Source organism: Pristiophorus japonicus, chromosome 2, assembly GCF_044704955.1.
Source record: "Pristiophorus japonicus isolate sPriJap1 chromosome 2, sPriJap1.hap1, whole genome shotgun sequence".
Classification (NCBI taxonomy): Eukaryota; Metazoa; Chordata; class Chondrichthyes; family Pristiophoridae; genus Pristiophorus; species Pristiophorus japonicus.
The window spans coordinates 43,265,413-43,553,770 of NC_091978.1; the positions used below are offsets into that span (position 1 = coordinate 43,265,413).

At 45.0% G+C, this 288,358-nt stretch overlaps 3 protein-coding genes across 9 annotated transcripts; 2 read left to right on the plus strand and 1 right to left on the minus strand.

Annotated features, from left to right (window-relative positions):
* Nucleotides 1-4,801: 4,801 nt before the first annotated feature.
* Nucleotides 4,802-26,956, minus strand: tmem129 (transmembrane protein 129, E3 ubiquitin protein ligase). 3 transcript variants are annotated; one of them, XM_070866906.1, is made up of 4 exons: nucleotides 26,712-26,956; nucleotides 24,720-25,191; nucleotides 22,963-23,122; nucleotides 4,802-6,920 (listed from the first exon to the last, which is right to left on the minus strand). In XM_070866906.1, exons 1-4 carry the CDS (start codon nucleotides 26,914-26,916, stop codon nucleotides 6,672-6,674), a joined length of 1,086 nt encoding a protein of 361 aa, XP_070723007.1. In that variant the 5' UTR covers nucleotides 26,917-26,956; the 3' UTR covers nucleotides 4,802-6,671. The 3 variants fall into 3 exon arrangements, with proteins under 3 accessions (XP_070723007.1, XP_070723009.1, XP_070723008.1); XM_070866908.1 differs by lacking the exon at nucleotides 4,802-6,920 and adding an exon at nucleotides 15,684-15,884; XM_070866907.1 differs by lacking the exon at nucleotides 4,802-6,920 and adding an exon at nucleotides 15,949-16,145 and having other exon boundaries at nucleotides 22,957-23,122.
* Nucleotides 26,957-41,071: 14,115 nt separating this feature from the next.
* Nucleotides 41,072-108,086, plus strand: LOC139230023 (transforming acidic coiled-coil-containing protein 3-like). Of its 4 annotated transcripts, none has more exons than XM_070861766.1 (17): nucleotides 41,072-41,123; nucleotides 45,937-46,105; nucleotides 47,308-47,474; nucleotides 51,728-51,792; nucleotides 53,625-54,693; nucleotides 56,226-56,280; nucleotides 65,746-65,938; nucleotides 68,253-68,320; nucleotides 76,040-76,140; nucleotides 77,643-77,718; nucleotides 80,270-80,422; nucleotides 87,092-87,168; nucleotides 87,262-87,305; nucleotides 88,450-88,610; nucleotides 90,800-90,906; nucleotides 101,270-101,439; nucleotides 107,963-108,086. In XM_070861766.1, exons 2-16 carry the CDS (start codon nucleotides 45,938-45,940, stop codon nucleotides 101,403-101,405), a joined length of 2,640 nt encoding a protein of 879 aa, XP_070717867.1. In that variant the 5' UTR covers nucleotides 41,072-41,123; nucleotide 45,937; the 3' UTR covers nucleotides 101,406-101,439; nucleotides 107,963-108,086. The 4 variants fall into 4 exon arrangements, with proteins under 4 accessions (XP_070717867.1, XP_070717857.1, XP_070717884.1 ...); XM_070861756.1 differs by having other exon boundaries at nucleotides 101,270-101,390; XM_070861774.1 differs by lacking the exon at nucleotides 41,072-41,123 and adding an exon at nucleotides 41,193-41,210 and having other exon boundaries at nucleotides 101,270-101,390.
* Nucleotides 108,087-125,340: 17,254 nt separating this feature from the next.
* On the plus strand, nucleotides 125,341-186,470 carry tacc3 (transforming, acidic coiled-coil containing protein 3). 2 transcript variants are annotated; one of them, XM_070866910.1, is made up of 17 exons: nucleotides 125,341-125,471; nucleotides 137,596-137,764; nucleotides 138,514-138,680; nucleotides 147,470-147,540; nucleotides 150,345-151,404; nucleotides 152,516-152,570; nucleotides 157,511-157,706; nucleotides 159,021-159,079; nucleotides 161,800-161,930; nucleotides 164,055-164,130; nucleotides 165,408-165,563; nucleotides 171,113-171,189; nucleotides 171,291-171,334; nucleotides 171,556-171,716; nucleotides 173,957-174,063; nucleotides 180,355-180,475; nucleotides 186,312-186,470. In XM_070866910.1, exons 2-17 carry the CDS (start codon nucleotides 137,597-137,599, stop codon nucleotides 186,372-186,374), a joined length of 2,712 nt encoding a protein of 903 aa, XP_070723011.1. In that variant the 5' UTR covers nucleotides 125,341-125,471; nucleotide 137,596; the 3' UTR covers nucleotides 186,375-186,470. The 2 variants fall into 2 exon arrangements, with proteins under 2 accessions (XP_070723011.1, XP_070723012.1); XM_070866911.1 differs by lacking the exon at nucleotides 165,408-165,563.
* The last annotated feature ends 101,888 nt before the right edge of the window (nucleotides 186,471-288,358 follow it).

A 288,358-nucleotide genomic window follows, 5' to 3' on the forward strand; every position in this document is an offset into this window, starting at 1 on the left:
GGGGCTTCCCCCCCTTGAGGCTATGGTGGGACGTGGGCAAGGCTCACGTCCGCATCTTCTGTCAAGAGTACGCGAGGGGGTCGACCAAGAGGCGGGCGGCCAGGGTCGGGCGCCTAGAAAAAGAGGTGCTCGACCTGGAGTCCCGTCTCGGTCAAGTCGTCGAGGACCCGGCCCTGCGGATGGTGTACGAAGCGAAGGCGGCCACGCTGAAGGACCTGCAGCTCGTCGGGTCCCGAGGCACGTTCGTGAGGTCACGGATCCGATTCCTGCGGGATCTGGACCTCGCCTCCCCTTTCTTCTACTCGCTGGAAAAAAGAGAAAGTCCGTAAGCAGCTCTCGACACTGCTGGCCGATGACGGCTCTCTCGTCTCGGATCCGGAGGGAGTCAACAACAGGGCCTGTGAATATTACGGGGCTCTGTTCTCTCCGGAGCCGTCCAGCGAGGAAGCGCGTTGAGCTTTGTGGGAGGACCTGCCGAAAATCTGGAAGCTCCGCTAAGCGTGGCGGAGCTGACCGGCGCCATCAACCGGCTCTCGAGGGGAAAAGCCCCGGGGCTGGATGGGCTGACCGTGGAATTCCACAGGGCGTCCTGGGGTGCGACTACACGCGGGTCCTGGGGGAAAAGTCTGGCGACCAGGGAGATGCCCCTCTCTTGGCGCAGGGCAGTCATCATCCTGCTGCCTAAGAAGGGCGATCTCCGCCTCCTTAAGTACTGGCGCCCGGTCTCCCTCCTCAGCACGGACTACAAAATCTTCGCCAGGGCGATGTCTGCTCGTCTTGGCGCCGTGCTGGACCACATGATCCACCCCGACCAGTCCTGCACGGTCCCGGGCCGGACAATCCACGATAACATCCATCTGGTCCGGGACCTCATCCATCATTCCCAGGAGGCTGGTCTGTCGGTCGCCTTCCTATCTCTTGACCAAGAGAAGGCGTTTGACAGGGTGGATCACAACTATCTGTTCGAAACTCTGCGCGCTCTCTGGTTCAGGACGCATTTCGTCGCCCGGATCCGACTTTTGTACGCCGCCGCGGAGTGTCTGATTAAGGTCAACGGGTCCTTGATGCCGCCCCTTTGCTTTGGGAGAGGAGTGCGCCAGGGATACCCCATGTCCGGCCAGTTATATGCCATCTGCGTGGAGCCTTTCCTGCGCCTCCTGCGGACGAGGTTGACGGGACTGGCTCTGCAAGGGCCAGGCGTGGAGGTCATCCTCTCGGCTTACGCCGATGACGTGCTCCTCGCAGTAGAGGATCCCGCTGACCTGCGGAGGATGTGAGTGCCAGGAGATTTACTCGGCCGCATCCTCCGCCAGGATCAACTGGGATAAATGTTCCGGACTCCTGGTGGGTCAGTGGCGGGTGGACTCCCTGCTGGAGGAGCTCAGGCCTTTTGCCTGGAGCATGACCCATCTCCTCTATCTGGGAGTCTACCTTAGCCCCGACGAGGAAGCCTGGCTGGCAAACTGGCAGGAGCTAGAGGCCAAGGTCGCTGCTCGCCTAGGGCGCTGAACAGGACTGCTCCGAGTGCTGTCCTACAGGGGTCGAGCGCTAGTCATAAACCAACTGGTGGCCGCCATGTTGTGGTACCGGCTGGTCACTTTGACCCCTCCCCCTGCATTTGTCACCAAGATACAGAAGAAGCTGGTGGACTTCTTCTGTAACAACAGGAAGCACTGGGTCTCTGCCGCGGTCTTGAGTCTCCCGCTTGGGGAGGGCGGTCAGTCGTTGGTGTGCGTCAGCACCCAGCTCGCGACTTTCCGTCTTCAGACCCTGCAGAGATACCTTTACGTTGAGCCCCCTCCGAGGTGGCGTGCTCTGGCGATGTATTTCTTCCGCCAGCAGTACGGCCTCAACTACGACACGCAGCTCCTGTTTGTGAGCATGGGGGGCGTCAGGACCGCCTTCCAGGAGCTGCCTGTCTTTTACAACCAACTCACCAGGGTCTGGAGCAAAGTCTCCACCAAGCGCAGCTCTCCACCGGCTGGAGTGACGGCTGTCCTGCAGGAGCCGCTGCTCGGGAATCCATACCTCCACGACCGAGGTTTTAGGTGGCGGTCGGACGAGAGGGCTGTGGCTGGTGAGGTGACCAGGGTCAGGGACCTGCTCGATGGCGGAGGAGCGGGCTGGATGGCGCCAGACACGCTGGCGCGGCGCCTAAATTCGGCTGACGTCCGCCGCGCGGCCGATGCCATCGAGTCGCTAAAAACAGCTCTGGGCCCTGACTCCATTAGGTGCATCAAGGAGGCTCAAGCACGTGGGGAGATCCCGTCCGAACTGACCCCCGTCCGGACAGAATTCCTCATCGGCGCCAAACCCCGCAACCTCCCTCGGGAGCCGGCGCCTCACAACTTGAGCCGCCTCGGGGAAATCCCCTCCGTGCCTTTCAGTTCCGCGCGGAGGGGTTTCCTGTACGGACTGCTCCTGCACACTCAACTTTGCCATCCTCGCCTACCGTCCGGACACGCCATGGCGTACCATCTTGCCGTCCGGAGGAGGCGGGGGTCCCCGATAGAAGGCACTCTACGCGGGAGTCCTCCCACTATTTATCGGGGACTTGGCCTGGAGGGTGGTGCACGGAGCAGTGCCGTGCAATAAATTTTTAAGCCGGTTCACGGACTCCCAGGCCGCCTGCAATTTCTGCGGTCTGGAAGAGACCATGTTCCATGTTTTTATTGAATGCACGAGGTTGCAGCCCGTTTTATTATTTAAAGGGGCTGCTCCTGAAATTCTGGCTGCACTTCAGTCCCACACTCCTGATCTTTGGGCACCCTGTGCGGAGGGGAGCGGGTAGGTCCGAGGGCCTCCTCGTAGGACTGCTCCTGGGCACGGCCAAGGGTGCCATCAGCCGGTCCAGGCAGCGGGCGGTCGTTCTGCCTGACTGCCTGCCTCTCTTCCGTGCGTACATCCGCGCCAGGGTGTCCTTGGAGATGGAGCACGCGGTATACACCGGTGTACAGTTTTGGTCTCCTAACTTGAGGAAGGACATTCTTGCTGTTGAGGGAGTGCAGTGAAGATTCACCAGACTGATTCCCGAGATGGTGGGACTGACCTATCAAGAAAGACTGGATCAACTGGGCTTGTATTCACTGGAGTTCAGAAGAATGAGAGGGGACCTCATAGAAACATTTAAAATTCTGACGGGTTTAGACAGGTTAGATGCAGGAAGAATGTTCCCAATGTTGGGGAAGTCCAGAACCAGGGGTCACAATCTGAGGATAAGGGGTAAGCCATTTGGGACCGAGATGAGGAGAAACTTCTTCACCCAGAGAGTGGTGAACCTGTGGAATTCTCTTCAACAGAAAGTAGTTGAGGCCAATTCACTAAATATATTCAAAAGGGAGTTAGATGAAGTCCTTACTACTCGGGGGATCAAGGGGTATGGTGAGAAAGCAGGAAGTGGGTACTGAAGTTTCATGTTCAGCCATGAACTCATTGAATGGCGGTGCAGGCTAGAAGGGCTGAATGGCCTACTCCTGCACCTATTTTCTATGTTTCTATGAGAGGTGGGCACTGGAGGGAGTGGAGTGCATCATCACACCCGGCAACCAAATTTTAATTTGATTTTATGTTTTAAAGTTTAATTTGTTTTAATTGCCGGTGTTTTTAGTGTCCCCCTCCCCTTTTATAGGGGGCACTTGGAGAAATAAAAATATGATTTTAGTGCCCAACAAAGGGCCTTGAAACTGTTTGGTGTGTCCCCCAGATCGGGGGGACACGATTTAATGTTTTAGTTTCCTCCCAAAAAGAGTTCTGTGGACAAGCCCTCCAAGGTCCCTTTGTTCATCTGCACCCTTTCCTTATTTGCCCTCCCAAAGTGCTCTTCTCTGAATTGAATTCCATTTGCCACTGCTCTGCCCACCTGACCAGTAGATTGATGGGCTGCAGGAGGCCATGACTTTCCTCTTCATTATCAACCACACAACCAATTTTAGTGTCATCTGCAAACTTCTTAATCATACTCCCTATATTCAAATCTAAATCATTGATATATACCACAAAAAGCAAAGGACCCAGTACTGAACCCTGTGGAACCCCACGGGAAACATCCTTCCAGTCACAAAAACATCCATCAACCATTTACCTTTTGTTTCCTACCTCCAAGCCAATTTTGGATCCAACTTGCCACTTTGCCCTCGATCCCATGGGCTTTAACCTTAGGTGACCAGTCTACCATGTGGGGCCTTATCAAAAATAGGAGAAAAGATATGCGCTTACCTCTTGGTCGAACGCTCACCAGAGATCCCAGTCCTGACGCCTCCTCCTCTTGCACAACAGAGCGCATTCACGTTGGGATGCCCGCAGGAGTCACGTGGGCGAGCCCCAGGAGGGCAGAGAAAACGCTTCAAGGAAACCCTCAAAGCCTCCTTGAAAAAATGCAACATCCCCACCGACTCTTGAGAATCTCTGGCCCAATACCGCTCAAAGTAGAGGAGGAGCATCTGAGAAAGAACTTAACACTGAGTCCCTTCGCGGGGAGCATGCTGAAGCCAAGTACAAACAGCGGAAGGAGCGTACGACAAATCAAGCACCCCATCCACCCGTCCCTCCAACCACCATCTCCCCCACCTGTGACAGAGTCTGGAGATCCCACATCGAGTTCTCAGGTGACCATTTTAGTCTGCAAGCAAGTCATCCTCGACTCCGGGAACTGTCCAAAAAGACGACGATGACATCACGACAGAGGACATAGTACAAATGAATGGGAAATGGAAAAAATTGGACCAAAAATCATAAAACAAAATTAGGTTGAGGGATAGGAAGAGCATAATATTACAAAAGATTACATAAAGTTCATTGGGGAAGTTTTATTCAGAGTTGAATCCTCTATTTGCTGATAATAGCGATCAGAAATCAATTTATATATGGTACATAACGGATAGAATATTGACAAGTGATTTATAATGATCAAATAAAGTGCTGAGAAAAAAAAACAAGGCCCTGTAGCTTCAAAATACAATTCCAACTTAAAACCAAAGTGTTGTTAAAAGTTACTTTCAAGAAAGCAATAACCGTTTTTATTTCTCCCAACTTTGTTTCCTCCTGAAACTAATGCAGTTCCAAAGGTGCTTGCAGCCCTCTGTATATTCCTCAGACGCAAGCATAGCGAGTGTTGGCAGACTGGTTACCCAGAGGAAGGGGAGGAGCGGGTGCCAGACAGTGTGGACCTATCCAGACCCATAGGCTTCACAGGTACACTTTAGTGCAGGAGTCACTGCAGCACAACCATTGTTTCCACCCTCCTCCAATCCGAGGGATTCTGAGCCAAGTTTAGCACCGCCAGTGTGAATGAGTTGAACTAATTTAGCATAGATCAGGAATGAAGTCAATATCAGCTCCTGGAGAAACCCCTTCAGGATCACCAAGTGTCCAAATTATGTTTGGTTTAATCCTAAAAACGAACACATTCTGGTTAAAGTATTGCCAAATGGAAGATGTGATGCTGCACTATACTTCTGCAAAACTACCTGGCATGGCAGGGATAAGGGAAATGTGATGTCTTTCTTCAGAATTATTCCAAAAGAACTTGCATTGCACCACTTACAGTCTCTGTATTTATTTTAATTTGTTATGTATAACCGTTATTGTTAAACACAAAATGGATTGGAAGAGTTGCACCAATTCCCGCTCACTGCTGTAGGAAAGGCAGTTGGAGCATTGTTGTGGAGGCACCATGGGCGGTGGACTGCAGCGTTTCAAGAAGGCCCACCACCACCTTCTCAGAGCAATAAATTCAGCCTGGTCAGGATCACTCACACCCCCAGAACTAATGAGACAAAAAGTGCAGCTGAAGAACACCACGTCAGAAAATCCCAAGTAAGTCACATGCAACTTATAATACCAGCAGCATTATTTAGTGGGAAACGAGAAAACAATTTTTTTTTTTTTTTTTTAAATTACACACTTAGGAAATCAGCAGGCTGCAGAATTGTTCCGAAAGAGGTGCAATTAGTACTGTACATTTGAAGGGATCAACTGAAACAGAAAAAAAAATCAAACCTCGTCGAGCATGGATAACAACGACGTCATCCACAAGTGTCTTTGTAGTGATCGTGTAGAAAAGGTTAATCACAATTGGAGATATAAAAAATATTTTGAGAATCCACATCTGCAGTATAAAGCCGAAAGACAAGTCGAGAAATATAAAAAAATATACAAGTCTGAAGTTCAAAAGTGCTTCAAACTATTCAATGCAAATAGCGATTCCAAGAGTCAGACCCTGGCAATCTAGAAGTACAAGAATTGTAGTGATCTGAAGATTTGAGTTCCAAGCAACCCTGAATCGGTCGACAACGTTGCAAAAAGCCATCAGTTCTTAACCTGCTCACTAGATGGAGCATGGTCAACGAGACAATTTCCATTTTGGGGTAGAGGGGAATAAGAATGGGGAAAATAACTTTTCTCACTGGAATTTTGCTTGTGGAGACTTATCCACAGTCCTTATTAGAAGTGGGGCAACAATCCACAAACCATGGGGTAGGAACTTAAAACAAGAAAAATAATGAAAAGTTCAGGGATATGAGAGATGGCTTGAAGCCATTTGAATTAGCTTTCAGAAAGAATAATCAGCTGGGGTTGCAGCAAGAGCATGCAAGAGGCCAGAAATGAAATCTTGCTCAAGACAGCTCGGGCCTTATGTGAGGAACAAGTCCCATTATCACTGCAGATTCCAGTTAACACACGATGGAGATGTCAAGAATGCAGAACATTGACCGACAGGTCGGGCAGGGCACGCGATTGGAAAGCCACGTTTCAGGATGTTGCTGGTCTTGGCGGCTGGCGAACCACTTGCCCATACAGGTCAGGCACCACATGGGGCGACAGTAACACTGCTGGCATTCACCCTCATTGGGCTCCACACAGACTTTGACGAGTTTGATGTTAGCGGCTGTCTGCATGCAGCCAATGCACGGCTCCAGTTCCTGTTTCAAAGAAACATTTAACAATTAGAAAATATCAGTCAATACCTTAATAGGGCACGAGCTAAGGATTTAATGAGATCATTCACTTATTTATAACATTAAAGTTAGAGTTCGTACACACAGTTCTTTACCCTCGATAGCGCTTTTCTAGTTAAAAAATTAACTTCTCCACAACTCGTATAATCTTAGAACTGGGTCTAATTTTGGTAACTCCATGCTGCATCCTCTCAAGGCCAATGATAATCTTCTCAGGATGTGATGGCCAGTACTGTCATAGCACCCCAACTGGAGTCTAATTATTGCCATGTACAATATTACTTTAAGTTGTATTCTATCCTTTTCCTAATAGCCTCATCCATGCTATTACCACCAGCATTGAAGCACTGACCACACTCGATCAGCTCTGCTGGGCAGGCCATAGTTCGCATGCCTGACACGAGACTCCCAAAGCAAGTGCTCTACTCGGGACTCCTTCACGGCAAACGAGCCAAAGGTGGGCAGAGGAAACATTACAAGGACACCCTCAAAGCCTCCCTGATAAAGTGCGACATCCCTACTGATACCTGGGAGTCCCTGGCCAAAGACTGCCCCAAGTGGAGGAAGTGCTTCCAGGAGGGCGCTGAGCACCTCGAGTCTCAACACCGAGAGCATGCAGAAATCTAGTGCAGGCAGCAGAAAGAGCGTGCAGCAAACCAGTCCCACCCACCCTTTCCCTCAACGACTGTCTGTCCCACCTGTGACAAAGTCTGTGGCTCTCGTATTGGACTGTTCACCAAAGAACTCACTTCAGGAGTGGAAGCAAGTCTTCCTCGATTCCGAGGGACTGCCTATGATGGTGAATGCAATTTGACACCTCATTTCTCTTTTTAACGATAAAAAGGAAAAAGATTTGCATTTATATAGCACCTTTCATGACCTCAGGATGTTCCAAAGCTCTTTACAGCCAATGAATTCCTTTTTTGAAGTGGAGTCACAGCAGTAATGTGGGAAACACAGCAACGTCCCACAAACAGCAATGTCACAATAACCAGATAAACTATTTTTAGGTGTTATTTGAAGGACAAATATTGGGCAGGACACTGAGGAAAACGCCTCTGCTCAATTTCAAATAGTTCCATGGGATGCTTTACTTCCACCCAAGAGATTTAACATCTCATCCGATAGACAGATGGTGGTTTCAACAATCTCTCTTTATAACCCCCAGATTTCTTTCCTGATTGGTACACTGCTTGTTACAATAAAACACACAATCCATTATCCGGATCCGGGCACTGACTGGATCATCTTCAGTTTGGCGACTGCACTGTTAAACTGAAGAAACTCTGCTTGGTGTTCAGATCCACGGGCTCTTGGGTTTGTATTTCTCTTTATTTTCTCTATTCTCTGACCTCAATTGGATCTCGGAGAAAGCTTACTTTCCGTCACTGATTGCAACTCTTAACGAACACCGGCTTTACAAAGGAACTATCACAGACCTTCCCTTTCGTTATTTCCTCACATCCCCTTTTTCCCTGCCTCTGTAGTTTCTTAAACCTGCGGCATCTCTTAACATTTCCAGCCTGGTGATAGGGAATCGACCTGAAAGGTTAACTCTGTTTTTCTCTCTCCAAAGATACTGCCTGACTTGTTGCAAGTTTCCTAGCATTTTCTGTTTTTATTCTATTATTAGGCTCCTTGTTCCTGGATGAATCATTTTATACTTGTTGGCCGAGTTTCGTAAAAAAATCCAAATCCTTCTAAACGATGTTGAACTGCTAGAAGATGTGTGTGTGATCGTAGACTAACCACTGACCAGTCAGTGCTTAGCAGCAATTAGCGAGCCAAAAAGAATGCAGAGCTACATCACCAAGTCAATAGGTCAACCCTGAGGCAATGATGCTGATGTGGTGGACTGTGTGATATATTTATATATATTATAGGCCCCAATGAGCATTGCAAGTTAGTTTGATGAGGCAGATCCCCGATGTCATAAAAACTTACATTTATATAGCATCTTTCACAAGTGCTATACAGCCTATGAAGTACTTTTTGAAGTGTGGTCACTGTTGTAATGTCGGAAACACAGCAGACAGTTTTGCACACAGCAAGCTCCCACAAACATCATCATAGGCAGTCCCTTGAACCGAGGATGACTTGCTTCCACGTCAAAAAGTTCACAGGTATTTCAATGATGGACCTAAAATTCCAGGTCCAAACTAAATCTTGAAGGATGGAAGTTGCATGTGCTTGGATTTTATTAACGTGTGGTGGCCATTGCACACCAGCAACCACATGGGCTTGACAGAGCTAGGTCTTGGTCCAGTAGCAAGGATTAACCAGGACGACTGGAGACCTGCTCTGCTGCACGGACCTAGTGCGCACACATATCGCAGTGTGGGCTGGCCCATGCTGCCCCTGGGCCTTCACCTGTTCTGGGCCCCAAACACGCGCCTCTCCTGGGCCCCGATCACGTCCCTCTACACACTCTCGCCGCTCCTGCGCACCGATCTCGCCGCTCATGATCTACCTGCCCACGCTCCAATCACCGACCTGGACCTTGCCGATGTCCCTTTTCACTGCTGTTGCTCTCCTGCTCCAGCACGTGCTGATCGGAGCAGGCCAGGGAGCGGAAGGAGCAGCGTGGCAGCCTAGCCCAGCATTCTGTGCGACCGGGGCCTGTGAGCACCATCAGAGCAGACCGGGGAGCGAAAGGAGCAGCGTGGCAGCATACCACTCCCACAAACAACAACGTGATAATGACCAGATAATCTATTTGTGTGATGCTGATTGAGGGATAAATATTGGCCAGAACATCAGGGATAACTGCCATGCTCTTCGTTGAGATAGTGCCATGGGATCTTTTACCGAGGGGGCAGATCGGGCCTCGGTTTTAACGTCTCATCTGAAAGACAGCACCCCTGACAGTGCAGCACTCCCTCAGTACTGCATTGAAGATTTTTGTCTCTGGAGTGGGACTTGAACTCAACCTTCTGACCCAGAGGCAAGGGTGTTACCCACTGAGCCACAACTGACACTGCTGTGCGTTATGAAGTGTAAGTTATGAGGAAGGATTAAAAATTCTTGAACTCTTCAGCCTTGATAGGAGCCATACAAGAGGGGGCTTTATGAATACTCGAGACACAAAATGAAACAGGATATTGGGCCACAATTTGCTGGAGCATGCCCTGTTAAGACACTTTCTCTTCCCCTTCAGCTTGAAATTTTTTTGCACCATAAGTTGCTGGAAGTGCGGGATGGGACATCCGGGTCTTTGGTGAACAACGGGACCAATAGTGTATCTCCTTAACAGAGAGATTTAAGGATTGAGAAAGAAACAGAGGAACATCGAGAAGAAAACAGTTTGAAATAGAATTAAATCAGGTAAAGATCAGGGGAAAAAAGATTGGATTGAGGGGGAAAAAATTTTTAAAAAAATATTCTTTTAACAAATCTCTATGAATAATTTACTACTAGTAGGAATGAGACTCCATAGTTTCAACTGTTCCTTTTCTGGGATGGGGAGGTTAAGTGGCATTGCAGGAACAGAAATCTCATCAGTAAAAAGGTCCTTACACTGTTAAGTAGCATCCCTAAGATTCTGTTGTAATTAGTATGCAAATGCAGCAATCTCTTGAAAGTCAGGGGGAGGTTGACGTTGTGCTGCCCTTTTCGCAAGGCCAATGACAGAATGGTGCAAATCACCCAGCAATTTGTGATGATTTGCAACTAACGTGATACCTCTTCCTTGCCACAAATTGCTGCACGAATTACACACTAACAATGGGTTGTGCATTTTACCAGTACATTCTGGCCCATTAATCTGGAGCATAACAACTGCAGGACAGGGAACACAAATACAAACTAGATAAAGGCTAATGGCAAGAAATGCTGCTCGAAGAGAGATTAATATCTACAATGGTCTTCCAGGTGGAGACACAAACTTTGGAATCATAGAACATAGAAATATCAGGAGCAGGCCAATCGGCCCCTCGAGCCTGCTCTGCCATTCGATGAGATCATGGCTAATCTTCTACCTCAACTCCACCTTCCTGCACTATCTCCATAATCCCTCGATTCCCTTAATATCCAAAAATCTATCGATCCATGTCTTTTAAAGATATGCAATGATTGAGCATCCACAACCCTCTGGGTGGAGAATTCCAAATATTCACCACCCTGAGTGAAGAAGTTTCTCCTTATCCTAGTCCTAAATGGCCGATCCCTTATTCTGAGACTGTGACCCCTGGTTCAAGACTCCTTCTCCAGGGGATACACCCTCCCCTGCATCGACCCTGCCAAGCCTTGGAAGAATTTTGTATGTTTTAATGAGATAGAACATAAGAACATAAGAATTAGGAACAGGAGTAGGCCATCTAGTCCCTCGAGCCTGCTCCGCCATTCAATAAGATCACGGCTGATCTGGTCGTGGACTCAGCTCCACTTACCCGCCCTCTCCCCGTAACCCTTAATTCCCTTATTGGTTTAAAATCTATCTATCTTTGACTTGAACACATTCAATGAGATAGCCTCAACTGCTTCCTTGGGCAGAGAATTCCACAGATTCACAACCCTCTGGGAGAATAATTTTTTTCTCAACCCGGTTTTAAATTGGCTCCTCCGTATTTTGAGGCTGTGCCCCCTAGTTCTAGTCTCCACGACCAGTGGAAACAACCTCTCTGCCTCTATCTTGTCTATCCCTTTCATGATTTTAAATGTTTCTATAAGATCACCCCTCATCCTTCTGAACTCCAAGGAGTAAAGACCCAGTCTACTCAATCTATCATCATAAGGTAACCCCCTCATCTCCGGAATCAGCCTCGTGAATCATCGCTGTACCCCTTCCAAAGCTAGTATATCCTTCCTTAAGTAAGATGACCAAAACTGTACGCAGTACTCCAGGTGCGGCCTTACCAATACCTTATACAGTTGCAGCAAGACCTCCCTGCTTTTGTACTCCATCCCTTTCGCAATGAAGGCCAATATTCCATTTGCCTTCCTGATTACCTGCTGCACCTGCAAACTAACCTTTTGGGATTCATGCACAAGGACCCCCAGGTCCCTTTGCACCACAGCATGTTGTAATTTCTCCCCATTCAAATAATATTCCCTTTTACTGTTTTCCCCCCCCCCCCCCCCCAAGGTGGATGACCTCACACTTTCCGACATTGTATTCCATCTGCCAAACCTTAGCCCATTCGCTTAACCTATCCAAATCTCCTTGCAGTCTCTGAGTCCTCTGCACAACCCGCTTTCTCACTAATCTTAGTGTCATCTGCAAATTTTGTTGCACTACACTCTGTCCCCTCTTCCAAGTCATCTATGTATATTGTAAACAGTTGTGGTCCCAGCACTGATCCCTGTGGCACACCACTAACCACTGATTTCCAACCGGAAAAGGACCCATTTATCCCGACTCTCTGCTTTCTGTTCGCCAGCCAATTCTCGATCCATGCTAATACATTTCCTCTGACTCCGCGTACCTTTATCTTCTGCAGTAACCTTTTGTGTGGCACCTTATCGAATGCCTTTTGGAAATTTAAATACACCACATCCATCGGTACACCTCTATCCACCATGCTCGTTATATCCTCAAAGAATTCCAGTAAGTTAGTTAAACATGATTTCCCTTTCATGAATCCATGCTGCGTCTGCTTGATTGCACTATTCCTATCCAGATGTCCCGCTATTTCTTCCTTAATGATAGTTTCAAGCATTTTCCCCACTACAGATGTTAAACTAGCCGGCCAAGAGTTACCTGCCTTTTGCCTGCCCCTTTTTTTTAAAAAAACAGAGGCGTTACATTAGCTGCTCTCCAATCCGCTGGTACCTCCCCAGAGTCCAGAGAATTTTGGTAGATTATAACGAATGCATCTGCTATAACTTCCGCCATCTCTTAATACCCTGGGATGTATTTCATCAGGACTAGGGGACTTGTCTACCTTCAGTCCCATTAGCCTGTCCAGCACTACTCCCCTAGTGATAGTGATTGTCTCAAGGTCCTCCCTTCCCACATTTCTGTGGCCTGCAAATTTTGGCATTGTTTTTGTGTCTTCCACTGTGAAGACGGAAGCAAAATAATTGTTTAAGGTCTCAGCCATTTCCACATTTCCCATTATTAAATCTCCCTTCTCATCTTCTAAGGGACCAACATTTACTTTAGTCACTCTCTTCCGTTTTATATATCGGTAAAAGCTTTTACGATCTGTTTTTATGTTTTGCGCCAGTTTACCTTCGTAATCTATCTTTCCTTTCTTTATTGCTTTCTTAGTCATTCTTTGCTGTCGTTTAAAATTTTTCCAATCTTCTATTTTCCCACTAACCTTGGCCACCTTATACGCATTGGTTTTTAATTTGATACTCTCCTTTATTTCCTTGGTTATCCACGGCTGGTTATCACTTCTCTTGCCGCCCTCCTTTTTCACTGGAATATATTTTTTTTGCGCACTATGAAAGAGCTCCTTAAAAGTCCTCCACTGTTCCTTAATTGTGCCACCGTTTAGTCCTTGTTTCCAGTCTACTTTAGCCAACTCTGCCCTCATCCTACTGTAGTCCCCTTTGTTTAAGCATAGTACCCTCGTTTCTGACACAACTTCCTCATCCTCAATCTGTATTACAAATTCAACCATATTGTGATCACTCATTCCGAGAGGATCTTTTACGAGATCATCGTTTATTATTCCTGTCTCATTACACAGGACCAGATCCAAGATGGCTTGCTCCCTTGTAGGCTCTGTTACATACTGTTCTAAGAAACAGTCCCATATGCATTCTATGAATTCCTCCTCCAGGCTACCCCCTGCGATTTGATTTGACCAATCGATATGTAGGTTAAAATCCCCCATGACTACTGTCGTTCCTTTTTCACATGCCTCCATTATTCCCTTGATTATTGCCTGCCCCACCGAAGTTATTATTTGGGGGCCTATAAACTACGCCGACCAGTGACTTTTTCCCCTTACTATCTCTAATCTCCACCCACATTCAACATTTTGTTCATTGGAGCCAATATCATCCCTCACAACTTCCCTGATATCATCCTTGATTAACAGAGCTACCCCATCTCCTTTCCCTTCTTGCCTATCTTTCTGAATCGTCAGATACCCCTGTATGTTTAATTCCCAGTCTTGGCCACTTTGCAACCATGTTTCTGTAATGGACATACCCATTTGTAATGATTTGTGCCGTCAACTCATTTACTTTATTTCGAATGCTGCGTGCATTTAGGTAGAGTGTTTTCATCCTCGTTTTTAAACCATGATTTTTAGTTTTGACCCCTCCTGCAGCCCTTTTATATTCAGTGGCCCTTTTTGTTTCTTGCCTTTGGTTCCTCTGCCCTCCATTTTTACTCATCTCTTTTCTGTTTTTTGTTTCCCTCTGTCTCCCTGTATCGGTTCCCATCCCCCTGCCATATTAGTTTAACTCCTCACCAACAGCACTAGCAAACACTCCCCCTTGGGCATTGGTTCCATTCCTGCCCAAGTGCAGACCGTCCAGTTTGTACTGGTCCCACCTCTCCCAGAACCAGTTCCAATGCCCCACGAATTTGAATCCCTCCCTGCTGCACCACTGCTAAAGCCACGTATTCATCTGTGCTATCCTGCGATTCCTACTCTGACTAGCACGTGGCACTGGTAGCAATCCCGAGATTATTACTTTTGAGGTCCTACTTTTTAATTTAACTCCTAGCTCCTTAAATTCGTCTCGTAGGATCTCATCCCTTTTTTTAACCTATGTCGTTGGTACCAATGTGCACCACGGCAACTGGCTGTTCTCCCTCCCTTTTTAGAATGTCCTGCACTCGCTCGGAGACATCCTTGACCCTTGCACCAGGGAGGCAACATACCATCCTGGAGTCTCGATTGCAGCCGCAGAAACGCCTATCTATTCCCCTTATGATTGAATCCCCTATCACTATCGCTCTCCCACTCTTTTTCATGCCCTCCTGTACAACATAGCCAGCCACGGTGCCATGAACTTGGCTGCTGCTGCTCTCCCCTGATGAGTCATCTCCCTCAACAGCGGTCAAAGCAGTGTATCTGTTTTGTAGGGGGATGACCAGGTGGGACCCTTGCACTACTTTCTTTGTACTACTCTTCCTGCTGGTCTTCCATTCCCTAGCTGGCTGTGGATCCTTCTCATGCGGTAAGACCAACTCACTAAACGTGCCACTTATGTCATTCTCAGCATCGTGGATGCTCCAGAGTGAATCCACCCTCAGTTCCAATTCCGCAACGCAGTACGTCAGAAGATGGAGGCGGATACACTTCTCACACACGTATTCTTCAGGGACACCGGAAGCGTCCGAGTTCCCACATGGCACAGGAGGAGCATATCACGTGATCGAGCTCTCCAGCCATGCCTTAACCCTTCGATACCCTTAAATTGGTAATAACAATGTTACAGTTCACTTACTGATATAAAAAAGAAAAAGAAAAGCTACTTACCAATCACCAGCCAATCACTTACCCCATTGGCTGTGACATCACCTTTTGATTCCTTTCTACTTCTATTTTGCTTTCTCTCCCGCTGTAGCTGCACCGGTACGCCTTTTATAGGCCGCTCCAACGCTGCTCCCGCCTCTCCCCAACTGCCGCTGGCTCTCGAGCTCCCGCTGGGCCTTTTATAGGCCGCTCCAACACTGCTCCCGCCTCTCCCCAACTGCCGCTGGCTCTCGACCTCCCGCTGGGCCTTTTATCGGCCGCTCTCGCCTCTCACCAACTGCCGCTGGCTCTCGATTGCCCGCTGGGCCTTTTATAGGCCGCTCCCCTCTCACCAACTGCCGCTGGCTCTCGATCTCCCGTTGGGCCTTTTATCGGCCGGTCCCGCCTCTCACCAACTGCCGCTGGCTCTCTATCTCCCGCTGGGCCTTTTATAGGCCGCTCCCGCCTCTCACCAACTGCCGTTGGCTCTCGATCTCCCGCTGGGCCTTTTATAAGCCGCTCCCGCCTCTCACCAACTGTCGCTCAACTCTCATTCTTCTGAACCCTAGAGATTAAAGGTCTAGTCTACTCAATCGCTCCTCATAGGACAATCCCCCCCATCCCAGGAATAAGTCTGGTGAATCTTCGTTGCATTTCCTCAATGGCAAGTACATCCTTCTTTCGGTAAGGAGACCAAAACGGTACATAATGCTCCTGGGTGTGGTCTCACCAGGGCCCTATATAATTGCAGTAAGGCATCTCTGCTCTCAAACTCAAATCGTCTTGTAATAAATGTCAACATACCATTTGCTTTCTTAATTGCTTGCTGTACCTGCAGTTAAGAGACAGTTGCAAGTTGTGATTTGTGGGGGGGGGGGGGAAAAAAAGAGGCAAATTGCAGATTCCTACAGATGAGCCAGATTGGACGAATAACTTCCCTCATTTGTCCTTATCTTTAATCGTCATTACTTTGTATTGTTTAAAAGTATGAGAGATCTTGCTTTGAACATTCTCATGCAAGCTAGTTAAATAAATGCCTCACAGCTCACAACCACATTTGGAGCTAGCCGCTGCTTCTGCCCCAAACTCCATACCCTTGCTACCCATTGATTACATTCTCCTCCCCGATCACTGTCTCAGGTTGAACCAGACTGTTTGCAACCTCGGCGTCATATTTGACTCTAAGCGGAGCTTCAGACCCCATATCCTGTCCATCACAAAGACTGGGGGAAGTTTATAGATTTCCAAGTGATTATGAATTCATGGCTTCAAGTCAGAAAAAAAGCAGTTTTTTCACCTTAAAATAATTTAGACAGTGGAATGTGAAAAGCTCGCAAAGCTTTCATATTAATAAAAGCACACGCCAGACTGTATTTCTCTTGTCAGCCATGGTAGCTATACCTTACTGAAACTTTTTAAAAGGCAAGTGTGACCTCCCACCTGAAGTCCATGCGAGTTCCTGATCTGGTGTAATATCTCCAAGTTTGCAGATGACATTAAACTGGGTGGCGTTGTGAGCTGTGAGGGGGACACTAAGAGGCTTAAGAGTGACTTGAACAGGTGAGTGGGCAAATGCATGGCAGATGCAGTATAATGTGGATAAATGTGAAGTTATCCACTTTGGGGGCAAAAACGCGAAGACAGATTATCTGAATGGTGGCAGTTTAGGAAAAGAGGAGGTGCAACGAGACCGAGGTGTCATGGTTCATCAGTCATTGAAAGTTGACATGCAGGTACAGCAGGCGGTGAAGGCAGCAAATGGTATGTTGGCCTTCATAGCAGGGGATTTGAGTATAGGAGCAGGGAGGTCTTACTGCAGTTGTACAGGGCCTTGGTGAGGCCTCACCTGGAATAGTGTGTTCAGTTTTGGTCTCCTAATCTGAGGAAGGACGTTCTTGCTATTGAGGGAGTGCAGCGAAGGTTCACCAGACTGATTCCCAGGATGGCAGGACTGACGTATGAGGAGAGACTAGATCAACTGGGCCTTTATACATTGGAGTTTAGAAGGACGAGGGGGGGATCTCATAGAAATATGAAAGATTCTGACGGGACAGGTTAGATGCAGGTAGAATCTTCCCGATGTTGGGGAAGTCCAGAACCAGGAGACACAGTCTTAGTATAAGGGGTAGGCCATTTAGGACTGAGATGAGGAGAAACTTCTTCACTCAGAGTTGTTAACCTGTGGAATTCCCTGCCGCAGAGAGTTGTTGATGCCAGTTCATTGGATATATTCAAGAGGGAGTTATCCCACTGCAAAACAGATACACTGCTTTGAGTACTGTTGAGGGGGATGACTCATCAGGAGAGGGCAGCAGCAGCCAAGTTCATGGCACCGTGGCTGGCTCTGTTGCACAGGAGGGCAGGAAAAAGAGTGGGGGAGCGATAGTGATAGGGATTCAATTGTAAGGGGAATAGATAGGCGTTTCTGCGGCCGCAACTGAGACTCCAGGATGGTATGTTGCCTCCCTGGTGCAAGGGTCAAGGATGTCTCGGAGCTGGTGCAGGACATTCTAAAAAGGGAGGGAGAACAGCCAGTTGTCGTGGTGCACGTTGGTACCAACGACATAGGTAAAAAAAAGGGATGAGGTCCTACGAAATGAATTTAAGGAGCTCGGAGCTAAATTAAAAAGTAGGACCTCAAAAGTAGTAATCTCGGGATTGCTACCAGTGCCACGCGCTAGTCAGAGTAGGAATCGCAGGATAGCTCAGATGAATATGTGGCTTGAGCAATGGTGCAGCAGGGAGGGATTCAAATTCCTGGGGCATTGGAACTGGTTCTGGGGGAGGTGGGACCAGTACAATCCGGACGGTCTGCACCTGGGCAGAATCGGAACCAATGTCCTCAGGAGAGTGTTTGCTCGTGCTGTTGGGGAGGAGTTAAACGAATATGGCAGGGGGATGGGAACCAATGCAAGGAGATAGAGGGAAACAAAAAGGAGGCAAAAGCAAAAGACAGAAAGGAGATGAGGAAAAGTGGAGAGCAGAGAAACCCAAGGCAAAGAACAAAAAGGACCATTGTACAGCAAAATTCTAAAAGGACAGAGGGTGTTAAAAAAACAAGCCTAAAGGCTTTGTGTCTTAATGCAAGGAGTATCCGCAATAAGGTGGATGAATTAACTGTGCAAATAGATGTTAACAAATATGATGTGATTGGGATTACGGAGACGTGGCTCCAGGATGATCAGGGCTGGGAACTCAACATCCAGCGGTATTCAACATTCAGGAAGGATAGAATAAAAGGAAAAGGAGGTGGGGTAGCATTGCTGGTTAAGGAGGAGATTAAGGCAATAGTTAGGAAGGACATTAGCTTGGATGATGTGGAATCTATATGGGTAGAGCTGCAGAACACCAAAGGGCAAAAAACGTTAGTGGGAGTTGTGTACAGACCTCCAAACAGTAGTAGTGATGTTGGGGAGGGCATCAAACAGGAAATTAGGGGTGCATGCAATAAAGGTGCAGCAGTTATAATGGGTGACTTTAATATGCACATAGATTGGGCTAACCAAACTGGAAGCAATACGGTGGAGGAGGATTTCCTGGAGTGCATAAGGGATGGTTTTTTAGACCAATATGTCGAGGAACCAACTAGGGGGGAAGGCCATCTTAGACTGGGTGTTATGTAATGAGAGAGGATTAATTAGCAATCTCGTTGTGCGAGGCCCCTTGGGGAAGAGTGACCATAATATGGTGGAATTCTGCATTAGGATGGAGAATGAAACAGTTAATTCAGAGACCATGGTCCAGAACTTCAAGAAGGCTAACTTTGAAGGTATGAGGCGTGAATTGGCTGGGATGGATTGGCGAATGATACTTAAGGGGTTGACTGTGGATGGGCAATGGCAGACATTTAGAGACCGCATGGATGAACTACAACAATTGTACATTCCTGTCTGGCATAAAAATAAAAAAGGGAAGGTGGCTCAACCGTGGCTATCAAGGGAAATCAGGGATAGTATTAAAGCCAAGGAAGTGGCATACAAATTGGCCAGAAATAGCAGCGAACCTGGGGACTGGGAGAAATTTAGAACTCAGCAGAGGAGGACAAAGGGTTTGATTAGGGCAGGGAAAATGGAGTATGAGAAGAAGCTTGCAGGGAACATTAAGACGGATTGCAAAACTTTCTATAGATATGTAGAGAAAAAGGTTAGCAAAGACAAACGTAGGTCCCCTGCAGTCAGAATCAGGGGAAGTCATAACGGGGAACAAAGAAATGGCGGACCAATTGAACAAGTACTTTGGTTCGGTATTCACGAAGGAGGACACAAACAACCTTCCGGTTATAAAAGGGGTCGGGGGGTCTAGTAAGGAGGAGGAACTGAGGGAAATCCTTATTAGGCGGGAAATTGTGTTGGGGAAATTGATGGGATTGAAGGCCGATAAATCCCCAGGGCCTGATGGACTGCATCCCAGAGTACTTAAGGAGGTAGCCTTGGAAATAGTGGATGCATTGACAGTCATTTTCCAACATTCCATTGACTCTGGATCAGTTCCTATAGAGTGGAGGGTAGCCAATGTAACCCTACTTTTTAAAAAAGGAGGGAGAGAGAAAACAGGGAATTATAGACCGGTCAGCCTGACATCGGTAGTGGGTAAAATGATGGAATCAATTATTAAGGTTGTCATCGCAGTGCATTTGGAAAGAGGTGACATGATAGGTTCAAGTCAGCATGGATTTGTGAAAGGGAAATCATGCTTGACAAATCTTCTGGAATTTTTTGAGGATGTTTCCAGTAGAGTGGACAAGGGAGAACCAGTTGATGTGGTATATTTGGACTTTCAGAAGGCGTTCGACAAGGTCCCACACAAGAGATTGATGTGCAAAGTTAGAGCACATGGGATTGGGGGTAGTGTGCTGACATGGATTGAGAACTGGTTGTCAGACAGGAAGCGAAGAGTAGGAGTAAATGGGTACTTTCCAGAATGGCAGGCAGTGACTAGTGGGGTGCCGCAAGGTTCTGTGCTGGGGCCCCAGCTGTTTACACTGTACATTAATGATTTAGATGAGGGGATTAAATGTAGTATCTCCAAATTTGCAGATGACACTAAGTTGGGTGGCAGTGTGAGCTGCGAGGAGGATGCTGTGAGGCTGCAGAGCGAGTTGGATAGGTTAGGTGAGTGGGCAAATGCATGGCAGATGAAGTATAATGTGGATAAATGTGAGGTTATCCACTTTGGTGATAAAAACAGAGAGACAGACTATTATCTGAATGGTGACAGATTAGGAAAAGGGGAGGTGCAAAGAGACCTGGGTGTCGTGGTACATCAGTCATTGAAGGTTGGCATGCAGGTGCAGCAGGCGGTTAAGAAAGCAAATGGCATGTTGGCCTTCATAGCAAGGGGATTTGAGTACAGGGGCAGGGAGGTGTTGCTACAGTTGTACAGGGCCTTGGTGAGGCCACACCTGGAGTATTGTGTACAGTTTTGGTCTCCTAACCTGAGGAAGGACATTCTTACTATTGAGGGAGTGCAGCGAAGGTTCACCAGACTGATTCCCGGGATGGCAGGACTGACCTATCAAGAAAGACTGGATCAACTGGGCTTGTATTCACTGGAGTTCAGAAGAATGAGAGGGGACCTCATAGAAACATTTAAAATTCTGACGGGGTTAGACAGGTTAGATGCAGGAAGAATGTTCCCAATGTTGGGGAAGTCCAGAACCAGAGGTCACAGTCTAAGGATAAGGGGTAAGCCATTTAGGACCGAGATGCGGAGGAACTTCTTCACCCAGAGAGTGGTGAACCTGTGGAATTCTCTACCACAGAAAGTTGTTGAGGCCAATTCACTAAATATATTCAAAAAGGAGTTAGATGAGGTCCTTACTACTAGGGGGATCAAGGGGTATGGCGAGAAAGCAGGAATGGGGTACTGAAGTTGAATGTTCAGCCATGAACTCATTGAATGGCGGTGCAGGCTAGAAGGGCCGAATGGCCTACTCCTGCACCTATTTTCTATGTTTCTATGTCTATATGGCCCTTACGGCTAAGGGGATCAAGGGGTATGGAGAGAAAGCAGGAAAGGGGTACTGAGGAAATGATCAGCCATGATCTTATTGAATGGTGGTGCAGGCTCGAAGGACCGAATGGCCTACTCCTGCACCTATTTTCTATGTTTCTATCTCAGCCTTACCGTTAGTAGAAGACACTGAGCAAAGGCCACACTTGATGGCAAGGAAGAAAAATAGGGTACAATATTCTCTTCTCGGAATGTAACTTTAGCTCAGCAAAAACATGCACAGGTCAAAAGATGGAATAAGCTTTCCCATGTCCAGCCAGCCCTCTGCTTCTATTGTATTTTTAAAATTATTATATTCATACTGTATTGATCATACTAATTTTTGCATCACCACCTGGTGCAAGCAACACATTTTGTTTAGGCTTTCTTGTACTGTTGCACCATGAAAAACAGCTCCCTTTCTCCCATTGCCAAGCCAAAAAGTCATCAATTGTATTGAGGAGCTTAATCATTACTCAGGCAGCCATTAGAAGGGGAGGCTGGAAAGCCACATATTATATATGGATGAGCAGCATGAAAAAATGACTGATGCTGAAGGGAGGAGTTTGGGCCCACATGCCATCTCTTCCAACTGGAAATGAGGAACGGGATGTACAAAATAAACATGGTTGGGGGGCCGAGGAGACTTTTGGAAAATCCCTTTACCTTCACTAATTCAGAACATTAAAATATTAACAACTTGCATTTATATAGCACTGTTGACATAGTAAAGCATCCCAAGCACTTCATAGATGTGTTATCAAACAAAATTTGACACCGAGCCATGTAAGGAGATTAGAACAGGTGATCAAAAGCTTGGTCAAAGAGGTAGGTTTTGTTATGTATGTAAACATTGCAACTGTGTAAGACTTGCCATCAGAGGGCGCAACTGTTGGAGGACCAAAGCTCACCTGAACACCTCGTGCAAGGGAGTATAAAAGGCTGTCTGCTATGCTGCCTAGGGACTCTGGAGCTGTATTCGAGACTAAGGTCACATCAGTTTGAGCTCACAGTAAGTACTCAGTCTTGTGAAGTTCTTCCATACTTAACAGGTTTTAAGGAGCAACATAAAGGAAAAGTGAGAGGTAGCGAGGCTGTCAGATTTAGGGAGGGAATTCCAGAGCTTAGGACCTCGGCAGCTGAAGGCACTGCCGGCAATAGTGGTACCAAGGAAATCAGAGATGCACACGAGGCCGGAATTGAATGAACGCAGAGATCTCAGAGGGTTGTAGGACTGGAAAAGGTTACAGAGATAGGGAGATCTCGGAGGGTTGTAGGACTGGAAAAGGTTACAGAGATAGGGTGCTGTGATGCCATGGAGGGATTTGAAAACAAGGGCGAGAATGTTTTCTTTTTTAAATTGAGGCGTTGCCAGCCAATATAGGTTAGCGAGCACAGGGGTGATGGGACTTGGACGGAGTTAGGATATGGGCAGCAGAGTTTTGGATGAGCTCAAGTTTATGGAGGGTGCAAGGTCAGAGTCCTCCCTCCATTGTTAAACGGTGCAGTGGACAGAATCAGAGCCAGAGGATATGCTTTGTATCTCATTTTAGGCAAAGGATTGGGCCCAGCAGTAACTTTATATGACTAATGTCACACAACACAACAGTGATACATGTAAAAAAAGAAAGTTTAATTTTGATAACCTGTACCTGATTACCAGATAGATGATACCGCTGGTTCAATTCCACCTGGATCTTGAACGTGTCAAGAAACATGTCGCTCAGAGACTGATGGATGACTACATTATGGGCATTACGAACTGTTGTGTGGAGTTTCTCACGCAGTTCGCCGTACTCTGTCGAATTCAACCTGTGAATAAACAGATAAACATAGAATCATAGATTGGTTGCAGCACAGTCGAAGGCCATTCACCCATGCTGTCGCTCCCTCTCTCTCTCTCACTCCACCTCCCTCTTCTCCACAGCCCTGCAAGTTTCTTTTCCTTCAGGTGCTTATCCAACTCCCTTTTGAAAACCATGGTCGAGTCTGCCCAAACCATCCTTTCAGGCAGTACACTCCAGATCCTAAGCACTCGCTCCGTGAAAAGTTTTTTTCTTATGTCGCCTTTGGTTCTTTTGCCAATCATCTTACATCCGAGTCCTCGTTCTTTCTACCAAAATGCATCACTTTGCACTTTTCTGCGTTAAATTTCATCTGCCATGTGTCCGCCCATTTCACCAGCCTGTTTATGTCTTCCTGAAATCCATCACTATCCTCCACATTGCTCACTATACTTCCAAGTTTTGAAATTGTGCCCTGTACACCCAAGTCATTAATATACATCAAGAAAAGCAGTGGTCCCATTACCAACCCCTGGGGAATTCTATACCTTCCTCCAGTCTGAAATACCGTTCATCACTACGCTGTGTTTCCTGTCACTTAGCCAGTTTCGTATCCATGTTGCCACTGACCCTTTTATTCTATGGGCTTCAACTTTGCCGGCAAGCCTATTATGTGTCACTTTACCGAACACCTTTTAGAAGTCCATGTACTGCACATCAACCGCATTTCCCTCATCAACCCTCTGTTACCTCATGAAAAAACTCAATCAAGTTAGTTGAACACAATTTGCCTTCAACAAATCCGTGCTGGCTTTCCTTAATTAATCTATACCTGTGCAAGTGACTTAATTATGTCCTGGATTATCATTTCTAAAAGCTTCCCCACTAACGAGGTTAAACTGATTGGCCTTTTTTTTATTCGTTCATAGGATGTGGGCTTCAGTGGTAAGGCCAGCATTTATTGCCCATCCCTAATTGCCCTTGAGAAAGTGGTGGTGAGCCACCTTCTTGAACTGCTGCAGTCTACGTGGTGAAGGTCTTAGTATACTTTTTTTGTAGCGGTTGGGTACAACTGAGTGCCTTGCTCAGCCATTTCAGAGGGCAGTTAAGAGTCAACCACATTGCTGTGGGACTGGAGTCACATGTAGGCCCACACCAGGTAAAGATGGCAAATTTCCTTTCCTAAAAGGACATTAGTGAACCAGATGAGTTTTTCATGACTATCCTAGAGTTACACTAGTTTTTATAATCCAAATTTATTTAATTGAAATTAAATTCCCCAGCTGGCATGGTGGGATTTGAACTCATGTCCCTGGATTACTAGTCCAGTAACATAACCACAATTCTACCGTTCCCATAGTTGCTGCATTTATGTTTACAAAGTGGACTTTAATTTCTGAGGGGAAACAATTTTAGTTCCTTTCTTTCTGCACCCCCACCCACTCACCAAAACAATCAACTTCCCACTTGGCACGGTTTTGTTGAAGGAGTGGGTAAGAGGACATAATGCTGGTGTTGAGGGAAGGGAATTAGACAATCAGAACCATAAGGGAAAGGGATATGGATTTAAGTTATAATCAATGATAAATTGGATAGTCAGCTGCAGACTTGTCTCCATTACCTACCTAATGTCGAATGGCTTGACGTTCGGATTGATGCTGCCCACTCGGATTGTGAGGAATTGCACTGGCGTGTTCAGGTCAGGACACAGCTCATGCTGCCTTGATTCAGTCAAAGTGAGGTGAATGTCCTGCTGTTGCGCTATATGAACACTATACGTAGTCACCTTCATCACCCAGGTATCAGTGACAATAACTCGGGCTCCTGGTGCCCCAGACGCAAATTTATCAATCCGTCGGAACTCGGTATTAACAGAAGATGCCACAGCTCTCCAACCAGACTGCGGAAGGGCATGGTGCGCAAGGCTTCTGGCTATCGGATGGTTGTCCCACTTATTTAAGGACCAGTACAACACCACAAGGCTAACAATGGCAGGGAGGAGCACGGCAATCACGAAGTAAATCATCCAGCCCTCGCTTACTAGAAAGTAGTAGTGCTTTTCACCTGAAGATGCAAGACACATTCCTGCATAATAACCTGCAACAAACAAACAGCGATAAGAATGATGAGTAACATGCATTAAAAAGCACTCCAGGAAAGGATCACGGAATACCTATTCACAAACATTCAAAACTTATTCATCACTCAAATCAAAAAATGCACCCCCAATGTTTCTACTCTAACTATAGCCTTATTGCCAAACTTCCCTTTCTCTCCAATATAACCCTTGCATTCATATATCATCTTACACATTTTGACATCCAGTGCCCATTTTGTTGACAAATGCAACAGCCATTCTGTGCACAGCAACGTCCCGTAATTAGCCATATGAACAACCAATCAACGTACTTGCAGGCAAGATTGGCTGGGGGGGCGAATGTTGCTCAGGCAGGACAGCTTGCTGCTCTTCTTGTGCCATGTGATCTTCAACATCCACTTGCACCACTAGAATACGTAAGACTTTGGTTTATTGCCTCATTCCAAGGATAGCAGCTCCAGCAATACAGCACTTGCTTCATACTGCACGGAGGGTGGATAAGGAATTGGGTGAAAGAGAGGAAGCAGTGGATACTACTAACCAAAGGGGTGACTCAGGTTGGGGAAATATGCTGAGGGCTCATCCTTGGGTCCTTGTCCTTTCTGATCTACATAAACAACCTGGATTGTGCCCAGACATTAAAGCAACATACAGATGCAGAGTTATATTGCTAAATTGATAAAGTACAAGTTTTCTGCATGGACTGCTCCTTGGGTAATGTGTTCAGTTCTGCCCAATGAGGCATAAAGGAAAAAGGTTCATGCTCAGGAAGCAACATAGCACAAGGTCTACAAGGCTGATCTGTCAGAAGTCAGTTGTGAGCAAAGATCTGAAACATTGAGACTGCTCAGCCTTGTAAGAGCAAACCTTACAAAAGTAATGTTAAAATAATCAGGGGACTAGAAAGTTAGTCTGGAATACTAGTTCAAATTAAACCATGTGTAGTACTATATACAAGCCAGTCAGATGCAATTCAGGTTGAATATCAGGAACCATTTCATCACCCAGAGTTACCAATAGCAAGAATTGTTTTCTGGGTGGAGACCAAAAAAAGGCTGGAGTTGGATGCTGTGCTAGCTTCCCTCATCTGTCCGGGTGTGTCTGCATAAATGTGCTCACACTCACCGCTTTCTAACTCAGAGACAATGAGCTAAGTTGGCAGACACACATCACTTGCTTCGTAGTCTTAGTAACTACCAGAACTATTGGCCGGCAGCTTTCATTTTCGGCTCTAGTCCCTTCATTTGAATTTGAGATTACAAAACCCCCTCACTGTGAGCGATTGATTAACATCTGCAGTTTTCTTTTTTAAATTAAGCACAACCCCAAAGTCCCCTGCTGGCCGAATACTGACAAGGGGGTGCATGGGGGGCTGAGGCACCGTCCGAAGTTTGCAAAACTCCCAATGAAAGCACTGGCGATTCGCCCTGCAACTGCACCCGAGCTGCCAACATTGCAGAGACCGAGCCCGCTGACACCAACACACACACACACACACACACCCCCCGGCGGCCCTGACCTAGCGGCAGCAGCGAATGCACGGTGACGGTGGCCGCCGTCCTGCGGATGTGATAGTGGGTGAAGCCCAGGTCCTCACTGCCCAGCTGCTCAGACAGCAGGTCCTGCACCGTCACCCCCGCCGAGCGGAACTCGGTCGGAGTGAAAACAAAACAGAACGACAACACGACGTAGAAAAGGCTGAAGGCCGCCTCAGGGCTGTCCATCTCCAACACCACCAGCCCCTTGCCGGTCGCCTGGGGAAACACGGATATCCGGCGTGGGCCCCGCCCCCATCCGTCACATGGTCCCGCCCTAATCCAGGCCCCGCCCGTCCCGTCACTGCACGCATGCGCAATGCCTTGTGTGTTGCTAGAAGTGCAACTTAAAAGGCTGTGCAGTCATAGAATAGAACCATAGAATATAAATTTACAGCACAGAAGGAGGTCATTTCGGCCCATACTGTCCACGCCGGCCGACAAAGAGCTATCCAGCCTAATCCCACTTCCCAGCTCTAGGTCCGTAGCCCTACAGGTTACTTAAGTGCATAGCCAAGTACTTTTAAAATGTGGTGAGGGTTTCTGCCTCTACCATCCTTTCAGGTAGTGAGTTCCAGACCACCACCACCCTCTGGGTGAAGAAATTTCCCCTCACATCTCCTCTTAAACCTCCTACAAATTACTTTAAATATATGACTCCTGGTTGTTGACTCTGCTGCTAAGGGAAATAGGTCTGTCATATCCACTCTATCTAGGCCCCTCATAATTTTATACACCTCAACAAGGTCTCCCCTCAGCCTCCTCTGTTCCAAAGAAAATAACCCCAATCTTTCCTCATAGCTAAAATTCTCCAGTCCAGGCAACATCCTCGTAAATCTCCTCTGTACCCTCTCCAGTGCAATCACATTTTTCCTGTAATGTGGTGACCAAAACTGCACTAGCTGTGGCCTAGCTATTGTTTTATACAGTTCATAGAAAAATAGAAACTCGGTGCAGGAGTAGGCACTTCGAGCCTGCACCGCCATTCAATGAGTTCATGGCTGAACATGCAACTTCAGTACCCCATTCCTGCTTTCTCACCATACCCCTTGGTCCCCCTAGTAGTAAGGACTTCATCTAACTCCTTTTTGAATATATTTAGTGAATTGGCCTCAACAACTTTCTGTGGTAAAGAATTCCACAGGTTCACCACTCTCTGGGTGAAGAAGTTCCTCTGCATCTCGGTCCGAAATGGCTTACCCCTTATCCTTAGACTGTGACCCCTGGTTCTGGACTTCCCCAACATTGGGAACATTCTTCCTGCATCTAACCTGTCTAAACCCATCAGAATTTTAAACGTTTCTATGAGATCCCCTCTCATTCTTTTGAACTCCAGTGAATACAAGCCCAGTTGATCCAGTCTTTCTTGATATGTCAGTCCCGCCATCCCGGGAATCAGTCTGGTGAACCTTCGCTGCACTCCCTCAATAGCAAGAATGTCCTTCCTCAAGTTAGGAGACCAAAACTGTACACAATACTCCAGGTGTGGCCTCACCAAGGCCCTGTACAACTGTAGTAACACCTCCCTGCCCCTGTACTCAAATCCCCTCGCTATGAAGGCCAACATGCCATTTGCTTCAAGCATAACCTCCTTGCTGTTGTATTCTATGCCTCTGCTAATAAGACCAAGTATTCCGTATGCCTTCTTAACCACCTGATCTACCTGGCCTGCTACCTTCAGGGATCTTCAGTCCATTGCACAAATTGGGATGAGGGGAACAACAACTTGCACTTATATAGCGCATTTAACCTAGTAAAACATCCCAAGGCATTTGCATTGCCCATCTCTAAAAGGCTTTCGACAAGGTCCCACACAAGAGATTAATGTGCAAAGTTAAAGCACGTGGGATTGGGGGTAGTGTGCTGACGTGGATTGAGAACTGGTTGGCAGACAGGAAGCAAACAGTAGGAGTAAATGGGTACTTTTCAGAATGGCAGGCAGTGACTAGTGGGGTACCGCAAGGTTCTGTGCTGGGGCCCCAACTGTTTACATTGTACATTAATGATTTAGACGAGGGGATTAAATGTAGTATCTCCAAATTTGCTGATGACACTAAGTTGGATGGCATTGTGAGCTGCGAGGAGGATGTTATGAGGCTGCAGAGTGACTTGGATATGTTAGGTAAGTGGGCAAATGCATGGCAGATGAAGTATAATGTGGATAAATTTGGTGGTAAAAACAGAGAGACAGACTATTATCTGAATGGTGACAGATTAGGAAAAGGGGAGGTGCAGCGAGACCTGGGTGTCATGATACATCAGTCATTGAAGGTTGGCATGCAGGTACAGCAGGCGGTTAAGAAAGCAAATGGCATGTTGGCCTTCATAGCGAGGTGATTTGAGTACAGGGGCAGGAAGGCATTGCTACAGTTGTACAGGGCCTTGGTGAGGCCACACCTGGAGTATCGTGTACAGTTTTGGTCTCCTAACTTGAGGAAGGACATTCTTGCTATTGCGGGAGTGCAGCGAATGTTCACCAGACTGATTCCCGGGATGGCGGGACTGACCTATCAAGAAAGACTGGATCAACTGGGCTTGTATTCACTGGAGTTCAGAAGAATGAGAGGGGATCTCATAGAAACTTTTAAAATTCTGACAGGTTTAGACAGGTTAGATGCAGGAAGAATGTTCCCAATGTTGGGGAAGTCCAGAACCAGGGGTCACAGTCTAAGGATAAGGGGTAAGCCATTTAGGACCGAGATGAGGAGAAACTTCTTCACCCAGAGAGTGATGAACCTGTGGAATTCTCTATCACAGAAAGTTGTTGAGGCCAATTCACTAAATATATTCAAAAAGGAGTTGGATGTAGTCCTTACTACTAGAGGGATCAAGCGGTATGGCGAGAAAGCAGAAATGGGGTACTGAAGTTGCGTGTTCAGCCATGAACTCATTGAATGGCGGTGCAGGCTCGAAGGGCCGAATGGCCTACTCCTGCACCTATTTTCTATGTTTCTATGTTTCTAATTGCCCTTCTCAATGCAAGTTGGTCACATTTGCAGATGATACTAAATTAGGCGGATCAGTTCAGTCTGATGAAGCAGCCAAAGATCTACATAAGGACTTAGATCAAATTTGCAAGCTGGCAGAACTACACTAAATTACATTCTAAATCAGTAAATGAAAGGTGTTGTACACCAGGAGAAAAATGGGGAACACCCTTACTCAATGAATGCTGCTGGGCTGCCTAGAAGAGAAAGTGATAGTAGACTGAATAATTATGATCAATCATCGCAGAGCAGCATCCAGAAAACCATTCTTGCTCATGATAACTCTTTGGGTGATGAAATGGTTCCTGATATTCGACCACATCCCATAAAATGAATTTTAAAAATTGACAGCTACTGTCTATTATTGCAATTATCATCCTCAGGAAATTTTTTAGCAGTGAGACTTATGATTGCACAGAGTGACTGATGGTTAATTTCTTCAAACACATGGAGTTATGTTTACTTTTTCTATGAGTGAAAAACAACAACTACAAATACCGTATATGGAACAGAGTTAATTTAATGATAACCAGTAACAAGTCAACAACTGCAATGACACTTCATCTTCCTTCCATATACTGCACATGTGCATGTTTGTGCGTCTGTCTCTGTTTTCAAAGAAGTTTTTGAATTTTGCGATAGATGCACAGGGGTGGGAGCAGCCAACTCCATCTTCCCAGTCCAGTCTCTCAAGATCATTCACTGCACAGACATAGAAGTTCCCAGAAAAACACAATTAAAGCAAGAAGCAAAAATGGGTATGAGGAAACTTGAAATATTTCTTGAGGAAGAGCAAGAGAGCAGTGTGCAGTTGTTGGCCAACTGACCTATTTTTTTTCTTAAATGTTCCCAAGTTCCGAAATCAATGATGTCATCGTGCATGCCCCTATTTTTAAATAATGCCACTTGGAAGGAATTGTTGCTGATTGCTTGTGATTTTCTTTGGATTTTGCTACGGGTGCTTTAGAGCACAAAATCTAGCCTGAAATTAGGCCAGTTTTAGTTTGGAAGTAAACCAATTTCTGTTGAAACTAACAAAGAAAATAACATTTTCTGTTACTACAAGATCACAAGTTCACTGAATTTCCATGCAACAAAATCTCTTTTGAAACAAGCAGGTCACTCTTCTCAATAAACTGTCCAAAGCTTCTTTAATCATTCAGATGTAGGGGTGAGGCAGGCAATGTTGTGGAGGTGGATGTAAGCAGTCTTGATGATGGGGTTTAAAGTTCAGCTCAGGGTAAAACAGGACATCAAGAGTTTGGTTCAGCCTAATAGAGTGGTGCCATCAGAAATAAAGGCCCCAAGTTTCCACATGATTTGCTCCTGATTTTTAGGATTAACTGGTGTAGAACGGAGTATCTTAGAAATCGGAATTCTCGTCATTTAGGTTGCTCCAGTTCTAGTCAGTTTGAACAGTTTCACTTTGGAACAGAATTTTTTTTTCAAAAGGGGGCGTGTCCAGCCACTTACGCCTGTTTTCAAAGTTTCGTCAGTGAAAACTTACTCCAAACTAACTTAGAATGGAGTAAGTGAAGATTTTTGTACGCTTGAAAAAACCTTGTCTACACTTTAGAAAATCAGGCGTAGGTTACAAATCAGGCATAGGGAATGGTGCGGGGGGGGGGTTTAAAGGGAAGTTTACAAACATTAAACACATCAGTTTTACAAATAAAGAGCCATCATCAATAATAAATGATAAATACATCAATAAATCAACCAATAAATCAATCAAAAAAAATTAATAAGAAATAATGTTTTTTTTAAAATCAATAAATAAAACATTTTCTACTTACCGGCTGCAGCACCGAGAGCCCTCCAACAGCGTGCTGAGATGCCCCCCTCAGTGTGTCTCTGTCAGTGTCTCTATCTCTCTGTCTGTCTGTGTGTCTCTCATTCTCTGTCTGTCAGTGTCTGTGTTTCTGACAGCGAGGGGAGGGGGAGGAGGCGGGTACAGGGAGAGAGGGGGGGAAGCAGAGGGAGGGAAGGGGGAGGGAAGGGGGAAAAGGGGAAGGGAAGGGGGCAAAGGGGAAGGGAAGGGGGCAAAGGGGGAGAAGGGGGAGGGAAGCGGGAGAAGGGGGAGGGAAGGGGGAGAAGGGGGAGGGAAGGGGGAGAAGGGGAGGGAAGGGGGAGAAGGGGGAGGGATGGGGGAGGGATGGGGAGAAGGGGGAGGGAAGGGGGAGAAGGGGGAGGGATGGGGGAGAAGGGGGAGGGATGGGGGAGAAGGGGGAGGGATGGGGAGAAGGGGGGAGGGATGGGGGAGAAGGGGGGAGGGATGGGGGAGAAGGGGGAGGGATGGGGGAGAAGGGGGAGGGATGGGGGAGAAGGGGGAGGGATGGGGAGAAGGGGGGAGGGATGGGGGAGAAGGGGGGAGGGATGGGGGAGAAGGGGGAGGGATGGGGGAGAAGGGGGAGGGATGGGGGAGAAGGGGGAGGGATGGGGGAGAAGGGGGAGGGATGGGGGAGAAGGGGGAGGGATGGGGGAGAAGGGGGAGGGATGGGGGAGAAGGGGGAGGGATGGGGGAGAAGGGGGAGGGATGGGGAGAAGGGGAGGGATGGGGGAGAAGGGGGAGGGATGGGGGAGAAGGGGGAGGGATGGGGAGAAGGGGGAGGGATGGGGGAGAAGGGGGAGGGATGGGGGAGAAGGGGGAGGGATGGTGGAGAAGGGGGAGGGATGGGGAGGGATGAGGGAGAAGGGGGAGGGATGAGGGAGAAGGGGGAGGGATGAGGGAGAAGGGGGAGGGATGAGGGAGAAGGGGGAGGGATGAGGGAGAAGGGGGAGGGATGAGGGAGAAGGGGGAGGGATGAGGGAGAAGGGGGAGGGATGGGGGAGAAGGGGGAGGGATGGGGGAGATGGGGGGGAAGAGATTGGGGGGGAAGAGATTGGGGGGGGGGAAGAGATTGGGGGGGGAAGAGATTGGGGGGGGAAGAGATGGGGGGAAGAGATTGGGGGGGGGAAGAGATTGGGGGGGGAAGAGATTGGGGGGGGAAGAGATTGGGGGGGGGAAGAGATTGGGGGGGGAAGAAATTGGGGGGGGAAGAGATTGGGGGGGGGGAAGAGATTGGGGGGGGAAGAGATTGGGGGGGGGAAGAGATTGGGGGGGAAGAGATTGGGGGGGAAGAGATTGGGGGAAGAGATTGGGGGGGGAAAGAGATTGGGGGGGAAGAGATTGGGGGGGGGAAGAGATTGGGGGGGGGGAAAGAGATTGGGGGGGGAAGAGATTGGGGGGGAAGAGATTGGGGGGGAAGAGATTGGGGGGGAAGAGATTGGGGGGGGAAGAGATTGGGGGGGGAAGAGATTGGGGGGGGAAGAGATTGGGGGGGGAAGAGATTGGGGGGGGAAGGAGATTGGGGGGGAAGGAGATTGGGGGGGGAAAGGAGATTGGGGGGGAAAGGAAATTGGGGGGGGAAAGGAGATTGGGGGGGAAGGAGATTGGGGGGGAAAGGAGATTGGGGGGGGGAGATTGGGGGGGGGAAGGAGATGGGGGGGGCGAAAGGAGATTGGGGGGGGGGGAAAGGAGATTGGGGGGGAAAGGAGATTGGGGGGGGGAAAGGAGATTGGGGGGGGAAATGAGATTGGGGGGGGAAGAAAGGGTTGTTTTGCGGAACGGGCCGGGCCCGCGACTTCGGGCCGGGCCCGTTCCCTGCCACCAGATTTTCAGGTAGGTGGCGTTGGGTCGGGTCGGGGAGGTGGTGGGAGGGAGGTCGGTTCGGTTCGGGTCGGGGGGAAGAGAGGGAGAGGGAGGTCAGGTCGGATCCAGTCCAGGGCGGGGGGGCAATTGGTGACGGGTCCGGTCCTGAGGCGGGAAGCGGGAGTCGAGTCGGGTCGGGAGGAAGCAGGAGCTGGCCGTGGGAGGAGCCTTATTCACGCAGCCCCAGTGAGGCCATTCGGCCAGGGCTCGGGGCTGCGTGCTTCGGGTCCCTCCCACACAGTTTCGGGCGCCTGGAGCTACTGAACATGCGCGCCCACTGTAGCGCGCATGTGCAGTGGTCCCGGCACTGTTTTCAGCGCAGGGACCTGGCTCCTCCCCCTACAGCTCCTGCTGCGCTGCGCCGAGGGCCAGAGGACCTGCAGGGAGATGGAGAATCCGGAGGGTTTATTTGGGCGCACTTTGTGGCGCGAGAAACGGGCGTCCAGGTCGGGACTGCGCCATTCTAGGCGTGGCTCGAAACTTGGGCCCAAAATTCTTAAATCATCTTTCATTGGGATTCATGATCCTTTCTGTGGAGAAGTTTTCAAATTATGAGTACTTTAAACTGATTTGAAATATGTGAAAACCAAAGTATCCTTTCAATGGGTGAAAATACAATATCATATAGTGCTACTTAAAGAACTTTCATTGATATAGTATCTTATCACATTTCGAAGTATTTCATGTCATAAATTATTGTGAATTGACTGCTCAGCAAATGATGCAGCAATCTTCAACAAGAGAGAGCCTAAGTATCTCCCTTTGAAATTCAATGGCATTACCATCGCTAAATCCCCCACAATCAACATCCTCCTCCATCCCCACAGCCCTCTTAGATTTCTGCGCTCTGCAATTCCGGCCTTTGCGCATCCCTGATTTCCTTCACTCCACTTTTGGTGGCTGCCTTCAGCTCCCTCGGCCCTAAGCTTTGGAATTCCTTCCCTAAATCTCTCCGGCTCTCTACCTTTCTCTGCTCCTTTATGTCGCTCTGTGAAACCAATCTTTGGTCAAGCTTTTGGCCACCTAGCCTAATGTCTTTTTATGTAGCTCGGTGTCAAATTTTGTCTGGTATCCCTCCTCTGAAGCACTGTGGAACATTTTACTATATTAAAGGTGCGATGTAAATGCAAGTTGTTATTGTGGGTGGATCCTGTAAAGTCCTTACTCGACAGCATGAAACCACACAAGGTACATTCCAGGGACAAGGCCACTCTGTGACCTTAACTCTTTATTACAGGACTCCAGAAGTGATGACCCTGCGTGGGACCTCCCTTGGTATACCTGTGTGATCAGGTAGGAGTGTCTCCCACAAGTTCACCCCCTGTGGTCAAGGTGTGCATTTAAGTTGAGTGTATACAGTAATACAGTGGTCTAACATTGTAGTTACAAACATGACATCACCTTCCCCCCCCCCCCCAAAGTCTTACTGGATCATAGGTTTAGTCTTTCAGGTGGTCTGCGCTCCCTCGTGGAGCGCCGCAGTTGGGGCTCTGGTTGTTGGACGCTGACGTGAGTGTCTGTCACCTGTGGTGATTCCGGCCTGTCCGGGCTGACCTCAGGGACTGTGCATTCTTCTGATTGCTCTTGTTGCATGTTCGCTGGCGGTGGTGTGAGCTCCATCTCATGGTCTTCTTCAGGTTCCTCCGTGTCCATGCAGAACCTTTTTTTTAAAACTTGGTCGAGATGCTTGCTGCATATCTGGCCATTGTTGAGTTTTATCACGATGACCCTATTCCCCTCTTTGTCAATTACAGTACACTGAAGCCATCTGGGCCCCATGGCGTGATTGAGGACGAATACAGGATCATTTATTTCTATACATCTCCCTCTTGAATTATGGTCATGGTACTTGTCACGATGACCCTATTCCCCTCTTTGTCAATTACAGTACACTGAAGCCATCTGGGCCCCATGGCGTGATTGAGGACGAATACAGGATCATTTATTTCTATACATCTCCCTCTTGAATTATGGTCATGGTACTTGTTTTGTGGCTTGCGCTTGCCCTCAACTATGTTGGTCAGGACTGGGTGGATGAGGGATAACCGAGTTTTAATTGTCCATTTCATGAGTAGCTCTGCGGGCGGGACCCCCGTGAGCGAGTGCGGGTGGGATCTGTAGGCCAGCAGGAGGCGCGATAGGCGGCATTATAGGGAGGGTCCTTGAATCCTGAGCACACCTTGCTTAATGATTTGGACTGCACGTTCCGCCTGGCCATTGGAGGCTGGCTTGAACGGCGCTGTCCTGACGTGGTTGATGCCATTGCTGGACATAAACTCCCGAAATTCATAGCTCGTGAAACACAGGCCATTATCACTAACCAGGATGTCTGGCAAGCCACGGGTTGCAAAGATCGCACGTAGGCTTTTCACGGTGGTGGATGACGTACATGAATTCAGGATGATGCACTCGATTCATTTCGAGTACGCATCTACTACAATGAGGAACATCTTCCCCATGAACAGGCCCGCGTAGTCAACGTGAATGCATGACCATGGCTTGGTGGGCCAGGGCCACAGGCTGAGCGGGGCCTCCCTGGGGGCATTACTCAGCTGGGCACAGGTTGTGCACCTGCGAACAGAGTGTTTCAGGTCTGAATCAATTCCAGGCCACCAAACGTGTGACCGGGCAATGGCCTTCATCATCACAATACCTGGGTGCTCGCTGTGGAGTTCCCTGATGAATGCCTCCCTGCCCTTCTGGGGCATGACTACCTGGCTGGCTGCCCCTTAGTAGGCAGTCGGCTTGGATGGAGAGCTCATCCAACCGCCTGTGGAACGGTCTGACCTCCTCAGGGCATGCTCAGTGTGCGGGCGCCCAATCCCCAGTCAGGACACATTTCTTAATCAAGGATAGGAGGGGATCTCGGTTTGTCCAGATTTTGGTCTGGCGGGCTGTGATGGGGGAGCCTGCACTGTCAAAGGCATCGACAGCCATGACCATCTCAGCGCTTTGCTCAGCTTCCCCCCTCGGTGGTGGCCAGTGTGGGGGCCTGCTGAGCGCGTCAGCGCAGTTTTCAGTGCCGGGCCGGTGCCGGATGGAGTAGTCATAAGCAGCTAGTGTGAGCGCCCACCGCTGTATGCGAGCTGATGCGTTGGCATTGACAGCCTTGCTGTCTGACAACAGGGGTGTTAATGGCTCGTGGTCCGTCTCTAATTCAAACTTCCTACCGAAGAGTTACTGATGCAATATTTTTTACACCATAGACACATGCAAGCGCTTCCTTCTCGACCATCCCATATCCCTGTTCTGCTTGAGAGCGAGACCTGGAGGCATAAGCCACAGGTTTTAGCTGACCCTCAGCATTATCCTGCTACAACTCGCACCCTACCCCATAGGACGATGCATCACATGTCAGAACTAAACGTTTACAGGGGTCGTACAGGGTCAACAACTTGTTTGAACAAAGTAGGTTTCGCGCCCAATCAAAAGCCCGTTCCTGACAGTCCCCCCAAAACCAATCGCAACCCTTACACAGCAGCACGTGTAGCGGCTCCAACAACGTGCTCAAGTTCGGCAGAAAGTTCCCGAAATAGTTCAACAGTCCCAGGAATGAACGCAGCTCCGAGGTGTTGCATTGCCTTTGTTTTGGATTCGGTGGGCCGAATCCCATCTGCAGCAACCCTCCTGCCCAGAAACTCAACCTCAGGAGCGAAGAACAGGCATTTAGACTTCTTGAGTCACAGGCCTACCCGGTCCAGTCGGTGTAGCTCTCCTCCAGGTTGTGGAGGTGTTCCTCGGTGTCTCGACCCCGTGATGAGGATGTCGTCCTGGAATATGATCGTTCCCAGAATAGATTTAAGCAGGCTTTCCATGTTACGTTGAAAATTCGTGGCCGCTGATCGAATGCCAAACGGGCACCTGTTATACGCAAACAGTCCCTTGTGCATGGTGATGGTGGTCAGTAGTTTGGATTCGTCGGCCAGTTCCTGAGTCATATAGGCTGAAGTGAGGTCCAACTTGGTGAACAGCTTGCCGCCTGCCAGTGTGGCGAAGTGGTCCTCCGCTCTTGGGAGCAGGTATTGGTCTTGTATGGACACCCGATTGACGGTGGCCTTGTAGTCGTCACAGATCCTGACAGAGCCATCCGCTTTTAGAACAGGAATGATGGGGCTCACCCAGTCGCTGAATTCAACAGGCGAGATGATGCCCTCTCGCAACAGCCGGTCTAATTCGTTCTCGATATTTTCCCGCATCACATACAGCACCGCTCTGGCTTTGTGGTGCATTGGCCTGGCGTCCGGGGTGATGTGCATCACTACTTTAGTGCCTTTGAAAGTCCCGACGCCCGGTTGGAATAGTGACTCAAATTGTTGTAGGACTTGTGAGCACGAACTTCGCTCCACCGAGGACATTGCGTGAACATCCCCCCCATTTCCAGTTCATCTCAGCTAACCAGCTCCTCCCCAACAGTGCGGGATCATTGCCCGGGACAATCCAGAGTGGCAGCCGGTTCACTAACCCATTGTGTGTGACAGCCATCATTGCACTGCCTAGCACCGAAATGATTTCTTTGGTGTAAGTCCGTAATTGTGTCTCAATACGTTCTAATTTGTGTCTACTGGCTTTAAGTGACCATAGCTTCTCAAATTGCTGAACGCCCATGAGTGACTGACTGGCCCCAGTGTTCAGCTCCAGGCGTACTGGGATACCGTTCAACAAAACCCTCATCAACATTGGTGGCGTTTTGGTGTATGAACTGTGAATATGCGCCGCATGGACCCGCTGAACCTCGGCGTCCATCGATTTGCCCCAAAAGTCACCCTGCCTCAAAGAACCCTCTTCTGGTCCATCTGCCTCATATATCAGTCTGGTTGCAGGTTTTCTGCACATTCGAGCTAAATGGCCACTGAGCTTTCAGTTTCTGCAAACTGTTGGAATCTGCAAGATCTGGCTGAGTGTTTTCCCCCACATCTCCAGCATGAGTTAAAGTTTCCATTGTTGGGGACAAAGGGACAACGGCCAGGAATTCCATTTTGACTGTCCTTTGACTGCACTTAAGTACCCTATTAGTTGGTGTCAATGGCCCCATCCCGGGCCGCATTGTCCACTGTGATGGCGTGAACGTCCGTTCAGCCTGCCATTGTCTCTGTTGAGGTCCTGCTCTGGAATCTATTGCTGCCTGGTAAATGTCGGACTGCCCCTGCCTGCCTGCGGGGCTCTGAGTGTTAGAGGCAGAATTGCACGCGTAAATCATTTTCGTCTCTTCCTCCCCGGCAATGAAAGTTTGAGCTAACGACGCTGCCGCTTCCAAGGTCAAGTCCTTGGTCACAATTAACTTGCAAAAAATTCCTGCATGACCGATACCCTTGATAAAGAAGTCCCTTAGCATCTCCCCCCTGCAGGCATCTGTGAACTTAGAGGCTGGCCAAACGGCGGAGGTCCGCTACAAAGTCCGGTATGCTCTGTCCTTCACGACGTCAGTGGATGTAGAATCTGTGTCGAGCCATGTGTATGCTGCTCGCCGGTTTGAGGTGCTCCCCGATTAATTTGCGAAGCCCTTCAAAGGTTTTGTCCGACGGCTTTTCAGGTGCCAGTAAGTCCTTCATGAGCGCATAAGTATTTGGCCCGCAGCTGGTCAGGAGATGAGCGCGTTTGCTTGTCGGCCGCTGCATCCCCCAGCCAGTCTTTCATAACGAAGCTTTGCTGAAGCCTCTCGACAAAATCGTCCCAGTCTTCCCCAACACAGTACCGTTCCTCTGTGCTACCGGTGGCCATTCTGGTGGGTTGTGAATTCCTGTTCCTCATTGCCAATGTAAAGTCCTTACTCTACAGCATGAAGCCACACGAGGCACATTCCAGGGACAAGGCCACTCTGTGACCTTAATTCTTTATTACAGGACTCAAGAAGCGATGACCCTGCGTGGGACCTCCCTTGATATACTTGTGTGATTAGGTCAGGAGTGTCTCCCACAAGTTCACCCCCTGTGGTCAAGGTGTGCATCTAAGTTGAGTGTATACAGTAATACAGTGGTGTTACATTGTAGTTACAAACATGACAGATCCATTAAAAAAGATGCATATACATAAGATATCCACGAAGAGATTAAATAACGAATTTAGGAGGAATCTCTAAGTGAGTGGTGAGAATATGGAACTCGCCACCAAATTGCTTAGTTGAAGCAGATAGCATTGATGCATTGAAGAGGAGGCTTTCCTCATACATGAGGACAAAGGATATAGAGAGATACAGGGGCACAATGGGAAGAGGTAATTGCAGTGGAAGGAGACTCACATGAAGTATAAACACCTGCATAGACCAGTTGGGCTGAATATCTTGTTTCTAAAGTTGACAACACTTCAGGATTATCCTGGAGTCTCCAGAAATTAAAAGATTAATATCCTGGACACTGATGCAAGCAGCTGAAGAGAAAAATCATTGCAGGATTTAAAAAATCGTTTTTCTTCTCATTTTCATTTGAGTTCTAAAAATATTGGCAATGGAATAAAATGCTGTCATATGATGACATCTCCAGGAAAACATGCAACTAAAGTTGGCAACTGTTCCTGTTTCTGTACTGCAGATTCCCTGCAATTCTATGTAAAAGTTACTGAGGGATGTCTTTACTTCATTAAATACATTTATGCAATTTGACATAAAACACATCATGTGCCAACCACAGTAGACTGACACAATGGCCCTGAAATCCCGGTTCTGAAAATAAGAAAAAAGATCCACGCCCTCCAGCGATTCCGTTCTGAGGCCTTCTTTTCCCATGCTTCACAGCACGTCCATGTCTTGGAGATACAGGAGAAGCTGGAGTCACATGGCACTGGACAACCAATGAAGGTACGGTATTCTCATTGATAATAATGGAAACTCCGAAAGTACGAGCTCCTGTAATTATCAATGAGAACCCCCCAAACACAACATAAGAATTTTTTAAAACGCCTCACATATTTAACAGTAATTGAAAGTAAAGTTAATGAAATGTTCTGGAAAAAAAAAGTTTTTTTTTTTAAGAGTTTTAATTACGGCTTAAAATAAACTTACTTTAGTGGACAAGGTTTTTAAACATAAAAGTGTGTTTTTAACTTTTATTTTTATGTTTTAAAACTCTTACGCTGGTAAAAGTAGGCTATGCACCTGCTTTTACCAGGCGCAAGAGTTTTAAGGACATTCGCTGGGCAAGAGTTGGGCATATAGCCCAATCTCACTTGCACGAATGTCCTTGCTGCGGAAGATCTGTCAAGCTAAAACTTGACAGTACGGAAAAGCCGGTTTTCGGTGCATGCACATTGCGGGGCCTCGCCGGGTCTGTATCGTTACGTATTCCGTACGGACCCTGCGAAGCTGGAATTTTAGCCCCAATGTGTGAAAAAATGCATCTTTTACTTCCTTATCTCATAATACTCCCGTGAAAGGCCTTGGGAAGTTTCACTACGTTAAAGTTGCTGTATAAAATACAAGTTGTTGATGTTGTATTGCTGATGCTCTGGATGGAAGCAACCCCCCGAATGGTAAGGCGAGGACACCGAGAAAATGCTTTCCACCATCAATGTCGAGGAGCAGCTCGCAACGCCTGCGCAGTAGCGGTGGCGTTACTGTCTCGCGAGAAGGACAAGCTGATTGGCCAGTTGATAAGCAGCTGAATTTAATCTCACGAGCGGCCGCTTGTCATTGGACGCGCGAGTAAACGGGCGGCTATTTAAAATTTGCGCGAGGGCGCTAGCCTGAAGCTGTGGGAGCGAGAATCAGCCCAGGGAGCTGGTGGCAGGTAGTGGGTCCGCGACCGCCAGGCACGCCTTTTCACTGATTATGGACACAGAATTGCTGTGGCAGTGGAGATTCTATTGTTTGTAATGTGAGGGGTCTTGACTCCTGTCTACTAAATAACATTGCCGTTGTCTCCAACTGTCGCTGACTTGCACTTTTTTATAAATTGTTTTGGCGAGTCTACTTAGTGAGTGGTTAATGTTGTATGGAAGAGCTCGTGGGTAAAGATGTGACCTTTGTGTTGCAGTGACTGCAGCTAAATAGGAACTGTTAAACTTTCCTGGTGCTTCCAATATTAAATGAAATTTATTTGATGAAGGGCGGGGTCCAAAGTAGTTCAGCTTTCTATTTTCGCTTTTGCATTCTCATGTGCTGTAAGACCGCACCCTAATATGTGAATTGTTGTGTATACACAAGAAATGGTACCTTGCAGATATATAGCTGGTGCTGCATAGTTTCCTAAGCTCTGGAATTCCCTGTCTAAGCATCTACACCACCTCCCTTTTTTAATATGCTTTTAAAACTACCTCTGACCAAGCTTTTGATCACCTGCACTAATTTCTCCTCGTGTGGCTTGGTGTCAAATTTTGTCTCCATACACCTGTGAAACATTTTGGATGCTTCACTATTAAAGGTGCTACATAAATAGTTGTAGGTGGTACACCTGAGTCTAATCCTACTGAAGTGGGATAAAACCTTTTTAGGATTTCTGTTTGTCAACAAACATTCTAATTAACCATTTCCCATACCTCAGGAGCCTCTTATCAACAAGAGCAGACATTGATGAGATTCAACACCGCCTCCAGTACAGCCTTTGGCTGCCTGAGGAAAAGTGTTTGAAAAACCGGCCCCTGCAGCTGCCACCAAGCTCATGATCTACAGGGCTGTAGTAATACCTGCCCTCCTGTGTGGCTCAGGGACATGGACCATATATAGTAGACACCTCAAGTTGCTGGAGAAATACCACCAATGATGCCTCTGCAAGATGCAACAAATCTTCTGGGAGGACAGATGCACCAACATCCCCAGCATTAAAGCACTGACCATACTTGACCAGCTCCGCTGGGCAGGCCACAACGTTTGCATGCCAGACACGAGACCAAGCAAGTGCTCTACTTGGAACTCCTTCATGGCAAACGAACCAAAGGTGGGCAGAGGAAATGTTACAGGGACACCCTCAAAGCCTTCCTGAAAAAGTGCAACATCCACACTGATACCTGGGAGTCCCTGGCCAAAGACTGCCCTAAGTGGAGGAAGTGCATCGAGGAGGGTGCCGAGCACCTCTAGTCCCATCGCTGATAGCATACAGAAAACAAGTGCAGGCAGTGGAAAGAGCATGTGGTAAATCTCTCCCACCTGGGACTGTGGTTCTTGTATTGGACTGTTCAGCCACTTAAAGGACTAATTTTAAGAGTGGAAGCAAGTCTTCCTTGATTCTGAGTAACTGCTGATAACTCCTCCAGCAGACAGCCCGTTAACAATTTGAACTATGTTGAGTAATTAAACCTTGCTCCACACATGGGTTTGATGCATGTTGGCAGAGATGACATTAATTATATAGGTGTCTTCCAAGTAGAGTTTAGATTTTTTGCTATGTTTTACATTACATAGTACAGTCCCCTCTGCAATTCTTCAAATGGCAATTGGTGTTAGATCAATTAATTTTAAACCTGACATAGCTTTTTGTTAACCAAAGTTATTAAAGGATATGGGCCAAAGGCAAGTATGTTGAGTTGCAGATTAGCCATAATCTCATTGGCTGGTGGACCAGGTTTAAGGGGCTGAATGGATATTTACCTATATCTGTCTTAGCTATATAAATCAGCAGGAAACTTGCATTTAACACCCATGTGCTCATGATAGCAGTGGGACTTCACAAGAGATTGGTGTGCAAAATTAAAGCACATGGTATTGGGGGTAATGTACTGTCGTGGATAGAGAACTGGTTGGCAGACAGGAAGCAGAGTTGGGATAAACATCCTTTTTCAGAATGGCAGGCAGTGACTAGTGGGGTGCTGCAGGGCTCAGTGCTGGGATCTCAGCTATTTACAATATACATCAATGATTTCAGATGAAGGAATTGAGTGTAATATCTCCAAGTTTGCCGATGACACTAAGCTGGGTGGTGTGAGCTGTGAGGAGGATATTAAGAGGCTGCATGGTGACTTGGACAAGTTAGGTGAGTGGGAAAATGCAGTATAATGTGGATAAATGTGAGGTTATCCACTTTGGTGGCAAATGTGAAGGCAGAATATTATCTGAATGGCAGCAGATTAGGAAAAGGAGATGCAACTAGACCTGGGTGTCATGGTACATCAGTCATTGAAAGTTGGCATGCAGGTACAGTAAGCAGTGAAGGCAAATGGTATGTTGGCTGTCATAGCTAGGGGATTTGAGTATAGGAGCAGGGAGGTCTTACTGCAGTTGTACAGGGCCTTGATGAGGCCTCACCTGGAATATTGTGTTCAGTTTTGGTCGTCTAATCTGAGGAAGGACATTCTTGCTATTGAGGGAGTGCAGCGAAGGTTCACCAGACTGATTCCTGGGATGGCAGGACTGACATATGAGAGAGACTGGATTGACTGGGCCTGTATTCACTGGAGTTTAGAAGGATGAGAGGGGATCTTATAGAAACGCGCAATTCTGATGGGACTGGACAGGTTAGATGCAGGAAGAATGTTCCTGATGTTGGCAGTCCAGAACCCCAAGGGACAGAGTCTAAGGATAAGGGGCAAACCATTTAGGACTGAGGTGAGGAGACACTACTTCACTCAGTTGTTAACCTGTGGAATTCCCTACTGCAGAAAGTTGTCAGTTCATTGGATATATTCAAGAGGAAGTTAGATATGGCCCTTACGGCTAAAGGGATCAAGGGGTATGGAGAGAAAGCAGGAAAGGGGTACTGAGGTGAACGATCAGTCATGATATTGAATGGTGGTGCAGGTTTGAAGGACCGAATGGCCTACTCCTGCACCTATTTATGTTTCTGTTAACTATTTCAGACATGAAGATAGTTGGTCTATCTTATCCACTGTAATCTCTTGGTGCATTTCTAGTAACCTTGAATCCCATTTGTTGATTAGAACCAGTTACTACTTGTTATCCATTAATGTTCCTTGTGTCACTATCCATACTGGTGATGTGTTACAACTCTTGAGACTTTTAATAAAAATTCCACCTGCATTTAATTGTCCTTTTTTACACAGCAGAAAAGCATTATTTGATCCATTTTGTCCAACCTTTCCAAATATTCAACACTTCGATGTCTCATAGTATTCCCAAACCTAGGGTACTCTTATCTTTCCTCATTCCCTTAAGTTCTGGGATCAATCATGTAGCCCTTCTCTGTATCCTCCTCCAACAACTGAATGTTCTCTTAAAATGGGTGGGGGCAATATTTTAACTGGTATGTATCTTCAAATGGAAAAACAGACTTAAAATGGATGGAGTAGAGGTTTTCACTACTTGAGCCCATTCCCTTTTTTTTGTGTAGATATATTTTTAAATAGGTTTACTAAGCACGTTGGTGGGAAGGGAGATAGCCCAGCAAAGTGGTACAGAGAAAGAGTGCTGGGCCCTTAATCAGAAATCAATGGACCTCTTCAGATTTGTTGTTGGATTACTGGCGACCTGCAGTAGCTCCCCAGATGTGCATAAGAGAAGCAGATGTGTGTACAGGTGCCAGTCTCCTGCAATCCAACTGCAGATAGTCACTGTTAAAAGCCTGAGATCTGGAGTTGGGGAACAAAATAATATGGTGGGAAACTCTGCTCTGTTTGGTGGAATAGCTAAGGATCACAGGTGTTCAAAATGCTGGGAACTTGCAAAAATTGACAAACACCATCACAATCAGTTGAAGTATCCTTGCTGTTTAACATTCTATAATAGTCCTCACATACATATCTTGGAGTGCTTTATAATCAATACAGCAGCTGAGGGGGAAGGAGTGAAAGTGTGGTCTGAGGATGATCATCCAATGAGGATAGAGGGGAAGGAGTTCAAAGGGGTGGGAGTTTGGTGCATACAGGCTGAAGTAGCAGTGACTGGTATAGTGCAGGATGCATGTAAGGGTATACAGCTGCAGGAGATTCTCGGGTCGGGAGTAACTGAGCCTTGTTGGTCAGAACAAAAGCCATGTGCTCAACTCTGGCATAGCTTGAACCCACAACAGTTGGTAGACAAAAGTGCCACTAACCTAGCCAAACTGCTTTGAGCATAATTCCATGGAGTTGCATTTGAATATGGGATAATTGAGTAGCAACAGGATTTGCAGGATGTGGTTGACTTTAATTAGTATTTTCTTGGTATGGTGGTGTGGAAGCTGGAATGGAGGGTTTTGACAATGAATGGTGAGGTTCTGTTGGTTTGCACAGCCTAGTTGTATGCCCTACAGAATAAAACTTGTTGTGAAGGCTTGCAGATAGCCTTGATGGGATCGCATATCAGGAACATTTATTTCCACAGCGCCACTATAATAGTAATCCAGTCGGTTTGTTGCTGATCACTTGCTGCCTTTCTACATTAAAGATGCTATGTAAATACAAGTTTGATTAGTGGTAAATTATGTTGTCACTCTTTGTGGTGTGTTTTCAAATATTCACATTGGCTGAAAGGCTGTGTTTTCAATGATCTGTGTAATTACCAGTTCTATGTACAACTTAATGTCCACTACTAAACTGAATTGTTGACTATTTGGAAAATAAATTGGTCCGTCTTGCACATTTCATGTGCCTAGTATTAGTTCTATAAAAGCAGGCATCCTTGTCTGTAGACACAGCTTTTCTCTTACCTTGTATTTTTCTTCCCCATACTAGCATGAGTTTGGATTTGGATGAAAATACTTTCTTGGATCTTCAAGGTTCTACTATAATGGATGAACAATGTGACCCATTCACACTGGCAGAGACCACGGGGAGACCATCAATTCTAAGAATATCTCCGAAGGAAAAATTCCCTCCAAAAAGTTCCTTGAAATCACCCAAGGTAGATTTTCTGCATTTTTCCAGCAGTTGACATTGGGACACTTGTATACTGCATACAGTTTTGGTCTCTGTATCTAAGGAGGGATATACTTGAATTGGAACCTGTTCAGAGAAGGTTCATTCCTGAGATCAAGGGCTTCTCTTATGAAAAAGGCTGACCAGATTGGGCCTATACTCATTGGAGTTTAGAAGAATGAGGGGTGATCTTCTTGAAATGTATAAGATTCTGCGGGGGCTTAACAGGGTAGATGCAGAGAGCATGTTTCTCTAGAACAAGGGGGCTTAGTTTCGGAATAAGGGGTTGCCCATTTAGAACTGATGAGGAATTTTTTTCTCCCAGAGGGTCGTGAATCTTTGGAATTCTCTACCCTAGAGCTGTGGAGGCTGAGTCATTGAATATATTTCAGGTGGAGATACAGATATTTGAACTCGTGGGGAGCGGGCAGGAAAGGAGTTGAGGCCAAATTCAGATCGGCCATGCTCTTATTGAATGGCAGAGCAGGCTTGAGGTGCCAAATGGCCTACTCCAATTTCTTATGTTTCTGAACTGCTTGTTGGAGAGAATAGCTAATCTTTGTTTTGGTATGGTGCATGTTTTCTGAAGTTGGGAGCTACATTTTGTTTAGGTTGAAACTACTTGGCATTTGTGGTATCTTGCCATGCCAAAGTTAACTAAATGTTTAGCCCAGGCAGTCACTGTCAGAAATGTAACAATAGGGGCATCACACTTTATAATCTGGTCTCATACATTGAAAATGTCACTGCTAATGTACCAGAAGTTTGTCAATATAAAGCTTCTGAAATAAGGACCCCCCTCCTCCAATTTAGGGTTACAATAACTTGGTGGTTATGGTATTGGATTGGCAACCCAAAGTGAGTTCAAATCCCACCATTGAAAGATTTATGGAGGCTTGACAGAATTCAGCAAAGGGAGTTTAGCTACAGACTTTCCATGTCAATTCCCTGCTTTTGTTGGCATGCTGTGTATTTAAACAATAAATGAAGTTGTAGAAGGGAGAAAATACTGAGTGCAATCCTTGTTTTTTTTTGTAAGTGCTGGTGACTTTTTCTCTTTGACTTAACTGCACCATAGCAGCTCAGCATCTTATTTGAAGTGTTGGGCACTAATGCATGCTCTAATGCTTTTGATATATAATTCCCAACAATGGAACAAAATTTTCAAGCTGGCTTTTATTAATGTAGGTGTCCTTCCAAACTCCTGTAAGGGATCCTGTTGCACGCAAAGTACTCAGTCCACACCTGACCAATATATGTGATGGTAATATTGCATTTGAGGAGGCTGGAAAAGTTGAAGAAAAAGTGAGAAACACTGAAGGTCCAGGAAATCTTGATATGATTGAAAAAAAAGGGTAAGAACAAGTGAATTTAGAAATATTACAATGAGCTACGATTTGGATACTCTGTTTTAAGCTCTGCTGATTTTATTGCATCGAATACTTTTTTTTAGTTGGCACTGATAACCTGCTGTTTGGCTAATTGGGCAAAATCCCTTTGTCGTTTCTAATATTGCTGTCTTCCTGCTCTGGGATGCGGCTTGTGTATTATGTAACCCTTAACTGTTGGAGCTATTTTATTTTAGTGTGCTTTCCATTTGGTCTGGATGTCCTATGGGACATGCCTTTTATTGATTTTAAAATCCTGAGATGAAATGATGTTTTGCTGCAGTTTGAGTGCTCTACAAGGTTTTGGGTTGAATTTTTCTGGCATTTGAACTTCGGCACCTGTCTGATTCAACTGGTTTCTTGAACGTTCTATTTGGTAATTCTGCTTAAATGCAAGTGGAAACGTTGTGTATGTATTTTAGATGTTGGGCTGATTGCTTCATAGTGTAAATTGATCATCTGCTGAAGTTGTGTTGCCTACTTGAATTTATGAACAGTAGTGAGACTTTTTTCTTTGTTTAGTGCCCACTCCATGCACAAGTTTTTTTTATTTTTTTAAGATGGCCGAATCAATCTGTGGATCTTCAATGCAAGGTTTTTGTGGAGGGGAATTGAGGACTGAGGCTGCATCATGCTTCTGCTATTTGATGTACATCTCCCCTCTGAACGCAAGAGCTATATTTAGTGTGGTCAAAGTTTTGTTCAATCCTTCATTTTTCACATAGGCCATTAACTTTGTATGCTCTGTACTTGCATTTTAGCTGATAAAATTGTTTGATTATTTCCAAAACTAATCACATGCTGAGACTGAGCTAGTGGTGGCTTCACTGTAGGGGAGGGAGTGTGGAAAGGCAAAGTATCCAAAATGGCAAGGGGTGTGCATATTATCTTGCATCTGCCACATGCAAAAGATTTTCCATAAAGATTGGATTTTATTCCTACCACAGGCTTTTTCCTAATGTTGCAAAGCTCAAACCCTGTCAGACTTGTGCAACTGAGTTAGATAAGCAGTGTGTGCCTGAACTTATTTACACTAAATTCCTTATTCTTTCTCCCTTACAGGGTTCTGTGGTATTGCTACAACAAAAAGTCACAAACTGCTTACAGTTTGAAGTTGCACATGTGCTGTCAAATAATTGCTATCTGTTTTGTAGCATGCTCTTCCATTTTGGCATGTTGCATTAGTATTCGGTATTTGGTGGTCTCAGACTGGTGTTCTGGGAGAAATGTGTGGAGCTCACTGCTCCAGCAATGTATGTTAATCCCAATGTTCAAATATCTTGACTGCCATTTTGACCTCCCTTGATGTTCTGTGAACTACTTATTTTGATATCTGCCAATTTGTGGTATACTTTGGAGCAGCACCTACTAGGAAGTGACTGAAACAGACCCAAATTTAGTGTCGGAGCCTTATTTTTAAGGTTCTATTATTTTGGACTGGATTTCAGCCCATGTCTTGGAGCTTTTTTCATCTCATGCTGAAGGTGTCGACATTACGAATAGGCCATATGGCCCCTGGAGCCTGCTCCGCCATTTAATCCGATCATGGACTGGGGTCCACTTCCCTACCTGCACCCATAATCCCTTATCTGTTAAGAAGCTGTTTCTGTCTTAAATATATTCAATGTCCTGGATTCTACAGTTGACAGTGAAATTCCACAGCTTTACTACCTTCTGAGGAAAATCCTCCTATTTTAAATGGGCAGCTCATTATGTCCCCTAGTTCTAGTCTCTCCATCAGTGGAAGTATCCGCCCTGTCAAGCCCCCTCAATATTGTACATTTTGATAAGATCACCTCTCATTCTTCTGAATTCCAATGAGTAGAGGCCCAACCTAATCAACCTTTCCTCATAAGTCAACCCCCTCATCCCTGGAATCAACCCTGTGAACCTTCTCTGAACTGCCTCCAAAGCAAGTATATCCTTTTGTAAATATGGAAACCAAAACTGCATGCAATATTCCAGGTGTGGCCTCACCAATACTCTGTATAACTGTAGCAAGACTTCCCTGCTCTTATACTCCATCCCCTTTACAATAAAGGCCAAGATTCCATTGGTCTTCCTGATCACTTGCTATACCTGCATATTAACCTTGTTTCATGCACAAGTACCCCCAGGTCCCACTATACTGCAGCACTTTGCAATTTTTCTCCATTTAAATAATAACTTGCTCTTTGATTTTTTTTTTCTGACAATGCATGATGTCGCTTTCCAACATTATACTCCATCTGCCAAATTTTTGCCCACTCTCTTGACCTGTGTACTTTTACAGATGTTTTGTCCTCCTCATTGCTTTTCCTCCCATCTTTATATCATCAGCAAACTTGGCTATGCTACATTCTGTACCTTCATCCAAGTCAATATAGATTGTAAATAGTTGGGGTCCCAGCACTGATCCCTGCAGCACTCCACTAGTTACTGATTGCCAACCTGAGAATGAACCATTTATCCCAACTGTTTTCTGTTAGCCAATCCTCGATCCAACCCCAACCCCGTGAATTTTTATCTTGTGCAGTAACCTTTTATGTGGCACTTTGTCAAATGCCTTCTGGAAGTCCAAATGCACCACATCCACTGGTTCCCCTTTATCCACCCTGTTTGTTACATCCTCAAAGAACTCCAGCAAATTTGTCAAACATGACTTCCCCTTCATAAATCCATGCTGACTCTGCCTGACTGAATTTTGCTGTTCCAAATGTCCTGCTAATGCTTCTTTAATAATGGACGCCAACAGTTTCCCAACCACAGATGTTGGGCTAACTGGTCTATAGGTTTCTGCTTTTTGTCTGCCTCCTTTTTTAAATAGGGGTGTTACGTTTGCAGTTTTCCAATCTGCTGGGATCTCCATAGAATCCAGGGAATTTTGGTAAATTACAACCAAATATTCAAAATAACAGATTTTAAGGTGATCGTGGCAATGAAAACAGATCTTTAACATATTTAGGACAACATTCCTTGCTACTTCTCAAAACCCTGGGATGCAAGCCATCAGGTCCAGGGGATTTATTTGCCATTAGTCCCATTATCTTACTGAGTACCAGCTCCTTGGTGATTGTGTTCCTCCACCTCCTCCCCACCCCCATAGCCTCTTGACTATCCAATGTTGGAATATTTAGTGTCCTCTACTGTAAAGACTGATACAAAATATTTGTTCAGAGTTTCTGCCATCTCCATGTTCCCCATTACTAATTCCCTGGTCTTGTCCTCTAAAGGACCAACATTTACTTTAGCCATCCTTTTTCTTTTTTGTATACCTATAGAAACTCCTGCTATCTCCTATTTCATGCCAGCTAATTTTCATAGTCTATCTTCCCTTAATCATTTTTCTAGTTCTTTGGGAAGCTTTTGAAAGCCAGCAATCATCTTAAATGCATAAAGCATAAGACAGGAAGTTATGCTAAACCATGTAAAACACTAGTTCAGCCCCAGATAGAATATTGTCCAAATTTAGGCACCACACTTTATGAAGACTTTGGAGCAATTACAGAAGTGACTTATCAGAACGGTTCCAGGGATGAGGGATTAGTTATATTGATACACTGGACAGGCTGGGGCTCTTGTAGACAGGAAGGCCAAGCAAAGATTTGAAAACCATGCAAGGTTTAGATATGGCCGAAGGGTTGATCAGGGCGAGCACAGATTTAAGGTGACTGGCAAAAGAGCATACGTTTAGAACAAGTAATTAGGATTTGGAATGCACTGCCTGATGGATACAGATTCAATAGTAGCCTTCACAAGGGAATTGGATAAATACTTGGAGAAAAAATTGCATAGGTATGGGGAAAAGAGTGGAGGCATGGGACTAACTAGATTGCTCTATGAAAAAGCTGATGCACATTTGATGGGCTGAATGGCCTCCTGTGCTGTGTTCCATGCTAGTTGACTCAATTGCTCCCTGTAGTGCTTTTCATATTCTAATATCCTTGTTTCTTTTTCAATGTAATACTGCGTTAACTAATTTCTGCAGGTAAATAACCGTGAACCTAGAATACCATTTTATTAACTGATTGTGGACCTGTTCCAGCATCTAATTAGGTGAGAATTGTGGCTTTTCAACAGTAAGTTGCTCAAATGTTTTTTCGAAGTCTGCATTTACAAAACATTTATTTCAAATAACCTTTCAGATAATTGAACAGGCAATGGTTAAACATTCACTTTCATGTTTTATACTGAAATGTTCTATTAAACTGAGCATGTTCAACTTTCTGCCCCATTTGTAGGAATAGAGATTCCGGAGGTACCTCTGACGTTCCAGGTTCTAATCTGGAAATGCGACTAAAACCAGGCAAGCATGTGTTTGATCTAAATTTGTAAATGACACATGAATATTGACAGCTTTTCAGTTAACTTGAATGGTTTCATTGGCACTATTTGCTTTATAATTGCATAGAATTTAAAGAGAATCTCGGCAAAATATAGTAATGGATAGAAACCAATGCAATACTGTTATCAAAACATTAACTATGCCATCTTTTGCTGTGCATAACTATTACTTGACAGACTTGGCTTTCGGGTAAAAGGGTTAAAAGAAAAATGTTCAAGATCTGTTCATTGTGGCAATCACCTTAAAATCTGCTATATTGAATATTTACTATGACAAAAGGTGCACTTAACTGATTTGCCTTGATTTTATAAAACTAAAGATTTCATATTGTACTATTTTACAGGGTTGGGGGTAATATATTAGCATGGAAAAGTATTGGCTAACAAGAGTCTGAATAAATGTTTCATTCTCTGGTTGGTAACCAGTGGTGTGCTGCAGGGATCAGTGCTGGGACCCCAACTATTTACAATCTATAAACTACTTGGAAGGAGGGACTGAGTGTAATGTAGCCAAGTTTGCTGATACAAAGATGGGAGGAAAAGCAAAGTGTGAGGAGGATACAAAATCTGCAGAAGGACATACATGCTAAGTGAGTGGGCAAGAATTTAGCAGATGGAAAACAATGTTGGAAAGTGTGATTGTCGCATGCTTCTGCTGCCTGTGCCTGACGTCTTCACGCTCGTAGCGTTGAGATTCGAAGTGCATCTTTCTCCACATAGGGTGGTCTTCAGCCAGGAACTCCCAGATGTCAGTGGTGGTGTCACACTTTACCAGAAAGGCTTTGAGGGTGTCCTTGTAATGTTTCTGCTGCCCACCTTTGGCTTGTTTGCCGTGAAGGAGCTTCACATGAAGCAATTGCTTAGGGAGTCTCGTGTCTGGCATGTGAACTATGTTGCCTGCCCAGCGAAGTTGATCAAGTGTGGTCAGTGCTGGGGATGTTAGCCTGGGCAAGGATACTGATGTTGATGCGCCTGTCCTCCCAGGGGATTTGCAGGATCTTGCGGCGACATCGTTGGTGGTATATCTCCAGTGACTTGAGGTGTCTTATGTACATCGTCCATGTCTGAGCCATACAGGAGGGTGGGTATTCCTACAGCCCTGTAGACCATGAGCTCGGTGGTAGATTTGAGGGCCTGGTCTTCGAGCACTCTTACTTCGGCGGCCAAAATATATACTTGCTTTGGAGGCAGTTCAGGGAAGGTTCACTAGGTTGACCTCTAGAGATGAGGGGGTTGACTCATGAGGAAAGGTGGAGTAGGTTGGACCTCAACTCATTGGAAATCAGATTGAGTGATCTTATTGAAATGTATAAGATTGAGGGGGTTTGACAAGGCGGATGCAGAGAATGTTTCCACTGATGGGGACTAGAACTAGGGGACATAATCTTAGAATAAGGGACCACCCATTTAAAACTGATGTGGAGACTTTTCTTCTCTCAGAAGCTGGGACATTAAATAAATTTAAGATGGATACAGTTTCTTAACTGATTTGAGGGAATAAGGGGTTATGGGCAGCGGGCAGGGAAGTGGACCTGAGTCCATGATCGGATCAGCCAAAATCGTATTAAATGGCGGAACAGGCTAGAGGGGCCGTATGGCCTATTCCTGCTCCCATTTCTTTTGTTAAAGATTGACTTCAAATTCTTCTTGGCTGGGTGTTTGGCAAAAAATCTTGTGGATTGGATTTTGGAACAAAAATAAATTGATATTTTAGGTTAACTTGCAGGCTTTTTTCTGAACAATTGAATGTGGCACTTTGGTTGCTCACAACTTTTTGAATCATTTATCTGTTAGTGTCAGGTGTGAATGAAACTACTGCCAATGATGTTGGCCTGGGAGATGAGGAGCAGATTTTATCTAAAGGAACATATGCATTTGATTTAGACATGCTTGATGCAATAAACCCTTTTCAGGGTGTGTCAAAAGTCTTAAACTCTCCAGCAACTAAATTGAGTGACACACAGCTTGACTGTCAGGAACAATGTACCAAGATTTCCTCAGTGACTGACCAAACACTGCCGCAGAACACTGAGCAAATGCCAAAAGCCACACCCTGCAACAGCAATGCAGAACATGGTATAAATGCATCAGCAGACATTTCTTCACAAGTTGAAAGTCAAAGCAACAATGTTCAAGACTCTGAGCTAATCAAATCACAGACCATGTGCAACTTTGAGGAAGACCGTCTTGAGAAGATTGATCCTTGTGCAAGTGAGATAGAAGTGCAAATATCACAACTTCCCCCAAAAGACTCCTACAATCTTGATTTTGACAACATTGACTCCATCAACCCATTTCAAACAGGAGGGCCAAAGCTTCAGAATTCACCATCTGGGCAGGATCTGTTGTGTCAAAACATAACGAAAGATGTTGTGGATGCTGACCCAGTACAACCAGTGAGGTTGGAGACTGAATTCAATGATCTTGTTGAAGGTGAGAAGAAGCCTCCACTGAAAAAGTTGGGTCAAAGACCTGGAGGCCGGGTACTGCTTAAGAAGCCAGGTGTGACTACAAAGAAGACTGCACGCAGCAAATCTGAAAAGCCAAATAAGGAAGTAGGGAAGCTGAACGAGACTGGTCCTGCTGATCCTTTAGTTCTGAAGATTGGGTACAATGTTGAGGGGGCCAAACTGGATGACCCAAATTTCAACCCTTTTGGTGGAGGCTCTAAAATTTGTAATTCTCCCAGTTCTGCTAAACTGCCAGCAGCCAATTCTGATGAATTACATTCACTGCAAGATACAGTAGAAAATGTTGAGCCTATTGCAAAGGAAGTGGATGAGGGGCAGAAGCCAACAAGTGTTTCTCGGATAACCAGCACGAGTGGAGTTCCGACTGAGGCACGAAAGCAAACTGCCAAAAAGTGAGTGGCTAAATCTAATATGCATAGATTTAAGTAAAAATATTTTCCTGACTTCCCTCCCTCCCTTGCATGCACATTTAAATTGGATCCTGGAAAAATCAATTGATTTGAATAAGTATAAGAGTGTAACTGATGTAAATTTCAACTTGTAAATATAGCAGGGCAAGAACTGTGTTCATATCCCATTTAATTAAACACATTCTGCAGTATCTTGGTTAGCTGTTCTTCATGGTCTTGCACCAATTAGTGTTAACTTGGGGGTAATGGTTACTGTGTCTCATTAGCCATTTGATCAACGTACTTGTAATGCATGTGCAGAAATATGCTCTTCAAGTTTTGTCTCTGGCAATGGAGCTTCTTTTATAAACCAAGTCTGTCCCTCTAAATGCTTCATAAACATGTGTCTAATCCTAAACTGCACTCCTGCATTGTCCTACCTCTCCACATTGGAATTCTTAACTTGGTCTCCATGTTTGGGATATTGGGAATGGAGAAAACCAATGCAACCTTTATAGCTTTTGGATTTTTTAAAATCTTGTGATCCTGGACTTTGGCCTTACCTGCAGATTTGCAGCAACTATAGAAATTTAACCTCTTGGGGCAGGAGATTCTGAACCCCTTGTCCATTAACTCTATCGTAGGGAAAAGCAATGGAACTGATACCTTTTTAGCAACCAGAGACCTGTCTTGTAGAATTTTGTTTGAGGATTTGGGCAGCAAGTGCATGAGAACACTGTCACCAAGTCTCTCACCATCTTGACTTCAATATGTCACTGTTCCTTCATCACTTGGTCACAATCCTGGAGCTCCCTCCCTAACAGCACTGTGGGAGTACCTTCACCACAGTCTGCAGTGGTTCAAGAAGGCTTGTCACCTACTCCATGAAAACTAGGGATACAAATGTTGGCATTGCGAGTGATGCCCATATCCCCAAAATGAATTGTTCTCATTTGCATTAAGTAACTATAGAAAAGGGAGCTTTTGTTTTAATTAGTTGGCCTGCAGGATGACTTTTGTAAATATTAATGTTAATTCTACACGTGTTTAAAAATTTCCTTACGAACAAGATTGTCAATGTTTCACACACACACACACCCGCCCCCCCCACCGCCCCACACCCCAACCGAGTCTTTCACTGGTTAGGTCTTTATGCTACCAGTTAACAACTGTTGGCCAAACATTCTGCATGTCTTGTGCAATATAAATGCATTTCCTGCTTTGGGGAACCCTGTCCCAGGATTAAGCCACCATTATACAAACTGTCCCAGGAGTCCAACACACAGGTTACATTTTTTTAGTTGGCAAGGTGGCGATAGCTAAGGGAGGTATGATTGCTTTCACACTGCTGCCTTTCACTCCATATTTAATTAGTGCTTATGGTTAAACCCTTCTAGTGTTGTGGATAGAACTGTTAACCACCCCCCCCTCTTCACCCCAAAAAGAAGTCTCCAACTTTTGAGCATTCCTATCAAACTGGTTTTGCTTTGACTCTTGTATTTAAAAAGTAATTGTACTGATCTCCATATTCACAGGAACACTTGTAAAGTTAAACCCATGATGGAGGTTTCACCCGTTCAATTATTGCAGGTGGGTAGAAATAATGTCTGAATTTTGATTGGACACCTAATCTGGACTGCATCTTTTCAGTTTCAAGGATTAAAATGTACTAAAAGGTTTGGGCAAGATTTGTGCTGTGCTACAAATCTTGATTCTTGATGTGGTATTTGACATCTTGCTTGCATTCAAAAAGTTTCAATCAATAGGACAAACCAGGAGCAAGAAATACAAGTGCAAACTGAACTTTGTGGGCTGGATTACCCTCTGGACATTTAGTCCTTCAGAATTGCAGATCCAAAAATGTTGATTTTTAAACTTCAGAAATGCATATGACACAGGCAATAAAGTTGAAGACTTGTATTTACAACATACAATTTTGATGGAGCAGGATGCAATGGCAATTGACAGTTAACTACTCCAGATGACGACCTTCCTTTGTTGCCTCACTTTAGCTATTCTAAAACATCACCTGCAAGGACTTTCTTCACCACGATATCTCTGAAATATCTTGGGATGGGGGTGGTGTTTAATCCTGGTCCTTTCCTTTTTTGCCCTTTGGAGACTAAGATATATCTTTCCATATGTATGTTTCCACTCAATGGGCCCAAGTTTCCACAAGAAAAAAAACGGGTGTGCCTCCGAGCTGGGCGCCTGTTTTTCGTGCCTAAAACGGCGCCTAAAAAAATCCTCCATTCTCCACCCACTTACAGGTCCTCTGGCCCTCGGTGCAGTCAGCACGAGCTGTGGGGGGGGCGGAGCCAGGTCCCGGCGCTGAAAACAGTGCCTGGACCTCTGCACATGCGCGCTACAGTCGGCACGCAAGTGCAGTAGCTCCAGGCGCCCAACTGTGTGGGAGGGGCCCGAAGCACGCAGCCCCTAGCCCTGGCCCAATGGCCTCACTGGGGCTGCGTGAATGAGGCTTCTCCCACGGCCAGCTCCTGCTCCCTGCCCGACCAGACCCGACACTCGCTCCTCCCCCCCCCCCCCCCCACACCCCGCCGACCAGACCCGCCCCGACACCCGCTCTCCCTCTCCCCCGCCCCCCGGCCCCGACCCGGACCCGCTTTCCCCCCGCCCCGACCCGAGATCCGACCCCCGCTCCCCCCCTGCACCGACCCGAGACTCGCTCTTTCCTCCCCCCCCCCCCCCCGACGGACCCGACCCGCGCTGCGGTTCCCTGACCCGCCCTCTTCCCCCCCCTCCTCTTCCCCCCCTCCCTCTTCCCCCCTCCCCTCCTCCCCCCCCCCCTCGCTCCCGCGGCACCCCCTCCCTCTTCCCCCCCCTCCCTCTTCCCCCCCCTCCCTCTTCCCCCCCCTCCCTCTTCCCCCCCCTCCCTCTTCCCCCCCCTCCCTCTTCCCCCCCCTCCCTCTTCCCCCCCCCTCCCTCTTCCCCCCCCCTCCCTCTTCCCCCCCCTCCCTCTTCCCCCCCTCCCTCTTCCCCCCCTCCCTCTTCCCCCCCCTCCCTCTTCCCCCCCCTCCCTCTTCCCCCCCCTCCCTCTTCCCCCCCCTCCCTCTTCCCCCCCCTCCCTCTTCCCCCCCCTCCCTCTTCCCCCCCCTCCCTCTTCCCCCCCTCCCTCTTCCCCCCCTCCCTCTTCCCCCCCTCCCTCTTCCCCCCCCTCCCTCTTCCCCCCCCTCCCTCTTCCCCCCCCTCCCTCTTCCCCCCCCTCCCTCTTCCCCCCCCTCCCTCTTCCCCCCCCTCCCTCTTCCCCCCCTCCCTCTTCCCCCCCTCCCTCTTCCCCCCCCCCCTCTTCCCCCCCCCCCTCTTCCCCCCTCCCCCTCTTCCCCCCCTCCCTCTTCCCCCCTCCCTCTTCCCCCCCTCCCTCTTCCCCCCCTCCCTCTTCCCCCCTCCCTCTTCCCCCCCTCCCTCTTCCCCCCCTCCCTCTTCCCCCCTCCCTCTTCCCCCCCTCCCTCTTCCCCCCCTCCCTCTTCCCCCCCTCCCTCTTCCCCCCCTCCCTCTTCCCCCCTCCCTCTTCCCCCCCTCCCTCTTCCCCCCCTCCCTCTTCCCCCCCTCCCTCTTCCCCCCCTCCCTCTTCCCCCCCTCCCTCTTCCCCCCCTCCCTCTTCCCCCCCTCCCTCTTCCCCCCCTCCCTCTTCCCCCCTCCCTCTTCCCCCCCTCCCTCTTCCCCCCCTCCCTCTTCCCCCCCTCCCTCTTCCCCCCTCCCTCTTCCCCCCCTCCCTCTTCCCCCCCTCCCTCTTCCCCCCCTCCCTCTTCCCCCCCTCCCTCTTCCCCCCCTCCCTCTTCCCCCCCTCCCTCTTCCCCCCCCTCCCTCTTCCCCCCCTCCCTCTTCCCCCCCCTCCCTCTTCCCCCCCCTCCCTCTTCCCCCCCCTCCCTCTTCCCCCCCCTCCCTCTTCCCCCCCCTCCCTCTTCCCCCCCCTCCCTCTTCCCCCCCCTCCCTCTTCCCCCCCCCTCCCTCTTCCCCCCCCTCCCTCTTTTCCCCCCCCCCTCCCCCCCTCCCCGGCTGAAAGATGGTTTATTTACTCTTTTCGTGGCTTATAAATGTTTATTCAGGTTGGATTTATTTGTAGAAGTATAAATAAGGATTTATTGTCGAATTTAATGAGTTCCCTTCCCTCCCCCCCCCCCCCCACCTCGTTCTGGACGCCTAATTTGTAACCTGCGCCTGATTTTTTTAATGTGTAGAACAGGTTTTTTCAGTTCTACAAAAATCTTCACTGGCTCCATTCTACTTTAGTTTGGAGTACATTTTCACTGTGGAAACTTTCAAATCAGGCGTCGGTGGCCAGACATGCCCCCTTTTTGAAGAAAAAATTCTGTTCTAAACTAGAACTGTTCTACCTGACTAGAACTGCACAAAAAAAAAGTGGAGAATTGCGATTTCTAAAATAGTCCGTTCTCCACCAGTTGCTCCTAAAAAATCAGACGCGAATCATGTGGAAACTTGGGCCCAATGTCTTTTTACAAGTCTTCAAGTCTTGCTCTGCTTAATCCACGTGGATTCCAACTGAAATTCCACCCTTCATGTTTTGGATCCACCCAGGATTACAGATATCTGAAATTCAGTGTTCCTCCAACCACTGCTCTTGCTGCATCCTGGGATCCACACAATGCTATGTGTCGCCACATGCACACACTGGACACCTCTCTTCAGCAGCACTATCTTGAGCTGTCCTAGTCCACAGTTCCATTTCAACCTTTGCTGTCTCTGGCACATTAACCAAAATCTTTTTTCCTTCCTTTCAGGTGTCAAGGATCATAAACTTCAAAAATTCTTGGATACCAACGTCCCTCTGGAACCACCTTCCCCCCCCCCCCCCCCCCCTCCCAATCTCATCCCCTGCTGTGTTTTCACTATCTGCTCTGAACTCCACCCCCCCACCCTACCCTCACTCCCCCTTACAAACAATCAGTCTTCAGCAAAGGCCTGAGCTTAAGCCCCCACCTCAATGAATTTTGAGCTCGGTACAATGCTGACCACTTTTAAAAATCTGTGCCCACTTCAAACAGGAGTCTGCCCCCCTCTCCCTTGCACAGCTGACCCTTTCTTGCATTTTCAGAATTCTCACTCTACCTGGACCCCCCACCCTCTGGCCTCTTGCCCTTTTATAGACCTCTTCATTGCAAACTGCCAACAGGACATTGACCATCTCAATTTCTCTGCTCCCTCCCTCACTCACTCCAATCGACCACCCTCTGAACTTGCAGCACTCTGCTTGCTCAGATCCAACCCTCACCTTGTCATCAAACCTGCTGACAAGGATGGTGCTGTTTGGCAAACCAACCTCTACCCTGCAGAGACTGATTGCCAACTCTGACACCTTGCCTTGGACCAGGACCCCACTATTGAACATCAAACTATTATTTCACAGACTGTCATTAACCTCATTGTCATGTATCTTACATTATTATATATAACTGTATCCTAACATGCTCTACAAGACTAATAAGATATGACCTGTAACCACCAGCATACCTTGCCACCAGGGGTGCACTTGCAAGAGACAGGTATATAAGGACAGGTCTCAGGCAAGTGCAGCATTCCAGAGCTGTGAAATAAAGGTGCAGGTCCAGAGTGACCTTGACTTCACTACATGCCTCGTGTGAATCTGTACTGAGGGGACAGGACTTTACAGTGGCGATGAGTTACTGGATTACAGAATGGCGAACAACGGATCAGATGAAAAGTACAATGCGGGAGACAGTTGGGAGGACTTTATATAAAGGCTCCAGCAAAGCTTTGTAACCAAAGACTGGTTAGGTGACGATAAGGCAGACAAGAGAAGAGCCCATCTCTTGACCAGCTGTGGTTCAAAAACATACGCTTTAATGAATGATCTGTTGGCACCCGAGAAACCAGCAAGCAAGTCGTTTGAAGAATTGAGCACACTGATAAGAGACCACCTGAAACCAGTGAGCAGCCGACACATGGCCAGACACAGGTTCTACAACTACAGACGCTGTGTGGGCCAGAGCATACCCGACTTTGTGGCGGAACTTCGGAGGTTGGCTAGTTATGTGAGTTCTCCGATGAACTGAGGAGAGAAATGCTGAGAGACTTTTTCATTGAAGGAATAGGCCACGCAGACATATTCCGAAAGCTCATAGAGACCAAGAACCTGACCTTGGAGGCAGCAGCACTGGTTGCACAGACATTCTTGGTAGGGAAGAAGAAATGAGGTTGATTTACAATGCAGGTATGACAACGAATGAAATATTGGAACAAGAAGTTCACAGCACTAAACAAGCTGCTACCCCCACACACAGACAAAACCAGGAGAACAGGTTCTCGACAGCAGGCAGAAGCCATTAAGGGCCACAGGAACAGCCGTTCACACCTCATCAACCCACAATGCGAGCAATCAACTACAAACGGAGAAGCTCAAGAGAGATCAGCCAGACATAGCTCATACTTTGGGAACTCTTTGAACAATGGAACAGGTCTGTGCTGGAAGTGTGGGGGTGGGCACTCGTCAAGGGGATGTCAATTTCAGCAGGCTGTTTGCAGAAATTGTGAATATACAGGGCATTTGGCCCGCATGTACAAAAAAACGGCAGCTCGGCTGGTATACGAATCGGATGGGTCGGAAAGCAGACCAGAAGATGATGGTGACAGTACCCAGGACAGCGGGTCAACACTATCAATGGCCGCTGCTCCGACAACAGGATGCCTCCTATAATGAAGGTCCTAATCAACGGGATATCTGAACATGGAGCTGGATACGGGAGCAAGTCAATCTCTCGGGCGCTCAACAATTTGAACAACTGTGGCCGCATAAGAGACAGACCAAAACTCAAGGGTCGACACCACACTAAGGACCTATACCAAAGAAATCATACCAGTCCTTGGCAGCGCCATGCTCTCTGTCACACACAAAGGGACAGTGAACCGACTTCCCCTGTGGATTATCCCCGGAGACCCCCCAGCACTGCTGGGGAGAAGCTGGCTGGCAAAACTAAACTGGAAATGGGACGTCCATGCCATGTCATTAGAGGAACGGACCTCCTGCTCAACAGTTGTAAAGCGATTTGAACATCTCTTTCAGCCAGGTGTGGGCACTTTCAAAGGGGCCAAAGTCAAAATCTACATAACACAGGATGCTGGACCGGTCCATCACAAGGCCAGAGCTGTACCCTATGTGATGAGGGAGAAGATTGAACACGAACTAGACAGGCTTCTGCGGGAAGGCATTATATCACCTGTGGAATTTAGCGACTGGGCAAGTCCCATCGTCCCAGTCATGAAGCCTGATGGATCCGTACGAATCTGTGGGGACTGCAAATCTACCATAAACTGAGTCTCCCTACAGGACCAGTACCCGCTGCCCAGAGCGGAGGACTTATTTGCCACATTGGCTGGAGGTAAACTTTTCTCAAAATTAGACCTCTCATCTGCGTATATGAAGCCAGAATTGACCGAGGAATCCAAGCTACTCACCATCAACACACATCGATGCCCATTCGGCATCAGGTCGGCAGCTGCCATATTCCAGCGCAACATGGAGAGTCTGCTCAAGTCCATCCCGGTGACGGTTGTATTTCAAGACAACATACTTTATCACTGGCAGGGACACCGACTCCCATCTCCGTAATTTGGAGGAAGTACTAAAGCGGTTGGATCGGGTAGGCCTACGAGTCAAGAAATCCAAGTGCCTGTTTCTCGCACCCGAGGTTGAATTTTTGGGCAGAAGGATTACCGCTGATGGAATCCGCCCAACAGAGTCCAAAACAGAAGCAATTCGCCTGGCGCCCAGGCCCCGGAATGTCTCAGAACTGCGCGTCTTTCTTGGGCTCAATTACTTTGGGAACTTTATGCAGAACTTGAGCACGCTGCTGGAGCCTCTCCACGTGCTACTCAGTGGTGTGATTGGTTTTGGGGGGACGCCCAGGAACGCGCCTTCAATAAGGCACGCAACCTTCTGTGTTCCAACAGTGTTTTAACTTTCTTTGACCCAGGTAAAAAGCTAGTTCTCACATGCGATGCGTCAGCGAATGGGGTCGGATGCGTTTTGCAACATGTCAATAGTGCGGGCAAATTACAACCCGTAGCTTATGCCTCCAGGTCACTTTCGCGGGCGGAGCGCGGGTACAGAATGGTAGAGAAGGAGGCGCTTGCGTGCTTATACGGTGTCAAAGATGCACCAATAAGTTTATCGGGGCCAAGTTCGCGTTAGAAACCGACCAAGCCCCTCACTGCCCTCCTATCCGAGAGCAAGGCAATAAACGCCAACGCCTCGGCACTAATTCAACAGTGGGCACTCATGCTGGCGTCCTACGACTATACCATAAGGCACAGACAACTGTGCGGATGCGCTCAGCAGGCTACCCCTGGCGACCACGGAAGGGTCTGACGAACAGGAATGTGAGAGTCATGGCAATCAATGCCTTTGAGTCCACAGGTTCGCCCATGACGGCTCGCCAAATCAGAGTCTGGACGGCCAGCGACCCCATGTTATCCTTAGTAAAAAGATGTGTCTTAACCGGTGACTGGGCAGAGGCTCGCGATGCCTGCCCCGAGGAATTAAAACCCTTTCACGGGCGCATGCATGAGCTATCACTACAAGCAGACTGCCTGATGTGGGGCAGCCGAGTAGTCATGCCTCTGCGAGGCAGAGAGGCATTTGTCTGGGAGCTCCACCGTGAGCACCTGGGGATCGTTCTCATGAAGGCCATAGCCAGATCCAACGTCTGGTGGCCTAGTATTGACGCGGACCTGGAGCTCTGTGTCCGAAGGTGCACCATTTGTGCCCAACTCAGCAATGCCCCCAGGGAGGCTCCACTGAGCCCCTGGCCTACCAAACCGTGGTCGTGGATGCACGTAGACTATGTGGGCCCATTCATGGGCAAAATGTTCCTCGTAGTTGTTGATGCATTTTCAAAGTGGATCGAATGCACCATTTTAAACTCGAGCACAACCTCCACCACTGGAGAGCCTCGCAACCATGTTTGCAACGCACTGAATCCCTGACAGTGGCCAGTGACTGGTCCGTGCTTCACCAGTGCAGAATTCCAAGACTTTATAATTGATCACATCAAGATGGCACCGTTCAAGCCGGCCTCCAATGGCCAGGCAGAGAGCAGTGCAAATCATTAAACAAGGCATGCTTAAAATCCAAGGTCCCACGCTGCAGGGTCGCCTGTCGCGACTGCTGTTGGCATACAGATCTCGTCCGCACTCAGACAGGGATCCCCCCGCGTAACTGTTGATGAAAAGGACTTTAAAAACAAGGCTCTCATTAATCCTCCCAGACATGCATAAAATCGTTGAGGCAAAGCGCCATAAGCTGACTGAATACCATGACAGAAATTCGAGGGGGAGATGGAATGAGATAGGGGACAAAGTGTTTGTACTAAACTATGGCAGGGGTCCCAAATGGCTTGCAGGGACAGTAACGGGCAAGGAAGGAAACAGGCTACTGGTAGTACAAATGGACAATGGCAAAACCTCCCGGAGGCATGTAGACCAAGTCAAAAGCAGATTTACCAACAACACTGCGGAACCAAAGGCTGACTACAATGTGGAACTCGCACCACACCTGGTGGACAGACAGAGGGAACAACCTGAGGAAAGGGCAATCCCAACAGACAGCCCAAGCGAGTCAACAACCATTACACCAATTGAAACACAGCCCAGGCGAGATACCAGCAACCACACCCAAAGAAAAACAGACACCAAGGCAAACAACTGAAGCACAACTTGGACGCTCCATGCGAGAGCGTGAATCTATAAAGACAATAAGACCTTGGGGGAGGGTGATGTCATGTATCTTACATTATTATATATAACTGTATCCTAACATGCTATACATGACTGTAATAAGATATGACCTGTAACCACCAGCATACCTTACCACCAGGGGTGCACTTGCAAGAGACAGGTGTATATAAGCTCAGGTCTCTGGCAAGTGCAGCATTCCAGAGCTGTGAAATAAAGGTGCAGGTCCAGAGTGATCTTGACTTCACTACATGCCTCGTGTGAATCTGTACTGAGGGGACAGGACTTTACACTCATTTCTGGAGATCTTCCCTCCACAGCCACCAACCTCCTAGTTCCCCAACCCTGCACAGCCTGCTTCTACCTCCTTCCACAGACAGGACTGCCCCGGTAGACCCATCGTTTTAGCCTGGCTAGTTCTGATGGTCATCGACTGAAAACGTTAACTCTGCTTCCTCTCCACAGATGCTGCCTGACTTGCGATTTGCAGCATTTTCTGTTGCTTATCATGTTTTGGATGATTCTGAATTTTTTCAATCTAATGGGGAGAAAACCAAAGCTATCTTGCCTTGCCAAAAACTTGATATTCTTGTCATATCCTCCACTACACTGCTTGTTCAGACTGAGTGCCATCTGTGCTTTTTCAGATATGTTCTTGAAACCCTCATTTCTTAACCATCCCCATGATCACTTACACTCTGCTGTGTTGCATGTCTCTGATTCACCACAGCTGAACCCTTGTCCATTTTTTCCATCTCAATGCTTGGCTGTTCCAATGCTTTCTTTGCTAGTGTCCTGACCTCCATCCTGCAAAAAGTAGAATTTTGTTCAACTTTGTTTGCACCCTCTCCGATATCTACCCATTCATCAGTACCTGTCCTTGCTTCCCTCCCTGACCCATGTTGCACTAAACCCGTCTGGCCTTGCACAGCCTGTGACTTTGTCCTATTCTGGCCTTGTGCATTTTTTTTCCCATTCTGCTGCACCTCATTTAGGTTGTCAAATCTTTAGCTGTTTTAGCTCTACTTTCTGGAACTGTTTTGTTCCATCTTTATTTAAAGCAAGCTTCCTCACTGGATATAGTGAAATGAGCAAGTAATGTTTTTTTTCCCCACCCACCATAGAAGTTCAATATGGACAGACTATATTTAAATTGATCAAGTTCAAGACTGCTTAACTATATTGAATTGAAAGTGTGGCAATTGGGCTGTAGATTTGCTTTAACAGGAAAATGTATACAAGAATGCATGGTGCCATATAACCTGTTAACACATGGCTATTGAAGATCTGTCAACCATGACTTTGCAAAAGTTTATTTACTTGTAGGATCCTGTACCTTCGTCTGCTGCTGGAAATATTACAGACACTCGGCTAGTTGCTGACCACACCAGAGTACAACCAAGAGGGAGTGATAGAGAAATACTGGGCATCAATGACATTTACTTCATGCGACGATCCTCTGCATTCCTTAATGCTATTATTGCAGGTGAAGCTGAAGAATTCAGGCCAATTGACCGAAGTAAGATTGGTTTTACTTTCCTCATCAAACTGCTGTTTCTCATCAAATCCTATTTGCCATAGTTGGAGTCTGATTCTTGACTCGTGCTTAATTCTATTTAATTGCAATAAATGGGCATCTTGGAACTATAATCTAGCTGTTGTCCCATTTTCACTCATGCCCTCCAGCTATAGTCACACCTGTGATGTGCAAATAATCAATCCCAATGTCACTGGAGGGAGGGGTGACTAGGAGTAGGAGCTATATGAGCACATGAAATGTTAATGCAAGCAAAGCACAAAGGAGGAACCCATGTTCCTCCAAGCTGAGGAGGATTTTATTGATGTGCAACATAACTTTAAAGCATTGTTTTCTCATGTCACAGTGCAACTGCTTAACAGATTCTCTTCGAGGCTATTCTAACTCTGCCATTGAAGTAGGCTCTTGCTGCTGCAAATGCTTGCAAAATTAAACATCTCATTAAAACAACACAGTTCAGCTCTAAAGTCTCCATTCTGCATTAATATGGCTGCTACATCCATATGCTGTCCTTTCTACCCTGTTGTCAGTGGCCCATGATTGCTTTGAGTGCTTGTGCAGTACAGGGATGTCTCTCATTCTTCTCCCTCCACCCCCACCTAGTTGATTCTCTAACTGGTTTCCTGATTGGGAATTTGGCCCTCTAATATTGTAACTTTAATGTTTGATACTAATGTCTTATCAAGCCAATTCAACTCTAGTTGTTTAATTCTAGTTTATATCTGCGAACCTTAACAAATAGCAGCTAACACTTGCTGTCGTGATATTATGACTGTTTCCCAGATATCCATCCCCCCCAGCAAGGAAGTTGATGCCTTCAGGAGTGAGGTTAGCTAAAGGGAAGGCATACTGGTTAGGATAATTTGCTTGTCAAAATTAAGTTTCTTGTACTCTTTCCACAATCTTTGGGTGAATCTCCAATTTCTTAGCAGTAATGCCTCCCAGTTGCTAACTGACAATACATATTTTTACTGTACTGAAGGGTCAAACATCAAATATATTTTTGCAAAAAATGTTTAGGAACCATTTTTTAAAGTTTGTATTTATGTAACTATAATATTTGCCACCAGACTGTTGGAGTCCAAATGGTCACCTGCACATGTGCAGGGCTGGTATAAAAGGTTGGCTGCCATGTTTAGGCACTCAAGTTTTAATAAAGATTAAGGTCACACGAAGTTTAGCTCACAGTACTCTGCCTCAGAGTTCTATACATAAGTTTGCATCGCTGGCAAGGCCAACATTTATTGCCCTGAAGGTAGTGGTGGACAGCCTTTCACGACGACTGCGGTTTATTCTTTGTCGCAGTTTGATACAACTGTGTGACTCACTGGGGCCACTTCAGAGTAGTTGAGCCAGTGGTGTTGGTGCAGGATGGAAGCTGGACTAGGTAAGCACAGCAGTGAACCAGTTGAGCTTATGTCAATTTGGACAGCTTCACGGTCACTTTTTTTTTTACAATACCAGCTTTTTATTTCCAGATTTTATTGAAACTGAATTCAAATTCTCAAACTCCCATAATGGGATTTAAATTTGTATTCTCTGGATTACTAGTCCAGTAGCCAAACCACTTTTCCACTTCACTATACAGGAGGTGATTCCACATATTTCCTTGTATATGTTAGATTCTTAAACACCATTTGTAATTTTATGTTTTGAACATAAATAGAGTTGGGCCATTCAGCCCCTTGAGCCTGCTCTGCCATTCAATAAGATCATGGCTGGTCTGATCATGGACTCCCCGCTTGCTCCCCAAAACCCTTTACTCCCTTATTGCTCAAATCTGTATTTCCACCTTAAATATATTCAATGACTCAGCCTCCAAAGCTCTCTGGGGCAGAGAATTCCATAGATTTACAACCCTCAGAAGAAATTCCTCCTCATCTGTTTTAAATGGGTGACCCCTTATTCTGAGACTGTCTCCTAATTTTAGATTCCCCTGAGTGCATCCTTTCTGCATCCACCTTGTCAAGCCCCCTCTATTCAAATAAGATCATCTCATTCTTAACTCCAATGAGAATCGGCCCAACCTGTCTTCATAAGTCAATCCCCTCATCACTGGAATCAACCTAGTGAACCTTGTCTGAACAGTCTCCAATGCAAGTATATCCTTAAATAAGGAGTCTAAAACTGTATGCAGTACTCCAGGTGTGGCCTCGCCAATAACCTGTACAGTTGTAGCAGAACTTTTCTGCTTTTATATTCTATTCCCCTTGCAATAAAGGCCAACATTCAATTTGCCTTCCTGATTACTTGCTGTACCTGCACACTAACGAACTTTTTCTGTTTCATGCACAAGGATCCCCAGTCTCAGCATTTAATCAACCAAAAGAAATGACTCGCCTGGAACTGCTTCAACATTCTGTAGTAAGTATGAATCTAATCTTGCCTTCAAAATTTTCTGACTTGATTCAATATTCTGATTTTGATAAAATCCACACTTGCTTTGTAGTCACAAATAGGATAAGTATATTTGTGAGCAATAAACCAGCATAATCCAACACTTCATTGAATGCTGGATTACTGTACAGATCTGTCATTGGGGTCTAAAGCTGCATTAAAAAAAAAATTGTTTGTCTTTATACAGCTGTCAATGACTCCTTAAATTGCGCTCATTCTGAACTAAAGCAGTTGAACGTTTACTCACTTTTGGAAGCCTCCTGCCTGTTTGGAACTATGCTGCTTTAACCCCAAATTTTGATGAAGCTGTTTCCAGTTTAAGATTTCTGGCATTAAATTGACAGCAAGACCAATTATATTAACTATTTGGAATAAGTTTATTAAATGCACACATGAATGTAGCCGATTGGTGTCAAAAGGACTCTACTAAATTACTACAGGTAAGGTCATGCGTTAGATTGACAGACATACTCCCCTCAGTCAAATAAAGCACGTGGCCACTTTCCTTGCTTCTTGGTCTGGTCTTGTGGAGAGGGAAACTTCCTGCTTTGCCATGTGGTCATTCGACAGGCTCTGAGCTTGCCTTTTTTATATTTCCAGTCCATTGTTTCTCAAAGCCCCAGGATTGGGTCTTAGTTTCAGGGCAGTTTTTTTATTGGCTTTCCTTACACGTGTGACTGTTGTAATTGGTGCCATTCCTTGATTAGCTTAATTGTTTTCCATTTGGCCTTTTAATTTCAATGGGTTTCAAAGTGATTACTGTTCAGCTCTGCCCAGAAGATGAGACTTTAATTTGGAAGTATCCATTTTGTCTGAGTTCAAAGCACATCCTGTCTGTAATCTGCACTTTTGGCATTATAAATGCATTCACAATTCACCATTACATAGAATTGATATGGAATGTATCATTCATTTACACTTAAACAAAAAAAAATTCTTACAAGTTGTAGGTGTTTGGCTTCAGACAAATGGGAGAAATACTAGAAAGAGATTAGTTGAGTGTGAAATCACTGTTCATTCATGGCATTCATGAAGTAATGAAATTTGAGCCCCACACTACCATCAACCCTGGTGTTCCTTCCTGATCGAGACAAGTACACAACTTTCCTGGATGTTTGCAGAATGCTTGTGGTGCCAGAAAAAGCACTAAACCTGAGGACTGGGAGAAATTTAGTAGTCAGCAGAGGAGGACAAAGGGTTTAATTAAGAGGAGGAAAATAGTGAGAGGCAGCTTGCTGGGAACATAAAAACTGACTGCAAAAGCTTCTATAGATATGTGAAGAGGAAAAGATTAGTGAAGACAAACGTAGGTCCCTTGCAGTCAGATTCAAGTGACTTTATAATGGGGAACAAAGAAATGGCAAACCAGTTGAACAAATACTTTGGTTCTGTCTTCACGAAGGAAGACACAAATAGCCTTCCGAATGTACGAGGGGACCGAGGGTCTAGTGAGGAGGAGGAACTGAAGGATATCCTTATTAGGCAGGAAATTGTGTTTGGGAAATTGATGGCTGATAAATCCCCAAGGCTTGATAGTCTGCATCCCAGAGTACTTGAGGAAGTGGCCCTAGAAATAGTGGATGCATTGGTGATCATTTTCCAACAGTATCAACTTGGGATCAGTTCCTATAAACTGGAGGGTAGCTAATGTAACACCACTTTTTAAAAAGGGAGGTAGAGAGAAAGTGGGTAATTATAGACCGGTTTGCCTGACATAGTGGTGGGGAAAATGTTGGCATCAATTATTAAAGATGACATAGCAGCACATTTAGAAAGTAGTGACAGGATTGGTCCAAGTCAGCATGGATTTATGAAAGGGAAATCATGCTTGACAAATCTTCTGGAATTTTTTGAGGATGTAACTAGTAGAGTGGACAAGGGAGAACCAGTGGATGTGGTGTATTTGGACTTTCAAAAGGTTTTTGACCAGGTCCCACAAGAGATTAGTGCAAAGTTAAAGCACATGGTATTGGGCTAATGTACTGAAGTGGATAGAGAACTAGTTGGCAGATAGGAAGCAGAGAGTCGGGATAAACGGGTCCTTTTCAGAATGGCAGGCAGTGACTAGTGGCGTGCTGCAGGGCTCAGTGCTGGGACCTGAGCTCTTTACAATATACATTAATGATTTTAGATGAAGGAATTGAGTAACATCTCCAAGTTTGCAGATGACACTAAACTGGGTGGCAGTGTGAGCTGTGAGGGGGATGCTAAGAGGCTGCAGGGTGACTTAGACAGGTTAGGTAAGTGGGCAGATGCAGTATAATGTGGATAAATGTGAGGTTATCCACTTTGGTGGCAAAAATATGAAGACAGAATATTATCAATGGTGGCAGATTAGGAAAAGGGGAGGTGCAACAAGACCTGGGTGTCATTGTTCATCAGTCATTTGAAAGTTGGCATACAGGTGCAGCAGGCAGTAAAGAAGTACAGGCAGTAAATTTATATGTTGGCCTTCAGAGCTAGGGGATTTGAATATAGGAGCAGGGAGGTCTTACTGCAGTTGTACAAGGCCTTGGTGAGGCCTCACCTGGAACATTGTGTTCAATTTTGGTCTCCTAATCTGAGGAAGGACATTCTTGCTATTGAGGGAGTGCAGCAAAGGTTCACCAGACTGATTCCTGGGATGGCTGGACTGACATGAGGAGAGACTGGATCAACTGGGCCTTTATACATTGGCGTTTAGAAGAATGAGTGGGGATCTCAGACATACAAGATTCTGACAGGACAGGTTAGATGCAGGTAGAATGTTCCTGATGTTGGAAGTCTAGAAACAGAGGACACAGTCTGAGGATAAAGGGTAGGCCATTTTGGACTGATTAAGAGAAACTTCTTCACTCAGTTGTTAACCTGTGGAATTCCCTACTGCAGAGTTGTTGATGCCAGTTCATTGGATATATTCAAAAGGGAGTGTGAATGTGAGCTTGTAATGCTTGTAGTGCCACACTGTGCATGTGGACATATTGTGTACTGCAACTGTGTAGTTAATCATTAAACAGAACAGGCTTTCCGGAGAGTTCCGAGAGAGCAGCCTGCATGTTAAGAAGCTATGTGTGCTTGTGCTCTGTGAAGGTATCGCATTTGGTGATGAGGATGGGAGATTTTTCGGATGTTTAAAGCTTAAATTTTGGTGAAGGATTCAGCCAGCCGACAAGACTTTGGAAGTTTCTGTCTTTGGGGGGGAAAAAAAAGGCTACAAAATCTGAGGGGGCAAAAAAAACAGCACACTGAACAGCTGGAGATTAAAAATGGCAGGTGTAATTGGATATTTAGGTGAATATAGACACGACCGGGAAAGTTTTTAAAGCATGTGGATCGGATAGAAATGTATTTCACTGCAAATAACATAATCGAAATTCCAGACAATGCAGTCCAGAACCAGGCTGTGTTGGAACGTAAGAAAGCGATTTTCTTAACAGTGGCAGGTCTGGCATTATACGAAACCCTTGTAAATCTGCTTGTGCCTGACGAGCCAAAGGACACAATGCTTAGAGATTTTAACAAAGCTGGAGCAGCACCATAATCCCAAACCACTGGAAATTGCTGAAGGCTATCGTTTCGGGATTCGGCAGACAGTGAAGTCGATGGGCATGGCCGAACAATATTCCCGAGAATTAAAAAATGATTACGGTCATCAGTCAACTGAGGTAAATCACCTGCAGGTTCAAAGTAAAAGAAGGCCATGGCCGAAAGTCTCAAACTGAAAATTCTACCAGAGCGTCAAAGTCGTGCTTATAGGTGCCTGGGACAACACATTGCTCAAAGTTGTCCATATGTGAAGGCAGAGTGTTTCTTCTGCAGAAAGACTGGGCATCTTGTGAAGGCATGCCAACTGAAGGGAAAACCAGCTTTAAAGCTGAGTCTAGTGATCCAAAGAAACTTCATAGCATGGAAGAACAACAACAGGACGAGGAGATGTTAGAGTTACACGTCATCAGGAGCACGAGGTTAACGGACAGCGATTTGGAAAGCATCAACATCCACAGATGTTGCAGGATTCAAGATACCGATGGAAATTGACAGGTGCATCCGTGAGTGTAGTACCGGAGTCACTGTACCTTGACATTGTGATTTTCAACTGGAGAAATTTCAAGATTGAGCTGCGAGGCTACTCGGGAGAGAAAATTCGTCGTAGGCCGTATCACCGTACTGGTGAAATATAAAGATCGATTTCAGAACTTGCCTCTAATAGTGAAAGGAGACAAGACTGCTTTACTAGGAAGAAATTGGTTGAGCTCACTAAAGCTGGATTGGAGTAAGATTTTCTCGCAGCGAGATTTTCATCAACTGATATCAAGCAGTATCCGAAGGTGTTCTGCGAAACAGGCAGTCCAATTCAAGGCAAGTGTCGGGGCACAGAAGGACGCTAGATCGGTTTACTACAAGCCATGTTCCGTACCATATGCACTCTGAGAAAGTTGAGCAAGAACTCAAAAGACTAGAGACTGAACATTATTTGTAAGATAGATCGATGTAATTGGGCTACACCCATTGTTGTTGTACCCAAGTCTGATAAGTTAAGATTGTGTGGTGATTAGAAAGTAACCATAAACCAGGTTCTATAGGGTAATGTCCCCAATACATTGCTGAATATAGAAGATTTGTTCACAACACTGACCGGTGGTCAGATCTTCTCAAAACTGGATTTTAAGAGTGCCTACTTCCAGCTTGAACTAGATGAGTCCAAGTCATGTTTGACTATAAATACCCATCTTAGCCTATATCAATTTAATAAGCTACTGTTTGGAGTGTCTTCCACCCCTGTCATATTCCAAGGGTGATGAACCAGATTTTGCAAGGCATTGAAGGGGTAGTATGTTATTTGGATGACATACTAATTTCAGCACCAAATAGGCAAATTCATAACATATTGAATGAAGTCCTCAAATGGCTAGAGAAGCACAGAGTACGAGTGTCTGCTCATAAGTGTGAGTTATTTAAAAACTCAGTGGAGTACTTGGGGTACAGAGTAGACAAAGATGGTTTACACCCAACCATGGAAAAATTGGATGCGATTAGAAATGCACCTACTCCCAGGAATGTCACTGAACTTCATTCATTCTTGGGTCTTTTGAACTATTATGGGAAGTTCCTTCCAAATTTGGCTACAGCATTACATCCACTGAATGAACTTTTGAAAAAACTGGTCCATTGGAAGTGGGCAAAAGAATGCAAAACAGCATTCAAGGAGTGTAAAAACAAATTGGTCGAGCACCATGTTAGTTCACTATGACATATCTAAGCAGATTAAAAAAGCATGTGATGCCTCTCTCTATGGAGTTGGGGCAGTGATCTCTCATGTATTTAGTGGGGAGAAGAGACCAATTGCTTTTGCTTCATGCACTCAGTGCCAGTGAGAAATTATGCACAAATTGAAAGGGAAGCTTTGGCATTAATTTTTGGGGTCAAGAATTTTCACATACTTGTATGGTTGTAAATTTACCATCGTTGCAGACCATAAGCCCTCAACAGCAATCCTCCATCCAAAGTCCCCAGTTCCAACATTAGCTGCAGCCTAAATGCAGAGATGGACTTTGATTTTGTCAGCATATACATATGATATTGAATTCAGTAATGCTGAAGTGTTTTATTTTTCATACATTGATGAACTGCCAGTCACAGCTGAAGAGATTGGTAGAGCAACCAAACATGACCCAGTGATGTCAAAGGTGTATGATTATATTGCAAATGGATGGCCAAACCAGGTAACAAACAAAGATACACATCCATTCTTCATTCGTAGGAATGATCAGTCGATAAGGATTGTATCATGTTGGGTGCAAGAGTGGTTATACCAAATAAATTTGTGTCCAAATTATTAGGAAACCTCCATGACCAGAACCTGGGAATGTGCTTGACCAAGAGTTTTGCACGCAGTTATTTATGGTGGCCAGGTCTTGATAAAGATATAGACTATATCGTGAGGCAGTGTACGAGGTCAATTGGTAAGCAAGCAACCACCACCAGTACCATTACAGCCATGGAAATGGCCTCTCTGGGTGTGGCAAAGGCTACATAATGATTTTGCTGAGTTAGATGGACAACAATTGTTCATTGTAATAGCCATTCAAAGTGGGTTGAGGTGTTTTCAATGTAGAAAATAAGTAAAACATTGGACATTTTACAAAAAATTATTTTCTGCATTTGGCCTCCCTGAAGAAATTGTTTCAGATAATGGACCACAATTTCGTTAAGACTTTGCACAATTCACAAGCAAAAATGGTGTGAAACATACCAAGGTTCCACCATACCACCCTGCTTCGAATGGTGCAGCAGAGCGCACTGTACAAATTGTCACACGTGCCCTCGTAAAACAAATTAGATCCAAATCCAAGACAATGACAGTTGTCATTGGATCACAAATTGGCTAATTTTTTGATTTGCATATCGAAATACTCATACAACTACTGGTAGAACACCAGCAGAGTTGTTTCTCAAACGACAGCCACGAACCAGATTCTCATTGTTAAAGCCAAATTTGGCAGTCTGTCGAAGAGACACAATTAAGACAGAGAATCATGCTAAAGCGGGAGTAAAAAAAAAGTGAAATTAAACCAGAAGGTGAATGAAGAACCATCACCATAAATGGTTTAAGTGGTTACTCGGAAGAGTGGTGAAGATATGTGGTCCTTGCACATATTTGGTAAAGATATTTGATAATGGACAGGTTAGGTTTGTCCAAATTGATATTTTACCTACAGACATGAAAGGAGTTGAAGGTGGGAATGATTCAATTATTTCTGACTCATCAGATAGTTTTGATATACCAGTAGCAAATCCTAAATCCAATGTACTGAAAACAAATCCAGGAGAGAATCAGAATGAAAGTCCGAGTCAGGGAAACAAAGCCTGAAGTTAGAGTTCAAATGAAAATCAAGGAAATTCTGTGGAGGAAAATGTTCCTCAGGATGAGCCTTCAATGAGTGAAATCAACACCATGTTTGGAAGGTTCTGTTCAAGAGCAAAGGTATCCTCTTCGAAACAAAACGAGTGGTAAAGTTAAATTTGTAAAAATGTATAAAAATGAAATTATTTATGATGGCTTTTTCATTAAGGAAAGAGAAGTGTAATGTCTAAGCTTGTAGCTCCACAATGGATGTGGACGTATTGTGTACTACAACTGTATAGTTAATCATTAAATAGAACAGGCTTTCCGAAGAGTTCTGAGAGCAGTCTGCATGTTAGGAAGCTGTGTGCTTGTGCTCTGAAGATATCACGTAGTTAGATATGGCCCTTACGGCTAAAGGATCAAGGGGTATGGAGAGAAAGCAGGAAAAGGAATGATCAGCCATGATATCGAATGGTGATGCAGGCTCGAATGGCCAACTCTTGCACCTATTTTCTGTTACAAACTGGGAATTAGATCACTGTTTTTTCCCCCTATCTAGCATTTTCTTTTCCCTCCCAACATTGACAAATAAAATCATGGCAGCTGGTTAACTGTTTCCAACTGCTGTCTGGCTAATCAGTAATTCAGTGTAGTGGTTATGGAGTGGCACACCACATTGGAGATACAGCATGTGGCAGAATTGTCTAGAGTGCATATCTGGTTTAGTAACCTTCAATTGAGTTCTTGTTTTTGCTATGCATTGTAGGGTGAAGTTTCCTTGTTTCCTTATTTCCATACTTGCTCCTCCAGGGTAAAGTGACAAAAGTCATCAACTTACTGAATTGAAGTTGTTTTTTCAGCTCCACACACCTGATTTAAGATTTGATCCTCTGTTGAGGGAAAGTCCTGTCAGACTGACAGTTGAGGCAATCGAGACTCAATCTGACCCAACAACCAGTAGGTAAATCAATTGTTTAATTTTCTAATTCCTTTACTTCTCTCGTCAGTGTAGCATTTTTGTAGTTAAGCAACTACCATTTGAGAACTAAGTGAACTTTCAACTTCACTACCGGTACAACATCTCCAATCCAGTTTGTAAACTAGCCATTTTTGAGAATCCAATTTGATATTCAGTAAAATAAATTCTGGAATTATTGTACAAAAACCAGTGGGCCGGACTAGTTATCGGCTTTGCCGCTTTGTTTTTAAATGGTGTGCAATCAGTCCAAGCATTGCCGAATGACCCTCGATCTGGCCTGACCCATGCTGTCGTTAGGCTACTGAGACAGAAAGTACTGTGTGTTCTTGATTTTCTTGTCCAAAATCTGAAAATGAGCATTCTTGGTCCTGAGGTTGCTAAATTTGAGATGTTGTACCTGTAAAATATTTGAATCCATGGTAGACTTTGGTTAAATGGCTAAGTTTTGCTGATAAAGTTCAGTGATTCCTCATCTGAAATTTAAGTACAGGTTGGACCTCCAGTCTGGCACCCTTGGGACCTGACTGGTGCCAGAACAGAGAATTTGTCCAACCACAGTCACACCTCGGCTTACCGATAACTGATGACAGTGCCAGGGCTCCTGAACACCTCCAGCTGTGAAATTTGGGCCTCGTGCTCTCCATGCTGATTTGCTGCTCTTTTGTTTAAGCTCATGACTCCCTCTGCCCCAGCCATACCCAGACACCCCCCCACAGACGCTCATCATGCTCCAGGTATGGGACTGATTCCAAACCATGGTTCTGGATCAGAGTCCTGGACAGAGAGGTACTACCTAATATAATTTCAAATTCCTCTTGCATCTAATTGTCTTTTTCAGCTGCACATGACTATTTCAGCTCCTGTAGCAGTGTTTTTCATCAGTGCACAATCCATAAAGAAATATTAACCGTTGGGGAAATGGGTAGCATTTGTTTAGACAAATGCCAAGTAAAATGAATGATGACTTTCACTGGGTGACCAATACATGTGCACTTTTTACTAAGTTTAAAATACTTGGCTAACTTAAAACCTGTGTTGCTTCATTGAAAAAGCATAATTGACTAATTTTTATATTTTTCAGTTTCCCAACAACTCTTTTTATACTTTTTTTTTTAATGTCGCCATTTTATCTATGGACAGTATTTTGCTCTTCACTTTCCCCTTTTTTTTTGAACTTGTAGGAAGGGCAAAACTCAGCCATGGCTGCCACAAATGTTTTGAAAACTTGTGCAAGTGAGTGCTTCCCACCTGTGTAGGCCTGATGTATAGAGTATTTGTGATCATGTTCTGCTAATACTGAGCTTTAGCAAGGCATAGTGTATGGGATCTCTGCTCCCTTGGCACACTTGATATCTGATCTATGTCCTTTTCAATGTTGATGCCTGATGTGTAGGTACTGGGAATAGGAATGCTGTTGAAATGTGGGTGACCATTTAAACTTGGAAATGTAAATTGTTAACACTATCAAGTTCTTTTGCCGACAGTTCTACCATTGTGGATCTTGAAACTAGACTGATTACAAACCAAGAATCAAATGAAATGAACATAATGGAAATGGTTGTAAGTAACTAATGTGTTTCATTGTAAGAATGTAATTTCAATATCAACATTTGAAGTATTATTGCCTTTTTTAAATAAAAACATGTAGGATTTTGTCAAGCCTCAAATATTTTCATTGTCTATTAACTTATACCTGATCTTGATCAGCCATGATCTTGAATAACGGAGCAGGCTTGAGGGGCTGAATGTCCTGCTCCTATTGAACATAACATAAATAGGAGTAGGCCATTTGACCCCTCAAGCCTGCTCTGCCATTAAATAAGATCATGGCTGATCTGATCCTGGCTTCCACTTCAATTCACTGCCTGCTCCCCTTTAATCCTTGACCTTCATTCAAAAATTTGTATCTTCACCTTCAATATATTCACAGACCCAGCCTCCACAGCTTCCTGGGGTAGAGGATTCCAAAGATTTGTGACCCTCTGAAGAAATTCCTCCTCATTTCTGTTTTAAATGGGCGACCCCTTCTGAAACTCTGCCCCCAAGTTCTAGATTTCCCCCATGAGGAGAAACATCCTCCATCTACCCTGTCAAGTCCCCTCAGAATCTTATGTTTCAAATAAGATTGCCTCTCATTCATCTGAACTCCAATGAGTATAGGCTCAAGCTTTCTTATGACATCCCCTTCATCTCAAATGAACCTTCTCTGAACTGCCTCCAATGTAAGTATATCCTTGAAATATGGAGGCCAAAACTGTATGCAGTACTCCAGGTGTGGTCATACCAACGCCCTGTACAGTTCGAGCAGGACTTTCCTGCTTTTATACTCCACCCCTCTTGCAATAAAGGTCATCATTCCATTTGCCTTCCTAATTACTTGCTGTACATGCATAATTTTTTGTTTGCTGTACAGGAACCCCCAGATCCCTCTATTGCAGCATTTTGTAATCTCTCCCCATTTTAAATAGTTTGTTCTATTTTTCCTAAGTGGATAACCTCACATTTTCCCACATTATACCCCATCTGATAATTTTTTGCCGACTCAGAGCCTATCTATATCCCTTTTGTAGGTTCGGTCCACCTCACAACCTGCTTTCCCACCTATCTTTCTATCAGCAGCAAATTTGGCTCTGTTACACTGTCCCTTCATTAATACAAAGGACATGTTTGTACTGTAAAAATGGCCACCTTGTCTCTGGTCCCCTTGGAGGATAAGCCACACCCTGAACTTTGTCTGGAATGTGTAACTGGAACAACCCAACCAAGTTCTGACTTTGCAGATTATAACATTATCCACTTTGACTGACTTCCAGAAGCCTCTTCCTTCCCCTGGAGGATTGCAGAATGTCCTACTTCAAACATGATTTCCCTTTCACAAAACCATGCTGACTCTGGTTGACTGCATTACCATTTTCTAAATGTCCTGCTACTAAATAATGGACTCCAGCATTTTCCCAATGACTGGCTAACTGGTCTATAGTTTCCTGCTTTCTGTCTCCCTCCTTTTTTAAATTGGGGTGTTGTTTGCAGTTTCCAATCCACTGGGCCCTCCAGAATCCAAGGAGTTTTGGTAGATTACAACCAATTTATCCACTATCTCTCCAGCCACTGTTTTGAAGACCCTAGGACGCAGGCCATCAGGTCCAAGGGACTTGTCCACCTTTAGTCCCACAGCCTAGTACTTTAGTGATTTAAGTTTCTCTTTCCCTCCCTCTGCGCCCCCCCCCCTCCCCATATCTCCTTGATCAATTATTGGGATGTTTTTGGTAGAAAATATTTGTTCAAAGTCTCTGCCATTTCCCTGTTGCCCATTATTAATTCCCCAGCCTCGTACTCTAAAGGGAACAAGGTTTACTTTAGCTACTCACTTCCTTTTTTAAATACCTGTAGAAGCTTTTGCTGTCTTATATTTTTTGCTAGTTTACTCATGCTGCTATCTTCTGCATTTATCATTTTTGAAGTTGTCCTCTACTGGCTTCTAAATATTTCTCAATCTTCTGACATTTCACTTTTCTTCAACATTGTATGCCTTTGTTTTCAATTTGATACATTATTTCTTATCGCTTGACCGAACTTCAAATGTCACACACAGAATCCTAAAATTTTATAGTACAGGTCATTTTGGAGGAAGATTTGCAATTATAGTCCCTTTCATAACCTTGATGTCTGAGCTTTACAACCGATGACATACTTTTGAAGTGTCGTCACTGTTGTAAGATAGGAAATGCAGTATCCTATTTGCAAGCCACAAAAATGACCAGATGATCTGTTTTGATGGTTGAGAAATAAGTATTGGTCAAGATATTGAAGAACTCTTCAAAATCGTGGCATTGGATCTTGGGTGTCCACGTGAGCATATCTATATTGATTGTACTGTATGACTTGCACTGTTGGATGTAGTTACTATTTCTCATGTTTCCACAATATTTTTGCAACTTAACTGGGCTCTATGAAAAGGTATAGTGATTTATTTGTCTTGTCAGGGTATTGAACTCCAATGTAATTGAAGTTTTAAATTGTGTATAAATATTTTTTTTTAAGTGGCTGGTTATTCAAAGATGGTTCCTGAAAGTTGTGACTATGTACAATTTCTCACTGGCTTTCTGTTTAGGATATTGCTACCTTGATCCCTGATGGGCAATCAAATCTAATCAATCCAAGAGCTGACTTCACATCTGCTACAATTCCTGCTGAGGATGCTATTGAGGTGCTAAAATATAGCCAGAAGGACATGGATGCTGCAATACTAGTTGTAAAACAAGAGGCAAGTACTAATGGATTTTGTCTGGGTCCTCTCTATACACCCCAGTACTCTTATTTGCCTTCAAGATGGCCTCTCTGCACTGCACTGGTTGTGCACCTTCAGAGATGTGTGCACATTGACTCCGAGGTCTCTATCACGCAATAGATTTTAATTTTGCAAACTAGCATAGTAATTTGGTTGACCCAAATGTAAGATACATTTGGCTGCATAACTGACATTTTTTATAGCTCCCAGATGTGGGTCCAGTCCACTGTCTCATCTAGATTAGTCTTCCTCATTGAGGTTCTTAACACTAGCACAAATGTTTATGTAGCCTGGGGTCAATATCCACAATGCCTTCAAGATAATTAACATCATGCACCTCAAGCTCATTCCAAGGGCTTCCACTCGTAACTGATCACCCAAAGCCACTTCTGTCGCAAAACCCAACTAATTCCTTATCCAGTCCAGGGTCTGCTCTCTTATCCCATTGGTTACGTCACAAGATAGTCCTATTATGTGACACATTCTTGAAATTACAAATATACAATGTTAACAAGGCTACCGTCATCTCTCAACATAATTATGCAATAAAATTCAACCACGTTTGACACGTGACTTTCTTTTCCAGAAGCCATGCTGTGAATCTCTAATGCCTATGCTTTCCAGGTGGTTGTGGCATCTCATTCCTTCTGACAACTTTCCAATAACTAAAGTTAAGCTAATGGGCTATACAATTGTACATCCTAGTCTGGAGTAAAAATAAAACTGGGAAGGTGGCTCAACTGTGGCTAACGAGGGAAATTAAGGATAGTGTTAAATCCAAGGAAGAGGCATATAAATTGGCCAGAAAAAGCAGCAAACCGGAGGACTGGGAAAATTTTGTAATACAGCAGAGGTTTAATTAGGAGGGGGAAAATAGAGGTATGAGAGGAAGCTTGCTGGAACATAAAAACTGACTGCAAAAGCTTCTATAGATATGTAAAGAGAAAAAGATTGGTGAAAACAAACGTAGGTCCCTTGCAGTCAGATTCAGGTGAATTTATAATGGGGAACAAAGAAATGGCAGACCAGTTAAACAAATACTTTGGTTCTGTTTTCATGAATGAAGACACAAATAACCTTCCAAAATAATAGGGGACTGAGGGTCTAGTGAGAAGGAGGAGCTGAAGGAAATCCTTTTTATTAGGTGGGAAATTGTGAGAAATTGAAGGCTGATAAATACCTGGGGCCGGAGTCTGCATCCCAGAGTACTTAATGAAGTGGCCATAGAAATAGTGGCTGCATTGGTGGTCATTTTCCAACAGTCTATTGACTCTGGATCAGTTCCTGTGGACTGGAGGGTAGCTAATGTAACACCACTTTTTACAAAGGGAGGGAGCGAGAAAACAGGTCATTTATAGACCGGTTAGCCTGACGTCACTAGTGGGGGAAAATGTTGGAATCAATTTATTAAAGATGAAACCGCAGCGCATTTGGAAAGCAGTGACAGGATTGGTCCAAGTCAGCATGGATTTATGAAGGGGAAATCCTGCTTGACAAATGTTCTGGAATTTTTTGAGGATATAACTAGTAGAATGGACAAGGAGAACCAGTGGATGTGGTGTATTTGGACTTTCAAAAGGCTTTTGACAAGATCCCACAGAAGAGATTGGAGTGCAAAATCAAAGAACATGGTATTGGGAATAATGTACTGATGTGGATAGAGAACTGGTTGGCAGACAGGAAGCAGAGTTGGGATAAATTGGTCCTTTTCAGAATGCCAGGCAGTGACTAGTGGGGTGCCACAGGGCTCAGTGCTGGAACACCAGCACTTTACAATGTACATTAATGATTTAGGTGAAGGAATTGAGTGTAATATCTAAGTTTGCAGATGACACTAAACTGGGTGGCAGTGTGAGCTGTGAAGAGGATGCTTAAAGGCTGCAGGGTGACTTGGACAGGTTTGGTGAGTGGGCAAATGCATGGCAGATGCAGTATAATGTGGATAAGTGTGAGGTTATCCACTTTGGGACAAAAACACACAGGCAGAATATTATCTGAATGGCAGCAGATTAGGAAAGGGGGAGGTGCAATGAGACCTGGGTGTCATGGTTCATCAGTCATTGAAAGTTGGCATGCAGGTACATCAAGTGGTGAAGGCAAATGGTATGTTGGCCTTCATAGCTAGGGAATTTGAGTAGGAGCAGGGAGATCTTACTGCAGTTGTACAGGGCTTTGGTGAGGCCTCGCCTGGAATATTGTTCAGTTTTGATCTCTGAATCTGAGAAGGACATTCTTGCTATTGAGGGAGTGCAGCAAAGGTTCACCAGACTGATTCCTGGGATGGCAGGACTGACAAGAGACTGGATCAATTGGGCCTTTATACATTGGAGGGGATCTCATAGAAACATATAAAATTCTGATGGGACTGGACAGGTTAGATGCAGGAAGAATGTTCCTGATGTTGGGGACGCAGTCTTAGGATAAGGGGTAGGCCATTTAGGACTAAAAATTCTTCATTCAGTTGTTAACCTGTGGAATTCCCTACCGCAGAGAGTTGTTGATGTCAGTTCATTGGATATATTCAAGAGGGAGTTGGATATGGCCCTTGTGGCTAAAGGGATTAAGGGGTATGGAGCAAAAGCAGGAAAGGGGTACTGAGGGAATGATCAGCCATGATATTGAATGGTGGTGCAGGCTCGAGGGGCTGAATGGCCTACTCCTGCACCTATTTTCTATTTCTAGACTTTCCTGGTTCTGACTCATTGCCTTTTTTAAACATTGGTGCTACAGTAGCCTCCTTTCAAACCCCAGAGGTGAGGTTAGAATCATACAATGGCTACAGCACAGAAAGGAGGCCATTCTGCCTGTATGAAAGACTAATATTAGAGATTCATAGTAGATGGGAATCATAAGAACACAACTAGCAGGCCATATGGCCCCTTGAGTCTGCTGCACCATTCAATAAGATTGTGGCTGATCTGATCATGGACTCTGCTCCACTTCCCCGCCCGCTCCCCATAATCGCTTTTTAAAAAAAATAAACTGCCTATTTCTGACTTAAATTTATTCAGTGCTACAGCTTCCACAGCTGAGGCAGCAAATTCCAGAGATTTACAACCCTCTGAAGAAATTCCTCTTTCGGTTTTAAATGGGCGATCCCTTATTCTAAGACTATATCCCCAAGTTTTAGTCTTCCCCTATCAATGGAAATATCCTCTCTGCATCCACCTTGTTGAGTCCCCTCTATCTTGTTTCAATAAGATCACCTCTCATAACTCCCATGTGTATAGGACCAACTGGCTCAATCCCCTCATCTCTGGAATCAACCGAGTGAATCTTCTCTGAACAGCCTCCAATGCAAGTATATCCTTCCTTAAATACAGAGACCAACACAGTACTCTAGATGTGGCCTCACCAATACTTTGTACAGTTGTAGCAGGACTTCTCTGCTTTTATTCACTCTCCCCTTGCAATAAAGACCAACATTCCATTTGTCTTACTGATTACTTGATGTACCTGCATACTAACTTTGTTTCATGCCCCAGATCCCTCTGTACTGTAGCACTTTGCAATTTTTCTCCGCTTAAATTCTAATTTGCTTTTCTATTATCTCTGCCAAAGTGGATAACCTCACATTTTCCCACATTATACACTATCTGCCAAACTTTTGCCCACTTATTTAGCCTGTCTATATCCCTTTGCAGATTTTTGACACCTCAATTTGCTTTCCCACCCATCTTTGTATCATCAGCAAACTTGGCGACATTACACTCATCCAGGTCATTAATATAGATTGTAAATAGTTGAGGACACAGCACCAATCCCTGCAGAACCCCACTAGTTACTGTTTGCAACTGGAAAATGACCCATTTATCCCTACTATTTTCTGTTAGCCAATCCCCTCTCCATGCTAATATTACCCAAAACCCTATGAACTTTTATCTTGTGCAGTAACCTTATGTGGCACCTTATTGAATGCCTTCTGGAAATCCAAATACACCACATCCACAGGTTTCCCCCTTATCCACCCTGCTCATTACATCAAAGAACTCCAGCAAATTTGTCAAACATGATTTCCCTTTCATAAAGCCATGCTGACTGCTTGATTGAATTATGCTTTTCCAAATGTCCTACTACTGCTTCTTTAATAATTGACTCCAGCATTTTCTCAATGACAGATGTTGGGCTAACTAGTTGTAATCTACCAAAATTCCCTGGATTCTAGGGAGGTCCCAGCAGATTCGAACTGTAAATGTAATGACCCTGGTAGATTACAACCAATGCATCCAATATCTCTGCAGCCACTTAAGACCCTAGGATGTAAGCCATCAGGTCCAGGGGACTTGTCTGCCTTTAGTCCCATTATTTTAGAGTACTAATTTAATGATGGCGATTATTAGTATATTGTGTTGTAATCTTGATCTATTGCTCAAACATACTGACTGCTACCTAGTGTCATGTCCAAGAAAATGTAAAGGTTACAGGCCCATTGAGCCTGTGCTGGCTCTCCAACAGCTCTTCAGCTAGTCCCACTCCCTTTCTCTGTAGCTGTGCAATTTTATTTCCTTCAGGTACTTATCAAATTCCCTTTTTTTTGAAAGTCACAATTGAATCTGCCTCCATCATTTGGGCAGTGAATTCCAGATCCTAACCACTCACTGCACAGAAGTTTTTTTTCTTGTCTTTGGTTCTTCTGACAATCATCTTTAAATTTAGGTCCTCTGGTTCTTGATGGGAACAGTTTCTCTACTGTCTAGACCCCCCTCGATTTTGAACACTTATCAAATCTTGTCTCGCCCTTCTCTGCTCTGAGAACAACCCCAGCTTCTCCAGTCTATCCATATAGCTGAAGTTTCATCCCTAGAACCATTCTCAAATCTTTTCTGCACCCTTTCTAAGGTCTTCACATCCTTCAAGTGTGGGACCAGAATTGGACATAATACTTGAGGCCAAACCAGTGTTTTATAAAGATGGTTCATTTCTTTGCTTTTTGTACTCTGCCTCTCTTTATGCTTTTTTTAAACCACTTCCTCAACCTGCCCTGCCATCTTCAACAATTTGTACACATATATCATCTAGGTGGCTCTGTTCATGCAGCCTCTTTAAATTACACCCTTGAGTTTATATTGCCTCATTATTGCTACCAAAATATCACTTTACACTTTTCTGCATTAAATTTCATCTGCCATGTGTCCATCTGCCCATTCCACCAGCCTGTTTGTCTTCAAGATGACAATCCTCTGTTCATTTTGCTTTCAAGTTTTGTCATTTGCAAATTTTGAAATTGTGTCCTGTACACAAGTCTGTCATTTAATATATCAAGTGGTTATGGTACCGACCCCTGGGGAACACCATTGTATATAGTCCAAAAAGCTGTTTGCTATTACTTAGCTAATTTCATATCCATGCTGTCACTGTCCCTTTTATTCAATGGGCTTCAAGCCTATTATGTGGCACTTTGTCAACCACCTTTTTGGAAGGCCATGTAAATCACATCAACCACGTTGCCCTCATTAACCCTCGTTATCTCATAACTCAAATCATGTTGGTTAGACATGATTTGCTGTTAACAAATCCATGCTGGATTTCATTCATTAATCCATACTTGTCCAAGTTACTGTTAACATTGTCTCAAAGCTTCCCTGCCACAGTGGTTAAACTGACTGACCTATAGTTTATTTATCCTTGAACTCTTTTATTTGAACAAGGTGTAACATTTGCAATTCTCCAGTCCAGCCCCATATTGAAGGAGGATTGGCAGATTATGGTCATACCTCTTCAATTTCCACATTAACTTCCCTTGGCATCCATCGGTCCTGGTGACTTATCGACTTTATGTACAACCAGCCTTTCTGGTAACATTATTTTTTTTAAATCTCATCCAGTATCTCCACTAGCTCTTCCATTGACTTTGGCAGCATTTTCTTCCTTGGTAAAGACAAATGCAAAGTATTCATTTAGTACCTCAGCCATACCCTCTGCCTTTGTGCCGAGGTCTCCAATTTGGTTCCTAATCAGCCCCACCCCTCCTCTTACTACCCATTTACTATTTATATGCCTATAGAAGACTTCTTTGGATTCCCTTTGTTAGCTGCCAATCTGTTCTTGTACTCCTTGCCTCTCATTTCCTTTTTCACTTCCCCTCAACTTTCTCTTCAGCCTGGTTCTTGCTTGTATTTTCAACCTGTCATAAGCTCCCTTTATCTGCTTCATCTTTCTCTCATCCTGGGAGCTCTGACTTTGGTTGCCCGATGTTTCCCCCTAATGGGAATGTACCTCGACTACCTGAATCATCTCTTTAAAGGCAGCCCATTGTTGAATTAGTTTTCCCTGCCAATCTTTCTTCCAATTTACCTGGGTCAGATCTGTTCTCAACCTACTGACGTTGGCTTTCCTCTGATTTAAGTATTTCTACTCTCGATTGCTCACTGTCCTTTTCCATAGCTAGTCTAAACCTTATGATGCTGTGATCACTGTTCCCCTACTGACACTTGCTTTACTTGATCCACCTCATCCCCCAGAACCAGATCCAGCAATGCCTCCATCGTTGGGTTGGAAATGTACTGATCAAAAAACATTCTCCTGAATGCACTACTTTCTGCTGTCTACACTTGCTATCCCAATCTATATTAGGATGGTGAAAGTCTCCCATTATCACTACTCCTCATTCTTGCATCTCTCATTTGCTGATTTTTTTTTTTGCAGGTTACTAATGAGAAAACCATAACTTTTAAATGGATACAGAAATATGAGGAAATCCTTGCACAGTGTGCAGAAATGAAGTAAGGATACCATTCCTGAATGGCTTTTTTGTGGCTATTGAAAACAATCTTTTGGCAATAGACTAACTTGTCTTGTATATTACTTTTTTGCAGAGTGATTGTTGATGAATATTCTGAGACAATCTTTGAAATGATGGGTGAGTTTTATTGCTGTTATGAATAAGAATATGTGGCTTGGAATATTTGAATTCCTCAGCAATTGAAACTTGAGCTAGGTTATAAAACTTGCACATTCTGGTACTGTATCCTTTTTTGGAAGATGGCTAACCGAAAACTGAGTCGGGATAAATGGTTCATTCTCTCTTTGTCAGCCAGTAACTAGTGGATGCTGCTGGGACCCCCAACTATTTACAATCTATAAACGACTCTGAAGAAGGGACTGAGTGTAACGTAGCCAAGTTTGCTGGTACAAAGATGGGAGGACACACAATCTGCAAAAGGACAGACGGGCTAAGTGAGTGGGCAAAAATTTGGCAGATGGAGAGTATAATGTTGGAAAGTGAGGTTTGGCAGAAAAAAAGAGCAAGTTATTTAAATGGAGAAAGATTGCAAAGTGCAGTGGGAACTGAGGGTACTTTGCATGAAACACACGGATAGTATGCAGGCACAGCAAGTGATCAGGAAGGCCAATGGTATCTTGGCCTTTCTTGCAAAGGTGATGGAGTAAAAAAAAAAAGCAGGGCAGTCTTGCTACAGCTATATAAGGTATTGGTGAGTCCACACCTGGAATACTGTGCAGTTTTGGTTTCCATATTAAAAGGATATACTTGCTTTGGTGGCCATTCAGAGAAGGTTCACTAGGTTAATTCTGGAGATGAGGGGGTTGACTTGAGGAAAGGTTGAGTAGGTTGGGCCTCTACTCATTGGAATTCAAAAGAATGAGGTGATCTTATTGAAGTGTATAAGATTGAGGAGGCTTGACAAGGTGGATGCAGAGGATGTTTCCACTGATGGGGGAGACACTAGGGGGCATGATCTTTTAATAAGGGCCACCTATTTAGAGATGGAGAAATTTATTCTCAGGGTTGTAAATCTGGAATTCGCTGCCTCCAAGAGCTGTGGATGCTGGAACATTGAATACATTTAAGACCGAAATAGACAGTTAAACAATAAGTGTTTATGGGGAGTGGGCAGGGAAGTGGAACTGAGTCCATGATCTTATTGAATGGCAGAACAGGCTTGAGGGGCCATATGGCCTACTGCTCCTATTTATGTGGTGAGCATATTGCCTTGTCAAATAGCTGGTTGAAATTGCACTTGTAGATTTTTATTTTCTTTCAGAGGAAATTGGCACAAACAGTGAATTGGCCAAGGCTGAGCTGGAGAAAGTAACCGAAGAAAAACAGCAAGCCTTAAAAGAACTAAGTTCGGTTCAAAAATCATTTTCTGAATTTTTCAAGCGATTTGAGAGCCTGAAGGAAACACTTGAGGGTTACCAAAAGGCAAGTCTGCTTCAACACTTTTTTAAGCCACAGCATTATCTACAATTTATTGAAATTGTCTTGGACAGGCTTATAGATTGGTTGTGAAATGTGTAGTCTCCTCCAGTGAGGGTTTCATCCTTTTGCTGCCATACAATACAAGATTGCCCACCTTTTTAGTTCCAGCATTTCTTGACTGAACAAATTGGTTTTTGTCATTTTGGGCTGGGTTATCTCACTTCCATCTCTCGGCTAGTCTGATGTTGCAAGGTGCCTCACTGAAATATATGTATGGTGAGAAAATGGGGCAGAGAAGCAAAACAAAAATGGCTTTTACTTGCACATTGAGGAGCTACACCAATGTGAAAATTTTATCTTGTACAGTCTGTTGGAGTGCAAGTGCAGTACAGTGGAATGGGCTTGCAGTTCCCCTTGTGCATGAGCAATGATCAGTTCTATGCTATTGGAGGTAGTGAAGGAATGCCAGTAACTTAAACACAAGGAAGGAAAACATCTGCAGGGATTTTACCAACTACTGCATATCCTTGCATCTTTGATCAGCTTTGCCTGCTTGTTCCTGGGTATGCATTATTTTCCTTCAAGCTAGTTGATATCTGGCATTGCACATGGGAGTCCAGACTAAATGTAGTCATCAGGTGAAGTAAGGTTAGAGCGTTGGGAATACTGGACCAGGCTCTCTACTGTAGACCAAACTCTGTCCCCTTTTAGTCATGCATTCTCTCCTCGTGTTATATTTTTGACAGTCAATTTTGTGGCAGCTTGAAGTAGAAAAAGTTGATTGCTGCATAGGAAGCTCCACAATACAGTGAGGTGCTGGGCACAACCGCACCATCCTGGGTGGAGGATGTAAGAGTAACCAATTTAAATGGGTAATTTCCATTATAAATGTGGACATAGGAATTTCTTGAGATGAACAAAGTAAGGTTTTGTAAATGGGAGGTGCCTGCAGAAATGATTTAATGTTTTATCAAATCATTCCCCAACTGTCAACATAATCCCATGGAATAAAAGGGACACTGGCAGCATGAATACAAAATTGGCTAAGTGACTGAAAACCATAGTGGTGAATGGTTGTTTGGACTGGAGGAAGGTGGAGTTTGCTTTGCAAGTACAGTGATGGGTTTCAAGAGGACAGTCAGGCTGGTGGAATGGGCACACATGGCAGATGAAATTTAACACTAATGCAAAGTGATATATTTTTGGTAGGAAGAACAAGGAGAGCCAATGTAAACTAAAGGGGCTGTTTGAAGAGACTTGGGATATATGCACATCATCAGAGGGCAGGTTTAGAGAGCTTTCTTAATTAAAGAACTTCCGGAACCTGGGCTTCATACATCGAGGCATAGCGTACAAGCAAGCTAGTTATGATGAACCTGTATAAAACACTGGTTTGGCATCAACTGGAGTATTGTTCAATTCTGGGCATTGCATTTTAGGAAGGATGTGAAGGCCTTGGAGGGTACAGTAACAATTAACTGATGATGGGGATGAGGGACTTCAGATATGTGAATAGACTGGAGAAGCTGGTGATGGTCTCCTTTGAGCAGAGAAGGTTGAGGAGATTTGATAGAGGTGCTCAATCATGAGGGGTCTAGACCGTGTAGATTGGTGGAAGGGTTGAGAACCAGGCAACAGATTTAGTGATTGGCAGAAGAACCAAAGGCAACATGAGGAAACTCTTTTTACGTGAGTGGCTGGGATCTGGAATGCACTGCCTGAAAAGATGGTGGCAGCAGATTTAATTGTAGCTTTCAAAAGGGAATTGCACAAGTATATGAAGGTAAAAACAAAAAAAATGACAGGGCTACAGGGAAAGGGCATTGGAGTGGGACAATCAAGTGCTTTTGCAGAGAGCTGGTTGGGCAAATGGCCTCCATTCTGATTCTTCTTCCACCTGCAATCCTGCTTTTCTAAAGATCTGTACATGTAGATCTTCACCTGTTTCCAAAAATGTACCCCTTTGTATTGGTCTCCATTAGCTGCATTTGCCACATACCTGCCTACTTCCCTAACTAGCCTGTGATTTCCTGGGTTCTTTACTCAACGTTTATATAAAAAAAATATATATATTAACCCTTTAGTGTCTAGGAGCTACAACATGGAATTACCAATATTCAAGTCTGTTGACTAATTGCAATCGCTGTCAAGTGTAAATTTCCATGTTTTTTTTTTTCCCCAAATGGATTTAGAATGAAGAAACTCTAAAGAAATGTGCTCAACAATATATTGAAAGGATTAAGAAGGAAGAGCAGAGGTACCAGACTTTGAAAGTTCATGCTGCAGAAAAATTGAATCAGTGAGTATCCTTAAGTGGTTTTATAAGCTTCATTATTCAAATTTGTTTGTCAACTGCACATTGAAAATAACATTTTGGCTTGGTCAGCTTCAAATAATCCATTAATTACACAAGGAAACTAGGTACCACAGCAGGCTAAATGATCTGCCATTTCATGAGACTTTTATCCTAGAGGTCAGCTGTGGTTTTGAGCCCAGGTCTTGTTCACTGTAAGGGGCCAGTCTTAGTCCCTTTTTTTAATGGACATTATTTAAGAAATGTGACCCCAATTTGGCAACAAATCTAAGGCCACAGGTTGGCTTGTGGCAAATCTCCAATGTCTTTGTCCCCCAACTTAAAAACATTCCCTCCTTTTAATGCAGAGGAGCTTTATTTTGCATCTAAATCCATGTATCTTAAACGGAGTGCTTGATTCTGCCTGAAATGGAAAATGTTTTCTCAGCACGTCACGTACCTTAAACTCATAGTAAAGCTGCACAACAAGTGATCGTGTCTAGACTGAGACTTAAATATAGTTGCTAGAGAGTGTTGTATTGTTTTAAGCACCATCTATGTTAAACTGTCCACCATTTTATGTTTGTTTCTATGTTTCTATTCAGGTGGGTGGCACTATTGGGCATTGTCCTGGTCAATATTATCTCCAAATGCACCACCAATAATAGATTTTATCTGGTCATTTGTTCATTAGCTCTTTGTAGGACCTTGTGGTGCAAATTAACAATGTCTATGCAGCAAGCCCATGGGATCCAGGGCAAAGTGGCAAGTTGGATCCAAAATTGGCTGAGGCAGGAAGTAAAGGGTAATGGTTGATGGGTGTTTCTGACACGAAGGCTATTTCTGGTGAGGTTCTGCAAGGTTCAGTAATGGGTCTCTTGCTTTTGTGGTATATATCAATGACTTGGAATGTAGGGGATATGATGGAGGTTTGCAGATAATTCTAAAATCAACTGGTTGATGATCAAGAAGGTTGCAGACTGCAGGAAGATAGCAATGGACTAGTCAAGTGGGCAGAACAGTGGCAAATAGAATTCAATCTGGAGAAGTGAGATAATGCATTTGGGGAGGGCTGGCAAGGGAATACATTAAATGGTATGACAAGTGTAGATGAACAAAGGGACCTTGGAGTGCATGTTCACAGATCCCTGAAGTAGCAAAATTGGTAGATAAGGTTAAGAGGACATACGGAATCCTTGCTTTTATTAGCTGAGGCATAGAATAAAAGAGCAGGGAGGTTATGGTTGATCTGTATAAAACACTAGGCCACAGTGAGAAGTGCATGCAGTTCTGGTCACCACATTACAGGAAAGATGGGATTGCACTCGAGGTAGAGGAGATTTGAGGATGTTGCCTGGACTGGAAAATTTGTGGCAAGATTGGATAGGCTGGGGTTGTTTTTCTTTGGAACAGGAGGCTGAGGGAAATCTTGGTGCATACTCAAATTCTAGAATTTTTTGAGGATGTAACTAGTAGTGGACAAGGGAGAACCAGTAGATGTCGTGTATTTTGACTTTCAAAAAGCTTTTGATAAGGTCCCACACGAGATTAGTGTGCAAAATTAAAGCACATGGTATTGGGGGTAATGTATTGGCGTAGAGAGAACTAGTTGGCAGACAGGAAGCGGAGTCGGGATAAACTAGTCCTTTTCAGAATGGCAGGCAGTGACTCGTGGGGTGCTGCAGGGCTCAATGCTGGGACCCCAGCTATTTACAATATACATTAATGATTTTAGATGAAGGAATTGAGTGTAATATCTCCAAGTTTGCAGATAACACTAAACTGGGTGGTGATGTGAGCTGTGAGGAGGATGCAATAGGCTGCAGGGTGACTGGACAGGTTAGGTGAGTGGGCAGATGCAGTATAATGTGGATAAATGTGAGGTTATCCACTTTGGTGGCAAAAATAGGAAGGCAGAATATTAACTGGCAGCAGATAAGGAAAAGGAGGTGCAATGAGACCTGGGTGTCATGGTACATCAGCCATTGAAAGTTTGCATGCAGGTACGGCAGGTGGTGAAGGCAAATGGCATGTTGGCCTTCATAACTAGGGGATTTGAGTATAGGAGCAGGGAGGTTCTACTGCAGTGAGGCCTCACCTGGAACATTGTGTTCAGTTTTCGTGTCTCAATCTGAGGAAGGATATTATTGCCATTGAGGGAGTGCAGTGAAGGTTCAAACCAGACTGATTCCCAGGATGGCGGAACTGATGAGACTGGATCAACTGGGCCTGTTCACTGGAGTTTAGAAGAATGAGGGGATCTCATAGAAATATAAAATTCTGACAGGACTGGACAAGTTAGATGCGGGAAGAATGTTCCTGATGTTGGGGAAGTGCAGAACCAGGGGTCACAGTCTAAGGATAAGGGGTAAGCCATTTAGGACTGTGATGAGGAGAAACTTCTTCACCCAGAGAGTTGTTAACTTGTGGAATTCTCGACTGTAGAAACATAGAAACATAGAAACATAGGTGCAGGAGTTGGCCATTCGGCCCTTCTAGCCTGCACCGCCATTCAATGAGTTCATGGCTGAACATGCAACTTCAGTACCCCATTCCTGCTTTCTCACCATACCCCTTGATTCCCCTGGTAGTAAGGACTTCATCTAACTCCTTTTTGAATATATTTAGTGAATTGGCCTCAACAACTTTCTGTGGTAGAGAATTCCACAGGTTCACCACTCTCTGGGTGAAGAAATTCCTCCTCATCTCAGTCCTAAATGGCTTCCCCCTTATCCTTAGACTGTGTCCCCTGGTTCTGGACTTCCCCAACATTGGGAACATTCTTCCTGCATCTAACCTGTCTAACCCCGTCAGAATTTTAAACGTTTCTATGAGGTCCCCTCATTCTTCTGAACTCCAGTGAATACAAGCCCAGTTGATCCAGTCTTTCTTGATGGGTCAGTCCCGCCATCCCAGGAATCAGTCTGGTGAACCTTCGCTGCACTCCCTCAATAGCAAGAATGTCCTTCCTCAGGTTAGGAGACCAAAACTGTACACAATACTCCAGGTGTGGCCTCACCAAGGCCCTGTACAATTGTAGCAACACCTCCCTGCCCTTGTACTCAAATCCCCTCGCTATGAAGGCCAACATGCCATTTGCTTTCTTAACCGCCTGCTGTACCTGCATGCCAACCTTCAATGACTGATGTACCATGACACCCAGGTCTCTTTGCACCTGCCCTTTTCCTAATCTGTCACCATTCAGATAATAGTCTGTCTCTGTTTTTACCACCAAAGTGGATAACCTCACATTTATCCACATTATACTTCATCTGCCATGCATTTGCCTACTCACCTAACCTATCCAAGTCGCTCTGCAGCCTCATAGAATCCTCCTTGCAGCTCACACTGCTACCCAACTTAGTGTCATCTGCAAATTTGGAGATACTACATTTAATCCCCTCGTCTAAATCATTAATGTACAGTGTAAACAGATGGGGCCCCAGCACAGAACCTTGTGGTACCCCACTAGTCACTGCCTGCCATTCTGAAAAGTCCCCATTTACTCCTACTCTTTGCTTCCTGTCTGACAACCAGTTCTCAATCCATGTCAGCACACTACCCCCCCAATCCCATGTGTTTTAACTTTGCACATTAATCTCTTGTGTGGGACCTTGTCGAAAGCCTTCTGAAAGTCCAAATATACCACATCAACTGGTTCTCCCTTGTCCACTCTACTGGAAACATCCTCACAAAATTCCAGAAGATTTGTCAAGCATGATTTTCCTTTCACAAATCAATGCTGACTTGGACCTATCATGTCACCTCTTTCCAAATGCACTGCGATGACATCCTTAATAATTGATTCCATCATTTTACCCACTACCGATGTCAGGCTGACCGGTCTGTAATTCCCTGTTTTTTCTCTCCCTCCTTTTTTAAAAAGTGGGGTTACATTGGCTACCCTCCACTCCATAGGAACTGATCCAGAGTCAATGGAATGTTGGAAAATGACTCTCAATGCATCCATTATTTCCAAGGCCACCTCCTTAAGTACTCTGGGATGCAGTCCATCAGGCCCTTGGAATTTATCGGCCTTCAATCCCATCAATTTCCCCAACACAATTTCCCGACTAATAAGGATTTCCCTCAGTTCCTCCTCCTTACGAGACCCTCCGACCCCTTTTATATCCAGAAGGTTGATTGTGTCCTCCTTAGTGAATACCGAACCAAAGTACTTGTTCAATTGGTCTGCCATTTCTTTGTTCCCTGTTATGACTTCCCCTGATTCTGACTGCAGGGGACCTACGTTTGTCTTTACTAACCTTTTTCTCTTTACATACCTATAGAAACTTTTGCAATCCGTCTTAATGTTCCCTGCAAGCTTCTTCTCGTACTCCATTTTCCCTGCCCTAATCAAACCCTTTGTCCTTCTCTGCTGAGTTCTAAATTTCTCCCAGTCCCCGGGTTCTCTGCTATTTCTGGCCAATTTGTATGCCACTTCCTTGGCTTTAATGCTATCCCTGATTTCCCTTGATAGCCACGGTTGAGCCACCTTCCCTTTTTTATTTTTACGACAGACAGGAATGTACAATTGTTGTAGTTCATCCATGCGGTCTCTAAATGTCTGCCATTGCCCATCCACAGTCAACCCCTTCAGTATCATTTGCCAATCTATCCTAGCCAATTCATGCCTCATACCTTCAAAGTTACCCTTCTTTAAGTTCTGGACCATGGTCTCTGAATTAACTGTTTCATTCTCCAGAGTTGTTGATGCCAGTTCATTGGATGTATTCAAGAGGGAGTTAGATATGGCCCTTACGGCTAAAGGGGTACTGAGGTGAATGATCAGCCATGATCTTATTGAATGGTGCAGGCTCGTAGGGCCGAATGGCCTACTCCTGCACCTATATTCTATGTTTCTATGTATACAATTGAGGCACAGTGGATAGGACTGACCTATTTCCCTTAGCAGAAGGCTCCACAACCAGGGGGCATTGGCTTAATGGTAGAGGAGATATGAGGGAAAGTTTCTTCAGAGGGTCTGAAACTCACTGCCTGAAAGGGTGGTAGAGGCAGAAACCCACATTTAAAAGGTAATTAGATGTGCACTTTGTGCATCTGTAAAGCATGCACTCCCACGTTCCGCCACCAGGGAGCACATCCCCTGAAGTCCCAAGGATCCCAGCATCCCTTGGAGCACTGTATATAAGCCAGCCCCGAAGACCTGTTCCTCACTCTGGAGTGTCTTAATAAAGACTGAGGTCACTGTTACTTTAACCTCCCTGTGTGCTGTCTCGCATCTGTGTTATGAACACAACACTCTTGGTCTGTGGCCCTGTAGGTTACAGCACTTCAAGAGCTGGATAGTGGGATTGGGCTGGATAACTTTTTTTTTGTTGGCTGGCGTGGACACGATGGACCAAAATGGCCTCCTACCGTGCTGTAAATTTCTATGAAAACACTTGGTTGCATGTACTTGGCACTTATCCCTCAGTTGAGGGTTATCAAAAATGATAAAGGGAGAAACTATTTCCTGATGGATGATCAAGAGGGCTTGAAATTAGTGCTAGGCTATTTAGGAACTCGAAGCACTTGGAGTGTATTGGCAATCTGCAATACTTTCCCTTTCCCCAGCCCCCAATAGAAACCTAGAAATCTACAGTGCAGAAGGAGGCCATTTCGGCCCATGTCTGTTGGCTAACCAAGCCCTTGGTCAGCAGCCCTGAAGGTCACACATTGAACAATGGCAGGCAGGTAGAGAGCATCTGGCCCAACCAGGCGCACCCCCCCCCCCTTCCCTGCCCCCAATGCTCTATGTATCGCAACATTTTACACTCCTCCCCACCTGGAGCCATATGAGAGGCAAAAAAAAAATTAAAACTCTGGCCAATTGGGGGAGATAAATCTGGGAAAATTCCCCTTCAACCCATCCAGGCAATTGAAACCAGATTAGGAGATCACTCTGGCTGTATTAGATTCCCTGAAGTACTTACCATGGTATCTGCACCAGCCAACAAGAGGTTATTCAGTCTAATCCCCACTTACCAGCTCTGTCAGTAACCCTGCAGGTTATGGCACTTCAAGTGCCCATCCTGATACACTCATAATAAAGGATGAAACTGAGTACTGTGAACAATGAGCAAGTGTGACCTTGGCTCCTTTTTTTTTTTTACTAAGACTCCAGAGTGCATGTACCTTGTGGGTGGCCTGCTTATATACAGTGCTCCCAAGGGATGCTGGGATCCTTTGGGACTCTAACAGGTAGGTCCTGTGGTGGTGTAGTACAGGTTGAAAAGGGTTAAATACATAATACATCTAGCACTTTTTAAAAAATGTGGTGAAGGTTTCTGCCTCTACCACCTTTTCCAGGCAGTGAGTTCCAGACCCACACAACCCTCCTGGGTGAAGAAGCTTCCCCTCAAATCCCCTCTAAATGTTCCCCCAACCACCTTAAACATATGCTCCCTTGTAGGGGACCACCAAGGGAAATAGACACTTGCTATCCACTATATCCAGGCTCCTCAATTTTATACACATCAATTAAGTTTCTCCTCAGCCTCTTCTTTTCCAAGGAGAACAAATCCAGCTGATCCAATCTGTCCTCTAAGCTAAGATTCTCCATTCCAGGCAGCATCCTTTGAAATCTCCTCTGCACCCTCCAGTGCAAGCACTCAATATTCCAGCTGTGGCCTAATCAGTGTATTATGCAATTTAAGCATAATCTCCCTGCTCTTGCCTTTATTGGCCAAGGTGCAGAATACAAGCATTCCATGTGCCTTAAGTACCTTGTCCACCTGGCCGCCTACCTTTTTGGGAATCTGTGGACAAGCACTCCAGTGTCCCTTTGTTCATCTATTCTAAAGTGGCCTGCCCATTAATGTGTGTATCCTTTCCTTTATTAGTCATCCCAAAGTGCATTACCTCACACTTCTCCGAATTAATTAAATTCCATTTGCCACTGTTCTGCTCACCTGACCAGTAGATTGATATCCTCCTACAGTTCATGACTTTCCTCTTCAGTATCAACCACACAGCCAATTTTAGTGTCATCTGTATACTTCTTAATCATACCCCCTATATTCAAATCTAGTTCATTGATGTATACCACAAAAAGCAAGGGACCCAGTACTGAGCCCTTTGGAACCCCACTGGAAACATCCTTCCAGTCAAACATCCATCAACCATTACCCTTTACTTCCTATCTCTAAGCCAATTTTGGATCCAACTTGCCACTTTGCCCTGGCTCCCATATGCTTTTACCTTTGTGACCAGTCTGCCATGTTGGACCTTATCAAACTTTGCTAAAGTCCATATGCACTACCCTCATCAACCCTCCTGGTTACCCCTTTGAAAAATTCAATTCGGTTAGTCAAACACTATCTTCCCTTAAATCTGTGCTGACTGTCCCTGATTAATCCTTGCCTCTCTAAATTTAGATTTATCCTGTCCTTCAGGACGACTTCCAATTTTCCCACCACTGAGGTTAGGCTGACAGGCCTGTAATTCCTTGGCCTCTCCCTTTCTCCCTTAAACAAAGGTACAACATTAGCAATCCTCTGGCACCATGCCTGAATCCCAAGAGGACTAGAAAATGGTCAAGGCCTCTGCTATTTCCTCTTTTGCTTCAATCCAGCATGGGATGCATTTCATCCAAGCTTGTGGACTTGTCCACTTTCAAAGCTGCTAAACCCCTTAATACCTCCCCTCTCTGTTTTATTTCATCTAATATTTCACACTCCTCTGGCAGTATCAGCATTGCCCCTTTCTTTTGTGAAAACAGACATAAAGTATTCACGAACCATACCAACATCTTCCGCCTCCACACATTACCCTCGGAGGTAGAATTTGGCCAGTAGATTTGTGGCACACTCACCAGATGTGTGCCACTTTTGTCTGCCTCGAAGTGCTCAAAATCTTCAGGGCGAGTTTGGCCTCCTCCATGGTGGCGTAGCGTGGCCACTGGATTTGGGGGCAGAGTCAGGTCCCAGCACTGAAAACAGTGCCCTCTGCACGTGCGTACACATGCGCAGTAGCTCCTCGCCCCCAGAATCTGTGCTGCAGGCTGTGGGAGGGGCCGAAGCGCACCACCCTTGTCCCTGGCCAAACAGTCTCCCTCATAGGCAGCCCGCTGCCTTCCCGGGCCATATTTTGGTAGGACTTCTATTTTTTTTTAATTTGTTTATCACTTTGGTCTTGGTGCTTTAGGTGCAGGGTTCCTTCTATTTTTTTTTAAAATTTAATTGCTTATTAGCTTTTTTGTGCTTTAAGTCTTGGTGCTAGGTGCAGGTCCTCTCGGCTTCCTTGTATTTTTTTTTATTGAATGCTTATTTTTGTTTAGTGCTTTTAGAATGTACTTGCCTGTGCTGATTTCTTAACTCTCCACGGGCCACAAGTGGCCATATATGCTGGCCTAAGTTAGCTTGGAGTAACTATTAGCTGGCCAAACTGGCTTAAATGGCCAAAACAGGTGAAGGTGGCTGGTCATGCCCCCTTTTGAAAAAAAATTAAACAAAAAAAAATCCTAACTAACTTACACTGGTGCAGAATGGGGATTTTTAAGATACTCCAGAAAAATCAAACTCAGCAACTGGCCAAATTTGGGCCCTTGCTCACTAATAGACCCTATCCTTTTGTTATCCTCTTGCTCTTAATATATTTATAGAATATCTTTGGGTTTTCCTTGATTTTTCATGCTCTCTTAGCATCCTTTTTAATTTCACTTCTGAACTTTCTCTTCCTCCAGAGATTCTACAGTATTTAGCTGTCGGTATATGACGAGCTTCTCTTTTTTTTTTTTTCTTTATCCTCCCTGTAAGTCCCTCGACATCCAGGGGCTCTAGAATTGTTCCCATCCTTTTTTTTTTCTTTAAGGACACACATTTGGCCTGAGCCCTCCAGATATCCTCATTGAATGCCTCCCACTATTCTGACACTGATTTACCTTCAAGTAGCTGTTTCCAACCCACTGTGGCCAAATTACTTCTCTACTTAGCAAAGTTAGCTTTTCCCCAATTTGGGACTTTTATTCCTGGTCTATCCAAGTCCTTATCCATAACTACCTTAAATCTGACTGAATTATGGTCACTGGCACCCAAGTGCTCTTCCATCTGCCCAACTTCATTCCCCAAAACTAAATCCAGAACTGCCCCCTCCTGTGTTGGGCTTGTGACATACTGACTAAAGTTCTCGAATGCATTTTAGGAATTCCGCACCCTCTATACCCTTTACACTATTTGTTCCAATCAATATTAGGATAGGATAGTTGAAATCTCTTATTACTGCCCTATGGTTTTTGGACTTCACACTGCCAAACCTGCCCCTTTTTCAACCATGTTTCTGTAATGGCGCTAATTTCACACTCCGTGTCTACCTGTGCTCTCGGCTCATCTGCATTATTCGCTATACTCCTTGCATTGAAGTGTATATACCATTTAATACAGGAAGACCTCCTTGATTACTACTTACTAAACCTTGTTTCCTCTGTCTTACAGATTCACTTTCTGCATTCTTGCTTTAAAATTTCAGCTTTACTTCCTTCCCTATTGAATTTGTTCTCTGGTTCCCATCCCCCTGCCAAACTAGTTTAAACTCTCCCCAATAGCATGAGCAAAACTCCCCACAAGGATATTGGTCCCAGCACTGTTGAGGTGCAACCTGTCTGGTTTGTACAGGTCCCATCTCCCACAGAAGCAGTCCCATGCCTCAGGAATTTAAAAGCCTCCCTCCTCCACCAACTTTCCAGCCACATGTTCATCCTCACTATCCTTCTATTGTATTCATTAGCATGTGGCACCAGTAGTAACCCGGGAGATTACTACCTTTTTTGAGGTCCTACCCTTTAATTTAACTCCTAGCTTCCTAAATTCTGCCTGCAGGATCTCATCCCTTTCTACTTTGGTCATTAGTCCCAATATGGACCACGACCTCTAGCTGTGTTTACCATTTCTCCCCCATCTCCCCTGCCCCCTCCCTTCCCAGAATGCCCTGTGTTTGCTGGCACCAGGGAGGCACCATACCATCCTGGAGTCACATGTCACATCTACCACCGCAGAAACTCCTCTCTTCCACGACAGCTGTTTTGTCCTTTGCTCCTTCCCACCCCACCCCAGTGCAGCTGAGCCACCTGTGGTGACTTGGACTTTGTTCTGGCTGTACTCTTGTGGCACCATTGCTCCCAATGGTTGTGGCTGCCAGGTCAATTGAAATTTGAGCACTAGATTTTTATTGGGTAAAGAGTATCTAGGAATATGGATCAAAGATGTTTAACTGGAGTTTGAGGTACAGATTGAATGGCCTACTTGTGCTTTGAGTAACACATACATGCTGCTGTAATGTGCATAAAGCATGGGACATGTAACAAATTGGACTTCAGTAATGACATTTGTTTACTATAACATCTAACCCTTTTTTTCCTGTTCCTGAAAAGAGCAAATGAAACCATTGCACAAGTACGTAAAAAATTCAAGGCCGAGATTGCTGCTCTCCAGGCTCAGCTGCACAAGGAGCAAATGAGAGCCAATTCCATGGAAAGGAGTCTGGAAGAGATGGTGCGTTTATTATAAATTTGCTACAGATCCATTTACATGGACAGCCTTGGTAGGTGTACATCTTCAGGTATTGAAGGTTCACTTTTCACATCACCTTGATACCCCTCTCCCCCCCCCCCCCCCCCCCCCCAAATAAATCAATGAATATAGGAGGAAAACCACAATATTTCTCTCTCTCTCTCTCTCTCTCTCTCTCTCTCTCTCTCTCTCTCTCTCTCTCTCTCTCTCTCTCTCTCTCTCTCTCTCTCTCTCGTACCTCTGGAGATTAACAGCCTCCAGAGCGTAACTGTTTTTTGAGCTGACTAAATTGGGCCCAGTACTGTGTAATCTGATTAACATAAGTTTCATCATAACCTCCCAACAATCATCATGCAAGCTTACAGTTCCATAGGTCTTTACATAACTGGCACAATTGCTTTTTATACAGTATGGTCTATTAGCAAGATGAATAACTTACTTTTTGAGCCAGGTTCTATAACATGGATACTTGAACATAGATTTAAAGCCAAATCAATGTAATGTTTTTCTTTTCTCCTTATTGAATCGTACTTGAAGATTATCTTTAAATCTCCTTCTGACACTAGGTGGTGCTGTGGAATGACAACCACTAAGTTTCTGCAGTGTGATCCAGAGCTGGGCAGTATACCACTAATTCTGGGTATATAAATGCTGCCACCCATGTACAAGAACCTGTTACTGCATCAACATTGAAACATATTGTTAAAATATATAGGACCATGACTTTCAAGTCCTAACTATTTCATTGCAACAAAATAATAATTACATCACCATGATTTTTGAAACACATAGAAAATAGGTGCAAGAGTAGGCCCTTTGACCCTGCACCACCATTCAATAAGATCATGGCTGATCATTCCCTCAGTATCCCTTGATCCCCTTAGCCGTATGGGCCATATCTAACTCCCTCTTGAATATATCCAATGAACTGGCATCAACCACTCTCTGCGGCAGGGAATTCCACAATTTAACAACTGAGTGAAGAAGTTTCTCCTCATCGCAGTCTTAAATGGCCTACCCCTTATCCTAAGACTATGTCCCCTGGTTCTGGACTTCCCCCAACATCGGGAACATTCTTCCCGCATCTAACCTATCCAGTCCTGTCAGAATCTTGTACGTTTCTATGAGATCCCCCTCTCATCCTTCTAAACTCCAGTGAATAAAGGCCCAGTTGATCCAGCCATCCCTGAAATCAGTCTGGTGAACATTTGCTACACTCCCTCAATATCAAGAACATCCTTCCTTAGATTAGGAGACCAAAACTGAACACAGTATTCCAGTTAAGGCCTCACTAAGGCCCTGTACAACTGCAGTAAGACCTCCCTGCTCCTATACTCAAATCCCCTAGCTATGAAGGCAAACTTTGTACCTTTTTAGAATTTTGCTGTTATGTGGCCCTTTGTTTTTTGCCTTGGGTTTCTCTGCCCTCCACTATTCTTCATCTTTTGCTTCTGCCTCCATTTTATTTCCCTCTGTCTCCCTGCAGAGGTTCCCATCCCCGTCCTGTTCGTTGAACTCCTCCTCAACAGCACAAGCAAACACTCCCGCCAGGACATTGGTTCCGGTCCTGCCCAGGTGCAGACCGTCCAGTTTGTACTGGTCCCACCTCCCCCAGAACTGGTTCCAATGTCCCAGTAATTTGAATCCCTCCTTTTTGCACCACTCCTCAAGCCATGTATTCATCTGAGCTATCCTGTGATTCCTACTCTGACTAGCACGTGGCACTGGTAGCAATCCTGAGATTACTACTTTTGAGGTCCTACTTTTTAAATTTAGCTCTTAGCTCCTGAAATTCATCTCTTAGGACCTCATCCTGTTTTTTTTACCTATATCTTTGGCTGTTCACCCTCCCTTTTCAGAATGTCCTGCACCTGCTCCAAGACATCCTTGACTCTTGCACCAGGGAGGCAACATACCATCCTGGAGTCTTGGTTGTGACTGCAGAAATGCCTATCTATTCCCCTTGCAATCCAATCCCCTATCACTTTAGCTCTCCCACTCTTTTTCCTGCCCTCCTGTGCAGCAGAGCCACCCACGGTGCCATGAACTAGGCGGCGGCTGCTGCTGCTCTCCCCTGATGAGTAATTCCCCTCAACAGTACCCAAAGCGATGTATCTGTTTTGCAGGGGGATGACTGCAGGGGACCCCTGCACTACCCCATACACTGAAGTAGGTGTATGCCAGGTTATTGTGGCCAGTCATAATTTTGAACATTTGTACATTTGACTGTCACTAGGATTTTGTGTATGAGTACTTGAATGGGTGGGGAGGAGCAAGAGACTTGGCAATACCGAGATGTGGTTGTGCCTGGAGAGAACAAACAGCAGCATATTGGGTTCCTAGAATTTGTGCATTAAGGCCATTTTCTCCCATGACTCCCACCTAAATGAACTCTGGCCAGAAAACTCTGGCAGGTCAATCTTGTTTCTGTAGAAATGTTTTAAAGGTTACATAATTACAATGTTTTTAAGTGTGGCACACTAACTATTTACTGGACTTTAAAATAGTAATTTTAAACTGTTACATTTGTAAGTTTTAAGATGCTATGCATTCAATTGGAAAGTTATTTTGTTGCGATGCCATGGTTAGGGCTTGAAAGGGTAACATTAGTCTTGTCTGTAGCCCCATAATATAAATCGGATACAATATGAAATCATTTTGGCCACTTAGCAACCTTTATCAGAGCAAAGACAACCCGTAGCAAAGTGGTCAAGTTATCCACAGCTCATTGTGAAAACTTGTGGAGCTGTATTCAGACAAGGGCTGCCAAATTTGCACCAATTGGATATTGTGTAACATTGCCAACCAAGTGGTGATGGCAGCTACCATTTTGTTTCTTACGGTTGGCATTTGTAATCTGCAAAAAGTTATTGTTCGGAGGTCCAGCTGTGGATAAATACAGAAATCCCAGGCCCTTGGGGCAAAATGCTGATGTCTATTGATGGGAGTGAATTGAGGTGATTAAAAATTGGTCGACCATTAAAGCATTTAGAATGGTTACAGCACAAGGCTATTTAGCCCACTGAGCCTATGCCAGCTCTCTTGCAAGAGCATCTCTGCTAGACACATTCCCATGCCCTTTCCCCATGCAAATCTTTGTTTCAGGTACTTATCCAATTCCCTATTGAAAGCCATGACAGTCTGCCTCCACCACCCTTTCAGGCAGTGCATTCCAGATCCTAATCATTTGCTATATAACGTTTTCGCTCATGTTGCTTTTGGTTCTTCTGCCAATCTCCTTAAATCTATGACCTAGTTCTAAACCCTTTTGCCAATGGGAACAGTTTCTCTACTATCCAGACCCCTTATGATTTTGAACACCTACCAAATCTCCTCTCAATCTTCTGTTCGAAGGAAAACAACCCCAGCTTCTCCAGTCTATTCACTGAAGTCCTTCATCCCTGGAATCATTCTCGTAAATGTTTTCTGCACCCTCTTGAAGGCCTTCACATCCTCTAGTTGAGGCCGAACTAGTTTGTACGGGTTCATCATAACGTCCTTGCTTTTGTACTCAGCTTTATGAAGCCAAGGACCCCATAAGCTTTTTTAACTGCTTTCTCTCCCTGCCACCTTCAACAATTTGTGCACATCTAACCCGAGGTTCTCTGTTTATGCACGTCCTTTAGAATTATACTCAGTAGAAAGAATGACAATACAAACTAATCATTTCACATTTTAGTTAAATTTCATTTGCCATGTGTCCACACATTCCACCTTGAAGTCTATCACTATCCTTCTCGCTGTTCACTATACTACCAAGTTTTGTGTGATCTACACATTTTGAAATTGTGCCCAGTACACCCACATCCAAGTCATGAGATAGCAAGAAAAGCAGTGGTCCTTGTACAGACTCCTGGGGAACACCACTGTATACCTTCCTCCTGTCTGAAATAACCGTTCACCACTACTCCCCTTTCTGTTGCTCAGCCTATTTTTTTTATCCATGCTGCCACTGTCTTTTATTCCATGGGCTTTAACTTTGCCAGCAAGCCTATTATGTAGCACTTGGACTTCCAAATGGCATTTGACAATGTACACCATGTGCACAGCATTGCCCTCATTAACCCTCTGTTACCTCATCAAAAAACCTCATCAATTGGTTAAACAATATTTGCCTTTAACAAATCTGTGCTGGCTTTCCTTAATTAATCCACACTTGTCCAATTGATGATTTTGTGTCTCATTATTGTTAATTATCCCTCATTGTTTCTAAAAGTTTCCCCACAACTGAAGTTAAACTTCACTTCCCTCAGTGTCTTAGGATGTATCCCATCTGGTCCTGGTGACTTAAGTACAGCCAGCCTTTCTAGTATCTTGTCTTTATCCATTCTTATCCCATCCAGTATCTCCTGTACCTCTTACTATGTTATAGCTGCAGCATCTTCCTTGAAGGCAGATGCAAAGTACACAGTAACTCAACCATACCCTCTATCTTTCAGGACCAAAAGGAGAGCTACAAATAGTCAGCCCCACCCCTCTTACTACCCATTGACTATATGCCTACAAAGACTTTTGGATTTCCATTTATGTTTACTGCCAATCTGTTCTTGTAGCTCTTTTACCCTCATTTTCTATTTCACTTCTGAACTTTATATATTTAGCCTGATGCTGTGAATTTTTTTTCTTAACCTGTTTACAAATGGTGATGCCTGCATTGGTAAATTAGTGTCTAGTTCTGGAACTTTGTTTTTGTGAAGGAACTGGAGATTCAATATCACCTCCAGTGTGCCAATGCAGCCATTGGCCATCAAGGAAGGGTGTTTGAAGACCAGGCCCTCAAATCGACCACCAAGCTCATGGTCTACAGGGCTGTTGTAATACCCGTCCTCCTGTATGGATCCGAGGTATGGACGATGTATAGAAGACACCTCGAGTCACTGGAGATATATCACCATCTATGTCTCCAAGATCCTGTAAATCCCCTGGGAGGACAGGCGCACCAACATCAGTGTTCTCGACCAGGCCAACATCCCCAGTATTGAAGCACTGACCACACTGGATCAATTTCGCTGGACAGGCCACATAGTTTGCAGGCCAGATACGAGACTCCCGAAGCAAATGCTTTATGCGGAGCTCCTTTGTGGTAAACGAGCCAAAGGAGGACAGCGGAAATGTTATAAGGACACCCTCAAAGCCTCCCTGGTAAAGTGCGACATCACCATTGACACCTGGGAGACCCTGGTCGAAGACTGCCCGAGGTGGAGAAAGTGCATCCGGCAGGGCGTTGGGTTCTTCGAGTCTCAATGCAAAGAACGTGAAGAGGCCAAGCGCAGGCAGTGGAAGGAGTGCACGGCAAACCAGCCCCACCGACCCCTTCTCTTGATTAATGTCTGTCCCACCTGTGACAGGGTCTGTGGCTCCCAAATTGAATTGTTCAGCCATCAAAGAACTCACTTTTTGGGAGTGGAAGCAAGTCTTCCTCAATTCCGAGGAACTGCCGATGATGATGATGATGGATTAAGTAGTTACTAATTATCCAATTTCATGCTCAGTTCAGTGGCTGGTGATCAAATGTGGAGGTTGAAGTGAATTTGGAAAGGGTGTAAGTAATGCAGCTCATTCATTGATAGGGTTACTATAGTCGAGTGGCAAGATTACTGAACTCGTAATCCAGAGATCAAGTTCAAATGCTACCATAGCAGTTTGCGAACTTGAATCTGTTGATAAAGAAATCTGTTATCTGTATGATAAAGTACAGTTTCTTCACTTCGAAGGAAACCTGCTGTTCTTGCCCAGTCTGGTCTATGACTTCAGTCTCTGATGAATGTGGCTGAGTCTTAACTGTCTGTGACCGAGCAAGCTGTTCAGCAGTTCAAGATAGCCCACTATCTTTCTTGGATGGGGGTGGGTGCCTTACCAGTGATACATCTTGAATGCATAATCAATGTATAGAATTAAACACTAACAAGAGTACAAGCAATAGGAGTGGGAGTAAGCCATTTGACCCTCAAGCCTGCTCCACCATTCAGTAAGATCATGGTTGATCTAATCACAGACTCCGTTTCCCTGCCTGCTCCCCATAACCCTTCAATCCCTTATCACTCAAATCTGTGTATCCACCTTAAATATATTCAATGACCCAGCCTCCACAGCTCTCTTGGGGCAGAGAATTCCAGATTTACAACCTCTGAGGAAATTCCTCTTTAGTTTTAAATGGGCAGCTCCTTATTCTGCAACAATGCCTTTTTTAGTTTGTTTCCCCTGTGGAAATATCCACCTTGTTGAGCCCCATTTTATGTTTCAATAAGATCACCCCTCATTGTTCTGAATTCCAATGAGTAAAGGCCCAACCTTTCCTCAAGTCAACCCCCTCATCTCTGGAATCAACCTAGTGAACCTTCTCTGAACAGCCTCCAATGCAAGTATATCCCTCCTTAAATACAGAGACCAAAACTGCATGCAGTACTCCAGGTGTGGCTTCACAAATACCCTGTACAGTTGTAGCAGGACTTCTCTGCTTATACTTTATCCCTGGGCTGTAAAAGTGCTAAGTCAGTGATATCTGGCATTTTACAATATGAAATGTGCCTGACTTTTTTTTTATACCTCTACAGACTAAGAAAATGTGACGATCTAAGGTCCAAGATGGAGAAGACCTGATTTTCCTCGTCAAACTTTTTAAAAAACTAACACATCCTGTCCTGCTTCAAACTCTTGACTATATCTGCCTTTTTGTATGACTGAATACATTTTATATATATATATATTGCTAGAGACCAAATAAAGTTAAATATTCAAAGTCTGACTTTTTTTAGTGGTTGTGTGTGAGAATGTCTGATCACCTTTGTGATTTCTTGTGGCAAACTTTCAGTAAATGTTAGAAATTTAATTAGCATTTAAAGTGTCCATTTTCGATGACCAGTTGGAGAATACCTGGGTTGCTGAGTGACAAGCTCCATGTTGTCATTTGAAGTGGAACGAACATCCAGCATGTGACCAAATCATTGTAACTCCAATTACATGCTCATTCAAATACCACCTGCAATAAGGTCAAGAATGGGAAGGCCATACTTTTCACTTGTGCTACAACTTCCTGAGCTTCAGCAATCTTTTCCACTGATTTACCTAATGGATGTTTGCAAATGTTCTTGCATTGAGTGGAGACATCCTTGTGTACTTATTTTAAACCTATCCTCCTAATCTGTCGCCTTTTGAGTTCTTCATTTAATACTTAAGATTTCTAATTGTTCATTCCCCTTTACATACTGGATAGTATTTTCTGCATCCTCTCCAAGCCATGTTGGTAATATTTTTAATGGAGTGAGAACTTGTTTTATTGCCGTTCACATTCTTGACATCTCAAAGCACTCAATACTGCAAAGTTCAGCCTATTCCTGTGCTGCCTCTTTGGAAAAAGCTACACCCCTTCTTTCTCACTAGCCTTGCAAATTTTCCCTCCAGTATTTATCCAATTACCCTTGCAAATGGTTATTGAAACTGCTTCAACCACCCTTCAGGCAGTCTTTTCCAGATCGTGGTTCGCTGCATAATTTTTCTTTGCGCCTCCTGTTCTTTTGCCAATTAATTTGGCCTCTGGTTACTAATCCTTCTGCTACTGGAAATAGTTTCTCATTTTGTCTTATCAAAACCCTTGATTTTTACCAGCTATCAAATCACTTTCCTTGCGGTTTCTTTAGCCTCGCCACATAACTGAAATCTTTCATCCCTGGTGCCATTGTAATACATGTCTGCACCCTCAAAGCCTTGACTTCCTTCCCAAATTGGACAATACTCCAGCTGTGGCCAAAACTTTTATAAATGTTTAGCACAACTTCCTTGCTTTTGTATTCTGCCTCTATTTATTAAAAACATAAATAGGAGCAGGAGTAGACCATTTGGCCCCTTGAGTCTGCTCTGCCATTTAATAAGATCATGACTGGTCTGATCTGATACTTGCCTGCCTGTTTCCCCATAACCCTTTATTCCCTTATTGTTCAAATAATGCAAAGGATTCCATATGCCTTTTTAACAGCTGCCTTAACTTATCCTGCTACCTTCAAAGACTTTGTGTATGTAAACCGCTAGGTCTCTATTCCTGCACCCCCCTTTAAAATTGCACCATTTAGTTCATGCTGCCTTTCATTCTTCCAGCCATAATGCATCACTTCACACACTCTGCTTTAAATTTCTTCTGTGTCTGCTTATTTTAATAGTCTATGACCACCTGAAGTCTGTTACTATCTTCCTCATTAACTACAATTCAGTTTTATGTTGGCTGCAAACTTTGAAATAATGCCCTGTGTACCCATGTCCAGGGCATTAATAAATATCAAAGGACAGTGGTCTGACCAATGACCACTGGGGGACACAACTGAACACTTTCTCCACATTTGTCACTACCGTTTTCTCTTAGCCAATTGTGTAGTGACACAACTGCTGCCCTGTTAATTCCATGGGCTTCAATTTTACTAAAGTCTATGTGGCTTTTGAAATTCCATATATCGGTCTGCCCCTTCAACCCTCTCCAAGAATTCAATCATGTAATTGAAACACTCTGCTTTTAAATCTGTGCTGGTTTTATTAACCTATGTTTGAAAGTGCCAATTCATTTTATCCTGGATTATTGTCAAAGTTGCCCCACCACTGATGATCACACTGGCATGTAGTCGAATATGGGTGTAACATTTGCATACCCCCAGTCCTCTGGCAGCATTCCAATCGCTGGAAGATTGTGGCCACAGCCTCAAGTCCACTATTGCTTTCCTTGGCAAGCCAGGATGCATCCCATCTAGATTAGGTGACCTTTCTACTTTGCTGTCAACCTCTTATTTAAAAACCACCATTTTTATCCTACAATTTCTCTACCTCTTGTGACATTGGCCACATCCTCTTCAGTGGAGACAGATGCAAAGTCCTTATTTAATGCTGTTGTGTATCTGTAAAGCATGCACTCCCATGTTCTGTGACCAGGGAGGGTATCCCCTGAAGTCCTAAGTGATCCCAGTATCCCTTGGGAGCACTGTTCCTCACTCTGGAGTGTCTTAAAGACTGAGGTCACTTACTTTAACCTCCCTGTGTGCAGTCTCATATGTTAGGAACACAACTGGTGACGAGTACACACATCCAACGCAAAGATGCAGCAAACTGTGGGCATCCTGGAGAAGTTCTTGGAGGGTGTGGACTGGGAAGCCTATGTCGAACAGCTAGACCAGTACTTTGTAGCCAACGAGCTGGACGGAGAAGGAAGCGCTGTAAAAAGGAGAGCGGCCTGCGGGGCACCGACCTACAGCCTCATGAAGAATCTTCTGGCTCCGGTGAAACCCACAGATAAGTCATGTGAGGAGCTGTGTACACTGGTTCGGGAGCATCTTAACCCGAGGGAGAGCGTGCTGATGGCGCGGTATCAATTCTATACGTACCAGCGATCTGAAGGTCAGGAAGTGGCGAACTACGTCGCCGAGCTAAGGTGACTTGCAGGACAATGTGTTTGATGGCTTTCTGGAGTTATCAGAGACTTTTTTGTACTGGGCATTGGCCATGAGACCATCCTACGAAAACTTTGTTTTTTATCGACTAATACAATGCATAAAATGTAGTTTAAATTTTCAGTTTTACTTTTTACTCAATATTTGAAGTGAGCAAACTATCCCCATTGTGAATTTATTGCTGTTTGTAGATTTGTTTTTTTACAGAATCAGTTAATTAACTGAAATTACTTTGCTGTCCCTAGTTTAAAAAAAAAAACTACTGCATGGGAGCTGGGCCAGCATCCCCGTTGAAATGCAAGAGCTAATCAAGCTGTTCCAGCGGCGAAAGAACGAGCTGTCCATTCAGGCAGACTGCCTGTTCTGGGGTAACCGCGTAGTGCTACCCAAAAAGGATCATCTCGGATTTCCACAGCACACCCGAGTATAGTAATGATGAAAGCGATAGCTAGATCCCATGTGTGGTGGCCCGGTATCGCCTAACTTCGAGTCCTGTGTACAGCAATACAGCGTATGTGCTCAGTTGAGCAGCGCGCCCAGAGAGGCACTACTAAGTTTGTGGACCTGGCCCTCCAGACTGTGGTCGAGGATCCATGTCGACTATGAGGGCCTGTTTCTCGGTAAAAATGTTCCTCCTGGTGGTGGTGGATGCTTTTTCAAAATGGATTGAATGTGAAATGTCAGGAAGCACCGCCACCACCACCATTGAAAGCCTGAGGGCCATGTTTGCCACCCATGGCCTGCCTGACATACTGGTCAGTGACAACAGGCCATGTTTCACCAGTGCCGAATTTAAAGAATTCATGACCAGCAATGGGATCAAACATGTCACCTTCGCCCCATTTAAACCAGCCTCCAATGAGCGGGCAGTACAAACAATCAGAGCCTTAAACGAGTCACAGAAGGCTCACACCAAACCCGCCTGTCCCGAGTACTGCTCAGCTACTGCATGAGACCCCACTTGCTCACAGGGGTTCCCCCAGCTGAGCTACTCATGAAAAGGACATTTAAAACCAGATTCTTGCTGGTTCACCCCGACCTGCATAATCAGGTAGAGAGCAGGCGGCAGCAACAAAATGTAAACAATGGTCGCGCCACTGTGTCACGGGAAATTGATCTGAATGATCCTGTGTATGTGCTAAACTATGGACATGGTCCCAAGTGGATTGCGGGCACGGTGATAGCTAAAGAAGGGAGTAGGGTGTTTGTAGTCAAACTAGACAATGGACAAATTTGCAGAAAGCACCTGAACCAAACGAGGCTGCGGTTCATCGACTGCCCTGAAAAACCCACAGCAGACACCACCTTTATCGAGCCCACAACACACGCCCAAAGGATCAACGACACCACCCCGGACCAGGAAATCGAACCCATCATGGCCAGGCTCACCCAGCAGCCCTGCAGGGCCAACAACATGCCAGTCCAGCGAGGGCACTGCCAACACACCAGAACAGCCATATTTGTACCGAGGCGTTCCACCCAGGGAAAGAAAGGCTCCCGACCACCTCGCCTTGTAAATAGTTTTCACTTTGACTTTGGGGGGGAGTGATGTGTATCTGTAAAGCATGCACTCCCATGTTCCGCCACCAGGGAGCGCATCCCCTGAAGTCCCAAGGGATCCCAGCATCCCCTGGGAGCACTGTATATAAGCTGGCCCCTAAGGCCTGTTACTCTGGAGTGTCTTAATAAAGACTGAGGTCACTGTTACTTTAACCTCCCCTGTGTGCAGTCTCACCTGTGTTAGGAACACAAGTATCTCAGCTGTGCCCGCTACCTGCAAGATCTGCTTTTGGCCCTTAATAGACTTCATCTTTTGATGTTTATAAAACACTTTTAGGGATTAACTGTCATAAGCCTCCTTTTTCTGATTGATTTTTAATTTGTTTAGTCCTCCAGGGACCTCCTTTGGATGCCGTTCCTTTTCCCCCTTTTTGGGAATGTCTCTAGTCTGTACCCGAATTATCTCTCCTTTTGCCACCCATTGGCAAGTAAAACAGTAACTGAGCAATCTTAAATTCCAATCCACTTGGGTCAGATTTGTTTTCAACTCTTAAATTAATTCTCCACCAGTTGAATATTTTGACATTTGATTATTTTTCCTTGTCCTTTTTTTTCTGTAACTATTTTAAACCTAATGTTTTCCGTTTCCCTCATCATAGGCAGTCCCTCGGAATCGAGGAAGACTTGCTTCCACTCTTAAAATGAGTCCTTAAGTGGCTGAACAGTCCCTGTCACAGGGGGACAGAGTTGTTGAGGGTGGGATAGATTTTCCACTGCCTGCGCTTGATTTCTGCATGCTCTTGGCGATGAGAGTCAAGGTGCTCAGCGCCCTCTCGGATGCACTTTCTCCACTTAGGGCGTTCTTTTCCCCGGGACTCCCAGGTGTCGGTGGGGATGTTGCACTTTATCAGGGAGGCTTTGAGGGTGCCCTTGTAACGTTGCCTCTGCCCACCTTTTGGCAGGTTTGCCATGAAGGAGTTGCGAGTAGAGCGCTTGCTTTGGGAGTCTCGTGTCTGGCATGTGGACAATGTGGCCTGCCCAGCGGAGCTGATCAAGTGTGGTCAGTGCTTCAATGCTGGGGATGTTAGCCTGTTCGAGGATGCTAATGTTGGTGCATCTGTCCTCCCAGGGGATTTGCAGGATCTTGTGGAGACATCGTTGGTGGTATTTCTCCAGCGACTGAGGTGTCTGCTGTACATGGTCTGTGTCTCTGAGCCATACAGGAGAGTGGGTATTACTACAGCCCTGTAGACCATGAGCTTGCTGGCAGATTTGAGGGTCTGGTCTGAACACTTTTCCTCAGACAGACGAAGGCTGCACTGGAGGTGGTGTTGAATCACCTACTCCCCTATGAGTACCCCTACTGAAACAGGGAAGACTTGCATTTATATAATGCCTTTCACGACCACTGGATGATTCCAAGTACTTTTGGAATGTGGTCACTGTTGTAATGTAAGAAATGCAACAGACAATTTGCACACAAGCAAGCTCCCACAAACCGCAATGTGATGACCAGATGTTATATAAGAACATAAGAATTAGGAACAGGAGTAGGCCATCTAGCCCCTCGAGCCTGCTCTGCAATTCAACAAGATCATGGCTGATCTGGCCGTGGACTCAGCTCCACTTACCTGCCTGCTCCCCAATTAACCTTAATTCCATTATTGGTTAAAAATCTATCTATCTGTGATTTGAATACATTCAATGAGCTAGCCTCAACTGCTTCCTTGGGCAGAGAATTCCACAGATTCACAACCCTCTGGGAGAAGAAATTGGTTTTAAATTGGCTCCCCTGTATTTTGAGGCTGTGCCCCCTAGTTCTAGTCTCCCCGACCAGTGGAAACAACCTCTCTGCCTCTATCTTGTCTATCCCTTTCATTATTTTAAATGTTTCTATACGATCACCCCCCCATCCTTCTGAACTCCAACGAGTAAAGACCCAGTCTACTCAATCTATCATCATAAGGTAACCCCCTCATCTCCGGAATCAGCCTAGTGAATCGTCTCTGTACCCCCTCCAAAGCTAGTATATCCTTTCTTAAGAAAGGTGACCAAAACTGCACGCAGTACTCCAGGTGTGGCCTCACCAATACCCTGTACAGTTGCAGCAGGACCTCCCTGCTTTTGTACTCCATCCCTCTCGCAATGAAGGCCAACATTCCAATCACCTTCCTGATTACCTGCTGCACCTGCAAACTAACATTTTGGGATTCATGCACAAGGACGAGGGCCTCCTCGTAGGACTGCTCCTGGGCACGGCCAAGGGTGCCATCAGCCGGTCCAGGCAGCGGGCGGTCGAGGGGGTCGTTCAACCTGACTGCCTGCCTCTCTTCCGCTCTTACATCCGGTCCAGGGTGTCCTTGGAGATGGAGCACGCGGTGTCCACCGTTACGCTCGTGGCCTTCCGCGAGAGGTGGGCACCGGAGGGACTGGAGTGCATCATCACGCCCGGCAACCAAATTTTAATTTGATTTTACGCTTTAAAGTTTAATTTGTTTTAATTGCCGGTGCTTTTAGTGTCCCCCTCCCCTTTTATAGGGGGCACTGGAAAAAAAAAAAAATGTGATATTAGTGCCCAAAAAAAAACAAAAAAAAAAGAAAAACACAAAAAAAAAGCCCCAAAAAAAGGAAAAAAAGGGCCTTGTAAATGTCTGGTGTGTCATCCAGGTCGGGGGGCACGGATTAATGTTTATGTATTTCAGGTAAACTCCAAAAGGACAAGGACCCCCAGGTCCCTCTGCACCGCAGCATGTTGTAATTTCTCGCATTCAAATAATATTCCCTTTTACTGTTTTTTTTTCCAAGGTGGATGACCTCACATTTTCCGACATTGTATTCCATCTGCCAAACCTTAGCCCATTCGCTTAACCTATCTAAATCTCTTTGCAGCCTCTCTGTGTCCTCTACACAACCTGCTTTCCCACTAATCTTTGTGTCATCTGCAAATGTTGTTACATTACACTCTGTCCCCTCTTCCAGGTCATCTATGTATATTGTAAACAGTTGTGGTCCCAGCACCGATCCCTGTGGCACACCACTAACCACTGATTTCCAACCCGAAAAAGACCCATTTATCCCGACTCTCTGCTTTCTGTTAGCCAGCTAATTCTCGATCCATGCTAATACATTTCCTCTGACTCTGCGTACCGTTATCTTCTGCAGCAACCTTTTGTGTGGCACCTTATCGAATGCCTTTTGGAAATCCAAATACACCATATCCATCGGTACCTTTATCCACCATGCTCGTTATATCCTCAAAGAATTCCAGTAAATTAGTTAAACATGATTTCCCCTTCATGAATCCATGTTGCATCTGCTTGATTGTACTATTCCTATCTAGATGTCCCGCTATTTCTTCCTTAATGATAGCTTCAAGCATTTTCCCCACTACAGATGTTAAACTAACCGGCCTATAGTTACCTGCCTTTTGTTTGCTCCCTTTTTTAAACAGAGGCGTTACATTAGCTGCTTTCCAATCCGATGGTACCTCCCCAGAGTCCAGAGAATTTTGGTAGATTATAACGAATGCATCTGCTATAACTTCCGCCATCTCTTTTAATACCCTGGGATACATTTCATCAGGACCAGGGGACTTGTCTACCTTGAGATCCATTAGCCTGTCCAGCACTACCCCCCTAGTGATAGTGATTGTCTCAAGGTCCTCCCTTCCCACATTCCCGTGACCAGCAATTTTTGGCATAGTTTTTGTGTCTTCCACTATGAAGACCGAAGCAAAATAATTGTTTAAGGTCTCAGCCATTTCAACATTTCCCATTATCAAATCCCCCTTCTCAGCTTCTAAGGGACCAACATTTACTTTAGTCACTCTTTTGATGGATAAATTTAGCCAAGACCCCGGGGATAACTCCCCTGCTCTTAGAAATAGTGCCATGGGATCTTTTACATCCATTTGAGAGGGCATGCTCCATTTGCCCCACTTCATCCCCAGAACTAGCTTCAGCACTGCTCGTTTTTCTCGTTGGGCTGGAAACACACAGATCAAGAAAGTTCTAACTGCAAAAATATCAAGGTGGAATTCCTGATGTGTACGAGGGTAATGCTAGCCATGACATTTTAGTTTTCATTTAACAACTGTAATGCATGAAACATGCAATATTTCAACTGTGCCTAAAGAATGATCTTGTACAAGTTCAGCATTACTCGCAGCTTGTGTGTTGTCCCGTAGACTGGCATTAATTCTTTCTTTACAGTTGTGAATGGGTCTAAACACTCGAGGGCAATGGCAGGTCAAAGAAGCAGCTGAGAATGCTGCCGTAATGAATCCCTCCAGTGATGTTCTGTGGCTACAATGATTGGCCTCTTGACAACCTTCGGATAGGGCTCTTAATGCAGTATTTTGTTGAATGCTATCTTGATATCCAGGGCAAATTACACTTGCCTCTCCTGGCATGCAGTTCTTGTGTCAATCTCTTAATAGTGAATGATGAGGTAAATAATGATGACTTGTTTCTACTGAAGGGTGAGATGAGGGAAACAAATGAAGAATTATGGAAAGGTTCGCTGACATACCCTTTACACATGATTAAAATATGTTAAATCTCAACATCCAGGACCCAGAGTTCACTTGTTACTTCAGCCACTGGAGTAATTATCCACCAGCAGTGCAGTGTGGCTACAGTATGTGATTTACAGGCAGGGGCATTCCAATATACATAAACACCAGACTTTATTTCAGTAGTGACGATGCCCCCTGCCCTGACCTTGCTGCTTCCATACCTCCATTCTAACTTTACTGGTTTCTGCTTCTAATCCTACTATTGTTAATTCCTATTTCCTAATCGTGTGCCTGATGTTGAATCCGTCTGGTGTATTTCTCTCAGTTTTCTAGCCCTGGACCTGCCAGGCCTGCTGAATATGCACTAGTTGTGGTTGCTTAGATGAAAATGGAGCCATACAAGGGAGGTCCTATGGAGCTGGATAACAGAGAAGACGCATTTGAGAATAATGATTTGATCAACCTTATTGAATGCTGTGGAAATTTCGAAGAGGGACAGTGCACCATGGTGGGAGTCACAGAGGATACTACTTGGAACTTTGGCCAGGGCTGTGAATAGTGAAAAGCCAGACTGAAAAATTCTGATAGGGATCTGGGGAAAGTTGAGAAGTGTCAACCATTCAAAGACTTTCGAGAGGAAAACATTGAAGAGTCGGTGGGAGTTGGAGAAAGCTCGGTCTTTTTAGGCTAAACATATTTTTAAATTACAGACATTGGGGATAAAATTAACCTTTGGCAGGATGTACAATGGGCGGCAGTAGGCATGCAATACTCAAACTGTGGGCCTAAATAATGTCTGATACAAATTCAACATCACTTAATTGCTTTTATTTTAACGTTGCATCTATTTGTACTAATACAATGGCCGCCGTGTCTCTGGCTCCTATTATCACAAAAACCTATTGCTTTTTGGTCACCTTGGAGGATAGGCCATACACTGGAGTTTCTCTGGAATGTGTAAATGGAACCACCCAGCCCAAGTCCTGACTGACTTTGCAAATTGTAATTTGATCCATTCTGACTTCGAACAACCCAGCAAAAGCCACCAAGTTCCAGCCGAAGTCTCATTCTCCAGCTCAAGTGCTCCCTCTCCCAGCGAAAGTCCCTTACCTCAGTGCAAGTGCATCTCCCCTCACCATAGATGGGGCATTGTGTGGGTTACGGATTGTTAACGGGTTTATTGGGAATGAAGTAAATAGTGACTTCTGGATTTCATCCACTCTAACGATGTCCCTGATGCACCGAGCTTCCTGAGAAATTGGGTGTGGGTGTAAAGGGGGTTGGAAGAACGTGATCAGTCTGCCCTGAGTTCTCTCTCTCTCTCTCCCTTTTTCTCTTCCCACCTCGCACTTCTCCCCCTCCCTATCTCTTCCCCCCCCCCAACCCCCTCTCTCTCTCTCTCTCTCTCTCCACCCACCCCACACCCTCCTCTCTGTCTCTCTCTCCACCCTCTATTCTCTTCCGCTTCCCCTCTCTCCCTGCCGCCTCTCTCTCCCCGCCGGGTTGGGAAGTCTTGGACGAAGGCTCAACAGCTTGCGGCTCGGTCGGATCAGTGGGGCCCCACATCCGGTTCTGGTTTTAGGCAGGAGACGTCGGTGTGGGGGCAGGGTCTGGAGGATGCAGACGCAGAAGGAAGAGAAAAACATCGATACAAATAATCACAGTTATTTTAAATGCACTTGTGTATATTACCCAGAATCCCATTTGTTGTTGTGAAGCACTAGTTTACAGGGTCTTCACCTTTTTCCAATGCTGTAAACATTGTTATATATATGGAACAGAGTTAATTTAATGATAACCAATAACAAGTTAACAACTGCAATGGCACTTCATCTTCCTTCCATTTACTGCACATGTGCATATTTGTGCGTCTGTCTCTGTTTTCAAAGAATTTTTGAATTTTGCGATATATGCACAGCGGTCGGAACAGCCAACTCCATCTTCCCAGTCCAGCCTCTCAAGATCATTCACTGCACAGACATAGAAGTTCCCAGAAAAACACAATTAAAGCAAGAAGCAGAAATGGGTATGAGGAAACTTGAAATATTTCTTGAGGAAAAGCAAGAGAGCAGTGTGCAGTTGTTGGCCAACTGATCTAGTTCTGTTCTTAAATGTTCCCAAGTTCCGATATAAATGATGTCATCGTGCATGCCCCTATTTTTAAATAATGCCTCTTTGAAGGATTTGTTGCCGATTGCTTGTGATTTTCTTTGGATTTTGCTGCGGGTGCTTTAGAGCACAAAACCTAACCTCAAATTAGGCCAGTTTTAGTTTGGAAGTAAACCAATTTCTGTTGAACCTAACAAAGAAAATAACATTTTCTGTTACAAAGACAAGATCACAAGTTCACTGAATTTCCATGCATCAAAATCTTTTGAAACAAGCAGGTCACTCTTCTCAATAAACTGTCCTAAGCTTCTTTAATCATTCAGATGTAGGGGTGAGGCAGGCAATGTTGTGGAGGTGGATGTAAGCAGTCTTGATGATGGGGTTTAAAGTTCAGCTCAGGGTAAAACAGGACAGCAAGAGTTTGGTTCAGCCTAATAGAGTGGTGCCATCAGAAATAAAATTCTTAAATCATCTTTCATCGGAATTCATGATCCTTTCTGTGGAGGAGTTTTCAAACTATGAGTACTTTAAACTGATGTGAAATAGGTGAAAACCAAAGTATCCTTCCGATGGATGAAAATACAGTACTACAGTGCCTTATCACATTTCAGAGTATTTTATATCATAAATTATTGTGAATTGACTGCGAAGCAAATGTAGTAGCCATCTTCAACAAGAGAGAGCCTGAGTATCTCCCTTTGAAATTCAATGGCATTACCATTGCCAAATCCCCCACCATCAACATCCTCCTCCAACCCTACAGCCTTTTTAGATCTCTGCGCTCTGCAGTTCTGGCCTCTTGAGCTTCTTGCTTTTCTTCGCTCCACTTTTGGTTGCCATGCCTTCAGCTACCTAAGCCCCAAGCTCTGGAATTCCCTTCCTAAACTTCTCCACCTCTCTACCTTTCTCGCCTCCTTCTTCGCTTTTTAAAACCAATATTTTTGATCACCTATTGAGATATATTATACAGGTTCCTGAGTGAACAACCATCTTTGGAAGTGTGTGTGTTTGTGAGGTCGTACAGAATATAGCACATTGGCGATGATAGGATTTCTGGATAACCTAGCTGAAATTTTTGTTGGTGAATGATTCAGCCAACTGACAGAGGAACTTTGAGGGTTTCTTTGTTTTGATTAACAGCCAAAAATTCCAAGGTAAATTACAAGCACACTTGGCTGAACTGCTGGATGGCTATGCCTATGGGAATATTCCATCACGACCGTGAAACTTTCGGAGCGTATGTGGAGCGGCTAGAAATGTTTTTCACCGCAAATAGTATCATCGAAGTCCCCGATGATGAAAACTGTAACCGGGTGGTGTTGGAAAGAAAACGGGCTATTTTCTTGACTGAAGCAGGCCCCAAGGTCTATGAAACCTTGAAAAATGTGCTTGTTCCTGTCAAGCCAAAGGATACATTACTTAGGAAGATTCTAAGCGAGTTAGAACAGCACTACAGCCCTGAACCCATGGAAATTGCTGAAAGTTATCATTTTGGAACACGAGATCAATTTATTGACGAAAGTATCAGTGAGTACATTGTAGTATTAAAAAAGCTATCTATTCACTGTCATTTCGGAAACTTTCAAGACCGAGCATGGCGTGCCCGCTTTATTTGTGGGATGAAAAATGAAGCAATCAGAAGAAAGTTGTTGACAACTCCTAACTTGACTTTTGATGTAGCTTGTCAGATAGCTATGTCAATGGATATGGCCGACCAATATTCCTGAGAATTTCGTACTATTTCCAGTCGTCAGACAACTGAGGTGAATTGCCTGCAGGTTAAAGGTAAAAGGCAGTTGGGTCCCAAGGCCTCAGCAACTGGCCAAGGTAACGATACATTGACATCAGGCTATTGGTGCCCAGGATAATACATTGCTCAAAGTTGTCCATATATGAAGGCAGAGTGTTTCTTCTGCATGAAAATTGGGCATCTTGCGAAGGCATACTGACTCAAGGGTAAACCAACTTTCAAGGCTATAAGTAGAAATCCCCAGAGACTACAAAGCATGGAAGAAAAGCAACAGGACGAGGAAGTTTTGGTGATGCACATCATCAGAAGCACGGGGGTATCTAACAGCGATTCAAAAAGTATCATCATCCAAGTAGATGTTGCAGGAACCAAGATACCCATGGTGCATCCGTGAGCCTAGTACCAGAATCGCTATATCTCACAAATTGCGTGATTTCCCATTGGAGAAATCCAAGATAGAGCTGTGAGGCTACTCAGGAGAGAACATTCCTGTGGTAGGTCCGGTGAAATACAAGGATCAATTTCAGAACTTGCCTCTCTTAGTCGTGGCAGGAGACAAGTCTACCTTACTAGGAAGAAATTGATTGGGATCACTGAAGCTGGATTGGAGTGAGATTTTTCATGATGAAATGATATTTGCATCAAGAAGTATCTGAAGGTGTTCTGTGCAACAGGCAGTCCGATCCAAGGCTTCAAGGCAAGTGTCAGGGTACAGAGGGACTCTCAACCAGTTTACTGCAAGCCATCTCTCGTACCATATGCACTTCAAGGAGAAAGTTGAGCAAGAACTCAAAAGATTAGAGACTGAGAACATTATCTCTAAAATAGATCAATGTAATTGGGCTACACCCATAGTTGTTGTACCTAAGTCAGATGGTAAGGTAAGGTTGTGTGGTGATTATAAAGTAACCGTAAGTCAAGTTTTAGAGGGTAATCTCCCCAATACATTGCCAAATGTAGAAGATTTGTTCACAACGCTGACATGGTCAGTTCTTCTCAAAGTTAGATCTCACAAATGCCTACTTACAACCTGAACTAAATGAGACTATAAATACTCATCTAGGCCTATATCAATTTAATAGGCTACCATTTGGAGTTTCTTCCGCCCCTGCAATATTTCAAGGGTTAATGAACCAGATTTTGCAAGGTATTGAAGGGGTAGTATGTTATTTAGATGACATACTCATTTCAACAACAAACAGGCAAATTCATAATAATATACTGAATGAAGTCCTCAAACGACTAGAGAAGCACAGGGTACGAGTGACTGCTCGCAAGTGTGAGTTATTTCAAAACTCAGTGGAATACTTAGGGCACAGAGTAGACAAAGATGGTTTACATCTAACCAAGGGAAAGCTGATGCAATTAGAAATGCACCCACTCCCAAGAATGTCACTAAACTTCGATCATTTTTGGGTGTTTTGAACTATTATTGGAAGTTCTTACCAAATTTGGCTACAATGTTACTTCCACTGAATGAACTATTGAGAAAACAGGTCCATTGGAAGTGGTCAGAAGAATGCGACGCAGCATTCAAGGAATGTAAAAGCCAGTTGGTAGAGAGCACCATGCTAGTTCACTATGACGTATCGAAGAAGATAAAGCTAGCATGTGATGCCTCTCTGTATGGAGTTGGGGCATTGTTCTCTCATATATTAGATAATAGGGAAGAAAGTCCAATTGCTTTTGCTTCACTCACTCTCAGTACCAGTGAGTGTAATTATGTGCAAATCGAAAAGGAAGCTTTGGCATTAATTTTTGGGGTCATTCCACAAATACTTGTACGGTCGTAAGTTTACCATCGTTATGGACCATAAGCCCGTGACAGCAATCCTCCATTCATAGTCACCAGTTCCAACATTAGCTGCAGCCTGAATGCAGAGATGGGCTTTGAGTTTGTCAGCATATACATATGACATTGAGTACAGACGATCAGCTGATCACAGTAATGCCGATGCTATGTCTAGATTACCTTACTCATCACAAGTTACACCCGATAGGGAAGAAGTGTTCTATTTTGTCAAGAAGTTTCTCAAAGAACAGCCATGAACTAGATTCTCGTTGTTAAAAAGCCAAACTTGTCACAGTCAGTAGAAGAGAAACAATTAAGACAGAAAGAGCATCATGATAGAGGTAAAGTAAGAGAGAGAAGTGTGAAATTAAATCAGAAGGTGAGAGTGAAGAACCATCACCATAAATGGTTGAAATGGTTACCAAGAAGAGTGGTGAAAATATGTGGTCCTCGCACATATATGATCAAGATATTTGATCATGGACAGGTTAGGTTTGTTCACATTGACCATATTTTACCGACCGATGTGGAAGGAGTTGAAAGTTGGAATGATTCAATTATTTCTGACTCATCGGATAGTCTTATTACAAATACAGTACCTGTAGTATATCCTACATCAAATGTACTAGAAACAAGTCCAAGTGAAAGTCAGAATTTAAGTCTGAGTCCGAGTCCGGTAGACAAACAGTCTGAAGTTGTAGAGAGTTCGAATGTAAATCAAGTGCATCCCTTGGAGGAAAACTTTCCTCAGGATCGGCTAGAATGAGTCTAAGCTCGACACCATGTTTGGATGGTTCAGTTCGAGATCGAAAGTATCCTCTTCAAAACAGAAAACATGTGGTTAAGTTTGATTTGTAAATATGGCAAAATAAGTCCATATCATTTGTTATGTATAACCATGCAAGTTATGTATGATGATTGTTTGTTATAATTGCTGCTTCATTAAGGAGGGAGAAGTGTAATATAGCTCCACCTAGTGGACTACTTTGGTAATGCAACTGTTATGTATGCAACACCTTGTAACCAGCATTCTACTGCCACCAGAGGGCGCATCTGTTGGAGTCCCAAGGGATCCCAGCATCCCTTGGGAGCACTACATATAAGCAGGCCTCCCATGCTGTGCCAGCACTCTGGAGTCAGAATAAAGAGACTAAGATCACACTTACTCAAGTCTACAGTACTCTGTCACATTGCTTTATTTGAGATATAGCAGCAACAATTGCTGTATTCATGATAAAGCTTCAGGGACAAGTCACCTGACGAGTTCCTGAGTGAACAGCCATCTTTGGAAGTCTGTGTGGTGGTGAGGTCATACAGAATTTGGCACGCCTATCCTAATATCTCTTTATGTGGCCTGGTGTAAAATGTTGTCTGATCATCATCATGGGCAGTCCCTCGGAATCGAGGAAGACTTGCTTCCACTCTAAAAATGAGTCCTTAGGTGGCTGAACAGTCCAATACGAGAACCACAGTCCCTGTCACAGGTGGGACAGATAGTCATTGAGGGAAGAGGTGGGTGGGACTGGTTAGCCGCACCCTCCTTCCGCTGCCTGCGCTTGATTTATGCATGCTCTCGGCGATGAGACTCGAGATGCTCAGCATCCTCCCGGATGCACTTCCTCCACTTAGGGCGTTCTATGGCCAGGGACTCCCAGGTGTCAGTGGGGATGTTGCACTTTATCAGTGAGGCTTTGAGGGTGTCCTTGTAACGTTTCCTCTGCCCACCTTTGGCTTGTTTGCCGTGATGGAGTTCCGACTATAGCGCTTGCTTTGGGAGTCTCGTGTCTGGCATGCGAACGATGTGGCCTGCCGAGTGGAGCTGATCAAGTGTGGTTAGTGCTTTAATGTCTTATAACCCTCCTCTGAAACACCTTGAGTCATTTTACTCCATTAATGGTGCTAAATAAATGCAAGTTATTGTTGTGGGTGGATCCATTAAAAAGAAGTATATACATAAGATAGCCTGTGTGATCAAATAAGAGATCAAATAACGAATTTGGTTGGAATTTCTTTGAGTGGTGAGAACGTGGAACTAACTGCCAAATTGCGTAGTTGAAGCAGATAGTATTGCTGCATTGAAGGGAGGCTTTCTGCATACATGAGGGACAAGGAGGCACAGTGGGAAGAGGTAATTACAGTGGGAGGAGGCTCATGTGAAGTATAACACCTGCACAGAGGGCTGAATAGCTTGTCTCTAAAATTGCTAACCCTTCAGGATTCACCTGGAGTCTCCAGAACTTAAAAGATTAATATCCTGTGCAAGCAGCTCAAGAGAAAAATCACAGTGGGATTTTAAAATAAACTTGTGTTTTTATTCTTATTTTCTTTGAACATTTTTCATTTATTTGTTCTAAAAATATTGGAGATGGAAAAAAAATGCTGTTTGAATGGGCGTGGTTGGTTGGAGGCAGGAGGTCATGTGATGACATGGTCAATATCTAATGTGTTGTTAAAATTGTTGTGAAGCGCCTTGGGACGTTAAAGGCGCTATATAAATAAAAGTTATTATTATGCAACCAGAGTCGGCTATTCTCTGCAATTCTATGTAAAAGTTGTCCAGGGATGTCTTTATCTCATTCACTACAATTATGCAATTTGACATAAAACACATCATTTGGGTCTAACTTCTGCTTCCTTGTATTGCTGACACTCTGGGGGGCGGGTGGTTGGAGGACATCGACCCACAATACAAAGAGAGGGGAAGCTCGCAGCGCATGCGCAGCAGCAGCAGCGGCGGCGGCAGCGTGGCCTTCTCGCGAGAAGGAGGACAAGCACTCACTCACGGCACTGACTGCTGATTGGCCAGTTCGTAAGCAGCTGAACTGTGAGCTCAGGAGCGGCCGCTTGGCATTGGACGCGCGAGTAAACGGTCGGATATTTAAAATTTGCGCGAGGGACAGAGCGAGAGAGCGCGAGCTGGAGTCAGAAGCTCCGGGAGCGGGAGGAGATCGAGCAGTGAGAGAGGCGGCAGGTAATGGGACGGGGGAGACAGACCGAGAGGGTTGGTGGTCACAGCGGGCGGCTGGGCTGAGGCGCAGCCTGCTGGGAACCTGCTCGGGCAATGCGGGGCCGCAGAGGGAATGAGAGCTGATCCTGTGGTTCGGTGTCCAATATTAATTGACAGTGCTCTTGTGCAGCGCCTGGGAGACCTTTTTTGCAACGTTAAAAGTCCGGAGACGCGAGTTCCAATCCTACGGCGGCTGGGGGGGGAGAATTTAAATTTAAAAACCCCACCTGATGCACGAATATCCTTGTTTTTATTTAGGGACCGGAATCTGCCGTCCTTACCTGGTCTGTATGTGACTGCAGCACCACAGCTTTGTATTTGACTTTAAACTGCCCTCTGAAGTGGCCCAGCAAGCCACTTGGTTGTCTAGAAGGCGGTTCACCACCACCACCTTCTCCAGGCCACTTGGGGATGGACAATAATTGCTGGCCTTGCCAGTGACGCTCACATCCCATGAACAAACTTTAAAAAAAAAAGTGCTGTAGATGCAAGTTGGTGGGGGGTGGGAGGGACACATCTTTCACCCCCCACCTCCAGATCATCATAACTTGCTGTGTAATTCCCCATCTCCTTATTGCCTCTGGTTGTGTTTTCAATTACCTTAAATGTGTGTACTGATCTATCTGCTAATGGTGATCATTTCTAACTGTCAAAACCCGTCATGGATTTCGGCACCTATTTAAATCTCTCCTTAACCTTCATTGCTCCAAGGAGAGCAACCCCCAGTTTTTTCCTCATCTCCATGTAACTGAAGTCTTAACATCCCTTTAAATTTCTTCTGCACCCTCTCCAAACCCTTGACATAGTGTGGTGCCCAGAATTGTGGTCACAATACTCCAGCTGGGATTTGTCCAATGGTTTATAAATATTTAGCATAACTTCCTTGCTTTTCTACTCTGCCTTGATTTATAAAGCCAAGGAACCTATATGCCTCTAACAGCCTTATCAATTTGTCCTGCCACCTTCAAAGATTTGTGTGTTTTTTTTGTAGATAGATATAGATTAAATTTTGTCTGCCTATTTATTTCACCAGCTTTATGTCCTCTATGTAAGTTATCCTCTTTACTTTTGAGTTTTGTGTCATCTGCAAACTTTGCATTTGTGGCCTGTATACCCAAGTCTGGGGCATCAAAGAATGTTGACCCATCAGGGCCATCATTGCACCCTTCCCTTCAGTCTGCAAAACAGCAACTTGCCATTTAGCCAATTCTGTATCCATGAAGCCACTGCCCCTTTAATCCTATGGGCCTCAATTTTGTTAACTGTGGTGCTTTATCAAACACTTTTTTTTTTTGTTGAAAGTCTATATACATAAACTGCATTACCCTTATCTATCCTGTTATTTCAATCAAGTTGGTCTGACAGTGTTTTAATTTAACACCTATGCTGGCTTACTTCTATGAACCCATATTTTCCAAGTGCCAATTAATTTGAGCCCAGATTAATGTTTCTGCACCCATGATACTGGGCTGATTGGCCTGTAATTGCTGGGTTTATCAACCCTTTTTAACAAGGGTGTAATATTTGCAAGACTCCTGCCCTCTGGCACCACTTCCATATCAAAGGAGGATTGGAAGATTGTGGCTAGAGGCTGTGCAATTCTTGGGTTTGGTGTGATCCTGTTGGACTGTTGAATTCAAACTTAATAATTAAAGCTATGGTGTTTCAGATTTGCAACCACAACAAAAAACTGACCAACTGGTAGAAGCTTAAGCAGCATGTAACCTTGTAAATGCCATTGCGATCTATTGTGATTATTTGCAGTGGATGTATTTCTGTAAACCTTGTTGACTTACTTTGGTCTTGTACTTTGTCTTGGCAAAAAGGGCTTGGGATTTGCATACTGACTGTCTGAATTTTGACTTGAGTGGAAACATCTTGAGCCAGCAGCTCATCAGGAGTTTGTTGGTTCTTTTATTGTTGAATCAACTCCATTTACACTGCAGGGCAAATTTCACTCAGTTGTATGTATGTGGTTTGAAACTTGGGACAGTGACTTATTTTTGACAAGTAAACCTTCCTAATGCCTGGGAGGGTCAGAATAGATCAGCAAATACTGCACTTAAAATGGTGTCTGGGGCAATCATCTTTGGTGTTTCTCAGTGCTTATGGACACATAATTGCTGTGAAAGTGGAGATTCTATTGTTTCAAATTGCTGTAGTGTGAGGGGTCTTGACTCCTCTCTACTAAATAACATTGCTGCTGTCTCCCAGCTGTAGCTGGCTTGCATTCCTGTACAGAATGTTTTGGATTTCTGCTTGTGGGGACCAGCTGAAGTGATTTAAACGCAAATTTCTACCATGTACTTAAAGTGGTGATAAATGTTGTATGGAGTAAACAATTACACTCGCTCCCTGGCTGTTCCCCCTGGTGCAGCCCTGATCTTCACTTCCTTAAGTCCAAGGGATGCAGACTTGAATGGATATGGCAGAGTACTGGTTTCGTCATTTATTGCCAGATCTGGCTGGACCATATAAAGCACTATCGTGTCGTGCCAAAATCGTGCTCAATTTCAGAATCATTCTGGAATGTAAAGATAAACCCTGGCTTCTATTCTCGACTGCTAACTTTTTTTTAAAAACCCTACTCCCCAGTGTCCACCCTCCCCTTTTGACTAAGTGTGAGGAACTCATTGACTTCTTTGTCTCTAAGATTGAGACCATCAATTCGGCTGCTTCTGCTTCTTCCCTTCCTTCCCCTTGCCCACTGGGCCAAACTTCCTCTAAGGAAGTCCACTGCCCTAGCCCTGATCTCGCATCCTACTCTAATCTCCCCTCATGATCTTTCCATGTTCATCCTGTTCCTGAGACCCACTTCCTGCTCCCTTGACCCTATTCCACCAAACTGCTGACCACCCAACTTCCTTTTCTGGCTTCCATGTTAGTTGACATTGTTAACAGTTCTCTCTCTCCTCAGGTCCTGTTCCCCCCTCTGAAATATCCTGTCATCACCCTACTCCTCATAATCTTCAACCGCTCCGTAAATCTCCGTCCTTGCAAATTACCACACTAACCAGGAATGCAAGCCAGCTACAGCCCCAACCTCCCTTTCTTCTAGTCCTGTCGCTTCCCAATCCAAGCCCATTTTTCCCACAATTGTTTGAATCCCTCCAACCGGTTTCTGTGCCTGCCACAATACTGAAACGGCTCTTCTCAAAGTCACAAATGACATGCTTTGTTACTGTGACCAAAGGCAAACTATCCCTTCTTGTCCTTCTTGACTTGTCTGCAGCGTTTGACACAGTTGACCACTCTATCCTTCTCCAACGCCTCTCCAATGTCATCACAAAATTTGAAAGGGGTAAATTGTTAAGACAAGCCTGAAGGCTCTGCCTCAATGTGAGGAGTATTTGTAATAAGGTGGACAAATTAACGAATATGATGTAATTGGCATCACGGAGACATGGCTCCAGGGTGACCAGGCTGGGAACTCAATATCCAGGGGTATTCAACGTTCAGGAAGGATAGACAGAAAGGAGATGGTGTAGTGTTGCTGGTTAAAGAAATTAACGCAATAGTAAGGAAGGACATTAGCTTGAATGATGTGGAATCTGAATGGTATTCCACAGCTCCACTCAAAGGGCCGAAAACACTAGTGGGAGATGTGAGGTTGGGGGCAGCATCAAACAAGAAATTAGGGATGTGTGCAATAAAAGTACAGCAGTTATCATGGGCGACTTTAATCTAGATTAGGCTAACCAAACAGTAGCAATGCGGTGGAGGAGGATTTCCTGGAGTGTATTGGGGATGGTTTTCTGGACCAATATGTTGAGGAACCAACTAGAGGGCTGGCCATTCTCGACTGGGTGATGTGTAATGAGAAAGGACTAATTAGCAATCTTGTTGTGCGAGAGTGGATTAGTGACCATAATATATGGTAGAATTCTTTAAGATGGAGAGTGACGCAGTTAATTCCGAGACTAGGGCCCTGAACTTGAGGAACGGTGACTTCGATGATATGAGATGTGAATTGGCTAGAATAGACTGGCGAATGATACTTAAAGGGTTGATGGTGGATAGGCAATGGCAAACATTTAAAGATCCCACAGATGAACTTCAACAATTGTACATCCCTGTCTGGAGTAAAAATAAAACAGAAGGTGGCTCAACTGTGGTTAACAAGGGAAATTAAGGAGAGTGTTAAATCCAAGGAAGAGGCATATAAATTGGCCAGAAAAAGAGCAAACCTGAGGACAAGGAGAAATTTAGAATTCAGCAGAGGACCAAGGGTTTAATTAGGAGGGGGGAAATAGTGAGAGGAAGCTTGCTGGGAACATAAAAACTGACTGCAAAAGCTTCTATCGATATGTGAAGAGAAAAAGATTAGTGAAGACAAACTTGGGTCCCTTGCAGTCTGATTCTGGTGAATTTATAATGGGGAACAAAGATGGCAGACCAGTTGAACAAATATTTTGGTTCTGTCTTCACGAAGGAAGACACAAATAACCTTCCAGAAATACTAGGGGACCAAGGGTCTAGTGAGAAGGAGGAACTGAAGGAAATGAGCGGGAAATTGATGGGATTGAAGGCTGATAAATCCCCGGGGCCTGATAGTCTGCATCCCAGAGTACTTAAGGAAGTGGCCCTTGAAATAGTGGATGCATTGGTGATCATTTTCCAACAGTCTTATCAAATCTAGATCCATTCCTATGGACTGGAAGGTAGTTTAATGTAGCAACGCTCTTTTTTTTTTTAATTTAAAAAAAAAAAAGAGGGAGAGAAAATGGGTAATTAGCCTGACATCAGTAGTGGGGAAAATGTTGGAATCAATTATTAAAGCTGAAATAACACACAGCATTTGGAAGCAGTGACATGATCGGTCCAAGTCAGCATGGATTTATGAAAAGGAAATCATGTTTGACAAATCTTCTGGAATTTTGAGGATGTAACTAGTAGAGTGGACAAAGGAGAACCAGTGGATGTGGTGTATTTTGACTTTCAAAAGGCTTTTGACAAGGTCCACACAAGAGATTGGTGCGCAAAATTAAAGCACATGGTATTGGGGTAAAGTACTGACGTGGATTCAGAAATGGTTGGCAGAGCGGAAGCAGAGAGTTGGGATAAATGGGTCCTTTTCAGAATGGCAGGCAGTGACTAGTGGGGTGCCGCAGGGCTCAGTGCTGGGACCCCAGCTATTTACAATATATATCAATGATTTTTGATGAAGGAATTGAGTGTAATATCTCCAAGTTTTCAGATGACATAAAGCTGGGTGGCGGTGTGAGCTGAGAGAAGGATGCAAAGAGGCTGCAGGGTGACGTGGGCAAATGCATGGCAGATGCAGTATAATGTGGATAAATGCAGTTATCCACTTTGGGGGCAAAAACACAGACAAAATATTTGAATGGTGGCAGATTAGGAAAAGGGAAGGTGTAACAAGACCTGGGTGTTATGGTTCATCAGTCATTGAAAGTTGGCATGCAGGTACAGCAGGTGAAGAGGGCAAATGGTATGTTGGCCTTCATCGTGAGGGGATTTGAGTATAGGAGCATGGAGGTCTTGCTGCAGTTGTACAGGGCCTTAGTGAGGCCCCACCTGGAATATTGTGTTCAGTTTTGGTGGTCTAATCCTGAGGAAGGACGTTCTTGCTATTGAGGGAGTGCAGCGAAGGTTCACCAGACTGATTCCTGGGATGGCAGGACTGACATATAATGAGGAGAGACTGGATCGACTGGGCCTGCATTCACTGGAGTTTAGAAGGATGAGAGGGGATCTCATGGAAACATAAAATTCTGACTGGACAAGTTAGATGCAGGAAGAATGTTTCCTGATGTTGGAAGTCCAGAACCAGGGATCACAGTCTAAGGATAAGGGGTAAGCCATTTAGGACTGATGAGAAACTTCTTCACTCAGAGTTGTTAACCTGTGGAATTCTCTACTGCAGAGAGTTGTTGATGTCAGTTCATTGGATATATTGAAGAGGGAGTTAGATATGGCCCTTGTGGCTAAAGGGATCAAAGTGTATGGAGAGAAAGCAGGAAAGGGATACTGAAGTGAATGATCAACCATGATCTTGAATAGTGGTGCAGGCTCAAAGGGCTGAGTGCCCTACCCCTGCACCTATTTTCTATGTTTCTAGCTAGATGGGTCTGCACTAACCTGGTTCCATTCTTGTCTATCTAATCGTAGCCAGAGAATCACCTGCAACGGCTTCCTGCCTCCACATTACCTCTGGTATCCCCAAGTAACTATCCTTTGCCCCCTCCTATTTGGCAACATCATCTGAAAACACAGCCTCAGTTTCCACGTGTATGCTGGTGACACCGAGCTCTACTTCACGACCCTTTCTCTTGACCCCTCCACGGTGTCTCAATTGTCAGACTGCTTGTCTGACATCCAGTTCTGGATCATAGAATCATAGAAATTTGCAGCATGGAAGGAGGCCATTTTGGCCATTGTCCGAGTTGGCTGACGAAGAGCTATCCAACCTAATCCCACTTTCCAGTTCTTGGTCTGTAGCCCTGCAGGTTATGGCACTTCAAGTGCACATCTAAGTACTTTTTAAATGTGGTGGGTGTTTCTGCCTCTACCACCCTTTCAGGCAGTAAATTCCAGATCACCACCCTCAGTAAAAAAAAACATTTCCTTTATCTCTTACCTTCCCCCAATTGCTTTAAATGTATGCCCCCTGGTGGTTGTTCCCTCTGCCATGGGAAACCAGTCCTTCCTATGCACTCTATCCAGGCCCCTCATTTTATACACCTCAATCTGGTCTCCCCTCGGCCTCCTCTGTTCCAAAGAAAAAGACCCACATCTCCAATCTTTCCTCATAGCCAAAATTCTCCAGTCCAGGCAACATTCTTGTAAATCTCCTCTGCACCTTTTCCAGTACAGTCACATCTTTGCTGTAATGTGGTGACCAGAACTGACACAGTACTCCAGCTGCAGCCTAACCAGTGTTTTATACAGTTCAAGCATAGCATCTTTGTTGTTTTTTTTAATTTCATGCTTTGACTTATAAAGGCAAGTATTCTATATGCCTTTATCTACCTGGCCTGGTACCTTCAGGGATCTGTGGACCTGCACTCAAAGGTCCCTTTGTTCATCTACACTTTTTAGTGTTGTACCATTTAATGTGTATTCCATTTCTTTGTTGACCTCTGCATATGCATTACCTCACACTTATCTGGATTGAATTCCATTTGCCACTGTTCTGCCCACCTGACCAGTACATTGATACCTTCCTGCAATCTGCACTCATCAACCACACAACCAATTTTAATGTCATCTGCAAACTTCTTAATCACCCCCCCAAACATTCAAGTCCAAGTCATTGATATATACCACAAAGCAAGGGACCCAGCATCGAACCCTGCAGAATCCCACTGGATACAGCCTTCCAGTCATCAACACCCATCAACCATTACCCTTTGCTTCTTGCCTCTCAGCCAATTTTGGATCCAACTTGCCACATTGCCCTGGATCCCATGGGCTTTTACCTTCATGACTTGTCTACCATGTGGGATCTTATCAAAAGCTTTGCTAAAATCCATATACATTACATCATACTCACTGCCCTCATCGACCCTCCTGGTTACCTCCTCTCAAATTCAATCAAATTAGTCAGACACGACCTTCTCAACAAACCCATGTGGACTGTCCTTGATTGATCCATGCCTTTTGAAATGAAGCTTTATCCTGTCCCTTGTGATTTTTTTTTTCCAATAATTTTCCCACCACTGAGGTTAGGCTGACTGGCCTATAATTGCTTGGTCTATTCCTTTTTCCCTTTTTAAACAAAGGTACAACATTAGCAGTCCTCTGGCACCACCTGCAGCCAGAGGACTGGAAAAATGGTCAGAGCCTCTGCTATGTCCTCTCGCTTCTCAAAAGCCTGGGATACATTTTATCCAGGCCTGGGGATCTATCCACTTTCTAAGCTGCTTAATACTTTCCTTTGCTCTGTTTATCTCGTCTTAATATTTCACACTGCTCCTTCATTACAAAGTCTGCATCACGGATGAGTAAAAACTTTCTCCAACTGAATATTGGGAAGACCAAAGCCTTGGGATGTTTCACTGTTAAAGGTGTTATATAAATACAAAATTGTTGTTGGAAGAGGTCGAGGATAAATATGTGATCTTTGTGTTGAAGTGACTGCAGCCAAATGGGAACTATTAAACTTTTCTAGTGTTTCCAACATTAAAGGAATGTTTTATTTGGTGACAGGTGGGGTCCAAAGTAGTTCAGATTTCTGTTCTCCTTCTGCATTCTCCATGTGTTGTAGGACTACAATCCAATATGTAGAGTGTTGAGTATACACAAGAAATGTATCTTGGAAATAGCTGGTGCTGCACATAGTTTCCTGTTCCTGCATAGAATAAAGCCCAGGTGATGCCCCAATTTTTCCCAAACCATTGTTTCAAATCTTGAAACTTCCTAATAAAAGTTCCACCCGCATTTAATTTTCTTTGTCCTTTTAATGTGTAAACATGACCCCTTGTGCTTAAATTTTGTACACAGCAGAAAAGCTTTCTTTGATCCATTTTGTTCAAATGTTCAGAATATTAAACACTGTTATCATATCCCATAGTATTCTCAAACCCAGGGTACTCTTCCCCTCATTCCCTTAAATTGAGATCAATCATGTAGCTCTTCTCTCTACCTTCCTCCAATAACTGAATTCTCTTTTTTAAAATAGGGGGTTGGTTGGAGGGAGGGGAGATAGCCCAGCAGAGTGGTGCAGAGGAAGAGTGCTGGGTCCTCAATCAAATCAATGGCGCTCTTCAGATTTGTTGTTGGATTACAGGAGACCTACTGTAACTTCCCAGATGTACATGAGAAGCAGATGTGTGTACAGGTGCCAGTCCCCTACAATCCAACTGAAGTTAAACTATCTGCAGGTAGTCACTGTTAAAAGCCTGCGATCTGGAGTTGGGGAACAGAATATGTTTGACTGCTGATGAAATAGCTAAGGATCACAGGCTTTCAAGATGTTCAGAGCTTGTAAAAACTGACCATCACTTGGCTAAGTGTCCTTAATGTTTAGCATTCTATAATGGTCCTCACATACATATCTTGGGAGTGCTTTATAATAAATATATAACAGCAGCTGAGGCAGAAGGGTTAGGAGTGAAAATGTGTCGGAGGATGATTTTCAGGCAACGAGGATAGAGGGAAGGAATTCAAGAGGTGAGAGGTTGGGGCATAGAGGCTGAACATAAGAACCAAGAATAGGCCATTTGGCCCTTGAGCCTGTTTCACCATTCAGTGAGATCATGGCTGATCATCTACCTCAACTCCACTATCCTCATATCCCTTGATCCCCTTAATATCCCAAAATCTATATCTGTCTTGAATATACTCAGACTGAGCTTCCACAGCCCTCTGGTAGAGAATTCCAAAGATTCACCACCCTGAATGAAGTTTCTCCTCGCCTCAATCCTGTGGCTAACCCCTTATTCTGAGACTGTGATCCCTGGTTCTAGACTCCTCAACCAGAAGAAACAAATTCCCTGCATCTACCCTATCAAGCCCTGTAAGAATTGTTTCAATTAGATCACCCCTCATTCTTGACTCGAATGAATATAGGCCTAGTCTGCAGTCTCTCTTCATAGGGCAATCCTTTATTATCAGGGTAACCCCCCCTCTTTTTTGCCTATCTCTCCTAATAGTTGAATATTTAGTTCCCAACCAGGTCACTTTGCAACCACATCATCTTCATAATGGCTATTGGATCAAACCTATTCATTTCGATCCAAGCTATTAATTCATCTTTTCTTGCGAATGCTTTGCACATTCACATTCAAAGCCTTTAGCTTTGACTTTTTTCTTTCCCCACCCCCCCCCCCCCCCCCCCGATGTAACTTTTTAGTCAGTAATGCCTGATTAGCTTTGTTACTCCCTCTGTCCCTTCCTGACCCACTGCTTATTTTTAACCAAAACTCTGCTCTGCTCTCGAGCCTTGACAATTATCTTGTTGCTTTTAAATTTATTCTTTCATGAATCCTCTTCCTCCTCCCCCCCCCCCCCTCCCCCCTCCAAATTCATTAATTTCATCATCATGGACAGTCCCTCAATTGAGGAAGACTTGCTTCCACTCCTGAAGTGAGTTCTTTGGTGGCTGAACAGTCCAATACAAGAGCCACAGACTCAGGTGGGACAGATAGTCATTGAGGGAAGGGGTGGGTGGGACTGGTTTGCTGCATGCTCTTTCCGCTGCCTGCGTTTGATTTCTGCATGCTCTCGGCAATGAGACTCGAGGTATGACCTTGTTCTATTTAATGAAATGTAATTCAATTTGTATTTAAGTAGCTTATAGTTTAGTTCCTTGACTTCTTAATTGATCTGGATTAAGTAATAAAATTAAATATCGACCTGTAACACAAAGCACTAATAGTGTGGGCAAAAAGCTGCAACTCCTTCCCCCTGTTCCCTGAATTCCCACTCTTTCCAAATTCCCAAATAAACTACTCTGTGCTCAAACTTTTTTTTACTGAAGGAGCAGATAGTTTAGCTGTGGGATTGAGGAGTGGAGGATGCATGTAAAGATATACAGCTGTAGGAGATTCTAGGGTAGGGAGTAACTGAGTCTTGTTGTTGACTCTGGCATAGCTTAAACCCACAACTGTTGGCAGACAAATGTGAAATGTAACCAAGTTTGTTGACAATACAAAGATGGGAGGAAGGGCAATGTGGTGAGGAGGACATAAATAGGCAAGTGAGTGGGCAAGAATTTGGCAGATGGAGTATAATATTGGAAAGTGTGAGGTCATGCACTTTTGGCAGAAAAAAAATCAAAGAGCAAGGTATTTAAATGGAGAAAGATTGCAAAGTGCTGCAGTACAGTGGGACCTGGGGGTACTTGTGCATGACACACAAGGATAGTATGCAGGTACAGCAAGTGGAAGGTCAGTTGAATCTTGACCTTTTTGTTGCAAAGGCAATGGAGTATAAAAGCAGGGAAGTCTTGTTACAGCTGTACAGAGTATTGGTGAGGCCACACCGAGAATACTGCATGCAGTTTTGGTTTCCATATTTATGAAAGGATATACTTGCTGTGGAGGCAATTCGGGGAAGGTTCACTCAGTTGTTCCTGGGGATGAGGTGGGTTGACATGAGAAGGTTGAGTAGGTTGGGCCTCTACACATTGGAATTCAGAAGAATGAGAGGTGATCTTATCGAGATGTAAGATTGAGGGGGCTTGATGGGGTGGATGCAGAGAGGATGTTTCCACTGGTTGGGAAGACTAGAACTAGAGGGAATGATCTTGGAATAAGGGGCTGCCTATTTAGAACTGAGGAGAAATTTCTTGAGGGTTGCGAATCTGGAATTTGCTGCCTCTGAGCTGTGGAAGCTGGAACATGAAGTTGTAGACATTTTCTTAAACGATAAGGGGATAGGGGTAATGGGGAGCAGGCAGGGAAGTAGAGCTGAGTCCATGATCTTTTTGAATGACTGAGTAGGCTTGAGGGGCCTTATGGCCTACTCCTGTTCCTATTTCTTATGTAAAAGTGTCACTAACCTAGCCAAGCTGCTTGAGCATGTAATTTCATGGAGTTGCATTTGAATATGGGATAATTGAGTAGCAACAGTGAGCCATAATAGTTTGCAGGATGTGGTTGACTGATATTTTTTTGGTATAGTGGTGTGGAAGCTGGATTGGAGGCTTTTGACAATGAATAGTGAGGTTCTGTTTTGTATAGCCCAGTTGTATGCCCTGCAGAATAAAACTTGTTGTGAAGGCTTGTAGATGGCCATGATGGGATAGCATATCAGGAACATTTATTTCCACAGCGCCACTGTGTCTAATAGTAATCCAGTTGGTTTGTTGCCGATCACTTGATGCCTTTCTACATTAAAGATGCTATGTAAATGCAAGTTTGATTAGTGGTAAATTATTTTGGCACCTTTTTGTGGTGTTTTCAAACATTCACATTGGCTGAAAGACCGTGCATTCAACAATCTGTAATTACCAGTTCTCTGTACAACTTAATGTCCACCACTAAACTGAATTGTCGACTATTTGGAAAATAAATTGGTCCGTCTTGCACATTTCATGAGCCTAGTATTAGTTCTATAAAAGCAGGCATCCTTGTCCTGTATACACAGCTTTTCTCTTAGCTTGTATTTTTCTTCCCCTTACTAGTATGAGTTTGGATTTGGATGAAAATACTTTCTTGGATCTTCAAGGTTCTACTATAATGGATGAACAATGTGACCCATTCACACTGGCAGAGACCACGGGGAGACCATCAATTCTAAGAATATCTCAGAAGGAAAACTTGCCTCCAAAAAGTTCCATGAAACCACCCAAGGTAGACCTGCATTTTTCCAGAAGTGGACATTAGCTTGATCTATTTCTCAGACTTTGAATAGCTAATCTTTGTTTTGGTATGGTACATGTTTTCTGAAGTTGGTAGCTTCATATTAAATATTTTTAGGCTGAAACTACTTGGCATTTGTGGTTTCTTACCATGCCAAAATTAACTAGTCGTTTAGCCCAGGCAGTCACTGTTGTCAGACATTTAACAATAAGGGCATCACACTTTATAATCTGGACTTCTACCATTGAAAATGTTGCTGCCAATGTACCAGAAGTTTCAGTATAAAGCCTCTGAAATAAGGACCCCCCTCCTCCCAAGTTAGGGTTACAATAACTTGCTGGTTATGGTACTGGATTGGCAACCCAAAGTGAGTTCAAATCCCACCATTGAAAGGTTTATGGAGCCTTGAGCAAATTCTGCATGTAAAACATGGAGTTTAGCTTTGACATGAACTGCATACTAGTTCTAGTGCCTAAGGTGAGCTTCACACTTCCAATGTCAATTCCCTGCTTTTTGTTTTCGTCCTGTGTATTTAAACAATAAATGCAGTGGTGGAGAGGGAAAAATACAAAGTGTAACTCTTGATTTTCTTTGAGGTGCTGGTGACTTTTCCTCGACTTGAACTGCACATTAGCATCTAACTCTGCTAACTTGAAGTGTTTTGGGCACTAGTGTATGTTATGCTTTTGATGTATTCCTTCCAACTATGGAACAACATTTTTTTTTTTTTTTAAATATAGGTGTCCTTCCAAACTCCTGTAAGGGATCCTGTTACACGCCAAGTACTCAGCCCACACCTGACCAACATATGGGATGGTATTATTGCATTTGAGGAGGCTGGAAAAAATGCAGAAAAAGTGAGAAGCACTGGGGGTCCAGGAAATCTTAATGTGATTGAGGATAAAGGGTAAGAAAAAGTGCATTTTCAGCTACAATTTAGATATTCTGTATTAGCTATACTGATTTATTTTATTGCTTCGCAGACTTTTGGTACTGATAACCTGCTGTTCTCAATTATGCATGTTTGGGTAACTGGGCAAATCCCTTTGTCAATATTGCTGTCTTCCTGTTCTGGGATGCAGCTTATGTATTGTGTGACCTTAACTGTTGGAGCTATTCTATTTCTTTTAGTGTGCTTTCCACCTGGTCTGGATGTTCTGTGGGGCATGCCTTGATTGATTGATTAAAATACTGAGATGAAATTATTTGTTCAGTCTAGTCTTGCTGCAGTTTGTGAATGCTCTGCTATAAGGTTTTGGGTTGAATTTTTCTGGCACCTGTTTGATTCAATTGTTTTTTTGAACTTCCCACTTTGGAATTCTGCTTGGATGCAACTGGCTCCCCTCGTGGCAGAATCTAGAACTAAGGTGCATAGTTTCACAATAGGGGTAGCCCATTTAAGATGGCGATGAGGAATTTCTTCTGAGGGTTGCAAATCTTTGCATTCTCTACCCCAGAGAGCTGTGGAAGCTAAGTCATGGAATATATTCAGGCTGAGACAGATTCTTGAACTATCGAAGAGTTGAGGGTGAAAGGGAACAGGCAGGAAAGTGGAATTGAGGCCATGATCTTATTGAATGACAGAGCAGGCTTAAGGGGCTGTATGGCCTACTCCTGCTCCTAATTTCTTATGCTGTTGTGTAGTGTGACTTTTTTCTTTTGGCTGACCTAATCAATCTGTGGATCTTAAGAACATGAGAAATAGGAGCAGAAGTAGGCCATAGGGCCCCTCAAGCCTGCTCTGCCATTTAATATGATCATGGCTGATTGATCCTGGACTCTGGTCCACTTCCCTGCCCACTCCCCATAACCCCTCATCCCTTATTGGTTAAGAAACTGTATCTCTAAAATTTATTGAATGGCCCAGCTTCCACAGCTGAGGCAGCAAATTCCACAGATTTACAAACCTCAGAGGAAATTCCTCCATTTTAAATGGACAGCCTTTTATTCTAAAGTTATGCCCCCTAGTTCTAGTCTCGCCTATCAGTGGAAACATCCACCTTGTCAAGTCCCCTCATAATCTTGTAAGTTTCGATAAGATCACCTCTCTTGCTTCTGAATTCCAATGAGTAGAAGCTCAACCTTTCCTCATAAGTCAACCTCCTTATCCCTGGAATCAACCAAGTGAACCTTCTCTGAACTGCCTCCAAAGCAAGTGTATCTTTTGTAAAATATGGAAACTATGCAGTATTCCAGGTGTGGTCTCACCAATACCCTGTAACTGTTGCAAGACTTCCCTGCTTTTATACTCCATCCCCTTTGCAATAAAGATTCCATTGGTCTTCCTGATCACTTGCTGTACCTGCATACTAACCTTTTTGTGTTTCATGCACAAGTATCCCCAGGTCATGCTGTACTATAGCATTTTGCAATTTTTCTCCATTTAATTTTTTTCTGCCAAAGTGCATGACCTCACTTTCAACATTATATTCCATCTACCAAATTTTTGCCCACTCACTTAGCCTGTCTGTCCTTCAGCAGATTTTTTTTTGTCTTCCTCACATTGCTTTTCCTCCATCTTTGTATCATAAGTAAACTTGGCTATGTTACACTCAGTCCCTTCTTCCAAGTTGTTAATATAGATTGTAAATAATTGGGGTCCCAGCACTGATCCCTGCAGCACCTCACTAATTACTGATTGCCAACCTGAGAATGAACCATTTATCCTGACTCTTTTCTGTTGGCCAATCCTATCTCCTTGCTAATATATTACCCCAACCCTGTGAACTTTTATCTTGTGCAGTAACATTTTATGTGGTACCTTGTCAGATGCCTTCTGGAAGTCCAAATACACCACATTCACTGGTTCCCCCTTGTCCCACCCTATTACATCTTCAAAGATTTCCAGTAAATTTGTCAAACATGACTTCCCCTTCATAAATCCATGCTGACTCTGCCTGACCGAATTATGCTTTTCCAAATGTTCTGCTACTGCTTTTTTAAATGAACTCTGGCATTTTCCTGACCCCAGATGTTAGGTTAACTGGTCTATAGGTTCCTGCTTTTTGTCTGCCTCTTTTTTTTAAACTTGATGTTACATTTGCAGTTTTCCAATCTGCTGGGACCTCTCCAGAATCCAGGGAATTTTGGTAGATTACAACCAATGCGTCCACTTCTCTTGACCTGAGGATGCAAGTCATCAGGTCCAGGGGCTTTATCTGCCTTTTGTTCCATTATCTTGCTGAGTACCACCTCCTTTGTGATTAAGTTCCTTTGGATATTGTTAGTGTCCTCTACTGTAAAGACTGATACAAAATATTTATTCAGAGTTTCTGCCACCTCCACGTTCCCATTATTAATTCCTTGGTCTTGTCCACTAAAGGATCAACATTTACTTTAGCCACTTTCAAAAAAAATTTCTTTTTGTATACCTGTAGAAACTCTTGCTATCTGTTTTATATTTGGTGCTAGTTTACTTTCATTGTCGATCTTCAATTTTTTTTTTTTGGTTGCCATTCTTTGCTGGCTTTTAAAAGTTTCCCAATTGTGTCTCCTAGTTTTGGCCACTTTGTATGCCCTTGGTTTTAAATTGGATACCATCCTTTATTTTTTTAGCCATGGATGGCTATCTTTTCTTACACCCTTTTTTCTCACTGGAATATAATTTTCTTGATAGTTGTGAAATATCTAATGTATGCCACTTCAACAATTGTCTTGCACTAATCTTTTCCCAGTCCACTTTAGCCAACTCTGCCCTCATACCTTCATAGTCTCTATTTAAGCTTAGTATGCTGGTTTGAGATTCAACTTTCTCTCTCTCCCTCCATCAGAATTTGAAATTCAACCATGCTATGATCACTCATTCCAAGAGGATCCTTTATTAGGAGATTGTTTATTAATCCTGTCTTGTTACACAGGACCAGATCCAAGATAGTCTGCCCCCTGGTTGGTTCTGTTACATACTGCTCAAGGGACTGCGGCCGCATTATGCTTCTGCAATTTGATGTACATCTCCCCATCTCTGCTGAGAGCCATGTTTAGTGTGGTCAAAGTTTTGTTCAATCCATCTGCATTTTGCACATAGGCCATTAACTTTGTATGCTCTGTACATGCATTTAAGCTGATAAAATTGGTTTTAGTTTTGGAAATACTTAATCAATCACAGAGACTGAAGCTGCCACTAGGTCAATGTGGAAGGAAAAGGCAAGGGACGTGTATATTATTTTGCATTCTGCCACATGCTAAAGATTGGATTTTATTCGTACTTCAGGCTTTTTCCTAAAGTTGCAAAGCTCAAACCCTGCCAAACTTGTGACTGAGTCGGATGAGCACTCTGCAAATTATTTGCACTAAATTCTTTATTCTTTCTCCCTTTCCCCCACTTAATCGTACAGGGTTCTGTAGTATTTCTACAACCAAGTCACAAACTGCTTATAGTTTGAAGTTGAATTGTTAAATAATGGATATTTGTTTTGTGAAATGTTTTTCCACTTTGGCATCTTGCATTAGCATTCGGTACTCAGACTGGTCTGGGAGAAACGTGACAATGTATGTTAATCCCAATATTCAAATATCTTGACACTGCCATTTTGAACGCCTTGATGTTCCTACTTATTTTGATATCTGCCAATTTGTGGTAAATGTGTACTTTGGAGCAGCAGCTACTCGGAAGTGGATTGAAACTATCCAAAATTTAGTGTAGGAGCCTTTATTTTTAAGATTATATTGTTTTGCAGTGGATTTGAGCCCATGTCCTGGAGGAGCTTTTTTTTCACCTGATGCTAAAGATGTTGACTACTGGGGCGATGGTTCAATAGGTGTCAATTTCCTTTTGGTATTTCTAAGTGGCTTTTTATGCATGAGCCTTAATTGTGAATGAAGGTAGTCTCTGGATATCACATCATGACCAAGCCTAATCCTACCCCCTCGAACTCCGCAAATGTTTGATCGCTCTAGAGCAGGCAGCTTTCCTCCTCATCTGGGTATTGAAGCTATTTGTAGCGCTCCTACTGACTCCCTAATACAGACTGGGAATTAAACCTGGGATGTTGTTTGTACAACTGATTAACAATCTGGTAAGCCAGTTGAAGTACTTGGAATTACATAGTGCTTACAGCACAAGCAGGCTGTTTGGCCCATCAGAACCTGAGCATTAAGAGTAGGCCATTTGGCCCCAAGATTTCTCTGCCATTCAATGAGATCATAGCTGATCATCTACCTCAAGGCCACTTTCTGGCACTATACCCATAATCTGTTGATTCCCTTAATATCCAAAAATCTATCTATCTGTCTTGAATATACGCAACGACACCCTCCACAGCCCTCTGGTAGAGAATTTCAAAGATTCACCATGCTTTGAGTGAAATTTCTCCTCGTCTGTCCTAAATGGCTGACCCCTGGTTCTAGGGTCAGCCACAGGAAACTTCCACCCTGCATCTAGAAACGTAGGAAATAGGTGCAGGAGTAGGCCATTTGGCCCTTCGAGCCTGCACTGCCATTCAATGAGTTCATGGCTGAACATGCAACTTCAGTACCCCATTCCTGCTTTCTTGCCATACCCCTTGATTCCCCCTAGTAGTAAGGAAGACATCTAACTCCTTTTTGAATATATTTAGTGAATTGGCCTAAACTTTTTGTGGAAGAGAATTCCACAGGTTCACCACTCTCTGGGTGAAGTTTCTCCTCATCTCGGTCCTAAATGGCTTACCCCTTATCCTTAGACTGACCCCTGGTTCTGGACTTCCCCAACATTGGGAACATTCTTCCTGCATCTAACCTGTCTAACCCCGTCAGAATTTTAAACGTTTGAGATCCCCTCATTCTTCTGAACTCCAGTGAATACAACACAGTTGATCCAGTCTTTCTTGATATGTCAGTCCCGCCATCCCAGGAATCAGTCTGGTGAACCTTTGCTGCACTCCCTCAATAGCAAGAATGTCCTTCAAGTTGGAAGACCAAAACTACACAATACTCCAGGTGTGGCCTCACCAAGGCCCTGTACAACTGTAGTAACACCTTCCTGCCCCTGTACTCAAATCCCCTTGCTATGAAGGCCAACATGCCAGTTGCTTTCTTAACCACCTGTTGTTGTACCTGCATGCCAACCTTCAATGACTGATGTACCATGACACCCAGGTCTTGTTGCACCTCTCCTTTTCCTAATCTGTCACCATTCAGATAATAGTCTGTCTCTCTGTTTTTACCACCAAAGTGGATAATCTCACATTTATCCACATTATACTTCATCTGCCATGCATTTGCCCACTCACCTAACCATCCAAGTCACTCTGCAACCTCATCGTATCCTCCTTGCAGCTCACACTGCCACCCAACTTAGTGTCATCTGCAAATTTGGAGATGCTACATTTAATCCCCTCGTCTAAATCATTAATGTACAATGTAAACAGCTGGGGCCCCAGCACAGAACCTTGCGGTACTCCACCAGTCACTGCCTGCCATTCTGAAAAGTACCCATTTACTCTTGCTCTTTGCTTCTTGTCTGCCAACCAGTTTTCAATCCACGTCCGCACACTACCCCCAATCCCATGTGCTTGAACTTTGCACATTAATCTCGTGTGGGACCTTGTCGGAAGCCTTCTGAAAGTCCAAATACACCACATCAACTGGTTCTCCCTTGTCCACTCTACTGGAAACATCCTCAAAAAATTCCAGAAGATTTGTCAAGCATTATTTCTTTCCCCTTCACAGGTCCAAGTCAGCATGGATTTATCATGTCGCCCCTTTCCAAATGCGCTGCTATGACCTCCTTAATAATTGATTCCATCATTTTACCCACTACCAATGTCAGGCTGACCGGTCTATAATTCCCTGTTTTTTTCTCCCTCCTTTTTTTAAAAAAAAAAGTGGGGTTACATCGGCTACCCTCCACTCAATAGGAAATGCTCCAGAGTCTCTGGAATGTTGGAAAATGACTGTCAATGCATCTGCTATTTCCAAGGCCAGCTCCTTAAGTACTCTGGGATGCAGACCATCAGGCCCTGGGGATTTATTGATCTTCAATTCCATCAATTTCCCCAACACAGTTTCCCAACTAATAAGGATTTCCCTCCGTTCCTCCTTCTTACTAGACCCGGTGACCCCTTTTTATATCCAGAAGGTTGTTTGTGTCCTTCTTAGTGAATACCGAACCCAAGTACTTGTTCAATTGGTCTGCCATTTCTTTGTTCCCCGTTATGACTTCCCCTGATTCTGACTGCAGGGACCTACGTTTGTCTTTACTAACCTTTTTCTTTTTACGTATCTATAGAAGCTTTTGCAGTCCATTTTAATGTTCCCTGCAAGCTTCCTCTTGTACTCTATTTTCCCTGCCCTAATCAAACCCTTTGTCCTCCTCTGCTGAGTTCTAAATTTCTCCCAGTCCCTGGATGCGCTGCTATTTCAGGTCAATTTGTATGCCACTTCCTTGGCTTTAATACTATCCCTGATTTCCCTTGATAGCCACGGTTGAGCCACCTTCCCTTTTTAATTTTTACGCAGACGGGGATGTACAATTGTTGTAGTTCATCCATGCGATCTGCCATTGCCCATGCACTGTCAACCCCTTCAGTATCATTCGCCAATCTATCCTAGCCAATTCACGCCTCATACCTTCAAAGTTACCCTTCTTTAAGTTCTGGACCATGGTCTCTGAATTAACTGTTCTCCATCCTAATGCAGAATTCCACCATATTATGGTCACTCTTCCCCAAGGGGCCTCGCACAACGAGATTGCTAATTAATCCTCTCTCATTACACAACATCCAGTCTAAGATGGCCTTCCCCCCCCCCCCCCCCCTAGTTGGTTCCTCAATATATTGGTCTAGAAAACCATCCCTGATGCACTCCAGGAAATTCTCCTCCACTATATTGCTTCCAGTTTGGTTAGCCCAATCTATATGCATATTAAAGTCACCCATGATAACTGCTGCACCTTTATTGCATGCACCCCTAATTTCCTGTTTGATGCCCTCCCAACATCACTACTACTGTTTGGAGGTCTGTACACAACTCCCACTAATGTTTTTTGCTCTTTGGTGTTCTGCAGTTCTACCCATATAGATCCCACATCATCCAAGCTAATGTCCTTCCTAACTATTACATTAATCTCCTCTTGAACCAGCAATGCTACCCCACCTCCTTTTCCTTTTATTCTATCCTTCCTGAATGTTGAATACCCCTGGATGTTGAGTTCCCAGCCCTGATCATCCTGGAGCCACGTCTCTGTAATCCCAATCACATCATATCTGTTAACATCTATTTGCACAGTTAATTCATCCACTTTATTACCGATACTCCTTGCATTAAGACAAAAATCCTTCAGGCTTGGTTTTTTTAACACCCTTTGTCCTTTTAGAATTATGATGTAGTGTGGCCCTTTTTTGTTTTTTGCATTTGTTTACTCGGCCTTCCACTATTGCTTTTTACCTTTCTACCATCTGTTTCTGACTCCATATTACTTCGCCCTGTCTCGCTGCATAAGTTCCCATCCCCCTACCATATTAGTTTAAACCCTGTCTTTACTCGTGTACTCAAATCCTCTTGTAATAAATGCCAACATGCCATTTGCTTTCTTAACATGCATGTACAGCAAGCAATTTATGTTCAAAGATTCATGTACAAGGACACCCAAGTCCCTCGGAATACCAACACTTTCTAAACTCCATTTATAAAAAAATAACTTCTATTTTTCCTACCAAAGTGGATAACTTTGCATTATTCCACATTATATTCCATTTGCCATGTTCTTGTCCACTAGCTTAGCCTGTCTATATTCCTTTTTGAAGTCTGTGCATTCTCACCACTTGTATTCCCACCTAGCTTTGTATCATCAGCAAACTTGGATATATTACATTTTGGTTCCCCCTCATCCAAATCATTGCTATCGATTGAGAATAGTTGGGGCCCAAGCACCAATCCTTGTGGCACCCCACTAGTTACAGCCTGCCAATCTGAAAATGACCTGTTTATTCCTACACCCTATATGCTGTCAACGAATCTTCCATCCATGCTAGTATTACCCACAATCTTTTGCAGCCTAATTTTTAAAAAATAACCTCTTGTATGGCATCTTATTGAATGCTTTCTGGAAAATCCAACTACAACACATCCACTAGTTTCCCTTTATCTATTCTACTAGTTACAACCTTAAAACATGACCTTCCCTTTCATAATTCCATGTTGATTCTACCCAATCTTATAACTGGTCTGTATTTCCCTGTTTTTTTTTCTCAAATAGTAAGGTTACATTAGCTACCTTCCTATCTGTGGGAACTGTTCTGGAATTTTGGAAGATGGCAACCAATGCATCCACTATCTTGAGAGCCACCTCTCAAAACCCTAGGATGTAGGCTTTCAGTCCCATTAATTTCTCCAGTACTGCTCTTCACATTTATAAGCCTTTGATCTAATACTATCTTTAACTTGTTAGCCATGGTTGGACCACTTTTCCTGTGGGGTTTTTGTGCCTTTTATTATATTATGTATTAAGTGCTAGCCATTGCATGTCTGCCATCATGCCTTTTTTTTTTTAAATGTCGCTTCCCCAATCTACCTTGGCCAACTCTCCCCTCATACCTACATAATTTGCTTTTAGATTTAAGACCCTAGTTTTGGATTTGACTAACCCACTTTCAAACTTAATGTAAAATGGTATTGTATATTATGGTTACCCCTCCCTCAAGGCCCCTCATTACATGATTCTAGTTCTAAAATCTGAAGATATGTTCTGAGCATGTTCAATCTTCTGCCCATTTGCAGAAATAAAGATTCTGGAGATAACTCTGAAGTTCTAGGTTCTAATCTGGGATTGGAAATGCTATTAAAATCAGGTAAGCATGTGTTTAGATTTAAATGACACAGGTTATTAATACCCATTTCAGTTAAATTGAATTTTCATTGGCACTATTTGCATATTATAAACTTATTTGCTTTTATAATTGTGTAGAATTTAAAAGGGAATCTTGGCAAAATGTAGAAACCAATGCAATAGTTTATTAACAAACCATTTTGTCCTAAATGATCCAGTTTTGTTTTGCCACCATCACCGTAAAATCTATTTATATTGAATATTTACTATACCGGCCAGTGCACATGACCGGAGGTGCACTTAACTGATTTGGCTTGTGATTTTGTAAAACTGAAGATTTCATGGGCCCAAGTTTCGAGCCGCGCCTAGAATGGCGCAGCCCCGACCTGGACGCCCGTTTTTCACGCCACAAAGTGCGCCTAAAAAAAACTTCCAGATTCTCCGGCTCCCTGCACATGCGCACTACAGTGGGCACGCAAGTGCAGTAGCTCCAGGTGCCCAAAACTGTGGGAGGGGCCCGAAGCACGCAGCCCCTAGCCCTGGCTGAATGGCCTCAGAGGCTGCGTGGATAAGGCTCCTCCCATGCCCAGCTCCTGCTTCCTCCTGACTCGACTCCCGCTCCCCGACTTGACTCCCGCACCCGCCCGTCCCCTGCTCCCAACCCCCCCGACCGATCTCCGTGCTCTGGACCCGACGCCACCTACCTGTCAATCCTCTCCCCCTCTCTCCCCCCTCTCTCCCCCCCTCTCTCTCCCCCCCCTCTCTCTCCCCCCCTCTCTCTCCCCCCCTCTCTCTCCCCCCTCTCTCTCCCCCCCTCTCTCTCCCCCCTCTCTCTCCCCCCCTCTCTCTCCCCCCCTCTCTCTCCCCCCCTCTCTCTCCCCCCCTCTCTCTCACCCCCTCTCTCTCCCCCCCTCTCTCTCCCCCCCTCTCTCTCCCCCCCCTCTCTCTCCCCCCCCTCTCTCTCCCCCCCCTCTCTCTCCCCCCCCTCTCTCTCCCCCCCCTCTCTCTCCCCCCCCTCTCTCTCCCCCCCCTCTCTCTCCCCCCCTTCTCTCTCCCCCCCCCTCTCTCTCCCCCCCCTCTCTCTCCCCCCCCTCTCTCTCCCCCCCCTCTCTCTCCCCCCCCTCTCTCTCCCCCCCCTCTCTCTCCCCCCCCTCTCTCTCCCCCCCCCTCTCTCTCCCCCCCCTCTCTCCCCCCCCTCTCTCTCCCCCCCCCTCTCTCTCCCCCCCCCCTCTCTCTCTCCCCCCCCTCTCTCTCCCCCCCCTCTCTCTCCCCCCCTCTCTCTCCCCCCCCTCTCTCTCCCCCCCCTCTCTCTCCCCCCCCTCTCTCTCCCCCCCCCCTCTCTCTCCCCCCCCTCTCTCTCCCCCCCCCTCTCTCTCCCCCCCCCTCTCTCTCCCCCCCCCTCTCTCTCCCCCCCCCTCTCTCTCCCCCCCCTCTCTCTCCCCCCCCCTCTCTCTCCCCCCCCCCTCTCTCCCCCCCCCTCTCTCTCCCCCCCCCTCTCTCTCCCCCCCCTCTCTCTCCCCCCCCCTCTCTCTCCCCCCCCCTCTCTCTCTCCCCCCCCCTCTCTCTCCCCCCCCCTCTCTCTCCCCCCCCCTCTCTCTCCCCCCCCTCTCTCTCCCCCCCTCTCTCTCCCCCCCCCTCTCTCTCCCCCCCCCCCTCTCTCTCCCCCCCCTCTCTCTCCCCCCCCTCTCTCTCCCCCCCCCTCTCTCTCCCCCCCCCTCTCTCTCCCCCCCCCTCTCTCTCCCCCCCCTCTCTCTCCCCCCCCCTCTCTCTCCCCCCCCCTCTCTCTCCCCCCCCCTCTCTCTCCCCCCCCCTCTCTCTCCCCCCCCTCTCTCTCCCCCCCCTCTCTCTCCCCCCCCCTCTCTCTCCCCCCCCCTCTCTCTCCCCCCCCCTCTCTCTCCCCCCCCCTCTCTCTCCCCCCCCCTCTCTCTCCCCCCCCCTCTCTCTCCCCCCCCCTCTCTCTCCCCCCCCCTCTCTCTCCCCCCCCCCCCCCCTCTCTCTCCCCCCCCCTCTCTCTCCCCCCCCCTCTCTCTCCCCCCCCCTCTCTCTCCCCCCCCCCCTCTCTCTCCCCCCCCCCCTCTCTCTCCCCCCCCCCTCTCTCTCCCCCCCCCCCCTCTCTCCCCCCCTCTCTCTCCCCCCCCTCTCTCTCTCCCCCTGACACGCTGGGGGCATCCCAGCACACTGTTGGAGGGCTCCCGGTGCTGCAGTCGGTAAGTAGAAAATATTTTATTTATTGATGTAAAACAATATATATTTTATTGGTTGATTTATTATTGATGATGGCTCTATTTGTAAAACTGAAGTGTTTAATGTTTGTAAACTTCCCTTTAAACCCCCCTCCCAATTCCCTACGCCTGATTTTCTAAAGTGTAGACAAGGTTTTTTCGAGCGTACAAAAATCTTCACTTACTCCATTCTAAGTTAGTTTGGAGTAAGTTTTCACTGCTGAAACTTTGAAAACAGGTGTAAGTGGCCGGACACACCCCCTTTTGAAGAAAAAATTCTGTTCCAAAGTGAAACTGCTCTAACTGACTAGAACTGGAGCAAACTAAATGCCGAGAATTTGAATTTCTAAGATACTCTGTTCTGCACCAGTTGCTCCCAAAAATCAGGAGCAATTGAGGCTGAAACTTATGCCCCATAGTATGATTTTAAAAATTGACTTCTAATTCTTATTGGTTGGGTATTTGGCAAAAAATCTTGTGGATTGGATTTTGGAACAAAAATAAATTGATATTTTAGGTTAACTTGCAGGCTTTTTTCTGAACAATTGGATGTGGCACTTTGGTTGCTCACTAACTTTTTGAATCATTTATCTGTTAATGTCAGGTGTGAATGAAACTACTGCCAATGATGTTGGCCTGGGAGATGAGGAGCAGATTTTATCTAAAGGAACATATGCATTTGATTTAGACATGCTTGATGCAATAAACCCTTTTCAGGGTGTGTCAAAAGTCTTAAACTCTCCAGCAACTAAATTGAGTGACACACAGCTTGACTGTCAGGAACAATGTACCAAGATTTCCTCAGTGACTGACCAAACACTGCCGCAGAACACTGAGCAAATGCCAAAAGCCACACCCTGCAACAGCAATGCAGAACATGGTATAAATGCATCAGCAGACATTTCTTCACAAGTTGAAAGTCAAAGCAACAATGTTCAAGACTCTGAGCTAATCAAATCACAGACCATGTGCAACTTTGAGGAAGACCGTCTTGAGAAGATTGATCCTTGTGCAAGTGAGATAGAAGTGCAAATATCACAACTTCCCCCAAAAGACTCCTATAATCTTGATTTTGACAACATTGACTCCATCAACCCATTTCAAACAGGAGGGCCAAAGCTTCAGAATTCACCATCTGGGCAGGATCTGTTGTGTCAAAACATAACGAAAGATGTTGTGGATGCTGACCCAGTACAACCAGTGAGGTTGGAGACTGAATTCAATGATCTTGTTGAAGGTGAGAAGAAGCCTCCACTGAAAAAGTTGGGTCAAAGACCTGGAGGCCGGGTACTGCTTAAGAAGCCAGGTGTGACTACAAAGAAGACTGCACGCAGCAAATCTGAAAAGCCAAATAAGGAAGTAGGGAAGCTGAATGAGACTGGTCCTGCTGATCCTTTAGTTCTGAAGATTGGGTACAATGTTGAGGGGGCCAAACTGGATGACCCAAATTTCAACCCTTTTGGTGGAGGCTCTAAAATTTGTAATTCTCCCAGTTCTGCTAAACTGCCAGCAGCCAATTCTGATGAATTACATTCACTTCAAGATACAGTAGAAAATGTTGAGCCTATTGCAAAGGAAGTGGATGAGGGGCAGAAGCCAACAAGTGTTTCTCAGATAACCAGCACTAGAGTTCCTACTGAGGCACGAAAGCAAACTGCCAAAAAGTGAGTGGATAAATCTAATGCTGTCTCCTGACTTCTTGGGGCAGGAGGTTCTGCACCCCTTGTCCATTAACTCTGGATCCTTTGGGTGGTGGGGGGGAAGCAACAGAACTGATGCCTTTTTAGCAACCAGAGACTTGTGTTTTTTTTGTAGAATTTTGTTTGAGGATTTGGGCAGCGAGTGTATGAGAACACTATCACCAAGTCTCTCATCATCCTGACTTCAATATGTCACTATGTTCCTTCATCACTTGGTCACAATCCTGGAGCTCCCTCCCTAACAGCACTGGGAATACCTTCACCACAGACTGCAGTGGTCCAAGAAGGCTCACCGCCTACTCTCGGAAAACAAGGAATACAAATGCTGGCATTGCTCGAAATGCCCACAGCAATGAATTGTTTAATTAAAAAAAAAAAATATTCTTGCTGGATATGCGCATTAAGCAACTATAGAAAAGGGAGCTTTTAGTTTAATTAGTTGGCCTGCAGGAATACATGCTTCATTGTACATGCTGATGTGGACATTTTTAACACTCGCTCTTATGGCATTTCCTTTTTTTTGAGAACTCCAATTACCATCAAATTAATGATCCATGAATAAGATGTCATTTCTGCCCCTGCCCCCCTCCCCCCTCCTCTCCTCCCAAGTCTCTCTAGCTAGGTCTTTGTGCTACCAGTTCACAACTGTTTGCCAAAACTTCTGCCTGTCTTTGGACAGGGAGAGAATTTCCAACAATGTAAATGCATTTCCTGCTTTGGGGAACCTCCTGATCCTGTTCCAGGATTAAGCCACCACTCGACAAACTGAGTCTAACACGGGTAGATTTTTAGTTTGTGGTTATGGCTCTGGGCTTAAGACTACTAAGAGAGGTATGATTGCATTCACACCACTACTGTTCACCACCCCCCCCCCCCCTTAAATAAATAACTAATTACTGCTCATGGTTGGAATGCTGTAGTGTTGTGTGTATAACTGGTGCCTCCCCTCCTTGTCTTCCTCCTTGCTCTCACCCCAAAAATAGAAATCCTCCAACTTTTGAGCATTCCTATCAAACTGGTTTTGCTTTGACTCTTGTATTTTAAAAATTAATTGTACTGATCTCCATATTCACAGGAACACTTGTAAAGTTAAACCTATGATGGAGGGCTCAGCAGTTCCTTTATTGCAGGTGGGTAGAAATAACTTTTGAATTTCACTTGGACACCTAATCTGGTCTGCCTCTCCAGTTTCAAGGATTGAAATGCACTCAAGTTTGGGCAAGATTTGTGTTGTGCTAAAGATCTTGATTCTTGGCATATGTGGTAATTAACATTTTGCTTGCATTCAAAAAATTTCAATGAACAGAACAAACCAAGAGCAAGAAAGACAAGCGCAAACTGTAAGTTGCTTAGATTTTGTGGGCTGGATTTCCCTTGACATTTATTCCTTCAGAGTTTCATATCTTCAAAAATGTGCATTTTAAACTCTGGAAATGCATGCATTAAAAACCTAGAAATCTATAGCGCACAAGGAGACCATTTCGGCCCATGGTCCCTGCACAGGCTGACAGAGCCGCACGTCCCTCTGTCAGCAGCCCTGAAGGTTACATCATCGGCAGTCCCTCGAAGTGAGGATGACTTGCTTCCATGCCAAAAAGGATGAGTTCACAGGTATTTCAATGTTCCAGATCCCAAACTACATCTTGAAGGGTGTTTTTAAATTTTTTTTTTAAATGTGGTGGCTGTTGCACACCAGCCACCACATGGGCTTGACAGAGCTAGGTCTTGGTCCAGTGGCAAAGATTACCCAAGATGACTGGAGATCAACTCGGCTGCACAGACCTAGCGTGTGCACATCGCCGTGTGGGCAGGCCTATGCTGCCCTTGGGCTCATGCCTCTTCTGAGCCCCAAACTCACTTACCCTCAGGATCTCCTTGAATGCTTCCCACTGTTCTGACACTGATTTACCTTCAAGTAGCTGTTTCCAGTCCACTCTGGCAAAATCACTCCAACTTAGCAAAATTAGCTTTCCCCAATTTGGGACTTTTATTCCAGGCCTGTCCTTGTTCTTATCTGTAACTAACTTGAATCTGACTGAAATAGTCACTGGCACCCAAGTGCTCTCCCACTAAATACCCCTTCAACCTGCCCAGCTTTATTCAGCAAATCTAAATCCAAAACCACCCCCTCTCGTGTTGGGCTTGTTACATACGGACTAAAAAAAGTTCTCGAATTTTAAGCATTCTGCACCCTGTATCCCCATCACACTATTTGTCCCAATCAATATTGGGATAGTTAAAATTCTCTTACTACCCTATGGTTTTTGGACTTCACAGCAATTTGCCTATGTATTTGCTCCTTTATCTCCCTCCCAGTGGGGTGTGTGTGGGAGGGGGAATGAAAGAGTCTATAAATACATGCCCAGCAGTTTGATTGCCCCTTATTGTTTTTAGTTCTAGCCATATGGCCTCATTTGTTGATCCCTCTAACATATCATCCCTCCTCACTGCTGTAATCGTTTCTTTAATCAATACCATGAGCCCCCATTGATCTGCCAAACCTGCCCCTCTTCCAGCCATGTTTTTGTAATGGCTATAATGTCATGCTCTCAAGTGACTACCTTTGCTCTCAGCTCATCTGCCTTATTCATTATACCCCTTGCATTAAAGTATGTACCATTTTAGCACAGGAAGACCCTGATTATTACTTACTAACCCATGTTTCCTCTATCTTGCAGATTTGTTTTCTAAATTCTTGCTATCCAATTACTACATACAAGAACATAAGAATTAGGAATGGGAGTAGGCCATCTAGCCCCTTGAGCCTGCTCCGCCATTCAATAAGATCATGGCTGATCTGTCCGTGGACTCGGCTCCACTTACCCGGCCTCTCCCTGTAACCCTTAATTCCCTTATTGGTTAAAAATCTATCTGTCTGACTTGAATACATTCAATGAGCTAGCCTCAACTGCTTCCTTGGGCAGAGAATTCCACAGATTTACAACCCTCTGGGAAGAAATTCCTTCTCAACTTGGTTTTAAATTGGCTCCCCCGTATTTTGAGGCTGTGCCCCCTAGTTCTAGTCTCCCCGACCAGTGGAAACAACCTCTACCTCTATCTTGTCTATCCCTTTCATGATTTTAAATGTTTCTATAAGATCACCCCTCATCCTTCTGAACTCCAAGGAGTAAAGACCCAGTCTACTCAATCTATCATCATAAAGTAACCCCCTCATCTCTGGAATCAGCCTAGTGAATCGTCTCTGTACCCCCTCCAAAGCCAGTATATCCTTCCTTAAGTAAGGTGTCCAAAACTGCATGCAGTACTCCAGGTGCGGCCTTACCAATACCTGATACAGTTGCAGCAGGACCTCCCTGCTTTTGTACTCCATCTCTCTTGCAATGAAGGCCAACATTCCATTCGCCTTCCTGATTACCTGCAAACTAACTTTTTGGGATTCATGCACAAGGACCCCCAGGTCCCTCTGCACCTCAGCATGTTGTAATTTCTCCCCATTCAAATAATATTCCCTTTTACTGTTTTTTTTCCAAAGGTGGATGACCTCACACTTTCCGACATTGTATTCCATCTGCCAAACCTTAGCCCATTTGCTTAACCTATCTAAATCTCTTTGCAGCCTCTCTGTGTCCTCTACACAACCTACTTTTCCCACTAATCTTTGTCATCTGCAAATGTTGTTACACTACACTCTGTCCCCTCTTCCAGGTCATCTATGTATATTGTAAACAGTTGTGGTCCCAGCACCGATCCCTGTGGCACACCACTAACCACCGATTTCCAACCCGAAAAGGACCCATTTATCCCGACTCTGCTTTTTGTTCGCCAGCCAATTCTCTATCCATGCTAATACATTACCTCTGACTCCACGTACCTTTATCTTCTGCAGTAACCTTTTGTGTGGCACCTTATCGAATGCCTTTTGGAAATCTAAATACACCACATCCATTGGTACACCTCTATCCACCATGCTCGTTATATCAAAGAATTCCAGTAAATTAGTTAAACATGATTTCCCCTTCATGAATTCATGCTGCGTGTGCTTGATTGCACTATTCCTATCTAAATGTCCCGCTATTTCTTAATAGTTTCAAGCATTTTCCCCACTACAGATGTTAAACTAACCGGCCTATAGTTACCTGCCTTTTGTCTGCCTCCTTTTTTAAACCGAGGCGTTACATTAGCTGCTTTCCAATCCGCTGGTACCTCCCCAGAGTCCAGAGAATTTTGGTAGATTATAACGAATGCATCTGCTATAACTTCCACCATCTTTTAATATCCTGGGATGCATTTCATCAGGACCAGGGGACTTGTCTACCTTGAGTCCCATTAGCCTGTCTAGCACTACCCTCCTAGTGATAGTGATTGTCTCCAGGTCCTCCCTTCCCACATTCCCGTGACCAGCAATTTTTGGCATGGTTTTTGTGTTCCACTGTGAAGACGGAAGCAAAATAATTGTTTAAGGTCTCAGCCATTTCCACATTTCCCATTATTAAATCCCCCTTCTCATCTTCTAAGGGACCAACATTTACTTTAGTCACTCTTTTCCGTTTTATATATCTGTTAAAGCTTTTACTATCCGTTTTTATGTTTTGCGCAAGTTTACCTTCGTAATCTATTTTTTATTGCTTTTTTAGTCATTCTTTGCTGTTTAAAATTTTCCCAATCCTCTAGTTTCCCACTAACCTTGGCCACCTTGTACACATTGGTCTTTGATTTGATACTCTCCTTTATTTCCTTGGTTATCCACAGCTGGTTATCCCTTCTCTTACCGCCCTTTTTCACTGGAATATATTTTTGTTGCGCACTATGAAAGAGCTCCTTGAAAGTGCTCCACTGTTCCTCAATTGTGCCACCGTTTAGTCTGTGTTCCCAGTCTACTTTAGCCAACTCTGCCCTCATCCCACTGTCGTCCCCTTTGTTTACTGCTTTACTTCCTTCCCTATTGAATTTATTCTCTGGTTCCCATATGACACATGGACCTTAAAGTTGAAGACTTGTATTTACAATGTGCAATTTTAATGGAGCAGGATACTATTGCAATTGCCAGTTGACTACCCTTTGTTTTCTCTTAGTGATTTTGTAAAACATCACCGTCAAAGACTTTCTCCCACCACCACATCTCCGAAATATCTTGGCGGTCTATTCTTTGGCCCTTTCCTTTTTTGCCCTTTTTGGCGACCAATATCTGCAGACATCTAATTCATATGTTAAATTAGGCAACCTGATTCATCCTTGTGCACAACATCCATATGTTGTCAAACTGCTTATTTGATAAGTTTTGGATGCTTCTGCACTTTTTCCAATTCAACAGGAAAAACCAAAGCTATCTTGCTTGCCTTGCCAAAAACTTCATATTGTTATATACTCTACCCACACTGCTTGTTCAGACTGAACCAGACAGCATGCAATCTATGTTTTTTCAGAGATGATCTTGAAACCCTCACTACTTAACCATCCCCATGACCACTTACACTCTGCTGTGTTGCATGTCTCTGATTCACCACAGCTAAAACCTTGTCCATTTTTTCCATCTCAAATGCTTGGCTGTTCCAATGCTTTCTTCACTAGTATCCTGACCTCCCTGCAAAAAGTAGAATTTTGTTCAACTTTGCTTGCACCCTCTTTTTTTAAAAAAAAAATATCTAACCATTGATCAGTAGCCCTCCCTGGCTCCCTGACCCATGTTGCACTAAACCCATCTGGCCTTGCACAGCCTGTGACTTTGTCCTATTCTGGCCTTGTGCATTTTTTTCCCATCCTGCTGCACCTCATTTAGGTTGTCAAATCTTTAGCTGTTTTAGCTCTACTTTCTGGAACTGTTTTGTTCCATCTTATTTAAAGCAAGCTTCTTCACTGGATATCATGAAATGAGCAAGTAATGTTTTTTTTTCCCCACCACCATAAAAGTCCATTATGGACAGACTATATTTAAATTGATCAAGTTCAAGACTGCTTAACTATATTGAATTGAAAGTGTGGCAATTGGGCTGTAGATTTGCTTTAACAGGAAAATGTATACAGGAATGCATGGTGCCATGTAACCTGTTAACAACATATGGCTACTGAAGATAACTGTCAACCATGACTGCAAAAGTTTGTTTATTTGTAGGATCCTGTACCTTCGTCTGCTGCTGGAAATATTACAGAAACTAGGCTAGTTGCTGACAACACCAGAGTACAACCAACCGGGAGTAATGCAGAAATTCTGGGCATCAATGACCTTGCCTTCTCCATGGCAGAATCCAGTGCATTCATTAATGCTATTATTGAAGGTGAAGCTGAAGAATTCAGGCCTGCTGACCAAAGTAAGATTGGTTTTACTTGGCTTTCCTCATCAAATCCTATTTGCCTTCGTTGGAGTCTGATTCTTGACTTGTGCTTAATTCTAGAATTGCAGTAAATGGGTGGTTTAGAACTAATCTAGCTGTTGTCCTGTTTTCACTCATGCTCTCCAGCTATAGTCACACCTGTGATGAGCAAATAATCAGTCCCAATGTCACTGGAGGGAGGGGTGACTAGGAGTCGGAGCTATATGAGCACATGAAATGATAATGCAAGTAAAGCACAAAGGAGGAAACCCATGTTCCTCCAAGCGAGGAGGATTTTATTAATGTGCAACATAACTTTAAAGCAATGTTTTCTTGTCACTTTGCAACTGCTTAATAGATTCTCTTCGAGAGACTATTCTAACTCTGCCATTGAAACAGACTAAGCTGAATTGTAGGCTTTTACTTCTGCAAATGCTTGCAAAAGCAAACTTTTTAAATTAAAAATACAATGCAGTTTGAAGCTCTTCATTCTGCATTAATATTGTAATGTTTTTTTAAATTTGATGTCTTATCAAACCAATTCTAGTTGTTTAATTCTAGTTGTTTATATCTGAGAACCGTAACAAATAGCAGCTTGCACTTGCTGTTGCAAGACACTTGGTCAAGGTATTGACTGTTCCCCAGATATCCATCCCCCAGCAAGGAAATTGATGCCTTCAGGAGTGAGGTTAGCTGAAGGAGGGCACACTGGGTTTGGATAATTTGCTTGTCAAAGTTAAGCTTCTTGAACTCTTCACAATCTTTGGACGAATCTCCCATTTCTTGTTAGTAATGCCTCCCAGTTGCTAATTGAATATTTATACTGAAGGGTCAAACAGCAGATGTATTTTTGAAGAAAATGTTTCAACCATTTTTTTAACATTGGTAATACTGGCAAGGCCAGTATTCATTGCCCATCGAAGGTAGTGGTGGACAGCCTTTCATGACTACTGTGGTTTATTCTTTGCAATTTGATACAACTAAGTCACTGGCTCAACTACCCTCTGAAGTGGCCCAATCATGTTGGTTTGGGATTGGAATCAGGTATCTTGACCAGACTAGGTAAGCACAGCAGTGAATCAGTTAGGCTTTTATGTCAATTTGGACAGCTTCATGGCCACTTTTTTTCCCCCAGATTTTATTGAAACAGTTTGAGAATTTGCATTCAGTCATAGGATTTGAATGTGTGCTCTGGATTTAGTCCAGTAGCCAAACCCCTCTTCCATTTTACTATACAGGTGATTCCACATTTCCTTGTATAGGTTAAAAGATTCTTAAACACAATTGTAATTTTGATCTGTTTTGTTACAGTCCCAGCATTTAATCAACCGTTAGAAATTGATTACCTGGAACAGTTTGGCCATTCTTTAGTAAGTATGAATCGAATTTTGTCTTCCAAATGTCTTGACTTGATTCAATGTTCTGTCAATTGTGTTGATGAAATCCACACTTATTTTGTAGTCACTAATAGGATCAGTATATTTACATGAACAGTAAACCAGTATAATCCAACACCTTGAATGCTGGATTACTGTACAGATCTGTCAGTGGGGTCTAAAGCTACATTTTTAAAAACTGCTTGTTTTATTTCTCTTTATACAGCTGTCAATGACGACTACTTGAATTTAACTTGCTCTCGTTCTGAACGCAAGTACTTGAGTGTTTACTCACTTTTGGAAGGCTCCATGACTATTTGGAACTGCAGTGCATTTTGACAGATGCTATTTTAGCCCCAAATATTGATGAAACTGTATTCAGTTGTAGATGTTTTTGGCTTCAGACAAATGGGAGAAATACTAGGAAGAGATTAGTTCAATGAAATCACTACCTTCATGAATGCCATAAATGAGCAATGAAATTTGAGCCCCACACTACTTCCATCAACCCTGGTATTCCTTCCTGATTGAGACAAGTACACAACTTTCCTGGATGTTTTGCAGAATGCTTGTGGTGCAACTTACAAACTGGGAATTAGATCACTGTTTTCCCCCTACCTATCATTTTCTTTCCCCTCCCACCATTGACCAATAAAATCATGGCAGCTGGTTAACTGTTTCCAACAGCTGTCTGCCTAATCAGTAATTCAGTGTGGTGGTTATGAAGTGGCACACCACATTGGAGATGCAGCATGTAGTAGAATTGTCGAGAGTGCATATCTGGTTTAGTAACCTTCAACTGAGTTCTTTTTGCTATGCATTATAAGAACATAAGAATTAGGAACAGGAGTACGCCATCTAGCCCCTCGAGCCTGCTCCGCCATTCAAAAAGATCATGGCTGATCTGGCCGTGAACTCAGCTCCACTTACCCGCCCGCTCCCCATAACCCTTAATTCCATTATTGGTTAAAAATCTATCTAGCTGTGATTTGAATACCTTCAATGAGCTAGTCTCAACTGCTTCATTGGGCAGTGAATTGCACAGATTCACAACCCTCTGGGAGAAGAAATTCCTTCTCAACCCTGTTTTAAATTGGCTCCCCCGTATTTTGAGGCTGTGCCCCCTAGTTCTAGTCTCCCCGACCAGTGGAAACAACCTCTGCCTCTATCTTGTCTACCCCTTTCATTATTTTGAATGTTTCTATAAGATTACCCCTCATCCTTCTGAACTCCAATGAGTAAAGACTCGTCTACTCAATCCATCATAAGGTAACCCCCTCATCTCCAGAATCAGCCTAGTGAATCGTCTCTGTAATCCCTCCAAGGCTTGTATATCCTTCCTCAAGTAAGGTAACCAAAACTGCACGCAGTACTCCAGGTGCGTCCTCACCAATACCCGGTACAGTTGCAGCAGGACCTCCCTGGTTTTGTACTCCATCCCACTCGCAATGAAGGCCAACATTCCATTCGCCTTCCTGATTACCTGCAAACTAACTTTTTGGGATTCATGCACAAGGTCCCTCTGCACCGCAGCATGTTGTAATTTCTCCCCATTCAAATAATATTCCCTTTTTACTATTTTGTTTTCCCAAGGTGGATGACCTCACATTTTCCAACATTGAATTCCATCTGCCAAAACTTAGCCCATTCGCTTAACCTATCTAAATCTCTTTGCAGCCTCTGTCCTCTACACAACCCGCTTTCCCACTAATCTTTGTCTCATCTGCAAATTTTGTTACACTACACTCTGTCCCCTCTTCCAGGTCATCTATGTATATTGTAAACAGTTGTGGTCCCAGCACCGATCCCTGTGGCACACCACGAACCACCGATTTCCAACCTGAAAAGGATCCATTTATCCCGACTCTCTCTGCTTTCTGTTAGCCAGCCAATTCTCTATCCATGCTAATACATTTCTTCTGACTCCGCGTACCTTTATCTTCTGCAGTAACCTTTTGTGTGGCACCTTATCGAATGCCTTTTGAAAATCTAAATACACCACATCCATCGGTACACCTCTATCCACCATGCTCGTGATATCCTCAAAGAATTCCAGTAAATTAGTTAAACATGATTTCCCCTTCATGAATCCATGTTTCGTCTGCTTGATTGCACTATTCCTATCTAGATGTCCTGCTATTTCTTAATGATAGCTTCATGCATTTTCCCCACTACAGATGTTAAACAAACCTGCCTTTTGTCTGCCCCTTTTTTTAAAAACAGAGGTGTTACATTAGCTGCTTTCCAAACCGCTGGTACCTCCCCAGAGTCCAGAGACTTTTGGTAGATTATAACAAATACATCTGCTATAACTTCCGCCATCTCTTTTTAATACCCTGGGATGCATTTCATCAGGACCAGGGGACTTATCTACCTTAACCCATTAGCCTGTCCAGCACTACCCCCCCTAGTGATTATCTCAAGGTCCTCCCTTCCCACATTTCTGTGACCAGCAATTTTTGGCATGGTTTTTGTGTCTTCCACTGAAGACCGAAGCAAAATAATTGTTTAAGGTCTCAGCCATTTCCACATTTCCCATTATTAAATCCCCTTTCTCATCATCTGAGGGATCAACATTTACTTTAGTAGAGTGAAGTTTCCTTATTTCCACACTTGTTCCTCCAGGGTAAAAGGACGAGAAAGTTATCAAACTTGGAGAACTGAAGTGTGTTTTTCTAAATTGTGATTTTTTTTTTTTTTTTTTCTTTTTTCAGTTCCACGTATCTGCTTTGAGAAAGCAATCTCTGTACCTGAGGTTTGATCCTCTGTTGAGGGAAAGTCCTGTCAGACTGATGGTTAAGCCCACGGATACTAATTCTGGTCCATCTGACCCAACAACCAGTAGGTAAATCAATTATATTAATTTCCTAATTTGTTACACTCTGACTGGTCAAAGTAGCATTTTGTAGTTAAATAACTGACATTTGAGAACTAAAAGTGAACTTCAAACTTTATGAACATTTGAATCCATCAGATCCATAGAAAATAGGTCATTTGAGCCTGCACCACCATTCAATAAGATCATGGCTGATCATTCACCTCAGTACCCATTTCCTGATTTCTCTCCATATCCCTTGATCCCTTTAGCCGTAAGGGCCATATCTAACGCTCACATATATCCAATGAACTGGCATCATCAACTCTCGGCGGTAGGGAATTCCACAGGTTAACAGCTCTGAGTCAAGAAGTTTCTCCTAATCAGTCCTAAATGACCTACCCCTTATCCTTGGACTATGTCCCCTGGTTCTGGACTTCCCCAACATCGGGAACATTCTTCCTGCATCGAACCTGTCCAGTCCCATCTGAATTTTGTTTCTGAGATCCCCTCTCATTCTCCTAAACTCCAGTGAATACAGGCCCAGTCAATGTCGGTCCTGCCATCCCAGGAATCACTCTGGTGAACCTTCGCTGCACTCCCTCAATAGCAAGAACATCCTTCCTCAGATTAGGAGAGCAAAACTGAACACAATATTCCAGGTGAGGCCTCAGCAAGGCCCTGTACAACTGCAGTAAGACCTCCCTGCTCCTATACTCAAATCCCCTAGCTATGAAGGACAACATACCATTTGTTGCCTGCTGTACCTGCATGCCAACTTTCAATGACTGATGTACCATGACACCCAGGTCTCGTTGCACCTCCCCTTTTCCTAATCTGCCTCCATTGATATTCTGCCTTCGTGTTTTTGCTTCCAAAGTGGATAACCTCACATTTATCCACATTATACTGTATCTGCCATGCATTTGCCCACTCACCTAACCTGTCCAAGTCACCCTGCAGCCTCTTGGTGTCCTCCTCACACCACCACCCAGCTTAGTGTCATTTGCAAACTTGGAGATATTACACTCAATTCCTTCATCTAAATCATTAATGTATATTGTAAGACTTTGGTTAAATGGCTTTAAATTTTGGTAAATTTCAGTGATTCTCTCCCTGAAATTTAAGTATGGGTTGAACCTCTATGGTTTGGGACCTGACTGGTGCCAGAACAGAGCATTTGCTTCACCACAAAGTCACAACTAGGCTTACTGGTATCTGATGACTGTGCAAGGGCTCCTGAATGCCTCTGCATGCTCTGGCTGCAACTTGGGCCTTGTGCTCTCCATGCTGGTTTGCTGCACTTCTATTTAAGTTCATGTCTCCTCTGCCCCAGCCACCCACCCCCCTGCTGCCATTCCCCTGATGCTCATGCTCCGGGCATGGGACTGATGCTGAACCATGGGTGGTTCCAGATCAGAGTCCCAGGCTGAGGTACTACTGTAATATAATTTCAAATTCCTTTGAATCTAATTTGTCTTTTTTTCAACTGCACGCAACTATTTCAGCTCTTGTAGCAGTGTTTGTCATCTGTACAATCCATAAAGAAATATTAACCGTTGGGAAAATGGGTTGCTTTATTTGGACAAATGCTAAGTAACATGAATAATTTTCTTTGGGTGACCAATACATGCACATTGTTGACTAAGTTTAAAATACTTGGCTAACTTAAAACATGTGTTGCTTCACTGAAAAAGCTTCATTGGCTTATTTTTGTATTTTTAGGTCACAACTTTCATTTTTATATACCATCTTTTTTTAATATCGCAAAACATCTCTATGAACAGTATTTTGCTCTTCTCTTTTCCTTGATTTATTTTGAACTTGCAGGAAGGGCAAAACTTAGCCATGGCCACCACAATGTTTTGAAAACCTATGCAAGTGAGTACTTCCCAGCTGTGTCGGCCTGATGTGTAGCGTATTTGTGGTTGTGTTCTGCTGCTGCTGCACAATGCCTTGCTAAGGCTCCATATGGGGATCTCTGCTCCCTTGGCATATGGACACTCACTTGATATCTGATCTACGTCCTTTTCAATGTTGATGCCTGATGTGTAGGTACTGGGAATAGGAATGATGTTGAAATGTGGGTGACCATTTAAACTTTGAAATAATTAAATTGTTAAAACACTATCTATCTAGTTCTTTTGTCTACAGTTCTAGCATTGTGGATCTTGAAACCAGACTGCTTACAGACCAAGAATCGAATGAAATGAATGTAATGGAAATGGTTGTAAGTAATGTGTTTCATTGTAAGAATGTTAGTGAGAATGTAATTTCAATATCTCAATTCATAAACATTTGATGTCTTGTAGCCATTTTTAATAAACATTTGAGGATTTTGTCTAGCCTTGAATATTTTCATTATCTATTAACTTGTACCTGGTTGTCATCTTCAATGGAGTTGAGGTAGATCATCAGCCATGAACTTATTGAATGGCGAAGCAGGCTTTTGGGGCTGAATGGCCTAATGTTCTCACTTGACCGAACTACAGCAAATGTCAATCACAGAATCCTATAATTGCAGGATGCAGTTATTTGCACTGAAAATGCTGATTGATTGGCTCTCCATTATCACGTGATCTGATTCCTGTTTGATCCCCTTGGAGGATAAGCCACACCTAGCAGTTTCTCAGGAATGTGTAATTGGAACCACCCGACCCAAGTTCTGAGTGACTTTGCAAAGTATAATTTGAGATATTCTGACTTCAGAACCCATAGAGCATCGAGCTCCTCCAACCCAGCAAAAGCCTCCCAAGTTCCTGACCCCTCCCCAAGTTCATGACTCCCCCCCCCCCCCCCCCCCCCCCAAAAAAAAAAGCCTGCCATAGTGTTGTGTGGGTCACAGATTGTTAGCAGGCTTATTGGGTATGAAGTGAATAGTGACAGTGCCGTGACTTCTGGATTTCATCCAATCCGATTGTCCCCTTCTCTGGCCAATAGTTGCTCTGTTAATTGTATGTATAGGTAATTTTGTCAAGAGGAAAGTTTCCATTTTATAATCGTCCCTTTCACAACCTCCAGATGTTTCCAACAGTTTTTCAACCAATGGCATACTTTTGAAGTGTTGTCACTGTTGTAATATAGGAATTGTGGCATCAATTTACAAACAGCAAAAATGATCAGATAATCTGTTGATGTTTGAGCAATAAATATTGGCCAGGACATTGGGGTGAACTCCCCCTTATCTTCAAAATAGCAGCATTGAATCTTTCAATGGGATCCACCTGAGCATATCTGTATTGATTGTACTGTTTGACTTGCACTGTTGGGTGTAGTTATTATTTCTCATTTTCCACAATATTGGTTTTGCAACATAAATGGGAGGTTGTGATTAACTGGGCTCTGAAGGTGTGATATATTTCTCAAAGCAGAATTGAACTCCAATGTAATTAAGTTTTAAATTGTGTAAAAAAAAAAAAAAAAAAAGAAATGGATGGTTGGTTGTTCAAAGATGGTTCCTGAAAGTTGTGACTAGTACAGTTTCTCACTACAAGTCTTTCTGTTTAGAATATTGATACCTTGATCCCTGATGGGCAATCAAATCTAATTGATCCAGTAGCTGATTTCACATCAGCTACAGTTCCTGCTGAGGATGCTATTGTTGAGGTGCTAAAATATAGCCAGAAAGACATGGATGCTGCAATTCTAGTTGTAAAACAAGAGGCAAGTACTAATTGATGGATTTTTGTCTGGGTCCTCCCTATACACCCCAGTACTCTTATTTGCCTTCAAGATGGCCTCTCTGCACTAGTTGTGCACATTGACTCCAAGGTCTCTTTTTCTCTCTCTCTCTCTCTCTCTCTCAACAGATTTTAATTTTGCAAACTAGCATTATAATTTGGTTGACCCATTTGTATGATACATTTGACTACATAACTGACTTGTATCTCCCAGATACATCACCACATCGAGATCAGATTGTAGTCATCTTCATTGAGGTTCCGACAACGCTAGCTCAAACGTTTATGTAACCTGCGGACAATATCCACAATGCCATCCTCTAGATAATTAACATAGTGGGTCTCAAACTCATTCCAAGTGGTTTCACTAATAACTGATCTCCACCCAAAGCCACTTCTGTCACAAAACCCTCTGATTGCAAAATCCCAACTAATTCCCTATCCAGTCCAGGATCTGCCCTCCTCGCCCGTAGGATTCTATCTTGTGCAGTAACCTATTATGTGACACTTGTCAAAAAAAGTGTCGAAGGTAACCTAATTGTGTCACAAAATTCAACCAAGTTACTGAGGTGACTTTTTTTTTTTCCAGAAGCCATGTTGTGAATCTCTAATGAGGTGGTCAAGGGGCATCTCATTTTCCCTTCTGACAAGTTTCCAATAACTAAAGTTAAGCTTATGGGCTATACGTTCCTGGTTCTAACTCATGGTCATTTTTAAACATTGGTGCTACAGGAGCCTCCATGGGAACATTTCTTGTCTCTAGTGAGCTAGTAAATATATATGGTGGAGATTAGAATCTTAGAACGGTTACTGCATAGCAAGGAGGTCATTTGGCCCATTGAGCCTGTGCTGACTGTCTGCAAGAGCACTCCAGCTAGTCCCACTCTCCTGCCCTTTCCCCCAGCCCAGCATTTTTTTTCTTGTCCTTATCCAATTCCCTTTTGAAAGCCAAGATTGAATCTGCCTCCACCACCCTCTCGGGCAGTGCATTTCAGATCCTAACCACTTGCTGTTTTTTTTATATAAAAAAAAAAGGTCCTTCCTCATGTCGCCTTTGGTTCTTTTACCAATCAGTGAACAGGTTCTCAACCCTTCTGCCGATGGGAATAGTTTCTCTCTCCTGTCTAGATCCCTCATGATTTTGAACAGCTCTATCCGATCTCCCCTTCACCTTCTCTGCTTTAAGAACAACCCCAGCTTTTTCAGTCTATCCATGTAACTGAAATCTCATCCCTGAAACCATTCTTGTACATCTTTTCTGCACCCTCTCTAAGGCCTTCACATCTTTCCTTCCCAGAATTGGACATAATTGAGGCTGAAACTGTGTTTTATAAAGGTGGTTCATTTCTTTGCTTTTGTACTCTCTGCCTCTTTATGAAGCCCAGGATCCTGTATGCTATTTTTAACCGTTTTCTCAACCTGCCCTGCCACCTTCGAAGATTTGTGCACATCTACCCCCCAGGTGTCACTGTTCATCTACCCCTTTAGAATGGCATCCTTTAGTTTATATTTCCTCGCCTCACACTTTTCTGCATTAAATTTCATCTGCCACTTGTTTGCCCATTCCACTTGTCTGTCTGTCTTGAAGTCTTGCTATCCTGTTCACTGTACTTCCTAACTCTTAAGTCATTAACATCAAGAAAAGCAGTGGTCCTAGTATCGACCCTTTGAACACCGCTGTATACCTTCCTATAATTTGAAAAGCAACCATTCACCACTACTGTTTTGTCACTTAGCCAATTTCATATTCATGCTGTCACTGTCTTTTATTCCATGGGCTGCAACTTTGCTGGCAAGCCTATTAAGTGGCACTATATCAAATACCTTTTTTGGAAGTCCATGTACACCATTACAACCACATTACCTTCATCAACTCTGAGCTTTGATGAAGTAACAATCAAGTTAGTTAAATACTATTTGCCATTAACACATCTGTGCTGGCTTTCCTTAATTAATCCAGACTTGTCCAAGTGACTGTTAATATTGTCCCTGATTTTCGTTTCGAAAAGCTTCCCCACTACCAGGGTTAAACTGACTGGGCTGTAGTTGCAGGGGTTTATCCTTGCACCCTTTTTTTTGAACAAGCATGTAACATTTGCAATTCTCAAGTCCTCTGGCACCAGCCCTGTAGCCAAGGAGGATTGGAAGATTATGGCCAGTACCTCTGCAATTTCCACCTTTACTTCCCTCAGCGTCCTGGTGACTTAGCTACTTTATGTACAGCCAGCCTTTCTAGTGCCACTTTTTTCCCCCCCACATCCAGTATCCCGACTACCTCCTTTTCAGTGACTTTGACAGCATCACCATCCTTGGTAAAGACTGATGCAAAGTACTAATTTAGTACCTGAGCCATGCCCTCTGCCTCAGTGTAGGTCTCCATTTTGGTTCCTAATTGGCCCCACCCCTCTTGCTGCTAGTTTACTATTTATATGCCTATAGATTTTTTTGGATTTTGGCTGTCATTCTATTCTCCTACCCTCTCTTTGCCCTTATTTTCTTTTTCACTTCTTCTGAACTTTCTAGAGTTAGCTTGATTCTCAGATGTATTCTTGACCTGACATCTGTCATACACACTTTTTTTTTTTCTCTCTCTCTCTCTCTCTCTCGTAATTCCAGGGAGCTTTTGCTTTGGTTGCCTTATATTTTTCCCCTCATGGAAATGTACCTTGAATACCCAAGCCACCCCTTCTTTAAGGCAGCCCATTGTTCAATTACAGTTTTCCCTGCCAATCTTTCATTCCAATTTACCCAGGCCAGATCTATTCTCAACCCACTGACATTGGCTTTCCTCCAATTAAGTATTTTTAGTCGCTTGCTCCCTGTCCTTTTCCATATCTAGTCTAAACCTTATGATACTGTAATCACTGTTTCCCCCCCCCCTACTGACACTTGCTCTACTTGACCCATCTCATTTCTCTAGAACCAAATCCAGCAATGCCTTCATCGTTGGACTGGACACGTACTGATCAAGAAAATTCTCCTGAACACTTCAGAAATTCACCACCTTCCCCCCCCCCCTCTACATTATTATCCCAGTCTACATTAGGACAGTTGAAGTCTCCCAATATCACTACTCTATAGTTCTTGCACCTCCTGTAACTTTGCTGCAAATTTGCTCCTCCGTATCCTTTGCACTAGTTGGCCTATAGAATACACCTCTATTGTTTCTTAACTTGAAATTGATTGTGTCCTTGACACTTCCAGGACATTTGTGTGTGCTCGCTCTCAATCAATACTGTCATATCATTTCCTTTGTTCCCTATCTTTCCTGAATACCTTGTATCGAGGAATATTCAGTATGCTATCCTGCTGTTTGTTGAGCCAGGTTTCTGTTATCACCACACCATATTCCCTTTTGCGCCTGCAATGTGCCAATATTTACCACGTTTCGTGCATTCTCACATGCACTGTAAACCTATCTTAGACCACCTTGTATTTTTCGTCTGACTCGCCTAATACTGTACTATTACTCCAGTGCTATCTGTCTCTCCCATTCCTTTGTGTACCTTTCTTTCTAATGCTACATCCTGGTGCCTATCCCCCTGCCAAATTAGTTTAACCCCCCCCTCCCCCCACCCACCCAAACGGAATTAGCAAACACTCTGCACAGACCCTGGTCCCAGCTCTGTGATGCAATCCTGTACAGGACCCACTGCCCCAGGAATCTAAAGCCCTACCATCTGCACCACCTCTCCAGCCACTCATTCATCTGCTCTATCCTCCTATTTCTATATCTGGGAGTAATCTGGACATTGCTTCCTTTTTGAGGTCTTGCTTTTTAATCTCTTTCCTAGCAAACTCTGCCTGCAGGTCATCATCCCTCTTTTTCTACCTAAATCATGGATATGGACCATGACCTTTGGCTATTCACCCTCTGCCCCCTTCAGAATGTTCTGGAGTCGCTCCATAACATCCTTGACCCTGCCAACATACCATTGTGGAATCATGTCTACGGCTGCAGAAATGCCAGTTTGTTGCCCTAACACTCATCTATCACTTTTGCTTTCCTGATCTTTCTCTTTCACCTGTGGTGCCATGGACCTGACTCTGGCTGAACTCCCCATGGGAACAATTGCCCTCATCAGCATTCAGTATTGAATTCTGGTTAGAGAGCAAGAAGCACTCAGACAAGGACCGGACGAGTAGTGCAGGAGTCTCCTGACAGTCACCCATTTCCCTCTCTGCACACTTGCACTGGGATGACCACCTCCTGAAACGTGCTAGCCACGTAGCTCTCAGCTTCACAGATGCACCGCAGTGATGCCAGCTGCTGCTCAAGATCTGAAATCTTGAGCACCTCCAGCTGTTGACACTTCCTGCAGATGTAGTTGTCCAGGACACCGGAAGTATCCTGGAGTTCCCACATGATTCAAAATGTGCATTCCACAGGACATAGATGCCCTGCCATGCCTCTACTTAATAGACTGAGTAACTTAACAGAAATAAACTTCAGAAATCACCAACTACTCACCAATCCACTCTGTCCTTTGCGCTGACGTCGCTTACCTTGCTCCCTGACACACGTGCTCCTTCAGGGTTCTTAGGCCTACTTTTATATGCAGCCGATCCTTTTGCTGTCCTGCAGATCTGCTCTCATGTCTATTAACTTGGAGATCTTGGGTTCTCCACGATCAGACATCTCCACTGCCTTTTGGTGAGTGCACTTGGGCCCAGCAGCCCTATCCATTTTGAGGCCCCTTATTTCCTGGATTATGTGAATTCACTGACATTCTCAACTTTAGTGTCAACTATGTTGTCTTAATAGTGACCGAGGCAAAGTACCCATTTAATACCTCTGCCATGTCCTGGGAGTTCACCAGAGTTTGCCTTGTTTCCTGGAAGGAATCTAAGGACTCAAAGGCAATAAAATATTCCAAACATGGCTTTAAAAACATTTTTTTAAACACTTTGCTATTGGGTTAGTCTCAGATTATAGATAACTTTTCACTGTCCTTCCCTGCTTGATCATCACCCCATCCACACTGATTTAACTGGGCATAATATCTCCCATGAATTTGTTGCTCTACTTTCATACCAGTTGCTGACCAACACAGCACTTTCTCAGTCTGAGCTCCAGTCCTAATGTGAGGCTTGAACCCACAGCCTACTGAGCTGTGCTGATACAAGATATTATAAGAGGCTGGTATAATTGTATGTATTGATGTGATTGTTCCTTCCTTCGAGGCTGGAGTTAGAAGTTGTCTAACATTGTTGTGTAGCTCATTCCTTTTACACTTCAAAGCCGTGGGGCACCTTTTACTGCATGCTCTCCAGCACTTTTTTGTTGTGACTAGAATTAAATGTAGTACTCAGTGTGGTTTGATTGCATTGAGCCTTGCTGAAACCTTTGGAGAATTGTACATCTCAACATTTATTGCTTTTCTAAAATTGCTTTGCTTTATGGCTGGATATTGAAAGTGGTGGTTTGGAATGCTTTCCAAGTTTCACTTCCAGCAGATATTCCCATGATTTATTTTTTGTATATCAAGTGTGTTCTTGGAGCCACTTGCTGAAATGTGTTTTTTTTTGTAGGTTGCTCATGAGAAAACCATAACTTTGGAATGGATACAGAAGTATGAGGAAAGTCTTGCACAGTGTGCAGAAATGAAGTAAGGATACCTTGTGTTTTTTTTTGTAATTTTGGCTATTGAAAACCAATGTAATCTTGGCAATAGACTAACAGTCTTGTCATCTTGTGTATCTTTTGTAGAAAAATTGTTAACGAATATTCTGAGACAACCTTTCAAATGATGGGTGAGTTTTATTGCTGTTTTAGTTACTACAGGTAATAAGAATATGTAGCTTGGAATAGTTGAATTCCTCTTCACAATTGAAACTTGAGCTAAGTTACAAAACTTGCACATTTTGGTACTGCATCCTTTTTTTGGAAGATGTGTTGAGCATATTGTCTTATCAAGTGACTGGTTGAAATTGTAGATTTTTTTTTTCTTGAATTTTGAAACTATATATTTCAGAGGCAGCTGACAAAAAGAGTGAATTGGCCAAGGCCGAGCTGGAAAAAGTAACAGAAGAAAAACGACAAACCTTAAAGGAACTAAACTCAGTTGAAAATTCAATGTCTGAATTGTTCAAGCGATTTGAGAGACAGAAGGAAGCACTTGAGGGTTACAAAAAGGTAAGTCTGCTTCAAAAAAGGTAATTTATACTTTTTTTTAAAGCCACAGCTTATGACAGGATTGCAATCCTCTTAGGCAGAAAATTGAAGGCTTATCATTGGTTGTGAAATGTGTGGTCTCCTCCGGTCATGAGGCTTTTATCCTATTGTTGCCAAGCTTTTTAGTTTGTTTTTCTTACACACTGAACTGGTGTTAGGATTTAATGAGTCATTTTTGGCCTGGTGTATCTTTAACCTCCATCTCCAAAGGCTATTCTGTTTTTGCAAGGTGCCTCACTGAAATATATGTATGGTGAGAAAATGGGGCAGAGAAGCAAAACAAAAATGGCTTGCCCTTGTACACTGAAGAGCTACACTGATGTGAAACTTTGATCTTGTACAGTGTGTTGGAGCACACTGCAAGTGCAGTATAGTGCAATGGGCTTGTAGTTCCCCTTGTGCATGAGCAATGATCAGTTCTATGCTATTGGAGGTGGTGAAGGAATGCCAGTAACTTGAACACAAGGAAGGAAAACATCTGCAGGGGTTTTACCAACTACTGCATATCCTTGCATCTTTGATCAGCTTTGCCTGCTTGTTCCTGGGTACCCATTATTTTCCTTTGTGGCATTGCACATGGGAGTCCAGACTAAATGTAGTCATCAGGTGAAATAAAGTTAGTGTTGAATACTGGACCAGGCTCTGTACTGCAGACCAAATTCTGTCCCCTTTTAGTCATGCATTCTCCCCGCCTGTTATATTTTGACAGTCAATCTTGTGGCAGCTTGAAGTAGAAAAACTTGATTGCTGCATAGGAAGCTCCACAATACAGTGAGGTGCTGGGCACAACAGCACCATCCTGGGGTGGAGGGTGTAAGAGTAACCAGTTTAAATGGATAGTTTCCATTAAATGTGGACATAGGAATTTCTTGTGATGGATTAACGAAGTAAGGTTTTGTAAACCACAAGTGCATGCAGATATGATTTAATATTTCAAGTGTTTATCAAATTATTCCCCAAATGCCAACATAATCCCATGGAATAAAAGGCAGTGGCAGCATGGATACAAAATTGGCTGAGTGATTGGAAACAGTGGTTATTCGGACTGGAGGAAGGTGGCATTCCCTGGATAGTAAGACTTCAAGATGTGCCACATATCTGCCCACATGAAATTTAATACAGAAAAGTGCAAAGTAATAGTTTGGCAGGCAGAACAAGGAGGCAATATAAACTAAAGGCTACTATCCTGAAGGGGCTGCGTGAACAGAGACCTGGGGGTATATGTGCACAAATAGTTGAAGGTGGCAGGGCAGGCTGAGAAAGCAGTGCATAAAAAAAAAACACAATCCTGTCCTTTATAAATAGAGGCATATGTAATCCGAGCCATCATAAATAGAGGCATAGAGTACAAAAGCAAGGAATTTGTGCTGAATACAACACTGGTTCAACCTCCACTGGAGTATTATCAAATTCTGGGCATTGCACTTTGGGGAGGATGTGAAGGCCTTTGAGGGTGCAGAAAAGATTTGCGTTTCCAGGAATGAGGGACTTCAGTTATGTGGAAAAGCTGGGGTGGTTCTCCTTTAGAACAGAGGAGATGTGATATAGATGTTCAAAATCATGAGTGGTCTAGACAGAGTAGATAAAGAGAAACTGTTCCCATTGGCAGAAGGGTCGAGAACCAGGGTTTTGTTTTTAAGGTGACCAGAACCAAAGGTGACGTGAACACTTTTACGCAGCGAATGGTTAGGATCTAGAATGCACTGCCTGAAAGGGTGGTGGAGGAAGATTTAATCTTGGCTTTCAAAAGGGAATTGGATAATTACCTGATTTTGGAGGGGGTGGGATGCAGGGTGGGGAGTAAAGGGCAGGAAGTGAGACTAGCTGAAGTGCTCTTGGAGCTGGCACAGGCTCAACAGGCCAAATGGCCGTTCTGTGTTGTAACCATTCTGATTGTATTTCTTTTGTCGTTCCTTCTGCTTTCTAAAGAGCTGTACCTGTTGACCTTCACCTCCATTTCCCAAAACTTACCCCTTGGTCTCCATTAGCTGCATTTACCACATACTAGCCTCCTACTCTAACACCTGTGATTTCCTGGGTTCTTATTTCCAGTCAGCGAAGTTGTTTTAGCCCTTGTGTCCATGTCCAATGTCTCGGAACTACAACATGACATCACCAATATTCACATCTGTTGACAAATTGGAATTACTGTCAGAGGTGTAAATTTCCATGTTTTTCCCCCTGCCCCTGTATGGGTTTAGAATGAAGAAACTCTAAAGAAATGTGTTCAAGATTATCTTGCCAGGATTAAGAAGGAAGAGCAGAGGTACCAGGCTCTGAAAGTTCATGCTGAAGAAAAATTGAATCAGTGAGTATTCTTGTGGTTTTATAGCTTCATTATTTAAATTTCAATTTGTCAACTGCACATTGAAAATAACATTTTGGCTCGATCAACTTTAAATAATACATTAAATACACAAGGAAACTAGGTACCACAGCAGGTTAAATGATCTGCCATTTCATGACTTTTATCCCAGAGGTCAGCTGTGGTTTTGAGCCCAGGTCTTGTTCACTGTAAGGGGCCAGTCTTTATCATGGACATTATTTAAATGAAAAATGTTCAGTTTCTCAGCACATGTACCTTAAACTCATAGTAAAGCTGCACTACAGGCAATAGTGTCGAGACTTAAAACAATGCAGCACTCCCTAGGAACTATAGTTAAGTGCCATCTATGTTAAACTGTCCACCATTCAGGTGGGTGGCACTATTGGGCATTGTCCTGGTCAATATTATCTCCAAATGCACCACCAATAATAGATTTTAAATGGTCATTTGTTCATTAGCTGTTAATTTGCACCGTCGGATCCTACAATGTCTACACAGCAAGCCCATGGGATCCAGGGTAAAGTGGCAAGTTGGATCCAAAATTGGTTTCAAGGCAAGAAGCAAAGTGTAATGGTTGGGTGTTTTTGAGATGAAAGCTGTTTCCAGTGGGGTTCTGCAGGGCGCAGTACTAGGTTCCTTCCTTTTTTGTGGGTATATCCATGATTTAGACTTTAATGTAGGGGATATGATTGCGGTTTGCAGAGGATACTAAAATCGGCTGTGTGGTTGAAGAAAGCTGTAGACTGCAGAAAGATATCAATGAACTGGTCAAGTGGGCATAACCATGGCAAATGGAATTCAATCTGGGGGTGAGGGTAATGCATTTTGGGAGGGCTAACGAGGCAAGGGAATACACATTAAATGGTACGACAAGTGTAGAGGAACAAAGGGACCTTGGTGTGCATGACCACAGATTGCTGAAGGTAGAAAAATTTGTAGATAAGGTGGTTGAGAAGGCATATGGACCACTTGATTTTATTAGCTGAGGCATACAATAAAAGAGATGGGAGGTTATGGTTGATCTGTATAAAACACTAGTTAGGCCACAGTGAGAACTGCATGCAGTTCTGGGCACCACATTACCTCTAGTGCAATCACAGCTTTCCTGTAGAGGAGATTTATGAGGATATTACATAGAAACATAGAAAATAGGTGCAGGAGTAGGCCATTCGGCCCTTTGAGCCTGCACCACCATTCAATAAGATCATGGCTGATCATTCAACTCAGTACCCCTTTCCTGCTTTCTCTCCATCATGGCAATCAGTCTGGTGAACCTTTGCTGCACTCCCTCAATAGCAAGAATTCCTTCCTCATATTAGACCAAAACTGAAAATATTCCAGGTGAGGCCTCACCAAGGCCTTGTACAACTGCAGTAAGACCTCCCTGCTCCTATACTCAAATGCCCTAGCTATGAAGGCCAACATACCATTTGCTGCCTTCACCATCTGCTGTACCTGCATGCCAACTTTTAATGACTGATGAACCATGACACCCAGGTCTCGTTGCACCTCCCCTTTTCCTAATCTGCTTCCATTGATATTCTGCCTTTGTGTTTTTGCCACCAAAGTGGATAACCTCACATTTATCCACATTATACTGCATTGTTCTAGGGGAGGTGGGACCAGTACAAACCGGACGGTCTGCACCTGGTCAGGACCGGAACTAATGTCCTAGGGGGAGTGTTTGCTAGTGCTGTTGGGGAAGAGTTAAACTAATATGGCAGGGGGATGGGAACCAATGCAGGGAGACGGAGACAAAAAGGAGGCAAAAGCAAAAGACAGAGGAGATGAGGGAAAAGTGGAAGACAAAGGGCCACTGTACAGCAAAATTCTAAAAGGATAAAGGGTGTTTAAAAAAACAAGCCTGAAGGCTTTGTGTCTTACTGCAAGGAGTATCCGCAATAAGGTGGGTGAATTAACTGTGCAAATAGATGTTAACAAATATGATGTGATTGGGATTACGGAGACGTGGCTCCAGGATGATCAGGGCTGGGAACTCAACATCCAGGGGTATTCAACATTCAGGAAGGATAGAATAAAAGGAAAAGGAGGTGGGGTAGCATTGCTGGTTCAAGAAGAGATTAATGCAATAGTTAGGAAAGACATTAGCTTGGATGATGTGGAATCTATATGGGTAGAGCTGCAGAACACAAAAGGGCAAAAAACGTTAGTGGGAGTTGTGTACAGACCTCCAAACAGTAGTAGTGATGTTGGGGAGGGCATCAAACAGGAAATTAGGGGTGCATGCAATAAAGGGTGACTTTAATATGCATATAGATTGGGCTAGCCAAACTGGAAGCAATATGGTGGAGGAGGATTTCCTGGAGTGCATAAGGGATGGTTTTCTAGACCAATATATCGAGGAACCAACTAGGGGGGAGGCCATCTTAGACTGGGTGTTGTGTAATGAGAGAGGATTAATTAATAATCTCATTGTGCGAGGCCCCTTGGGGAAGAGTGACCATAATATGGTGGAATTCTGCATTAGGATGGAGAATGAAACAGTTAATTCAGAGACCATGGTCCAGAACTTAAAGAAGGGTAACTTTGAAGGTATGAGGCGTGAATTGGCTCGGATAGATTGGCGAATGATACTGAAGGGGTTGACTGTGGATGGGCAATGGCAGACATTTAGAGACCGCATGGATGAACTACAACAATTGTACATTCCTGTCTGGCGTAAAAATAAAAAAGGGAAGGTGGCTCAACCGTGGCTATCGAGGGAAATCGGGGATAGCATTAAAGCCAAGGAAGTGGCATACAAATTGGCCAGAAATAGCAGCGAACCGGGGACTGGGAGAAATTTAGAACTCAGCAGAGGGGGACAAAGGGTTTGATTAGGGCAGGGAAAATGGAGTACGAGAAGAAGCTTGCAGGGAACATTAAGGCGGATTGCAAAAGTTTCTATAGGTATGTAAAGAGAAAAAGGTTAGTAATGACAAACGTAGGTCCCCTGCAGTCAGAATCAGGGGATGTCATAACTGGGAACAAAGAAATGGCAGACCAATTGAACAAGTACTTTGGTTCGGTATTCACTAAGGAGGACACAAACAACCTTCCGGATATAAAAGGGGTCAGAGGGCCTAGTAAGGAGGAGGAACTGAGGGAAATCTTTTAGTTGGGAAATTGATGGGATTGAAGGCCGATAAATCCCCAGGGCCTGATGGACTGCATCCCAGAGTACTTAAGGAGGTGGCCTTGGAAATAGCGGATGCATTGACAGTCATTTTCCAACATTCCATTGACTCTGGATCAGTTCCTATCGAGTGGAGGGTAGCCAATGTAACCCCACTTTTTAAAAAAGGAGGGAGAGAGAAAACAGGGAATTATAGACCAGTCAGCCTGACCTCAGTAGTGGGTAAAATGATGGAATCAATTAATAAGGATGTCATAGCAGCGCATTTGTAAAATGGTGACATGATGGGTCCAAGTCAGCATGGATTTGTGAAAGGAAAATCATGCTTGACAAATCTTCTGGAATTTTTTGTGTTTCCAGTAAAGTGGACAAAAGAGAACCAGTTGATGTGGTATATTTGGACTTTCGACAAGGTCCCACACAAGAGATTAATGTGCAAAGTTAAAGCACATGGGATTGGGGGTAGTGTGCTGACGTGGATTGAGAACTGGTTGTCAGACAGGAAGCAAAGAGTAGGAGTAAATGGGGACTTTTCAGAATGGCAGGCAGTGACTAGTGGGGTACCGCAAGGTTCTGTGCTGGGGCCCCAGCTGTTTACATTGTACATTAATGATTTAGATGAGGGGATTAAATGTAGTATCTCCAAATTTGCGGATGACACTAAGTTGGGTGGCAGTGTGAGCTGCGAGGAGGATGCTATGAGGCTGCAGAGTGACTTGGATAGGTTAGGTGAGTGGGCAAATGCATGGCAGATGAAGTATAATGTGGATAAATGTGAGGTTATCCACTTTGGTGGTGAAAACAGAGAGACAGACTATTATCTGAATGGTGACAGATTAGGAAAAGGGGAGGTGCAACGAGACCTGGGTATCATGGTACATCAGTCATTGAAGGTTGGCATGCAGGTACAGCAGGCGGTTAAGAAAGCAAATGGCATGTTGGCCTTCATCAGGGGATTTGAGTCCAGGGGCAGGGAGGTGTTGCTACAGTTGTGCAGGGCCTTGCTGAGGCCACACCTGGAGTATTATGTACAGTTTTGGTCTCCAAACTTGAAGGACATTCTTGCTATTGAGGGAGTGCAGCAAAGGTTCACCAGACTGATTCCTGGGACGGTGGGACTGACCTATCAAGAAAGACTGGATCAACTGGGCTTGTATTCACGAGTTCAGATGAATGAGAGGGGACCTCATAGAAACGTTTAAAATTCTGACGGGTTTAGACAGGTTCGATGCAGGAAGAATGTTCCCAAGGGTTATGGCGAGAAAGCAGGAAGGGGGTACTGAAGTTTCATGTTCAGCCATGAACTCATTGAATGGCGGTGCAGGCTAGAAGGGCTGAATGGCCTGCTCCTGCACCTATTTTCTATGTTTCTATCTATGTTTCTATGTTGGAAGTCCAGAACCAGGGGTCACAGTCTAAGGATAAGGGGTAAGCTATTTAGGACCGAGATGAGAAACTTCTTTACCCAGAGAGTGGTGAACTTGTGGAATTCTCTACCACAGAAAATAGTTGAGGCCAATTCACTAAGTATATTCAAAAGGGAGTTAGATGAAGTCCTTACTACTCGGGGGATCAAGGGGTATGGCGAGAAAGCAGGAATGGGGTACTGAAGTTGCATGTTCAGCCATGAACTCATTGAATGGTGGTGCAGGCTAGAAGGGCTGAATGGCCTACTCTTGCACCTATTTTCTATGTTTCTATCTGCCAAGTGTTTGCCCACTCACCTGTCAAGTCATCCTGCAGCCTCTTGGCATCCTCCTCATTGCTCACAGCGCCAACCAGCTTAGTGTCATCTGCAAACTTAGAGATTCAATTCCTTCATCTAAATCATTAATGTATATTGTAAATAGCTGGGGTCCCAGCACTGAGCCCTGCGGCACCCCACTAGTCACTGCCTGTCATTCTGAAAAGGACCTGTTTATCCTGACTCTCTGCTTCCTGTCTGCCAACCAGTTCTCTCTCCAGGTCAGTATATTACCCCCAATACCATGTGTTTTAATTTTGCATACCAATCTCTTGTGTGGGACCTTGTCAAAAGCCTTTTGAAAGTCCAAATACATCACATCCACTGATTCTCCCTTGTCCACTCTACTCGTTGCATCCTCAATTCTAGAAGATTTGTCAAGCATGATTTCCCTTTCATAAATCCATGCTGACTTGGACTGATCTTGTCACTGCTTTCCAAATGCGCTGTTATTTCATCTTTAATAATTGATTCCAACATTTTCCCCACTAATGTCAGGCTAACTAGTCTATAATTACCTGTTTTCCCTCTTTCCTCTTTTCTTAAAAAGTGGTGTTACATTAGCTAACCTCCAATCCATAGGAACTGATCCCGAGTCGATAAATTGTTGGAAAATGATCTCCAATGCATCCACTACTTCTCAGTCTGCATCCCAGAGTACTAAAGGAAGTGGCCCATCAGGCCCTGGGGATTTATTGGCGTTCAATCCCATCAATTTCCCTAACAATTTCCCGCCTAAAGGATTCATAAATTAAAGTAATTGGCAGAGGGAATTTGAGGGGAATTGTTTTCACTTGGATGTGCACTTGAAGTGCCGTAACCTACAAGGCTGTGGACCAAGAGCTGGATAGTGGGATTAGGCTGGGTAACTTTTGGTTGACCGGCGCAGCCACGATGGGCCGAAATGCCCTCCTTCCATGCTGTAAATTTCTATGAAAACCATTTCTTTCCATGTAATTGGCACTTAACCCTTGGTTGAGGATTGATCTAATTGATGCCTTTAAAATGATAAAGGAAGAAATGATTCCCTGATGGAAGATCAAGAGGGCATAAAATTAGAGCTGGGCCATTTGGGAGTGAACTTGGCAAGCACTTTCTTAAGGAGGGTATTGGCAATCTGCAATGATTTCCCTTTCCCCATGCCCCAACGTGTGGCTGCTGGGTGAATTGGATTTTGAGCACCAGATTTTTATTCGGTAAGGAGTATCCAGGAATATGGATCCAAGGTGTTTAACTGGAGCTTGAGGTACAGATTGAATGGCCTACTCGTGCTTTGAGTAACACATGCTTTATGCATGTTACAGCAGCAAGTATGAGACATGTAACAAATTGGAGTTCCGTAATGACATTTGTTTACTATAATATCTAACCCTTTTTTCCTGTTCCTGAAAAGAGCAAATGAAACCATTGCAGAAGTACGTAACAAATTCAAGGCCGAGATTGCTGCTCTCCAGGCTCAGCTGCGCAAGGAGCAAATGAAAGCCAATTCCATGGAAAGGAGTCTGGAAGAGATGGTGCGTTTATTTTTAAATTTGCTACAGATCCGTTTACTTGTACAGCCTTTGTAGGTGTATATCTTCAGGTATTCAAGATTCATTTTCCACATCACCTTGATACCCCTCTGAATAAATCATTGAATATTGGAGGCCATTTAAGGAAAACCACAATTTCTGCTTCTCCCTTTTTGATTTCCCCCCAGTACCTCCCTCCATGTCATTCAACTAGCATTTGAAATGACCTCCTTATTCTTTGTGAAAGCAATTATCAGGAATTTTCTTGTTTACATCTGACAATGCTGTTGATCTGAGCCTACTTCTCCCCCCCCCCCCCCCCTCCAAATATTCTCTTGGCTTGTCTTTAAGTCATACTAGGGGTTTATCTAATTTATCCTTGTAGCTTTGGAGATTAACTCAGCCTCCAGAGCTTGGCTGTTTTTTAAGCTGACTAAACTGGGCCCAGTAATGTGTAATTTGATTAGAACATTAGTTTCATCACAACCTTGTAACATGCATAATGTTTGCTTACAGTTCCATAGGTCTTTACATAACTACTTAATTGGCCACAATTCCTCCAGTGATGGGATTTTTATACAGTGGTCTATGATCTAAAAGATATCCAGAAAGCAAAGAGCATGAAAGAATGTTAACTAAAATCAAGGATAACCCAGAGGTTTTATAAATACCTTAAGAGCAAGAGGATAACTAGAGAAAGAATGGGGCCTATTAGTGACCACAAAGGAAATTTGTGTGTAGAGCCAGAAGATGTGGGTATGATTCTTTGTGAAAACAGATGCAACATATTCATTAACGAGGGGCGATGCAGACTTTGCAATGAGGGAGGAGGCGTGTGAAATATAGACCACATAAATGTAGAGGAAGTATTAACATGCTTTGAAAGTGGGTAAATCCCCAGGCCCGGATGAAATATATCCTAGGCTGTTGAGAAGCAAAAGAGGAAATGGAGGCTCTGGCCATCATTTTCCAGGCCTCTCTGGCTACAGGTGTGGTGCCAGAGGATTGAACATAAGAATTAGGAACAGGAGTAGGCCATCTAGCCCCTCGAGCCTGCTCCACCATTCAACAAGATCATGGCTGATCTGTGTGCTGAGGGCTACTAATGTTTGTAACTTTGTTTAAAAAGGATAGACCGAGTAATTACAGACCAGTCAGCCTAACCTCCGTGGTGGGGAAAATTATTGGAAAAAATAATCCTGAGGGACAGGATAAATCTTCATTTGGAAAGACATTGATTGATCAAGGACAGTCCACATGGATTTAAGGGAAGGTCGTGTCTGACTAACTTGATTGAATTTTGAGTGCAGGTAACCAGGAGGGTTGATGAGGGCAATGCATATGATGTCGTGTATATGGATTTTAGCACAGCTTTTGATAAGGTCCCACATGGCAAACTGGTCCCAAAAGTAAAAGCCCATGGGATCCAGGGTAAAGTAGCAAGTTGGATCCAAATTTGTCTGAGGCAGGAAGCAAGGGTAATGGTTGATTGTTTTTGTGACTGGAGGGTTGTATCCAGTGGGGTTCTGCAGGGCTCAGTGCTGGGTCCCTTGCTTTTTTGTGGTATATATCAATGACTTGGACTTGAATGTTGGGGGTATGATTAAGAAGTTTGCAGATGACACTAAAATAAGCTGTGGTTGATAATGAAGAAAGCTGCTGTGGATTGCAGGGAGATATCAATGTACTGGTCATGTGGGTGGAACAGTGGCAAATGGAATTCAATCTAGTTAAGTGTGAGGTAATCCATTTGGAGTTCTAACAAGGCAAAGGAACACACATTAAATGTTCCGACACTGAAAAGTGCAGAAGAACAAAGGGACCTTGGAGTGCAAGTCCACAAATCCTTGACGGTAATAGGCCAGGTAGATAAGGTGGTTAAAAAAGCATTTGGAATACTTGCCTTTATTAGTCCAGGCATGGAATACAAGAGCAAGGAGGTTATGCTTGAACTATATAAAACACTGGTTAGGCTGCAGCTGGAGTACGGAGTGCAGTTCTGGTCACCACATTACTGCAAAGATGTGATTGCACTGGAAAGGGTGCAGAAGAGATTTTCAGGAATGTTGCCTGTGAAAGATTGGAGATGCTGGGTTTGTTTTCTTTGGAACAGAGGAGGCTGACGGGTGTGGATAGGAAGGACCTTTTTTAAAGTTGCGGGGGGCAAATTTCTTCAGAGGGTAGTGGGGGTCTGGAACTCTCTGCCTGAAAGGGTAGTAGAGGCAGGAACCCTCACCAAATTTAAAATAATTGGAAGTGCACTTGAGGTGCTGTAACCTACAGGGCTATGGACCAAGAGTTGGAACGTGGGATTAGGCTGGATAGTTCTTGGTTGGCCGGCTTGGACACGATGGACCGAAATGGCCGCCTTCCGTTCTGTAAATTTCTCTGAACCAGGTGAAGTGACTTTTAAGCCAGGTTCTGTAGTGTGGATACTTGCACATAGATTTCAAGCCAAATCTATGTAACTTTTCTATTTTCTCCTTGTTGAATCATACTTGAAGATTATCTTTAAATCCTCTTGCCACTAGGTGGTGCTGTGGAATGACAACCACTAAGTTTCTGCAGCATGATCCAGAGCTGGGCAGTGTACCACTAATTCTGGGTGTATAAATGCTGCCACCCATGTACAAGAACCTGTTACTGCAGCAACATTGAAACATGGTTAAAATATAGGACCATGACTTTCCAGTCCTAACCATTTCATTGCAACAAAAATCTTACTAATTAAGTCACCATGATTTTGAAGTAGGTGTACATCTTTGTACATTTGACTGTCACTGGGATTTTGTGAGTGTACTTGAATGGGGTGGGGAGGAGCAAGAGACTTGGCAATACCTAGACTTGGTTGTGCCTTATGAGAACAAACAGCAGCATATTGAGTTCCTAGAATTTTAGTGCATTAAGGCCATTTTTTAACCATGACCCCAACCTGAACTCTGGCAAGAAAATGTTGTTTCTGACAGGACATTCCCGATCCTAACCACTCGCTGCTTAAAGAAACCTTTTCCTCATATCACCTTTGGTTCTTCTGCCAATCTGCTTAAATCTGTCTCCTAGTTCTCGACCCTTCTGCCAACTATCTACTCTGTCTTTACACCTCAAATCTTTTCTGCTCTAAAGAGAACAATCTCAGCTTCTCCAGTCTATCCACATAACTGAAGTCTCTCATCCCTGGCATAATTCTCGTAAACTTTTTCTGCACCCTCTAAGGCCTTCACATCCTTCCTAAAGTGAGGTGCCCAGAATTGGGCAATACTCCCATTGAGGCCAAACCAGTGTTTATAGGTTCATTGTAACTTCCTTGCTTTTGTACTCTGCCTCTATTTTTGAAGCCAAGGATCCCACAAGTTTTTTTTTAAACTGCTTTCTTGCCATGCCGCCTTCAATTTGTGAACATATACCCCCAGGTCTCTGTGCACCCCCTTTAGGAATATACCTATTAGTTTATATTGCCTCTTGTATCATTTCACACAAGTTAAATTTCATGTGCCTCATGTCTGCCCATTCCACCAGCCTGTCTGTCCTCTTGAAGTCTATCACTATCCTCCTCACTCTTCACTATACTTCCAAGTTTTGTGTGATCTACATGTTTTGAAATTGTGCCGAGTACACCCACATCCAAGTCATGAGATAGCAAGAAAAGCAGTGGTCTTAGTACTGACCCCCTGGGGAGCACCTTCCTCCTGTGCAAAAAGCAACTGTTCACCACTACTCTACTCTGCTTTCTGTCACTCATTTAGCCTACCTTGTATCTATGCTGCCATTATTCCATGGGCTTCAACTTTTTTGTCTAGCCTATTATATCACACTTTGTCAAATGCAATTTGGAAATCCATGTCCACTGCATTGCCCTCGTCAACCTTCTCTCCTCATCAAAAAAAACTCCATCACGTTGGTTGAACATGATTTGCCTTTAACAAATCTCTGGCTCTCAATTGCTTCACACTTGTCCAACTGATTCTTTTATCCCTGATTGTTTTTTCAAAAAGCTTTCCCACTACTGAGGTTAAACTGACTGGCCTGTAGTTGCTGGGTTTATCTTTACACCATTGTTCAAAAAGAGGGTGTAACATTTGCAGTTCTTCAGTCCTCTGGCAGCACCCCAGTTTCTAAGGAGGATTGGAAGATTATGGCCAGCACCTCTGCAATTTCTTCCTTCTCTTCCCTCAATCTCCTAGGATGCAGTACAGTGAAGTACAGCCAGCCTTTCTAGTACCTTGTCTTTATCCATTCGTATCCCATCCAGTATCTTCTGTACCTCCTTTACTATGTTATGGCTGCAGCATCTTCCTTGATGAAGATGGATGCAAAGTACTCATTTAGTACCTCAAGTATACCATCTGCCTCCATGAGTAGGTCTCCTTTTTGATCCTTAATTGGCCATGCCCCTCCTCTTACAGCCTGTTCCTATATATATGCTGAAGACTTTTGGATTCCCTTTGGCTGCCAATCTGTTCTCACACCCTCTCTGCCCCTTTTTTTTTTCTATTTCACTTGAGCTTTCTATATTTAGCCTGATACTCTGATTTAGTTTTTCTTAACATGTTTACAAATTGTGGTAAACTAGTGACTGTTGCCTGCATTGGTAAACTGTCTCGTTCTGATACTTTTGCTTTTGTGAAAGAACTGAATTGATGTGCTATGGCTTCCTCATTATTAGCTACTAATTATCCACTTCCATGCTCCGATCAGTAAATCCCACAAACCATTTTTGTTTTCTAATTTCTGCTGATCAAATGTGGAGGTTGAAGTGAATTTGGAAAGGGTGGAAGTAATGCAGCTTGTTCATCGATAGGATTACTGTAGTCTAGTGGCAAGATTACTGAATTTGTAATCCAGAGAACACAAGTTCAAGTATCACCATAGCAGTTTGAGAACTTGAATTCAGTCGAAAGAAACTGGTATATCTACAATTATTGTAAAAGCACAGTTTGTTCACTCTCTTCTATTCTCCGGGGAAGGAAACCTGCTGTTCTTACCCAGTCTGGTCTGTGACTCCAGTCTCAATGTGGTTGAGTCTTAACTGCCTGTCTAAGTGATTGAGCAAGCTGCTCAGCAGTTCAAGATAGCCCACTACTTCCCTGGGTGGGGAGGAGAGTGATGCCCACCTCTCAAAAGCCTAGAATTAAACACTAACACAAGTACAAGAAATAGGAGCAGGAGTAGGCCATTTGACCCTTCGAGCCTGTCTGCCATTTAATAAGATCAAGGCTGATCTGATTATGGACTCGACTCCACTTCCCTGCCTGCTCCCCATAACCCTTTATTCCCTTCTTGCTCAAAAATTTGTATCTCCGCCTTAAATATATTCAATGACTCAGCCTCTGGGGCAGAGTATTCCACAAGATGTACAACCCTCAGAAGAAATTATTATTCTTCTCAGTTTTAACTGGGTGGCCCCTTATTCTGAGATGATGCCCCCTAGTTTTAGTTTCTGCTGAGTGGAGATATCCTCTCTGCAGCCACCTTGTCAAGCCCTCTCATTATCTAAGTTTCAATAAGGTCACCTCATTCTTCTGAACTCCAATAAGTGTAGGCCCAACCTACTCGACCTATCTTGGGTCAACCCCCCCCCCCCCCCCCCCCCCCCAAATCTCCAGAATCAACCTAGTGAACCATCTCTGAACAGCCTCCAATGCAAGTGTATCCTTCCTTAAATACAGAGACCAAAGCTGCACGCAGTACTCCAGGCGTGGCATCACATACTCTAGAGTTATAGCAGGACTTCTCTGCTTTTATACTCTCTCTCTCCCCCTAGGCTATAAAAGTGCTAAATCAGTGATATGTGGCATTTTACAATATACAATGTGCCTGATTCTATTTTATACCTCTACAGACTAAAGAAAATGTGGAACTTTCAAAAATCTGTGATGATCTAATTTCGAAGATGAAGTTCTGATTTCTTTGTAAAAACTAATGTATCCTGCCCTGCTTCTTCAAACTCTCGACTATTATTTCTGCCTTTTTTAATGACTGAATGCATTTTATATGTTGCTAGAGAAAAATAAAGTTCAATATTCGAAGTCTGACTTTTTGTGGTTTGTGTACAAGCATTGCTGATAACCTTTGTGGTATCTTGTGGCAAACTTCCTCAGTAAATGTTAGAAATGTAATTAGCTTTCAAAGAATACAATGTGTCCATTTTTGATGACCAGTTGGAGAATACCTGGGTTGCTGAGTGACGAGCTCCATGTTGTCATTTGAAGTGGAACAAACATCCAGCATGTGACCAAATCATTGTAAATCCAATTACATGCTCATTCAAATGCCACCTGCAATAAGGTCAAGAATGGGAAGGCCATACTTTTCACTTGTGCTACAACTTCCTTAGCTTCAGCAATCTTTTCCACTGCTTTACCTAATGGATTGACCCAAATGTATATTGCATTGATTGGAGATATTCTTGTGTACTTATTTTAAACCTGTCCTTCTAACCATTGCCTTTTGAGTTCATCATTTAATACTTTAGAATTGTAACTAGAAATCTTTTCTCATTGTTCATTCCCCTTCACATACTGGATAGTATTTTCTGCACCCTCTCCAATCCATGTTGGTAATATTTTTAATTAAGAAAGAACTTGCATTTTTTTGGTACCTTTCACATCCTTGTGACATCTCAAAGCACTCCATAATAAAACAGAGTTCAGCCCATCATTCCTGTGCTGGCTCTTTGAAAGAGCTCTGGCCCTTCTTTCCCCATAGCCTTGCGCATTTTCTCTCCAGTATTTATCCAATTACCTTTTTGAAAATGGTTATTGAATCTGCGTTGACCACCAGGCAGTGCATTCCAGATCATGGTTTGTTGCATCATTTTTTTCCTTGTGCCTTTTTGCTAATTACCTTTTTTAAATTTGTGTTCTCTGCTTACTGACCTTTCTGCCACTGGAAATAGTTTTTCCTTATTTAACCCTTAATGATTTTTACCAACTATCAAATCTCCTTTTCTGGTTTCTCTAACCTCTCCATAATTGAAATCTTTCATCCCTGGTGCCATTGTAGTACATCATCTCTGCATCCTCAAGGCCTTGACTTCCTTCCCAAATTGGACAATACTCCAGCTGTGGCTGAAACTTTTATAAATGTTTAGCATAACTTCCTTGTTTTTGTACTCTGCCTCTATTCATAAGAACATAAGATAGGAGTAGGCCACTTGGCCCCTCGAGCCTGCTCTGCCATTTAACAAGATCATGGCTGATCTGATCATGGACTCAGCTCCACTTCCCTGCCTGCTCCCATAACCCTTTATTCCCTTATTGCTCAAATAATGCAACGGATCCCATGTCTTTTTAACTGCTGCCTTAACTTGTCCTGCTGCCTTCAAAGAGGTGTGTATGTATACCCCTAGTCTTTGTTCTTGCACCCCCTCAAATTGCATCATTTAGTTCATATTGCCTTTCTGAATTCTTCTGACCACAATGTATCACTTCACACTCTGGGCTTTAAATTTCTTCCACCATGTCTGCCCATTTTTACTAGTCTATGACCTGAAGTCTGATACTATCCTCCCTCGCTGGTGACTACAATTCCAAGTTTTGTCATCTGCAAACTTTGAAATTATGCCCTGTATACCCAAGACCAGGGCATTGTTGCGACCACTGCTTTTTGATGTGCATTAATGACCCCTGGGGAACACCACTGAACACTTTCTCCAGTCTGAAAAGCAAGCGTTCACCACTACAATTTTCCCTTGGCTAATGGCATTTCCACACAGCTGCTGCCCCTTTTTAATCCTATGGCATTCAATTTTACTAGCAAGTTGATTGTGGTACTAAAATGCTGTTTGAACTTCCATATATTGATCAGCCACACTACTCTCATCAACCCTCTATGTTGCTTCAAAGAATTAGTTATTCAAACATAATTTGCCTTTAACGAATCTCTTAGTTTTTGTCTATTAACCCATAATGTTTTGAAGTGTCAATTTTATCCTGGATTATTGTCTCAGTTGTCTCACCACCAATGTTGAGCACACTGGCATGTTGTTGCCAGCTTTTATTTTGTTGAATAGGGGTGTAACATTTGCAAGCCTCCAGTCCTCTGGCAGCATCCCAATCACGAAGATTGTGGCCAGAGCCTCCAATGTCCACCATTGCTTCCCTTAGCAACCTAGGATGCATCCCATCTGGACCAGGTTATCTTTGAGTGCTGTCAACCTCCTTATTTAAAAAAACCACCCCTTTTTTTTAAATTTTTATCCTACAATTTCTCTCATGACATTGGCTGCATCCTCTCTTAGTGAGGACAGATGCAAAGTCCTTATTTAATAACTCACCTGTGCCCTCTACCCCTCAGATCTGTTTTTGGTCTTTAATAGCTCCCACCCTTTTATGTTAGCTGCTAATCTATTCTCATGGATGCTGTGCCCCTCATGTTCTCCAGTTTTCTGTACTTTTTGTATGCAGCTTGGTTTTATACTGAATTATGATTCTGACTTGTCATAAATCTCCTTTTTTCCTGATTTGTTTTTCATCTGTTCGGTTCTCCAAGTACCTCCTAGCTTTGGATGCCATTCCTTCCCCCCTTTTGGGAATGTCTCTAGTCTGTACCCAAATTATATCTCTTTTTTTTGAAGGCCTCCCATTGCTCATTTACTGTTTTACCTACCAATCTTTGATTCCAATCTATCTGGGTCAGATCCATTTTCAACTCCCTGAAATTAGCTCTTCAAGCGGTTGAATATTTTCTCTCATTTGATTATTTTCCCTTGTTCTTTCTCTGTAACCATTCCAAACCTAATGTGATCACTGTTTCCCAAATGCTCCCCTACTGAAACGTGTTCCACTTGCCCTACTACATTCCCCAGGACTAGATTGAGCACTGCTTTTTTTTTCCTCATTGGGCTGGAAACACAGATCACCAATATTCTCTTGTGTACACTTCAGGAATTCCACTTATTTTTGTGGTTGAGGGTAATGTTGGCCATGAATCTTTAGTTTTCATTCAACAACTGCAGTGCATGAAACATGCAATATTTCAATTGTGGCTAAACAATGGTCTTGTACAAGTTCAGCATTACTCGCAGCTTGTGTGTTGTCCTGTAGACTGGCATATTAGTTTATTCTTTACAGTTATGAATGGGTCTAAACACTCTGGCAGCGGTGAGGCTGTTTGTTGACCAGTACCACGGCAGGTCAAAGAAGCATCTGAGAATGCTGCCGTAATGAATCCCTCCAGTGATGTTCTGTGCTTACGATGATTGGCCTCTTGACAACCTTGTTTTGGATAGGGCTCTTAATGCTGTACTTTGTTGAATGCTACCTTGATATTCAGGGCAATTACACTTGCCTCTCCTGGCATGCAGCTCTTGTGTCAATCTCTTAAAGGCCGAATGGAGAGTTATGGTGAGGTAAATAATGAATTGTTTCCTTTGAATTGTGATGAGGGAAACATTTTAAGAATTATGGCAAAATTTCATTGAGGTATCTTTCCACACGATTGAAATAGAAACATAGAAAATAGGTGCAGGAGCAGGCCATTCAGCCCTTCTAGCCTGCACCGCCATTCAATGAGTTCATGGCTGAACATGAAACTTCAGTACCCCCTTCCTGCTTTCTCGCCATAACCCTTGATTCCCCCGAGTAGTAAGGACTTCATCTAACTCCCTTTTGAATATATTTAGTGAATTGGCCTCAACTACTTTCTGTGGTAGAGAATTCCACAGGTTCACCACTCTCTGGGTGAAGAAGTTTCTCCTCATCTCGGTCCTAAATGGCTTACCCCTTATCCTCAGACTGTGACCCCTGGTTCTGGACTTCCCCAACATTGGGAACATTCTTTCTGCATCTAACCTGTCTAAACCCGTCAGAATTTTAAACGTTTCTATGAGGTCCCCTCTCATTCTTCTGAACTCCAGTGAATACAAGCCCAGTTGATCCAATCTTTCTTGATAGGTCAGTCCCGCCATCCCGGGAATCAGTCTGGTGAACCTTCGCTGCACTCCCTCAATAGCAAGAATGTCCTTCCTCAGGTTAGGAGACCAAAACTGTACACAATACTCCAGGTGTGGCCTCACCAAGGCCCTGTACAACTGTAGCAACACCTCCCTGCCCCTGTATTCAAATCCCCTCGCTATGAAGGCCAACATGCCATTTGCTTTCTTAACCGCCTGCTGTACCTGCATGCCAACCTTCAATGACTGATGTACCATGACACCCAGGTCTCGTTGCACCTTCCCTTTTCCTAATCTGTCACCATTCAGATAATAGTCTGTCTCTCTGTTTTTACCACCAAAGTGGATAACCTCACATTTATCCACATTATACTTCATCTGCCATGCATTTGCCCACTCACCTAACCTATCCAAGTCACTCTGCAGCCTAATAGCATCCTCCTCGCAGCTCACACTGCCACCCAACTTAGTATCATCCGCAAATTTGGAGATACTGCATTTAATCCCCTCGTCTAAATCATTAATGTACAATGTAAACAGCTGGGGCCCCAGCACAGAACCTTGCGGCACTCCACTAGTCACTGCCTGCCATTCTGAAAAGTACCCATTTACTCCTACTCTTTGCTTCCTGTCTGACAACCAGTTCTCAATCCACGTCAGCACACTACCCCCAATCCCATGTGCTTTAACTTTGCACATCAATCTCTTGTGTGGGACCTTGTCGAAAGCCTTCTGAAAGTCCAAATATACCACATCAACTGGTTCTCCTTTGTCCACTTTACTGGAAACATCCTCAAAAAATTCCAGAAGATTTGTCAAGCATGATTTCCCTTTCACAAATTAAATCTCAACATCCAGCACCGAGAGATCACTTGTTACTCCAGCCACTGGACTAATTATCTACCAGCAGTGCAGTGTGGCTGCAGTATGTGATCTACAGGATCCACTTAGCAGCAATAATGGAGATTGTGAAAATGGGCATATGCCTGCTGAATAAACCTTTATTGCTCAAAATTGGCAGACGGGTGATTCCAATATACATATATAGGAGCAGGCCATTTGGCCCCTTTAGCCTGCGTCACCATTTTATAAGTTTATGGCTGATCAATCAATCATGGGCAGTCCCTCGATCAAGCAAGACTTGCTTCCACTCTAAAAATGAGTTATTGGGTGACTGAACAGTCCAATACGGGAATTAGTCTCTGTCATAGGTGTTGAGGGAAAGGGTGGATGGGGAGTTTGGTTTGCCGCATGCTCTTTCCACTACCTGCGCTTGCTTTCTGCATGCTCTTGGCGATGAGACGAGAGGTGCTTAGCGCCCTGCCGGATGCTCTTCCTCCACTTAAGGTGGTCTCTGGCCAGGGACTCCCAGGTGTCGGTGGGGATGTTGCATTTTATCAAGGAAGCTTTGAGGGTACCCTTGAAACATTTCCTCTGCCTACCTGGGGCTCGATTGCCGTGTAGGAGTTCCAAGTAGAGCGCTTGCTTTGGGAGTCTTGTATCAGGCATGCGGACAATGTGGCCCGTCCAACGGAGCTGGTTAAGTGGGGTCAGATGCTGGCCCAATCGAGAACACTAACGTTGGTGCGTCTGTCCTCCCAGGGGCTTTGCAGGATCTTGCAGAGACATCGTATGTGGTATTTCTCCAGCAATTTGAGGTGTCCACTGTATATGGTCCGTGTCACTGAGCCATACAGGAGGGCAGGTATTACTGCAGCCCTGTAGACCATGAGCTTAGTGCCAGATTTGAGGGCCTGGTCTTCGAAAGCTCTCCTCCAAAGGCTGCACTGGAGGCGGTGTTGAACCTCGTCGTCGATGTCTGCCCTTACTGCTGCTAGGCTCTCAAGGTATGGAAAGTGGTCCACATTTTCCAGGGCTGCGCTGTGGATCTTGATGACGGGGACAGTGCTGTGTGGCAGGGTCAGGTTGGTGGAAGACCTTTGTCTTACGGATGTTTAGTGTAAGGCTATGCTTTCGTATACCTCAGTGTAGATGTTGACTATGACTTGGAGTTCAGTCTCTGCGCAGACGCAAGTGTCGTCCACGTACTGTAGCTCGACAGAGGATGGGACGGTCTTGGATCTGGCCTGGTGACGACGAAGGTTGAACAGGTCCCTACTCGTTCTGTAGTTTAGTTCCACTCCAGCGGGGAGCTTTTTGAGTGTGAGGTGGAACATTGCAGCAAGGAAGATCGAGAAGAGGGTTGGAGCAATGATGCAGCCCTGCTTGACCCCTGTGGATTGGGTTTGTGGTGGATCTGTTGGTCAGGATCACTACTTGCATGCCATCATGGAACAGGTGGAGGATGGCAACAAACTTTTGGGGGCAGCCGAAACGGAGGACGTCGTTCCATAGTCCCTCGCGGTTAACAGTGTCGAAGGCCTTTGTGAGGTTGAAGAAGGCCATGTACAAGGGTTGGTGGTGTTTCCTATATTTCTCTTGTAGTTGTCATGCCATAAAGATCATGTCCGTTGTGCCCGTAGTGGACGGCATCCGCACTGTGACTTTCAGGTCGACCTTTCTACTACCAAGGGCCCTCCAACTGGACTCTCGCGCCGCACTTGCTGACTCAGCTGCTTCGACGATCTCAACTGTGGTAAGCCTTTGACCAGCCCCGATGACGCTTGGGCCTCCGACGATGCTTGGGCTTGCAACCCTCCGCTGACATCCTGGCCTTCACCCCTTCAGCGACTCAGCATCCACAGCCCTTTGGGGCAGAGAATTCCAAAGATTCACAATCCTCAGTGAAGAAATTCCTCCTCATCATGGTATACCCCTTAACCTCAGACGAGTTCTTGACCCTCCAGCTAGAGGAAACCACCTCTTAGCATCTATCCTGTCAACCCCCTTCAGAATATTGTCTGCTTCAATGAGGTCACTTCTCATTCTTCTAAACTCGAGAGTATAGGCCCATTCTACACAGGCTTCTCATCCCAGGAATCAATCCAGTGAACCTTCATTTCACTGCCTCCAAGGCATGTATAGCCTTTATAAGAACATAAGAAATAGGAGCAGGAGTAAGCCATTTGGTCCCTTGAGCCTGCTCTGCCATTCAATAAAATCATGGCTGATCTGATCTTGGCCTCAATTCCATTTCCCTGCCCGCTCCCCTTAACCCTTCACTCTCTTATCGTTCAAAAATCTGTCTATCTCCACCTTAAATATATTCAATGATTCAGCCTCCATAGCTCTCTAGGGTAGAGAATTCCAAAGACTCATGACCCTCTGAGAGAAGAAATTCCTCCTCATCTCCATTTTGAATGGGCGACCCCTTATTCTAAAACTATGCCCCCAAGTTCTAGGTGCCCCCAAGTTCTAGGTTCCCCCACGAGAGGAAACATCCTCTCTGCATCTACCCTGTCATTTTATACATTTCAATAAAATCACATTTTTCGAAACTAATGAGTATCGGCTCAACCTATCTTCATACGAGAACCCCTTCATCTCAGGAATCAATCAAGTGAACCTTCTCTGAACTGCCTCCAATGCAAGTATATCCCTTAAATAGTCCCATTAGTTTGCCTCGTACTTTTTCTCTAGTGATTTGTTTTAAGTTTCCCCCCTCCCTACAGCTCCTTGATTATCTATTAGGTGCTTTTAGTGTCTTCTGCTGTGAAGACTGATACAAAATATTTGTTCAAAGTCTCTGCCATTTCCCTGTGTCCCATTATTAATTCCCCAGTCTCATCCTCCAAGGGACCAACATTTATTTTAGCTAATCTCTTCCTTTTTATATACCTGTAAGAAGTTCTTGCTGTCTTTTTATGTTTTTTGCTACTTTAATCTCATCATCTTTTTTTAGTCATCCTTTGCTGGTTTCTTAAAAGTTCCCAATCTTCTGGCCTACCACTAACCTTCACAACATTGTATGTCTTTGTTAATTTGATACCATCCTTTACTTCCTTCGTTAGCCACAGATGGTTCATCCTTTTCTTAGAGTCTTTCTTTCTCACTGGAATATATCTTTGCTGTGAGTTATGAAACAGCGAGAGTGGAACCTGAGCAGAGGGGATAAAAGGAGCGGGGAGCCGAGGCCCGGGATCACAGCGAGAGTGGGAGATCGAGGCTGAAGGTAAAACAAAGAAGTAAAAAGAAATCAAAGTGTGACATCACAGCCAATCGGGTAAGTGATTGGCTGGTGGATTGGTGAGTAATCTTTTTTCTTTTTATTTCCTGATCAGTAGGTAATCTTTGACAGTAGCCAAATTAACTAATTTAAGAGTTAAGTCATGGCAGGAGAGCCCAGACCCATGTCATGCTCATCCTGTGCTATGTGGGAAGCCAGGGACATAGAAACATAGAAACATAGAAAATAGGTGCAGGAGTAGGCCATCCGGCCCTTCGAGCCTGCACCGCCATTCAATGAGTTCATGGCTGAACATGCAACTTCAGTACCCCATTCCTGCTTTCTCACCATACCCCTTGATTCCCCTAGTAGTAAGGACTTCATCTAACTCCTTTTTGAATATATTTAGTGAATTGGCCTCAACAACTTTCTGTGGTAGAGAATTCCACAGGTTCACCACTCTCTGGGTGAAGAAATTCCTCCTCATCTCAGTCCTAAATGGCTTCCCCCTTATCCTTAGACTGTGTCCCCTGGTTCTGGACTTCCCCAACATTGGGAACATTCTTCCTGCATCTAACCTGTCTAACCCCGTCATAATTTTAAACGTTTCTATGAGGTCCCCTCTCATTCTTCTGAACTCCAGTGAATACAAGCCCAGTTGATCCAGTCTTACTTGATAGGTCAGTCCCGCCATCCCGGGAATCAGTCTGGTGAACCTTCGCTGCACTCCCTCAATAGCAAGAATGTCCTTCCTCCGGTTAGGAGAACAAAACTGTACACAATACTCCAGGTGTGGCCTCACCAAAGCCATGTACAATTGTAGCAACACCTCCCTGCCCCTGTACTCGAATCCCCTCGCTATGAAGGCCAACATGCCATTTGCTTTCTTAACCGCCTGCTGTACCTGCATGCCAACCTTCAATGACTGATGTAACATGACACCCAGGTCTCTTTGCACCTCCCCTTTTCCTAATCTGTCACCATTCAGATAATAGTCTGTCTCTCTGTTTTTACCACCAAAGTGGATAACCTCACATTTATCCACATTATACTTCATCTGCCATGCATTTGCCCACTCACCTAACCTATTCAAGTCACTCTGCAACCTCATAGCATCCTCCTCGCAGCTCTCACTGCCAACCAACTTAGTGTCATCCGCAAATTTGGAGATACTACATTTAATCCCCTCGTCTAAATCATTAATGCACAGTGTAAACAGCTGGGGCCCCAGCACAGAACCTTGCGGTACCCCACTAGTCACTGCCTGCCATTCTGAAAAGTCCCCATTTACTCCTACTCTTTGCTTCCTGTCTGACAACCAGTTCTCAATCCATGTCAGCACACTACCCCCAATCCCATGTGCATTAACTTTGCACATTAATCTCTTGTGTGGGACCTTGTCGAAAGCCTTCTGAAAGTCCAAATATACCACATCAACTGGTTCTCCCTTGTCCACTCTACTGGAAACATCCTCAAAAAATTCCAGAAGATTTGTCAAGCATGATTTCCCTTTCACAAATCCATGCTGACTCGGACCTATCATGTCACCTCTTTCCAAATGCACTGCTATGACATCCTTAATAATTGATTCCATCATTTTACCCACTACCGATGTCAGGCTGACCGGTCTATAATTCCCTGTTTTCTCTCCCTCCTTTTTTAAAAAGTGGGGTTACATTGGCTACCCTCCACTCCATAGGAATTGATCCAGAGTCAATGGAATGTTGGAAAATGACTGTCAATGCATCCACTATTTCCAAGGCCACCTCCTTAAGTACTCTGGGATGCAGTCCATCAGGCCCTGGGGATTTATCGGCCTTCAATCCCATCAATTTCCCCAACAAATTTCCCGACTAATAAGGATTTCCCTCAGTTCCTCCTCCTTACTAGACCCTCCGACCCCTTTTATATCCGGAAGGTTGTTTGTGTCCTCCTCAGTGAATACCGAACCAAAGTACTTGTTCAATTGGTCCGCCATTTCTTTGTTCCCCGTTATGACTTCCCCTGATTCTGACTGCAGGGGACCTACGTTTGTCTTTACTAACCTTTTTCTCTTTACATATCTATAGAAACTTTTGCAATCCGTCTTAATGTTCCCTGCAAGCTTCTTCTCGTACTCCATTTTCCCTGCCCTAATCAAACCCTTTGTCCTCCTCTGCTGAGTTCTAAATTTCTCCCAGTCCCCGGGTTTGCTGCTATTTCTGGCCAATTTGTATGCCACTTCCTTGGCTTTAATGCTATCCCTGATTTCCCTTGATAGCCACGGTTGAGCCACCTTCCCTTTTTTATTTTTACGACAGACAGGAATGTACAATTGTTGTAGTTCATCCATGCGGTCTCTAAATGTCTGCCACTGCCCATCCACAGTCAACCCCTTCAGTATCATTCGCCAATCTATCCTAGCCAATTCACTTCAAAGCCTCATACCTTCAAAGTTACCCTTCTTTAAGTTCTGGACCATGGTCACTGAATTAACTGTTTCATTCTCCATCCTAATGGAGAATCCCACCATATTATGGTCACTCTTCCCCCAAGGGGCCTCGCACAACGAGATTGCTAATTAATCCTCTCTCATTACACAACACCCAGTCTAAGATGGCCTCCCCCCTAGTTGGTTCCTCGACATATTGGTCTAAAAAACCATCCCTTATGCACTCCAGGAAATCCTCCTCCACCGTATTGCTTCCAGTTTGGTTAACCCAATCTATGTGCATATTAAAGTCACCCTTTATAACTGCTGCACCTTTATTGCACGCACCCCTAATTTCATGTTTGATGCCCTCCCCAACATCACTACTACTGTTTGGAGGTCTGTACACAACTCCCACTAACGTTTTTTGCCCTTTGGTATTCTGCAGCTCTACCCAGATAGATTCCACATCATCCAAGCTAATGTCCTTCCGAACTATTGCCTTAATTTGCTCCTCAACCAGCAATGCTACCCCACATCCTTTTCCTTTTATTCTATCTTTCCTGAATGTTGAATACCCCTGGATGTTGAGTTCCCAGCCCTGATCATCCTGGAGCCACGTCTCCGTAATCCCAATCACATCATATTTGTTAACATCTATTTGCACAGTTAATTCATCCACTTTATTGCGGATACTCCTTGCATTAAGACACAAAGCCTTCAGACTTGTTTTTTTTAACACGCTTTGTCCTTTTAGAATTTTGCTGTACAGTGGCCCTTTTTGTTCTTTGCCTTGGGTTTCTCTGCCCTCCACTTTTCCTCATCTCCTTTCTGTCTTTTGCATTTGCCTCCTTTTTGTTTACCTCTGTCTCCCTGCATTGGTTCCCATCCCCCTGCCATATTAGTTTAAATCCTCCCCAACAGCACTAGCAAACACTCCCCCTAGGACATTGGTTCCGGTCCTGCCCAGGTGCAGACCGTCCGGTTTGTACTGGTCCCACCTCCCCCAGAACCGGTTCCAATGCCCCAGGAATTTGAATCCCTCCCTGCTGCACCACTGCTCAAGCCACGTATTCATCTGCGCTATCCTGCGATTCCTACTCTGACTAGCACGTGGCACTGGTAGCAATCCCGAGATTACTACTTTTGAGGTCCTACTTTTTAATTTAGCTCCTAGCTCCTTAAATTCGTTTCGTAGGACCTCATCCCTTTTTTTTTTTTACCTATGTCGTTGGTACCAATGTGCACCACGACATCTGGCTGTTCTCCCTCCCTTTTTAGAATGTCCTGCACCCGCTCCGAGACATCCTTGACCCTTGCACCAGAGAGGCAACATGCCATCCTGGAGTCTCGGTTGCGGCCGCAGAAACGCCTATCTATTCCCCTCACCATTGAATCCCCAATCACTATTGCTCTCCCACTCTTTTTCCTGCCCTCCTGTGCAGCAGAGCAGCCATGGTGCCATGAACTTGGCTGCTGCTGCCCTCCCCTGATGAGTCATCCCCCTCAACAGTACCCAAAGCAGTGTATCTGTTTTGCAGGGGGATGACCACATGGGACTCCTGCACTACCTTCCTTGCACTGCTCTTCCTGTTGGTCTTCCATTCCCTATCTGGCTGTGGACCCTTTCCCTGCGGTACGACCAACTCGCGACACGTGATACTCACGTCATTCTCAGCATCGTGGATGCTCCAGAGTGAATCCACCCTCAGCTCCCAGTGTCCCTGGCGACTACATGTGCGGGAAGTGTATCCAGCTGCAGCTCCTGACAGACCGCATTGCAGCATTGGAGCTGCACATGGAGTCACTCTGGAGCATCCACAATGCTGAGAATGTTGTGAATAGCACATTTAGTGAGTTGGTCACACCGCAGGTAAAGGTTAATCAGGCAGATAGGGAATGGGTGAACATCGGGCAGAGCAGGAGTAGGACAGTAGTTCAGGGGTCCTTTATGGTCACCTCCCTCCAAATCAAATACACCATTTTGGGTACTGTAGGGGGAGATGACACATCAGGGAAAGGTAGCAGCAGCCAAGTTCATGGCACCATGGGTGGCTCTGCTGCATAACAGGGCAGGAAAAAGAGTGGGAGAGCAAAAGTGGTAGGGGATTCTATTGTAAAGGGAATAGATAGGCGTTTCTGCAGTCACAACCAAGACTTCAGGATGGTATGTTGCCTCCCTGGTGCAGGGGTCACGGATGTATCGAAATGGCTGCAGGACTATCAAGGGAAATCAGGGATAGCATTAAAGCCAAGGAAGTGGCATACAAATTGGCCACAAATAGCAGAGAACCCGGGGACTGGGAGAAATTTAGAACTCAGCAGAGGAGGACAAAGGGTTTGATTAGGGCAGGGAAAATGGAGTACGAGAAGAAGCTTGCAGGGAACATTAAGACGGATTGCAAAAGTTTCTATAAATATGTAAAGAGAAAAAGGTTAGTAAAGACAAACGTAGGTCCCCTGCAGTCAGAATCAGGGGAAGTCATAACGGGGAACAAAGAAATGGCGGACCAATTGAACAAGTACTTTGGTTCGGTATTCACTGAGGAGGACACAAACAACCTTCCGGATATAAAAGGGGTCGGAGGGTCTAGTAAGGAGGAGGAACTGAGGGAAATCCTTATTAGTCGGGAAATTGTGTTGGGGAAATTGATGGGATTGAAGGCCGATAAATCCCCAGGGCCTGATGGACTGCATCCCAGAGTACTTAAGGAGGTGGCCTTGGAAATAGTGGATGCATTGACAGTCATTTTCCAACATTCCATTGACTCTGGATCAGTTCCTATGGAGTGGAGGGTAGCCAATGTAACCCCACTTTTTAAAAAAGGAGGGAGAGAGAAAACAGGGAATTACAGACCGGTCAGCCTGACATCGGTAGTGGGTAAAATGATGGAATCAATTATTAAGGATGTCATAGCAGTGCATTTGGAAAGAGGTAATATGATAGGTCCAAGTCAGCATGGATTTGTGAAAGGGAAATCATGCTTGACAAATTTTCTGGAATTTTTTGAGGATGTTTCCAGTAGAGTGGACAAGGGAGAACCAGTTGATGTGGTATATTTGGACTTTCAGAAGGCTTTCGACAAGGTCCCACACAAGAGATTAATGTGCAAAGTTAAAACACATGGGATTGGGGGTAGTGTGCTGACATGGATTGAGAACTGGTTGTCAGACAGGAAGCAAAGAGTAGGAGTAAATGGGGACTTTTCAGAATGGCAGGCAGTGACTAGTGGGGTACCGCAAGGTTCTGTGCTGGGGCCCCAGCTGTTTACACTGTACATTAATGATTTAGATGAGGGGATTAAATGTAGTATCTCCAAATTTGCGGATGACACTAAGTTGGGTGGCAGTGTGAGCTGCAAGGAGGATTCTATGAGGCTGCAGAGCGACTTGGATAGGTTAGGTGAGTGGGCAAATGCATGGCAGATGAAGTATAATGTGGATAAATGTGAGGTTATCCACTTTGGTGGTAAAAACAGAGAGACAGACTATTATCTGAATGGTGACAGATTAGGAAAAGGGCAGGTGCAAAGAGACCTGGGTGTCATGGTACATCAGTCATTGAAGGTTGGCATGCAGGTACAGCAGGCGGTTAAGAAAGCAAATGGCATGTTGGCCTTCATAGCGAGGGGATTTGAGTACAAGGGCAGGGAGGTGTTGCTACAATTGTACAGGGCCTTGGTGAGGCCACACCTGGAGTATTGTGTACAGTTTTGGTCTCCTAACCTGAGGAAGGACATTCTTGCTATTGAGGGAGTGCAGCGAAGGTTCACCAGACTGATTCCCGGGATGGCGGGACTGACCTATCAAGAAAGACTGGATCAACTGGGCTTGTATTCACTGGAGTTCAGAAGAATGAGAGGGGACCTCATAGAAACGTTTAAAATTCTGACGGGGTTAGACAGGTTAGATGCAGGAAGAATGTTCCCAATGTTGGGGAAGTCCAGAACCAGGGGACACAGTCTAAGGATAAGGGGGAAGCCATTTAGGACCGAGATGAGGAGGAATTTCTTCACCCAGAGAGTGGTGGACCTGTGGAATTCTCTATCACAGAAAGTTGTTGAGGCCAATTCACTAAATATATTCAAAAAGGAGTTAGATGAAGTCCTTACTACTAGGGGAATCAAGGGGTATGGTGAGAAAGCAGGAATGGGGTACTGAAGTTGCATGTTCAGCCATGAACTCATTGAATGGCGGTGCAGGCTAGAAGGGCCGAATGGCCTACTCCTGCACCTATTTTCTATGTTTCTATGTTTCTAAGGGGGAGGGTGAACAGCCAGTTGTCGTGGTGCATATTGATACCAACAATATAGGTTAAAAAAACAGGATGCGGTCCTACACGCTGAATTTAGGGAGCTCGGAATTAAGTTTAAAAAGTAGCACCTCAAAGGTAGTAATCTCAGGATTGCTACCATTGCCACGTGCTAGTCAGAGTAGGAATTGCAGGATAGCTAAGATGAAATATGTGGCTTGAAGAGTGGTGCAGGAGGGAGGGATTCAAATTCCTGGGACATTGGAACCGGTTCTGGGGGAGGTGGGACCAGTACAAACCGGACGGTCTGCACCTGGGCAGAACTGTAACCAATGTCTGAGGAGGAGTGTTTGCTTGTGCTGTTGGGGAGGGGTTAAACTAAAGTAGAAAGACAGAAAGAAGAAAAGTAAAAGTGGACGGCAGAGAAACCCAAGACAAACATTACCCCCAATACCATGTGCTTTAATTTTGTACACCAATCTCTTGTGTGGGACCTTATCAAAAGCCTTTTGAAAGTCCAAATACACCACATCCACTGGTTCTCCCTTGTCCACTCTACTAGTTACATCCTCAAAAAATTCCAGAAGATTCGTCAAGCATGATTTCCCTTCCATAAATCCATGCTGACTCGGTCCGATCCAGTCACTGCTTTCCAAATGGGCTGCTAATTCATCCTTAATGATTAATTCCAATGTTTTCCCCACTATTGATGTCAGGCTAACCGATCTATAATTATCCGCTTTCTCTCTCCCTCCTTTTAAAAAAAAAAAAGTGGCATTACATTAGCTATCCTCCAGTCCATAGGAACTGATCCAGAGTCGATAGATTGTTGGAAAATGATCACCAATGCATCCATTATTTCCAAGGCCACTTCCTTAAGTACTCTGCGATGCAGACTATCAGGACCCAGGGATTTATCGGCCTTTAATCCCATCAATTTCATTAACACAATTTCTCGCCTAATAAGGATATCTTTCAGTTCCTCATTCTCACGAGACCCACTGTCCCCTAGTACATTCGGAAGGTTATTTGTACCTTCCTTTGTGAAGACAGAACCGAAGTATTGTTTCAATTGGTCTGCCATTTCTTTGTTTCCCATTATAAATTCACCTGAATTCAACTGCAAGGGACCTACGTTTGTCTTTACTAATCTTTTTCTCTTCACATATTTATAGAAGCTTTTGCAGTCAATTTTTATGTTCCCAGCAAGCTTCCTCTTGTACTCTATTTTCCCCTTCTTAATTAAACCCTTAGTCCTCCTCTGTTGAATTCTAAATTTCTCCCAGTCCTCAGGTTTGTTGCTTTTTCTAGCCAATTTATATGCCTCTTCCTTGGTTTTAACACTATCCTTAATTTCCCTTGTTAGCCATGGTTGAGCCACCTTCCCAGTTTTATTTTTACTCCAGACAGGGATGTACAATTGCTGAAGTTCATCCATGTGATCTTTACATGTTTGCCATTGCTTATCCACCGTCAACCCTTTAAGTATCCTCTGCCAGTCTATTCTAGCGAATTCACACCTCATACCGTCGAAGTTACCTTTCCTTAAGTTCAGGACCCTAGTTTCCGATTTAACTTTGTCACTCTCCATCTTAATAAGAAATTCTACCATATTATGGTCACTTTTCACCAAAGGGCCTCGCACAACAAGATTGCTAATTAGTCCCTTCTCATTACACATCACCCAGTCTAGGATGGCCAGCTCCCTGGTTGGTTCCTCGACATATTGGTCTTGAAAACCATCCCTAATACACTCTAGGAAATCCTCCTCCACCGCATTGCCACCAGTTAGGTTAGCCCAATCTATATGTAGATTAAAGTCGCCCATGATTACTGCTGTACCTTTATTGCACACATCCCTTATTTCTTGTTTGATGCTGTCCCCAACCTCACTACTACTATTTGGTGGTCTATACACAACTCCCACTAGCGTTTTCTGCCCTTTGGAATTCCGCAGCTCCACCCATACCGATTCCACATCATCCAGGCTAATGTCCTTCCTTACAATTGCAATGATTTCCTCTTTAACCAGCAATGCCACCCTGCCTCCTTCTTTTTCTTTCTCTCTATCCTTCCTAATGCTGAATACTCTTGAATGTTGAGTTCCCAGCCTTGGTCACCCTGGAGCCATGCCTCCGTGATGCCAATCACATCGTATCCGTTAACTGCTATCTGCGCAGTTAATTCATCCACCTTATTCCGAATACTCCTCGCATTGAGGCATAGAGCCTTCAGGCTTGTCTTTTTAACACACATTGCCCCTTTTGAATCTTGCTGTAATGTGGCCCTTTTTGCTTTTTGCCTTGGGTTTCTCTGCCCTCAACTTTTACTATTCTCCTTTCTATCTTTTGCTTCTGCCCACCTTCTATTTCCCTCTGTCTCCCTGCATAGGTTCCCATTCCCCTGCCATATTAGTTTAACTCCTCCCCAACAGCACTAGCAAACACTCCCCCTAGACATTGGTTCCGATCCTGCCCAGGTGCAGACCGTCCGGTTTGTACTGGTCCCACCTCCCCCAGAACCAGTTCCAATGTCCCAGGAATTTGAATCCCTCCCTTCTGCACCATTTCTCAAGCCACGTATTCATCTGAGCTATCCTGCGATTCCTACTCTGACTAGCACGTGGCACTCGTAGCAATCCTGAGATTACTACTTTTGAGGTCCTACCTTTTAATTTAACTCCTTGCTCCCTAAATTCGTCTCGTAAGACCTCATCCCATTTTTTATCTATATCGTTGGTATCTATATGCATCACGACAACTGACTGTTCACCCTCCCTTTTCAGAATGTCCTGCACCTGCTCCGAGACAACCTTGACCCTTGCACCAGGGAGGCAACATACCATCCTGGAGTCTCAGTTGCAGCCGCAGAAACGCCTATCTATTTCCCTTACAATGGACAGGTTAGGTGAGTGGGTAACTACATGACAGATGCAGTATAATGTGGATAAATGTGAAGTTATCCACTTTGGTGGCAAAAGCATGAAGGCAGAATATTATCTGAATGGTGGCAGATTAGGAAAAGGGGAGGTGCAACGAGACCTGGGTGTCATGGTTCATCAGTCATTGAAGGTTGGCATGCAGGTGCAGCAGGCAGTGAAGAAGGGAAATGGCATGTTTGCCTTCATAGCTAGGGGATTTGAGTATAGGAGCATGGAGGTCTTGCTGCAGCTGTACAGGGCCTTGGTGAGGCATCACCTGGAATATTGTGTTCAGTTTTGGTCTCCTAATCTGAGGAAGGACGTTCTTGCTATTGAGGGAGTGCAGCAGACTGATTACTGGGATGGCAGGACTGACATATGTGGAGAGACTGGATCGAAGGCCTGTATTCAATGGAGTTTTGAAGAATGAGCGGGGATCTCATAGGAACATATAAAATTCTGACGGGACTGGACAGGTTAGATGCAGGAAGAATGTTCCCGATGTTGGGGGAGTTCAGAACCAGGGGTCACAGTCTAAGGATAAGGGGTAAGCCATTTGGGACCGAGATGAGGAGAACCTTCTTCACTCAGAGAGTTGTTAACCTGTGGAATTCTCTTCTGCAGAGAGCTGTTGAGGCCAGTTCGTTAGATATATTCAAGAGGGAGTTTGATATGGCCCTTACGGCTAAGGGGATCAACGGGTATGGAGAGAAAACAGGAAAGGGGTACTGAGGTGAATGATCAGCCATGATCTTATTGAATGGTGGTGCAGGCTCGAAGGGCCTAATGGCCTTCTCCTGTCCCTATTTTCTATGTTTCTATGTAAATGGTACGACACTGAAATTGTAGAGAAACAAAGGGACCTTGGAGTACAGGTCCACAGATCCCTGAAAGTAGCAAGCCAAGTCAATAAGGTGGCTAAGAAGGCATATGGAAATCTTGCCTTTATTAGTTGAGGCATGGAATACAAGAGCAAGAGGTTCTGCTTGTACTGTATAAAACACTGGTTAGGCTGCAGCTGGAGTACTGTGTGCAGTTCTGGTCGTCACATTACAGCAAAGATGTGATTGTACTGGAAAGGGTGCAGAGGAGATTTACAAAAATGTTGCCTGGACTGGAGAATTTTGGCTATGAGGAAAGATTGGTGATGCTGGGTCTGTTTTCTTTGGAACAGAGGTTTCTAAGGGGAGACCAGATTGAGGTGTATAAAGTTCTGAGGGGCCTGGATAGAGTGGACTGGAAGGACCTGTTTCCCTTAGTAAGAGGGGTCAACAACCAGAGGGCATAGATTTAAAGTAATTGGCTGGGGAGGTTTAGAGGAGATTATGATGCAAATTTCTTTACCCAGAGTGTGGTGGGGGTCTGGAACTCACTGCCTGAAAGGGTGGTAGAGGCAGGAACCCTCACCACATTTAAAAAATACTTGAAGTGCCATAACCCCCTACAGGGCTACAGACCAAGAGCTGGAAAGTGGGATTAGGCTGGATAGCTCTTGGTCAGCTAGTGCGGACACGATCGGCCGAAATGGCCTCCTTCTGTGTTGTAAATTTCTATGATTCTATGATTTTATGCTGAAAGTCTTGATAGCTGGGAGTGTGAAAGTGTGATTGTAAGTGACATTTGGGAGGGTGAAGTTTTTTGCAGAGGCAGACGCAGAAGGAAGTTGGGTTAGACATAGAAACATAGAAAACATAGAAAATAGGTGCAGGAGTAGGCCATTTGGCCCTTCGAGCCTGCACCGCCATTCAATAAGATCATGGCTGATCATTCCCTCAGTATCCCATAGGGTTGGTGGGGGGTAGGGGTTGTGTGTGGTGAGGGGAGTAAGGAGATGGCCTTGTCTGTGATTGAGTAGAGACCACGTGAGCAATATTTCCCCTAAGTGTGTCAGCTGTGGCTCAGTGGATAGCACACTCGCCTCTGAGTTAGAAGGTTGTGGATTCAAGTCCCAGTCCAGGAACTTGAGCACATAAATCTAGGCTGACACTCCACTGCAGTGCTGAGGGAGTGTTGCACTGTCGTATGTGTGTCTTTCGGATGAGACATTAAACTAAGGCCCCACCTGCTCTCAAGTGGGTGTAAAAGTTCCCATGGCACTATTTCAAAGAAGAGCAAGGGAGTTATCCCCGGTGTCCTGGCCAATATTTTTCCCTCAACCGAAATAAGAAAAATACTGCTTATCTGGTCATTATCACATTGCTGATTGTGGGAGCTTGCTTGTGTGCAAATTGGCTGCCACGTTTCCCACATTACAACAGTGACTATACTCCATAAATTACTTCATTGGCTGTAAAGCACTTTGAGATGTTCGGTGGTCATGCAAGGCGCTATATAAATGCAAGTCTTTCTTTCTTTTCTAAGGTGCGCGACCGATTGCGAGGTCCCATAAGGCCATTCACCAGCTCCAGCTGCAAATTTAAAGGGACCGTGCATGACAAATAAATTTTAGGGAACATTGCAATTGCAAGGCTGAGGGGCAATTTGCATGTGATTAACATGTAGACATAACAGATAAGAAGTGTGTATTGATAGATTTTGGAATGAAAAATAAAAAGAGGCAATATAAATTAAATGGAACAATTTTAAAGGAGATGTAGAAACAGTCCCGGGGGTTCAATACACAAATCTTTGAAGGTGGCAGGCCAAGTTGTTACAAAATCTCACAGGGTCCTTAGCTTTATCAATAGGGATAGAAATTCACCTCGGGCAGTGACATAAAACGGGTTGTGGGATTGACCGATTGGTGAACTATTCTGACGAAGGGTTATCGACCTGAAACGTTAGCTCTGTTTCTCTCTCGCAGATGCTGCCTGACATACTGAGTATTTCCAGCAATTTCTGTTTTTATTTCAGATTTCCAGCATTTGCAGTAATTTGCTTTTTTTTACGAATTCTAATAATTCTTGGGAAAGCAGAAGTTGCCTATTACTCACTAGATGGTGCTGTAGGACAGTTTTATTTTCAAGAGTTAATAAGATTTGCATTGGTAATTTGGAATATAATGTGTAAATTTGGGAGAAACATCTTAAAAAGTTGTTGCTACACAGGTATTGGAAATTACCCCCAACTACCTTGGAATATTGAGACTAAATTGAGGTTTTGACTTGGATTTCTGTTTGTACATATTTCCTGTGCCTATAAAACTGTAGGATCTAATTTATTTTAGTAGAATAACATTTAATAATGTTTCAAAATTTCATATTCAATGTTGCATAATGTAGTAAAACCCATAGCAAAGGTGTCCAACTTCACTTGAAACCTACAATCTGATTTTAACCCAGTAAAAGTCTGTTTTCAAATTAAATTTCTGCTTCAAAATAAAATATTTTAAAACGGCGGTCTGAAATGTATTTTTTCCTGCGGTAAGACTATCTTTCAACCAACCTTTTAAAATTCCTAAGAAGTGATTCATCTTTTTTTAACTGGGTGCTTAGTAAGAGATAAAACAGAATAACAATTGCAAATATTGAAATTCTGAAGTGAAGCAAGAAAATGGTGGAACTATACAGAAGGGTGGTCAACATCTGTGAAGAGAAAAGACAGCTTAACATTTTGAGTGTATATCCTTCATCGGAACTAAAAACACAAAGATAGGCACATCTGAACTATGAGTCAATGCCCATGCTCCCCGTGCTAGCAAACACCGCATCACCACACCTACGCCGTGAATATACAGTCTCCAGAGAATTCAATTGCTACACCAGCAAAGACATGCCGATCCAGGCCGACTTGAACAACCTGCCACCAACCCCTCTCAAATCAAGAAGGCCATTTTTTTCCATTGCTGAAGCCCTTCAGCGATCTCCCCTCAGCCTTGATGATCGATGGTGAAATGCTGAGAACAACTGTGACATACGGAATGGATTCCTTATAAGAGGACCCCACAGTACAACCTGAAGGATCAAACCTTCTTTGCTAACAGTGGACAACCATCAACCACCTCAGAATCAGTCATGGTAGATGCTGCCACCTTCTCCATAGGTGGAAGATTAAAGCATCCCCATCAGGCGACTGTGGAGCTCCTAATCAGACCCTGGAACACATCATTGAGCACTACCCTCACAGGAAACTTGCAGGCAGCCTACAAAGTATCCACGCTGCTACATCAGACGCTTTGACCTGCATATCCAACTTGGATATTGACGTTTGATTTGTTTTGCTACTACCATACGAAAGAAGAAGAGTCTATACTTTATCTTTTCAGATGCTAAAGGACCGGGTGTTAGTGTTCCCAACTCTTCAGGACTGCCCTGGAGTTTCCAGGAATTAAAGATTAATCTTCTGGACACTGCTGCGAAAAGGGCCGGCCTCAGGGAAAATGGTGCCCTGGGAGAACTTGTATTTTGGTGCCGTTTCTTTGAGTTTAATCATCATAGGCAGTCCCTCAGAATCGAGGAAGACTTGCTTCCACTCTAAACATGAGTCCTTAGGTGGCTGAACAGTCCAATATGAGAACCACAGTCCCTGTCACAGTATGTCGTATGTAGTAGTATTAGTGAAAGATTCAGAAATAAAGCTGTAATCTCAAGTTTTTTATAATTTAAATAATAAACGATATATCATTAAAAAAATTACATTATATCAAATAAACAAAACATTAAATTAAACACTAAACTAACAAAACAGTAACAAATAAACATAGAAACATAGCAAATAGGTGCAGGAGTAGGCCATTCGGCCCTTTGAGCCTGTACCACCATTCAATATGATCATGGCTGATCATGCAACTTCAGTACCCCATTCCTGCTTTCTCTCCATACCCCTTGATCCCTTTAGCCGTAAGGGCCACATCTAACTCCCTTTTGAATATATCTAACAAACTGGCCTCAACAACTTTCTGTGCTAGAGAATTCCACAGGTTCACAACTCTCTGAGTGAAGAAGTTTCTCCTCATCTCGGTCCTAAATAGCTTACCCCTTATCCTTAAACTTTGTTCACCAAGAAATTTTGAGCCACATCATTCTCGATAGACTGGATGGCCATCGCAGATTGCCGTTGCCCATGTCACCCACCCATAAGGCTGTGAGCATCCTTGGAGAAAAATCATAGGGGCATAGTGCATTTTTGGTTGGAGGTGAGAGATTGTGTGATGAAACCTCCAGGAATACATCCAACCACAGTTGACAACCCTAATCTGGTGTGTGTTTCCAGACACTATGGTAATGCCAGATCTATTAAACAAATACTTTGACCGGGATTTTTCGGGGGTTGGGGTGGGGGGGGGGGGCAGCGGTCAGCGGGGTGGGATTGGTGGTGGGTCGGATGGGAAATTTGATATTTTTGATAGCAGGTCGGGAACTCGCTGAGAACTCGCACCCACGTGCCTTTTCCAAATGTCGCGTCTGTCAGAGCTGAGCAGACCCGACAGGCAGCGGTGGGTGACCCAATTCAGGTAATTAGTTGCTTGTTTAGAGCCACTTAAGAATGATTTTCAACTTAACTTTTGCATTTGACAGCTCGCCCATGGTCATGGACCATGTCTGTCAAGCTGAGGTGGGGGTTCAGTGGCCATTGAATCAGATGATGAGTTGACAGCTTCAAATGTAGAGTAAAAGCTCCCACTTTAGAGATAACTTCCCTCAGCCACAAGCTGTTCCTCACAGCATTTCCACAACAGATTCATTATGCTGCAAGTGTTACAGGAGTCTCCATTCTGTCTGACCTCCTTACCTCTCTCACCAATGACAGATCGCTTCTGTCATCTCTACTCCACCTATCACCTATTCCATCAGCACGGGTGCCCTTTATACTCTCTCAGCTTGATCTTCAGAATCTCACCACAATTAGCCCCAACACCAGTAGCATCAGGCACACTAGCAGCACCAACAAAATGCCAACCTTCTCCGCAATCAGTTGATGCTGCACAGGATAGAGGGCATCAGCATCGAACTACATTGCTGCCCGGGGGGTGGGGGAGGGGGGCACGAATGGCCTCACCATGGCCAGATTTACTTGACTTGACACTGCACACCATGGATGCCACATGATGCACCAGGTTGGCACCACCCCACACCAGCGCCATAAAGCATCCCTATAATGCCCAAGCCATTCCTTTCACACTCATCACCATTGTGGGGGTACCATTATAGAAACATAGAAAATAGGTGCAGGAGTAGGCCATTCAGCCCTTCTAGCCTGCACCGCCTTTCAATGAGTTCATGGCTGAACATGCAACTTCAGTGCCCCATTCCTGCTTTCTCGCCATACCCCTTGATCCCCCTAGTAGTAAGGACTTCATCTAACTCCTTTTTGAATATATTTAGTGAAGTGGCCTCAACAACTTTCTGTGGTAGAGAATACCACAGGTTCACCACTCTCTGGGTGAAGAAGTTTCTCCTCACCTCGGTCCTAAATGGCTTACCCCTTATCCTTAGGCTGTGACCCCTGGTTCTGGACTTCCCCAACATCGGGAACATTCTTCCTGCATCTATCCTGTCGAAACCCGTCAGAATTTTAAACGTTTCTATGAGATCCCCTCTCATTCTTCTGAACTCCAGTGAATACAAGCCCAGTTGATCCAGTCTTTCTTGATATGTCAGTCCCGCCATCCCGGGAATCAGTCTGGTGAACCTTTGCTGCAGTCCCTCAATAGCAAGAATGTCCTTCCTCAGGTTAGGAGACCAAAACTGTACACAATACTCCAGGTGTGGCCTCACCAAGGCCCTGTACAACTGTAGTAACACCTCCCTGCCCCTGTACTCAAATCCCCTCGCTATAAAGGCCAACATGCCATTTGCTTTCTTAACCGCGTGCTGTACCTGCATGCCAACCTTCAATGACTGATGTACCATGATACCCAGGTCTCGTTGCACCTCCCCTTTTCCTAATCTGTCACCATTCAGATAATAGTCTGTCTCTCTGTTTTTACCACCAAAGTGGATAACCTCACATTTATCCACATTATACTTCATCTGCCATGCATTTTCCCACTCACCTAACCTATCCAAGTCACTCTGCAGCCTCATAGCATCCTCCTCGCAGCTCACGCTGCCACCCAACTTAGTGTCATATGCAAATTTGGAGATACTACATTTAATCCCCTCATCTACATCATTAATGTACAATGTAAATGTTATGTCTCACCATTCACTGCAACCCACTAAGCCACTTCCAAAGATGCACACAAATCTGTCCAAGTTGCAAAGTGTTGAAAATAAAGGTTTCAGTGTTTGTCCAGAAATTAACAAACTTAAATTGTGGACAAACACTGAAATTCACATGAACATTGGATAAAAGACCCAGGTGCCCACCCTTGTGTTATTAGTTGATATGATTGCATTAGGATGAGGTTGAGTGTGAGAGGTAGCTAGTGAGATGCAGATGTGAAAATGTAGATAGAGAGAGGAATGGGTGGAGGTACAAGGTAAGTTGGTCTGAGTAAGAATGTGCCAGAGTAGGGTAGGGAAGGCAGAGTGATGAGGATGTGATGACAGGTACAGCAGAATGAGTTGGAGTGTGGTTTTTGTTATATATGCAGACTATAGATATACTCTCTGTGTAGTCATTGTATAGTTGTATAAGATGGAGACTTGTTTACCTGATGTACTATCAATAAGGTTTACACTGTGTATATACATGCTGGCACCACTAGAGGGTGCAACTGGTGGAGACCCGGGTTCCTGTCCTGGTGGCAGGGGCTGTATAAAAGGGTAGTCACCATGCGGCTGCCTCACTCTGGAGTTACGAATAAAGGACCAAGGTCACTACAATTTGAGTACAACACATTGCCTCGTGGAGTCATTCATAAGTACATTACAGATATAATAGCTTTGCACTAATATTTCATGATCTATTGAGATCATTGAAACATTTGCAGCAATGCACCCAGGTTCTCATGACCATATCCCTGCTTGTGCCCTCCTCTGCAATGTGCAACCAGGCTGTGTTGATCTCCTGGGGAGGTGTCTTCTACCCATGGGAAAGGAAGAGGACCTCCATGCCTTCTGTGACGCCCTCCATTAGTATACAGAGGGAGTCAGGGGAGAGCCTGTGTGCAGCCCTGTGCCTCTATGCAGTTATTGTCAGTGTTTGTAGCACCTTAATGCTGTAGAACACTGACAGCACAAATGTCAAAATAAATTTGGCTGATGCCGCATCATCAAATGATGCCACCAGACCCGCTTCCTCTAATAGGCTGGGAAATGCGCTGGGCAGGCTTAACAAGCCCAATCAAGGGAAATTCATTCCAGACAGCGGGATGGAGCCAGCAGCGGGATCGGAACCTGCCACCAGGTCACCCCCCACCCCCACCCCCCATGGACCCACTGAGGTCAGCAAAATCTTGGCCTTTGTATCTGTTTTCATGATAGAGGAAGAGTTTAAAATATTAGTGATAGAAGATAAATTATAAATAACTCAAGGGGAGAAATTTATTGGATTCAATAAAAGTAAAAAAAAAAAAAGGGTAATGGAAAAAATAATGGGACTTTAGGATAGATAAAACTCCAGGTCCTAATGGTTTCACCCAGGATATTAAAATAAGTAGGTGAGGAAATTACAGAAACATTAGTCATAATCTTTCAAAGCTCTCTTGATTCAAGAATTGTGCTGGTTGATTGGAAATCTGCTAATATCACTCCATTATTTAAGAAGGGTGGGAGAGAGAAACCAGGTAACTACAGACCTGTCAGTTTAATGTCAATTGTGGGGCAGCTACAAGAATTTATCATTAGGGATAGAGTGACTGAGCACGTGAACAAATATGAACTGATCAGGGAGAGTCAGCATGGTTTTGTTAAGGGTAAGTAATGTTTCACTAATCTAACTGAATTTTTTGAGGAGGTCACTAATAAGGCAAATAAGGGAGTGCCTATGGATGTTATCTATGGATTTCCAGAAGGCATTTGATAAGGTTTCACACAAGATGTTATTAGTAACTTTCTTGACTTGAGTTGGAAATTGGTTGAGAGGTACGAGTGGGGATAATGGGCATGTACTCTGATTGGCAGGATGTAGGAAGTGGTATTAAGAACATAAGAAATAGGAGCAGGAGCAGAGCCTGCTCTCCCATTCAATAAGATCAACTCCACCTCAACTCTACTTTCCTGCACTATCCCCATATCCCTTGAATCCTTTAATATCTCAAAATCTATCAATCTCTGTGTTGAATATACTCAAAGACTGAGCCTCCACAGCCCTCTGGGGTAGAGAATTCCAAAGTTTCACCACCCTCAGTCCTAAATGGCCGATCCCTTATCCTGAGACTGTGACCCTTGGTTCTCAACTCCTCAGCCACGGGAAACATCATCCCTGCATCTACCCTGTCAAGCCTTGTAAGAATTTTGTATGTTTCAGTGAGATCACTCTCATTCTTTTGAACTCTCGAGAATATAGGCCTAGTCTACTCAATTTCTCCTCATAGGACAATCCCCCCCCCCCCATCCCAGGAATCAGTCTGGTGAACCTTCGTTGCACACCCTCTTTGGCAAGTATATCCTTCCTTGGGTAAGGAGACCAAAACTGTACATAGTACTCCAGGTGTGGTCTCACCAGGGCCCTATATAATTGCAGTAACACATCTTTATGTTTATATTCAAATCTATAATAAAGGCCAACATACCATTTGCTTTTTAATTGCTTGCTGTACCTGTATGTTAACTCTCAGTGATTTGTGTACAAGGACACCCAGGTCCCTCTGAACACCAACATTTCCCAATCTCTCAGCATTTAAAAAATACTCTGCCTTTCTATTTTTCCTACCAAAGTGGATAACTTCATATTCCTCCACATTATATTTCATATGCCATTTTCTTGCCCACTCACTTAGCCTGTCTATATTTCCTTGAAGCCTCTTTGCATCCTCCTCACAACTTACATCTCCACTTAGCTTTGTATCATCAGCAAACTTGGATACATTACATTTGGTCCTCTCATCCAAATCATTGATATTGTTTAGAAATAGTTGAGGCCCAAGCACTGATCCTTGCGTCATCCCACAAGTTACAGCCTGCCACTCTGAAAATGACCCTTTTATTCCTATTCTTTGTTTTCTGTCCATTAATCAATCCTCAATCCATGCTAGTATATTATCCCCAATCATGAGCCCTAAATTTGTTTAATAACCAATACATCCACTTTCTCTATAGCCACCTCTTTCAAAACCCTGGGTTGTAGGCTATCAGATCCAGGGGATTTATCGGCTTTCAGTCCTTTTAATTTCTCCATGTACTATTTTTTTAGTATTACTAATTTCTTTCAGTTACTCGATCTCTGAACCTGCTGGACCTTTGGTTCTCCACTATTTCCAGGAGGTTTTTTGCATCTTCTATGGAGACAGACACAAAGTATTTGTTTAATTTCTCTGCCATTTCCTTGTTACCCATTATAATTTCTCCTGTCTCAGCCTGTAAGGGACTCACGTTTACTTTTGCTAATCTTTTCCTTTTTATATAGGCATAGGGGCTTTTACAGTCTGTTTTTATGTCTCTCACTAGTTTACTCATATTCTATTTCCCCTTTCTTTTTCAATTTCTTAGTCCTCCTTTGCTGAATTCTAAAATGCTCCCAATCCTCAGGCTTGCTGCTTTTTTTGCCAACATAATAAGCCTCTTCCTTTGATCTAATACTATCGTTAACTTCTCTTGTTAGCCATGGTTGGACCACTTTTCCTGTGGGGTTTTTGTACCTTAAAATAATGTATATTTGTTGTAAATTATGCATTCATTCTTTAAATACTAGCCATTGCTTGTCTACCATCATACTTTTTAATATAGTTTCCCAATCTACCTTAGTCAACTCGCCCCTCATACCTACATAGTTTGTTTTGTTTAGATTTAAGACCCTAGTTTCAGATTTAACTAAATCACTTTCAAACTGAATATAAAATTCTATCTCATTATGCCCTCTCTTCCCTAAGGGCCCCTTTACTACAAGGTTATTAAGTAACTCTTTCTCAGAGGGAGAACAGCCAGTTGTCGTGGTGCACATTGGTACCAACGACATAGGTAAAAAGAGGGATGAGGTCCTACGAAACGAATTTAAGGAGCTAGGAGCTAAATTAAAAAGTAGGACCTCAAAAGTAGTAATCTCGGGATTGCTACCAGTGCCACGTGATAGTCAGAGTAGGAATCGCAGGATAGCGCAGATGAATACGTGGCTTGAGCAGTGGTGCAACAGGGAGGGATTCAAATTCCTGGGGCATTGGAACCGGTTCTGGGGGAGGTGGGACCAGTACAAACCGGACGGTCTGCACCTGGGCAGGACCGGAACCAATGTCCTAGGGGGAGTGTTTGCTAGTGCTGTTGGGGAGGATTTAAACTGATATGGCAGGGGGATGGGAACCAATGCAGGGAGACAGAGGGAAACAAAAAGGAGGCAAAAGCAAAAGACAGAAAGGAGATGAGGAAAAGTGGAGGGCAGAGAAACCCAAGGCAAAGAACAAAAAGGGCCACTGTACAGCAAAATTCTAAAAGGACAAAGGGTGTTAAAAGAACAAGCCTGAAGGCTTTGTGTCTTGATGCAAGGAGTATCCGCAATAAAGTGGATGAATTAACTGTGCAAATAGATGTTAACAAATATGATGTGATTGGAATTACGGAGACGTGGCTCCAGGATGATCAGGGCTGGGAACTCAACATCCAGGGGTATTCAACATTCAGGAAAGATAGAATAAAAGGAAAAGGAGGTGGGGTAGCATTGCTGGTTAAGGAGCAAATTAAGGCAATAGTTCGGAAGGACATTAGCTTGGATGATGTGGAATCTATATGGGTAGAGCTGCAGAATACCAAAGGACAAAAAACATTAGTGGGAGTTGTGTACAGACCTCCAAACAGTAGTAGTGATGTTGGGGAGGGCATCAAACATGAAATTAGGGGTGCGTGCAATAAAGGTGCAGCAGTTATATTGGGTGACTTTAATATGCACATAGATTGGGCTAACCAAACTGGAAGCAATACGGTAGAGGAGGATTTCCTGGAGTGCATAAGGGATGGTTTATTAGACCAATATGTCGAGGAACCAACTAGGGGGGAGGCCATCTTAGACTGGGTGTTGTGTAATGAGAGAGGATTAATTAGCAATCTCGTTGTGCGAGGCCCCTTGGGGAAGAGTGACAATAATATGGTGGAATTCTGCATTAGGATGGAGAATGAAACAGTTAATTCAGAGACCATGGTCCAGAACTTAAAGAAGGGTAACTTTGAAGGTACGAGGCGTGAATTGGCTAGGATAGATTGGCGAATGATATTGAAGGGGTTGACTGTGCATGGGCAATGGCAGACATTTAGAGACCGCATGGATGAACTACAACAATTGTACATTCCTGTCTGTCGTAAAAATAAAAAAGGGAAGGTGGCTCAACCGTGGCTATCAAGGGAAATCAGGGATAGCATTAAAGCCAAGGAAGTGGCATACAAATTGGCCAGAAATAGCAGAGAACCCGGGGACTGGGAGAAATGTAGAACTCAGCAGAGGAGGACAAAGGGTTTGATTAGGGCAGGGAAAATGGAGTATGAGAAGAAGCTTGCAGGGAACATTAAGACGGATTGCAAAAGTTTCTATAGATATGTAAAGAGAAAAAGGTTAGTAAAGACAAACGTAGGTCCCCTGCAGTCAGAATCAGGGGAAGTCATAACGGGGAACAAAGAAATGGCGGACCAATTGAACAAGTACTTTGGTTCGGTATTCACTGAGGAGGACACAAACAACCTTCCGGATATAAAAGGGGTCGGGGGGTCTAGTAAGGAGGTGGAACTGAGGGAAATCCTTATTAGTCGGGAAATTGTATTGGGGAAATTGATGGGATTGAAGGCCGATAAATCCCCAGGGCCTGATGGACTGCATCCCAGAGTACTTAAGGAGGTGGCCTTGGAAATAGTGGATGCATTGACAGTCATTTTCCAACATTCCATTGACTCTGGATCAGTTCCTATGGAGTGGAGGGTAGCCAATGTAACCCCACTTTTTAAAAAAGGAGGGAGAGAGAAAACAGGGAATTACAGACCGGTCAGCCTGACATCGGTAGTGGGTAAAATGATGGAATCAATTATTAAGGATGTCATCGCAGTGCATTTGGAAAGAGGTAATATGATAGGTCCAAGTCAGCATGGATTTGTGAAAGGGAAATCATGCTTGACAAATCTTCTGGAATTTTTTGAGGATGTTTCCAGTAGAGTGGACAAGGGAGAACCAGTTGATGTGGTATATTTGGACTTTCAGAAGGCTTTCGACAAGGTCCCACACAAGAGATTAATGTGCAAAGTTAATGCACATGGGATTGGGGGTAGTGTGCTGACATGGATTGAGAACTGGTTGTCAGACAGGAAGCAAAGAGTAGGAGTAAATGGGGACTTTTCAGAATGGCAGGCAGTGACTAGTGGGGTACCGCAAGGTTCTGTGCTGGGGCCCCAGCTGTTTACACTGTACATTAATGATTTAGACGAGGGGATTAAATGTAGTATCTCCAAATTTGCGGATGACACTAAGTTGGGTGGCAGTGTGAGCTGCAAGGAGGATTCTATGAGGCTGCAGAGCGACTTGGATAGGTTAGGTGAGTGGGCAAATGCATGGCAGATGAAGTATAATGTGGATAAATGTGAGGTTATCCACTTTGGTGGTAAAAACAGAGAGACAGACTATTATCTGAATGGTGACAGATTAGGAAAAGGGCAGGTGCAAAGAGACCTGGGTGTCATGGTACATCAGTCATTGAAGGTTGGCATGCAGGTACAGCAGGCGGTTAAGAAAGCAAATGGCATGTTGGCCTTCATAGCGAGGGGATTTGAGTACAAGGGCAGGGAGGTGTTGCTACAATTGTACAGGGCCTTGGTGAGGCCACACCTGGAGTATTGTGTACAGTTTTGGTCTCCTAACCTGAGGAAGGACATTCTTGCTATTGAGGGAGTGCAGCGAAGGTTCACCAGACTGATTCCCGGGATGGCGGGACTGACCTATCAAGAAAGACTGGATCAACTGGGCTTGTATTCACTGGAGTTCAGAAGAATGAGAGGGGACCTCATAGAAACGTTTAAAATTCTGACGGGGTTAGACAGGTTAGATGCAGGAAGAATGTTCCCAATGTTGGGGAAGTCCAGAACCAGGGGACACAGTCTAAGGATAAGGGGGAAGCCATTTAGGACCGAGATGAGGAGGAATTTCTTCACCCAGAGAGTGGTGAACCTGTGGAATTCTCTACCAGAGAAAGTTGTTGAGGCCAATTCACTAAATATATTCAAAAAGGAGTTAGATGAAGTCCTTACTACTAGGGGAATCAAGGGGTATGGTGAGAAAGCAGGAATGGGGTACTGAAGTTGCATGTTCAGCAATGAACTCATTGAATGGCGGTGCAGGCTAAAAGGGCCGAATGGCCTACTCCTGCACCTATTTTCTATGTTTCTATGTTTCTATGTTTCATTGCACAATACTAGATCTAAAATAGTCTGTTCCCGAGTTGGTTCCTCAACATACTGCTCCAGAAAACTATCTTGCATACATTCCATGAATTTGTCCTCCATACTATTACTGTAAATTTGATTTGCCCAGTCTATTTGTCGATTAAAGCCCCCATGACTACTGCACTTGTTACATCCGCCTCTAATTTCCTGATTTATGCTCTGCCCTACATTACCACTATTGTTTGGGGGCCTATAAATAGCTCTGCCCCTTGCTGTTTCTTAGCTCCACCCAAACTAATTCTACTACTTGATTTTCGGAGTTAAGATCCTTTCTCTCTACTATTTACTTTATATTTCCCACATTACAACAGTGACTACACTCCAAAAAGTACTTCATTGGCTGTAAAGTGTTTGAGACGTCCGAAGATCGTTCGTTCTTTTTTTAGTGTCTTTATCCCATCCTTTATTATCAGGGCTACTCCTATTCCTTTTCCAATTTGCATATCTCCTCTAAAAGTTAAATATCCTGGAAAATTTAGTTCTCAACCTTGGTCACTTTGGAACCACGTCTTCGTCATGGCTATTAGATCAAACCCAATAAACCCCAGGGATCTGTTCTAGGGCCTAAATTTTTCACCATTTTTCTCCTCTAAAGATTGTGGATGCTGGGTCACTTGAAATTTTCAAGACTGAGATCAATACATTTTTGTTAGATCAAGGTATTGAAGGATATGAATCAAAGGTGGGTATGTGGAGTTGACATACGGATCAGCTATGTGGACTAGTAAGATCACACGTTATGTTATGATGCCTTTTCATGTTGGTGTGTGATGTCACGATGTACTACTGAAACTGGGTGCCAGCCCCAGTAAAACCTGGGCCCGAAGACCAAGTGGACAACAGGACTTCTTTGGCATCAGGTTTAAGTTAATATGATTGCTGGATGTGGCAGATCAAGCAACGGGAGCTGATGGCCAAAGAAAAGTATTGAAGTCTCTTAGATGCAGAGCTTGGTGACAGAATTAGATAACAACACAACCACAGAATACTGAATTCAAGAACTTGATATAACTTGTAACTTTTCCTTTCAACTGACTCCAGTTGTAGTTTTCTCGTTGTTTGAATTTTTATTAGTTGGTGTTTGAGGATTGTACTTTGTGTTCTGGAATTCTGTTTTCATGCGGCACAATGCTGAGCTGTAATGTGTGATTATCATCTCTCTTTGCGCACTGTATTGTTGGTATGCTTTATCTTTATTTTTGGTGCAAGTCTTGCTTGACAGGCATAATTGATTCATGCCAGCCATGATATAAATAGTTTATTTTAGGTGAACCATAATTACCAACATGGATTCCATTTGTACATCATCTGGTTTGTAAAAATCTGGAGATTAAATTCTTTTTTTTAAACCCAACAGGTTCAGTTAGACTTGGATTTAGTGAGAGGTTACAGGCGATACCTTGTGAAATTGACCCAAATCAGCAAAACAAAAGCTGAAATGTTTATATAGTATTTCCTCCCTAAAATGTATTTCCTCCTCATAAATAATTCACTCACTCAGCAACTTGAAGGTAACCTAATCGAGGGTTAGTAAATTAAATTAATTTTGATCCAAACCAGGTCATCGACCTGAAACGACAACTCTGTTTCTCTCTCCACAGATGCTGTCTGACCTGCTGAGTATTTCCAGCATTTTCTGTTTTTATATTAAATGTAAGCGAGTTCAGCGAGCCGAGTCAGACTTCATACATCCCTAAACCTACACTGGGAGGAGTTAAAGGAGGCTGGTAAGTATTTGCCTGCTTCCTTGGCATATATTTGTCAGGATACTAAAATCCAGCTTTGTGACTCACTGCTGTACAACCCCATATCTCTCTCCAAAACCCAGCTTTCTGATGTACTGCTGTACAACCCCATATCCTCTCCAAAGAGCCTACAACAAAGCACATCCAAAGCAACAGTAACCTCATCAAGCTAAAACAATGGTTTGGATGGTTGAACCACATTGGGTGCATGATGATATAACCAAGTGAGAGTTAGCAGATTGGTAAGAGTGTGCTGCATGCTGTATACAAAGAAAGAGCAATACTCCTCTTTGTGAACAGCATCGATGGGGGTATATGTGTGTGTGTATGTATATATATTTATTTATATATATGGATGTTACCTGTCCGCACATGATCATGGGTTGTGTCTGTAGAGCGCCATGTTTGCAGCACGATCTGCTGGTTAGTGGTGGCCTGATAGCAGCAGCTTCATGCAGAAAAACCCCTCATGACTTCCTGAACTTCTCTAGTAGCATTGGGAACAGAGATTGTGGAGCACAGCTCAGTATGTCCATTGATAATCCCAATGAAGGGGTAAGAGTTCCACTACTTGCTATGTGTGACAACATCATGCGTATTCTTCACAATGATTTCTTCATTTAGCAAACTTGTAAACATATTTATAGGACTCCAATGCAAGACGTTAATGATCTTGCTAAGCATAACCGTTGGTGATGATGTGTGAATGCTTAACACTCTCATATAATTCCTCTCTCTGCTGCATTCATGGAGTTGTTTAACTGGACAGAGCGTGAGTCCCGAAGGCTGTGTTGCTTACCCGGTGCCAGGGTTAAGGACATCTCCTCTGGGTTGGAGAGGAGCTTGGAGTGGGAGGGGGAAGATCCAGTTGTCATGGTCCACGTGGGTATCAACGACATCGATAGGACATACAAAGACATTCTGCTGAGGGATTATGAGCAGCTAAGGGCCAAATTAAAAAGCAGAACCACAAAGGTAATAATCTCTGGATTGCTACCTGAGCCACGAGCAAATTTACATAGGGTAAATAAGATCATCATCATCATAGGCAGTCCCTCGGAATCGAGGAAGACTTGCTTCCACTCCTGAAGTTAGTTCTTAGATGGCTGAACAGTCCAATACGAGAACCACAGTCCCTGTCACAGCTGGGTCAAATAATCGTTGAGGGAAAGGGTCGGCGGGACTGGTTTGCCGCATGCCCTTTCCGCTGCCTGCACTTGATTTCTGCATGCTCTCGGCGATGAGACTCGAGGTGCTCAGCGGCCTCCCGGATGCACTTCCTCCACTTAGGGCGGTCTTTGGCCAGGGACTCCCAGGTGTCAGTGGGGATGTTGCACTTTATCAGGGAGGCTTTGAGGGTGTCCTTGTAACGTTTCTTCTGCCCACCTTTGGCTCATTTGCCGTGAAGGAGTTCCGAGTAGAGCGCTTGCTTTGGGAGTCTTGTGTCAGGCATGCAAACAATGTGGCCTGCCCAACGGAGCTGATCAAGTGTGGTCAGTGCTTCAATGCTGGGAATGTTGGCCTGGTCGAGGACGCTAATGTTGGTGTGTCTGTCCTCCCAGAGGATTTGTAGGATCTTGCAGAGACATCGTTGGTGGTATTTCTCCAGCCACTTGAGATGTCTACTGTACATGGTCCATGTCTCTGAGCCATACATGAGGGTGGGTATTACTACAGTCCTGTAGACCATGAGTTTGATGGCAGTTTTGAGGGCCTGGTCTTCAAACACTCTTTTCCTCGGGTGGCTGGAGGCAGTGTTGAATCTCGTCATTGTATGCTCTTGTTGATAAGAGGCTCCCGAGGTATGGGAAATGGTCCACGTTGTCCAGGGCCGCGCCGTGGATCTTGATGACTGGGGGGCAGTGTTGTGCGGCGAGGACAGGCTGGTGGAGGACGTTTGTCTTACGGATGTTTAATGTAGGGTCCATGCTTTCGTAAGCCTCAGTAAATACATCGACTATGTCCTGGAGTTCAGCCTCTATGTGCGCAGACGCAGGCGTCGTTCGCATACTGTAGCTCGATGACAGAGGTTGGGGTGGTCTTGGACCTGGCCTGGAGACGCCGAAGGTTGAACAAGTTCCCACTGGTTCTGTAGTTTAATTCCACTCCAGCGGGGAGCTTGTTGACTGTGAGGTGGAGCATGGCAGCAAGGAAGATTGAGAAATCACGTGGCTCAAAGACTGGTGTGGGAGAAATGGGTTTTGGTTCCTGGGACACTGGCACCAGTACTGGGGTAAGAGGGGGCTGTTCCATTGGGACGGGCTCCACTTAGACCGTTTTGGGACTAAGGTCTTGGCAAATCGAATAACTTGGGCTGTAGAGAGGGCTTTAAACTAATTAGTAGGAGGGAGGGTTCAGGTGAGTGGAAATTTAAAAAGTCAAAGAATAAGGAAAAGGCAATAGATCAGGGTAGCACTGGGGAAAACGAAAACCAGAGCCCGACAGGAAGGGACAAAATGTATAAACATAAAAGTTTATCAGAAAGTGGGGTCAAAGCAGGAAAAATTGGTAAAAAAATAAATTTAAAAGCTCTTTATCTGAATGCACGTAGCATTCGTAACAAAATAGATGAGTTGACGGCACAAATAGATAAAAATGGATATGAACGGATAGCCATTACAGAGACGTGGTTGCAAGGTGACCAAGGCTGGGAACTAAATATTCTGGGGTATTTGACAATACGAAAGAACAGACAGAAAGGAAAAGGAGATGGGGTAGCACTGTTAATAATGGATGAGATCATTGCATTAGTGAGAAAAAAATGTGGCTCAGAAGATCAAGATGTTGAATCAGTTTGGGTGGAGATAAGGAATAATAAGAGGAAAAAGGCGCTGGTGGGTGTAGTCTATAGCCCCCTAACAGTAGCTACACTGTTGGATGGAGTATAAATCAAGAAATAATGGAGGCTTGTAAAAAAAGAACGGCAATAATCATGGGTGATTTTAACCTTCATATTGATTGGACAAAGCAAATTGGCCAGGGTAGCCTTGAGGAAGAGTATGTAGAGTGTATCCGGGATAATTTACTTGAACAGGACGTTGCGAAACCAACCAGGGAGCAGGCTATCATACATAGATACATAGAAACATAGAAACATAGAAATTTACAGCGCAGAAGGAGGCCATTTAGGCCCATCGTGTCCACGCCGGCCGACAAAGAGCCACACGACCCTCGTCCAGCAGCCCTGAAGATTATATATAAACCTATGAACAATGACCAATGGCAGAAAGGTAAAGAGTACCCAGCCCGACCAGTCTGCCCCAGACAACTGCGACACCCCTGACACCAAAACATTCTACACTCCGCCCCCCCCCAACCGGAGCCATGTGATCTCCTGGGAAAGGCAAAAACCAGATTAAAAACTCAGGCCAATTGGGGAAAAGAAATCTGGGAAAGTTCCTCTCTGACCCATCCAGGCGATCGAAACTAGTCCAGGAGATCACCCTGGTCATATTTGATTCGCTACAGTACTTACCATCGTATCTGCACCAGCCAACAAGAGGTTGTCCAGTCTAATCCTACTTACCAGCTCCAGGTCCGTAACCCTGCAGGTTACAGCACTTCAAGTGCCCATCCAAGCACATTTTAAATGCTGTCGGGGGTTTTACTACGACCTTTGAGCCCCCACAGCTTATGCCTGGCCTGTGGGAACTTCTCTGAGCAGTTTTGAAGTTCTCCTAACCCCTGGTTCTGGACACTGGACTTATCACAGAAGTAATAAAGCAAAAGGCAGAAAAGTGTGTGTTTGGAATGAGTCTAAGGTGTTTATTAGAAAATTGAAGGCACAAAACTTTATTTCAGACAAGTGAAAACGACCAAACTTTAATGCAACGTAACAATCACGGTCAGGCAGAGCTAGAAGGGAAGAAGAACACACAAAATTACAGTGTATCTGTCTAAACCAAAAGAAAAAAAAAACACCTCCCAACACCCAAACCTTACTGTCTAGGTCTACACCTTTAAGGTCAGAATTATACTTGCCAATGCAGCTTTAGATGTTGTCTTCAGGGATGGTGGGCTTTGTTTCCCAGCGACGGGAGAGTTGTTTTATTGCCGTTGGGGACCCCGGTTGATTCGACCACTCGTAGAGGGCGGGTAGTCAGCTCGATCGTTGCTGGTTGGACCCTGGTAATGTGGTGGCAGGTTCTTCTGTTGGTTTCGATGGGCCCACTTGGGTTTTAATCCCAAGCTGGACCTTGATGGAGTTGGGGGCCTGGTTGCAGCTGACTGAGCTGAGTGTCGTGCTCCCGGTTGCGGTTTTGACTTGGCCCCCTTTGGTTGGAGCGAGGTTGCTTGTTGGTCCTTTGCTGGTCAGCAAAATGCTGGAAACACTGCGAACACTTGGGCACGAACACTGACGTGAACACTCTCTTGCTGGAGAAGGTGGAACCTGGATATAGGGCTCTGAACTGGTCGTTTCTCAAAAAGTCCTTTGTTCGGGCTTGTTTGGTTTCAAAAGATGCACTCTTTGAGATGAGATCAAACTCCGACCTGGGCCATTAACGGTAGATGATGGCCCGATTTTGTTTGACGAGGTGTTAACTGCCAGTCCATTGTACTAGGTCCATTGTACCTGTCAATCTCGGGCCCAGGTCTGAGTTCTTTGTTAGAATTAATCGTTGTCAGGTGGTGACTCAGGAGAGGCGAGGTGAGTGACAGATAAATAATGGTTTTGCTGACTTTGCAGCTTCTTCGACGCCATTACTCACACAGCAAAACCGACCTGTCCATCATCTCAGCAGTATGTGTTCTTTTACTCTGTCCCTCCTGTTCCGGCTTTTTGCAGTCTTTTCCAGCAAAATCCACAGAATATACCTATAAGTCCATAAAGTCCTCCAAATCTTTCACAAGAATCTCCAGACAATCCAGCACAAAGGTTCTCCAGGGCCAAGTCTCAAGGTCCCAAAAATTAGTTCAGGTTTCCACACATGCTGTTTTCGGGGCTCCAGGCTTCAGATCCTTAACAGGGATTTTAAACTGGCACAGTCCGAGACCAAGATGGATTCCCCAAGCCAGGGAATTTTGGTCAATCCTTACAATGCATTGAGGGTTTCTGCATCCACCACCCTTCCACACTGGTGGGTATAGACCTTCACACTGGCCGGGGGGGGGATAGAGCTTCACACTGGGGGGGGGGGGTATAGAGCTTCACACTTGGAGGGGGTGGGGGGTATAGAGCTTCACACTGGGGGGCAGGGTATAGAGCTTCACACTGGGGGACGGTTATAGAGCTTCACACTGGGGGGCGGTTATAGAGCTTCACACTGGGGGGGGGGGGGTATAGAGCTTCACACTGGGGAGGGTGGGTATAGAGCTTCACACTGGGGGTATAGAGCTTCACACTGGGGGACGGTTATAGAGCTTCACACTGGGGGGCGGTTATAGAGCTTCACACTGGGGGGGGGGGGTATAGAGCTTCACACTGCGGTGGGGGGGTATAGAGCTTTACACTGGGGGGGAGCGTATACAGCTTCACACTGCGGGGGGGGGGTATACAGCTTCACACTGGGGGGCGGTTATAGAGCTTCACACTGGGGGGGAGGGTATAGAGCTTTACACTGGAGGGGGGTATAGAGCTTCACACTGGGGGGGGGGGGTGGCGGGGCAGGATATAGAGCTTCACACTGGGGGTGGGAGGGGAGGCGGTGGGTATAAAGCTTCACACTGGGGGGGGGGGGTATAGAGCTTCACACTGGGAAAACACTGACCTTCACTGGGAGGGCTCAGTGCTGCACACTCTGGGAGACAAATGTCTTGCCTCAAAATAACTGCTCCAGAGCTGCCTTTAAGCAGTGGGGTTGAAAGAAAGACTTGCATTTATGTAGCACCTTTCACAACCACCGGATCTCTCAAAGTGCTTTGCCAATGAAGTACTTTTGGAGTTTAGTTATTGAAACACGACAGTCAATTTGCGCACAGCAATGTGATAATGACCAGATAGTCTGTTTCTTTGATTCATAAATATTGGCCAGGACACCGGGGATAACTCCCTTGCTCTTCAAAATAGTGCTGTGGGATCTTTTATGTCCACCTGAGAGAGCAGACAGGGCTTCAGTTTAACATCTCATCTGAAAGACGGCACCTCTGACAGTGCAGCACTCCCTCAGCAATGCATTGGAGTATCAGCCTGGATTTTTTGTACTGTAGCTCCTGGAGTGGGAATTTCACAACTTTCTAACTCAGACGTGAGTGTGCTACCCACTGAGCCACAGCTGACACATAAAACAGGTGCTAAAAACAAGTAACCAAAAGACACTGGTGCATGTACAAACATCTTTTAAAACATGTAGGATTATGTGAGCAGAGTTGAGACATCTTTAAAATTGAGTAAAGCATTAGCGCTAGTCTGGAGCTACATGCCCCTTTTCGGATGCCCTGTCAGACCAGGCTGAATTGATAAATATTGTCTAATTATTCTTCTCAGAATGAAACAATGACGTGCCTAATTTGCCTTTCTCATTAAAAATCAAAGGGAATGGGTCCCCATACAGAAAACTGTCCATTGATCAGTAAACTCCCTGTGGGCGCTCACAAAGCTTCCCACGATTTAAAATGGGAAATAACACCAGCCTCAAAACAGAAGCCGCTGCTTCAGAGGAACCACGTGCGACCAAAAGAAATAAAAGGAGCAAAATAGAAACTTAAAATACAAACTTAAAATAGAAACTTAAGTATGTATTTAAATATCAAGCCAAATATAAACCAGATCAATGATAAATGTGTTGCTAACTCGTACTGCTCTGTGCTTACCAATCTAACTTTGTGTTGGACCTCGAATCATTTATGTAAGCACTGTGTCGAATTTGGTTTTTAGAATCAAAGGGCGCGCAATATTGAGTGGGATCAAAATCTTTCCCTGATGCACTTCACGAAAGCTCATAAAACCAACTCCTATTCCTTTGACAAATTAGACTGTCTTTACAAGTTAACTTTAATTCTGAGCATTAATTTACAAGAAATAACATCAGTCAAAGGATCAAGTCTGACTGAACATAGCTTGGCTTAGTGCTGACATCGTTGTTGCTGAGTCAGAAGGCTGTGGGTTCATGTTCCACTCCAGCACTTGAGCCTATAATTGAGGTTAACACTTCAGTGGGAGAGCACGGTAGTGGGTGGACAGGGAGGGGGACACTGCATTGTGAGGTGCCATCTTTTGGATGAGGAATTACACTAACTTCATAAAAGACCCCATGGCATTTCTTTGAAGAAGGGCAGGGAGTTCTCCCAGTTTCCTAAACAACATTCATCCATCAACCAACACCACCGATGCAAATTAAGTGGTCATTAAACTCATTGCTGTTTGTGGGACTTTGTCGTGTGCATAATGGCTGCCGTGTTTATCTCCATAACAACATTGACTGCCCTTTAAAAAGTGATCCATTGGCTGTGAAGTACTTTGGGATGTCTTGAGGACATGAGCTTTGTAAATATAAATATTTATTTTCTTTATAATCTTATTTCTTGGACTATAACTGTTGTGTATCTATAAAGCAAGTACCCCCATATTCTGCCACCAGTGAGTGCATCCCCTGAAGTCCCAAGAGATCCCAGCATCCGTTGGGAGCACTGTATATAAGCTGGCCCCTAAAGCCTGTTCCTCACTTTGGAGTGTCTTAATAAAGACTGAGGTCACTGTTACTTTAATCTACCTATGTGCAGTCTCATCTGTGTTAGGAACACAATAACTGGCGACGAGTATACGAATCCAACGCAAAGATGCAGCAAACTGTGGGCATCCTGGAGAAGTTCTCGGAGGGTGAGGACTGGGAAGCCTATGTCGAACGGCTAGACCAGTACTTTGTAGCCAATGAGCTGGATGGAGAAGGAAGCGCTGCAAAAAGGAGAGCGGTCCTCCTCACGGTCTGTGGGGCACCGACCTACAGACTCATGAAGAATCTTCTGGCTCCGGTGAAACCCACAGATAAGTCGTATGAGGAGCTGTGTACACTGATTCGGGAGCATCTTAACCCGAGGGAGAGCGTGCTGATGGCGAGGTATCGGTTCTACACCTGCCAGCGATCTGAAGGTCAGGAAGTGGCGAGCTACGTCGTCGAGCTAAGGCGACTTGCAGGACAATGTGAGTTTGATGGCTACCTGGAGCAGATGCTCAGAGACTTTTTTGTACTGGGCATTGGCCACGAGACCATCCTACGAAAACGTTTGACTGTAGAGACACCAACCCTCAGTAAGGCCATTGCGATAGCACGGGCGTTTATGTCCACCAGTGATAACACCAAACAAATCTCTCAGCACACATTGCGAGCAATGTTCATAAATTAACTGGAACTGTGTTTGTGAGCAGAAATGTACAGGGCAGAAACCATGAGTCTGCAACTGCCAGCAGGCCTCAGGTGATCCAGATGACTCAGAGTCCGCAACAAAGGATGAATGCAAGGCAATTCACACCTTGCTGGCATTGTGGAGACTTCCATTCAGCCTATTCATGCCGCTTCAAAGGGTATGTTTGCAAGAGCTGTGGAACAATGGGGCACCTCCAACGAGCTTGCAGACGAGCTGTAAGCTCTGCAAAACCTGTAAACCACCACATGACAGAGGAAGATCGGTCCATGGTGGATCAAAGCAATTTCAAGCCTCAGAGAGAGGAGGCAGATGCTGAAGTACACTGGGTGCACACATTTTTGATGAAATGCGCATCTATAATGCTAAATGTAAAATTGAATGGCTTACCCCGAGCCATGGAACTGGACACTGGCGCTAGCCAGTCCATCATGAGTAAAAAGATGTTTGAGAAACTGTGGTGCAACAAGGCACTCAGACCAGCCCTGAACCCCATCCACATGAAACTGACAATGTACACCAAAGAGCTCATCACTGTCCTGGGCAGCGCCATGGTCAAGGTCACCTACGAGGGCACGGTGCATGAACTGCCACTCTGGATTGTCCCGGGCGATGGTCCCACATGCTTGGAAGGAGCTGGCTGGACAAAATCCGCTGGAACTGCGATGACATCCGAGCACTATCACATGTCGATGAGGTCTCATGTACCCAAGTTCTTAATAAATTTCCTTCCCTTTTTGAGCCAGGCATTGGAAACTTTTCCGACGTGAAAGTACGGATCCACTTGGTCCCAGAGGCATGACTCAAGGCGCGAGCGGTACCTCACATGATGAGGGAGAGAGTGGAAATCGAGCTGGACAAGCTGCAACGCGAGGGCATCATCTCTCCAGTGGAATTCAGCGAGTGGGCTAGCCCAATTGTTCCAGTACTCAAAAGTGATGGCATGGTCAGGATTTGTGGCGATTATAAAGTAACTATTAATCGTTTCTCGCTACAGGATCAATACCCGCTACCTAAGGAAGACGACCTATTTGCAACGCTGGCAGGAGGCAAGATGTTCACCAAGCTCGACCTGACTTCGGCCTACATGACGCAGGAGCTGGAGGAGTCTTCGAAGGGCCTCACCTGCATCAATACGCACAAGGGACTTCATCTACAACAGATGCCCATTTAGAATTCAGTCAGCTGCAGCGATCTTCCAGAGAAACATGGAGAGCCTACTCAAGTCGATACCATGCATGGTGGTTTTTCAGGATGACATATTGGTCACGGTCGGGACACCGTCGAGCACCTACAAAACCTGGAGGAGGTCCTCCAGCAACTGGATCGAGTAGGGCTGCGGTTGAAGAGGTCGAAATGCGTCTTTATGGCAACAGAAGTGGAGTTTTTGGGGAGAAAGATCGCGGCGGATGGCATTCGGCCCACAGATGCCAAGACAGAGGCTATCAGGAACGTGCCCAGGCCACTGAACGTCACGGAGCTGCGGTCGTTCCTGGGACTCCTCAACTATTTTGGTAACTTCCTACCGGGGTTAAGCACCCTCTTAGAGCCCCTACATATGTTATTGCGTAAAGGTGAGAACTGGGTATGGGGAAAAAAACAAGTATTTGCTTTTGAGAAAGCCAGAAACATTTTATGTCCAACAAGATGCTTGTATTGTATAACCCGTGTAAAAGACTTGTGCTAGCACGTGATGCATCGTCGTACGGAGCCGGGTGTGTATTACAACAAGCTAATGTTGCGAGGAAGTTGTAACCTGTCGCCAGTGCCTCCAGGTGCTTGTCTAAGGCCGAGAGGGCCTACAGCATGATTGAGAAAGAGGCATTAGCGTGTGTGTTTGAGGTAAAGAAAATGCATCAGTACCTGTTTGACCTCAAATTTGAGCTGGAAACCGATCACAAGCCCTCATATCCCTGTTCGCTGAAAACAAGGGGATAAATACTAATGCTTCAGCCCGCATACAAAGGTGGGCACTCACGCTATCAGCGTATAACTATACCAACCGCCACAGGCCAGGCACCCAGAACTGTGCGGATGCTCTCAGTCGGTTACCATTGCCCACCACGGGGGTGGAAATGGGGCAGCTGCAAACTTGTTGATGGTGGCGCAGCCCGCAGACTTGTTGATGGTCATGGAAGCGTTTGAAAATGATAAATCACCTGTCATGGCTCGCCAGATTAGGACTTGGACCAGCCAAGATCCTCTGCTGTCCCTAGTAAAAAACTGTGTACTGCATGGGAGCTGGGCCAGCATCCCCTTTGAAATGCAAGAGGCAATCAAGCCGTTCCAGCAGCGAAAGGATAAGCTGTCCATTCAGGCAGACTGCCTGTTGTGGGGTAACCGCATAATGCTACCCAAAAAGGGCAGGGAGTCATTCATCTCGGATCTCCACAGCACACACCCGGGTATAGTAATGATGAAAGTGATAGCCAGATCCCACATGTGGTGGCCCGGTATCGACTCTGACTTAGAGTCCTGTGTACGGCAATGCAGCGTGTGTGCTCAGTTGAGCAACGCGCCCAGAGAGGCACCACTAAGTTTGTGATCCTGGCCCTCCAGACCATGGTCGAGGATCCATGTCGACTATGCGGGCCCGTTTCTCGGTAAAATGTGCCTGGTGGTGGTGGATGCGTTTTCAAAATGGATTGAATCTGAAATAATGTCGGGAAGCACCGCCATCGCCACCATTGAAAGCCTTAGGGCCATGTTTGCCACCCACGGCCTGCCTGACATACTGGTCAGTGACAACGGGCCATGTTAGATCTCTTAATTTTCAATGAAATGCAAACTCCGGTTGTAGTTTTAATGCAATTTTATTCTGGCAGCAGCAACAAGCTTCTGGCTTTAAGCCAGGCCTTTGTCCTTCTGAAAACGCATGGCCAAAATATCTGTACTTATACCTGGCTCAGTTTACAGAAAAGAACGCGCCCTCTTTGGCCTTATTGGCTCAATTGATAATCTGTTAACCTTTAATTGGCTCACTACCAAAGGTCCTAAAATGTCAAGTTGATTGATGACTTAATGCAACATGCTCCCACTTACATAACAGCTCTGACTTGGAAGTCTGTGAATTCTCACAGCCTGTCTAAATGCAGCCTGTTTGAATTCTGTATCAATCCCTCCTTTGATTCTTTCACAAACTGAATCATAAAACATCAGCTATCACTGGTTAAATGTTCTACAAAATAATTTCATACATGTTAATAAAGTTTCCATCTAAAATTTGTTGATGTGTTTCGCCACATGTCCGGAATAGTAGCTTCCACACAAATTTACACCAACCCGAATTCCATCGTGACCACAATGGAAGTCTGGTTTTAGTCAGTTAATTAACCTTATTCCAATTTAATCCAAATGAAGAATATCTTAATTCAACCAGTAAACAACCTTCCCTTAAGCATAACATACCCCTGTGCCACGTACAGACGGTCTGCTGGGACCTGCAAGGTGTCTCACCTGCGGGACAGCAGCTACAGCCGCCTGGTCGCAACAACATTTAATCAACATAAACAAACAATATAAAAGTAAAATAATTACAACAAATAGAATTAAACTTTCCACCAATGAAGTTCCTATTGAACCTAGTCATTCAGTGGTTCCGCTCCACAAAGTGAATGATGGGGGTCGCTTAAGTTTTTCTACCTCCTTTTGGATATGCTCCGCTAAGTGGGTAATTTCTTCGGAGCTATCTGGGATATATGTGCAACACTCAGTTCCGAGTAGGGCGCAAGTACCTCCCTTTTCAGCCAGTCTATTCTGTAGGGCTACTATGCGGATTGCTACCATTTCTATATTGATTTTAACTAGGGCCTCTGAGGTATCATTGGCTACCTGTTCCACAACGGATGCCATGTTAATGGATTCCTTTGCCAGTCTGCCCTTGCTATCCTACTAGTTCCCTTTGGTGCAGAAGGTCGGTTACTAAGAAGTAGGCAAATGCCTAGAATACCTACAGTCAGTAATACAGTAAATTTGTACATTTTGGCAAAAAGTAATTGTCCTGATCAGATTTCAGCTTCAGTTACGGGTGCTTGTTTAACGTGTGAAGCGTGGATCCAGGCTTTCTTTCCTTGGGCTTTAACAGCTGCCTGGGTGGTCAATAACACTTGATAAGGTCCCTCCCACTTGGCACCCAAAGGTTCTTTATGCAACTTTTTCACATACACCCAGACTCCCGGGATGATGTCGTGTCCTCCGTCAGGTGGATTACCCCAAGCTGCCGATACCTGTCGGGAAACAGAACTTAATAGCATTGGTTAAGTTCTGACAGTATGATAACAAAGTGTCACTCATTAAGTGAACATCAGCTTTCCGTAAATCGATAGTTCCTGGCAGCGACATGGGTCTTCCTTTTATAATTTCAAATGGGCTTAGACCTGTAGTTCTGTTCGGGGTTGCCCTAATGCTAGTGCCTGGGGCCATGGTGTTCCTTCTTGGTGATATTTGGCAAGCCGTTGTTTCAGAGTTCGATTCATTCGTTCTACTTGTCCTGATGATTGTGGATGATAAGGACAGTGTAAATCCCACGTAATGTTCAGTAACCTACAGACTTCTTGGCAGACAGCACCTGTAAAGTGTGTTCCCTGATCTGAGTCAATGCTACTCGGGACTCCCCATCGGGGAATGTAATCCTTACACAAGACCTTTGCAGTGTGATTGGCTGTGGCTCTTTTAATTGGGACAGCTTCTACCCATCGAGAGAATCTGTCGACCATGACAAGAATGTTAATGTATCCTTGGCATGAAGGAAGAGATATATAATCAACCTGAAGATGCTGGAATGATCCGACAGGGGCAGGGGGCCTCAGTTGGGGTATTACCGTGATGGGTCCAGAATTATTTTTCTGGCAGACCACACGGCGGTCTGCTACCAGCTGGGCATGTTTTTTAAATCCCCGACCCCACCAGCTTTTCTGGAACCGTGCCGTCATCTGTTGTGAGGCCAAGTGTCCCCACGAGTGGATCTGTTGGGCTAAAAAAGGCATAAGCGCTTGTGGCGCTTGTGGCTTGTCGGTAACTCTTTGTATCAGACACCATCTTCGCATAGCTTAATTCCTGCCTCAATCCATGTCCATTTTTCCTCTCTGGAGCACTCACCTTGCATTGTTTGAAGGTCTCGTGTCAGAGTCCTGAGTGCTTTCAATCTGCACATCTGTGTTGGTTCTTCTGGGGGAGCGCCCTGTGAGGCGGCATCTTTAGCTGCCTGGTCGGCTTCGGTTTTTCCCTGTGCTTCCGTGGTATTTTCCTTGGTATGGGCCTTACACTTCAGGATGGACACTTCCTGAGATAATTGTATGGCCTCTAGTAAGTCTCGGACTTCTTTTCCATTTCGGATAGGTGGACCAGCAGCAGTGAGGAATCCTCTTTTCCGCCATAGCAGACCAAAGTCATGAGCGACTCCAAAAGCATAACGTGAATCTGTGTAGACATTAGCTGTCTGTCCTTCTGCTATTCGACATGCTTCTGACAGGGCCCGTAACTCAGCCTGTTGTGCTGACGTTCCTGAGGGTAAACATTCTTTTGCCACTACCTCATATAAGGTTGTAACTGCCCATCTTGCTTTTCTGGTACCATTGTCAACAAAGGAGGAACCATCTGTAAACAGGATGAGGTCTGGGTTGTGCAGAGGCTCCTCTGCTGCTAAGGCTGCTTTTTCTGTTTCTTTTAAAATCTCCACGCAGTCATGCTCTTCACATGCTTCCTCCCTCTTGCTCCCTCGATTCTGACATCGGGAGCATAGTTATGGGATTAACCGGGCTGGCCCAGACGATATGGAGATTAGGAGCTTCCAAAACTGCTGTCCAGCGGGTCCATCTAGCTGCCGTCACCTGAGACATTCTATTCATAGACAGCAAAGCATGTACGGTGTGGGGACACTTGACAATCAGCTTTTGGTCGAGGACTAGACCCGCAGTGGTCATTACCGCTCGACATGTAGCTTCCATGGCCCTTAGGCAACTTCCCCATCCGAGGGCTACCGCATCCAGTTTTGCCGAATAATAGCCAGTAGGTCTTTGCCGATCCCCATGTTCTTGTGTCAGTATAGCTGTCATATATCCTTCGTTCTCATGGACAAACAGGGTAAATGGCTTACCACTGTCGGGGATTCCAAGAGCAGGTGCCGAACACAAAGCCTTTTTCAAACTAAGGAAGGCCTCTTGCTGTTCTTTAGTGAGGGTGATGGCTTCTTTAGAGGCACATTTCCCCTTTAAGATATCATTCAGTGGCTGAGCAAGCTGTGTGAAGGAGTCAATCCAATTTCTGTTAAAGTTACACAATCCCAAAAAAGACCTTAGTTCCTGAATAGTGGTGGGTTTTTTAGCAGCCCGAATGGCTGCAGTTCTATCCTGGATAAGTTCTCTCTTTTCTTGTGAAATCTTCTTGGGATATTTTTGCTTTGTCGATGCTGGCTTTATGTCCTTTCAGCCAAAGGTGGTCCAGCAAAGCTCGTAAATCTTGTTCATGCTGTTCTTCCATGTTTGAAGCTAGCAGGATATCGTCTACATATTGGATGACTGTGGATGTCAGGGGAGGTAATTCTCGCAAATGGCTTTGTAAAGCCATGTGGAATACCGTAGGGCTGTTGTGGAAACCCTGCAGTAACCGGGTCCAAGTATACTGTTGTCCTTGGACCGCGAAAGCAAACCACTGTCGAACCTCCGGTGCCAGAGGCACCGACCAAAATCCGTTGGCCATATCTATAACCGAGAAATATTTATGTTCCGGTTTGAGGGCATTAAAAATGGTGGAGGGATCTGTGACCAAAGGAGCTTTTTGATCAATACACTGGTTAGCTTTCCTATAATTGACAGCCAAGTCTCATTAGATTTCTGTACCGGCCACACGGGGCTATTGGAGGAGCTATGCGTTTTAATAAGCACCCCTTGTTTCTCCAATTGCTGAATAACCGGTAAGATTCCCGCGATGGCAGTTGGACTGATGGGATACTGTTTAGTGCATGGAGGCTTGGTCCCGGTAAATGACGCAGGCTCCATCTGGAGTAGGCCACAATCGTTCTTATCTTTAGCCCATATCGGGTGTTCCTTCAATTCTTCTTTCTTCAAAGTTCTAATTGACCATGTCACCCGACCATCCTCAAAATGCAACGATGAATCTACTTGGATTAGAACGTCCATTCCCAAAAGGGGTTGATCTACTGGGCCTATCCAGTCCAGCGTAGTTAGTTCATGTGGACCCAGCCCTATAAGTACCGGTGTTGTCCTTTTAATTTGCATTTTTGGCCCCCAACTCCATAGGCTGTACGTGCCCTACCATCCAACGGCAAAAAGTCTCCATATTGTAGGGGTAAGCATGTTAATTCCGCCCCTGTGTCTAAAAGACAGTCCACATCCTTATCGCCCACCCTCACAGTTATATATAGCCCATCTCCTCTCTGTTGTATTAGTGCGAGGAGGGGGGCCAGGGTGGGCTCTAATCGTTTTTTGCTATCCCAAGTAACTCCTTCTGTTGTTGTATTGTCAGTCGCTTAAATGCTTCTATGAGGTCGTTATCTTGTGACAAGCCTGGCTTGTTGGCTGAATTGTATCCCTGGCTGCGTTCTCTTCCCCAGCCACGACCTTTCTGTTTTGCCCTGCACGTCTTGGCCCAGTGACCTTTTTTTCCACAATAATGAAATTTTCCGGGTAATTTTCCTCATAACTGTTTATCGGAATCCTGGGATTTCCATCCCACAGCCTGTACAGCTCGGACTTTAGCTCCCATATCCCGATCTAATTGGTTACATCGATCCACCAATGCTGCAAAGGTAGTTCCTCTACCTTCCCAGTCCAGTAACACTACCTTAAGCATTTTGGACAGTTCTAGCTTTAGACCTGCCACGAAAGCTGCTTTCAGGGGTCCAAACACTTGTTCATCCATTTCCTCATCCGGATTATTCATACCCGAATGTTCTAGCCACGTGCATCTAAACCGCTCGTCATACTCCAGGACCTCCTCTGTTCCTTTTTGTTGGCAGGCTGCAAGTTTTCCCCAGTCTGTTTTAGCTGGACTGAAGGCTTGCAGCCAGTGTTTAATCGCCTCCCATTTTGCTCATCCTGCCCCAAAGCTTCTTCTACCTTGTCGTGCAATTTTCTTCCCTGTGTTTTTGGCACCATCATGGTCAAAATTTGCACTCCGTCCCAGGGATGAAGTTGATATATATTTCTTAAGCGGTCCAATTGGTCCCACGTTTTCACTCCCCCTTTCTTTGGATTGGGCAACTCCTTGGACCATTTATCAATTTTCTCTGGATCTGCCGGATCATGAACTAAATATTCTTCATTGTTTTGGTTCCGCCCTCATCTGCAGTCTTTTCTGATTTGACTACAACTTGTCTTTTTTTAAAAGGGGCAAAGCGCATTCCTAATTCTTCATCCTCCGACCCTATTCATCGGAGGATTCAGAATCCGTATCTATTCCTCGGTCGTGTCTTTGGGTTTGCGCTTTTAATTTATTGAAACATGGGTACCCTGGAAATTGACCGATACATTTTCCTTTTCCTATTACTGTCTCTTGACCGAATGATTTTTTCCATTCTTTAATTTCACCTTTAAGATCTTTAACTTCCGCTTCCGACTTTTCAAGTTCAAGTTTTTTCTGTCGCAGCTGTGCACAAACAGCTTGCAATTGGTCCTTTTTACTGGTCAGTCCTCGATCAGGTTGGGAATGCGTTATAATTTCATTCCGCTGTCGGATCTGTCCCTTAACGGTTAGGGATCATCGGATTCGCTCTTTATTTTTCATACGGGTCGTTTTTCCACAGACCCTTTTAATCTCGTCCAAGGACCATTGCCCTTTGGAGGTTCTGTACTTTTGTTCGATCTTAATACAGCTTTTAGAAACATAGAAACAAAGAAAATAGGTGCAGGTGCAGGCCACTCGGTCCTTCGAGCCTGCACCGCCATTCAATGAGTTCATGGCTGAACATGCAACTTCAGTACCCCATTCCTGCTTTCTCGCCATACCCCTTGATCCTCTTGGTAGTAAGGACTTCATCTAACTCATTTTTGAATATATTTAGTGAATTGGCCTCAACAACTTTCTGTGGTAGAGAATTCCACAGGTTCACCACTCTCTGGGTGAAGAAGTTCCTCCGCTTCTCGGTCCTAAATGGCTTACCCCTTATCCTGAGACTGTGACCCCTGGTTCTGGACTTCCCCAACATTAATAAGAATATAAGAACATAAGAACATAAGAATTAGGAACAGGAGTAGGCCATCTAGCTCCTCGAGCCTGCTCCACCATACAACAAGATCATGGCTGATCTGGCCGTGGACTCAGCTCCACTTACCCGCCCGCTCGCCATAATCCTTAATTCCCTTATTGGTTAAAAATCTATCTATCTGTGATTTGAATACATTCAATGAGCTAGCCTCAACTGCTTCCTTGGGCAGAGAATTCCACAGATTTACAACCCTCTGGGAGAAGAAATTCCTTCTCAACTCGGTTTTAAATTGGTTCTCCCGTATTTTGAGGCTGTGCCCCCTAGTTCTAGTCTCCCCGACCAGTGGAAACAACCTCTATCCTGTCTATCCCTTTCTTGATTTTAAATGTTTCTATAAGATCACCCCTCATCCTTCTGAACTCCAACGAGTAAAGACCCAGTCTACTCAATCTATCATCATAAGGTAACCCCCTCATCTCCGGAGTCAGCCTAGTGAATCGTCTCTGTACCCCTTCCAAAGCTAGTGTATCCTTCCTGAAGAAAGGTGACCAAAACTGCACGCAGTACTCCAGTTGCGGCCTCACCAATACCCTGTATAGTTGCAGCAGGACCTCCCTGCTTTTGTACTCCATCCCTCTCGCAATGAAGGCCAACATTCCATTCGCCTTCCTGATTACCTGCTGCACCTGCATACTACCCTTTTGAGTTTCATGCACAAGGACCAATCGTGGAGCAGTGGAGGCGTGTCCTGCTCAGTTGGAGCTGAGCTGCTGAGAGAGGAGCAGCTACCAACCTTAGCTCCTGCCTGGAAGGCCTGGAGAGCCCTGAGACCAGCCCAGGAAGAGAAGGATGGAAGGGGCTTTCTACAATTCTAATCCATCTAGAGAGAGAGGAGGAGAGCTGCAAATTCAACCATCTTATTACTGCTACAGAGAGTTGGAGAGAGAGGAAAAAGAACACCATCCAGTGTGGAAGGAGGGAGAAATTTCAACAACCAAAGGTGGGTGTGTTTTGGTGCATTCCCCCTAAAAGACTTTGTTGTATTGGTGGGGGGAGGAAAGAAGACCACTCGAGGGCCGGAACATCGCAGGGGGTGTGTGTGTGTGGAAGTGTGTGTGGGGGCCTTGCTTACAACTAGGCCCCACACACAATTGAAGCACCCCCCCCCCCCCCCCATTGCCTAGCCTGGGATAGCTGGAACTACCAGGCTGAAGATTCTTTAAGTACCCTTTAAACATCGTCGGGAGTGTGTGCCTGGTTGGCTCTAGCTGCCCCAGGCGAAGACATCTTCTCCCCCCACCCGAAGACCATCCCAAAGACTGTGTTTTGTTTTGTTTTTTGCCATCTGGGGAGTGCACCCACCCATTGCTGTGAGGGGAGACCTGCCCTCGCAGCCTCCCTCTTTCCCACACCCCCTTACTCTATCTCTCTCTCTCCCCTCTCTCTCTGAGAGCCCTTTCCTCCAAATTAAAAAAAAAAATAAAATAAAATAAAACTGAGCAGAGGGAGCAAGGCCCCTCCCCAATTGCCAACTAGGGGAGAGGTGTGCCTCGTTAAGAGCTCCTCTGCTCAGTCTTATCAAACGAGGCCAATCAAGACCATTAAGGCCTGTGACTTTGGGGTGGGTGTAGCCCTTAAAGAGACCCCGTGATGGCGACCCCATCCACGCTGGTGGCAGGGCCAGCAAGGACATATGCGCAGGTGGCAACCGCTTCCACGGCACCTCCTGCGCCACCCGCTACCCTGCCACCATTCAGGCTTATAACCAGGAAACACGGGGTCAAGAGCTACACTCACCCCACAATGAGCATCGAGGAGTGCGTGCGGGCGATGGCTGGGGTAGTCGGCCCCTCGGCCATTGTCGCAGCCTCCAAGATGTCTGGGAAGGCTGTGTTCTTCCTGGGGTCGGAGCGGGCGGTGTCCCTGGCCCTCGAAAAGGGGCTCACGGTGGGCGGGACGTTCCTGCCGGTGGATCCTCTCGAGGCCACCGCGCAGAGGGTCATCGTGTCGAACGTCCCGCCCTTTGTTCCCACTGAGCTACTCCTCCCTCACCTACAACAACTGGGGGAGGTAAGGCCGGGGATCAACCCCATACCGCTTGGCCTCAGGGAGAGCAGCCTGCGCCACGTGTTCTCCTTCCGCTGCCAGCTCTTTGTCCGGCTGGCGCGGGAGGACACGACGGAAGGGCACTTTAATGTGGTGCACGAGGGGACTGCCTACCGCGTCTTCTGGACGTCGGACGGCGTGCGGTGCCATGCCTGTAGGGAGGTGGGGCATGTTCGTAAGAACTGCCCCGCCTTCAAGGCCGCCAAACCACCGAAGGCGACCAAGGCTGGCGCCGCCGCCACCCCTCCCCCTAGTTGCGTCCGCGTGCCGGGAGCCGTAGGTGCGCGGGCATCGTCGGAGGCCTTTGTTTTCAGGGCCTCTGGCGGGGGGGAGGGAGAGCGTCCGACCGGAAAGAAGGCACGGAACAAGGCGAAACATCTAGAGGCGGGTCCCCTCAGTGCGCCAGAAAGTTTGACCACCGCGCTCGGCCCAACCCAGTCACCGGCGAGCGCGGGGTGCCCCGAGCCCGTGCCCGAGCCCTTGAACAACACCACAGAGGGGCCCGGGCGCGGGCAAGAAAAGGAAAAGGGGGGGGCGGAGCGGGAGGCCTCGGCAGACATGGAGGTCTCCCTGTCTCACCGCACCCCCAGCAACAAAAGGAGGCGCCGCTCCGTTGAGGCGGAGGGGGATCACATCCCTCCGCGGAGGAGTCGGTGCCCGCCGCGTGTCCCGCGTCCCCCACCAGCGCCCCCAAGCAGCGCTGTAGGCGGGAGGAGTCTGTCCCCGGGGAGGGTGAGACAGTCGAGGCTGCCCAGCCTCTGCCTCCCGGGGATGGCGTGGAAAATCTGCCTGTCGTGGGGGGCGTGGGGATCGCGGAGGAATGCATTGCCGCTGGGCCGGGCGTCCCGGGGACTGAGGCGGGCGGGGCCGAAAAGGCCGAACCTGAGCCCGCCCAGCCAATACCCAACTTCCCCCGGGAGTCGCTCGACCCGGCAGAAACCGAAATCAAGAAATTTAATGATACTGTACATGCTGGGCCGGGGGGTGGCAGCGGGGAGGGGGAGGAACACCCACCCTCGCCCCTTACTTTGGAGCTGGAGCACTTGGGGAGCCTGGGGATTTCCTATGGCCGGGTCTCTCCTTGTTCCCCGGTTCCTGGGGCGGAGGGGGAACACCTTCCGCTGTCGTTTCCCGACCCAGCACCATTTTTAAAAGAGCCCAGTGGGGACTCCTCTGCCGACGATCCTGGGGGTGGGATCGGGGCAGAGCCAGGGCCGGTTGGAGCGGCCGGGTCATTTGCCGCACCTTGTGCGGTCGATGGGCCGGCTGCTGGCGGCCACCTCCTGTAGGAGGACGGGGACTCGGTGGGGGACGCGGGAGAAAATCTAGAGACCACCGCCAGCGAGGCGGTGGATCTGCTCGCGGCCGCTGCTGAGACCATCCTCATTCCTGCAAAGGAACTCCGGGACTTTTTGGCCCAGAGCCGGGGTCGCTGCGACCAAGCCCGACTGGCCCTGGAAAAATGGTCCGAGCCAGAGCTGATCAAGGAGTCCGTCCGCGCTGCCGCTAAAACCTTGGCCGCGGGCGGGCCCTTGACAAAGGCGCAACACCTTGAGCTGCGCGAGCTCGAGGGACTCCTCGCTGGGCTGCGGAGGGAGTGGAGTTCAACAAAAGACTCCGCTCCCTCCCCCACAATAGGTTAAGGTAGAGGTTGCACTATGCTTTTGCCATGAAGATAACCATAGCCAGCCTCAACATCAACGGCGGCAGAGGGGCACGCCGTAGATTTGACAATTTTTCGCTCCTGCGGGAGGGGAAATATGCGGTGTGCTTCCTGCAAGAAACCCACACCGTTCCGGGAGACGAAGCCACGTGGCTCCTGGAATGGCAAGGAGAGGTCCGCATGAGCCACCTCACCACCATTTCTAGTGGGGTGGCCATCTTGCTGGGCCCGCATTTTCAGCCGGAGATCTTGGGGGTCGAGGAGCCCGTGCCAGGCCGCTTGCTGCACGTAACGGTTCGCCTGGGGGACGTGCCGCTCCATCTTGTGAACGTGCACGCCCCTCAGCCCGGCCCGCAGCAAACGCGCTTCTTTGAAGAGGTGTCCGCTCTTCTTGGCTCCGTCGACGTCGGCGACTGCATTGTCCTCGGGGGGGATTTTAACTGCACCCTCGAGGCGAGGGACCGCTCCGGTGCCCTGCAGTGCATGACGGCGATGGAGAAGTTGAGGGACCTGGTCGGGTCCTTCGACTTGGTGGACGTCTGGCGAAATCTCCACCCCGACTCCAGCGCCTTTACTTGGGTGAGGCCTGGAGTAGGATGGTCCAGAGTCGACCGCCTTTACGTGTCTCGGATGTACGTTTCGGACCACCACCTGGTGTGGGCGGAGCTCGCTTCGCTCCGCGCGAGGACGGGGTCCGCGTACTGGCACTTTAACAACCGGCTGCTGGAGGACGTGCGGTTCCAGGACTCGTTCCGTCGATTCTGGTCCGACTGGAGAAGGAAGCAGAGGGGCTTCCCCTCCTTGAGGCTATGGTGGGACGTGGGCAAGGCTCACGTCCGCGTCTTCTGTCAAGAGTACGCGAGGGGGTCGACCAAGAGGCAGGCGGCCAGGGTCGGGCGCCTAGAAAAAGAGGTGCTCGACCTGGAATCCCGTCTCGGTCAAGTCGTCCAGGACCCGACCCTGCGGACGGTGTACGAAGCGAAGAAGGCTGCGCTGAAGGACCTGCAGCTCGTCGGGTCCCGAGGCGCGTTCGTGAGATCGCGGATCCGGTTCCTGAGGGATTTGGACCACGGCTCCCCCTTCTTCTACTCGCTGGAAAAAAGGCAGAGTGTCCGTAAGCAGCTCTTGACGCTGCTGGCCGACGACGGCTCTCTCGTCTCGGATCCGGAGGGCGTCAACAACAGGGCCCGTGAATATTACGGGGCTCTGTTCTCTCCGGATCCGTCCAGCGAGGAAGCGCGTAGAGTTTTGTGGGAGGATCTGCCGAAGGTCAGCCCGGAGACCGGTGAAAATTTGGAAGCTCCGCTAAGCATGGCGGAGCTGACCGGTGCCCTCGACCGGCTCTCGAGGGGAAAAACCCCGGGGCTGGACGGGCTGACCGTGGAGTTCCACAGGGCGTTCTGGGACGTCCTGGGGAGCGACTACGCGCGGGTCCTGGGGGAAAGTCTGGCGACCGGGGAGATGCCCCTCTCTTGGCGCAGGGCAGTCATTGTCCTGCTGCCTAAGAAGGGCGATCTCCGCCTCCTTAAGAACTGGCGCCCGGTCTCCCTCCTCAGCACGGACTACAAAATCTTCGCCAGGGCGATGTCTGCTCGCCTTGGTGCCGTGCTGGACCACATGATCCACCCCGACCAGTCCTACACGGTCCCGGGCCGGACAATCCACGATAACATCCATCTGGTCCGGGACCTCATCCATTGTTCCCAGGAGGCTGGTCTGTCGGTCGCCTTCCTATCCCTCGACTAAGAGAAGGCGTTCGACAGGGTGGATCACGACTATCTGCTCGGAACTCTGCGCGCTTTCAGGTTCGGGACGCATTTCGTCGCCCGGATCCGACTTTTGTACGCCGCCGCGGAGTGTCTGATTAAGGTTAACGGGTCCTTGACGGCGCCCCTTCGCTTTAGGAGAGGGGTGCGCCAGGGATGCCCCATGTCCGGCCAGTTATACGCCGTTTGCGTGGAGCCTTTCCTGCGCCTCTTGTGGACGAGGTTGACGGGACTGGCTCTGCAAGGGCCGGGCGTGGAGGTCGTCCTCTCGGCTTACGCCGATGACGTGCTCCTCGCGGTAGAGGATCCCGCTGACCTGCGGAGGATGCGTGAGTGCCAAGAGATTTACTCGGCCGCATCCTCCGCCAGAATCAACTGGGAGAAATGTTCCGGACTCCTGGTGGGTCAGTGGCGGGTGGACTCCCTGCCGGAGGAGCTCAGGCCTTTTGCCTGGAGCACGACCCATCTCCTCTATCTGGGAGTCTACCTTAGCCCCGACGAGGGAGCCTGGCCGGCGAACTGGCAGGAGCTGGAGGCCAAGGTCGCCGCTCGCCTAGGGCGCTGGACAGGACTGCTCCGAGTGCTGTCCTACAGGGGTCGAGCGCTAGTCATAAACCAGCTGGTGGCCGCAATGTTGTGGTACCGGCTGGTCACTTTGACCCCTCCCCCTGCGTTTGTCGCCAAGATACAGAAGAAGCTGGTGGACTTCTTCTGGAACAACAGGAAGCACTGGGTCTCTGCTGCGGTCTTGAGTCTCCCGCTTGAGGAGGGCGGTCAGTCGTTGGTGTGCGTCAGCGCCCAGCTCGCGACTTTCCATCTTCAGACCCTGCAGAGATACCTTTACGTCGAGCCCCCTCCTAGGTGGTGTGCTCTGGCGACGTATTTCTTCCGCCAGCAGCGCGACCTCAATTACGACACGCAGCTCCTGTTTGTGAACTTGGGGGGTGTCAGGACCGCCCTCCGGGAGCTGCCTGTCTTTTACAAGGAACTCATCAGGGTCTGGAACAAAGTCTCCACCAAGCGCAGCTCTCCGCCGGCTGGAGTGGCGGCCGTCCTGCAGGAGCCGCTGCTCGGGAATCCGTACCTCCACGACCGAGGTTTTATGTGGCGGTCGGAAGAGAGGGCTGTGGCTGGTGAGGTGACCAGGGTCAGGGACCTGCTCGATGGCGGAGGAGCGGGCTGGATGGCGCCAGACACGCTGGCGCGACGCCTAAATTCTGCCAACGTCCGCCACGCGGCCGATGCCATCGAGTCGCTAAAAACAGCTCTGGGCCCTGACTCCGTTAGGTGCATCGAGGAGGCTCAAGCACGTGGGGAGATCCCGTCCGAACTGACCCCCGTCCGGACGGAATTCCTCATCGGCGCCAAACCCCGGAACCTCCCTCGGGGGCCGGCGCCTCACAACTTGAGCCGCCTCGGGGAAATCCCCTCCGTGCCTTTCAGTTCCGCGCGGAGGGGTTTCTTGTACGGGCTGCTCCTGCACACTCTCAACTTTGCCATCCTCGCCGGCCGTCCAGACACGCCATGGCGTACCATCTTGCCGTCCGGAGGAGGCGGGGGTCCCCGATGGAGGGCACTCTACGCAGGGGTCCTCCCACTATTCATCGGAGACTTGGCCTGGAGGGTGGTGCACGGAGCAGTGCCGTGCAACAAATTTTTAAGCCGGTTCACGGGCTCCCAGGCCGCCTGCAATTTCTGCGGTCTGGAGGAGTCCGTGTTTCATGTTTTTATTGAGTGCACGAGGTTGCAGCCCCTGTTCCATTATTTGAAGGGGCTGCTCCTGAAATTCTGGCTGCACTTCAGTCCCACTCTCCTGATCTTTGGGCACCCTGTGCGGAGGGGAGCGGGTAGGTCCGAGGGCCTCCTCGTAGGACTGCTCCTGGGCACGGCCAAGGGTGCCATCAGCCGATTCAATGCAAACGGAGTTCTTTGTTCTAACTTTCTCACAAATGCAACTTCAAGCATTAACTCTTCATCCTTGTTCATCCAGGTGCCATACATGAAGAAAAATGGAACCTGTTCACATTTTTCACTGCGATGTTCTATCATCAATGAAGCAGAATTTTGCACAATATATTAAAAATAAATGCTGCTTCTAAACACCTCATATCTGACCTGGAGTGCTTGATGCTGACACCGGATACCTGAACTGTGTTCTAGTTTATTACACAAACATTCCTCTCATTGATAAGCTCAAGATGCACACACAACAAAATAGAAATTTTAATTTTCTCTTACCAATGGTTGCACTGTGGTGAGTATTCCACATTTCCTACATTACAGCAGTGACTACACTTCACAATTACTTCATTGGCTGTAAAGTGCTTTGAGACGTCCGGTGGTCTTGAAACGGGCTATATAAATGTAAGTCTTTCTTTCTTTTTTTATTCAATCGAGATAGTTTTTTTGTACCAACTATTCCAGAGGGCAATGATATTCCTACAACCTGGTATTTGTACAGTGCGATATTTGAATGTCAAAACTGGGTTATACACTGCCTGTGCCCTGCACTGATCTTAGCAAGAAAGGATCTGTGTGCATATGCATTTTAACACATACTCAGTTCTTCAATCTCCAGGCAACTAATGTTTAGCATTAGAAAAATATTGATGAATCGACTTTCTTTTCACATGAAAATAAAAAGAATGAACTCTCATTATTATACAACAACAATGTATATTTATATCGAAACATAGAAACATAGAAAATAGGTGCAGGAGTAGGCCATTCAGCCCTTCGAGCCTGCACCACCATTCAATAAGATCATGGCTGATCATTCCCTCAGTACCCCTTTCCTGCTTTCTCTCCATACCCCTTGATCCCCTTAGCCGTAAGGGCCATATCTAACTCCCTCTTGAATATATCCAATGAACTGGCACCAACATCTCTCTGCGGGAGGGAATTCCACAGGTTAATGCCTTTAACGTAGTAAAACATCCCAAGGTGCTTCACAGGAGCGTTATAAAACAAAACTTGACATCAAGCCACATGAGGAGAAATTAGGGAAGATGAGCAATAGCTTGGTCAAAGAGGTAGGTTTTAAGGAGCATCTTAAAGGAGGAAAGAGAGGTGGAGAGTGTTATATGTGTAAACTTGTATTTACTCTGTAGAGCCACCAGAGGGCTCATCCCCTGGAGTACCAAGGGATCCCATAATCCCTTGGGATCACAGGTATTTAAAGAGGCCTCACAGGTTGGAGAGGCATTCTGGAGACCTGCAATAAAAGACAACGGTCACACTTTGTACTCGCAATGTTCAGTCTGACTCTTTCTCCATACATAACAACTGGCGACGAGATACAGATAAGTGAACCCAAAGATGCAGCGAACAGTGGGCATCCTGTCGAAATTTTCGGAGGGAGATGATCGGGAAACTTTTGTGGAGCAACTCGACCAATACTTTGTGGCCAACAAGCTAGATGGGGAAGAGAATGCTACTAAACGAAGGGCGATCCTCCTCACCGTCTGTGGGGCACCAATGTATGGCCTCATGAAGAATCTGCTCACTCCAGTGAAACCCACGGAAAAATCATACGACGATTTGTGCACACTGGTCCGAAAGCATTTGAACCCGAAGGAAAGCGTTCTGATGGCGAGGTACCGGTTCTACACCTACAAAAGGTCTGAAGGCCAGGAAGTGGCGAGTTATGTCGCCGAGCTAAAACGCCTTGCAGGACATTGTGAATTTGAAGGACATCTGGAACACATGCTCACAGACTTTTTCGTACTTGGCATTGGCCACGAAACCATACTTCGCAAACTTTTGATTGTAGAGACCTTACCTTGAGTAAGGCCATAAAGATAGTCCAGGCGTTCATTGCCACCAGTGACAATACGAATCAAATCTCTCAGCACACAAGTGCTGCTACAAGTACTGTGAACAAAGTGATGTTGTTTTCAAATCGCAACGTACAGGGCAGGTCAAACATGCCTGCAGCTGCACGTCCGCAGGTGTCTGAGTCCACCATCAAGGGTGATGAATGCAAGGCTATTAACACTTTGTTGGCGCTGCGGGGGTGATCATCGTTTCAATTCATGCCGATATGTAAAGAGAAAAGGGTTAGTAAAGACAAACTTAGGTCCCCTGCAGTCAGAATCAAGGGAAGTCATAACGGGGAACAAAGAAATGGCAGACCAATTGAACAAGTACTTTGGTTCGGTATTCACTAAGGAGGACACAAACAACCTTCCGGGTATAAAAGGGGTCAGAGGGTCTAGTAAGAAGGAGGAACTGAGGGAAATCCTTATTAGTCGGGAAATTGTGTTGGGGAAATTGATGGGATTGAAGGCCGATAATTCCCCAGGGCCTGATGGTCTGCATCCCAGAATACTTAAGGAGGTGGCCTTGGAAATAGCGGATGCATTGACAGCGATTTTCCAACATTCCATAGACTCTGGATCAGTTCCTATGGAGTGGAGGGTAGCCAATGTAACCCCACTTTTTAAAAAAAGGAGGGAGAGAGAAAACAGGGAATTATAGACCAGTCAGCCTGACATCGGTAGTGGGTAAAATGATGGAATCAATTATTAAGGATGTCATAGCAGCGCATTTGGAAAAAGGTGACATGATAGGTCCAAGTCAGCATGGATTTGTGAAAGGGAAATCATGCTTGACAAATCTTCTGGAATTTTTTGAGGATGTTTTCAGTAGAGTGGACAAGGGAGAACCAGTTAATGTGGTGTATTTGGACTTTCAGAAGGCTTTTGACAAGATCCCACACAAGAGATTAAATTGCAAAGTTAAAGCACATGGGATTGGGGGTAATGTGCTGATGTGGATTGAGAACTGGTTGTCAGACAGGAAGCAAAGAGTAGGAGTAAATGGGTACTTTTCAGAATGGCAGGCAGTGACTAGTGGGGTACCACAAGGTTCTGTGCTGGGGCCCCAGCTGTTTACACTGTACATTAATAATTTAGATGAGGGGATTAAATGTAGTATCTCCAAATTTGCGGATGACACTAAGTTGGGTGGCAGTGTGGGCTGCGAGGGGGATGCTATAAGGCTGCAGAGTGACTTGGATAGGTTAGGTGAGTGGGCAAATGCATGGCAGATGAAGTATAATGTGGATAAATGTGAGGTTATCCACATTGGTGGTAAAAACAGAGAGACAGACTATTATCTGAATAGTGACAGATTGGGAAAAGGGGAGGTGAAACAAGACCTGGGTATCATGGTACACCAGTCATTGAAGGTTGGCATGCAGGTACAGCAGGCGGTTAAGAAAGCAAATGGAATGTTGGCCTTCATAGCGAGGGGATTTGAGTACAGAGGCAGGGAGGTGTTACTACAGTTGTACAGGGCCTTGGTGAGAGCACACCTGGAGTATTGTGCACAGTTTTGGTCTCCTAACTTGAGGAAGGACATTCTTGCTATTGAGGGAGTGCAGCAAAGGTTCACCAGACTGATTCCTGGGATGGCGGGACTGACATATCAAGAAAGACTGGATCAACTGTGTTGTATTCACTGGAGTTCAGAAGAATGAGAGGGGATCTCATAGAAACGTTTAAAATTCTGACGGGTTAAGACAGGTTAGATGCAGGAAGAATGTTCCCAATGTTGGGGAAGTCCAGAATCAGGGGTCACAGTCTAAGGATAAGGGGTAAGCCATTTAGGACCAAGATGAGGAGAAACTTCTTCACCCAGAGAGTGGTGAACCTGTGAAATTCTCTACCACAGAAAGTTGTTGAGGCCAATTCACTAAATATATTCAAAAAGGAGTTAGATGTAGTCCCTGCTACTCCGGTGATCAAGGGGCATGGCGAGAAAGCAGGAATGGGGTACTGAAGTTGCATGTTCAGCCATGAACTCATTGAATGGCGGTGCAGGCTCGAAGGGCCGAATGGCCTCCTCCTGCACCTATTTTCTATGTTTTTATGTTTCAAAGAGTATATTTGCAAGGGCTGTGGAACAATGGGACACCTCCAATGTACGTGCAGGTGAGCTGCTAATCCTGTTAAACCTGCAAACCACCATGTTGCAGAGGAGGACAGATCCACGGAGAATCACTACGAACCAGAGCCCCAGATAGAGGAGGCAGAGGTACATGGGGTGCACACATTCACCACGAATTATTCCCCGATAATGCTGAATGTTGAAATAAATGGACTCCTGGTTTCAATGGAACGGGACACGGGCATGAGCCAGTCCATCAGGAGCAAAAAGACTTTCGAAAGATTGTGGTGCAACAAGGTCTCAAGGTCAGTCTTAACTCCAATTCGTACGAAACTAAGAGCTTACACAAAAGAACTGATTCCTGTAATCGGCAGTGCTACCGTAAAGGTCTCCTACGATGGAGCGGTGCACAAGCTACCACTCTGTGTGGTACCGGGCGATGGTCCCACACTGCTCGGCAGGAGCTGGCTGGGAAAGATACGCTGGAACTGGGATGACGTTCGAGCGCTATCATCCGTTGACGACACTTCGTGTGCCCAGGCCTGAAACAAATTTCCTTCGTTGTTTGAACCAGGCATCGGGAAATTCCAAGGAGCAAAAGTGCAGATCCACCTAATTCCGTGGGTGCGACCCATCCATCACGAGGCGAGAGCAGTACCATACATGATGAGAGAAAGGGTAGAGATCGCGCTAGACTGGCTGCAACGAGAGAGCATCATTTCACCGATCGAGTTCAATGAATGGGCCAGCCCGATCGTTTCTGTCCTCAAGGGAGAAGGCACTGTCAGAATCTGTGGCGATTACAAAGTAGCTATCAATCGTTTATCCCTGCAGGACCAATACCCACTACCAAAGGCTTACGACCTCTTTGCAACGCTGGCGGGAAGAAAGACGTTCACGAAGCTGGATCTGACTTCAGCCTACATGACGCAGGAACCGGAGGAATCATCGAAGGGCCTCACCTGCATCAACACGCACAAAGGTCTTTTTATTTATAACAGATGCCTGTTTGGAATTCGATCAGCAGCGGCGATATTCCAGAGAAACATGGAAAGCTTACTGAAGTCGGTCCCGCACACCATGGTCTTCCAAGACGACATCTTGGTCACAGGTCAGAACACAGTCGAGCATCTGCAGTACCTCGAGGAGGTTCTTAGTCGACTCAACCGTGTTCGAAGTGCGTTTTCCTGGCGCCTGAAGTGGAGTTCTTGGCACGAATGATTGTGGTGGACGGCATCAGGCCCACTAACGTGAAGACGGAGGCAATCGAGAACGCCCCGAGGCCACAGAACGTGACGGAGCTGCGGTCATTTCTGGGACTCCTGAACTACTTTGGTAACTTCTTACCGGGTTTCAGCACACTGTTAGAACCACTGCATGTCTTGCTACGAAAAGGGGACGAATAGGTTTGGGGCAAAAGCCAAAAAAATGCCTTTGTAAAAGCGAGAAAATTGTTATACTCAAAACAAATTGCTTGTGATCCATGTAAGCGTTTGGTACTAGCATGTGATGCGTCGTCTTATGGCGTCGGGTGTGTATTGCAACAAGCTAATGATTTTGGGAAACTGGGGTATGGGGTAAAGAAAATACATCAATACCTGTTTGGGCTAAAATTTGAATTAAAAACTGACCATAAGCCACTCATATCCCTCTTTTCCGAGAGTAAAGGGATAAATACCAACGCATTTGAGCTCTCACGTTGTCCGCATACAACTACGCCATCCGCCACAGGCCAGCCACAAAAAACGGCGCCAATGCTCTCAGTAGGCTGTCATTGCCCACCACGGGGGTGGAAATGGCGCAGCCCGCAGATTTAGCCATGGTTATGGAAGCATTTGAGAGTGAGCAATCACCCGTCACTGCCCGGCAGATCAAAACCTGGACTAGCCAGGACCCCTTATTATCTCTAGTCAAAAGCTGTGTGCTTCACGGGAGCTGGTCCAGTGTCCACTGGAAATGCAGGAAGAGATAAAGCCGTTCCAGTGACGCAAAGATGAAATATCTATACAGACAGACTGCCTTCTGTGGGGCAATCGAGTAGTGGTCCCCAAGAAGGGCAGAGACACCTTCATCAATGACTTCCACAGTACAAACCCAGGCATCGTAATGATGAAAGCAATAGCCAGATCCCACGTGTGGTGGCCCGGTATTGATGCGGACTTAGAGTCCTGTGTTCACAGATGTAATACATGCTCACAGTTAAGCAATGTACCCAGGGAGGCGCTGCTAAGTTTATGGTCTTGGCCCTCCAAACCGTGGTCTCGGGTACACGTCGACTATGCAGGCCCGTTCTTGGGTAAAATGTTCCTTGTGGTTGTAGATGCATATTCCAAGTGGGTTGAATGTGAGATAATGTCAGCTAGCATGTCCGCTGCCACTACTGAAAGCCTGCGGGCCATGTTTGCACACACACGGCCTACCCGATGTTCTGGTGAGCGACAACGGTCCATGGTTTACCAGTGCTGAGTTCAAAGAATTCATGACCCATAACGGGATCAAACATGTCACATCTGCCCCGTTCAAAATAGTGTCCAATGGTCAGGCAGAGAGAGCAGTGCAAACCATCAAGCAAGGCTTGAAGAGGGTAACTGAAGGCTCACTACAGACTCGCCTATGCCGAGTCCTGCTTAGCTACCGCACGAGACCCCACTCGCTCAGTGGGATCCTACCTGCTGAACTGTTCATGAAAAGAGCAGTTAAGGCAAGGCTCTCCTTGTTAGTTCACCCTAATCTACATGAACAGGTAGAGAGCAGGCAGCTTCAACAAAGTACAAACCATGATAGCTCAAATGTGTCACCCAAGATTGAAATCAATGATCCTGTATTTGTATTGAATTATGGACAAGGTCCCAAGTGGCTTCACGGCACTGTCGTGGCCAAAGAGGGGAGCAGAGTGTTTCGGGTCAAACTTTCAAATGGATTCATTCACCGGAAACACTTGGACCAAATCAAACTCACATTCATTGACTATCCTGAGCAACCCACCTTGGACCCTACCTTTTTGTATCCCCCAACATCAGTGGCAACCGGCACCATGGTTGACCACGAAGCAGAACCCATCATTCACAGCAGCCCAGCAGGACCCAACACACCAGGCAGCCCAGCAAGGCCAGCTGCACAGCAGCCCAGCGAGGGCCCAACAAATGATTCAACAACACCAGCTTTCACACTGAGATGATCAATCAGGGCAAGAAGGGTCCCAGATCGACTCATATTGTAAATAGTTACACCATTGCCTTTGGCGGGGGGAGTGTTGTTATTTGCGTAAACTTGTATTTACTCTGTACAGCCACGAGGGCTCATCCCTTGGAGTCCCAAGGGATCCCATAATCCCTTGGGAGCACAGGTATTTAAGGAGGCCTCACAGGTTGGAGAGGCACTTTGGAGACCTGCAATACAAGACTAAGGTCACACTTTGCTTTGAGCTCACAGTGTTCAATCTGACTCTTTCTCCATACATAACAGAGAGGTTTATGGAGAGAATTCCTGAGCTTGGGGCCTAGGCAGCTGAAGGCACAGCCACCAATGGGTGAACGAATAAAGTCAGGGATGCTCAAGAGGCCAGAATTAGAGGAGTGCAGAAGGATTTGAAAACAAAAAACAAGGATGATAATTTTGAAATTGAAGCTTTGCTCAACCGAAAGTCAATGTAGGTCAGCGAGCACAGCGGTAATGGGCGAATGGGAGTTGATGCGTCATTCATGCAGCCCGTGTCCTAACTCGCACCAAGTCCTGCTCACTCATCACCACTGTGCTCACTGACCTACATTGGCTCCCGGTTAAGCAACGCCGCAATTTCAAATTTCTCATCCATCTTTACAAATCCCTCCATGGCCTCGCCCCTCCCTATCCCTGTAATCTCCTTCAGCCTCTCAACTCACCGAGTTGTCTGCGGTCCTCAAATTCTGCCCTCTTGAACATCCCTGATTATAATCGCTCAACCATTGGTGGCCTTCTGTTGCCTAGGGTCTAAGCTCTGGAATTCCCTCCCTAAACCTCTCTGCCTACCTCTCTTTCCTCCTTTAAGACGCTCCTTAAAACCTACCTCTTTGACCAAACTTTTTGTCATCTGCTGTAATTTCTTCTTACGTGGCTTGGTGTCAAATTTATTTGTTTTGTCTTATAGTACTGCTGTGAAGCACCCTGGGATGTTTTACTACATTAAAGGCGCTATATAAATAAAAGTTGTTGTTGATGCAAGTTAGGACATGGGCAACCGAGTTTTGGATGACCTCAAGGTTACATAGGGTAGAATGTGGGAGCCCAGCCATGAGTAGTCAAATCCAGCAGTAACAAAGGCATGGATGCAGGTTTCGGCAGCAGATGAGCTGAGGCAGGGGCGGAGACGGACAATGTTATGGAGGTGGAAGTAGGCAGTTTTAGTTATGGTGGATAGAACGCCTTTTACATCCTTAACTTGGTCCAAAGTGCTTCACAACCAATGAGATACTTTTGAAGTGTAATCAATGCTCCAATGTGGGCAAACACAGCTGCCAATTTGAACATAGTAAAAGTCACATAAATAGCAATGAAATATAAGACCAGAGAATCTGTCTTGGTGGTATTGGTTGAGAGATAAATATTGGCCAAGACATTGACAAAATTCCCCAGCTCTTCTTCAAATATTGCCAGGGGATCTTTTACATCCAGCTCAGAGCACAGACAGGGCATAAGTTTAACTTCTCATCCAAAAGACAACACAGTACAGTACTCCATCAGTACTACACTGGTCAGCCAGATTATGTGCTCAAGTATCTTAAGTGGGGCTTAAACCCACAACCTCCTGCCTCGGAGGTGAGAGAGCTACCATTGAGCCAAGGCTGACATTTATAGTTGGAAATTTAGATTAGAAATTCTTCAGAAGGTGTATCAGGTTACATGGCACTTTTAAAACACGGCTTAATCCTAAGGTAGAATTATACTGCATGCAGTATGAGCTAGAGTTTACCTGCTCAAGGTAGTCTTACAACTCTTGTTTCTGCATGCTTGAGAGTCGATTGGTGACCTGGCTCCCAAGTTATACTGCCACTTCTGTGTACATGCTCAGTTGAAATCATTTTGCATTGATGCAAAAGTGGTTGGGTCAATGAGAGCTAATATTACAGACATAGTGATAGAAAAGGGGCAAGTTTAAAAAAAAAGCATTCTTGGGATGTGACATTTTCCCCCATTCCTAGTTACCCTGAGAAGATGGTGGTGGGCCACCTTCTTGAGAACTGAGGTGTGCTTTAATACAGCTGAGCGCTTTGCTAGGCCACTTCAGAGGGCAGATAAAAATCAACCACTTTGGAGTTGGACCAGAGTCACATATAGGCCAGACCGGGTAAGGCCAGCAGATTTCCTTCCCGAGAGGACATTCGTGAACCAGTTGTGTTCTCACGATAATCCGATAGATAGATTCATGGTCACTTTTACTGATAGCAGTTTTTAAAAATGTTTACGAATTTTTTCAGGCCTCACCAAAGCAACATGCTGCTGTTTCTGGATGGCTATTTCAATTTCTTATTCTTATGCAGAAAAAGTAAAGGGAGACTTGGAAAAAAAACATTTCTTAGCATGTACTATGTGTTTGTTTTGGGCAGCATGTGCTGCTATCCCATTTGCATCGTAAAACTGTTGTGTTCAGTTGTGTGGTATTGTAGGCATTTTGACAGAGCTGACATTTGACTGCCGATGAGGATCAGTATCATTAAGGCATGCTATTAACCTCTTTTCGTTCATGTAAGCCCTAAACACATATAATTGTGTATTTATATGGGGCACTTGGAGTCGGTCTGTCTGACTGTTATCCAAATATATCTCAGTAAACATTGATTGTTTTTTCACAAATCCTCCACTTACAATAAATTCCGTTGGTGGAAAGTAGTTAGACGTTCCGCTTTGTCAAATTACACGTGGAAGTTAGCCAAGCTGATATTAAACTAGATTTATTGCAGCCTTTGCTAGTGTAAATTAACCAGTAATGAACTGGAATGAAAGTAATGGATGATAAATATATACCAGATGCTTTCTGTGCAACAAGATCTTTTTCATTTCTGTTTTTAGAGTCTATTTGCATCTTATCAAACCTAATAAGAATATTCAGTGGTGTTTTTTTCTTCTTTACCAATAGTGTGCATTGCAGCTTTATTCACTCTTTTTTTTTTGTTGAGGGTTCACAATCCCAAGCCAGTATCTGGCTCGATGGCCACTCTCAGTAATGTTCCAACTTGCTGCAGCACAGACATGGGTCTGTGTCAGCGGTTTCTCACACATGCCGCAGTGGGAAGTTACCTGGCTCTTTCACCTGTGCCATGAGATAGATCCACCTCCGGATAGTGCTGGCTTCTTTTCTCTCATTGAGGAGCCAAGAGAAAGGACACCTTACTGATTCCAAACTCTAGAAACATCCCACTCGCCAGGTGTGTTAAGATACTGGAGGGAGCAAGAGAGGGGAACTCTGCTGAGGGGCATATAAGAACATAAGAAATAGGAGCAGGGGTAGGCCACCTGGCCCCTCGAGCCTGCTCTGCCAGTTAATAAGATCATGGCTGCTCTGATAATGGACTCAGCTCCACTATCCTGCCCGCTCCCCATAACCCTTTATCCCCTTATCACTCCAAAATCTGTCTATCTCCGCCTTACACATATTCAATGACCCAGCCTCCACAGCTCTCTGGGGCAGAGAATTCCAAAGATTTACAACCCTCAGAGAAGAAATTCCTCCTCATCTCGGTTTTAAATGGGCGGCCCCTTATTCTGAGACGATGCCCCCGAGTAAGAGACAGATGGACCGCAAAAGGCCCTTGGCCTGTTTTATGTACCTTATCACATTGTTTTGAAGAGAGATTACATGTCTTCAGCAAGATTTTTCTTGAAAATTACAGCACCAAATTAAAGATTGCTGTGAGGATTTCTTCGAAAAAAACTTTCCCCTCCATCATTTGTTGGTGTTGTGTTTTTGCCTCACATCATTATGCTTTCTCTCATTTGCCATGAAGGTGGGACAGTCTGTAGTTATAAATTCTCCACAGCATTGTTAGCTGCTCTGGATAACTGGCCGATGGGTATGATGAGCACTGTGTGCGGTTCCTGGTTTTCAAATCCCTCCATGACCTCACCCCTCCCTATATCTGTAACCTCCTCCAGCCCTACAACACTCCCAGATCTTTGTGCTCCTCCAATTCGCCTCTTGTGCATCCCCGATTTTAATATTGTAATTGCTCCACCATTGGCGGCGGATCCTTCAGCTGCCTTGGCCTTAAGCTCAGGAATTTCCTCCCTGAACCCCTCTGCCTCTTTCCCCCTTTAAGCCGCTCTTTAAAACCTATGACTTTGCTCAAGTTTTTGGCCATCTGTCCTAATACCTCCTTATGTGGCTCGGTGTCAAATTTTGTTTGATAACACTCCTGTGAAGCGCCTTGGGATGTTGTAGAGGTTGAGTGTCTGAAATCCGGAGTTCCAAAATCCGGAATGTTCTGAAATCCGGACACCGGGCCGATCCGTGGCGGGATCGTCCGGAAACCGGAAAATGTTTCGAAATCCGGACTCCCCTCACCTCGGTGATCCAACTTTGCCCCAGCCCTCGGCGGCCTGACCTCACTCCGGCCCTCGGCGTCCTGACCTCACTCCGGCCCTCGGCGTCCTGACCTCACTCCGGCCCTTGGCGGCCCTACCTCACTCCGGCCCTTGGCGGCCCTATCTCACTCCGGCCCTCAGCGGCCCTACCTCGCCACGGCCCTACCTCACTCCGGCCCTCGGCGGCCCTACCTCGCCCCGGCCCTCAGCGGCCTGATCTCTGGCCCGACTTCGCCGTGACTTCGCCCGCCCCGGTCCGACTTCGCCCCGGTCCCAGCTCCCCCCTTTCTCCCCCCTCTCCCCCTTACCTCGGCTGCCTGACCCCACCTACCTCGGTCCAGGCAAAGACGTTCCAAGATCCAAAATATCCGGAATCTCCGAACGGCCTCGGTCCCGAGATTTCCGGATTTCGGGCGCTCAACCTGTACTACTTTAAAGGCACTATATAAATGCAAGTTGTTGTTGTTTTGTCACTTATTCATAGTCAAGATATTGTAGCCAAGGAGCAAAGGTGATTCTGAGTACTGGGTTTCTAAGTTATAAAGTAATCTAAAAAAGTTGGGCTTTTTTTTTGAGTCGCCAAAACTGAACTTCCAAGCCGGTAAAAGGGGACTGACAAAGTTGCTCCAGGCAAATTGTTCACTATGAAGTATTTGAGTTTGAGGGAGCATGAATAAAAAGATTTAGGAAATTTGGAGTAAGGAGGGAAGTTCAGTGGATTTTTTATGCAGAAATGAGCTGTATAATGCCACCAGGAAAGGCTACTGAAGTGGTTAATATAAATGGGTTCTAAAGGCAACTAAAGAGGTTTTTGAGAAATGCAGCGAGAATATCAATAATTAGAACTTGCATTTAAATGTGCCTTTAATGTAGAAAAATGCTCAAAGTGCTATGAGGAAGTGTAATTAAAACAACTGTATGCCAAAGCAAAGAAGAAGCTATTAAGAAGGCTTGGTCAAAGAGGTGGGTTTTAAGGAGGAGAGGGAGAGAATTATGTGGGGGGAATTCCAGGGTGAGGGGTCTAGCCGGTTGAAGGCACAGCTGCCAATGGTGGGGTGAAGAAGGGGATATGCACAAAAGGTCAGAGGAATGGAGAGTTCGAGAGGGTTGTAGGCCTGGAGAAGTTTACAGAGATGAGTGACAAAGCCACAGAGGGATTTAAATCCAAGGATCTGTATTTTAATATTTGAGGTCTTAGAGGATTGAGGTCCAATGTACATCAGCGAGGGGTGACGATGAGTGGGACTTGGTGTGGGATAGAATATGGGCAGCAGAATTTTAGATAAGGAGAAGTTTACAGAGGGTGGAGGATGGGAGGCCAGTCAGGAAAACATTGGAATAATCAAGTCTGGAGGTGACAAAGACAGGAATCAGGGTTTCAGCAACAGATGGGTGAAGGTAGGTGTAGTGTATGTAGGCACCTTTAGTAATGACTCCACGAGGCAGGGTATGGTGCTTAAACTCTGCAGACTTGCAGTCCTTTTATTAGCAGCTCCTGAGTGCCGAACAACAAGCTGTGTGTTCCTTTTTATACTGGGTTACCTGCCGTGCACAGGCAACCCCTGGGTCTTCAGCAACAGCACCCTCTAGTGTACCGGTAAGGTGTGTACAGTACAAGGTTACATTCAATGTTGCATACAGTGTTGCAGACATCACCAATAAACAGGCATGCATACACAACAGTAGGGGTGGAGACGGGTGATGTTATGGGGGTGGAAGTAGGCGATCTTTGTGATGGAGAGGATATGTGGCTGGAAGATCAGATTGGAGTTGAATAGGATGTCGAGGTTGCAAACAGTCAGGTTCAGCCTGAGACTGTGGTCAGGGAGGGGGATGGAATCGGTAGCAAGGGTACAGAATTTCTGGTGGGGACAAAGATGATGGCTTCAGTCTTCCCACGTTTAACTGGAGGAAATTGTAGCCTATCCAAGACTGGATGTCGGACAGCAGTCTGACAACACAGAGGCAAAGGAAGAGTCTGGATAAGTAGTGGCAAGGTAGAGCTGGGTGTCGTCAGCATACATGTTGATGCTGATTCCCATGTCTGAAGCTGATGTTGGAAAGTTAATAAGAACATAAGAAATAGGAGCAGGAGTAGGCCATACGGCCTCTCGAGCCTGCTCCGCCATTTAATACGATCATGGCTGATCCGATCATGGACTCAGGTCCACGTCCCTGCCCGCTCCCCATAACCCCTTATCTGTTAAGAAACTGTCGATCTCTGTCTTAAATTTATTCAATGTCCCAGCTTCCACAGCTATCTGAGGTAGCGAATTCCACAGATTTACAACCCTCTGGGAGAAGAAATTCCTCCTCATCTCAGTTTTGAATGGGCAGCCCCTTATTCTAAGATTATACCCCCTAGTTCTAGTCTCCCTTATCAGTGGAAACATTCTCTCTGAATCCACCTTGTCAAGCCCCTCATAATCTTATACGTTTCGATAAGATCACCTCTCATTGTTCTAAATTCTAATGAGTAGAGGCCCAACCTCCTCAACCTTTCCTCATATGTGAACCCCCTCATCCCCAGAATCAACCAAGTGAGCCTTCTCTGAATTGCCTCCAAAGCAAGTATATCCTTTCGTAAATATATCCTTTCGGAAACCAAAACTGTATGCAATATTTCAGGTGTGGCCTCACCAATACCTTATATAGCTGTAGCAAGACTTCCCTGCTTTTATACTCCATCTCCTTTGCAATAAAGGCCAAGATACCATTAGCCTTCTGATCACTTGCTGTACCTGCATACTAAACTTTTGTGTTTCATGCACAAGTACCACCAGGTCCCGCAGCAATTTGCAGCACTGATCCCTGCGGCACTCCACTAGTTACTGATTGTCAACCAGAGAATGAACCATTTATCCCGACTCTCTATTTTCTTAGTTAGCCAATCCTCTATCCATGCTAATATATCACCCCCTACCCTGTGAACTTTTATCTTGTGCAGTAACCTTTTATGTGGCACCTTGTCAAATGCCTTCTGGAAGTCCAAATACACCACATCCACTGGTTCCCCTTTATCCACCCTGTTTGTTACATCTTCAAAGAATTCCAGCAAATTTGTCAAACATGACTTCCCCTTCATAAATCCATGCTGACTCTGCCTGACCGAATTATGCTTTTCCATATGTCCTGCTGCTGCTTCTTTAATAATGGACTCCAACATTTTCCCAACCACAGATGTTAGGCTAACTGGTCTATAGTTTCCTCCTTTTTGTCTGCCTCCTTTTTAAAATAGGGGCGTTACATTTGCAGTTTTCTAATCTGCTGGGACCTCCCCAGAATCCAAGGAATTTTGGTAAATTACAACCATTGCATCCACAATTCCTGCCACTACTTCTCTTAAGACCCTCGGATGCAAGCCATCAGGTTCAGGGGATTTATCTGCCTTTAGTCCCATTATCTTACTGAGTACCAGCCCACAGTGACTGTGACTATGTTAAGTTCCTCCCCCCCATAAACCCTTGACTATCCACTGTTGGGATATTTTTAGTGTCCTCTACCGCAAAGACTGATACAAAATATTTGTTCAGAGTTTCTGCCATCTCCATGTACCCCATTACTAATTCCCCGGTCTCATCCTCTAAGGGAGCAACATTTACTTTAGCCACTCTTTTCCTTTTTATATACCTATAGAAACTCTTACTATCTGTTTTTATATTTCGTGCTAGTTTACTTTCATAGTCTATCTGCCCTTTCTTAATCATTTTTTTAATCATTCTTTGCTGGCTTTTAAAAGCTTCCCAATCTTCTGTCCTCCCACTAGTTTTAGCCACTTTGTACACCCTTGTTTTTAATTAGATACCGTGCTTTATTTCTTTAGTTAGCCACGGATGGCTATCTTTTCTTTTCCACCCTTTTCTCCTCACTGGAATATATTTTTCTTGAGAGTTGTGAAATAGCTCCTTAAATGTGCGCCACTGTTCATCAACCATCCTCCACTTTCATCTATTTTCCCAGTCCACTTTACCCAACTCTGCCCTCATACCTTCATAGTCTCCTTTATTTAAGCTTAGTACGCTGGTTTGAAATCCAACTTTCTCAGCCCCCCATCTGAGTTTGAAATTCAACCATGCTATGATCATTTATTCCAAGGGGATCCTTTACTAGGAGATTGTTTATTAATCCTGTCTCATTACACAGGACCAGATCCAAGATAGCCTGCCCCCTGGTTGATTCCGTTACATACTGCTCATGTTGCAGGAAATGTAGATGAGGAAGAGGAAGGATCTAAGGATAGATCTATGCGGGACTTCAGAGGTAACATCGCAGGGACAGCAAGAAAGACCATTGTTATCGATGTTCCAGCTACGATCAGATGGGTAAGAGTGGAACCACAGTCCACAGAGCTGGATAATAGAGAAGAGAAGTTGGAGGAGGATGGTGTGGTCAACTGTGTCAAAGACAGCAGAAAGGGCAAAAATGGTGAGGAGGACCTCATAGTGCACCATGGTTACTGTCACAAATGTTATTTGTCACTTTAGATAGGCATGTTTTGCTGCTGTGGGAGAGGCAGAAACTGATTTAAACAGGGAGTTACGGGAAGATTGACACAGATTTTGGAGGTAACAACACGTTCAAGGACTTTTTAATGAGAAAGGAAGGTTGAAAATGGGTGGTAGGACAGAGGTGCAGAGGGAAGTTTTTGAGAAGGGAAGTAACAGTAGTTTTGAAAGTAGTTTCGGAACAGTACCTTGGGAGAGGGAACCAATTACAAAGTCAGCTAGCATGGGGACCAGGAAGGGAAATTGCTTGGTCAGCAGTTTAGTGGCAATGGGGTCAAGAGAGCAGGAGGATGAGTTGAGCTTGCAGAAGGCATGAGGAGAATAAGACTAAAATGAGAGAGATGTGGGATGGAATACAAATGCAGGGAGGTCCTTCTGCAACTGTATAGGGTATTGGTGAGGCCGCACCTGGAGTACTGTGTGCAGTTTTGGTCACCTTACTTAAGGAAGGATAAACTAGCTTTGGAGGGGGTACAGAGACTATTCACTAGGCTGATTCCGGAGATGAAAGGGTTACCTTATGATGATAGATTGAGTAGACTGGAGTTCAGAAGGATGAGGGGTGATCTTATAGAAACATTTAAAATAATGAAAGGGATAGACAAGATAGAGGCAGAGAGGTTGTTTCCACTGGTCGGGGAGACTAGAACTAGGGGGCACAGCCTCAAAAATATGGGGGAGCCAATTTAAAACCGAGTTGAGAAGGAATTTCTTCTCCCAGAGGGTTGTGAATCTGTGGAATTCTCTGCCCAAGGAAGCAGTTGAGGCTAGCTCATTGAATGTATTCAAGTCACAGATAGATAGATTTTTAACCAATAAGGGAATTAAGGGTTACGGGGAGCGGGCAGGTAAGTGGAGCTGAGTCCACGGCCAGATCAGCCATGATCTTGTTGCATGGCGGAGCAGGCTCGAGGGGCTAGATGGCCTACTCCTGTTCCTAATTCTTATGTTCTCATGTTCTTATGTTCATGGCTAAGGCAGGGGGAGCCTGAGGAGCAGTTTGGCTTGGGGGGCAAGGGGAAGCAGCAGACGCAGCTGAACAGATGGTTTCTGTCTTAGTAACAAAGACGTTGATGAGCTCCTTGCACTTGTTGTTGGAGGTCAGGATAGAGGGGGCAGGTCAGTGAGGTTGAAGCAGATGGTTGATATTGGAGAAAAAAAGCCAAGGGTTATCCTTTCTATCCAGGATAATCCTGGAATAGTGGGCAGTTTTGACAGGGCGGACTGAGGCCTGGTAGCGCTCGGTGTGATCCCGCCATTTCTGGTGCCGAATGGCTAAACCAGCTGCCCGCTAGAGATGATCAAGTTTGCACCCATTGTACTCGGAGACCATAGCGGGGGCAACGGCTGAGATAGGAGAGATTACGCATTTTGCAGGGGACAAGGGCTTCACCAGTGGAGGTAAGCGAATGGTTGCAGAAGTGTCATGGCAAATGGAGCATCAAAGGTTAGGCAATCGAGAGTTTGAAAGTGTTGTCATAAGTAATACAGGGGAAGTGTTTTTTTCAGAGGTGGATACTGAAGGAAGTGGGCTTGGAAGTGGGTAGGGGAATGTGGGTGGCGAGGGATATAAGAAAATGGTTGCAGGTGGCTTTGTTAGCAATCGAGACCATGGGAACAGAGAGACCACAGGAGGTGACATGTTTGAGAGGGTAACTCTGAATAATGGAGGGGTGGGGTGCAAGTTATAGGAAGGGGGAGCTTTAGGGAGGGCAGGTGGGGAGAGGGCAACGTGTGCTGAGATGGAGCTTAAATTGACCAATGATGAGTAGTAGGTCAGTGGAGAGACTGGGGGTAAATAAAGGGCTGATAATTTAGGTGATACTCAGGATGGACGATGAACAACAATGATTTTAGAAGAGTGGTGAGAAGGTGAGTAGGTGGGGTTGGTCTATGAGAAATGTCCAGGCCTGTTGGCCAAAGTATATGGACCTTGTAGGATGTTGGCTACAATCTAAGATCTCTCTTATTTTGATGTTTATGTCCTCTTCAATACGGTCAGAGTTTTCCATGTGTCACCCATGGTAGCAAATGGCATTAAATATGATTGAAAGTGGACTGATTCCGACTGAGACAGAGGCGTCAGTGTTGACATATATAGTTGGCCCAGCAGAATATCTAAAATCCTCTTCTTAGGAAGTTCCCCGGAGTTGAGGATGACTTGCTCCCACACTAAAATGAGTTCTAAGATGGCTGATGAGACCAATGTGTGATCTACAGTCTCTGTCACAGGTGGGGCAGACGGTAGTTGGAGGGACGGATGGATGGGTGCTTGATTTGTCGTACGCTCCTTATGCTTTTTGTACTTGGCTTCTACGTGCTCCCGTCGAAGAGAATCTATGCGTTCGGTGCCTTCTTCGATGCTCCTCCTCCACTCTGAGCAGTCTTGGGCCAGGGATTCCCAAGAGCCGGTGGGGATGTTGCATTTTTTCAAGGAGGCTTTGAGGATGTCCTTGAAGCGTTTTCTGTGCCCTCCTGGGGCTTGCCATAGAAACATAGAAAATAGGTGCAGGACTAGGCCATTCGGCCCTTCAAGCCTGCACCACCATTCAACAAGATCATGGCTGATCATTCACCTCAGTACCCCTTTCCTGCTTTCTCTCCATAACCCTTGATCCCTTTAGCCGTAAGGACCATATCCAACTCCCTCTTGAATATATCTAACAAACTGGCATCAACAACTCTCTGCAGAAGAGAATTCCACAGGTTAACAACTCTCTGAGTGAAGGTGTTTCTCCTCATCTCGGTCCTAAATGGCTTACCCCTTATCCTTAGACATAGTCGTGATATAGCTCTGAGTAGAGTGTTTGTTTTGGGAGTCTAGCATCAGGCATGCGGACAATGTGGCTCTTCCATCCGAGCTGGTCGAGCGTGGTTAATGTCTCGATGCTGGGGATGCTGGCCTGAGCGAGAACGCTGACATTGGTGTGCCTATCCTGCCAATTAATTTGCAGGATTTTGTGGAGGCAGCGTTGGTGGTACTTCTCCAGTGCTTTGAGGTGCCTGCTGTACATAGTCCATGTCTCTGAAGCATATAGGTGGGCGGCTATCACTATTGCTCTGTCAACCATGAGCTTGGTGCCGGGTTTGAGATCCTGGTCTTCGAACACTCTTTTCCTCAGGTGGCCGAATGCTGCACTGGCACACTGAAGGCGGTGTTGGACTTCGTCACCGTGTCTGCCCTTACTGACAGTAGGCTCCCGAGGTATGGAAAATGGTCCACATTGTCCAAGGTCTCATCATGGATCTTGATAACCTTGGAGCCGCACAACAAAACATATCATCTGCAATTTAAACACAAATTTTTAAAAACTTTGTGTAACACAGACTTTTTATAACTTAAAATAATAGTTTCCCCTTCTCTGATTTTCTCCTATCCTCTCCAGAATTGAGTGACTCAAAGTTCTATGGGTGTTGGCTGCTGTATGATACAGCACCCAAATGGTCATTTTATCATCTTTAAACCTGGATGGAGTATTACCAAGCTATTCCACTATAGGGGGCACCACAGCTAAGCCCATCCTCTCCTCACTGCATGTCCATCCACTCTCACACATCACTGGAGGTCATTGGATCGTCATCAGGAATGGGTTTGGATGTGAGCGAGATGGCTAACAGGGTTGTTATTGAGTGTTTTGGTAACATTCTATGCCCTGTAAGGTTGAAATTCCACCAAGTGCTATTATTTGAGCACTGACTAACATAGTTGTGTAAAGTTTCTATATGTCCTATTTTAATGGAGTTGGTAACTAGTTTATAATAAACAGGTTGTCAAATTTGTTTAAATAACATGCACAGACATATTACAAATGTTAGTCAGTATGTTAAAAATGTTGTCATGGGGGATTTCAATACCATAAGTAAGGAAATAAAAGGAAGAATAAAATTGGAAAGATTTGATTTTCCTACTTTGCTTTTTGTATTGCCCACAGATAAAGAACACACCCACAATTCTGCTCTAACATATCCCTTGTTCACATGTTGCACATTTTGGGTCTAAACATCTCTATTCCAACTACAGATTTCAGTAATGAAGAAATTAATTACTGAGAATATTGAAATACAGGAAACTCACTAAAATGGCTGCTCTTCAATTGTCAGTCGGTCATTTAACCGGGATGGCCATCACAGTTGAGCCTGATCATGTCCTTAGTCTGATTTTCACGCAATCACACTTTCAGGCAGGGATTATTGGGTTATCAGGAAAGAAAGAAAAAGCATTTATATAGCAACTTCCACGGCCACCAGAAGTCTCAAAGCTCTTTACAGCCAATGAAGTACTTTTGGAGTGTAGTCATTGGTGTAATGTAGGAGCAGGAACTCTGAGCAATTTTTCCTCTCCCTACCCTGGGGAAGGGGTTGACTCCAAGATTGAACCTGGTAGCTACTTGCTTGTACCCACACCTGGAATACTGCGTGCAGTTTTGGTTTCCATATTTACGAAAGGATATACTTGTTTTGGAGGCAGTTCAGAGAAGGTTCACAAGGTTGATTCCGGAGATGAGGGGGTTGACTTATGAGGAAAGGTTGGGAATGTTGGGCCTCTACTCATTGGAGTTCAGAGAGGTGATCTTATCGAAACGTATAAGATTACGAGGGGGCTCGACAAGGTGGATGCAGAGAGGATGTTTCCACTGATGGGGGAGACTAGAACTAGAGGGCATGATCTTAGAATAAGGGGCTGCCCATTTAAAACTGAAATGAGGAGAAATTTCTTCTCTCAGAGGGTTGTAAATCTGTGGAATTTGCTGCCTCAGAGAGCTGTGGAAGCTGGGAATTTGAATAACTTTAAGACAGAAATAGACAGTTTCTTAACCAATAAGGGAATAAGGGGTTATGGGGAGCGGGCAGGGAAGTGGAGCTGAATTCATGATCGGATCAGCCATGATCGTATTAAATGGCGGAGCAGGCTCGAGGGGCCATATGGCCCACTCCTGCTCCTATTTCTTATGTTCTTATGTATGGCTCAGTATACTTGCATAGATCTATGTAATATGCCTTACAAGAAGAATTGGATGTAAAGGACTTTTGTTGCTATATTTTAATGTTTGTCTTTTTGTTTCCAATTGGGTATTTAGCAGCTGTCTATGTTGATCATTCTGTTCTGTCTTGGCAGAAGTAATTACAGATCAAAGAAAAAGGGCCAACTTTATTAGGAGTTCTGTAGAAATATTTTCAGGCTATACCAGGTCAGGACACCAACAACCCATCAACTGACAACATAAAATATGATCAAATACAAAGATTTTCCATTATGCGTAATGAAAAACTAATAAGCGATATGGTTTTCAGTGTGTTTTGAAATATTTCTGCCCTGAAAGTCTGAATCACATAGAAAAACAATGTAAATTCCAGTTCAATTGTAGAACTGAAAAACACTCCCTTCATGAGCCCCTGTTTTTGAATGATTGGATGTATAGGATTCAATGATTGCACAATGTTTATACTCTGGAGACAGATGAACATGAGGTGCTTTTCATACATGCTGTGCCATTGTGCATTCCACTCATTGTTGAGTTTTTGGCCATTTCTGGGCACAAACAGATTGAAAACCTCCTGTCTCTGTTTTCATTGCCTCCGTGGCTTTGCAACTTAATCCTCTGAGTCTTTGACAATGAGCAATGAAAGCTTACCTCAAATACTTTTATTTTTGCCTTAATTTGTGTAGGCTGTAATTCAATCTCACAGAACTGGTTAGCCAAATATTACCTTGAAAGGTTAACTGTTCCTTTATTCAATATTTTTCTTGGAATTTGACTTCTTTAGCAGACTTTATTGTAATGCACCACAGATCACACTGTTGTTGACAGATAAAAAGGATAGGGAAAACTGCACCTTATTTGTGCACATACATTTCTGTTGTTTTTTTTTAAGGAGGTATCCAGCACATGGGATGGGGCACTGAGCATCAGCACACCAACATTCTGTGCAGTGGGGAAAGAATGAACATGGGTTTCAGTCCTGCTCATCCAGAAAAGGAAAAAAAGCAAGACTTGGATTTATATAGCGCTTTTCACGACCACCGGACGTCCCAAACCACTTAACAGCCAATGAAATAATTTTGTAGTCACTGTTGCAATGTAGGAAACATGGCAACAAGCAAGTTCCCAAACACAGCAATGATCATGATCAGATAATCTGTTTTTTTGTTATGTTGATTGAGAGATAAATATTGGCCAGGACACCGTGGATAACTCTCCTGCTCTTCTTCGAAATAGTGCCACGGGATCTTTTATGTCCACCTGAGAGAGCAGACGGGGCCTCGGTTTAACGTCTCATCCGACAGTGCAGCACTCCCTCAGCACTGCACTGGAGCGTCAGCCTAGATTTATGTGCTCAAATCCCTGGAATGCTACCAACTGAATTGTAAAGTCCTGTCCCTGCAGTACAGACTCACACAAGGCACATGCTGAAGTCAAGGTCACTCAGGACCTGCACCTGCTCTCGAATGCCACACTTGCCTGAGACCTGTCTTTATATACCTGTGTGGAACAGGTATGCAGTGTCTCCTGCAAGTGCACCCCTGGTGGTAAGGTATGCTAGTGGTTACAGGTCATAATTATTTACAGTCATGTATAGCATGGTAAGGTACAGTTATGTACAGTAATGTGTGATACATGACATGAACCATGCACCCAAAATACTGCCCCACCCTGGAATAAGGAAAGTAGAAGAAACCACTAAATCACATCAAAATGTCATAGATCAATTATCTTTACCAAATATGCACGAGGATCAGGTGCAAAATTCTGATCCAGCCTCCTTCGATGAAGTAGGAATACTGTAAACTCTAAGGGGCCGAAATTGCCCCTCTTGGTAAGGCCTGTTAGCGCCTCAAACCGGCAGCCATGCTGTGGAGTGCAGAGGCTGTCAAGTTCTCGTGAAATGGCCGCCGAGATCGGAACTGCATTGAACCGGCTTAGTGGTAGTGTACAGTACCGCACCTCCCCCACGCCCCCCCTACTTCCGCGGCGGTGATGGACAGCACTCCTAAGTGCGTCATCACTGCGCACATCACCGCGGTCCCGGGCCGGAAGCCTATTGCCCTTCAAAAGTTGTCCGGCCGCTCGGCGGTGCCAAGAGTAGGATTTTTCGAGTGGTGCATCATTGCTAACACCGGAGTGCCTTAAAAGGGTTGGTGATTTCATTGGATTTAGTGTCGGCGACTTTTTTGCGTTCTTTGAATAGCTGTGCAAGGCTACAATGTGCACTGCTTAGCGAGTGCTGGAGGTGCCTTCCACCTGCAGAACAGGGAGGCCACTTCGAGGAGGCTGCACTTGTGGAGGGCTTTGAGATGAGGGCGGTGCTTGCAGGCCAACGCCTCCTGCGCATTGTGAGTGCTGCCGAGGCACGGAGGAGAAGGTGGCGCCGGGGGCAACGGCTGCAGAGGCAGCAGGCAAGGGCCGCAGGCATCATTGCGGCCCAGCGTGGAGAGGGCCGGGGAGATGGCCACGGAGGGTAAGCAAGGGAGGTGCCACATGATGGGTCTCAGCAACGGCCTTCCCCCGAGGAGGAGAGTCCGGTGCGCTGACTCCCCCCAACAGATAATGGGGGAGCAGCCCAGGAGGCAGCCTGCAGCGGAGCCAGATGCTGAGCAGCAGCAGCCTGCAGAGATGGAGGAGGCAGCAGAGCAGCAGGGAACAGCGAATGAGCCATCTTGCATAGCAAGACTCCACACACAAGTGGGGGCGAGAGGTCATATCGCGGAAGTGTCGCCCGGCATCAATTCGCATACACTGATATGAGCGATGATCAGTGCCTTCGCAGACTGCGATCCGGAAGGATGCCGTCACTGAGATCTGTAATCTCCTGCAACCGTAACTGGAGCCACAGACATGGGTGAGGACAGCCCTGAGCGTGGCATCGAAGGTCACTATAACCCTCAACTTCTGTGCCACAAGCTCGTTCCAAGCAGCCCACGCAGCGATACGGGAGGTCACAGATGCTCTGTATAGGAGGAGGGCTGACTACATCTCCTCCCTGACCAGAGAGCAGCAGTTGGAGTGCCAGACTGCATTCTTGTGCCTTGCGCGCTTACCCTGGGTCCAGGGGATGATTGACTACACCCATGGAGGTCTCACGGTACCACACCAGGCTGCTGAGCAATTCAGGAACCGCAAGGGCTTCCTGTCCCTCAATGTGGAACTAGTTTGTGACCACAACCGCAAGAGTATGAACGTGGATGCCCGGTACCCCGGCAGCGCACACGACTCATTCATACTGCGCCAGAGCAGTGTGCTACGCGCCTTCACAGGTCCCAGTGAACATAGCGGCTGGCTGCCGGGTGACGAGGGCTACGTGTTGAGCACTTGGCCCATAACTCCTCTGCCCAACCTGAGAACTGAAAGGCAGGTCGCCTACAATGAGAGTCTGATGGCCACCAGGGTCATAATCGAACACACTATAGGCGTTCAGAAGCAGAGATTCGTTGCCTCGACCGCTTGGGGTGTACTGCAGTACTCGCCTGAGCGTGTCTCCAGATTTGTGGTGGTGTGCTGCATGCTCCACAACCTCACCATCATGAGGGCACCGCCGTTGGAGAATGACGCAGCAGTGCTACCTGTGTAGGAGGAGGAGGCCCAGGAGGAGGAGGCTCTGGAGGAGGAGCAGGAAGCGGGTGGGCAGCCACGCAGGAGGCGGCATCCCCATCCTACCCTGCAAAGGAAGCACAATGCCATCTCGTAGCTTGCCGCTTCACATAAGTCAATGCCCACTTCATAGAAACATAGAAACATAGAAAATAGGTGCAGGAGTAGGCCATTCGGCCCTTCTAGCCTGCACCGCCATTCAATGAGTTCATGGCTGAACATTCAACTTCAGTACCCCATTCCTGCTTTCTCGCCATACCCCTTGATCCCCCTAGCAGTAAGGACCTCATCTAACTCCTTTTTGAATATATTTAGTGAATTGGCCTCAACAACTTTCTGTGGTAGAGAATTCCACAGGTTCACCACTCTCTGGGTGAAGAAGTTCCTCCGCATCTCGGTCCTAAATGGCTTACCCCTTATCCTTAGACTGTGACCCCTGGTTCTGGACTTCCCCAACATTGGGAACATTCTTCCTGCATCTAACCTGTCTAACCCCGTCAGAATTTTATATGTTTCTATGAGGTCCCCTCTCATTCTTCTGAACTCCAGTGAATACAAGCCCAGTTGATCCAGTCTTTCTTGATAGGTCAGTCCCGCCATCCCGGGAATCAGTCTGGTGAACCTTCGCTGCACTCCCTCAATAGCAAGAATGTCCTTCCTCAGGTTAGGAGACCAAAACTGTACACAATACTCCAGGTGTGGCCTCACCAATGCCCTGTACAACTGTAGCAACACCTCCCTGCCCCTGTACTCAAATCCCCTTGCTATGAAGGCCAACATGCCATTTGCTTTCTTAACCGCCTGCTGCACCTGCATGCCAACCTTCAATGACTGATGTACCATGACACCCAGGTCTCTTTGCACCTCCCCTTTTCCTAATCTGTCACCATTCAGATAATAGTCTGTCTCTCTGTTTTTACCACCAAAGTGGATAACCTCACATTTATCCACATTATACTTCATCTGCCATGCATTTGCCCACTCACCTAACCTATCCAAGTCGCTCTGCAGCCTCACAGCATCCTCCTCGCAGCTCACACTGCCACCCAACTTAGTGTCATCCGCAAATTTGGAGATACTACATTTAATCCCCTCATCTAAATCATTAATGTACAGTGTAAACAGCTGGGGCCCCAGCACAGAACCTTGCGGTACCCCACTAGTCACTGCCTGCCATTCTGAAAAGTACCCATTTACTCCTACTCTTTGCTTCCTGTCTGACAACCAGTTCTCAATCCATGTCAGTACACTACCCCCAATCCCATGTGCTCTAACTTTGCACATCAATCTCTTGTGTGGGACCTTGTCGAACGCCTTCTGAAAGTCCAAATATACCACATCAACTGGTTCTCCCTTATCCACTCTACTGGAAACATCCTCAAAAAATTCCAGAAGATTTGTCAAGCATGATTTCCCTTTCACAAATCCATGCTGACTTGGACCTATCATGTCACCTCTTTCCAAATGCACTGCTATGACATCCTTAATAATTGATTCCATCATTTTACCCACTACCGATGTCAGGCTGACCGGTCTATAATTCCCTGTTTTCTCTCTCCCTCCTTTTTTAAAAAGTGGGGTTACATTGGCTACCCTCCACTCCATAGGAACTGATTCAGAGTCAATGGAATGTTGGAAAATGACTGTCAATGCATCCGCTATTTCCAAGGCCACCTCCTTAAGTACTCTGGGATGCAGTCCATCAGGCCCTGGGGATTTATCGGCCTTCAATCCCATCAATTTCCCCAACACAATTTCCCGGCTAATAAGGATTTCCCTCAGTTCCTCCTCCTTACTAGACCCCCCGACCCCTTTTATAACCGGAAGGTTGTTCGTGTCCTCCTTCGTGAATACCGAACCAAAGTACTTGTTCAATTGGTCCGCCATTTCTTTGTTCCCCGTTATGACTTCCCCTGATTCTGACTGCAGGGGACCTACATTTGTCTTTACTAACCTTTTTCTCTTTACATATCTATAGAAACTTTTGCAATCCGTCTTAATGTTCCCTGCAAGCTTCTTCTCATACTCCATTTTCCCTGCCCTAATCAAACCCTTTGTCCTCCTCTGCTGAGTTCTAAATTTCTCCCAGTCCCCAGGTTCGCTGCTATTTCTGGCCAATTTGTATGCCACTTCCTTGGCTTTAATACTATCCCTGATTTCCCTTGATAGCCACGGTTGAGCCACCTTCCCTTTTTTATTTCTATGCCAGACAGGAATGCACAATTGTTGTAGTTCATCCATGCGGTCTCTAAATGTCTGCCATTGCCCATCCACAGTCAACCCCTTAAGTATCATTCGCCAATCCATCTCAGCCAATTCATGCCTCATACCTTCAAAGTTAGCCTTCTTTAAGTTCTGGACCATGGTCTCTGAATTAACTGTTTCATTCTCCATCCTAATGCAGAATTCCACCATATTATGGTCACTCTTCCCCAAGGGGCCTCGCACAACGAGATTGCTAATTAGTCCTTTCTCATTACATAACACCCAGTCTAAGATGGCCTCCCCCCTAGTTGGTTCCTCGACATATTGGTCTAAAAAACCATCCCTTATGCACTCCAGAAAATCCTCCTCCACCGTATTGCTTCCAGTTTGGTTAGCCCAATCTATGTGCATATTAAAGTCACCCATTATAACTGCTGCACCTTTATTGCACGCACCCCTAATTTCCTGTTTGATGCCCTCCCCAACATCACTACTACTGTTTGGAGGTCTGTACACAACTCCCACTAAAGTTTTTTGCCCTTTGGTGTTCTGCAGCTCTACCCATATAGATTCCACATCATCCAAGCTAATGTCCTTCCTAACTATTGCCTTAATCTCCTCCTTAACCAGCAATGCTACCCCACCTCCTTTTCCTTTTATTCTATCCTTCCTGAATGTTGAATACCCCTGGATGTTGAGTTCCCAGCCCTGCTCATCCTGGAGCCACGTCTCCGTAATCCCAATCACATCATATTTGTTAACATCTATTTGCACAGTTAATTCATCCACCTTATTGCGGATACTCCTTGCATTAAGACACAAAGCCTTTAGGCTTGTTTTTTTAACACCCTCTGTCCTTTTAGAATTTTGCTGTACAATGGCCCTTTTTGTTCTTTGCCTTGGGTTTCTCTGCCCTCCACTTTTCCTCATCTCCTTTCTGTCTTTTGTTTTTGCCTCCTTTTTGTTTCCCTCTATCTCCCTGCATTGGTTCCCATCCCCCTGCCATATTAGTTTAACTCCTCCCCAACAGCACTAGCAAACACTCCCCCGAGGACATTGGTTCCGATTCTGCCCAGGCGCAGACCGTCCGGATTGTACTGCGGATTGTATTGCGGATACTCCTTGCATTAAGACACAAAGCCTTTAGGCTTGTTTTTTTAACACCCTCTGTCCTTTTAGAATTTTGCTGTACAATGGCCCTTTTTGTTCTTTGCCTTGGGTTTCTCTGCCCTCCACTTTTCCTCATCTCCTGTATCTGGCCATGTCCATGGGCCAACCTGTGAGCCCTCTCACAAACCATTCCCAAACACTGAAATGACAGACCTGATCACAAATTCCAAACGCTAAATAAAAGATTTATTACAACCCAAACAATAGGTCTCCAAAACATTCTCATAATCCATTATCACCCTTGTCCAACTCCTTATTACCCCTCTAACTCAGACCTATCCTTACAGTACGCCGCAGTGTCTCCCCTGTGGCTGCTTCATGACTTTGGAAAGGTGGCTGTGTTTGTGTAGCGGACACCCTCGACCAGCTGTGGCCCTGGAAGGGCCAGCTGACGACTGGGCGACATCCTCCTGTGTGCCTTCAGTCGGAAGCAGTTGGGGCGAAGCCATGGTTGGCAGCAATTGCGCACTGCCAGCTCTCGGCTCAGGGCTGATGTGAACCGGAGAGGGAGCATCAGTATCCAGGTCTGAGTAGCCGCCGCCACTCCCCCGGGGCAGCATCCCACCTCCCCCACCAAGCTGCTGGACCACAGGTCGGCGGGGCGTGGTGGCACCGTTAGGCCCCCAGGGGACCCAGCCGCAATGGCAGCAGTCAGATGTCGCGTCGCCTCCAGCTGACACTGCATGACAGCAGCCACACTCTGGAAGCCATCAGAGATGAAAGCAGTCAGAGGCTCCGTGCCCTGTTGTCCAGAGTGCATGAGAGCATTCTGAGCTTCCAGGGCAGCGGCCATCCTGTGCAAAGAAAGGTCAAGACGAACTCAAGACACAGCTGCAAAACCTGCTCTTAAAGAAGTCCAGGGAGCAGCTGCATCGTTAGCGTGATGGTTTGCATCAAGTGGACAAGAGAGGAATTTTGTGGTCCAAACTGCACTCCGCAGGCACACCGCTGAAACCAGCGATTACCACCGGGAATGAACACTTCGCTCCGTTTCGGCCATGATAAAGGGCAATTTCTATTTATTAACACCGCATCCATATCGGCCCTAACAGATGGGCGGGGTGCAATTTCGGCCCCTAAATGTCCTGGGAGATTAAGTCCCCTTGCCATTGGACCAAGACCTTTGTCAAGTCCGTGTGGTAGCTGATGTGTAACGTTAAAAGTATTCACGCACAGGCATCTTCCATCCTCTAAAATGAAGTTCGAAGGGCCAAATGGCCTACTCCTGCAGTATTTTCTATGTTTCTATGTGACCTGGAACGTCAGGACCCTCATGGACAACCCCCAACAGCGCATCAGCTACCTTAGAACTCATGTTAGTGCGGAAGCAAGTCATCCTCGACTCCGAGGGACTGCCTGAGAAGAGAAGAATTATCTTTACGCAATAAATTGTGTCAATGAATCCCGTTTTGATACTGCTAACTTCTGATTATCTTTTTGCTATTAAATAGTTAATTTCATTTCCTCCTAAGTCTTATTTATATCTATAATGACAGCACTTGATTGCTCAACTTGCATCCCCATTTTAATCAGATAGTTCCTTTCCTGAACCATTAGGGTTAAGGGGCTAGAATTATTCGAAGATGTGCATGCTTTGAGCCCCAGCTCGTGCTGAGTGAGCTGATCACATGTAGGCCAATGGAGGACAGCTACAGTGGTAGAGGAGAGAAAAAAACAGGACAGATTGCTGGTCCCGATCACAAACCAGTGGATAATATGCATGTGTGAATATAGGGAGAAAGCAAATACCCTGGCAACACTCACTATGTAGACTCACACTTGAAGAATGCAATTGGGCATTGTAGCAGAGAGCTGCTGGCATCCATGAAAAGGGTCCTCAGCACTTTTCTCAGGAAAGGAGGGGAGAAAATGGGAGAGAGAAAGGGGAACCTTTGAAATGTAGGCCTGTGGATATACATTAATAGGAGAGAAGCAACGAGGAAAAGGAGCAGGGTAAAGGAGACGCTACATTAAAAAAATCATAGTGGAGAGAGAAGAGCAAAGAGACAGGAAAAAAAAATCTGTGGCAAGAGGGAGAAAAAGATGATCAATTCAAATGTTTAATATATAAAAATCGCCGACCTAATATTACTCATGTTTTTGAATTTGATAATATGTCACTTTGGATCAAAATACTTTAACACCAACAGCAGCACTGGGGAATCTCAGTCTTCCTGGACTGACTATTATATTTAACATTTTTGGCTCACAAATCATGATACTGAAACCAACTGCAATATTACAGTAATAGTTATTCAAATGCCAGGACAATCTTTATTACTGTATTAACGGGCCGAAAATTGCAGCCTCGCTGGGTGCGTACAATGTGCACACGCGCCCGGCGAGGCCTCGCAAATGCTGGTTCTCGGCGCGCGATGCACATGCGCCAAGAACTGTCTTTTCCGATCTGTCAAAATTTATTTTGACAGTTCCAACACATCCCCGCAGGAAGGGCCTTTGCGGGCGGAGATTGGGCTACTTGCCCAACTCTTGCTCAGCGAATGTCCTTCAAACTCTTATGCCTGGAAAAAGCAGGCATATAACCTACTTTTACCAGTGTAAGAGTTTTAAAACATAGAAATATTAAATTTAATCACTAATTTTTATATTTAAAACCCTGTCCATTAAGGTAAGTTTATTATTAGCCCCATTAAAACACATTCAAAAAAAATTCTAAAAAATATATATTTTTCTAAAACATTTAATTACATTCAATTTCAATTAATTTTAAATATATGAGGTGTTTTTTTTAAATTTATCGTGCTGTATTTCTTGTTTTTGGTGGGTTTTCTCAATGATAGTAATGGGAACTTGTATAAACGGAGTTCCCATTATTATCAATGAGTATAGTACTTGATGATTGGTGGTCCAGTCCCACGTGACTCCAGGATACGAATACGAACCTGGAGGACTTGCTTCCATACGCTGCACAGCGAATGGAAGTCTCCGACTGGAATCCTACATTTCTCCTGGACCACCACGTATTTTTGTAAAAACATTTTGGGTCGGGGGCTTTCGTATGAAGGAAGTCTCCGACCGCAATTTTCCCCTGATTATCATTAAGAACATAAGAACATAAGAATTAGGAGCAGGGGTAGGCCATTTGGCCCCTCGAGCCTGCTCCGCCATTTAACAAGATCATGGCTGTTCTGATCATGGACTTAGCTCCACTTCCCCGCCCGCTCTCCATAACCCTTTATTCCCTTATCGCTCAAAAATCCATCTCCGCCTTAAATATATTCAGTGACCCAGCCTCCACAACTCTCTAGGTCAGAGAATTCCATAGATTTACAACCCTCTGAGAGAAGAAATTTCTCCTCATCTCAGTTTTAAATAGGCGGCCCTTTGTTCTGAGACTATGCCCCCTCGTTTTAGTTTCCCCTATGAGTGGAAATATCCTCTCTGCATCCACCTTGTCGAGCCCCCTCATTATCTTATATGTTTTGATAAGATCGCCTCTCATTCTTCTGAACTCCAATGAGTAGAGGCCCAACCTACTCAACCTTTCCTCATAAGTGAACCACCTCATCTCCGGAATCAACCTAGTGAACCTTCTCTGAACTGCCTCCAAAGCAAGTATATCCTTTCGTAAATATGGAAACCAAAACTGCACGCAGTATTCCAGGTGTGGCCTCACCAATACCCTGTATAACTGTAGCAAGATTTCCCTCCTTTTATACTCCATCCCCTTTGCAATAAAGGCCAACATTCCATTTGCCTTCCTGATTACTTGCTGTACCTGCATACTAACTTTTTGTTTTTCACGCACAAGGACCCACAGGTCTCTGTACTGCAGCATTTTGTAATTTTTCTCCATTTAAATTGTGTATCTGTGAAGCATGCACTCCCATATTCCGCCACCAGGGAGCACTGTATATAAGCCGGCCCCTAAGGCCTGTTCCTCACTCTCGAATGTCTTAATAAAGACTGAGGTCACTGTTACTTTAACCTCCCTGTGTGCAGTCTCATCTGTGTTAGGAACTCAACAACTGGCGATGAGGACACAAATCCTTTGCAAAGATGCAGCAAACTGTGGGCATCCTGGAGAAGTTCTCGGAGGGTGAGGACTGGGAAGCCTTTGTCGAACTGTTAGACCAGTACTTTGTAGCCAACGAGCTGGACGGAGAAGGAAGCGCTGCAAAAAGGAGAGCGGTCCTCCTCACGGTCTGCGGGGCACCGACCTATAGCCTCATAAAGAATCTTCTGGCTCCAGTGAAACCCACAAATAAATTGTATGAGGAGCTGTGTACACTGGTTTGGGAGCATCTTAACCCGAGGGAGAGCGTGCTGATGGCGAGGTATCGGTTCGACACGTGCCAGCGATCTGAAGGTCAGGAAGTGGCGAGCTATGTCGCCGAGCTAAGGCGACTGGCAGGACAATGAATGTGAGTTTGATGGCTACCTGGAGCAGATGCTCAGAGACTTTTTTGCACTGAGCATTGGCCACGAGACCATCCTACGAAAACTTTTGACTGTAGAGACACCGACCCTCAGTAAGGCCATTGCGATAGCACAGGCGCTTATGTCCACCAGCGATGACACCAAATAAATCTCTCAGCACACAAGTGCTAGCAATGTTCATAAGTTAACTGGAACTGTGTTTGTGAGTAGAAATGTACAGGGCAGAACCCAGCAGGCCTCAGGTGACCCAGATGATTCAGAGTCTGCAACAAAGGATGAATGCAAGGCAATTCACACCTTGTTGGCGTTGTGGAGGCTTCCATTCAGCCTATTCATGCCACTTCAAAAGGTATGTTTGCAAGAGCTGTGGAATAATGGGGCACCTCCAACGAACTTGCAGACAAACTGCTAACCACCACGTGGCAGAAGAAGATCGGTCCATGGTGGATCAAAGCAATTTCGAGCCTCAGAGAGAGGAGGCAGATGCTGAAGTACATGGGGTGCACACATTTTCAACGAAATGTCCACCTATAATACTAAACGTAAAATTGAATGGCTTACCCATAGCCATGGAACGGGACACTGGCGCTAGCCAATCCATCATGAGTAAAAAGATGTTTGAGAAACTGTGGTGCAACAAGGCACTCAGACCAGCCCTGAGCCCCATCCACACAAAACTGAGAACGTACACCAAAGAGCTCATCACTGTACTGGGCAGTGCCATGATCAAGGTCACCTACGAGGGCACGGTGCACGAACTGCCACTCTGGATTGTCCCGGGCGATGGCCCCACACTGCTTGGAAGGAGCTGGCTGGGCAAAATCCGCTGGAACTGGGATGATATCTGAGCGCTATCACATGTCGATGAGGTCTCATGTACCCAGGTTCTCAACAAATTTCCTTCCCTTTTTGAGCCAGGCATTGGAAACTTTTCCGGGGCGAAGGTGCATATCCACTTGGTCCCAGAGGCATGACCCATTCACCACAAGGCGCGAGCGGTACCTCACATGATGAGGGAGAGAGTGGAAATTGAGCTGGACAGGCTGCAACGCGAGGGCATCATCTCCCCAGTGGAATTCAACGAGCGGGCCAGCTGATTGTTCCAGCACTCAAAAGTGATGGCACGGTCAGAATTTGCGGCGATTATAAAGTAACTATTAATCGTTTCTTGCTACAGGACCAATACCCGTTACCTAAGGCGGACGACCTGTTTGCAACGCTGGCAGGAGGCAAGACATTCACCAAGCTCGACCTGACTTCGACTACATGACACAGGAGCTGGAGGAGTCTTTGAAGGGCCTCACCTGCCTCAACACGCACAAGGGACTGTTCATCTACAACAGATGCCTGTTCGGAATTCGGTCGGCTGCAGCGATCTTCCAGAGAAACATGGAGAGCCTACTCAAGTCGGTACCACGCATGGTGGTTTTTCAGGATGACATATTGGTCACTGGTCGGGACACCGTCGAGCACCTACAAAAAGGAGGTCCTCCAGCGACTAGATCGCGTAGGGCTGCGGCTGAAGAGGTCGAAATGCATCTTCATAGCAACAGAAGTGGAGTTTTTGGGGAGAAAGATCACGGCGGACGGCATTCGGCCCACAGACGCCAAGACAGAGGCTATCAGGAACACGACCAGGCCACAGAACGTCACGGAGCTACGGTCGTTCCTGGGACTCCTCAACTATTTTGGTAACTTCCTTCTGGGGTTGAGCATCCTCTTAGAGCCCCTACATGTGTTATTGCATAAAGGTGAGAACTGGGTGTGGGGAAAAAAACAAGTAATTGCTTTTGAGAAAGCCAGAAACATTTTATGCTCCAACATGCTGCTTGTATTGTATAACCCGTGTAAAAGACTCGTGCTAGCACGTGATGCGTCGTCGTACGGAGTCGGGTGTGTATTACAACAAGCTAACGTTGCGGGGAAGTTGCAACATTCCCTGATGGCGGAACATGGGTGTGCATGCTTTATAGATACATAACATAAATAATTATCTTTTTTTCTGCTAAAGTGGATAACTTCATATTTTCCCACATTATACTCCATCTGCCAAATTTTTGCCCACTCAATTAGCCTGTCTATATTCTTTTGCAGATTTTTATGTCCTCCTCACAATTTGCTTTCCCACCCATCTTTGTATCATCAGCAAACTTGGCTACATTACACACAGTCCCTTCATTCAAGTCACTAATATAGATTGTAAATAGTTGAGGCCCAAGCACCCCTCTAGTTACTGTTTGCCAACCAGAAAATGATTCTCTGATTTCTGTTAGTTAGCCAATCCTCTATCCAAGCTAATATATTCCTCCCAACCCCGTGAACTTTTGTCTTGTGCAGTAACCTTTTATGTGGCACCTTATTAAATGCCTTCTGGAAATCCAAATATACCACATCCTCTGGTACCCTCTTATCCACCCTGCTCGTTACATCCTCAAAGAACTCCAGCAAATTTGTCAAATATGGTTTTTCCCTTTCAAAAAACCATGCTGACTCTGCTTGATTGAATTATGCTTTTCCAAATGTCCTGCTAATGCTTCCTTAATAATAGACTCCAGCATTTTCCCAACGATAGATATTAGGCTAACCGCCTAAAATTGCCCAACTATAATAAGTACTTTTATATATTTTACTAATATATATACATTTTTAAAATCAGAATTTAAATATTACTCAACCTTATTCTACATTCTCTCACTTATATTTAATTATAATTTCTATCTATATAATCATTTCTTTCAATCTTATATTCTCTCAATTCTGTATTCTATGTCCTGTAATCTATTAATCCTATATCCCATCAATTTTATATTTTGTTGATCATATATTCAATAATCCTATATTCTATCTCTTATCAGTCACGTATTCTATCAGTTCTATATTCTATAGGCCTGTATTTTATCAATTCTATATTTTATGAATCATATATGCCATCAATTCCACATTCTATCAATCATATATTCTATCAAATCTATAACAATTGAATAACCTAATTCTTCACCATTTTCCCCTGAACTTCAAATTAATTCATCAAAAAAGCTGCTGTTGTTAACAAAAGTTATCTTTCAGATCAGAAGAACATAAATATTGTCATTGAAGGTTGGCATGCAGGTACAGCAGGCGGTTAAGAAAGCAAATGGCATGTTGGCCTTCATAGCGAGGGGATTTGAGTACAGGGGCAGGGAGGTGTTACTACAGTTGTACAGGGCCTTTGTGAGGCCACACCTGGAGTATTGTGTACAGATTTGGTCTCCTAACTTGAGGAAGGACATTCTTGCTATTGAGGGAGTGCAGCGAAGGTTCACCAGACTGATTCCCGGGATGGCGGGACTGACCTATCAAGAAAGACTGGATCAACTGGGCTTGTATTCACTGGAGTTCAGAAGAATGAGAGGGGATCTCATAGAAACGTTTAAAATTCTGATGGGTTTAGACAGGTTAGATGCAGGAAGAATGTTCCCAATGTTGGGGAAGTCCAGAACCCGGGGTCACAGTCTAAGGATAAGGGGTAAGCCATTTAGGACCGAGATGAGGAGAAACTTCTTCACCCAGAGAGTGGTGAACCTGTGAAATTCTCTACCACAGAAAGTTGTTGAGGCCAATTCACTAAATATATTCAAAAATGAGTTAGATGTAGTCCTTACCACTAGGGGGATCAAAGGGTATGGCGAGAAAGCAGGAATGGGGTACTGAGGTTGCATGTTCAGCCATGAACTCATTGAATGGCGGTGCAGGCTCGAAGGGCCGAATGGCCTACTCCTGCACCTATTTTCTATGTTTCTATGTATAACACAGCAAAGAGTCATGGTTGTGAGATGTGGTGCCAAATATGTACGTGGCAGATGTAAGGAATTAAGGCAAAATGTTTACTCAACAGTGCAATAAAGAATGAACGGTGCCTCAAAGATTTTTCACTTGATTGAAAGCAACAGGCTTCTCCAACTCATTTGCTTCTCATGTATAACTGAGGTCTGAAAATATTATTTTTGTGTTTTCATCTCAGATTAGTGAAAGTCTAAGGTTCTATCTAAGATTACAGTGATCTTTATTTACAGTGTACAGTGTACAAGGTAATAATCACTGTGTATAATAATCTTTAATATATTGAGGCCTCTGATATATTGGACTGATAAGTGACAAGTAACATTTGCACCACACAAGTGCCAGGCAATGACTATCTCCGACAAGCGAGAGTCTAACTACCACCCCTTGACATTCAACGGCAATCCCCCACCATCAACATCCTGGGGGTCACCATTGACCAGAAACTTATCTGGACCAGCCACATGAATACTGTGGCAACAAGAGCAATTCAGAGGCTGTGTATTCTGTGACATGTGTCTCACCTCCTGACTCCCCAAGCCTTTCCACCATCCAGAACCGGGGGTTACAGTCTAAGGATAAGAGGTAAGCAATAAATGAGGAGAAACTTCTTCACTCAGAGAGTTGTTAACCTGTGGAATTCTCTACCGTAGAGAGTTGTTGATGCCAGTTCGTTAGATATATTCAAGAGGGAGTTAGATATGGCTCTTATGGCTAAAGGGATCAAGGGGTTTGGAGAGAAAGCAGGAAAGGGGTACTGAGGTGAATGATCAGCCATGATCTTATTGAATAGTGGTGCAGGCTTGAAGGGCCGAATGGCCTACTCCTGCACCTATTTGCAATGTTTCTTTGTTTCTATGTTTCTATCTACAAGGCACAAGTCAGGAGTGTGATGGAATACTTTCTACTTACCTGGATGAGTGCAGCTCCAACAATACTCAGGAAGCTTGGCACCAGGTCAAAGCAGCCCGCTTGACTGGCACCCCATCCAACACCTTAAACATTCACTCCCTCCACCACCGGCGCACCTTGGCTGCAGTGTGCACCATCTACAAGATGCTCTGCAGCAACTCGCTAAGGCTTCTTCGGCAGCACCTCTCAAACCCGCGATGTCTACCACCTAGAAGAACGCATGGGAACACCATAGGCAATAAATGCTTGCCTTCCCAGCGATGCCCACATCCCAGGAACGAATGAAAAATATAAGGATTCGTTGTTTATGGCACCAAAACCAGTGTAGAATTTACAAAAAGCACCTGTGTTCCCTCACCATACATTATTTGAATGAGTGTCCAAGACAGCTTCATAAAAATGGTCTCTCCTCTGGAGTTCTGACTAATGGTGAAGGAACATTAATTTATCGATCCTCTTTTCAGATGGCTGATGGATATTTCCAATGTGTATTTCCAATATCTTATTTTTGCCTTTACATAAATGTCCTTATCACTAATTTAAATCCAGCCTCGACTAATGGGATGGAAGTTTCTTCTGCCTGCTGGCAAGAAGGGGCCTATGTGAAATGAGTTTGGGTAGTCCCAATTCAGCTTTAAATGGGCAAGAAAATGGCACCTAATTCTGCTAGTAACAGCAATAGCAATTTGCATTTATATAGCAATTTTAACATCGCAAAATATCGCAAGGTACTTCACAAGAGCGTTATCAGACAAAATATGAAGAAAGGTTGAGCAGGTTGGGCCTGTACTCATTGGAGTTTAGAAAGTGATCTTATTGAAATGTATAAGATTCTGAGGGGGCTTGACAAGGTAGATGCAGAGAGGATATTTCCACTCATAGGAGAATCTAGAACGAGGGGGTATAGTTTCAGAATAAGGGGCCACCCATTTAAAACGGAGATGAGGAGGAATTTCTTCTCTGAGGGTCGAGAATCATTGGAATTCTATACCCCAGAGAGCTGTGGAGGCTGGGTCATTGAATATATTTAAGGTGGAGATAGACAGATTGTTGAAAGATAAGGGAGTCAAGGGTTATGTGGAGTGGGCGGGAAGTGGAGTTGAAGCCCAGATCAGATCAGCCATGATCTTATTGAATGGTGGAGCAGGCTCGAGAGGCCAAGTGGCCTTCTCCTGCTCCTATTTCTTATGTTCTTATATGACACTGAGCCACATAAGGAGATATTAGGACAGGTGCTTGGTCAAAGAGGTAGGTTTTAATGAGCCTCTTGAAGGACGAGAAAGAGGTAGAGAGGCAGAGAGTTTTATGGAGATAATTCCAGAGCTTAGGTCCTAGGCAGCGGAAGGCACGGCCGCAAATGGTAGGGCATTGAAAATCGGGAATGCGCAAGAGGCCAGGTTGGAGGAGCGCAGAGATCTCGGAGGGTTGTAGGACTGGAGGAGGTTACAGAGATAGAGAACTGAGAGACCATAGAGGGATTTGAAAACAAGGATGTGCATTTAAAAATCGAGGTGTTTCAGGACCTGGAGCCAATGTAGGTCAGCAAGTGCATGGGTGATGGCTGAATGGGATTTGCAGGATCTTGCAGAGGCAGCGTTTGTTGGTACTTCTCCAGCGTTTTGAGGTGCCTGTTGTACATAGTCCATGTATCTGAAGCATATAGGAGGGCGGGTATTACTACTGCTCAGTAGACCATGAGCTTGGTGCCGGGTTTGAGGTCCTGGTCTTCAAACACTCTCTTCCCCAAGCAACTGAAGGCTACACTGGCACACTGAAGACGGAGTTGGACTTCGTCATCGACGTTTGCCCTAGTTGACAGGCTCCCAAAGTATGGAAAATGATCCACGTTGTCCAAGGCCTCATCGTGGATTTTGATAATCGGGGGGGCAGTACTGTGTGGTGGGGGCAGGTTGGTAGAGGGCCTTTGTCTTACGGATGTTTAATGTAAGGCCCAGACACTCGTACGCTTTGGTGAAGGTGTTGACGATGGTTTGAGGTTTGAAGTTCGACCTCCGAGTGTGCGCAGACGCAAATGTTGTCTGCATACTGTAATTCAATGACAGAGGATGGGACGACCTTGGATCTGGACTGGAGGTGATGGAGGTTGAACAGTTTCCCATTTGTTCTGTAGATTAGCTCCACTTCAGCAGGGAGCTTGCTGAGGGTGAACTGGAACATTGCAGCAAGGAAGATCGAGAAAAGCGTTGGTGCGATAACACAGCCTTGCTTGACTCCGGTCCGAATTGGGTCTGTGGTGGATCCATTGGTCAGGATCATGGTTTGCATGTCATTGTGAAGCAGGCGGAAGATGGTGACAAACTTTTGGGGGCAGCCGAATTTGAGGTGGACACTCCATAATCCCTCATGGTTGACACTGTCAAAGGTCTTTGTGAGGTCGAAGAAGGCCATGTTCAGCAGTTGGAGCTTTTCCCTGCATTTCTCTTGAATTTGACACACGGTGAAGATCATGTCTGTTGTGCCCTCTAGTGGGTGGAATCCGCATGGAGAATTTTGGTGGAGCTCTTCAGCCACTGGGAGGAGGCGATTGAGGCGGATTCTTGCAATGATTTTTCCAGTGGCAGACAGCAGGGAAACTCCTCTGTAATTACCGTAATCGGACTTGTCACCTTTCTTGAAGATGGTAATGATTACGGCGTCTCTGAGATCCCCTGGCATGCTCTCCTCCTTCCAAATAAGAGAAATGAGTTCATGTATTCACGCCAATACTGCTTCTTCGCCATGTTTTAGTGCCTCGGCGTGGATTCCATTTGCTCCTGAGGCCTTGTTGTTCTTCAGTTGTCAGATGACCTTTTCAATCTCATACCGGGCTGGGGTTGTGCTGAGGTGGTGACGGATAGCATGATGTGGGATGGAGTCCAGGACACTCACGTCATGTACAGAATAGCTACATATAAAGTAAAGATCCCTCTACTCTGCTCCAACAAAATAGATTAAATTCAGCCTTAGAAAAGCACTGGTATGATTCTTTTTCCCCCATTTCCACAGAATTCTCTGATAGAGATTGACAGGACTATTTTGTGTTGAGTTGTACTGAATTATATACTGTGTTGTGCTGCCCACCCATAATACTTGTATTTATATACCGCTTAATCAAGTTGAAATACCACAAAGCAATTCATGCAATTAATTATTGTTGAAGTGCAATCAATGTGCTATGAAAGCAAATTAACTGACATTAACCACTGCGTGGCGACTAACTAAAGTCATTTTGCACCTCCTATTGTACCTGTCCAAGAGCTTCATTTCTCACACAAGCCTTCTTGTAGATCACAATAGCAGAAGGAGCTCTATCCTATCTGCCTGGTTGATTTTGAAATCAGGTACAAGAGGTAAAGAACCCTGCTAATCCAATACCCTGAAATAAAGGAATTAATCAGGTAAAATAAAGGAATTTCTTATAAATGAGATGTAAGTTCTGGGAAAGCTAGAAGGGATGAAAAATAATAAATCCCTAGATTTAGATGGTATTTATCCCAGAATCTTTAAGGAGACTCGGGAGGAGACATGTAAGACATTGGGTAATTGTTGCGAGGGAGTGAATGGAGACTGCGGAGAAACATAGAAACATAGAAACATAGAAAATAGGTGCAGGAGTAGGCCATTCGGCCCTTCTAGCCTGCACCGCCATTCAATGAGTTCATGGCTGAACATGCAACTTCAGTACCCCATTCCTGCTTTCTCGCCATACCCCTTGATCGCCCGAGTAGTAAGGACTTCATGTAACTCCTTTTTGAATATATTTAGAGAATTGGCCTCAACAACTTTCTGTGGTAGAGAATTCCACAGGTTCACCACTCTCTGCATTAAGAAGTTTCTCCTCATCTCGGTCCTAAATGGCTTACCCCTTATCCTTAGACTGTGTCCCCTGGTTCTGGACTTCCCCAACATTGGGAACATTCTTCCTGCATCTAACCTGTCTAACCCCCGTCAGAATTTTAAACGTTTCTATGAGGTCCCCTCTCATTCTTCTGAACTCCAGTGAATACAAGTCCAGTTGATCCAGTCTTTCTTGATAGGTCAGTCCCGCCATCCCGGGAATCAGTCTGGTGAACCTTCGCTGCACTCCCTCAATAGCAAGAATGTCCTTCCTCAGGTTAAGAGACCAAAACTGTACACAATACACCAGGTGTGGCCTCACCAAGGCCCTGTACAACTGTAGCAACACCTCCTTGCCCCTGTACTCAAATCCCCTCGCTATGAAGGCCAACATGCCATTTGCTTTCTTAACCGCCTGCTGTACCTGCATGCCAACCTTCAATGACTGATGTACCATGACAACTAGGTCTCGTTGCACCTCCCCTTTTCCGAATCTGTCACCATTCAGATAATAGGCTGTCTCTCTGTTTTTACCACCAAAGTGGATAACCTCACATTTATCCACATTATACTTCATCTGCCATGCATTTTCCCACTCACCTAAACTATCCAAGTCGCTCTGCCACCCAACTTAGTGTCATCCGCAAATTTGGAGATACTACATTTAATCCCCTCGTCTAAATCATTAATGTACAGTGTAAACAGCTGGGGCCCCAGCACAGAACCTTGCGGTACCCCACTAGTCACTGCCTGCCATTCTGAAAAGTACCCATTTACTCCTACTCTTTGCTTCCTGTCTGACAACCAGTTCTCAATCCTGTCAGCACACTACCCCCAATCCCATGTGCTTTAACTTTGCACATTAATCTCTTGTGTGGGACCTTGTCGAAAGCCTTCTGAAAGTCCAAATATACCACATCAACTGGTTCTCCCTTGTCCACTCTACTGGAAACATCCTCAAAAAATTCCAGAAGATTTGTCAAGCATGATTTCCCTTTCACAAATCCATGCTGACTTGGACCTATCATGTCACCTCTTTCCAAATGCACTGCTATGACATCCTTAATAATTGATTCCATCATTTTACCCACTACCAATGTCAGGCTGACCGGTCTATAATTCCCTGTTTTCTCTCTCCCTCCTTTTTTAAAAAGTGGGGTTACATTGACTATCCTCCACTCAATAGGAACTGATCCAGAGTCAATGGAATGTTGGAAAATGACTGTCAATGCATCCGCTATTTCCAAGGCCACCTCCTTAAGTACTCTGGGATGCAGTCCATCAGGCCCTGGGGATTTATCGGCCTTCAATCCCATCAATTTCCCCAACACAATTTCCCGACTAATAAGGATTTCCCTCAGTTCCTCCTCCTTACTAGACCCTCTGACCCCTTTTATATCCGGAAGGTTGTTTGTGTCCTCCTTAGTGAATACCGAACCAAAGTACTTGTTCAATTGGTCTGCCATTTCTTTGTTCTCCATTATGACTTTCCCTGATTCTGACTGCAGGGGACCTACGTTTGTCTTTACTAACCTTTTTCTCTTTACATATCTATAGAAACTTTTGCAATCCGTCTTAATGTTCCCTGCAAGCTTCTTCTCGTACTCCATTTTCCCTGCCCTAATCAAACCCTTTGTCCTCCTCTGCTGAGTTCTAAATTTCTCCCAGTCCCCGGGTTCGCTGCTATTTCTGGCCAATTTGTATGCCACTTCCTTGGCTTTAATACTATCCCTGATTTCCCTTGATAGCCACGGTTGAGCCACCTTCCCTTTTTTATTTTTACGCCAGACAGGAATGTACAATTGTTGTAGTTCATCCATGCGGTCTCTAAATGTCTGCCATTGCCCATCCACAGTCAACCCCTTAAGTATCATTCGCCAATCTATCCTAGCCAATTCACGCCTCATACCTTCAAAGTTAGCCTTCTTTAAGTTCTGGACCATGGTCTCTGAATTAACTGTTTCATTCTCCATCCTAATGCAGAATTCCACCATATTATGCTCACTCTTCCCCAAGGGGACTCACACAACGAGATTGCTAATTCATCCTCTCTCATTACACAACACCCAGTCTAAGATGGCCTCCCCCCTAGTTGGTTCCTCGACATATTGGTCTAGAAAACCATCCCTTATGCACTCCAGGAAATCCTCCTCCACCTTATTGCTTCCAGTTTGGTTAGCCCAATCTATGTGCATATTAAAGTCACCCATTATAACTGCTGCACCTTTATTGCATGCACCCCTAATTTCCTGTTTGATACCTTCCCCAACATCACTACTACTGTTTGGAGGTCTGTACACAACTCCCACTAACGTTTTTTGCCCTTTGG

What these genes read in the sequence shown, in the direction of transcription:
- tacc3 (XM_070866910.1), top strand. Translation starts at nt 137,597, where the DNA reads ATGAGTTTGGATTTGGATGAAAATACTTTCTTGGATCTTCAAGGTTCT. An exon ending in CGAAAGCAAACTGCCAAAAA is followed by an intron (nt 151,405 to 152,515) that starts GTGAGTGGATAA and finishes CCATATTCACAG; the next exon opens with GAACACTTGTAAAGTTAAAC. An exon ending in AAAGGAGTCTGGAAGAGATG is followed by an intron (nt 180,476 to 186,311) that starts GTGCGTTTATTT and finishes ATACCTCTACAG; the next exon opens with ACTAAAGAAAATGTGGAACT.
- LOC139230023 (XM_070861766.1), top strand. Translation starts at nt 45,938, where the DNA reads ATGAGTTTGGATTTGGATGAAAATACTTTCTTGGATCTTCAAGGTTCT. An exon ending in AACTGCTTCAACATTCTGTA is followed by an intron (nt 68,321 to 76,039) that starts GTAAGTATGAAT and finishes TTGTTTTTTCAG; the next exon opens with CTCCACACACCTGATTTAAG. An exon ending in GACAATCTTTGAAATGATGG is followed by an intron (nt 87,306 to 88,449) that starts GTGAGTTTTATT and finishes ATTTTCTTTCAG; the next exon opens with AGGAAATTGGCACAAACAGT.
- tmem129 (XM_070866906.1), bottom strand. Translation starts at nt 26,916, where the DNA reads ATGGACAGCCCTGAGGCGGCCTTCAGCCTTTTCTACGTCGTGTTGTCG. An exon ending in GTCAAGCCATTCGACATTAG is followed by an intron (nt 23,123 to 24,719) that starts GTAGGTAATGGA and finishes GTTTATTCACAG; the next exon opens with GTTGAATTCGACAGAGTACG. An exon ending in ATCATCTATCTGGTAATCAG is followed by an intron (nt 6,921 to 22,962) that starts GTACAGGTTATC and finishes TCTTTGAAACAG; the next exon opens with GAACTGGAGCCGTGCATTGG.